Below are 245,133 nucleotides of genomic sequence, written 5' to 3'. Positions count from 1 at the left end.
GGTTAACGCGGCGCGGAATTCCGCCAAAGTTCAGATTTTTGAACTCGCGCGTTTCCCGCGGCAACGCTCAATTCGCGCGGAACGCCCCGCGCCTTCCGCGACATCCGCGCCGCGGCTACCGCGTGTACCGCGCCGCAGGATGCCTACTCGCGTGTTTGCATTGACTTAACATGTAAATCATCCGCGCTTGCCGCCTCTTCCGCGGTTGGTGTGAATCCACAGTTAGACTGTGTGAATGTGGGTGAGAATTATTTATGGTCATTGTACTTGTTTGGCCACAGCGGGGCGCTATAACCTAATACTACAAAAAGGAAACATCTTCCTTTTTATTACTAGAGTAATATGTTGTAACCAGCATCACATGAAAACAGTGACATGACGATTTACCAAAGATAGACTTGGACTTTCTATATGTGAATGTGACCCTGCTTGTGAATCAATTTGAACTCAATTAAAACTTTAGCCTGGATTTGTCACATATTTTCTTGCATTTCTTTTCAAATCAAAGAAAGAGGTTTTATAACTGTTAAACATATTTCCTTAAAAAGTAGGCTAAATATTTATGAATAAGTTTATTTGTAGTTAAACCGGAATGCCAGAGTACTGTAGTATACAATAACTTTAGTGCAGTTCTCAAACTGTAAAAAATACATTAATTTACCATATATTATGTGTAATTAAACCTCAGAAAAATAAGGCTACTAACTAACAGCACTACATTGTATAATTTAATATTTTTTATTCATATAAGTTAAGTTTAGGAATTTTTTATGTCATACATTTTCTTTGGGGAGAGATGCACCGTACACACGGGGGGCCACACGTCGAAAAAGTTTGAGAACCACTGCTTTAGTGTTCATAATATAAATCTCCTAGAAACCTAATCTCCTGTTAAAATATCTTGTAGAATTAACAGTATTACTGGCAGCTGTTTGCCAGTAACTTACTGTACATTAAACATTAACAAGTCTTTATATTTACAGAATTAAACTTAACAGCCTCATGCAAAACATTCTGGAAACCAAAATCTGAAGGGGAAAAAAGTTGATGAGGATTTCCAGTTCCCAGAATGCTTTGCATGAGGCTGTTATTTTATAGTTTTATTCATAAAGACAAAGACTTGTTAATGTTTAATGTTAATTTAACTGTTTCCATAAATAACATAAATATAAATCTACAGTAAGTTACTGGCAAACAGCTGCATAACTACAGCAAATTTTAGATTAAAGTATTACAGTAAAAATTAAAAATATACTACAGTATTTAATAGTTGCTATACTAAAGTCACTTCACTAGTTAATACAATATGTTTATGCAAATATGGTAATTAGCCTACTATAGCTACACTGTAAAAAAATGCAGCATGAAGTTAAAACAACTTGGTTTTGCAAGTCAATTCAGCCTACTATTTTAACTTTTGTTTTAAAAAAGTTGACATAACATATAAATTCAAGTTGAAATTGCAAATTTTTAAGTTAAAGTAACATAAAAATATGTGTTGATTTGACAAAAATGCTGCACTTTTTTTTTACAGTGTACAACATTTTTTACAGTATACTATAGTAAATACTAAAGCAGCTTATACTAGTTATTATTGGACAGTAAAGTAGCCTATATATATATATATATATATATATATATATATATATATATATATATATATATATATATATATATATATATATATATATATATATATATATATAAATAAATAAAATGTAACAAAATAAATATGTATTTTTTATTATTTATAAAAAGTTTCTCACTGGCATATAAAACAGCACGTTGCTTTTTCCTCTCATTTCCACAGGGCTGTTCAGCTTTTAGTGACGGAAAACTCTGTCTGTAAAAGTTGGCTGCAGTATATGGCGCTGTGTTTAAATGCGCTAAGTTCTTATTAAAAGAAGGTCTCGTTGTAGTATGTGGGAAACTATACAGAGGGAGTGAGAGTTCCTTGGCCGTGTTCCCAGCCCATCTGCAGCCCGGGCTTGCGGATTACTGTTTGTTAATGTTTCAATCAGCTGTGTGCCGAGGAATGTGGAGCGATTTAACCTGAACTTCCCCAGGTGTGCGGCGGCGCCGCTCAGTCTGCGCCCTCCCCTGCCCTTGGCACAAAGCGATCACACAAACACAATCACACACACTGGCCGTGCCTCACAACGCGAGGCCTGCAGCTGCGCGCATCGCACCGCAGGGAAATGAGAAAAACATTGCACCAGGGAGACGGAATAAATCTTATAACGAACTGCCTTCTTCTCGGAAAAGACTTAACCCTTCATCTGCCCACTATTTTAATACGGGGATGCATAAAAATAATGTTTTAGAAATGTCACTAGATAAAAATAACTTTATTAAATGAATTCAATTAGGTTCTTATTAACCAACTGAAGCTTATTTCATTAACTATACCTGTTGATTGTTTCGTTTTAATTGTTTGTTAAATCATTATTTAACAGGCCCACTCTCAGGCCATTCATTTACCCAGTTTATATTGCTTGTTAGTGTCATTTCAGTGATTTTAATACATTAATATGAAGCATCTATAGACAAAGTTAAGTCTATTTTTATCAAAGCCCAAGGGAACCATTTAGCTAGTTTACAGTAAACTCTTAGGGGCAGTTTTCTTGACAAATTTGGATTGATCCAAGCCTAAACTGTAGTTATATTTGAACGGCTTTACAAACCGATCTTACAAAAACCACACACATTACTGGTGTGCATCTTGAGACAAAACAACGCCACTAAGATTTTAAGACATAGTGAAATGTTGCTGAATTAAGGCAGCCCAAACATGCATTTTAGTCTTGGATAAGCCCTGTCCGGGAAACCAACCCATAATGTTTTACTTAAGGCATCTAACCTTGTAAGATCAATTGAAGTCTCAAGACTGACTAAGTAGACTTTTGATTTACATATAAACTGCACCAAACTTTCACTCTCATCCTCTCTCACACACACACACACAAGATATTGACAGAGCAAGTCGCAAATAATCTCATTTTCTTGTTTTAATTAAAAACACCATACACATTGTAAAAAACAATAAGCATTCACATCATGTGTCATTGTAATATACAATACATTCTTTCGCTCAGTAATCTGAGAAAACGACCTTTACAGCAAAATATAACATTTTTCTAAAGGTTATGAAAACATTAAACATTGTAAAAAAATAACTTTGAACAAAAAGAAAATGCATGAACTATAAGTGAATAATCGCCATGGATTCCACAGCTAACACAGTCTATTTATATTTCAGAGAGCAGGTCACTCTGCATGTCCAAGTATTTTGTGACCCTCTACTGAAAAGCTTTTTCCTCTACAACAGAAGAAATGGAATTCTCCCAAAAGTTCAAGGCGTCACGACGGTGCTGGTCCATCACGTCAGCACACCTTGTTCGTTCTTCGGGATGCTTCCATAGCAGATGATAGAAAACCTGGAGCATCAGATTAACGGCACATGATCCGGTCATCCGAACATCCGTTCTGCAAGAAAAAAGACGAGACATCGTGAGTCGAGTTATTTAAACATGTCATCTGAACAGACAAAGTTAAATTGGAGGTGTAAGATGAACTCAAACAAGTATTTGATATTTACCTCAACTGAGATGCTCGCCAACTCAGCGTTCAGAGTCGTGAGAGGAGTGCGGGGAGCGGAGTTCTGGTTTCTCTTGCCAGGCTCGTCCAACTCCACCTGCAAGTCCCAGATGTAATCAATAACGTGCTGGAGGATCTCCACCTTGCTGGCTTTTTTGTTGGTCGGTATTGTGGGCACCAGCTCTTTCAGTTTGCTGTAGCAGCTGTTCATGTCCTGAAGAAACATGGTCATTTGCTCGTCCAGAAGCGGAATCTTGCATTTGTTGATGGTCAGGCTCTGGTCGGAAAGACACCGGACGACATCTTCGCCGCCGACTTTGCTCTTCAGGGCGCAGGTAGGTCCCACAACTTTCATGTTGGCCGTTGTTGTTGTTGTAAAAGTGACAATTAAGTCGAAGTTGAAGTAACAAGCTCGTACTCCTTTAAGATATCGCGTCGTCGAGTTTGCGATGACAGTTCACCACATGCTCCAGTGCGAAGTTGTTCGGTATTTATGCGATATGAGGGCTTGTGGGCGTTCACCAAACGCTCGTGTTTGTAGGCTTGGACCAATGGGATTTCACCATAGTCGTTCGCTCAACCAATCACAGCGGAGCTCTGGTTATCGCAGTTACAATATGCTTGGGGGATGGTGTTACAAATGGAAACAAATGTGTGTTTTTTGCGGATGATCTGTGAAAATCCAGCTGTCCGTGGCCTCAAGACTCCACAGGTGAAGAAGCAGACATATCAACAAGTGGGGTGGGGGTGATCAACAGGCAATTATTTCTTAAAAATGAAACAAGCTTTCTTTATATAAGGGCTGTTTCTGGGAAAAAGGGCAATTTTGGGGTATTACATCGTTGCTTAATATCAAATATTTGTATTAGGTTTGTATTAAAATACGCTATGATAAAATCGTGGTGCAAGGCATGTCACGAGATAATTTTAATAGCATTCTTGCACTTATTATTATTTAACTGTTTTTGCTCCTGTTTATGAGTCATAAAATTTTACTTAGCGCTATTTGTGTGTAATATTACATTACGCACTCCAAAAAAATAATGGTGTGTTGCCAGGGGCGTAGCAACCGGGGGGGACGGGGGGGTCACGACCCCCCCACTTTTACTGTGCGTTCACAAGGCCCCCAAGCATCAAAGTGGCCAGAAGTCATACATTTTTAATGAGAGACGGAGGCGAGCTCCGGCGAGCAACAGCGCAGTGCGTCATGTACAGTGTTCTCTGATTTGTTACTTAGATTTGAGTGAACTAACATTCAGCCAATCACAGAGCGTGTCTGCATGAGCTTCAAATCTCTTGTTGCTCTTGTGAAGTTTCGTTGGTTCATTTACTTTTGCTATTACGCCGTCTGGGATAAAATGCACCCCAGAAAAAAGCAAAGGACGATTAGCCTACATAATTTTTTCAAACACACGTTAGATAATGTTGCAGTATGTCGTGATGACACAAATCACGAGATAAAGTTTTCATGCTATGATTTAACCTACTGTAGTTAAAATACACTATGGACCTCCTCACGCTGCGCAGGATTCAGCGTGGGTTGCACAGATTAAAATAAGCAGAGTTTAGAGCTAAAATATGGTTTGTTTATCTCAGTTTAATTTTAATTCGAGTTGTGTTGCACCACTTACATTTAAACACAGCTTACAAACCTTATAATATAGATTAAAACTTATTTATGCTAAACCCATCATCTGCGCTGATGAATCTGCCGGTGTAATTAAACAGCAACAAATGTTGACGTTGTCCTTCATAAAGAAAATAAACAGTTTATGCAGGCAAATGTAATATATTTTTTTGTAGCCTATATTATAAATCACTATACATCGGTAATCTAAAGATCTTATTCAAATAAAAACATTTGACAATCATTAAAACAATCAATTGTATTGATTAACGAAGCAATGTGGCAGGAAATATTGCGAAGCTCCGTTATTGTGATATAATGAATGAACAAGATGTGCCGACGCGACGCATTTGTCATGAAGCACCGCCGTGTGTCCGTTTATTCACTGCTCTCAGTTTCTGACTGGAGCGCGCATGACAGAGGAGAAGCGCATACGAGCATCGGGAGCTGTCACTGGTAGTGTTAAGTAATATTTTTAAGCCGTCAAACTCACTCTGTTGAGACGTTATAATAAACGCATCTTTGAATAGTGCCACCACGCTCGCGGTGTCTGTTTCTGATGATTTAGCCACATATTTAATTGTAGAAAATCTATTTGAACTCATCAAACATTAAAGTTAATCAGAGATTTAAAACAAAGTTTAAAGTAATGGAGCAACAGGATTAAAGATAATCTAGTTTAATTGTAAAAAGTTTGGAAGTTTTGATGTTTTGAACAGGGGGTGCTGTGAAATAATTTTTTTTAACAAAAAACCTATGAGCCTATAGGCCTATTTAAAATACATTTTAAAAATAAATACATTGAGTTTTAATACTTTATTGTCATATACACTTCAGTGCACACAGCCAGGGTCTGAAACATACAGACATCATCAGTTATCAGATAAATATATGCGCTATTAATCAGAAGCAGAAATACTTTGAATAATCCCAGGGAAAATTACTTTCATTATAACTTTAGATATTCATACATAGAACATATTTTAATACAACATATAATATCAGGCCCGGAGTGGGTAATCGGGAGAACCGGGAGGATTCCCGGTGGGCCGCTTCACTTTTGGGCCGGTCGAGGTTTTTTTATTTTTTACATTTGTCACGTTAGTGAGTCTATCTTCTATTAAATGACACTTCACACGTTTCGCATTGACACTGCAGCGCGCAGCCTCTGCATGGGTTGTACCATGTGAGGGAGTTTTCCCCTCCCCTCCCATAGAGTTGGTTCGGTCCATAGCACGTCTTTTCCAAAACTTTTCTCCGGTAGGCTGGGCCGGCCCTACCGTATACGCGTCTGAGAGGAGGAGGGCGTAAAAAACAGGTTGAAGAAAAAAGCCATTTGAGGAGGATGCTGTTGCTGCCAAATGTGCCAAACTTACAGATTTATTTTCAAGAGGACAAACAAAAGTGACAACAGGTAACTTAAAGAGAAATAAGCCTAGTAATGGTTAGCATTAGCAACGTAATTATTCGGCTAATACCGTTTTCAAACTATTTACAAGCCAACATTTTTTTAGTTAAAATATTAGCCTTTTGTGTATACATGGCAATTCATAGACTTTGCAAATATTATGCAAGCAGCATCTGAGCAGTCCCCCGCTGAAAACGAGGAGGCAATGAGTAAACAATATGAATTAAAGTTATTTAACCCTCAGGTTGTGTTCAGAACCCTAGAACACCTTTTGTGTTCCCAGTCAAAAATGACCAGCCTAAAAAAAGCTTATAAATCACTTTTTATGCTATATATTTACCCAATATTGGATTCAATATTTTTGTCAAATTGTTTTCTTTTTTAATTAGGACTGGGTTTTATATTTCTATTTGCACCTGATTAATCATACGCCTCATAGCATTAGCAATGCTAATAATTTATCAACCTTTTCTTGTGGAATAGACTCTAAAAGGGCTGGGCTATTTTTGATCCATAATGGGTAAATATTGGACAGAACACGCTGCTGGGTTAAAATTGACCCAATGCTGGGTTGTTTTAACCCAACTGTTGGGTTATTATAATCCATGGTTGCATAACAACAACCCAACATTGGGTTATTTTAACCCAGCATTTGTTCTGTCCAATATTTACCCATTATGGGTAAAAAATAACACAGCCTTTTTTAGAGTGTAGAGGAATATTTTTGTGAACTTCTCATCTTAAGTTAAATATTATTTAACTTTTACCTTATTTGTTGAACCATGATATTAATAAAAACTATAGTAAGAGCTGAACTGTTGCTTTATTTATCCAATTTGAAAAAAGTGCTAATTTGGAATAACACTATAGAAAAAGTGGGCCGGTCTTGGGCCTGAAACTCCCGGGCTGAAAAGTGGCCCCACTCCGGCCCTGTATAATATTATAACAACATAATAATAATTAAACTTCACAATTTTTAATATCCATGCGGACGAAAATATTTTACTTTCGTTTTTAAATCACACGTCGATTAACAGTGGTAAAATATTCTCACAGTAACATACCTAGTATATTTTTATATAGATTTTTTTTTACTAAATAGTACTATTACTGTCTTTTTTTAACTTACAATTCATAAATGGAACAAAAATAATAATGGGTTTAGTTCTGATATTGTATACTTTTATAAAAAAATACATGGTGTATAATTACATTTTTAGAATATATTAGGCTTTATATAAGGTTTGTACTCTAAAAATTCTTTATTTGTTACAAACAAGAGATAAAGAATTTACAAACGTTCTCATCTCACCATATCCACAGGTACATAGTCATTATATACAATAAATTCGTGGGGTAGCATTTAAATAAAAAAAATAGATGCATTCGTTTAAAGTAAAGCATTTATTTACTTAGATGAAGCAGCTATTTACTCCTTCTAACGTCTCATAATCGGTCATCATTTATGTCCAAGAGACTCAATAATAATCTTTTACATTTTAATCCTTTAATTTTTCATATTAAAAAGCGTTTTTGTGCTGCTTTGCATTCATGTATGTGATAAGCAAACCCGCGTTGTCATCCCGTTAATACTGTATGCGCATAATATCAACGCGCTCTTTACTATAGCAAAAGACACTCGCGTCGCGCATTGCGCCGGTTGTATAATAGAGTCCAAAGTCTCTCATGAGCTAGGGGACGAATGCCCAGGCAGTTCAGAATTTCTGTGTGGGCATGCATTAGCCAAAGGTGTGTGAGTCTATTCTGGGTCATGGTGCTGCTTACCCATGTCTTCAAAAGACGCAAGGCGGAGAAAGTGCGCTCGGATGAGGCCACGGAGATGGGTAGGCACAGACAGTAATGAAATTAAAATCCAAAATACACGTAATAACCTACGTGTGTCAAAAATAATCTCCTAAAATATTCATAAGTAATATATAAATTGTGCAAAATATTTTTACTTAAAAAAAATCTCCCTCTCGCCAACAGTGGGTGCTGCAGCACCCACAGCACCCCCACTTCCCACGGCCATGTATGATTAAATAACTTACTTCCATCTTGAAAATATTAAAAACTTGTAAATACATTGATTTAGGTTTTATTGCTATATTTTCATAAAATGTATGTTGTATAAAATTAGTGTAGATGTAATCTGTATATTCATCAAAATACAAATGTAGTGTAACTGAAATATTGTAACTATCATAAAATATCTTTATTTCATAAAAATAAAGTAGGCTATAGATGGTCTCACATTGGTTTCAAAGTCCTGCAGTATTTTTAAATTGTGAGTATGATTTCACAAATATAGGTTCATGTAAGCTATCATGGCATGTTCCCAAAATTGCCACTAGGGTGCTGTAAAATGCCAATTGGTATTCTATTTAGAATGTATTATTATGAACAGCAGCTTAGGTCACATTACCATACTGTCCCCCCCACTTTTAAAATGGCTGCTACGCCCCTGTGTGTTGCATAAACTGTATTAATTGTATTGTGCCTCTTGTATCCTGTCCTACAATCAGCACTCGCCACAATGGCAATCGTTCAGATTTTCTTTCATATGTTTATTTTTGAGCAACGATTGCTTCATTGTTCTTTAAATGTGTTTCCTTGCATAAACTCCCAAATTCCTTCACATGTGCGCGTCGCCTTGAGCGCGCACTCGCAGAACTTTGCATTGCTCTGCTCTGATTCTTCCCCCAGATTGTCCAAACAAACCGAAGCAGACTGCCGGGCGCCAGCGCCGTGACGTCACCCATTCATTCGAGCCTTGACGCCTGTCAGCCTGGCGCCGCGCGGGCGGTCTCCATAGCAACAACAAACAACAGGCTCGCATCCCTGCGCTCTCCCCCATTCACCTGCGCGCGGCGGAATCCTGAGAACAAACTGGTCAGCGCTCATTTATCACTTAAAACCTCTGATGCGATTACCGCTCCGCGCACCTGCAAACTGCCATTGTCGTTTCAAAAGACTCTTGTAAAGACACAGAAAGAGCGAGACAAAGTGAAAAATAGCCCATTGAGTCACGTTTTTTTTAGTAGATTCCAGGGACTGTGTTATTTTATTTACATTTTTAAAGTGTTGCCATTTAATAGTGCAATTGGACTACATTTACATTTCATTTATGCATTATAAATATACAGTTTTACATTTAATAATAATTTATAAATATTTTAAAAGTCATTTACACTTTATTAGCCAAGTCACAATAGTAAAAAAAAATGTGCATGCTGGAAACTTTAATGTGCATTTACATATGTGCATCACATATGATGGCTCGTTCACATAGCTATACATCCTACAGGAGTACATAGGGACCACAGCGTTTCTGGCTCGGTCACAGCTGAGCGGGGTTGAGGGGAGGTGGAGGAGGAGCTGAACAATGGGAGTGCAGTATCGGGGCTGTGAGAGAGAATCTCGGCTGGAGCCGACGAGTCTGGAGCGCCCCTCCACTCGCTCATCCCGCTTTTGTTCAGCTGCGCAAGCTATCAGCACTTCCTACCGACTCCAACAATAAGCCCTCACAGCTGGGCTCTCCAAAGCCTGTTTACTGCACATCAAGGCAAAAGAGAGGCAAAAAGTGTAACATCCCCCTTACACACCCTTATGAACTTTCGGTTAAATATGAAACACTGGACTTATTTAGGAAAGCGGTTTCAAGAAAAAGTTACAAACCCTTGGGTGACCTGCGATTTTAGTAATACCTCATTGTTTGGTGACTTCACATGCTGGCCGCCGGACAGCAATTATTCATTTTTATGTTTACCGATTTGTTTAATAAGTTAAACATTTGCAATCTGCATCAAATTCAGAAATCATTCTCACTAATGCACATACAGTTTTATTTATTTTGCAATACATTATGTTTTGAATGTAAGCAAACACTTCATTATGTTTCCAATTATAAGTCATGCTTTCAGTTATCCTTGTAATTTATTTGATCCCATACTGGGTTCGCAGATGATTGGGAATACTCATCTTCTTGTTGTGGCATCTGCATGTATCTTTGACTTTCCCCTCTCATGGGAAGAGTGGCTTCGGATAATTGTCCCCGAGGGAATCACATCCTGTCTGAAGTCATGTGACCGTTGTCTAAAAAGGCTGCAGTGTTCTGTGCTGTGTCATCAGCTGACTATGAAGTCTTTAATTCACAACATTTCAGTGACACAAAGCAGTAGACACGGAAAGGAAGTGTTTAATACAAAGTGGAATGTAAGCAATAAGACTTGATACGGCACACACGAAACAGACATAATAATGACCCGGATAGCATACTTTTACTTAATAAAAATTCATTAATCAATCAAACTCAAATTATTTCTGGTAGTATGCATATAATCAAACTTTAAATGCATTTGGCAGACACTTTTATCCAAAGTAACTTACATTCAAGGTATATATTTAATACGTATATGTGTTCCCGGGATCATATATTCATGTACTAAATTACATAATAATGTCTATATATTAATGGCCCTGACATATGCCACTCCTGACTCCTACACAGTGGTCCTCTGGTAGCAGCTTGTGAATGCATGTCTCCCTATTTCTCTGCTCTCCACTCACTTTCACACTACATACTCTCCGCCTGGCTCCCACACACATTATCAAAGTGCCTTAATGGCACCTAATTAGCTCCCCATCTGCTGGTGACAGAGCACCAGTGGCATGCTGAAGCGCCATTCAGAGAGTGGGCATTGTGCACAGGGATCATTTCCACTCCATTGGAGATTGCCTGGAGAGGACTCGGACCTTTGGGAAAGGATGGGACAGGAGAACCAGGGTTATGGAGAGGGAGGAGACATGCTCTGGATTCTGGGAGAAGCAAAGGGTGGGGGACCTAACGGAGGCCGGTACACAATGGGCAATAGTGTTGCGGCTTGTTACAAATCTAATAACGTCGGAGGTCTTTCTGTCCCCTGGATGCCCCCCACCATCACCCCCCGTGCACACAAACACATTTTGTTTTCCACCTCCTTTTTTTCTCATGCTCACTGGCAACAGCTCTCCTTCTTCAAGTTAATCTTCGACTGTGTCATCTTCTGGGAACAGACGTTTGTTTTGTGCCGTTAGTGGGGTAATAAATGAGACCAGACAGCACCATATTAACATCCTCGAAAGCGACAGAAGGCAGAGTTACCAAGTGACATTAAAAGGACTGGGCAGTAGTAATGTCTCTAAACAAAGCTTATACAAAGTGGATACTTGGACACCATTTGTGCTCGGTATTAAGATCCAGCTTGGGAAATCCGATAACAAGTGGAGTATATACACACACTTTGTGATCTAATCACTTTTGGAGGTAGTCCACAACTGACCTCATGCATCCTAAAGAGTCTCACCCAGTAACACTGAAAGGCTGCCTACTCACCTGTCAACCATTGCACTAAAATAATTGAAAGTTATGCCTAATTTTAAAATAAGTGAACCATTTGATTTAAAAATGTGAGAAGTACATATACATGCACAAAGAGTTACAAAGCTTTACAGATCAGTTTTCCTATAGCACTCACTTGAAAAGTTGCGGGATCAATCCCAGGGAACAACCATACTGACAAAATGTATAGATTGAATGCACTTTAAAGGGACATTCCACTTATAGCATAGCTTAGCATTATCCATTGAATCTGATTAGACCATTAGCATTGGGCTAAAAAATAACCAAAGAATTTCTATATTTTTCCTATTTAAAACTTGACTCTTCTGTAGTTACATCGTGTCCTAAGACTGACAGAAAATTAAAAGTTGAGATTTTCTAGGCAGATATGGCTAGTAACTATACTCTCCAACTGGCGTAATAATCAAGGACTTTGCTGATGTAACATAGCTGCAGCAGGCGTAGTGATATTACGCACTGCCCGAAAATAGTCCCCATGGTAACTTTTAAATAGTTTTAGGCCATATCTGCCTAAAAAATTGCAACTTTTAATTTTTCGTTGGTCTTAGTACACGATGTAACTACAGAAGCATCAAGTTTTAAATAGGAAAAATATCGAAACTCTTTGGTTATTTTTTAGCGTGATGCTAATGGTCTAATCAGATTCAATGGATTATGCTAAGCTATGCTAAAAGTGGTAGCGCCAGATCTGGAGATCAGCTGAATGGATTCCAAAACGGTAAGAATCAAATGTTTACTCTAGGGGAGCTGAAAAATGAGCATATTTTCAAAAAAGGTGGAATGTCCCTTTAAGTCACTTTGGATAAAACTGTCTGCCAAATGTAAAAACGTAAATATCTGCAGCATGCCTGTTTTCAACAATCATTAATAAACCATGAGATGCATACTTCTTAAAACATCAAATTTATTTTCTTTTTTTGCACATTACTATGAAGTGATACTGACATAGTGGGTGATGCATGTATTCAGACACCATTAAAATCACTTGTGTTCATAGCTCTTAATACCAGGTGCAAACAGTGCTTTAGACACCTTCCTTGTTTTGCTTCACTTCTTTAGTTCCCTTAATTATTTAATGTGCCCAGAAGAGTCTAAATTGCTCCAGGTGGGCAAAAGTCCATTGTTAAAGATTGTAGACTCTTGCCCCACCTTGACAAAAGAAGAAAAGTTGAATGATGTTCCCTCGCTCTCTCCTAATTTACATCACACTGCCTTTGAGTGAACAGTGATCCAGAGGATGTGTGATGTGTGTGCGTGTTTACGGGAGACCAGCTGCTCACAGCTGGTGCATAATGGCCAAGTTTTGGAGGGAAGACCCTGACTACCGGGCAGCTGTCACCAGCAGCAGGGGAGAGGGACAGAGGCCATTTAGCTAAAGACCCTCTGGCGGTCTTCTGCTTGGTCTATTTTAAACTAAAGGTTCATTTATAGACATTGAAACAACAGGTTTCTTTTATTTTGTCTTAAAAGATAATGAAATGTCCTGGGGTTTTTGTTCTTCTAAGGTGTTGTTTGTGAAACATTAGTGAAAACTAATTGCAGATGTGGTTTGCTGCTCCTTTAGATCAATTGGTCGAGCATACACGCACGCACACACATATTTTGAAGCCAAGCAGATTTGGGGCACCATTGACTTCTATTGTAGAAAAAAAATATTCTATGGAAGTGAATTGTGCTTCAGATCTGTTCTGAACATTATTTTAAATATCTTCATTTGTGTTCAGCGGAGCAAAGAAATTTTTTGATTTTTTCAGTGAACTGTCCCTTTAACAAATGAATTTTAAATTGATCTCAAAACAAGCTTCGTTCTTCCATAGTTCATTCACTAGGAAAATGTTTGGCTTCTCCCATTGTATAAATTAGGCTTAAGAGCACAATGTGTCAGGTGCCACGCTATTTCCGATATTGTATAGAGCTGTCAAAAGCACTGCCGTCAGCAACTATTTCTAGGTGTAACGGCTTGTCGCAACTCGTTGCTTATGGTATGGTTTGGTTGTGTCAAAAAGACAGTTGTGTACTTAGTGAACACTGCCACCTGACTTCCTCTACATACCTGCATGTGCAAAAATAACTTTAAACTGATCTGAAATCAGCGTTTGATGAAAGTAAGGCCTAAATATGGGTGTAGCAGCTGTGGCTCCATCACAAAGCCCTATTCAGAGAAAAGAGGACAATACCAAGCCATGGCCACTCTCTCCTCTTCAGGTCCACGCTAAGATTAATTCCTCAAATCCGTTTTCTCAGTGGCAGTCTTAAAGAATGGGAAGCCCTCCTGTTTGTCCGAGCGTATTGTGCCAGCCGCTTGAGAATGAAACCCGCTGATGGTTCTGATAAATGGATGTCAGCGTTGACACTGAACAGACCTTTCCCACTCTTTTGTTTTTTTAGTATTGCATGTATGTAATCTGGATTATTTTGAATTGTCCCCTCTGGGTGGTATGGCCCTCTAAAAATACTTTGGTTTGGCTTGTATAGTCATTAAGACGTGAATGTTGATTGTTTTCCAACATTGCCACGTTATCGACTGTGTGGTTCACTACGTCATGCTTTCAGAAATGCCTCTGACCTCCTTACAAGCCTCAGGATCAACAGGTGCGAGAAATAGCAGGAGGCAATGAGGCAATCGAGTCCGCCGGCCAAAATTGTTTAGTTTTGACTCAATGGTTTCATTCCTTTATTAAAGTGTAAATAGGATTGAAATCACATCAGAAAGAGGTAACCAGAAACTCACATGTATCAGGTGTTGCCGAGAAGCTGTTTGTCCACAGAGCCGAGGCAGTTAGCCACACCCTAAAATACACACACACCCGATGTTTCTCACACACACACCCCGCACAGGTGTTTAGCCTGCAGCTGTAGTCAAGCTACAAGTGAAGCTCAACAGACATTTTGCCTATGTGTAAAAATACTGTGCACCGACTGCCTAAAGCAGACTAGATCATTCAGCTGCCCATCTGCCAAATGGAAGGGCTGGGCTGGCAAATATAATAGAGCTCATTTTCAACCCGTCACCTGTTTTAGGTACTATATCTTCTTATAGTCAACTCCCATGAGAGTAAAATAATCTATCGGTCAATCTCAACACTATTGAATGCAATTGAAGTTAATTTTGAGGAAACCTGTTTTTGACAGGTACTACTTACTGTTCTTGCAGCTCAGTGGAGCATTGCATTAACAGTGCAAAAGTTCACGAGTTCGATTCCCATGAAAATACCCACAATACTGATCAAATGTATGCATTGTAATGCACTGTAAGTCGCTTTGGATAAAACTGTCTGTCAAATGCATGAATGTATTAAGATTTTTATATTTAATGCAATTAATTTATTGTTAGTAGAGCATTAGTACGTTTGAATAAAAGCATCTGACAAATGCATATGTTATACATTCATTTTAAGTTTGGCACAAGTATCCAAGTACTTGCGGTGCCATTGTATTTGTTTAAAGGTTGTGATCGTAAAGCACGTCTATGTTAAGCTTGAGAGTCCATAGGAATGACCATGGGAATAAATTAGGCTATAATCCGGATGCAAAGGATGCATCCCATGTCCCCTGGGCATTCTCACGGTAAAAGAATGCGTCCCCTTTGTAAACACACACACACACACACACATACATTAAGTGATCTCTTTTCCCACAGCCAAGCAACACCATACACTTGTACATAACACACACACACATGTAGTTGCCAGGCTTGCCTTGCAAGAATCCAATTGTGTGCAACAGAAGGTGTCCCAATTCCTTGACGTTCTTCTTTATCTTTGCATTGTTTCGGGGGGTTACAGTAACAAAAGAGAGCGTGAGTGCACATTGTGTGCGTGGTATGTTCGCATCTCTCTTTAGTGTCCGTACATGTCTGTGCGTATTCATCATAGACTCAAAATTACTAGTGTGTGTGTGTGTGTGTGTGTGTGTGTGTGTGTGTGGTAAGGGTGGGGGGGTTATCCAAAGAAAGTTGAATGAGTAGACACTCAGAAACAGAATTAACGGAGCACATTCCTCAGCTCTCTCTCTCTCTTTATTCTTTATTTCCGTGCCCCCCCACCCCTTCATGAGAAAATCAAACAGGTGGTTTGGCCCTGTTGTAGGGGCCGTGTCTTGCGGAGGTGGGCTGTCCCGCAGCCTGTTGGAGGCACTGAAAAGCAGCGTCCCCTCTCAGCTCCAGCTTGAGCCCAGCATCCAGTTAAAGAGAGTCACTCTCATTACCATGTCAATTCTGGGAACGGCCCGGAGACCTCAGCTGCACCCTTACAGGCAGCCCATATGGTGCTCACTTGGCAACCAGGCCATACCCCCCCCCCCCCCAGAAACACATTCTCTCACACACATATAGTCACACACAAAAGACACGTGAAAAACTAAATTTATTGTATGGTACTTTCGTAAAAACATGCAATCAATCGTACAAACACACAGAGTATAGAGAGACGCAGTGAAAAATGCATGCACACCAACATGCATAGATACACCACCCGTGGCACCGCCTTATAAAGTGGGTATCAAAGCAGAACAGACAGTTAAGGAAAGCCTGGGGCTTCATACACATCTCCTGGGAGAGCTGGACCACACAGCGCCTGTATAGAAGGATGCTTGGCTTCATACACCATTATAACATGTTTTGGAGGACAGCTTACCATTAATGACAGCCTCCACAGGATAAAACTTTTATTTTTTTGTTTTGCCAGTTTACAAAGAAAAATTTAATAAAAACTATAGGATTTATAACCTAAAATAAAATATTAATAATAAATAAATAAATAAATAATTATTAATAATATGTCAAATTAAGGCTAAAGTCTCGTATAATCATCATTAAATCATGAAATTAGAAGCCTTAATAATTTATTTTAATCTTTGACATGACCTTAGTCAATATGAAAAATGTCAAGTTATATTTTTACAGAATGCTCTTTACATTATGTAGAATATTCAGATGTGTGCATGTATATACACTTAAATGTAAACTATAACATTAATAGTGCATTTGTTTAAATTAGGGCTGGGCATAGATTTATCTAGATTAATCTCATACAAAATAAAAGTAATTTTTTGCATAACATATGAGCTTGTGATGTGTGTAAATATTATGTATATTTAACCACACACACACACACATATATATATATTTACATTTAAGAAATGTTTTATTTAAATATTGTTTTTTATTTATATATAATTTAGAATATATAAAAATATAAATAAATATATATACACATGTTAATGTTTCTTAAATACATGAATTATTATTATATACATAATAATTACACATAGCACAAACTCATATGTTATGCAAAAATTACTTTTATTTTGTATGAGATTAATCTAGATTAATCTATGCCCAGCTCTAGTTTAAATCCTTACATCCCTCAAATATTGCATGTTTGTGCCCCAAAATGGTGTCATATATATTTGGTAGCTTTGTTGTGAATTGCTTACACCCAGAATTGAAACGCATTTAATGAGAACTGTCAAAACAAACTTGTTATTTCTCGTATTGATTGATTTAAACCAATATTTGATGTATTATTTGTATAAACGTATAGCAGAACACACCACCTGCACATCCATTAATAAATATGTCACGAAGAACAAAAGAAGTCCATGTGCAGGGTGTTTCTCTGTATTGAGCCATCAGAGAGGCCGAAGCTGTGAGGTATTTCCTTCCCTAACAGTGGAATGTGCTGGATCAGAGCCTAATAGTTACAGGAAACTCAAGGTGCTTATGTGTGCATTTGTTTTATTGTGTGTGTGCGTGTGTGTGTGTGTGTGTGTGTGTGTGTGTGTGTGTGTGTGTGAGAGAGAGAGAGAGAGAGAGAGAGAGAGAGAGAGAGAGAGAGAGAGAGAGAGAGAGAGAGAGAGAGAGAGAGAGAGAGAGAGAGACTTCTCTTTGCCAGTGTTCGCTGTAAACAATGATTCTTAGAGCATGTAAACAATGGTGATGTAATAATCAAGGACTTACTGTTGTTGTAGTGTGTTTGTTTCCCGTATTTGTAATGACCAAATGAACAGTGTTTGAAAGTACATTATGAGTTATTTTGCTGTCTCATGAGAGCTCATGTGATGAATGTTCATGTGATGTTGACAGTGGCTTTAAACAATATGCACTTTGCTCTCCATGACATGCAAATTTCTGAGAGAACAGATGAGATGACGCACTCGACGTTGAACAAATGAATGAATTTAATTCATGAGTTTAATAAACAAATAAAAAACATATTAAAAGTCATAAAACTCTTTATAAACAACTTTAGAAAATTCCCCTAAACTTAATTAAAGTATACATATTAATAATTTTTATAATAATTTTTCCTTGTTTTAATTTCTTTGTTAGTGTTAAAATAAGGCACATTTACAGTCATCACATTAGTCGGTTTTACATGCATTATAAAAAATGATATCACATCAACATTGTCATGTTACTTTAACTTAACAAATTAAGTTAAACAATTTCAACTTGTTTTTCTAAGTTATATCACAAGTCAAAACTTAAAAAAGTAGTTTGAATTTACTTAATTAAGTATAATTATGCATAATTAAGTTGTTAAAACTTCATGCTGCATTTATTTTACAGTGTAGGTCACCTGATGTGGTCAGACATGTTAAGATCACATGACCTGCAGAATACTAAGGTGGTTTTAGGTAGATGGGATACAGCTACGGCCTAAATCGCGCAAGGTTTTAGGTTTAGGGTTAGGTTTTGGGATACGATTAAAATGAAAACAGTGGTTCTGGCTAGATGGGATAAAGCTACGGCCCCCCGCCTATCAAACTCTTTTCCCCTTGATGTTCACAATAGCGAGTGCTTGTTGACTTTTAAAAAGTGTCTCAAGACATATCTTTTTATACAGGCTTTTTATAGCATATTTTATTAAGACTTAAATTTTACATGCATATGCTGATTCTTTGTTGTGTGTTTTGTCTTATGCAGTGACTTGTATATTGTTTGTAAGGTGACCTTGGGTTTTCTGAAAGGTGCCATGAAATAAAATGCATTATTATTATTATTAGGTTTGGTGGCAGGAGTAGGATAAAACAGCCCTTATACGGCAAGATTTTACGAGATTTTGGCCATTGCTGTATCCCTTCTAGCCACAACCTACTAAAGTGTGTGTGACTATATGCGCCATGCAGACGGACAGGTGTATGACATCAAAGTACCCTTAGAGCGATTTGAGAGTAGATTACTCCATATGATTTCTTGAATCACCCTCGCAGTATTATAATGTCATACGCCACCAAATAAATTAATAATGGCTGACTTCTAAAGGAGTTAATAACTAAAAACATTGCATGCCAATATAATGCAAACCGTTTTGGATAAAAGTGTCTGCTAGATGCCTAAATGTAAATGTATTCCCTCAGCAGTGTCCAAGTCCAAATAATGGCTAGCACAACATTACACTGTTCACCATCAATCTACAGTAATTGCCCATTTAAGTCAATTAAATGAAATAAACATGGGAACTTTTTTAAAAGTTGTATTTACATACTTTTCTACAATGCTCCCACGTTTCCATTTTAGTAACAGGTCTTATCACGTTTACCTTATCAGTCTTCCATCCCTGATAACATTCCCAATGTAAAAGTGTCAGTGTGACTGCATATTTATCCACCGTGTGACTCTTTGTGTTTGCACATGCTCAGTACACTCCTTTCCACAAAGCTGCAGCTGTGCAGTCACATACGCAACGTGATTTCACAACATCCTTCTCCCTTCACTGGAAATATCCTATTTTCCTCCCCCTCCCATCCTCCCTCGTTCTCTTTTTCTGTCTGTACAAGTGTCTTTAGTGAAACGCCCTGACAGCCCAGCAGGTGCGGGACTTAGTCATCCACTCTGGCCTACCCATACTAGAGCGTTTGTGTGGGTGACTCAACACCGCTCCTTAAATATGCAATGTTACGCTACACCACATGGCTAGTCACAGGTACGTGTTGCAATCGACAACCTAGCTGCTCTCCGTCAGCCCCAGCTGCCTAAGTTTTTACCGAAAGCGTCACTCGCGCGCACAGGCGCCAAGCACAGTGACTCTGGACTTTCCAGTCTTACTTATGTGTGTGTGTGTTTTGGCACAGATGTGCAGTGTGGTTCTGACTCTTTGTACAGCTGGCAGTAGTTTCTGTTTCTGAAGATGAGAGCAGGCTGTGTGTCACATAACTCACAGAGTTCACTCACTACTGTTTATCAGTCTCTCAAAGTGATAATCAGACTGCTTATTGACACCCTCACGCGCCCACGTTTGTCTGACAACTGAGGACTCGAAACAGCAAGAGTGCTGATATTTATTATAATGGCATGCCTGCAAGAATAATATTGTTTGTGGTTTAAAGTTAGACATTTATCCAAAGCAACTTATAGAAAGTAGTTAAGATCAAAGATCGAAGTTAATGTTAAGTAACTTTTAGACGCATTTTTGACTTAAGGCCGAAGTATGGTCCATTTATAATGCGTACATGAGGGTCCACATACAGTGCACGTGATGCAATTTTCATTATCAGAAGTTTGCACGTGTACTGTACGCACACCGGCGGATTTTTGAAACCCAGCATAGGTTGCACTGAGTTTGGTAGCCCAGGAGATGTGTTGCATTTTGTCGCAATGTGCATGCACACGTACATGAACTAAACTATACAAGGAAGAGTGGTGACCATGCGCATACTTTTTGAGAACACAAAAACAAACAGACTATACTGGGGACTTAACAGTGCATTAAAGTGATACATTTTGTCAGTATCTTTGTTTCTTTGGATCGAACTCAGGACCTTTTGCATTGATACAGCAATGCTCTACTAATTGAGCTACATGTAGGCCATAGACATAATATAGATAGATTGATGTTGCTTATTTTAGCCGAGGTAATCCACACGGCTCCAGTGGGTTAAAGGTCCCGTTTTTTCTGTGTTTTAGAAGCTTTGATTGTGTTTACAGTGCGCAATATAATGTGTTCATGTTTCACGTGTAAAAACGCTGTGTTTTTCACACAATTTACTTTTCTGTATAGCGCTATTTTCACTATCCTGATGTCTTCCTTGTTTTATGAAGTCCCTTCTTCAGAAATACGTATCAAGGTCTGATTGTGTAGTTTGTTTAGTGTGTTGTGATTCGATAGGAGCATAGCTTGCCGTTATCTTAGCTGGCGACTGACGTTTTCCTGTGGGCGGAGTTTAGTCAAAAAACTGTTCTAATGATGTCATTAAAGCAGGAAGTATAGGGCTGTAGTCCAAACCGGCCGTTTGCTGTAGGCTTTGAAAGGAGAATTCTGTTAATAAAATTTATCGCCTGGCAGTGAACTTTGAGCTTTATCATTTTACAGGTATTATTTATGCTATTATAGCTACATTACACACTTACTAGGGTTTCAAAAATGGGATCAGAAAGAACATGACCTTTAATAAAGGTCTTCTGCAGGTTATCGATGTGATTTTGTAGAAAAAATCCAGGTTACAAACTGTATAAACTATAATAACTAGCTTCTGGTAACGACGTCATCTTGGATTCACGCGAGAGTTTTAGCATAGTGAGCATTCGTTGCCGTGGGTACGTTGGCCGTGAATGTATGAGTCCAAGATGGCGTCATTACCTGAAGCTAATTATTATTGTTTATAAAGTTTAAAATATGATATTTTTTAACTATATGATATTTAAAATAAGATATTTTTTGCAGCGATTAAATGCAAAAGACCTTTATTTACCCATTGGAGCTGTGTGGATTACTTCTGTGAAGGATGGATAACATTTTTGTGCTTTAAAGTCAGAAGTTGTTCCCTGATCCCTGTTTTCTCCCATTAAAACGTTGGAAAAGCAAGGACATTTACAAAAAAAAACTTCAAATGTGTTCGTCTGAAAGATGATGGATATACCCTGCTGAAAAAAACAGCATACCAGCAAGACCAGCATATGTTGTGTTTTGGTGCTGGTTTGCTAGTGAACACCAGCTAAACCAGCATCAAACCAGCATCAGCACCAGCATTAGCACCAGCTTAACCAGCTAAACCAGCATTAGAACCAGCTAAACCAGCATTAGCACCAGCATCCCATGCTGGTCATACTAGCATATGTTTTATTTTGGTTCTGGTATGCTGGTGACCACCAGCTAAACCAGCACAGACCAGCATAATTCCCATGCTGGTCCATGCTGGTTTGATGCTGTTTTTTTCAGCAGAGTAAACAGTACTGTGCAAAAGTCTTAGGCCACTATCACCAGCTTTGTTGTTTTAGCAAAGTTTTAATGTCCATTCATATTTATTTTTCCACTCTTTTTAAGATACAAACAGAAAATACAGGAAATATGTACACAAAATCAAAAAATGTTCAGAACTAAATGTCTTCTTCAGGCATTAGTCAGTATTTAGTGTGACTTCTCTTGGCACTAAACACATCTTGAGCTTTTTAGAGGAGACTGAAGTCCTGAAGTCATTACATTAGAATGAGAAATTAGGATTTAATTTCACTACCAAAAACTACCTTCTATTTCTCAAGTGGAAGGAGAGTTTACTCTAAATACACTTCAGCTTATACTTAATACTGTTTTTAATACTACATACACATTTCCTGTATTTTCTGGTTGTATGCTAATAAAGAGACTGAGAAATAATTATATATGATCATTATACAATTGCAAAAACAACAAATCTAATGGTAGCATGGTGGCCTAAGACTTTTGAACAGTACTGTATATATCTCGGATTGCTTGGGGATGAGTACATCATGGGGTAATTTTGAAATTTAGCTGGAGTATTGCTTTAACTAAGTTCTGTGGACAGTTTTGTCCCCAAAGCATTGCACCCCTCCACACCAAATATATGCAATGTCTTTAACCAAACACACACACAGTAGATAATCCCTTAAACAGCACATTTTGTCATAATGAAGTATGTGTTTCACATTTCCCAATATGGTCTGAAGAGCTCTGTGTTTTCCAGCAGTCCCACATGTCTGTAATCCAACAGCTCTGTGTTGAATATGGCATCTAAACATATATATTTACTCTGGCTGGGCTCTTTAAGACGGATGGCGTTTTAGTTTGAGACAGACATCAGTGCGGTCATACTTATCGTGATTTACACACACACGCACACACACGGTCCATGTTGAACGTCTTCACATCTGTCACCAGTTAAAGCCCACACTGTTGCCATATACATGATGAATTTATCCCGAGTCTAAAGGATACGTGAAGAGCAGTTATAACAGCGAGAGTCACTGTAAAAACAATTGCCATGCGATTATCAATAAATATGGTTCGGCATCGGAGTCTATAGTTAAAGATGTTGCCGAAGAAGAAATTTCACGCAGTATCTCATCTTAAGGGAGAAACAGATGGGGGATCTTTGGAAACACACAACAATGAAGATCGAGAAAAGAAAGTGAAGGATCAGAGCTGAATGAGAAGAAATGGATGAATAAGTGAAAGAGTGTGAGAGAGGAATGAGAGATTGTCTTTCTGGAAGGTCTCCTCTCAGATGTGGGGTCTTCTTCTCATGCTAATGAGATGTTTCTTTAGCTCGGCTCCTGTTAGCATAACAATGCTGAGAAAGTGAAGGAGCTAAACTTCAGCTTTCTTTGGGAACTAAACCCTGGCCTTTCTTCTGGAGAAAAACACTCTTCGTCTTTTGTGAGAGCAATGAAAGTAGTTCGAGGCAGCTGTGTGAGGTGATCAAAGCCTCGGCTCGAAATGAGTTTGAAATGACCGAAGTTGGAGATGGAAATCAGTGACATTCCTGAAAAGTTATAATGCAATAAGGCGCAGGAATCACTGTTTTTATCATTGCTGAAGTTGTGTTTAATGTGTTGGAAGAGTACTGGGCCTAGCTTTGGTTTGGGGACAGAATCCTCAGAAGTTAGGCAAGGTGCTTCACAAAACAACACAGGACATAGTGCTACATAAGATAACTCATATACATATAAAGGCGCTTATATGCATATCATCCAAACCAAACTATGCCCCAGCGCGATTGCCCCCCACTCCCCCAAATGCACGCACTCATACTGTACTTTTATCGATCCAAGCCCGGGCACGCTTTTAATCATTAGGATGCAATTGTTTTGAATAAAGCAAGAAGTAAAGCGTTGTCTTTTTTATTCGGAGTCGTTTGGTGCACGATTACACACAGCCCTCTCACATGTCTATCATATTGCTTAGTTGATCTGTAGCGTGTGTAGTGTAGATGTTCACGTAACCCTGTTGCGCGTATTAGAAGGTTTTTACGAAGGTAGATGAAGGTGAGTGGTCGCGCAATTGTCGTCTCTCCTTTTGAAACGCGCGATTGCGCTCACATTATAGCCTTTTGCGCCCCAGCCCAAGTGAACCGCGCTCCAGCCCACCTCTGCAAGCCGGCCCCGTACGGGGTTTGGTTTGGATACTGTGAGTACACCCTTAGGGTGTATAAAGACCTTACATAATGAACTGTATTATAATTACTACCCTAGAATGAGACTTTTATCTACATACACCGTGGGTCTCCTTACATGGAAGTCACCGTCATGTTTCTACTCATTGCAATTTCAACAATTTAAATGTATGAGTTATGTCAACTTTTTAAGGCAAAATTTAAAATAGAAGGTTGAATTCACTTCCAAAACCAAGTTGTTTTAACCTCGAAAAACTTTTCATTGCGTTTCGACATTGAGGTTGGTTGCAATTCGCAATCTCACTGCTAGATGCCGCTAAAAACACATTACACCTTTAACTGTACTTAATTAAATTATAATAAAATAACTAATAAAATGTACTATGAAGTTGTATATGAACTAAGAATAAAATCTAAAATGACCACATTTAGTGGTTAGTAAAAACCTTGGGTTACCATGTGTGTAAAATCCAAAATTTGAAAAATGTATGAATAAATAAAGTAGGGTTTTTATTTTAAAATATTTATTTAAAATAATAAATATTGTATTTATATATTTTAAATATATTGGTGTATGTTAAAGCAATAGAAGTCTACGTTCCTATTTTGATAACTAGGTAAATGTGCGTGTGTGCGTGTGTGTGTGTATCTTCATGTGTACCCTTTAGAAATGCAACACAATGTGATATATTATCAGCACATGGTTATAAAGCAGGCTGAATTATGTCTGTGTTGTTGCTGTGGGTTATGTGTTATGGCTGTCCAGATGTTGAGGTAATGCCAGCCAGTCTCACAAAGTAATCTCAAAGACACATGACTGTCTGTCTTGTGCATGTCCTTGTGATATTGTATCATTTCTTATTTCTTTATTTTCTATCTCAATGATAAAAATGAGATTTTCTGAAAAAAAGATGCCCTCTCCAGCCTCTTGTTGTCATGCTGGTCTTGGCCGGTATATGCTGGTTTATGGCATAAAGATGTGTTGCGGTAAAACTGGTTGACCATGGAAATATTAGTTGGTTAAGTTAGAGAAGCCAGCATCCTAGATTCCCATGCTGACGAAAAGACTACAGCTTTGAGGATTTTTTTTAAAGGAGACTGCTTTATTTAAAGGTCACGTTCTTTCTGATCCCATTTTTGAAACCCTAGTTAGTGTGTAATGTTGCTATAATAGCATAAATAATACCTTTAAAATGATAAAGCTCAAAGTTCACTGCCAGGCGATAGATTTTCTTTAACAGAATTCGCCTTTCAAAGCCTACAGCGAACGGGCGGTTTGAACTACAGTCCTCTACTTCCTGCTTTAATGACGTCAGTAAAACATTTTTTTGACTAAACTCCGCCTACAGGAATACGTCAGTCGCCAGCTAAGCTAATGGCAAGCTAAGCTGCTATCGAATCACAACACATTAAACAAACTACACAATCATAACTCGATACGTATTTCTGAAGGAGGGACTTCATAGAACAAGGAAGACATCAGCACGTTTTTAGGACAGTGAAAACAGCGCTATACAGATAAGTAAATTGTGTGAAAAATACCGTGATTTTTACACCTGAAACATGAACACGTTATATAGCACACTGTACACACGCTTCAAAACACAGAAAAAAACAGGACTTTTAATATTTTTTACAATAGATTAGTTGTTACACTGTTGGTCTGCATGGTTCCATAAAGAACCTTTAATACAACCAAAGTGCAAAAGTTGTCACTGGGACGTTACCTTTTCAAAAGTTCCACATATGTAGCATTTTGGTACCTTTTAGGTACAAAAGTTTACTTTTTGAAAAGATAAAAAAATAAGAAAGAAATGGTTCTTTCAAGAACCATTGACCAAAATATGTTCCTTGTGGCATTGCAGCGATCAGAACCTTTATATTTAAGTTTGTATTTCATAATTGCAGCCATCTGCGAGTTATTATCCTAATGGTGAAACAAAGTATTTCAACATCTTGCCTATCTTTCCCATTAACTCACAATAGGTTAAAGTAAACTCGTAATTACTGCTTAAGGTAGTTGTTGTAAAATTTAAGATATGAGGTGGCATTAAGGGATGTAGAATATCGTAACACATTAATATGTAGTCTACTATTAAATGTAATAGGCAACTTAATAAAAGTGCCTATTTAAAGTGTTACCTAAAACTTCTCAAAAGAGGTTCAAGTGCTGGTGTAACAGCTACTAATGAGCCATTAGCATCCTGATGCATCTTTGAAGAAAAGCCTCACAAAGATCTTTGCAGTAGGTGAAATGTTTTAGTGCTTAACCTTGTTTGGTGGCACTCAGAAAGTGTGATAACAGTAATTAGCTATTGTCTCCATGCCATCACTTGTTTCCTTCCAGAGAAGGTCACGGGCCATTAGCAATAAGCAGTACACTTAGCACCTCTGGTGCTCCTCACCATCTGAATGAGGAAGTTTATATCCAAATTAGCACGAGTATAAGCAAGTTCTGCGGCCATGCTCGCGGTCACAGCCTGTTATGCACAATGATGCAGCTACTGTATTCATGTAATCTGCCGCTATACAAATTAGCACCTACTTATCTGAGGTGATACGTCTTATTTGAATGCAAAGCAGCTATTTCCTTATTCTCTGTATGCTAAGTGTGCGGATAAGGCACGGTTAGCAGCTTCGATGCTTTAAACATATGCTACAGTCTCTGTGACATAAACTTTAAAGACTTTTTTTATGAACCTAAGGGGAGTAAAGAGTCGTTCGCTAGCGTGTGTTTTAAGACGTTGTAAATATGAGCCAGGCAAAGTCTTTACTTTAATTAGTTCACAAATACATATATTTATATCACTTTTGTTTTCTCATTAAATTATATGGTGGTGAAATAAATAAATGATTGCAGCATTGTGCTCACGGATTGAAAACATTTTTATAATGTTAATAACCGAATGACAGATGATTTCGATTGCTGATGTGTTGTCACACATCTGGTCTTTGCTAGTACTTTACTAGGACCACGGTGACAGGAGGATCCATGGCGACAGGAGGCTGCCCGTCTGGTGCCAGTGTATTTTTACGAGGCGGCAAATAATAACTCACAGCTGGCAGTGTGGGAACAGCTGCCGCTAACATCACTACGCCCAGCATCTTTCTCTCTCTTTCTTTCCTCCCTCGCTTTAGGGCCCAGACTCGCTGGAGCCGAATCTCCACAGCCCACTTCCTCTCTCCAGACTTCACTTCCTGTCATTTGACGGGGCTTCCTGTCACGCCTTTACGACCAGGCCTTGAGAAACCTCTTCTCAGAGAGTAGCTTCCTGTTTCAAAGACAGCTGGAGAGATAGTTCCTGCTTTTTGCCTCACTCAGGGAATTCTCTCTCTCTGGTACACAAACACACACGTATGGATGTGATGTTGTCTCATCTTGTTCGGACCGCTGAATTTTCCATTTCCTTTAGCCGAGCAGGTGACTGCTGTTTGCTGATGTGACCAGTGGTTTGTGTCGTCATCAGCCCGATATATTAGCTTGTCAGCAAGAGAAACAAACTAAATGGAATAGTTCATCCAAAATGTACAAATGCTTACTCGTGTTGTTTCAAAATTGAATACTTTTGGTTTTTGGAACACGAAAGTATTTATGCATTTGGAACATCAAAGTGATGTACAGTGCATTCAAGTTGCACATTTTGTTATCAGTATGTGTGTTCCCTAGGGATCAAACCTATGACCTTTGCACTGCAAATGCAATGCTTTACCAATTGAGCAACACAAACTTTTCCCCATAAAAGATCCATAAAGACACAATTTGTTATTTAAAGGGAACATTTCATAAGACTTTTTTAAGATGTCAAATAAATCTTTAGTGTCCCCAGAGTACATATGTGAAGTTTAAGCGTAAAATACCATATAAATAATTTATTATAACATGTTAAAATTGCCACTTTGTAGGTGTGACAAAAATGTGCAGTTTTTGGGTGTGTCCTTTTAAATGCAAATGAGCTGATCTCTGCACTAAATGGCAGTGCTGTGATTAGATAAAAGATTATGGGGCGGCATTATCCCCTTCTGACATCACAAGGGGAGCCAAATTTCAATGACCTATTTTTTCACATGCTTGTAGAGAATGGTTTACCAAAACTAAGTTACTGGGTTGATCTTTTTCGCATTTTCTAGGTTGATACAAGCACTGGGGACCCAATTATAGCACTTAAACATGGAAAAAGTCAGATTTTCATGAATTAAAATTGTAACATTGAAATATAAAATTGTTGTACAAAAGGTCCTATATAAGCATTTGGCAAATTTTACACTATAATGTTTTTTTATAAATTAAAGAAAAATTTACAATAAACATAGTTGGATCAAAAAGGGACAAATCCAAACACTGGGTTACAAAACTGGTTGTTTTAGCTCAGAATCCTGAGTTGATTTAACCCATTGTTTGGTCAAATATAAAAATGTTTTGGGTAAATTAACAGTTGGGGTTGTTCCATTTTTGACCTATGAACTATGGGTTAAAAATAACCCATTTTTAGAGTGTACCAAAATAAAACCCAAGATTTTGGTGTTGCTAGCACCATGTGCTACTGTCTTTGAGTCAGACTTTTACACTAGCTTAAAGACCAAAGTATAGTCCATTTTTACGTGTACGGGGGTTTGCATATAGTGTGCATGCTGCAATTTTTGTCATCAGAAGAGTATGATCACCGTCAGACTTTTGAAACCCTGCGTACATTGTATGCCAAGGTCACGCATGCACATACAGGAGATTGTAGTATGTAACCCAGAAGATGCATTGCATTTTGTCGCAATGCGCGTATGTCGAACGTCTGTGTTCACGTACGAGTCCAATTAACTTTTCTTTGCAAGGCTGTGCGTTTGACCGCACGTACATGTAAAAAAACAGACCATACTATGCTTATTGTTTTGGTTCATCATAAGAAAGTCATACAGGTTTGGAACGACAGGAGAGTGATGTAATAAATAATGACAGAAATAATGACCACATTTTCCTTTATGGTAATCTGTTCCTTAAAGGAAAAGGAAAAAACACAAGAACATCTTGAGCTGTCTCAGTACTGCTGTTCTGTTCTTCTGACGTTGATTCCTGGCATTCAGGAATTCTAAATTCCCAAGTAAAGCACCATAATTCACACAAGTGGAAAAACATTTGCAAAGTGGAACAACACTCCTTCCATCTTATTCCATTTGCTTATTTTGTCACTTGTGATGCCATATACCAGCAAACTTTCACACCGGTTCACAAAAAATAAAACATGTTCAACCGTCCTGGCACATAGGCAAAATAGAAAGTGGTGGAGTGCCATGGAATGCTGTGGGGAGGCCTCTTTTGGTTTTTCTTAAGATATGTGCTGCTGAATGGTACATGACGTAAATCCGAGTGGTGTTTAGACACCCAGGAGAAAGTGTAGTGGGGTCTAGCTGTGCCAGTATTAGAGATAGAAACTGACAGTAGCAAACATACAGTTACGGATGTATTGTTATTAAGAGAGCGTGTGTTACAGTAACACATTTAGATATATTTTTACCCAATCACTTCCTTATTTAAAAGCCAGCTTCCTTTTGGACACATGTGTTGCCCTTCTGTCCATCTTCTGTGCCCATCTGGTGTGTGTGTTTGCATGTGTGAGAGTGTAACAGTAGGGTGCTTGGGTTTGTACTGGGCCAGGACAGGTTTGGAGACGCAGCATGTGTCCTCTGATGGTTTCGGAGAGGGCAATTTAAACCCAACAGGTCCATCAAATGGGTCAGTTAGCAAAACCTTTTGCCAGTACACCTATAACACATCACATACAGACAACACCACTACTCTGAGCTTAGGAAATAAACAGACACTACTAAGATTTATGTTTGAATGGTAAAAAATGTATATGAAGTTATAATCTAGTGATGACTGATATTGATTGTTGATACAGTAGTGGCCACAAGTGATGTACAACTTTGAATAATTGACATCTTTGCTCTTTATCCAAATATTTTTTATTTAAGATGCATTAAAATGTTCTTTAGCACAGCTGTGCTTGTAGTATAAACTGAAAAGAATTTAAGGAGGCAAAATTTACACACATGCAAGTAATAGCGCCAATGACTAAAAAAATGTTACCACAAAAGAGGATCTACAAATATTAAAATATTAAATAATAGTTTATGTATGTTTAATATTCCTATGAGCTTTTTATTTAATATGCTTTTTGTATATTTGAAATCCAGATTTCCTCATACAGGGGTTTTCAAACTGTCCCTAAAAAATTTTAAGGGAAAGTTAAAATTGCTGTCCTTATAATATCAGAATTTTTTTTATCTAAACACAGTTGAAATGTTTCTTTATAAAAGATGGATATACGTTTAAGGAGAAGGATCCCAAAGGTTCATTATTTGTGGGGGTCACTGTCATCATTAAGTTTAAAAGCCCCTGCCCTAATATGCTGTGATTGTTCAATCTAATCTGAGAGGACAAATATTGTAAAACCCCCTCAACCCCAAGCATCACATTTGCACAAAAAAGTTGTCACTGTGGCAGTACCTTTTCAAAAAGTACACTTTTGTACCTAAAAGGTGCATATTGCTTCCTTAGGTACATACTGGTTCTTCAAAGTATGGCTGTACCAAAATTATACATATTAGGTCATGGGTCTTCAACAGGGGGTCCGGGGCCCTTGAGGGTCCGTGGTGGTTTTACTGGGGGTCCTCCAAATATTATTTGAACTTAATTAAAATGAAGAGCATAATGTTTCCACTATAAAATCTATTCAGTTACATTAAATGTTATGTATATTATGCTGAAAAATATTATTTTCATATCTTTGTAGCATTACCATAATAACTAAGTATGTAAATCCAGTCTTAATTTGTTACATGTACTGGGGGTCCCTGTTACTCCTTTCTATCCTTTATGGGGTCCTTGGCCTGAAAAAGGTTGAGGACCTCTGTATTATGTAAATGACCTTTTTAAACGGTACCGTCCCAGTTGTGCACCTTTTTTCCTTGGAATGTGGATACGGTACATAAATTATAAACATAGTTAAATGCAAGAAGCCCTTTGTAAATATGTAATAAAAACCTGCATAATATCTGCAAGTTGCATCATGGGTAGCAAAAACTAGCCTGGGGATAGACCACAATTCTGGTCAAATTCAAGTCTGTTAGTAGTGGAGGACAACACGCAACTAAACTGCCAAGACTTTAACCTGGGTTTTATCCAGAAATAAGAAAATGCTAACTCATTGTTAATTCATAAAATACATCCACTAATGTTACAATTATTGCATTTCAGACTAATAAAACAATACCAAGTTAAGCACAGATTGTATGCATTAAATTTTTTTACAATAAAAAACCCAGAAGGCTTGCTTAGATTTACACAACAAAACTCCATTTAGATTGGATGACACAGTTTATTTATCTGAATGTGTATTATGACAAAGGATTCATAATAATTTTAACCGCATGTCACGGTTCTGTAAAGTTTAATACGATCCACATCTACAGATGCAGAAAACTTTCAAGATTATGAAATGACAGTGATAGTAACTAAGTGAACACTTTTACCACTAAACATTTCATAAAACAACACAATCAATAAATATATATTTCAATCCAGATGTAAATATTGCTGTTGCTATCTTCATTCCTTAACTTTTCTCTACTTTACTTCATTCTTTTTATCTCCTCTCTCTCTCTCTCTCCCTCTCTCTCTCTCTCTTTTTGGGAAGCATGCCTTCCCCAGCTGTGTGTACAGCCCCCACAGTGAGGGCTCAGGGCAGGCCAGGCTCACAGCTGGCCAGACATTGTGGAGCCAGTCGACAGGCGCATGGAGGGCCGCCCGCCCCGGCCTCTTCCTTTGCAAACATGCCCAGGTGTGGGGCCTGATGGTTGGGCCTCTGATGTGTGTGTGTGCGTTGGAGAGGGGGGTCAGAGCAGGAGGAGGCATAAAGGGTGGGTATTCCCACTGAAGCTGTGTCAACACTGAATGCAGGGGAGTGTTTGTGGCATGGGGGGTGGGGAGGGGGCAGTTTGCAACGATTACTGGCTCATTGTAACCACATTGTAGGGAAATTGCTCATATTTTGCCAAGCAGCCAGGCGGGCGCGCGGGCAGATGCTCGAAAAGGAAAAAAAACGAGGATGGAGTACTGTTGGGCTTTAATTTAAGACGCATGCGGTCGCTTTAAAAAGGCAACGGCGCGCTGTCAACGCATGCATACGTGCACACGCTTAAAATGCCTCTACAAAGAAATGTTTTTCAAACCACATATGGGAATTGTGTACTTCACATGTCTGGTAAATTACAGCAGATGTATGATGTTTTGCGCTCGTGGACGGATGGTCGAATCTGTTAATCTATGATCTCATCCTAAGGCAGTGTTTGTTAGACAAAAGAGTCTAAGGGCTGGACTGAAAGTGGTTGAATGAGATAACAGCCAAAATCCCAATAAACCTTTGAAAATCTTTATCTGTGACACCCACACACATACATGCACCCTAATGAGGTGCCTGAGTGATGTCTCTGGTCCTGTTTTGTGCTGGATTTCCCTAAAGTCTCACTGTCCCAATCTCAGTCACGGTGTTTCAGTCCCCCTAGTGGTGGAGATAGGAAGGACATGGGTTGAATCGTGCACATCTGTATCCAACACATATCCAGAATTAAAGACATCAGGACTACAATGATAATATGTGACCCTGTCTGTGAAATCCAGACTAAAGTCTAATAATCTAATTTTCAGATTAGGAGCATAAAGTTTGATTTCAATCATTGATTTCACTTCTTTGAAGATATCAAGGTTATTTTATGTAGAAAACCTCAAATACATTAGCTCGGTCTTCACATATTGGTTCAATATTAACCATATCAGTACACACACTGATAAAAATGTATAGCTTGAATGCACTGTTAGTCACTTTGGATAAAGATGTCTGCATAAAATGTATAAATGTAAACATGGTTTTAATAGTGACACATTATAAATGGATATTTGGTTACATCCTCGATGTAGAGGGAGAAATTGTGTATATAATTCACCCATAATTCTCACTACCTCTTAACCTCAAAATCCCTTACGAGATGTCAAAATATCCACAGCATGTGTGTTCTCGTTCGAGAACAGGAACAAGCAAGCGACGTGCGTAAAGCTTGTTCTCATAATGCTTGTGCGTATGCTGCATATTTGTTCACGTTGTGTGTACTGTATGTGCTTTTATTGTATCTCGGGGAATGAATTGTAGCTCACCTGTTCACACACGCTGACAAAGGCCAGGCAGCGGAAGCAGCTGTCTCACAACTGTATAAGTACAATACTTGAGTCGCATGTTTGCTCAGTACATATTCTCACCCTGCTTAGCTCAAACATCCCTTACAACAGCACACACTAACACACACTGCCCTCAAAAATAGCTCACGTCTTTACGAACAGTATTTAAACAGCTTTCCTCCGACCCTGTTTACTGAAACCACATTGGATGGTCTCTGTAATTCAGGTATATGTAGCCTACATCAAATTCTGTCATTTTAAATTGGGAAATTCTAAGACAACTATAGATGTACTTTTATAGCCTATAACTAGGATAAAAGGATATTGCTAAATGTCATTTTAGATGACTATGTAATGCCTTTGAATTGTATGACTATGAATGATGGAGAGACAATTATTAGATGTTTGGTAATGTGAGTAAAGAATTTGAACAAACCATTAATTCTTACTATTAAACTGTGCTTAACTGATCCCACACCATGTTAGCCACGGACATGAATGATAACTTCAATTAGGAAAAAAAAATGGTCCAAAAAGCTGCCACTAGGGCAGTACCCTTTATAAAGGGCCTAATGTATACCATTTAGGTACAGATATGTATACAATATGTTTAATTTGTGATACTAATATGAAGTCTTTAGGTGCAAAGTTGTACTTTTTGAAAGGGGTAACGCCACAGTGACAGCTACGGACATCTTTTTGTGTAGACTCTATGGGGCGATTTCCCGGACAGGGATTAGTTTAAACCAGGACTAGGGCTTAGTTTAATTATGAAGTATAGCTAGTTTTAACAAACATGCTGTACTAAAAACATAACTGGCGTGCATTTTGAGGCAAAACAAGGGCACTGGTGTATTTTAAAATATGTCAGTGCAAGTTGTTTTCAGTTTGGACAGCTCTTACATTTATTTTAATCTAGGACTAGTTTAATCCCTGTCTGGGAAACCGCCCCTAAATGTTGGGTTCCACGGCCGTAGATCACACGGGGGTCAGTTTTCAACCTGCTGTCACCATTCTGCCCATGCATTTTTGTTTGTTACTTAGATTGAAGTTACATTGATTAACCCAATCACTAGTGAGCAAGCATCTTTCATGCATGCGCGTCTGTTTGAGCTTCAAAAGCGTAAAACGGGAACAACGCAAAATTGCCTGATCAGGTCAGATATCCGTCTTCACAAATGAGTATTTTACATGCTTTTCGGCATTGCCTATTTAAACATTTAAGCACAAGAACACACGAAACAGATTTACTCACACGCTGTTTGAAAATGTTGCATGTATGCGCACTCGAAGCTCATTTTGATTAAAGGGGACATATCATGAAAATGTGACTTTTCCATATAGTGCTATAATTGTGTCTCCGGTGCTTCTATCATCCTAGAAAATGTGAAAAAGGACTAACCTGTAACTAGAGGTGGTAGTAACGAATTACATTAACTTCGTTACATTTACTTGAGTACATTTTTTGGAAAACTACACTGTAAAAAATACTTTGCTGCCTTAAATTTTTTTGTTAAATCAACTCAGATTTATAAGTCATGTCAACAGAGATGAGTTGTTACAACTAATAAAATATAGTTGAGAAAAGTCAACTTAATTTTATAAGTTATAATAACTCACCTGTAGTTATAACAACTCATCTCTATTCAAGATAAATAATAGTACGTTGAAATGACTTGTAAATCCAAGTTGATTCAAAAAAATTTTTTAAGGCAGCAAAGTATTTTTTACAGTGTAGTACTTTTAGAGTAAATTTAAGCATGGGTACTTTTACTTTTACTCAAGTAAATTTCTAGTGAAAAACTGTGCTTTTATTTCACTACATTCGGCGGCGTTACTGCGCTACTGTCAAATGGTAATAATTAATGAATATATATATTTATTTAGAAAAATATTATAGGGCTTGTTTGAAAGTCTTGCGAGACATAAGAGAGGCTGCGTGTGTTGCGAGAGGTGGCCACGCATCACCCTTTACCGCACGTAGATGAAAGGAAAAGCAGATGAAGGTTGTGCGAGATATCTGAGGTAGATCACGCATGGCTTTAAGTACGATTTATGTTTTCATAAACCGAGAGGATAAATAGGAATAGTTTCATAATGAGAGGCATGCTGTGCTGTATGCACCAATAGAACTGACATCTCAGCGTACAGGAATTCAAGCTCAAACCTGAAACAACAAAGTTGTAAGTGTTACAGTAATGTCTATTTGAACACTATTAATGGTCATTTCACACACTGTCCGAGTGTTTTTGTCATATGCAGTCTTGTGCAAGCGATGACAAATCCTGTAAACCTTACAAACGAAACACGTTCACATTTGCACATTTCCATATCATTTCCCCTCAGAACTAAACAAACTAAACAGCATAATGTAACAACACCGGACACCTCACTAACATGTAGAAAATACATTCAAATAAAAACGGGATTGTATTTTATTTAAATCCTTCCTAAAGAATGTATATATTTATAAAAATAAAATAATAAAGTATGTTTTAAAGAAACATATTATTTATTATTATAAATGTAAAGTTTATTTGAACAAACAGATAAGTTCCATATGAAATTCTAAAATGATCATTTTTAGTTTAATCAAATTATTTTGTCCTGACTGATTAACTTTTGTAACTGCAAAAAGGATTATACTGTAGTTAATTTAGGCTATACAGTATAAGAGTATGCATGTTGTATGATTTTACATTTGATTATGTTTCTACAGATCAACATGAAAAACATAAAAAGCACTGTTTATTTGTATGTTTATTAAAGTATAGTTCTATTGTTCATAATTTGTTGTATTATTTGTTTTATTATTTATTTATTATTTGTTTTCTATTACTGACCATTTACTTGTCTTTAAGAACAAATTCATCTTGAATTATTTTTTATTAATTTCACTGGTAGACAACTGTATGAAGAATAGGTTGGGTATAATATGTCACAGTTTAATTTATTTTGCTTTACTCTGTACATAACATGTCCCTGTCCCCCTCACTATTAAGATGCCTGCTACGCCCCTGCTGAGTTCTTTTAATCTACAGTTTGGTAAAATATTGACAAATCCAATCATTGGTATAAATTAACCTAAAAAAAGGCTCCTATTTGACCCAAACATGGGCTGAACAACCCAGCATTTTTTAGAGCATTAATGGCCAAATATAAAATATATAAATCTTGAAAAAACTGATATATGGGCTTCTTTAATAGTGCTATGAATATTATAGTGCAATTGTTATTGCAGTTTGTAAACTCATTTTTTTTTGCATTGGGTCAAAAACCCAAGAACCCGTCCTGTTGTGTTGTAATTTAACCTGTGCTGGGTTTGTTTTAACCCATTGTTGGGTCTAATAGAAATGGTCGGTTTTTTTGTGTTGAAAATAACCTATAGCATTTTTTAGAGTGTGCTGCTAATGCACTTGTATTTTTTTATAATTCCATATATCCTATATATTTCATACACCTCCCTTTTATTTTTTTATTGGTCCGTACTGTTTTCACTGTATAGCTGTATTGATACAATGCTAAACTGAATTTGAATTGAAAAATGCTGGGTTATTTTCAGTGTCAGCTTGTGACTTCTTTTTCGAGGGCGCATGATGCGAAGCTCGTCACAACATGTATGTAGTCCATCATGTGTGTGGTTCGTCATTTCAAAATATGTGTTTGCCGCGTCAAGTTAACATGTGTTCATCATGCGTCTTGTCAAAATAAGTGCCTGCTGCAGACATGTCTAAAGGGTTTATGATAAAAGAGACGCTCAGAGATTACTGTTAAGGGAGTGTCTTGCGTGTATTTTGTGAATGTGAGCGTGTCTTTTATCATAAACGGTTTTGACGCGTGTGCAGCAGGCACTTATTTCGACAAAATATGTGATGCACATAATTCCCATTACACAACCAATACATATTTTGAAAACACGAGCAACACACATGACACTCCAAACGCATATTTTGTATTTGCGCCCCTCGGAAGAGCACTCACAAGCCGCCACTGGTTATTTTCAATACAGCATTGTGTCAAAACAGAGTCTTTGTGTTGTAGTTTAACCTATACCTACTTGACCCTGTTGAACATAACCCAACATTGGTATCAAACTATAATAGGCAAAAATCCTATAGACTTACATTAAACAGGGACATGAACCATATGGACCAAAATATCATATTGTGCACATATGCCCATAGCGTGTATACATGCTAATGTGATCTCTTGAAATATTATGCCTATTGTTCATCTACAGTCTTGATTGGTAAAGCTGTAACTGTGTTGACATGTGCTGCTGATATTTACTGAAGACCTTAGGGGCCACACTACACATCTGGAGTCTAGACTCTGTGGCTCTACTGGACTGAGACTCCCTCGCTCCTCTCTCTCTCTCTCTCTCTCTCTCTCTCTCTCTCTCCTCTGTCCACTGTTTGCATAGCTGCTTGTGTTTAATTTCAATTAAAGTTGCCCCCCCTTCGAGTGGTTAATCGGTTTTAGCGATGAGCGACAAAGTAACTGGAGCTGAGCGTCCTCAAAGAAATATTATTACGAAGGCTTACGTAAACCAGTTCACGAGCATCTGTGTTTGTGAGAGAGAAACAGTGTTATTATCGCTGAAATTGTTGGGCTGAGAGGAACCATTTGTTTTAGGCAAACGGGAGAGAAAAGCACAAATGAAATCTCCTTAATAGCTCAGAGATTACCAGAGATAAATGAGATTAAATGGACCACATGACAGTAATGTAAACACAGATTTGCTTGTGATGTACTGAAAAATCTACACGTTCAGATTTTAGGTTACCCCAATTAACCCTATACTGTATAGAGGGGGGGGGGGGGTGAAGAAAGATTGTTGTTAACTGTAATGTAATGACTAATGCTTGTGTCAGTGTGCAGCTGCAGAGATCTGCTTTACCTGTTAATCTCTTTCCCTCCTCCCACTTACTCGGTTCATACACAGAGCACTAAAACCTGACAGTAGTTTATTTTACAGACACTCTCGGGCCTCTTCTGGTGTCCCTTTAAATTTGAGTGGAGCTGCTCAAGTCATCATACTCACAAAAGCGCCTGTAAGGGATCTGACAGTGAAACCATTACATTCACACTGCTAAATTTTCTTAGTCAGTACATCCTAAAACAAAATACTTTGAATAAAGCAGAAAACTGTAAGATTAATACATAATTAAAGTCCTTGTAACACTGGTAGAGAATTGTGTTAGTAGTACAAAGGCCATGGGTTTGATCCAACAGAATGATCAAATGTGACCCTGTTTGTGAAAACTCAGCTAAAATCTTTTTATTTTGTAATTTTTGTTTTCTATAAAATCATCCTGCATAATGTAAAAAACATTCAGTAAAATATAACCTTGATCTCTTTAATACTGACTGAGTTTAAAAATATATATATAGAAATAAAACTTTCAATAAAACATGGATTTCACAGAGTCACATGCATATCTTGGTAACACTTTACTTGAAGGGGTGTTCATAAGACTGACATGACACCTTCATAATCATGTCATGAACATAAAGGATATTTTATGCACGTTTATGACAAATGTCATTTGTCCAATTATGTCATTTTTAATGCAAAGATGATATTGTTTGAGATGTCTTTGTTATGATAACTTAACAATAATCAATACATCATAACTTGTCATGACAACTTGACATTGCCAAGACAACACTTTTTACCAATGATACAAATATAATAGTAAAGTGTTAATACTCTTGTCTAATAGTTTTATAACAGCGTCATGAATATTCATCAGTTCATAAGGTTTTTTTAAGTTTCCTCCATGTGTTTAAGAAATAAAATCAATCATTTAATAATAATAATAATAATAATTAAAATTAAAATGGATAAAATTATATTTTATTGCATTTGGAGACAGATTCACCTAAAATTAAATGAAAACAGTACAGTAACGGGTTAAGCCATGCAGCGTTTGGTCCATATCGCTAAAAAACTGTCAGAATCCTGCCGGATCCTGTTGGTATTTTAGTCTAGTTTAGCATGGCAGGGTTCTGACAGTACATATGTTCTATGTGGGAAGTGTGTGGTTGTAGTATTGGTTTATTTCGACCACGCATTTCCCGGGTCTCGTCACTTTTTCCCCGATCCCTTACTCGTGATTATTTTCAGCTGTATGTAATTTACTTTCTCCCTATTTAAGAGTCCTTGTGTTTGTTGTCTAGTGCACGTTCGTCTTGTTTTCATGCCTTGTCCCATGCTTGTTTTTTGCCCTGTCGGTTCCAGTAAGTGTTGTATTTATTTAAGTCTTGATCTGTTTAATGTGTTGAAAGTTTGTTAGTTTTGTTAAGTTTAGTGTTAGTTTAGTGTTGTCTTCCCTTGTCTTGTTTTGCCCCCTCGTGGGTTTTGTTTTTCCTGTTTTTTCCCCGTGTATTTAATAAATTCCTTTTGTTGTTACGTCCGCATCTGGGTTCGTGTTTTGTGTTACCCCGTATCCTGACAGAACGAACGTGCCAGAAAAGAACCCAGCGGACATGTACACCGGTACTCGCCTGGCGAGACGGGGAAAGGGTTGCCGCCCCGCATACGAGTCGGGTTACGAGTCTTATGACCCGCTCGTATGCGGACCCGTAGCCAACGTCAGGTGGAACCCGACCCGAACCGCCGAACCCCATCGACTCCCGCCCATCCGGGAGGGTAGGACCGTCGGGATGTGGGGGTTCGGCGACCCTGAACTCTCTCCTCTGGCTCCAGAGAGCCGCTCCCCGCCTCCGTCCCTTCGAGGGAAGCGTGAGAGGAGGATCTCCTGGGAGTCTTCGTCTGGGGGGTCCTCCTCCGACTTAAGAGCACCACCACATCCTCTATCTGCTCCGCGACCTCGAAGGAAGAACAGGAGGAAGGGGGATCTTACCCAGCCGCCAGAGCGTCTAGAGCGCCCAGAGCCGTCGACGCAGCCGCCAGAGCGTCCAGAGCGCCCAGAGCCGTCGACGCAGCCGCCAGAGCGTCCAGAGCGCCCAGAGCCGTCGACGCAGCCGCCAGAGCGTCCAGAGCGCCCCGAGCCGTCGACGCAGCCGCTAGAGCGTCCAGAACGCCCAGAGGCTTCGACGCAGACGCCAGCGCAGCCCCAGCCATGTGCGCCGCCAGCGCAGCCCCAGCCATGTGCGCCGCCAGCGCAACCCCAGCCTTGTGCGCAGCCTTGTGCGCAGCCAGCGCAACCCCAGCCGTGTGCGCAGCCAGCGCAACCCCAGCCGTGGGCGCAGCCAGCGCAACCCCAGCCGTGGGCGCAGCCAGCGCAACCCCAGCCGTGGGCGCAGTCAGCGCCACCCCAGCCAGACTTTGCCATTTTTGGCCATGGTCATCCCGGGACTCTCCCGAAGTCCACCCAGACTCTTTCCCCACCCTCCCACCCTGGACCACCCCCTATGAACTTTTGTGTTCCCCCACCCCCCCCCCCCCCCCCCTTGTTTATTATTTTTATTGTCCCATCCCAATCCAGTCATTGTTATGTCTTGTTTGCCCCTAATGTTATTTGTTATGTTTTCATGGTTCGTGTCATGTATGCAGTCCGTCTTGTCCCGTGTTTAGTGTTCCCCCTTCGAAGGCGTCTAGTAGCCGCCTTTTGGAGGGGGGCGTACTGTCAGAATCCTGCCGGATCCTGTTGGTATTTTAGTCTAGTTTAGCATGGCAGGGTTCTGACAGTACATATGTTCTATGTGGGAAGTGTGTGGTTGTAGTATTGGTTTATTTCGACCACGCATTTCCCGGGTCTCGTCACTTTTTCCCCGATCCCTTACTCGTGATTATTTTCAGCTGTATGTAATTTACTTTCTCCCTATTTAAGAGTCCTTGTGTTTGTTGTCCAGTGCACGTTCGTCTTGTTTTCATGCCTTGTCCCATGCTTGTTTTTTGCCTTGTCGGTTCCAGTAAGTTTGTGTATATTTCAGTCTTGATCTGTTTTATGTTGGTAAAGTTTAATGTTAGTATTGTTAGTTTAGTGTCAGTTTCGTGTTGTCTTCCCTTGTCTTGTTTTGCCCCCTCGTGGGTTTTGTTTTTCTTGTTTTTTCCCCGTGTATTTAATAAATTCCTTTTGTTGTTACGTCCGCATCTGGGTTCGTGTTTTGTGTTACCCCGTATCCTGACAAAAACAGTTAATTACATTAAATTAAATGAATTAAAATGTTTTGTTCGTTTTTTCGAACGAATTTTAGAAACCTCTGTGTGAGGAAGAACAAGTTCTGTTAGTTGTCAGTTTTTTATGTATTGTGCACATACATAAAGTTCAGTATATCTTTTGACATGTCTCTTGCATTTTGTGAAGGTATTTAAAATTATTTGACATAGTATTAACACTTATTGACATTTAAATGACAGTTTATGTAATGTTAACCCATAAAGCTAGGTAGTTTCTTAAGTTTGATCATTATTCTGCTATGTCATGTTTATGACAGATTTGATGTATTGGTTTATGTCAAGTTGTCATAACAAAGATATTTCAAACAATGTCATCTTTGTGTTAAAAATGACATAATCGAACAAATGACATTTAATGACAGTTGTCATAAATGTGCATAAAATCCCATGTCGTGTCACGATTATAAAGGTGTCATGTCAGTCTTATGAACACCCCTTCAAGTAAAGTGTTACCCATAATTTGAATGGCCTGTAAGTTGCTTTGGATAAAAGCATCTCCCAAATGTGAAATTGTTTGTGTAGTGCAAAATACAAAACGTAGGCCAATGTTAATAAGTTTGAGATATCAAAAATATTTTGGCTTTTGTTATTTTACATTATTTCAACATTTTAAGCTTATAAAAGAGCTAATGATACACTGATAAACCTTAAAAAAAAGTTTAGGGGATTCTTTGTGTTTTTGCATTTTGAGGTTAGAAAACAAACTTATAATTGTGTTACAAAAACAAATGTGTACTTAATAGATTTTACCTTGCGGTTTATTTTTCCAAATGGCCCTCGCACAGAGAGTCAATTCTGCACGATGGAAAATCTCCTTGAAATGATCTTTGTGTGTTTGTGAGAGGTATAAATGAACCCCTGATTTACAGCCAATCCTTATGTAGAGCCCCTCCTTTTTCCATGTTCACCCCTTCTCTTCTTTCTGCGTCCGTAATAATGGACACGGTGTTTTTACGAGAGTACCAGACCTAACCCCATTCACACTGCGCCACTGAGTCGGCACTAAATGGTCCCGTTCAGCTCACCGCTATTAAACAGCTCATAAAAACTGGCCACACAATCGCTTAAGCCACACAGATGCAACTTCACGGCTCCTGATCTCAGCGTGATGCAGACGGGACAGCTGGCTTTGCCAAATCCATGATGCTTAAAGTTCAACAATGACCTGAATTAATGCCATGATGTGGGACAGCAATTAGACCTGAAATGGCTATGGTGAATGCAATTTTACCAATCACGGCATGATCCTGTATCAATATTAGTCCTGGAATAATCTTTCTATCAACCACATTGTAGGATTAGGTTTCGGGTCAGTGTTAAGTTTAAGACCGACTACGGTATCAACCTATTGTTTATTTCTGATTTATGTTTAAGGTTTAGGTAAGGACTGTTTTTTGATTCCACGAACCAGCAAACGTCATTGATCCAGGAAGACCGGATCAACCAGGACCATAAAACTATACAGTGCATGATTTTTTCCCCTAGAAAAATATGCATACCCGCTGAGAGATTTAAGTGGTTTATTTGAACCAAATCAGTTATAGAAACAAGATTTTAACACCTAAAGTTAATGATTATTACGGGTCGCCCAATTCAGGTTTTTTCCCACCGAGATTGCTTTGTCTGTCTGCTTTTTTCTGTCTAACTGAGAGTGAAGGATATCAGATTCCTCTGAAAGCTCCTGGACAGGTGAGCAGTGCTTTGAGTGACCTCGATCTCTCACATTACGGTGTTAAACTGGGACTCTCTGCTGTTCTCGATTACACACGCATACACACACACACACAGGTGCGATCCTTACACATCATTCTGTTTCAGTTGTCAGTGAGTTTCATCCATCACCACAGTCAACGGTATTACATTACAATGCGTTATATCTCTCTGACATGATCATACAAGAGACTGTTTTGTGCAAAAACATGACATAACTTTTGTGGTTTTATGAAAAAACAAAGCAAGTTATTAACAATGACGTAACGTATCGCGATAAAAACGAGGGCTTTGTGTTGGAAATATTTTGATGAATAATATTTGATATTTTTTGTGATTTATCCCACAGATACGATTGTTGGATTTTAATATTAGTTTTACTGTGAGCCAAGACAAACTGCACAAGATGTATTGATATGATAATATTATTTTTGTATCATATTCTCTGTAAAAGACACACCATATAACACATCCCGCTAGGATCTCGGTGGGTAGCTGAGACAGCAAAAAAATGTATCACCATCATGACCCTGGACCTCAAACCAGTCATAAGGGTCAATGTTTTGAAATTGAGATTATACATAAGCTTTGCATTGATGTATGATAACAAAATCGAGATATTAAGAAAATCGCTTTTAAAGGTGCAGTGTGTAATATTTAGAAAGATCTCTTGACAGAAATGCAAAACAATATACAAAACTATATTATCAGGGGTGTATAAAGACCTTTCATTATGAACCGTTATGTTTTTATTGCCTTAGAATGAGATGTTTTTATCTACATACACCGAGGGTCCCCTTACATGGAAGTCACCATTTTGTGCCACCATGTTTCTACAGAAGCCCTTAACGGATAAACTTTTTTACTAAGTTGTCTTCGACAATTACATGTTTTTCCGGTGATGGCTAACGTAGCTTCTCTATGCGTTTCAAAAGCGAGGAGTGGGCAGTGGACTAAGTCGTTGGTTGCAATGCGCAACCTCACCACTACAACAATTTACACACTGCACCTTTAAATTTGTCCAAATCAAGTCCTTAAAGGGATAGTTCACCTTAAAATGAAAATTCTGTCATCATTTACTCTTCCTCATGTTGTTCTAAACCTGTATGAATTTCCTTTTTCTGATTAACACAAAAGAAGATATTTTTATAAATTATGGTAAACACACAGCAGATAGTGACCATTGACTTCCAGTAGGAAAATATGATATTTTGGAAGTATTGTAAAAAGTGATAAAGAAAATATTTTGATAAATGATGGTAAGCACACAGTTGATGGTACCACATTATGTTCCATTATATTTTTTATTCCTACTATAGAAGTCAATGGTCACTTTCTGCTGTGTGTTTACTATCATTTCTCAAAATATCTTCTTTTGTGTTCATCAGAAAAAAGAAATTCATACAGGTTTAGAACAAGATGAGGATGATTTTTGGCATAAAAATAGATATTTTAGATCCATTTTTATTGTTGGCTATTGCTACAAATATACCATTGTGTTACCTATGACTGTTTTTGTGGTCCAGGGACACATATCATATGTTATCTTCGTATTAATAATAAATTTAAGCAACCAAGACTTAAAAATCAGTAAAAATCTATCAATTTCTAGGTTTTATGAAAATCCTTATTGGTATCAGAAAAATGGCACAAGCACATTTTTCAAACAAAACACATTTTCCAAAAATGTTTCGAATTTTTTGTTTTAAGTTAGTTGTTAGTCTGCACAGTATCTGTGGTTACTTTGCAAAGGGCACCTGTGCAAACCTAACTTCATACATCCACTTAAAATAACCTTCGGACCAGCTGGTCAAATGTACAGTAGTTGAAATAAAGGTAAACAAAAGTAAAGATTGTTCTGATGAAAGGCTTATCATCATTTGATCACAGATGGTCACTTGGTTTGATGTTTTGTTAAATATGGCAACAAAACTCATACATTTTTAAATGTGACCAAGTCGTCCAAAAGTTATTTAAAGGCCACACACAAAAAAAAATTGTATCCGAAGAAACATTTACTGAATTCTAATGTATAAAAAAAGTCCAAAGAAGTGTACCAAACACACACTGGACCACAAAGTCATAAGTAGCATGGGTACATTTGAAGCAATAGCCAACAATACATTGTATGGGTCAAAATTAATTTTTTTATGGCAAAAATATATTAAAGATAATCAATATTCCATGAAGATATTTTGTAAATCTCCTACGGTAAATATATATAAAAATGAATGTATCATTATTAATATGAGGTAAGGAATTTAAAGGCGATTTTCTCAATATTTAGATTCCAGATTTTCAAATAGTTATATCTCAATTTCAAAAAAATTGACCCTTATGGTTTTGTGGTGCAGGGTCAAATTTGTAATACTAATGAAAAAACAAGCAAAGCAAAGAAAAATAAATAAATAACAAAAACAATGAAACATCATTGCTACTCTGAATCTAATAGTTTTTATGGCCCTTATATGTCAGAGGGCACCTGAGCTTTTTTCAACTCTCACTGATGCATGTGAGATGTTCTAATATTGACAAATCCTTTATAAAGGCGAAATTATTTGTTGTTCAAAACACAAAAAACTGACAATACGCTTAGCATCAAAGCACACCTGAAACAAACAGAGGAAGGTCCTGCATGAATCTGATGCTGCTATGCAAAAGCATCTATGGGTTTTGTATTGTGAGAGTTTAAGATATCAGGGTTTAGATGTTTCTTCCTCCACCTGCACCAGTGACTCATAGGTTAATACTTCCCTCATCCATCTGCATCAGGGTTATGTAACACAGAGGGGACAGTGTGTGTGTGTGTGTGTGTGTGTTTGTGTGTGTGATCCAGGTGCAACGATTCACTTCTGTCAGGTACACTATTATCATAAAGATAAAGAGGAAGTGCATTGGCCAGATGGATTCTAGTACCTTAGTACGGCATTTCAACTTTATAACGTTGTATATTAAATGACTTTGTGGTTAAGTTCTTTAGCAACAGCACTTGAAGTTAAATAAAGGTGTGTAATGAGCATTGTTTAAAAGCAACAAATAAATAAACACAAGTTTTTGTTATGTTTAAAATTCTGAAATGAATAACAATGTGATAAGCCACAACAAACCTTTCTATTGATGTTGAACAAGGCAGGTATAATGAAATGGTCACTTTACGCCATCTAGTGGCCATAATGTCGATATTACAACCATCATTACAGCATAGGAATAAAAACATAATAAAAGTCTGAGTTAAGAGAATATTTTATTAAATATATGTCATCAGAGCAACTAACATTATTAAAAAATAGAACAGGCAATTTATCATACACATTCTGTGGCACCATTGTAAAGAATGTGTCATTTATAACACATAAATGTATCATTTCCAGACACTACACAAAGGCAATGCATGCTTGGATATCTGTGTAACTAGACATTCGTTTCCATTCAAATAAAATATTTTAGTCATCTATGAAACACAATGTAATGGGATTCTGGACTGCTGGATTATTTTAGGTTAACATTCTTTTAGGAAAGATGAAATTTCCAGCATGTGATATGCTAAAACAAATTTTAACAGCATTTTGCTCATTTTTATAGTTATTATGCACCCACTTTTTGACCCCATATTATTTGTGATGGATTACATGATGGATTACTTAAATTTGTCACATCACAGGATCATTGAAAATCAATTCCGCAGGCAAAGATGTGATACAGTGTACAGGACCTATTTAAAATATAAATTAATCATTGAATGCATGGTGATAAAAGTGTTTATATATATCAGATTTCCCAAATGTAAAATAATTTATTTGTTTATCTATATTGAGTTATGTGAATGGACTCCAGCGACATTTGACTTATGTCAGAAAAGTGCAGCCTCTTAAAAAAAATACAGTAACGTGTTTCTCTAGTTAACTTAGTTTTAATAAACTTATATTATATGGCTGATTAAGAGTTTGAACTTGCAAGTATTTGTTTAAGTGCACTGGCCATCCATACAGGACTGCATGGTAAACAAAGACATTCAATAGATCCTAATATATAAAAATACACTCCTGTGTCACTGACCTGATCTGAAAAAATACATTTCATTTAAATGCTTGCAGCTTTGTCATGATGCTACACAGTACATTACTATAAAAATATTAAACCAACATTGTGAACTTTGTACAATATCCCATAAAGTACCATCTATGTTAAAGCTGACTTTAAGCAATTTACCTTTTTACCTCTCTGACTCTGTCCCATTTCCTTTTTTTAATCTTTCTGATGACTGTCTGCAAGATGTTGAAATAGTTATAAGATTGTGAAATCTATCATGTGAAACAATTCAGTCATCCACCCCTGCATTTGTACATTCAATGTGTGTCCAATACTAATAAATCACATTTATAGAGAGAATCTCTTGTCTTCCATAAGGCATTAAAACATAAGATTATATAATTTTTGGGTCACATTAATATATTAAATCCCCAAAGGTTATGATAAAACATTACAGAGTTCATCTTAGCTGTATTGATGTCATGCAGGGGGATGATGAGATGATGTCAGGTCATTGTTAAAACAAGGGTGTGGAGAGACATAACGTGAACATACGCAACATGCAGGATCTAAAAATATAAGATCTGTCTCACTCAGAAGCGGAAACGGTCATTAAATTCATCTGTGCCGCCAAAGTAGAGTCCTTCACACAAGATGTCCTTAAAAAACAAACAAAAAAGAAGTTAAAGTGGCTTTAACATCAACAGTCTGTCATACGTACTTAACTTCACAATTACATTTTTTATAGCAGTACAAATATATCCAATAACACCAGTCAGTACTCATTTGACATCAAAGCCATAAAGACACAAAACGACCATAAGGAATGTATGATAAGCTTGACTGAATCTTAGCAAAACACTAAAAAAAAAAGGAAGCAGAGTCTTAAACAACAACATCAAACTTACATCATACATATACCGAACTGAAAATTCAGTGTGCTTTAAGTGTGGATTACATAGTCACATAAACTGTGTAAATGTGTTTGCTGATGTGTGTATATGAGATGTCAAACAACATGACATTAAATATACTCACAGATGATTGGCTCCTGCATGAGACTGTGAGGATAAGATGGAGTGCAGGAGAAACAAGATGATCATAAAGAGAAAGTGACACAAATATGGAAGAGAAATGAAACACAAAACAATCTCCCATATTCATAATGCAGAATTATTTTATGGAAAACAACATAAAATAGAGAGCAAAGAAAATTATTTACTGCAGTACAACAATAAATAGACAACAAACACTGATATTGAACCACAACATCACACGATTAGTACATCAAATGACAAGTCAACTTTATTTCATTTGGTTTGGAGTTGTGTTAATTTGGGAAGGAAATAGATTTTTTTAATTTATAGACATTGTTAAAGGTAAAACAATACTGTCATTCTTAGCAAAAAAATATCATTCACTACATTGTCCTGTTTTTCGGTACAAATCTGAAACATTCTTAAAACAAGAAACATTTACTAAAGTCATATTTTTGTAATTTATTGTTTACTACATAAAAATCCCCCTAGATCAGTGTTTCCCAATCAGAGGGCCGGTTTTACAAGGGGGCCTGATGACTTAAAACTGTCCAATTCACGTTTTTACATTTGCTTTGGTGTATAAGGGTGTGTTAGTACATGTTAACGATATGCAAAAGTTACAAACCCCAAAGTAACCGTCCAAAGTAAATCTCTTTTCTTGGACTACAACAAACACACGGATTGTAGGCAACAGTTTACTTTCAGGGATTGGTGACATAAACAAGGCTAATATTATCATAAATCCTCCCGCTTCAGACTAACAGCCTGTAAGTTAACTCCTGTTAGCTTTGCATTGTGACCGAATCTTTCAAACATGGTAAGGAGCGTCACATTTCCGGATGACGTCAGAGGTATTCAGGCCAATCACAACGTAAAGATTAGCTGGCCAATCAGGGACCCAAAGCTTTTTAAATCCATGCGTTTCAGGAAGAGAGTGAAATCTGGGGCCCTATTTTTAGTTAATATTTATTCTGAAACGCAAGTGTGAAGCGCAACGCGCAAGTGAGTTTGTGGGCGGATCTTGGGCGCTGTTGCTATTTTCCCGGCGGGAGAAATAACTCTTGCGCCGGGCGCAAATCAATAAGGGGTTGGTCTGAAGTAGGTTCATTATTCATAGGTGTGGTTTGGGCGTTACGTCAAATAAACCAATCAGAACGCTATCCAACATTCCCTTTAAACGCAAGGGCGCAAGTTCCATGGCAGGTTGCTATTATTATGACGGATTTAACAGGCGTACGCCAGGAGCGGTTCACAGCCGAGGAGACCCACGTTTTTGTAAGAGCAGTCAAAGACAGAGAAGTTGTTTTGTATGGGGATGGGAGAAACCCGCCCAAATCAGCGTAGGTTAAAAAGGCGTTGAGAGGAAATAGCCACAGTCTCATCAGCTGGCATCCCCATCGTTGCGCCAATCGCTAAAATTATGTCAGGAGACGGGGGAATCCCAAGCTTGCCAGCATAAATCAGGCACGCCGTGTAACGGGAGGTGGATCTGCCTCAGGACCTGACGCCAGCAGAGGACATCGCTGTGTCCACCCTCACCGCTGAAAGGGTTTGGGGGCTTTGAAATCGGATCCAAGAAACGCAAGCAAGGTCCAACCCCAAAGTACTCTTACAAATCAAGTTCATATACATTAAGTTTTTTTATGAAAACATTTTAATTATTATTTACATAAAATAAACGTAATACAGCCAGACAACAAACTTATGAAAATATTTTAATTGTTATTTGCATGAGAATTTTTTAACACAGCCACACAATAAATAAAAACTATCACCACAATGCTCACCACTATGATTCCCCTTATCTCGTGTATTAATATTTTTTAGTGTAACAATTTATGATTTGCAAAAATAACTGTTGCATCTGTGTAGATTAGATGCAAAGTGTATGCGCATTGTGCACGCTATACATTATGGTCAAACATGCGCCCTTAAAATAGCATAATGAACAACGCGCAACGCGCCACTGACTTTAAACTTTTTTTTTCTGGTCAGTGGCGCAATTGTTTTTTGAAACTGCAAAATAGCATCAGGGATGGTTTGCGCCGGAACACGCCTCCTTTTTTGCGCTGAACCGCCCAGGGAGCGCAAGTTCATTCCTTAGTTTGCCGACGTGCGTTTGTGGAGGGAAAAACCCGCTGTGCGCCGGTGCAAAATACGAATGATACATGCGTCACTGACAAAGTCAATTGCGCTGGGTGCAAGACAGGGCCCCTGGAGCTAAAAAAATGTACAGTATGTGCAAAATAATGTGTTTTTAAACCATAACCCACGTGAACAAATTATATTATACCAAATACACAAAATATCATTGTTTTTTAGCAATGAAATAGGTGCACTTTAAATATTGTTGTGGGCAACTAGGGGGCCTTGAAGTGAGAAAGGTTGGGAACCACTGTCCTAGATAATGACATTTAATATCTTTAATATTGACTGAGTAAGGTCATGTCAGAGACTAATATCAAACTTTTATGCTCCAAATCTTATATTTAGACAACAAGACTTTAGGCAGGATTTCACAGACAGGTTGACATATGATCTTCAACATACAAAACCTGTGCAATTTAGTATATTTATCACGTTTTAAGAATGTTTCCATATTTTACTGAAGAACACGACAATTAAAAAATTAACCATTTCATAACCAAATATAAGGAGAACCGCACCAAAAAGACCTGCTGGCAACAACTGTATGACCTGTGTGGCGTGCATAGGTGTAATCTACAAGGCATCAAAAATAAAGCTTAAGCTCAACATGCGAAAAGAGGAACAGGATGAAACTGACTGCCTTAATAAACCCAACAAAATCATGCAGTTTTAGGGACAAATCAGAACACCAGGGTGAGGTGGGTTAGTGTCAGGAAATCACCGCTTAATCCACTCCATTTAGTTTGTCTTTAAACACACTGCTTTAGATTCTGACACTAACTTGGCTTTGCTGAAGCAGCAGCGCCCCTTCTGGCATGTCAGGGAAGTGCAGGGTGGTAGGGGAAGGGGCGAGGGGCAGCCAGGGCTGATTGCCGGCACTGTAGAGGCGAGGCCTTTTAACCTGGTCATGAGTGGAGAGGGGCGTGTAACTATTCCGCCTCAGCAGCAGAGGGGTGGATTCTTGCCTGACTCTCTCCTGGTTTGAGATGGGAGAAACTAGGAATGTTAAAAAGAGAAAAGGCCTAGAGAGAAACCTCATCTTAAATACTTTTGTTCACATTTGCCTACATTGCAAGTGTTCTCAAAACCAATCAGCAATTATCTATAAAAGCATAAAAATATCTGCATGTTTATGTTACAAAACAACGCAAGCACGAAAACACTGAGGAAATAGGAAGTTTTACTCAATGCAGGATTCTTGCAACACCACAGCACTACAAGTCTTCGACACGGTGACAACACAAACCCGCACACTTACAGCACAACCACAGCTACCAAACATTAACACACATATTGTGTAACACACATAACATCAACGCACAACTGTAAAACTGAGCATATCACTATTGTACATTAGGACTTATGTGAAACCTCATTGTGATGAGAAAAATCAGACCAAGTTTTGTTTAATCAAACTTTATAATCAGGGGGTCGATTCAAATACACAGCAAAACAGACGACAGCTTAACTAAAGGATTCAAAGACACAGCAAAATGCAGCAGGCAGCACAGACGCCAAACATGCAGTGATGCCGTGATGAGACCAAAATCAAACAGCTGAACAGCAAAAACCCTTATGAAAATTAACCATGGTTTTATTATAGTAAAAGTCTGTGTGGTTTTTGCTGTATTGATTACCGTTTTTAATCATGCTACTGTAATAAAACAATGGTTTATTTGTGGTAACCATGCTTTGACTACAGTAACCATGTTTTTGTCTTATTTGTGGTAAACCATTGTAAATTTTTGTAAGAGAAACAAAGCATGCTTGCTTTGAAACACTACTGAAAAAATCGTCCAATTAATGAAGGAAAAATGTGACCACCAATTACATGACATAAATATTTAACATCATCCATTAAAAATTCATACTGTTCGAAAAAATTGTACAGAGACTTTTATCGACTCACCAGTGGTCGGTCTTGATGCGTGTTGACTGCCTCCACATTCATATTAAACATCTCCACTTTGCAACCTAAAGCAGACAACCAAAATTATTTGTAAGCAGAATTTACATTTATGCCTTTGCAGATGCATTTAATCAAAGCAACTTACAAGGTACACATTTTTATTAGCATAAAAAATATGCTAAAAAGTATATATTCTATATTTTAAAAAATAACAAAATGAAAACGTGTCATGCCCAAAATGCTAAAAAAAATAAAGTCACGAGTCTCAACTAGTTTTGATCCAAATTTCAAATTAAAAATCACAAAATAATTGTTTTTTTAGTGGTGTTACCAACAAAGGCCACTAGGTGTCATTGGTTTGCTAAATATATATTCACAAATTAATAAATGACTGTTTTAAAAAACTACATTATTAGAGTTTTCCAATGATATATATGTCAAGATTTTTTTTGTTTTAGAATAGGCTATTATTGGTTGAAAAGTTACATAAACAATTTTGTGGGCCTGTGACAGTTAACTCTTTCCCCGCCAGCATTTTTTAAAAAAAAGTTGCCAGCCAGCACCAGCATTTTTCATGATTTTCACAAAAGTTTAATGCCTTCCAGAAAATGTTCTTCTTTAAAGCGTAACTAAACACCTGGTCAGAGCCTGATTCCACCCACTGGCAATATTTGAAAAATGCAAGAAAAGTGGGCAGATCCCAACGGAGATAGAAGGGACGAACTAAGCTCGTACCAAGTGTGTGGTGAGATCGTAACAAAGGCGTGGTGAGCTTGAACCTGCTTAAGTCACGAGTCGTTTTTTGGACCCAACATACAATGGGAAAATTCAACTGCAGTAGCCACCGTTCAACCTGAAGAGGGCAGCACTCAGACGTTTTTACACCATATATTGCAGTATTGAAACACTTTATATCCAAATGTCAAAAAAATTACTAAAATCAATGAACAGCACTAATGAAGCATCATTCTTACAGATCATTAACTAAAAAAAGTTGGTTTAGGGTTTAGTTACTCTTTAAATATATAAACAAACAATATATCAGATGAAAGAACAGACCATCTGCTTTCAAACAAAAAAAACGTTTCATCCTACCTTCATTAGTTCTCTTGTAATCACCTCTCAAACATGGGTAGGTTTCTTCAAAAACACCCAATTTTGAGCAAAAAGCTGAGATAATTCAATTTTTGCGAAGGACTTTTGATAGAGATCAGATGCAGAGCGATCTTTAAAACATACACGGAGTTCTTTCTCTTTCACGAGAGGCGATACTTCCGGGTTGTATAAGTTGCGGAAGTACACCACCTGGTGGATAATAGCGGTATTGCGGATAGACAAAAAATCTCGTCATTGGCGGGGAAGCGTTTTCTCTTAATTGACAAGATATCTCGTCAATGGCGGTGAAAGAGTTAAGGGGTTAAGAAATATATTCTTCAATTCTAAGCAAATTTAAGATTTTAAAAGATGAACTCTTTTGTATAAAGACTTTCGTTAATTTTCACAGATCATGCTTTTTCATAAAAAAATCAGGTTTTGCACAAACGTGTTTCAGTTTCAGTGCACGTTATTAAACCAAAAAGTGGAACTGTTAGTATCTTAGTTCAACTTTTCACTAAATGTTATGCTGGTAATACACTGTAAATTGAAATGAATCATTTTCACCTTTTTAGACTTATGAAGTCCAATTATTTGTGTATGTTTGCTGCAAAACTAGCCTTATTAAAAAACAACTAACATACCGTAGGCAACAGGAGTGAGCTTCATGACACTATGAAGGGGACATTTTATGTAAGGAAGATCATCTATAAGGCAGACAGAAAAGATTACACAATCTTAACCACCAGCTACAGTTCAACAACGAATGTGTGTGCATTTTGGTGTGCATGTCACCTCCACTCTTGTCCAAAAAATAGGCCAGCAGACAGCGCATTACAGCCTGATGGCAGATGACAAGTACATCGCCCTGTCTCTCAAGCTCCATAATGACAGGCTCCAGCCTCTGAACCAGGTCCTGATACGACTGCAGGGAGAGAAAGGGAACATAAAGTGATGAGAAGAAGCCTAGCTAACAACATACAGGGATATAAATACAACAGTACAAGTACAGGAACGGTACCGGTACCTCTCCTCCTGGATATCTGTAGTGATACTTGTCCTGGTCCCTAAGTGCGTACTCTTCAGGGTATGAGTTCTTGATCATTTCATAGGTCATCTCCTCACACACACCCTAAGTTTCAGAACAGTCTGAATATGTAATACAGTCTATACAAACATATGTAATGAATAAAACAGCAAGATCTGGCCGTACTAACAGCATCTATCTCATTTAGGATTTTCCACTGTTCATAGGGAACTCTCAGCTCTTCGGCTGTCTGGATGGTTCTTCTCAACTGGCTGGTCCAAACCTTTAAATCAGACAGCTTGTGCTCCTCAATGAATTCACGCAAGGCACTTGCATACTAAAATAAATATAAAAAGGAAGCATAAATCTGTCTGTATTAAATATATACAAGCATGCACTAAATGTAAGATTGAATGAATCCACACCTGTCTCCCTCTGGGAGAGAGTTCAGAGTCCCCCCCAATACGGCCCTGGACGTTGTGCTCGCTCTCTCCATGTCGGCACAGGTAGATGGAGTGCGAGTGTACGTGGATGTTCATGAGGTAGTAGACAATCTTACTTTGAATGTAGTCCTGAATCCGGTTTACCAAGTACCGGCGGCCCACATTCATCACCTTAATGAAAGAGAGATCTCTGGGAAAAGAGTGACACTTATGGTCACTTATTGGTTTAATAAAATTAATCTATGCCAAGTGATGACTGTGATATCATATCATACGTGTATATATTAAAGACATTGTAACTAGAGCACAAGCTTACTTGTCATATTCATCAGGATCTAGAGGTTGGTAAGTGACCTTATAACATTCGATGCGTTTCAGGAAATCATCCATGACTCTCTCTCTGTGTGCCTCTGGATAATCTGGACTCGAAACTTTCACTTCCTGAAGGTATATTGAAAGTATAGAGTAGAAAAATATACAGCAAAAGCGCTACGCTGTTTCTCTGGTGCTTTTTTCTATTACCTGAAAAGACTTCATTATTCCATCACTTTAATACAATGCAAACCAGACATCACAACATACCATGATGTTAGCAGCAATAACCTCTGGGTCATCACAAACTGATTCCACAAAAAACACCTGCCAACATAAACAAATTTTTTTTTACAAATGATGACTACACATGTTTTCCAGGTACTGTACCACAAATGTACCGCAAACAATACCTTGTATGCATTCTCCTCCACAAAGTTCAATATGAGATCTCTCCTCTCCCGAGTTGTGTTTGTGGCATCGAAAACCTCAAAAGGATAAACAGATTGCCAAATTTATGATTTATTTATCATTTTCAATTTAATTTCACATCATTTTACTATACAACTAAATTGAGCGAACAGTAAAAAAGGTGAAAACTTACAGCTATTTGCCCGCCTTCCTCATTCAGGTAGATTTTTACATCTTGCAGGGCCACTAAGGCACAGTGTCTGTTGAGACAGATATAACATTTGTAAATCAATTATTTCTATTATATAATTTAAAAAAAAATGGAAATTGAAACAAAAGCTTCCTGCTCTCAGGAAGTACTGTGCAGGACCACTCTAATATAATCTTAGGAAATGGCTTGATATCACATTACTCTAACCTAAGCTTTTTCTATGGTTAATGGGCATTTTTTTTCTCCCAGAGTAAAACAACTCATATAGTCATAGCGGACATTACATCTAATGCTTCAAAACGTGTTTGTAATGGACCTCACATGTGTCGTTTTAAACAAACAAAGGTAAACACATCCACGTAAAGAATTTCAGCCAACTCCAGAATCCAGAATTAGGTCATCATTATCTTTTCTTATGATGTCTGGGCTGTTTTACCATATTAAGAAAATGAAGGGTAACCACAGCTCTCAAGCAAGGTTTTCTAGATCAGGTTCTGAATAAAGTTTATTAGAGTTTTTTTATACATACAGCAAACATATACAATACTGTGCAAAAGTCTAAGAGCACCATGCCAGAATTAGATTGGTTGTTTTTGTAATGTTATAGTGATCATATATAATTATTTCTCAGTCTCTTTAATAGAATACATCCAGAAAATACAGGAAATGTGTATATAGTATTAAAAACTGTATAAAAATGTAAACTGATGTGTCAAGCTTTTATGGTAAACTCCCCTTGAGCAACAGCAGGGAACTGCAGGATCTCTTAAACCTAAATCAAATTAAATCCTAATTTCTCATTTTATTTCTTCTTTTTACTTCATTCTGCTAAAAAATGCTCAAGATGTTTTTGGTGCCAAGAGAGTTCACACTAAACATAGATGATGCCTAAAGAAGACATTTAGACATTTAATTTGTTATTTTTTGTACATATTTTCTGTTTGTATCTTAATAAAATATATTTTAAAATAAATACGGATGGAAATTAAAACTTCTTAAACAACAAGTCTGATGGTGGTGGCCGAAGACTTTTGCACAGTACTGTACATAATTCATAAGATGAAATATTTGAATGGTCCCTTTAACTTTTCTTCCATAAACTAAATACATTTGTTTCTCTTTTAGAAGAGGCAAAGGTAAATAAATAAGGGTGAGAAATGATGACAGGTTTTTATTTTTGAGTGAACTACCATTCAAATCACATGGCTTAATCTAACTAAATACAAAACATTCCTACTTTCGTATCTTCATGGCCTCTTCGTTGTCATGTCTAAAAAAGTCATAAGACTTGTATGCTTTGACGGCTTCCCTCCGGTACACACCGAGGTTAAACACTGCACAATAAACAAAAACAAAATATTGTGGTGACACACATAATCAAATTCTCAATGAAAACTATTTCAGAACAACTGCTCAACTGTGCAAGTGAATGAAACAGTTCAATTCACAAAGGTACTTCTTACTTCAGTTATTGTGATAAAAATACTTGTTGATATTTTTTGGGTCAAGGATCGCATGCACGTTTGAATAATGCAAGCTCAAATGTTGTCTTTTTATAGACCATGATGTCACACTGATCAGCTGAGGGCTACATAAAGCTTTATAAACTTAGAGACAGTGATCTAAATCCTGCCCACTTACCCTTGGTGGGAACTCCTATCCAGTTGAGGTAGCGTGTGAGTTTTTTAGACATGTACGTTTTGCCTCTCGCAGGCAGGCCAATCATGACGATCATGGTAGGGGAGTTGGTCATATAAGAGGCCCATGCTGATGACAGACGGACAACAACAGACAGAGAGAAAGGTTTCAACACCAAAATATAAGCAAGAGATACAATGAGATGAAGGGAGATATAGTAATAACTACAAGTTTATACCAGCTTCTCTTGAACACATTTAATGTTTTTTTTTTTCTAAGAACCGTCAGAGTTTAGTCATTCCAAAACCACAACACATACCCTAAGCAAATGCCCTCAAAGTCCTTTAACCTCCTAAGACCGAGCTTTGATTTGTCTTTTTTCAGATTTCTTCTAGCTATTTGGGGTTTAAGAAGAACCCATAAATATAACCAAATGTTTTTCTTTAAACATGAAGCAGTGTAACGGTCCACATTTGTGTACAATAGATTCCAGTTGCACAGAATTCATTATTATGGTGCAAAAAATGTGAAAAAAAAAAGTTCAGGTCTTTGAAGGTTAAGTAAAGTCATCCCACTTTGTGGCCATATTTGCAACGCCTCCAGGCTGCTATTTCAGTCATACGAGAATATATACCACCTACTAGAATCTGGGAATGCTAACATTTAAAATTACTCACATTTAAAAAAGGTCACACTTAGCAACATATTTCCCACCAACAATTAAACCTTACATTAACTGTACCTTAATGTTGCTTCTAAATTGCACTGGTTTGTATGCAGTACTTTTATTGGAAGGCTTTTTTTCTCTAGAGCGACGTTATTCTATACTCCAGCATCTTGTGCAACATCACCCTGACTTGCAATCTGAAACTACCATAACATCTAAATAAAGGGAAGTTAAATATAGTATGACAATAAACTTATGTTTACCACCCCAGAGAGCCTTATTATTGGGAGAAACAGGTAACTTCAAGGATCTGGTTCAGAAATTACACCTCAAAGTATGCCCAAACAGCTATGTTTCCTTAGCTTGTTTGTCGTCCATATTATGGGTCTTGTAATCTTGTTATTCCTCACATGTCCACGAGAACTTAGGGGTGGAAAATAGGCTTATGTGTACTAACAGCATTTCTTCTCTTTTCCTTTTGGTTCTGATTTCCTCAATTCAGCAGAACCGGCTGGACCAGAATCCTGCTGCGACAACGCAGACATACTGGATATTCACTCACTTGATCCTCCTATTATTGTTCAAACATAGTGCACCTACAGAAATAGAGACAGAAAGGGAAACTGCGAAATAAAAAAAACATCTATATTGCTTTATTACACGATAATGACGACAGATCCCAATAAACGATGCGCTCATTGACTGCACGGTTTATTCATCGTCATTATCAAACCGAGCCACAGCACAACAAATATGATACTACGTCATTAAAAAGAAGACGCTCCTTTAAATATTATGTATAGTTTATTGTGGCGAAGGAATTCTTGGAATTTACGTAGAATGAAGAGTAGGAATATGGTACGTCAACGTCATGTATTCTGTAATACCATGTCATAATAGTAATGTACGTCTTTTTGTTGAATTGATGTTGCTAAATAATAAAAATATATGTCATGATATGATCTAGTACCGTGGGTTCCCGGGCGAGTCTTTGAGTTGACCGCCAAGCACATTCTACTAGCGTCAATTTTAATATTTATTTTACTAATTTTTTTTATATTAGCTTGGCTTCGTTTATGTATGTTAACATTTTAAGCATGATAAAACCAAGGAAAATAAAATAAAATCAACAAGTAAAACACAAATGTTTTGAGTAGACTATATCAAAAAGTAGCCCTTCATATTGTTTTATCCATATGTGGTAGCCCTTGCTCACAATAAGTTGGAGACCTCTGATCTACTTAGATCATACGTCATTATACGTCATAATAAAGAATAGAAAACTGCAAGGTACGTGAATGTCATTATAAAAATGTTCCCATTTTTTGTTATTACAATGCACCGTGTATGATAACTAGATCATCGTGTTCCATAAAGAATAGAATATCAGGTATGGCATCGACACAATAGAAAAGACGAATATGACATAATAATTGTATACATCAAGTTATAAAAGTGCAGATGATCCTCAGAATATTCTAAGGTCATACTAGAGAAGACTATCCTTAAAATATGGCACATTAAAGACATCAAATGCGTCACATATAGCCTAAAGCAAAAGTATGTACAGGGCTTGTCAACAATCTCACCGCTTGCTATATTGCATACATTCACTTGGAGGACATTTTATAAACATAGAATGACACTGGACAAGTGAATGATTTAAAATACATTTAAATATTACGACTTTTAACAGCTATTATGAAACAACTGAACAGAAAGCGTGACATCTTACAGTTGTCCGTCAGCTTCAGAGATCGGTAAGCTTGTGTTATAACACCGGCATCTTCATTGTCTTTGCGCAGTGCTGTGGCTCACCGGGCTTTGCACTTCTTGACCTTCCACGACAACCAGCAACCAACGCGCGAGGGAAGGTGTGTCACTGCGTCACACTATACTTACCGTAATACCTGTAATACAAGTGAACTTTTCTTGAACACCGTCTCCAAACATTACAGTAGGGTACAACACAAATAAACCACAACATAGGTCGTTTCTCAAACGGAAGGTTGCATCCTCCAGAGGTCGCATTAGGCTGCATACGTCACAAAATAAACCAGGCTTGATGACGCATGCACCATGCATATGCGACATCCGAAGGCTGCAGCCTTCAAGTGTGAGAAACGGCCGTAATGGCAGTACAAAATTATATGAATGTGGTATTCATGATTGTGCTGAATATCACACTAGGGTCCAAAACACTTATTAATAAACTATTTACATTTTAATTACAAAATATTAATAAAAACTTGAAGGTGAAAAATGTATGATCTTAAGGAGATTTCTGAGTTAAAGAAAAGTTTATTTGAATACAATGCCATTAGAAATTATGTGCCCACATGGAGCTTCAATGTGCAATATTTTCAGTACCTTAAAAAACTTTAATTTCCTATTCAGCAGTCAATGAATATGTTTCATACATAGCATATCTACAAACTACTATTAAATGGAATTATTCACCAGGCACATAGTGGTTCTGTTTTAAAGGTATTACTTCCACATCAGATAATATATTATTAGAAAATACATTTCTAGAAACAAAGCACAGTGATTGAAATACATAACATCACACTTATAAGTAGTTACAGCACTTGGCAAGTGCATAGAGAAAGTCGCATTCAAAACAATGCATTACATTTTCAAGTCTAGTTGTGCTTTACAGTTATTCAGATATGAGGGAATAACCTAAGAGTTCAAGTTGAATTGAACACAGGTTTTTCGGGCTGGCCATTGGCACAGAAAGTGGAGGCAAAGCCATGCGCAGGTTTGGTCAGTAGATTTGCACAGTTTTTAAAGATACTGGCCATGAGAGGTTGTTCATAAGCACAGTTAAGAGTCTCTCGGGTCCCAGTGTTAAGACAGTGTAGTGGCATCACTTTAGGTTTTGATCTTCCAGAGCTGTTAAAAAACATTTGACAAACACTGTTAACCTTGTAAATTATAAACGGGTTGCGGATGTTGCATCGCTTAAAAGTATTCATAACAAAAGTCAACTAATAAAAAACACTGATGACGTAAAATCAGTAATTCTAGACTATTCTAATGGGGCAGAAAAACCGAAACAGGACACAGGTGCAGTACTACACCATACTGTTCATTGTGTCTCACCCGGATGTTGAACCCCAGTAAATCGCTGACCACAGCTGAAATGGCTGAAAGAATGACCACTCTTGTTATATTGTAGATGAGCGGGTTTACCGTCAGGCCTAGCAGACGAAATGGAGCATCTAATTCCTACAAGAAGCAAATGAGGATGTTTATGAAAAACAGATTTTATTTAAAATAAAATAAAAATTTACTTCGAAATAATTTCTTACTTTCAACAACTTTGTGGCCAGCCTCAACACATTGTTCACTATGTTCAGCTCATCCTTTTTGTTGGGTTTTTTCTCCATCTTAAGATATAAGTTTATCTGATGTAGAAAACATAGGGTTAAGCGTCATATGCAAAGCTCAGCTACAAAGCAATACAGACATTTGTGCTTGTGTAAATGGATCACTTGTTTCTGAACAATACTTCCTCTTTGTTACCAGCGGATGAGATGCTATCTCACCTGTTCAGTTAGGAGCACAGAAGCGTTGCTGTACTTTCGGTTGGTCTCTGCCCCTAGGGTAGCCAGTCTTAGCAGGAAAACCATGAGGGAAGCACACCAGACCATTAGCTCCCAGTTGGTTTCGGAGTCAAGAAAAGTGTGATGACTGTGTAGAAGCTGCAATACAGCACCTGTTATCTTCAGTTTGCTTCACAGTACATACATTTAAATAGACACATTCCCTAGCTAATAAAGATTTACTAAGCACAGTAATTTAATAATCAACACTAAAATTTGAAATTTAATTGTCTCTAATATCGATGTTTTGGTAATATACATGGTGCTGTCAAATAAATTAGTAACCAACTTCATTTAATCAAACTACTACTACAATCTACTAACCCCTGATTAAAGCAAACTACTAAATGCAAATTACTACCACAAAACTGCTAACCCTTATAATTTCAAATGAAAGCAAAGTACTACTAAAACAACTACTACAATTTACTAACCCCTCTGATTAATGTGAACAACTACCACAAACTACTAACGTCTCCAATGAAATGCAACTACTGCTACAAAGAACTTACCACTTCTGATTAAACAAGACTATTGATAGAAACTGCTAACCAAACTAAATTAACAACCTCTCAAACAAGTACTACAAACTACTAAACCCTCTGGTCTAATAAAATCAAACTAGTATTACAAACTAACCCTCTGATAAAATTAAACTAATATCAAAAACCACTAACCCCTCTGATCAAACCAAACTATTGCTACAAACTGCTAACCTTTTTGATTAAATCAAACTACTAGTACTACTACTACTAGTACTACTACTACTACTACTACTACTACTACTACTACTACTACTACTACTACTACTAGTACTACTACTAGTACTACTACTACTACTACTACTACTACTACTACTACTACTACTACTAGTACTACTACTAGTACTACTAGTACTACTACTAGTACTACTACTAGTACTACTACTAGTACTACTACTAGTACTACTTTATAGGAGACAATAGTATTGCTTTATTACACAATAATGACGACAATTTAAGAGATCCCAAAACACAATGAGCATTGACTGCATGCTTATTCTAACAGCATCGTCATAATTGCTGCTGCTGCTTTATAACCTATCTGATTAAATCAAACTGCCACTACAAACAACTAACTCCCAAGGCTCTTCAACCTTTTTGGAAGCAAGGGCTACCACAATGGATAAAAAATCTGGACAGCTAATTCTTTGTTATAGTCTACTCAAAACTTTTTTGTTTTACTTGTGGATTTTATTTTATTTTACTTTACTTGTTGGTGATCACTGAATTAAATCAACCTACAGCTACAAACTACTTATGCATCTGATTAAACCAGACTATTGAAACAAACTGCTAAACAAACTATGAGCAAACTAAATGTGTAACCGCTCTGCCTGAATCAATTACTACTATAGACTACTAACCCCTTTAATCAAAAACTACTACTAACCATTAACCTCTCTGATTAAAGTATCTACTACTACTACAGACTGCTAACCCTTTCTGATTTAATCAAACTACTGCTACAACATCTGATTAAAACTAACTATTACCAAACTAAATGCATAACCTCTGACTGAAACTGCTACTACAAATGACTAACCCCTCTAATAAAATAAAACTACTAACCACTCTAATAAAACCAAACTACTACTACAAATCACTAACCCCTCTGATTAAACCAAACCATTACTACAAACTATTAACCTATCTGATTAAATCAAACTACCATTACAAATAACTAACCCCTTTGATTAACTCAAACTACTGCTTAAACTACAAACCCATCCTAACTATTACCAAACTAAATGCATAACCTGACTGAATCAAACCAAACTGCTACTACAAATGACTAAGCCCTCTAATAAAATCAAACTTCTAACCACTCTAATAAAATCTAACTAGTACTACAAACCACTAACCCCTCTAATAAAATCATACTACTACTACTACAAACTACTAACCACTCCAATAAAATCAAACTACTACCACAAACCACTAACCCCTCATATTAAACCAAACTATTACTACAAACTACTAACCTATCTGATTAAATTAAACTACCATTACAAACAACTAACCCCATTTGATTAAAACAAACTACTGCTACAAACCCATCTGATTAAACCTAACTATTACCAAACTAAATGCATAACCTCTCTGACTGAATCAAACCAAACTGCTACTAAAAATGACTAGCCCTCTAATAAAATCAAACTACTAAACACTCTACAAATGACTAAGCCCTCTAATAAAATCAAACTTCTAACCACTCTAATAAAATCTAACTAGTACTACAAACCACTAACCCCTCTAATAAAATCATACTACTACTACTACAAACTACTAACCACTCCAATAAAATCAAACTACTACCACAAACCACTAACCCCTCATATTAAACCAAACTATTACTACAAACTACTAACCTATCTGATTAAATTAAACTACCATTACAAACAACTAACCCCATTTGATTAAAACAAACTACTGCTACAAACCCATCTGATTAAACCTAACTATTACCAAACTAAATGCATAACCTCTCTGACTGAATCAAACCAAACTGCTACTAAAAATGACTAGCCCTCTAATAAAATCAAACTACTAAACACTCTACAAATGACTAAGCCCTCTAATAAAATCAAACTTCTAACCACTCTAATAAAATCTAACTAGTACTACAAACCACTAACCTCTCTAATAAAATCATACTACTACTACTACAAACTACTAACCACTCCAATAAAATCAAACTACTACCACAAACCACTAACCCCTCATATTAAACCAAACTATTACTACAAACTACTAACCTATCTGATTAAATTAAACTACCATTACAAACAACTAACCCCATTTGATTAAAACAAACTACTGCTACAAACCCATCTGATTAAACCTAACTATTACCAAACTAAATGCATAACCTCTCTGACTGAATCAAACCAAACGGCTACTAAAAATGACTAGCCCTCTAATAAAATCAAACTACTAAACACTCTAATAAAATTAAACTACTACTAAAAATGACTATCCCCTTTAATAAAAGTAAACTACTATTACAAACTACTAAGACTCTTATAAAATCAAACTATTACTACAAACCTAATAAAATCAAACTACTACTACAAACTACTAACCACTCCAATAAGATCAAACTACTACAAACCACTAACCCCTCTGATTAAACTAAACTATTACTACAAACTACTAACCTATCTGATTAAATCAACTACTACTACAAACTTGTAAGACATTTCTGAATAAATCTGCTGACAAAAGAGGGCCTTGTATGTATGCAAGATTTGAATTTTTTAGAAATAAAAAAAAAATCGTCCAAAGAAAGTATCAGTCTGTATTACTGAAAAATTGCTGACCTGGGCACAGATGATGAAGGCAATGGACAACGCCAGCAGAAAAATTGATGATACAATGACATCAACTGACCGCTGAGGCCCTCGTCTCTGTTACACAAAACAAAGAAATTATTTCAATGTTATCTATACTACAAATTATGCACACTAGATTTCATTCAACAGCACTACACAATCCTAATAGACAGAAAAAAAATCACCATTCATTCGTGCTGACATAAGCAGCGTGGGTAAACAAGCGAGTCAATCATTTTCTTTTCACCGCACCAATGTTTACTCTAAAAGAGCAGTGTTACAGGCGAAACCACATCTATACTGTTGTGGGCAATAGCCATTGGCCTTGTTAGGAAGTCGCATACATACCTTCAGGAATGATCGCAGTGAAAGCCACATCTTAATGTTTTGTACTTTCTTCAGTCGAAAGTGAGGAATCTCAGATTTTTTGGCTTTACGTGCCGACGTGAGATGGCTGAAGAGTTTCGCAAACAGAAGGCGCTGTGGAAGACATCACACTTTTGAGTAAATGGCACAGAGCTCTCTAGCGTAAAACAAAAAACAAACATACTGGTCTGCAATCACCTAATGCAATTGTTATAGTTAAATATAAAGAGACTTAAAAACATCTAAAACAATTGTTACCTGTTTATATGTCCTCTCAGCCACACACAACATAAAAAAGAAGAGTCCAGCGAGGACCGCTCTCTCCACTGTGGTGATGATGAAGAACGCATATGATACGACACTACGTGACCCAATGGCCAATGCCAAAAGCTGCTCAAGAGTAACAGAACTGCGACTGACAACATCAAGTTTCTGTGCCAGCCTAAAGCAGTAGGGCAGCAGAACCAGGCAAGCCGTGACCAGGGTGCCGAAGAGAAGATATCCCATTCCCTGTTCGACTACCTTCACCTGGAAACACAAATATTGTCACTTTATTGTATACTTAAAACCTACAAATTATTCTTTTGCATGCAGGTTCTCTTGTTGTAAATGATTTTTATTTAATATTTCCTACTTTGTCCTTTACTGTAATGCAAATTAAATTTTACCTAGATACGTATGATAATAATAAAAAAAATTAATAAGACGATAACAACTGAGCTTTCAGTTTAAAGTGTCATTTAGATATGCATCACAGGCAAAAACCAATGCAAACATTTAATTTTTAACAAGATTTACATAGAGTATAACAAGTTTACATTTGGGTTTACATATCATTTGCATTTATAGAGATTGACAACAGTTCTGTTCTCTTTCAAAGGCATTTAAACCACTAAGTTAACAATGCAGAGGGGTAAAAAAGGACTTTACTCTGCTGAGAATGATACCACTGATCTCCAGCACGGACATGTCTGCTTTCTTGCATTCTCCCTGCTCCCAAAAAATGGCACTGACTCGGTCTTTAGAGGGATGACATGCTTGCAGCCAAGAAAACTGGTGCTGGAGGGATAGAGAAATCATGTAATTCAAATTATGCCTGTAATGGTTTGCCACCTTTCATTAGCTAAGCCTTTTTCACTAGCTATAGCTGTTAGCAAAAAACTATGCTTGAAATGTTGTTTTTAAAGGACAGCAACCCATGAAAAACTGCTGTGTGAAAAGCCTGGCAGGGGTATCTAATGGCGCTTTTCAATTGCATAGTACCCCAAGGTTTGGTTTGGGTCAGATCAACTCACCTCACTTTGGCTTGGTTAGCTTTTCCATCGAGTTTAGTAACACTTCGGAGTGGAAGGGATTATGGGCGTGTCGTTATATTTGCCCTGCCTACTGCTGTGACATCATACAAGTGAGAGCGTCGTTGTACATCCCCATACATTCATTTAACGTTATTTCTCAGTCTGCCACAAATTTAAAATTGGCCACCACAAATAGATGTTTGCATATTGCGTTTATCTCTAACTCTGTCTTACATGACAGTTTCTTTACAAACACCTGTAGCGTCAGTCGACGGCGCTCCGCTGAGCTTCATTTAAGTTGCATTTAAGCATTATGCGGACGTGCGCATCGCGAATGTGCCGCCACAAACTGCAAGTCTGGAAAAAAATTGGTATGGTGTCCCTGATGCTCAACCTGCGGATGTTTTTCATCCCTAAAAGGGAGTTTGGGAACTTATAGCAGAGCACAGATGACAACAGGTTTACTCGAGCATGAAGGTAAAGCTAATCTTTTACATTATAGCGATGACGCTGGTAGTGACAATTCTCTCAGACCAATCAGCGATCTATAGTGTTTTCACATCACGTTTTGGTACCCCAACCGAGCTGGTACTAAAAAAGTATCGAGTACTACGTACTGCTCCCAGTGGAAAGCTTACAAAAGTAAGCTGACCCAAACCAAACCGTGGGGTACTATGCAATGGAAAAGCACCACATCACTCCTAGAAAGCTAATTTCCTGCAGAGTTCAGTTTCAACCCAAAACAAACACGCTTAAACCAGCTAATCAAGTTGTTCAGGGTTACTTGAATATTACAGGCAGGCGTGTTGAAGCATGGTTGGAACTCAAAAATATACAGGAAGGTAACTTTCTAGGAACAGGGTTGGACATCTCTACCTTCCACTGTAATAAAAAGCCCAAGATGTTCATGGCGAACAGAATAATTAATGCAATTTATTGGCATACAGAGAAACTACAACCAACCTGAGGTAAGGCTTCATCCTCATCATCACTAGTTAGAGTTATGCTGGGCATAGGAAAGGAATGGCTATGACTGTGAGGCTCCTCCCCACTGTCACTGCTTCCTGTGGAGGCGGAGTCAGGATCCTGCAGAAGCTCTTCCCATAACATGTCATCAGTATCTGAGGCCGGATGTGAACCCTCTGATGGCCGCAGATGCTCGACTTCACGTGCCAATCCTGGGGTGCCATTAAAGTTTCCCTGAATGGGATTACACGATGACCATGTTATTGAAAGCTAATAACCGTTGTTTTCAATACGTTGTATTGATATTGCAATCGGCTCACCTGAGGTTGGGCCTGCGGTGGCAGGTGGTTCGTGGGGACATTGTGGAGTCTACTCCTTAACGCTGGTGCGTATTTGGGAGGTGCCGATGAGAAAAGCCTGTCTCGGTGAAGATCTGCTTCATCTGCCCCCTCTTCCTCACTGGAGAGATCATCAGAAGCCCCATATCGAGGACTCCTTGGTGAGATCTGCCAAGATCATAGAATCTCTGTCAGTGCAAACATGACTATTCATGATGTTCATGTAACGCATTTTTACAGTGTTTTACCAGTCTCTTCTCTGTTCTGTAGAGCCGATGGTTGTCTTCAAGTAGCCAAGGCTTGAGATCTACCACCCCCCTTCCTTTGCTTCCCTCATCCTCTGATCTCTTCGATTTTCTGCTTTTCCTCTGTCTACAAAAACATCACAGATACACTTACAAAAGTCAAATTCACAATAATGCACGATTATTGTCTATTTAAAGCAGATGTATACATTTATAATACAATAAGCAGTATGGTTTAAGACCCCATTGCTGGAGGCACTCTTTTCCAATTCAAAGACTTGAATCCACTTTTCACCTCATTAGTAGCGAGTGACTCAAAAATATTGATAATAATGTGGTTACATGTGGGAGACTTTTAAAAGGTGCACAGTTGGTGATGCTGGCTTAGGAGACTGTCCTAACTATATTGTAAATAAGCATAGGTGGAGTTTTTTTTTGGGGGGGGCAGAGGGGGCACTGCCCCCCAGACCAGAGCCAATTATGATTTGGTCTGAGCTATTAATGAAATAAAAATATGAAAATTAATATTTAATTTGTCTAATCTTAAAGAGACACTCCCTAATTTAAAACTTGACTCTTCTGTAGTTACATCGGGTACTAAGACCGACGGAAAATTAAAAGATGCGATTTTCTAGGCAGATATGCTAGGAACTATATTCTCAAACTGGCGTAATAATCAAGGACTTTGCTGCTGTAACATGGCTGCAGCCGGCATAGTGATATTACGCACTGCCTGAAAATAGTCCTATTGAAAGTAACCAAGGGGCCTATTTTTGGGCAGTTCGTAATATCACTACGCCTGCTGCAGCCATGTTACATCAGCAAAGTCACTGATTTTTACGCCAGTTTGAGAGTATAGTTCCTAGCATATCTGCCATAAAAAATTGCATGTTAACTAATTGAATGTTGCAATTTTTTTAAGCATATCTGCTTAAAAAATTTCAACTTTTAATTTTCCATCAGTCTTAGTACACGATGTAACTATAGAAAAGGCAAGTTTTAAATAGGAAACATATTGAAACTCTTTGGTTATTTTAAGCGCGATGCTAATGGTCTAATCAGATTTAATGAATTGTGCTAAGCTATGCTTAAAGTGGTGCCACCAGACCCAGAGATCAGCTGAAGGGATTCCAAAACGGTAAGAGTCAAATGTTTAACTCTATGGGAGCTGGAAAATGGGAATATTTTCAAAAAAAGTGGAATGTCCCTTTAATATTTGAATGGGTAGACTGAGTAACTTAAGACTAACATAGTTTTAATTAATTTAAACCATATTTAAAAATCATAAGGCGCAATCTCTCACTAATATCAAAGTATTGCAGTAACCTTGTTTGCAGGGGAAACGCCTCCACCTATGAAATACAGTCAATTCTGAAGTGCATTGTAAAGTACAATGAGTACTGTATAGTCATCGAAAGGCACAACATATCCCAGTTTTAGGGTGTTTTATTGCTTTAACAAAAACTAAATAATAAAAATTGTAATGCGTAATTTTTCTAATGAAACGTACAATTTTTTTTTTTTCCCTCTATGATGCTGTCATGCTATGTGACAAAAAATAGGGAACCACTGCAGTTCTGCATATTGATATGGTGAGCGGATACTTTGTGACATAGCTATTAAACACTTTACTGACCAATCAGCATTCAGTATTAAAAACTACGTTTTAAAACGGGTAATATAGTAGGTCATAAATTATAATACAGTTTATACAATAGGTCAATATTGCTTAAAGCAGTCAGTACAGCCCGTTTGACACAAGTTTGGACTATTATTATACTAAACATGCCTACTAGAACAAAGAATGCATTGATAATTTTTTTGAAGGGAGAAAACACTTAGTTTATTATGCTTCTGTCCCACACAACTGCAACACAGAAAAAAATAGTTCAACCTTTTCCGGCGAACAGGACTGGCTGTACGGCTGGAGATGGGACTGTTATCTGGACTTCTGGAGGTTTCTGTGGACACTATTTGGCAGTGCACTGTACCCAACAATAGCATGAGGCATAATGGTCCCACCACCTCACTGGCACAGGCTGCTGGTACCTCAAAATACAATACAGCTCCTGCCACTGGAATAAATATCAGAATTTTACCTTTAGATCATTTGTCATGTAAAAGTCGTGTCAAAATGACAATGCGTTCTTTTAAATGTGGTATTTATCTTTCAACAAAATCTTAAATATTTAAGAATGCTTGGTAAAAAACCTGTGACTACGTGACCTGCAGTGTGCAATTTAATGGCAGTAGGCAGACATACCTTGAAGAAAGTACAGAACCAAGATGCAGGTGGAGATACATTTAGATGTAACTTGGATCCACCACTGAAAGAAAAAAGGAAAGAAGAGGACCCTGACCAGGCCTTTACGGGTCAGAGCGGTCCAAGGACTCTCCGGTTTGGCCTTGCTAAACGTGGAACCTGCAAAAATGTGAAGACATAATATGCATTGTTTACATCTGTTAATCAGAGAATGGTCTATAGCAATGGTTCTCAACTGGTGGAATATGATGCATAAATTTGTAAAAAAAATAATGACACTAAATAAATAAAAATAATAAAATGTTAACACGCTATGCAAAATAAAGCCCATTGATGTGTCAGATTTTCTGGTTCAGTCCATGATGTCATTTTAATAGGTTTGCATACTGCCAGACATTTGCAGTTCTTTGTGATGCTAAGAAAATGCTAATTGTTTTTGTTCACTTTTCTGTGAACAGTTTTGCTACTGTTTGTAGATATCTTTGTAAACAAAAAACAGCACATTAAAACTCACAATACAGGTTTTGCCCTCAATGGTATCTCACCTCTTACTAGGTCAACATCAATAAGGTCTGGTTTGATATGGCCGGTCTTTTTAGGTTTGTTTCCAAAACCCTGCTCATACAAAAATAACTTCAAAAACCTGATTGCAAAAATGTTTTCACAAAATCCCAAAACTATGTTGTTAACACTAGTGCCACATTACCTTGAGTTCAGTTTGTTCCAGTGATTTTTCCCAAATCTGCTGATCATAAGCGCCAATCTTTTGACACAAAGCACATCATTAGAAAAATGTAATCTTTCTGTATTCCCACTTTGAGTTTTTACTAGCTCACCTTTTTCTGGTACCATGCTATTCCTGCCATGTTTGATATGCATTAGGTCACGTCATCTCATACAGTAGATTACAGTACAGTCTCAATCACAGGATATTTCAATCTTCAGTGAAGTGAAACAAAGAGTTTTGTTGTTTGAACACACGCACGCACAGGAAGTGAAACTTGTACAGTATAAATGAAAGAGACTGTCCTAAATCCTAGTAAGCTTTCTACCTTGACAACATTTTTGGGCGTTATACGTAGATATTGTGTGATGATCAACACTGATGTCCAGATAGGCAACAAAATGGGATTCGAAACAAACCATTAAGTTACGGTTCTCATGACATTTCACAATGCAATAAGTGCGTACAGTAAAATGACCATGACAGTGACATGTCGGTAAACATTTTGAGAACAAACGTAACGGTTAAAGTTATCCAAACTTACACACAAATTTATTTTCAGTATTAAACTTACATGTACAGTAAAGATAACTGTGGCTCCTCAACTGCGCGTGTCGTGTCTTGTCAACATTTTTAGATGTTTATGCAGCAGTTGCAACAAACCTCCTCCTACAGCAAAACTTTCGTAAACATCTGATCTAAATGTAAACAATTGTTTTCTAAAGATCTGAACGAACTACAATGGCTGACAATCGCACAGATATTACTTTTTTAAACATGATCGCCGACGGAAAGATCCTGTTTAGGTAAAGAGAAGTAAGTGATGAAGCTCTCACTCCCACCCGCGCCTGCTGGCAGAAACGACACACATGTGCATCCAGCGACGATTATCGCAGTCAAAATGTAAATGGCGGAAGCACTTTTCTCTACAAAATAAAAGAAATAATAATAATAAAAATAATAATAAAATGAAATAAAATAATGAAAAATTAAAATGAATAAAATGGTCTGCCAGTGGCTAAACTGATCTTTTTTTTTTGATTTGCTAAAGACGAGGGGAGATGACTGTGTAACTATTTTTACACAATAACGTTAGCTCAATGTAATAGTTGATACGCTTTATTTATTTGCTTGTTATTTATTTTCATGGTTATCAATACAGTAAAATAATTGATTGATTCTACGTGGAAGTCTACCGGAAGTTGCGTTTAGTCCACAAAGCAATTAAATAAACATATCTTAAGCTTTTAGTTACAAAATGACATTTGTGGGGACATTTGAAATGTCTGTAAACGTTTACACTTATACTTAGTGATGGGAGAAACGAAGCTTTTCGAAGCTTCGAATCAATTGAACCAATTGCTTTTTTCGAAGCGGTCGAAACACCATACACGCTGGCGACATCTGCTGGTCAAAATAGTGTAAACGCAACAAAATCTTTCCAAACATTTTACACTTTCTACAAAATAATAGCAAAATTGTTCTAAAAATAAGTTTTTTAAGAAAAATAAAGTATTTGATTTAATTAAGACATAATTAAAAGTGTATTCTGTGTTTTTAGTTTTATTTATGTTAAACACATCATTAAAACGAACTCTTTTTTTAATTCTGCACATTTTTTCATTAAATCTGTCTATATACAAAAAGTAGACAAATTGATAGTGTAATTAGTCAGAAGGATGAAAAGTTTTATGAACTTTTATAATAAAACTGACCCGAGTACACCTATACGGGTCATTTGTGATCAGCTCCCCCTAGTGGTGAATCCTTGGATTTTCGAAACGTTTCGAAACAGTTATGACGTAATGAAGCCTCGTTTGCTAAAATCACGTGACTTTGGCCAGTTTGAAACAAGCTCCGAACCAATGATTCGAAACAAAAGATTCGTAATTGTTTCGAAGCCTCATGAAGCAGTGCTTCGAAATCGCCCATCACTACTTTGCACACAAATCTTGAATTGCTGCTCTAATCCTAAGTCTTTTGTTGTATGTTAACTAATGTCTTTCTTCTGTTTTTGTATGTGTCTGAAGAAGACAGCCCTGTGTTTAGCATAAAACAGTTTGAAATGTGAAAGCTGTACTATTTTTAAATGTATGAGTTATATAAATTGTCTTTAGTAAAACATAATTTTGCTTAAGTGTGCATATGATAGCAACACTGCACGTGTGTTATATCAGCGAGCTTTATATATGTTGGAAAAAAGATAAGAATCACTTCTGGACAAAAAGCATTTCTGCTTTCTTGATAGGGGTTTAGCCCATTGATACTCAGCAGATTTCTGCACTTGACTAGGGCAAAGAAAAGCTTAAGGCATCTGTTAGATCATATCCCTAAAGAAATAGGAAAAATGGCCTTACTCCTTGACTCATTTCTTTAAAATCCCACTGAACTCCATTCAGATTTATTACTGTAGAAATGTCTATTAAAAACGTATAAATAGATAAATAAATGCATTTGCTAGTAACCCAAAACGCCTGTAAATACATGGTTTAGAAAAAATAACAGGTGCAACATGACAAAGCGGTCGGTGCTTCCTCAGAAATCTAAACAATAATTTACATATTTAAAAATAAGGCTGAAAACTTCAACAACCATTCAATAAAAAATAAAAAAATAAACTTAGTAGAGAAAAAGTGTGGACACTTGGACACCATTGTAGAGTTTTGTCATTCTACAAATCATTATTATTCTATGGTTTGGCAAGGCAATTTCACACCTTCACCACCAGATGTCAGCATTTTAATGGCATTTATTTATTTAGGCTTGTATTTATTAACCCAAAAGGGTTTTTATCATAGCATAAAAAACTATGGCGCTTAGAATTTGTCATTATGCCCTTTGTCTTTCAAATTCTGACCCAGACACAGAAAACCATAACATTTTCATTACTGACTACTGAACTACTGAAACTTTCATATAGTGGCCATATTATTTCATTTTTACCACATAGTTTTTATGAAGTAAAAGTTTTAGTTTCATATGTGATGAAGGACATGCAAAATAATTACGTAATCAGCTCAAGTATTGACAATGACAATGATTATTATCTGAACCATATTTCCAGTCAACTGTACAAGGGATGAAAAGACAAGACAAAATTTAATGATTAACCTAAATGATGACCAACAAACGTGTCTTTCACCTCTTAGAGGAGTCATTGCATATCATTATGATTGGACTTCAATCAAGAATGTAGTGAAAATAAAGTTAGTGTTGTAGCTGGTGTAAAATGTTTAGGCATCGATATACAGTAAATTCATATATTATAAATATGTGACATTGGACCACAAAATCATTCATTTTGCATAGCGTGTCATTAAGCTTTCTATTTATGTATGAGCTGGGATACTTATACTATTAAAAAATCTAAAATCCGAGGGTACAAAAAATTAAAATATTGAGAAAATCGCCTTTAATGTTGTCCAGATGAAGTCCATAGCAACATATATTACTAATGATAAATGTATATGTGTTTGGTATATTTACAGTAGGAAATTTATAAGATATATTCATGGAATACGATCTTTACTTAATATCCTAATGATTTTTTGCTTTAAAAAACTATTATTTGGTCCCATACAATGTACTGTTGGCTATTGCTACAAAATTATGGTTTTGTGGTCCAGGATCACATATTTTATTTATTTATAAGTACTGTAAACCCCTGAAACTGTGTGGACTATGCACAAATTTGTTCACACATCAACAATGGCTAATTTCTTTCTATGTGGTTTGTGCTGTATAAACCATGTTTTACTCTTCAAACTCTTTCACCTCCATCAATTATTGATTGCCATGATTCAGAAGAGCTTGATGACAGTGGAGCTTACAGATAGGAAGAATTGTTTAGATGTTTTTCACCTCTAGATGCACTAATGATTTCTTACCTTCAATATACTCAGAAATCAACTTCTGCTTTTTCTTAAAGTAATTATCCAGTCCTATGTGGGCACATATGCACGTCTAAGTGTGTGTATGCTACTTATAGATTTCATTTAGGTTAGGTTTCAATCTGATTTCCCTCAGTAGGTTGTTATTGATTGGGATTATATGAAATGTCTTGGTCAATTCTTCAGTCAACTAACACTTGTGCCATAGGAACCTCATCTGTCCTTTCATAGCATTCCTAATGAGACACAGCTCACCTCTGCTGATAGATGACACAACACTGTGTGGCTTGATGAACATCGGTGCTTTTAGACATTAACATAAAAATGTTTTTTATTATTCATGGCATGGTGAAATAGGAACAGTGGTTTTAAACTTAAGCTTTCTACATACTTTTTGTACATTAATTAAACATTACTGTCATTTGTGGGTCGACCACGGGTCTGGTCACCTCATTAGTAAGCTATGCACACCTAAACTTCCTTTCCTCTTATTCCAAGCAAAAGAAACAGTGCAGCCAGAAGATAATGTGACTAGAGAAACAAGGTCCATGTTTAAGTTAAGCAATGATGTTATATGTTTAACAAATATGACAAGGTGACTATGACTTGCCACATACACACACACGCATGCATGCACACACAACTTGCTTCAGCTGAGAAAAGATACAGAGAGTTTTGTGCTGACACACTCTGTCCCTGAACCTCACGCTTCACTAGATGCTCATTGAATTGAATCATTTTATTTTGGGAGTTATATAAGAGCTCGAAATATGTGTGCATGTGTGTATATTTCTCCAAAATGACAAAGTCAACCAGGCATCTTACAATCATGGGCACAGTTATGAGATTAAAGTAAACATGAAACGCATAAGCCTAAAGAGTAAAGCGAGAGAGAGACAGAGAGAGGGAGAGAGAATCAGATCAAGTGAAGATGTTACTGGGGGAAAACAGACACCCATCAGCTGCTGCTAACTCTAACACTCAGCACCTTAATTCCACATTAATGTCTGTTACTATTGTGTTATTGTATGTTTTCTAGTTTTATGTAATGCTTGTCAATATTGTAAGTCAGTGGTTTTCAAACCAGGGGGGCCGCGAGATGGTGCCAGGGGGCCCCAGTTTACAGTAATGACATTTTATAACAAACATTCATTCAAATCATAAATTCTGTGTAGTTAAACCTAAACAAAATAAGGCTTACTAACCAACAGCACTAATTTGTATACTTTAATAGGTTTTGTCTAATTAAAATGTTACATTTTAGAACAAATTTGTAATAAATTTTCTTTGGGGGGCCGCAAAGGAATGCACTGTACACAAGGGGGGCCGCACAAAAAAGTTTGAGAACCACTGTTGTAAGTGACACAACGGTTCTTTAAATTAAAAATAATTTTGAGAGAGAGAGGGAGATACTTTTCTTTCTGAAAACAATAACTTTCTGGCAATATATGTCTTTAACTCTGCATGAACTTAATACATTTTTAAATTGTAACAGCAGTGTAACAATTGTACCGCCCCTCTATTTGGCTCTATATGCCCTTTTTAAAAACACCCTCACACTCTCCTAATTTTTCAACTGGATTTCAGCCGGCTAAGCACATAAACAGTAAACCTACAGACTTTCTGTCTCACAGAGCCTTTAAGTGCACTTTTACACATGCAAGAGTCATTAGCATAAATTAGAGTCTTCACATTAGGTAGCTGATCCTTTATCCTGAAATTACACTTATAATGACTCTATCCGTTTTTGTACAGGAAGACCTAATAAATGTGGGCCAGCAATTAGAGGTTATCTTCGAAAGTTACATAGAAGTTTAGTTTTTTCTCTAATGGCAATTCAGACCTTTAATGGGCTATGAAGAGAGCACCTCACTTTATATACATACATATATATATTTTTTTTCAAATTGATGTCTGCTGTAGTTCATTTTAAACTTTCTCTCATTGTAACACTGTCACTGAGGCACTACCTTTTTAAAAAGTCATAATATGTACTATTTGGGCAGAGATATGTATACATTTGGCATCAGTTGAGGTACTAATATGCACTCTTTGTTTAAAAAATGTACCTCTGAGATACTAATAAACTCTTTATATGTACTTTTTGAAAGGGTATACCGCCCCAGTGATAGCTAAAGACCATTTATTGACTATTTATTTCTGACTGTGTACAACTGAACATCTAATCAATATGTTCTCTAATCCATTGTTTGTAAGTTAAGAAGTCTTCAAAATGCTGACATCAGTGTAAAACAAAAGATTATTTGTATTTTAAATATTTGTATTTTCATGTTTTCTAAAAGCTATTGATTTTGTCTTCTTTGACACAGTGCAGTGGCTATTTGTTGACTTTTTATTGCTTTAAATGTCAGGAAAGATATAATCATTTCAAATAATACAAAGCAGACCTAAAATAATGTGGGACTCAATAAAGAACATCCTGTATGGCATTCTCCAATTAGAGGGACTTTTTCCATTGACTTGTTTCATGATAGACGGTCATTCATCAAAGTGACCTATATAACCATGTGTCTATATCACCTGTAAAACTCTTTCATACCTTAAAGATGGAAATTTTCAAATAGCTTTGATGGCATATTTTGTATATCTTGCAGGCCTGTATCTCTACGTTAATTTACTTCCCACTGACACTTTCACCTGAGGAAAGGATCAAAAACCCTAGCGTAAGTTGATAATGTTTATATTGAAACTGATCATAGCAAAAAGAAGCTCATCCTTTCACATCATCTTCAAAGCATTCCGACCATCTCAGAGGAAGCAGACATCCGAACCGCATAAATAGATACCAAGGCCACGCAGCATGATCTTTTGAGCTTTTCCAGGTGCTTTTTGGTCACAGATAAAAACTCAGATACACAAACATGGACACACCACATGCATAAGATAGATAGCGTTAGGGGCTTTTATGAAACTTTGGTTCACTGAACTTGGACACATGAAGCCCTGCAAAATGGATTGTAACTTATTCGTTGATATTGACAAAATGTACAAAAACAAATATTAAAATAAGTAAATAAATACTTTAATAATTAAAATGATTATTATTATTATTATTAATATCAGGCTATTATTATTATTAGATAAACAATGCCACTTGGTGAAGTAACATGCTGCATTTATATTAAGCAGAAAATAAGAAGCTAAAAATATTTTTTATTTGCTGTCCATGAACACAGTCTGAGTGACTTTAGATTGACTTTAATTTCTATTCATGTTTTGAATAAAAGTTTATTTAGAATACCATGCAAATCACAGTAAAGCAGGCATTTAGATTTAATAAAAAGTAAAAAACATTCAAGCAAACACATATTTCAAACAAATCTAAACATCAAATTAAACTTTTTCCAAAATGCATTTAATCAACAACCTAACAAGATAATACAATTCAAGAGCTAAATGTGCTTTAAAAAAGATCCTATCCTGGGTTTTTTGGTACTGGTAGAGTATTGCAAAAAAAAAAAAAAAAAGGTAATCGAACCCAGGGAACACACATACTGATAAAAAAAAGTATAGCTTGTCATACACTGTAAGTCGCTTTGGATTAAAGCGTCTGCCAAATGCATAAATATAAATAAATATATACTTTTTAGCAAATGGGTAGAACTAGAATGCATTCATGCTAAGAAAATAAACAGTATAGGGAATGAAAGAAACAGTAAAAGCGACAAGAGAATTACAGTCAGTAATCTGGTCAGCTGGTTGCATTTAAAAATTCAGATTTTAAAGAGTGAAGCGGATATCACTCAACAATAAATTAGTTTATTTGAAGGCTCTAAATACAGATTGCAGTAATGGTACCCCATATTTCTGCTCAAAAGCTTTTTGTGAAGGAAAAGTATAATTTAATTCCCCATATAAAGTTTCAACACAGAAGATAATCTGCGTTTTTATTTTAGTTTTTACATTTTGAGTTCATCCTCTGTAGCAGGGGTTCTTTAAGTGCGGTCCGGGGATCTTTAAGTGGTCCTTAATGCTTAGCCAGGGGGTCTGTAAAATAATTTGTAATAAATTTGTGTATATAATTGTGTTGTATTATAAATAAATGGATATTTACATCTAAAAACCATGTCAGCCTTGCTACTGTTGATTTTATGAAAGCTTTTAAGATCATTTAAAAAATATAATTCAAATGTAATTGAACAAAACAACCCTTATAACCCCCATAAATTGAATCACTATGAAGCAAGTGTAAAAAATATGCTTTAAGGTAGGAATATGCTCAGAAACGTATACAATTTTAAGGGGGTCCTTGGGAATAGTTTGAGAACCCCTGAGTAATTCACAATACAGTGGTGTATAACCACAAATGAAGAAATAAACTAGAGCAGGGATCTCCAACCTTTTTGTGAGCAAGGGCTACCACAATGGATAAAACAATCTGGAGGGCTACTTTTTGATATAGTAATTTTGATATTGATTTTATTTTATTACTTGTTGATATGTTTTAGTATTGTTTAAAATGTTAACATTCATAAAAGAAGCCAAACTAATATAAAAATATGTAATAAATAAATATATCAATTGAGACTTTTAATAAAATGTGCTTTTGCGGGCACCTCACAGAATCTGCGTGGGCACCATGTTGGAGACCCCTGAACTAGACTTTTTGTCTAATTTGTACCTACATCATATGTTCATAACTGATGCTGAGGTAGGCTAGATGTATTGATTAAGTATATTAAAGGTGTAGCGGAGGATTTTCTCGAATTTTAGAAAAGAACCGCCTTCCTCACCAAAACAAAATGCAATTGCGCAACACTCCTGATTGACAACTAGGAGTACCAATAGTCTTGATGATCCACCCGGAAAAAGAAAATCCTCCGCAATACCTTTAAGTATACAAATAATAAAAAAGTAGATTATTAAACATCATGAGTATGCTTTTTAAACCTCCAATGTATCAACATGTCTTTAGAATCTATAAAATGCAATGAGATTGTGTGGTGAACTTGTAAAATTACATATATGGTGTACAGTTTCTTACTTAAAGCATAAGTGAGTTAAACATTTCCACAGGACTTCCTAGAACAGCTGGTTTTGATGACATAATATGTGATTCGTCAGAATGTTTATCATGTATTCATTGACTCAGAAGATAAGATGAAGGTGGGGGTTGGGAGAGATGAATACAGACAGTTTGCCCTCTGCATTGGGGTCTGCTGGAGGGAGGGAACAGGGAGCAGATGGTATCAAATAAAAAATGAGAAACAGGGGTCATAGTCAGTGTGCATCAGCTATGGACTTCAATGACGTCCTCTGCCAAGAGGTTGGTTGTGGAAAGGCCAGCGGTCAAAAGGCCACGCCCACTAATGCAGTTTGGATTTGACTGGCAAAATCTAAGAGAAGAGAGAATGTTTTTAAAAAGAGACTTTTAAATCAGTGCTGCCACATTATATAAGATCTCCAAAACATGAACTAACTACATTTTAAATACCTAACCAATGATCTGTTGTGCGTTATATAATGTGTTACTTAATATTTGTAATAAAATGACTATAATGAGTTACAAAGGATATGTAGCTGATATAGCTCGAATAAAGTTTAAAAGTACTACATAAAAAAATTGTCATCAGGTATACAGACACAGTTAATGTTTATGGTGCCATCCATTTGAAGAAGTGTGGCTCCATACAGCATTTAAAACAATAGTAAACATGTCATTTGGCATGCAAGTGATTTGAGGTTTGGGTCTCAGCCCAGCAACATTAACATCAAGAGGGACATCAGACTTCAGCTGGATTGTTGGGGCCAAACAGCATTTAGTTATCCCTCCAAATTTGCTCATGATTATTTCACGAGTAAAACCGGGTTAGACGTGTTACATCATCATTCAAAGATCCCAGATGCAGCAGGCTGGCATGGCGTGAACACAGTGTGCATCTGATAGCTCAGCTGATGATTGGAAGAGAAGTTGCCCGGTTTAGGCTTAAAAGCACTCTGTTTCCTGTCCCATCCAGGCCAATGGTTGGCGTCTCCAGGGAGAGGGAGTACTTTGAATGTTATTTTTAGGAGCAGAGCACTCATTTGCTTTTCCCAAGGTGAAGAGCGAAGCCCATCTGATCCTGATGACGGCCCTTCACGTGTCAGGCTATAACACAAACACATGAGCCAATGAATATGATGGGGCGAAAGTGATGATGAAGATAACGATGAAGGAAAGTATTTGAAAAGTGAGTCTTAATACTTTAGAATCGAATAGTGACAGCATGGCTGATCATGTTAATAAAATTGACAGCAATGATGATTTTGGCAGATGCCTTATCCAAGTGTTCCCTAGGAGTCAAACCCACAACCTTTGTATTGCCAACACAATGCTCTAACAATTGAGCTACAGGAACACTCTGATGATGATATTGATTATAATGATAATCAGAAATGATATGGTATAATTTTGGCTTGCAAATTATTTTGGTACAAACCAATGAAGCTGAGAAGTATAGGCTGGATTTTTGCATAATAATGCTGTATAAAGGCAAATTCAAAACAGATAACAAACAGGACAGGCAGAACCTGACTAGCAAGGATGCATCTAGGATAAACAGTTCACTACTGATTTCTACATGCATCAACACAGCAGACAAACAGATACAACTGGTTGTGTAAGAGTGTGAAGTGCACGTTCAGTTCCAGTCCCATTTGTAGACATAAGCAAAAAAAATTTGGAAACCTTTCCAAGAAGTATTTTGATGATTTATGGCAAGGGCCCAGTACAGAAATTCTGGACATGTTTTCAATTAATCTTATTACAAATAACCAGCATTGTATGCCTTAAGCCTTACATAAATACACAGGTGGAGTCATTTAGACATTTATTTATTTCATTCCATCGTTTGGAAGATTTATAACGTGAGAGACATTTAATCAAGAGTTTTAAGCGGTTCCAGAAATCGGCTTATGGTGGTAAATGTTTTGCCGTGATTTGGGACGGTCTTTAGGACCTAGTGACGGCCACAGTCGGGATTTCCCTCCGACACAGAAAGGAAGTAATGCGCATGCGCGCACTTTACAAACGCGAGCAAAGACGCGAGTCTCCCTAGTCGCGAGCGCGCACAACACGATGATATGTATGTATGAAAACAGACGTCAACGCTGTACCTGTTTAAAGGAGCCGTGATCCATGAGGAAACATTTACCATTGCAGTCCATTTGCCGGGGAAAGCTTTGGAAATTGTGTTTAGAAGTCGTTTAGAAAACGAAACTATCTTAAAACAGTTTAAAACTTGAAATAAGTTCAGATAGAAAGATTTATAAAATTAAGACACGCGCAGATGAAGTCGACCAACTGGATTAAAGGGCAAAGATGAGGAAAACAATACGGGAGAATTAGCTAAACAGTCGGGATATGAATTTAATTTAGGGAACTATGCCTGACAATGGCTTAATTTGGTTTTTTTTCCCTTTATTTGAGCCAGCGATTGAGCTGCATTCATGATCGAGGGGACGGAAAAGAAACTTTACCGCGTCTCAGTGGGATATTTTATTTTATGAAACAATTTCATTTCCTGATCTGTCATCGGAGCGACCGGTTTCTGGACGGATTTTATTGACTCATCATGTCCAAAGTGGTACAAAAGAAAAATCACTGGACCACCAAAGTTACCGAGTGCACTGTACCAAAGGACGCGCGCGGCGAGCTTAACGTGCAGTTGCTCGGCGGAGCTGAGAACGGGGAATTCGCGTATATCGGACGTTTTAACGAGAATGGCGTGCAGTACAGAAACGGCAAACTGTCAGAGGGGGATTTACTGCTGGAAGTGGAGACGTTGTCCGTCTCTGGATTACCTTTATATGATGTGCTGACCGTGATCAAAAACTGCAAAGGACCTGTAAGATTAAAAACTGTGAGGCAAGGTAAGGAAAGTCTCATTCATTATGTATCACGTTGTGCTTTGTGAAACAAGCTTCAGGATAAGTTGACTCAAAAGAGTTACACTAACTAAATAAAATACGCTAACTAGGAATCATACACATGTAAACTTTTCATAATTCAGCCTATTGGTCGTTTATTTCACGTAAAGCATTTATGAGAAGTTGATGAGTGACCATTATTCCCAGGTAAAGGCACTACAGACAGCCCATTGTGCTAAAACACTGCTGACTCCTAAAGGCTTGTGTCATCACATGGTTTAAGTTATGCAGTTCTCCCAGCTCTTTATGTTTCTGCCCATTTCACCAAATGACTTCAGACAATATCAGGAAACCAGCCAATCAACCCCGACTGCATTCCCAGAGCACCATTGGGCCAAGCTCCAGCTCTCACTTATACATTCTGGTGTAGAGTTTCACTTTTTATAATCTATCATGCTGCCTGGGTTTTTCTTTTGTAATCAGCCTTAATTAAAAAAATGTTTTTGGCAACAAATGCCATCTGTGTTTCTGTCAGTTCTCGAGAGCAAGTCTTCATTTTTGTCAGTTCATTGAAAGACTTGCTTGTTGTCTAAATAAGCTGATGAGTTTAAGCTCCCTGTGGTTCTAGACTTCTGGATGAATTATTGATACGAATTGCATTTAGCTGAGCTTCAAGTGCACCATTTTCTTATGGGATGGGACTTGGCACAAGCTTGTATGTGCATGCACCTGTAGGTGTAGAAGAGTGAAAAATTTATTCACGGTGGTCTTGTTTATTCACGTGGGCTATTATTATGTATGGTGTCTTATCATTGCAGAAATGAGTACGCAGCCTGTCCGTAACCTTCGGCGCAGTTAATGCAGCGCACAACAAATTCACTCATTAATCTTCATTGATTTTTACATTAAGGCTTTCAGTCCTGTGGTGACCTCACTGGCAGTCTTTGCCCTGGCAGCTTTCTCTGGAGGTAATATGAAATAGGAATACCTCTCAACACTATTGTATTGATTAATGAAATAAGCCATTTTTTTCCTCAGTAGAGAAAACATTATCTGTTATCATTGTCAGCAAAGTTGTGGCACTTAGAGCTGAAGGGTTTATGTGGCATGGCAGTTTTGGAAGTTTAAAAATAAGGAAAATGTGAAATTTTTTTTAGTATAAATTCATTCAAGTTTTTGTTGGCCTGCATATCAGAAATTCATTCCTCGCTAATATATTTATGCCAAAAACAATATTATATATAGTGGGATTCAAGAGTGTGAGACCAACCATAAGTGAAAAATCTTCTATCTTCTCTTACTTTCTGTTTGAGAGCAAATTTCTAATATGAAATAATAAGGATGAAACACTTATTTCCAATAGTAAATACATTTCTGACATTTTTTTTGTATTTATTATGTCCCCTTTTGCGTAGATGACAACATGCACTGCCATAGACTATGCAAGTTGTGGAAAACTTTGGGCTTTAAAGAAAGCAGAGAGATTTCCATATCATTATTTGGATAGTGACCTACTGGCGCTTTTCCATTGCATAGTACCCCACCACGGTTTAGTTTAGTTTGGGTCGGGTCAGCTTACTTTTGGGAGCTTTTCCATTGGGTGCAGTACGTAGTACCTGATACTTTTTTTCGTACCACCTCGGTTGGGGTTCCAAGCGACTCGAGCTGATACCAAACGTGACGCGAAAACACTGTAGGTCACTGATTGGTCTGAGAGAAGCGTCATCGCTATAATGTAAATATTAGCTTTAGCTTACTGCTAGCTTGCGCTGTCTCAAGCAAACATGTTGTTATCTGTGTTCTGCTATAAGTTTCCAAACACCCTTTTAGCGATGAAAAACATCCGCAAGTTGAGAATCCGGGAGACCATAAAATTTTTTTCCAGACTTGCAGTTTGTGGCGGCATATTCGCGATGTGCACGTCCGCATTATATATGCTTAAATGCAACTTGAATGAGGCTCAGCGGAGCACCGTCGACTGACGCCACGGGTCGGGTGTTTTGAACAGAAACTGTCATGTGAGACAGAGGTAGTTATAAACGCGATGTGCAAACATCTATTTGTGGTGGCCAATTTTAATTTTGTGGCAGACTGAGAAATAAATGAATGTATGGGAATGTACAACAACGCTCTCACGTGTATGATGTCACAGCAGTAGGCAGCGTAAATATAACGACACGCCTATAATCCCTCCCACTCCGAAGTGATACTAAACTCGATGGAAAAGCTAACCACGCCAAAGTGAGGTGAGCTGACCCGACCCAAACTAAACTAAACCGTGGGGTACTATGCAATGGAAAAGCGCCATACTACTATTGGAGAACCTTTAGGAATAACTTCCTGTGTTAAACTTTACAAAATCAAAAAACTTTATTTTCAAGTTTAGGTAGGAAAAATTATCCCAAATTTCCCAGTGTGGGACTGTTGGACCCCACAGGCTGCCTTTTGACTTCACGATACATTTCAAAGTAGGACGACTTATCTTGTATCAGATTTCTCCCTTGTCTCTGGTCATTGTTAACAAAAGCTGTTCCTAGATCAGACTAGCACTCTATGTGGCTGTTTGAAGAAAATGACACACTGCTCTACATACCTCTGTCTGGAAGATTCTGTGTGGTCGGACATCTCATCTTCATCCCTCATGCAGGATTTGGTATCAGGCAGGATTAGGCTGCTCTGTCTGGGAGAAAATACATACATGCATGTGTTTAGCATGTTTGCTATCTGTTTGCATTGGGATCGTGCTAATCTATCCTGAGCCAAAGAAGAACAAAAATGCATTTAGGCAAATGGTCAATGGTCACTATAAAAATATTCAGCTTCTGAATCATGCCAGGCTTTTGATCTTTTAATGCCCTCTCTTACTGGAGGTTTAATGTTTGCATATTCAAATATTCAGTAGTTATTTATCTTTTTATTTTGACTTCCTGATAGATCATTGTAATATAGCTGATAGGAGTGATGCAGGCCTAAGTGGGTAGACTTCGTGTGGAAGTGTTTATTTCCTTTTCCTGAGTTCAGTTCAAACATCTGTGTTCTTCAGGAGAAAGAGAGGAACACAGTTTCCTATGGAGGCCGATGAGCCAGAGAAACTTTAAACAATGAGGAAAACTACTCACACTTGCATTCTCCATTGAAGAAATAAAGAAGCTTGCGTACACTTTTTTTGAGGTGAAACTTATCAAGGGGTTAAAAACATGATGCTTGCATTAAGTTACAGTAGCTGTTTACAGGACTTTAAGGTGAAAAAGGGTTAAACGTGCAGCAGTGTTTATCTCCTTTTTGTTGAGTCTGACTGTCTGACATTCAAAATGTTATTTAGTAGAAGAGTTTTATATTTCCAGAAGAAATTGTAACACCACCTGCTAGGTTTTGTGTTTGTGTGAATGCCAGGATATTTTTCTGTTCTGTTGAGTGCTTGCTTAGCGTATTGTTACAGTAAGTGTGTGATGGATTATTGCTCTGTTATATTCTGATCTCTAGATATGGCTTCTATGTATGAGTTTTTGCCTGTGGTGTCTTTAACCAGATGAAAATTGAAAGCATAACTTTCCCAAAAAAGCTTCAGTTTGAGGATTTGGCACAAACACTGATGGACGAGTGTCATAGAAGTCATTTGAATCAGCAGGGGTCCAGTCCTGTACCCATTTGAATACAGCCCTTTTTATTAATGTTTTAATGTCTTACTTGTGGATCAATTTGGATTTTACAACTTTTTTGAGCTTTTTTTAAAGGCCACACATATCTTTGTGATTTGGCTGTTTATTAAAGTTTTTCTTCTGCTTCTATTCTCTATCCTGGGTTACCAAAAAGCTGAGCAAACATTCAGCTGAATGTCAGATAGTCAGAGCTGGTGTGGGGGCTCAGTCTGTCAACAGTTTACCTGTCTCAATAAAGCCTGAGCAAGGCTTGTGTGGCTCCTAGATAAACCTCTTTGTATTTTGTCTTTCGTTTGATATCCGTTTTCCTTTAATCTTTTGCTCTTTGTGTGTTTCTTTTTTCTATTCTGCAAATTTTTCTTTTAATTTATTCTGAGCTTAAACAGCTCTTATATTAAAGCAATCCTTTCCATAATGTTTTAGACACATATCGGTCATTGATGCTGTTATAATCTTACAACTTTAAAATAATAGGTTTGGTTTCGTGCTTTTGACACTTTTAGGGGTGGTTTCCCGGACAGGACTTATCCTATTCCCTGACTAAAATGCATGTTTGAGTTGCTTTAATTTAAAAACACCCTGTCCTGTTTAATATTAACATATTTCATTGACATTGTTTTGCCTTAAGATGCACACCCTGTAGTGTTTTTTGTAAGGTATGTTTGTAAAAGCTTCTTAAATGACCTAATATTAATAAGGCCTAGTCCTGGATTAACCTATTAGCTTAAGCCAGGACTAGGCCTTAGTTTAATTAGGAAATATAACTAGTTTTAACAAACATGCCTTACTAAAAACATTACTTGTGTGCATTTTGAGGCAAAACAAAGGGCACTGATGTATTTCAAGATATGGCAGTGCAAGTTGTTTTCAGTTTGGACAGCTCTTACATTTATTTTAGTCTAGGACTAGTCTAATCCCTGTCCTGGAAACCGCCCCATAAACATACAATATATCAAATGAAAGAAAATACCCTCTGCTTTCATAGAAAAAACTGTTACATCCTACCTTTATTTGTTCTCTTTTATCACCTTTCAAATATGGGTAGGTTTCCTCTAGGGTTGCCGCGGTGACAGAATTTTCCCACCGGTTAATCGGCGCGTCACAAAGCCGGTGATCCCGGTTTCACCGTGTGGGAGGGGCTTATAAATGCGCATTCAGATGTGCACATTTTACTTTCACTTTTGAATTACGCAACTGTTTAAATGCAGCGCTTGCGTAAGCTGCGTTAAATCGCGTATGCATTTGCATGCAATGTGAGTGCAACAGCTGGTTTAATTAAGTGCTTGAGTCAATGTGGGCAGGTAATTCTCACAGAACCTGCCAGTCCCAAGCAGAGCAACCGGCTACTTCTCCATAAAGCGCGGCTTGAATGATGGGTTTATTATTTTTCTTGATGAAAAACACAACAACAAAAATGATCTCGCTTATATTAAACATCATATATGTATATTATAACAAAAACGAGTAAGCACGCGGCTTCTGTCATCATCTGGTCAGTCAGCTTGTCTCGCAAACTCTGACAGAAATAAATGAAATCTGACACCTGCTGCTCTGTGACGTGATGCGCGTTCAGCTTCGCTAAATTCAGACAACAGACACATTCAGTTGTAAGTGTTTGCTCTCTCTAACGAAACTAAATGATTTAATTACACGAAAATATCAAAACGACGGTGAAAGACGGTGTCGCGGTGGGCAAGTGATCTAACCGGTGAGAGGCTGAAGCACCGGTTATCACCGTTTCACCGACTATCGCGGCAAGCCTAGTTTCCTCAAAATTATAAAATTTTGAGCAAAAAGCTGAGTTAATAATTGCGTTTTTGTGAAGGATTTTTAATAGAGATTAGAATAATAGCGCTGATCGAAACACACATGAAGTTTGTAGTGTTTGCCCAATGGGAATATTTCCGTGTTTTATAAGTTTTACTTGTGGATAATAGCGGAAAAACTCGTCATTGGCCGGGAACCGTTTTTTCTTAATTGACGAGTTAACTCATCAATGGCGGGGAAAGAGTTAACATATATCAGTGCCATTGTTTTGTCTCAAGAGGCACACCAGTAGTTTTTGTAAACTACTTAAATATCTTAATATAACTAAGGCGTAGGCTTGGATTAATCAAAACTGTCTGTGAAACCGCCTCTTCTTGTTTTTTTATTAATCATGTGTTTTCCTAATCTTTTGATGACATGTGCTGGTTATGTTTCTAGGCGTTTGTCTCTTTTGGTTAGCTATGACCAACCATTCACACAAGAAAGAACCGGAAGTGATTAATGTGATTTCTGAATCAGATGCTTTGAAAGGCAAACAAGCCTGTGGTGAGATATGGCTGTAAGAACACTACACATTCTTGAATATCTGAATAAATCTGTCACTTTGTGAATCAGTTTTGAAGATCATTGCACAAATTTAGTCGAAGCCTGTTGGCCGGATTTATGACCCTGCCTGTGTAATCCAGGCTTAAGTCTGGGTAATTAGAGCATCAAAATTTGATTTCAGTCATTGAATTCAATTTTTGACAATGACCTGACTCAGTCAATAATATTAAAGATACTGTATCAAAATTATGTCACAGGATATTCTTTACATTATGTAGGATGATTTTATGCAGAAAACACTAAATCAGAAAAATCACTGGGTTGCTATTTTTAGCTGAATGTGGGCTTACTTTGTCTCATGATGAATAAAACGCAAATTTTTTTCACGCTTTTAAATACTTTGACATTGATGAAGACAGGAAAAAAGTAAATAATCTCATTTGAAAAGCATTATTTCCAAGGGACAGTTCACTCAAAAATGATAAATCCCATCATTTATCAAGCCTGTTTGGAAAAAGTGGGTGCATAATGACAAAATGTGCTTTTATTTTTAACTTTTCCTTTTAGTGACATCTGCAGAAAGAAAGCATAGATAAGAGGAACACTCTCTCTTTCAGGGAGGACTGTTGCAGAAACATATTCACACACATTAGATGTTCTGATCACTCGTGCATAGCATCACTTCTTCTGTTGTTGCCCTTTTTTCTCTGATCTTTACACGAGCTGTGAACTTAACTTCGGGATAATCCTCGCCATTGTGTGAATCATCAACGGCCTCGTATATCTAGGTGAATTACGCTTTATCATCCTAAGGTCTCAGGAGAGGTTGCTGTGCGTCTGTTGTTTTTCCAGTACTGTTCTGTACAGCCGTAAACCCAGGAGCCTGAATACACGCATCGCATTAAGGAAGAGGCTATTTCTTTTTCTGCCTCTGCTCATACAGGCTCATTACTGAAAGAAAAGTGGCAAGAAAATGAGTTTGGGTGTCTCACAGGGAGTTTGAAGGGGGTCAGGGTAGTTCACGAGGATTTAGTTGTGCTTTTATTTTCAACAAGAGCAGACAGACTACACACTGCCACCCCGGTCATGCAGCCTTTTCTTGTTTCTAATGCTGAAGATGAATGAGATTTGGCTTTTTAGAAAGAGCTTTGCATGAGGGAATCACATAAAGTTTTGGTTAACTTGCCCGTGTGTTTATGAAGTTACTTTTTATTTCAAAGTAAATATAAAAAATGATTAATTATGCTAAAAATTATTCATGCAACTAAAATCAATTTCTTGCTTTGTGTAAACAGCCAAAGAATGATTAAAATATCTACCCACAGCCCTACAGAACAGCACCACAAATCTTAATGCAAATAAATGCAGTCTGCTTTCCAGAATCTTCCTTCGGCTTTGTACAATCAGCACACTATTCCCAAAATAAGGAACTGCTGCATCTGGATATTGTATGTTGCCAGGTCTTGCTTGAATAGGAATTTGGGACAAATGTTTTTAACACAGGACACTTTATCCCCCACCCAACCACACACACACACACACACGAAGGAAGGATGATTTCTCTTTTCGGAAGAGAAAAGATCAAGCAATTGAATTAAATAGCCATGTGTTAGTATTTACCGAAGGAAGTCAGAATCTCTACCGCAACAAACTCTCCAATATCTGTTATTAATAAATATCCTGCATATTTCAGCCCGTAAATCAAAGAAATCCTATTCTTTGATTGGCTCTTGCAGTTTCGTTTTCTGTTTGTGGAACGTTGTGTTATTAATTTGTTAATAAAAGTCTCTATTCTTGCATTTAAAACCAAATAAAACTGCTTAAGCCTTGATGTGCAAAATAGCTGCTATAATTGGAAACACTTGTGGTGTTGAATGTAATGACTGGAGCGTATCCATGTCTAAATGATCCTGATGCCTTTTGTTAGTGTGTTTGAGGTGGGGACGACATGCGGAGGGGGTTGTTTGACAGTACACAGCTGTGGAGGTGAGGCTACCATATGTTTACAGTAGGATTTATCCTGACAGCACAGGCCACTGTATTCAACATCTGCTGTCATATTCCCCGTCTTTGTTCTCGGTTATACGAGGGGTGTGTACGGTCTTGCACTAATTCATTAGGCTGGAGTGTGTGTGTGCTGGGGTTTCATTTCTTGTTTGTCTGTGCGTGTTTTTGTTGTATGTGTTGTGCGGGTGATAGTTATACCTCTCATCAACACCTTTTAATTGCTTTCTCTGTTCATCTTTGTTAATAAGTTTTATTTGCTGTATCTCCGGTCATCTCTTTTGCGACTGAATTCGTGGCATTGGGATTTCAGTGGGTTTATGTAAACGTGTCAATGCAGAGGTGGCCCTGTTGACAAGATACACACACACACACACACACACACGCACGCGCACGCGCACACACACACACACACACACTGTCCTATGAGATTTGTCATAATCTGCCTCCAGTCAGAATGGTTGTTTCTGTTACTTCATTTTCATAGTCGCTCAAACTGCTCTCATCTGTCATATCAAATCTGTATTATTTATTTTTATTTTAATGTTCAATGTCTCCTTATTCTTACTCTGTCATTTTCAGCATAACTTATCTTTTATGTACAACACAACATCCCGTAATTGGTTCAACTATATACTAAATTAATTATAGTGTCATTGTATTATTTTCCCGTTGTTTGTATGTGTAAATAAATATAATAATCAAACCTATAACAAGCATATAAGCATAAGTTTATAAAATAACCTGCTGTTTAATTATTCAAACAGATTTCGAAATAAAGGGGACAACGTTGCGGATCGCACCTTTCTGTGTGCAACATGCTAACAATATTTAAGATTCAAAGTCAGACATGACGGAATCTCCGGACTTCGTACCCTTTTCCCGTGGAAACTAGGGGTGTGACGGATCACAAAACTCATGGTTCGGATCACATTACGGTTTTTAAGGCACGGATCGTATCATTTTTTGGATCCGCAAATAAAGGGGTGGGGAAAAATCTAAAGACAAATAAAGAAATTACAAACATTTATAAAAAAGAACAAAGTTGCAAATTAATTAAGGTCTGAAATTATCATTGTTTACAGAAAATTTATTAGGTACAGTCTTTATTGTATAAATTAAATATAATTATTATTTTTTAGAGCTACAAAAGTGACTTTCTCTTTGTCTTGGGTTGTTTGATTAACATTATTAACACAGACTTAAGTATGTTAATTAAGTGTACTGTCTCTTTAAGACCAAATAAACACAGACTGGTTTCTGACTCTAATCTATACAAACTTAAGACATAAACAAATGTTTTTATTAGAAAAAGAATATTATGGAGATAATTTTGTTTGTATGTGCCCTGTCAAGAACAGAAAGATTTTATGCACTTAAACGTGCACACTACACACAGACGGAGGGCGAATTACAAACGGCGCAGCATAAACAGTCGCCCCACATAAAAGGCTATGTTGTTTTTCAGTGCTCTATTCGCTATTTGAAGGGCATTTAGGGATGATCACGGCTGACTGGAGTTGGACCGGACACATTCAACCGCTTGTGCGTGTCTTGTGTGTACAATAAGCTGCTCACTTTAGCGCCTTTTGCGATTAAATTGTTTAAAATCACTTGAATGTTAGCATTTGCAAGCTTTTAAAACACGTGCAACTGATAAACTTTCCCAATTTTTATTTGCATATTAATCCGTGAATCCATGCAAGCCGATCCGTGGGTCGTGATCCATACGTGCATGTCAAGACCATATTTGGTTTAAAAATTAGATTTAGTTGTTTTATTTACAGCGTTATATGTTATAGCAAAACAAAAAAATTCATGATGAATTCAGCATGTACCAAGATAATTTCATTTATAAAACGCAATATAAATAAAACTTTCAAATTTAAATTAAACATAACAAAAGCATTCGAAAAGCAGCCTGTGCTGACTGTCACATCATGTAGTCAACAAAGACAAGTGAGATCTCCTTAACTCTGCCATAAATTTTATTTAATCTCAAATATAAAATGGTTCATGCTCTCTATAACTAAAAACTGTGCTTGTCAGTGATGGGCACTCATTTCTGTGTTTTCTGTAAAAATCTGTGGGCCTGGAGGAAACAAACTAGTAAATGGCAAATCATTAGTAAGTTGTTAGTTTGACAATTTTAGTGAGAGAATTTCAAATCGTTATGAGTCATTAAGAGTCATTTGTTCGTGAATTGAACTGTGTTGTATGTTAGTTTTTGCAAATGCAGTCATTGAAGACGACACAACAGAACAATGTTTGTTTTTTAATATAGACCACAAGTTCGCAGCTCAACATACAGCCTAATTTATGTTGCCATGGCATCGTACACTTGGCAGTAGCGCAGAATCGTGTTTAAATTGCACTGTAGGAAACATTGTGGTGCTTTTTAACGTTTGATGCTATTCCTAACCCACGTCAGTTCAAATTAGTACGTATGGCACTGATTTTCTAGCATTGCCTATAATTCAACCAACAACTTTGAAAGGAAGCCATTTCTGCAGTCTGGTAGCCATGTTTTTCAATCTGCACCTCTGTCTGTATGGTTGAGCGGGAATAATTTATTCTAGAGTTGCCTTGCGGTGCAGTTGGTGTCTGTTTTTCATTTAAAAACGTTTTTTTTTTTTGTTCTCTAGTGGTGGACCTCTTCTTTATTACCGAGGACGAGGTAGATAAAAGACAAGGTTGTCCTCAACACCTCATACAGGAAAAGAGGACGAGGCGTGACAAACCAATTCTCCTCATCTGTCATCCTCCATTTTTTGGGAACTGTTTTGACTGAAGTTTTTTTTAAGGTTGTGATGTTTAGGAATCACCAGGATTCTGGGATTAGGGTGGAGACGTTTGGAGGTTTTTTGTTTTGATTCCCCATAATTTTAGACAGGCTTTGCAATGATTTGCATTTTAACCGGTATCTCAGCACATTTAACTTTAATTAGTAAGTTAATTTTCTCCTCATCACTTGTTATGTCTTTTAGGCTGCTAATCATCCATCTGTGCCGTCATTGGGCAGCTAACACACACAGACTCTTTCCTACATTATCTAATTGAAAAGTCTTGTTGCCAGGTATTTCAATTAGATCCATCTGCGGCGTGCATTTTCCTCATTTGGAAAGTGCAGACTGCAGCTTTCTGCTTCATGCCTTCTATTGTCTGTCACCATCTCTTTTCCTCTTTTTTCCTCCTGTTCCTTTAACTTAGTCACACCTTTCCCTCTCCTGTATGAGTGTGGCTATATATAAACCCTTATTGCATTATTTGTTCAATAGATTTTGTAAGTACTGTCTTGGATTTGAGGCCTAATGCCGTTGAGTGGTTACTGCATGTTATATGTACACATTAGACCTGGTTGCTCATGTGGGAAATGCCGGTTTAAAGAGCAACTTTGGTCCGATTCACGATGATACATTTCCTTTGGTGTGTAAGTGTGTATTAGTACATTAACAATATGCAGAAGGCACATACCCCAAAGTAAACAATGACGCAAGTTATCATTTCCAACATTAATCTTTTTTTTGGACTACAACAAACACATGGATTGTGGGCAACAGTTTACTTCCTAGTCCTGTTGACGTAGACAAGACCGACATTGCGTGTGTCTCAATCAGCTCCCTTGTTCAGTAGTCAGGGCACTGATCAGGGAGTCGGCCATTTTAAGGGCTGTCTCAATCGCAAAATCCGTTCAGTGCACTGGAACGTTCGTTTCCTAAAAATTCCCACAATGCAACGCAAAAACCAGTGAGCGTCGATGGTCCCTATGTTCCCTAACCGGAAATCACGTGACCTTTTCTGAAGCTCGCCAACCGAACATCACGTGATCCAACTCAATAAACTTTATGAAATGTTACAGAACTTTTATAAAGACAAACGTTTGTTTTAGTTGTAAATATAAACACACATTGCCACACAGTAAGGGACCACAATCTACTCAATATTTAAAATAATAATATTTATTTAAAATTGTAAATATATTTATTACATTTAAAATGTAATTATATGCCTCCAATTTTATGCACAGACATGTAAGAGAATAATGACAGCATTTTTCACAATGTACTGTTTTTAAAATGAAGTCAGAGAGATGTTGGTTTTGCCGGTTGTTGATGAGTAACAGCTGTGAGTGATTACAACGCGCTTAAGCAGCCACGTGACAGAAAAATAAGTGAACATTGTCCCAATGTGAAGTGAGCTAGGGTCCTTACCAGTGCCCGAACCTGTGTACACGATATACTGATTCACGACCTCGGGAGCTAGGGAACGAATTGAGACACACGGATTATCATAATTCCTCCTGCTTCTACTCACAGCCTGTAAGTTAACTCCTGTTAGCATTGCATTGTGAACGAATCTTTCAAACATGGTAAGGAGCGTAACATTTCCGGCTAAGCGCTTTTTTAAATCTTTGAGTTTTGTACAAAATCAATGCGTTTGAGGAAAGCAGTATATCTGGAGCTACAAAAATTTACAATATGTGGAAAATAATGTGTTTTTTAACCATAAATCACGCAAACACATTGTATTTTACCAAATACACAAAATAAAAGCGTTTTTAGCAATGAAATAGGTGCAATTTAAGTCTGGCCTGTATTGTGTCCTGATAGCATTTCCCCTTATCCTGCATAATTTGCTGTACTTTTACTGCCTTCATTGGCAAAGGCCAGTAAATGAAATGAAAATGATGGTAAAATCATTATTTTCATATTTAGAATAATGCAGCTATATTAAGTCATTAAGATCAAGATGGTTGGTCTTGTAAGTTATGCTTTGCTGGAATACACGAAGTAAAGTTGAAGAGCTGAGGTGGGAAAAATATTTGGCATAAGCTGCGTTCAATTTTATACTCTTTGCTGCTGACTCAGGTGGTGATATTGCAGTGCTTGTGAAACAAAGATGCTGGGAAAGTTGCTCGAAAGATCTGTTCAGATACAACATGAAAAGCCCTTTCTGCTGTTTAGCCCTGACCAGTGTCACTTCCTGTATGTCATTTCCTGATTCCTTTCCTTTCCTCAACTTCCTTTGTTGTTGTGTTTGTCAAGTCTTTTCCTCTCCACTTTTTGTTGTGTTTTTATTAAACTTTATGATGCTTAGGAACTTAATTTAGTTCGTTCACTTCTTTTAGTTGTGAGAACGGTCAGAAAGAGGTTTGGCTTCTTGAACCAAATAAATAAGAAATGTCTTATGAAATATGCACAGTGCCAGAGACTTTACATAACACATGTGTGTTTAACACACCGTGGAGCGGCTGTAAAATGTTCTCCTGACTTGTTTACACTGCTCCGTGCCCTCTGTTTGCGCTACACGCTTTGGAACGCCAGGAATCTCGCCTGACTGGTTTTTCATGACATTATCTCTGTTTCTGTCCTTTCATTTGTCTCTCTTTGCGTAATAGTCAGTTTGCATATCTTATCTTATTCTGAAAGCTATCCTCCACAAAATGCCTTTGACATAGAGTAGATGTACCCTACTGAGTTGTGGTACTTCCCAGTATGTACACACTGGCACCGGCTTGTTTTTACTTACAAGATTTGAATGTTTCAACTCAATCCCCACCCAGCTCAACTGGATGGAGATTAACTGGAGTCCAATTTGATGTAGCAATAGTGCTGACCGGTACCGCTATGGCACCAGCGCATTTTATCCTGAATACCAGAGATTACAACATTGACCGTGGACTGGTTAAGTAGCACACCTGGTCTCTGGGTGGGACCCGTCAGACAGGTTTAGGTGAAACTGACACATATTTTCATTCCACCTGTTAACAGGTGGAGGAAGGCTCAGGATCATTGTGTAAGGGCCACTACTATTTTGACACTTTCTACAAGTAAACAAGTAAGCAGATGCAGGCCCAGCAGCATAATAAAAGTACAGTGTACCATGAAGTTTAAACAACTTGGTTTTGAAAGTTAATTCAACCTTCTATTTTAAGTTTTTACTTGTGATTGACTTATAAAACAAGTTAAATTTGTTTAACTAAATTTGTTAAGTTAAACATATGTTGATTTGGCATAATTTTTTACAGTGAATAATAAAATTATATACAAATAAAAGTAAAATACTAATAATATTTATTTATAATAGTAATAATAATAATAATAATAATAATAATAATAATAATAATAATAATAATAATTACTAATTTAATAATAAATACTGTATATCGCATGTGTATATATATATATATATATATATATATATATATATATATATATATATATATATTATACAGCATATAAAATGGCTTTTATTCAAGTGAGGGAGAGCCAGGTATTATGCATATTTTCCTGCTGAAAATAAATGATGTTTTGTTGGTTTACAAAATTAATCAGTCCTTCTACTGTATATGTCAGAGGAAGATCTGAATTTCCAGGATGTTCCTGGATTGAGGAGGAGAATGACACCACTGTAGCAGAACAATATTTTTCTCTATTTCCATAAACCTTTCTTAGTAGAGGCTCATATATTGATGTGAAGACTGGGCATTTGAGGCTTTATGGCCCACCAGAGGATCTTAATGGACTCTACACTGATGAATGTCTTTCCTGTGGTCGGCCTTGGTCAGAGCTTCTCCATGTTGTGAACGTCTTTCATGCAATAAGACAGTTCAAGGGGGTCGGACACCGGACGAGAAGCGATGCGTCGTGCCATGAATCTAAAAACAGAATACATTTCATTTTCTATGAATGTACGCACATGTACATTCTGTCTGCGGCTGTCCGCTGTGACTCAGGACACTGCTCAAATCACATAGTTTAACATAAATATCATAATATTTGTCCCAAATCGTTAGCAATTAACATTGGCTGCTAACGTATATTTTGCATTTTGAAGTAGGTGCTATCTGACTAAACTTGCGCTATTTAATGTGCACTTCCGGTGTAACATACCTCTGAGTTGTCCTAGACGCGACTAGGGATGTAACGATTAATCGTGTGTCTCATTAAAAATGCCAGTCTGAAACCGAATCTGAATCGCAAGGCTGCGATTATGTGTTTCATGCACAGCTTGTGCATATTCTACAGCATTTGGTCAGCAGGAAGTCCTTATCAATCTAAAATCATTATGAGTCGAAGTCGTTTATAACATGCATTTAAAAAAGCAAAACTCATTAAACAAAATCATTCAAAATATTCTTTATTATCATGAAAATACCTTAAACAATTGGAAGAACAGCGATAAAAATATTCCTGTAGACATTTCCTGGAATAGTGTTTGTAATGCTACTACTTCTGTGGCACAAAGGGAGTTTCTGCATGAGAGCGCCCCCTGGCTTTGGGATGTGCCGGGATTTCACCGCAATTCATTCAAATTCATTCATTGAGAAAACGCGCATTTGCACAATATCGTTACAGCCCTAGACACGTCGCAGCACTTCTCGTCCAGTGTGCGACCCCAGTATCGCAAACATGATTTACTACCCAAATTTACTGTACATTTTAGCAATGACATGACTGCACAACATTTTCATTGTAATTCATTTAAAGCTATGAATTTAATATGAAGATACAACAGTTCTTTTTGATGTTAATTCAAAAATGAGAGAAGCCATGTTGTTGTCGTTTATAATAGCCAAAAATAAAATGAGTATGAAATGAGAAAGGGGTGTGTTGTTTAACATAAGCGTTGATCACCCTTGAGTCCATCATTTTTCTCAATCACAATGTTTTGGGAGTTCACCCTAAATGATGATTTGAGATTACAACATGGACAAAATATTTTTTTTACCTCTCTTGATGGCGTGTATGTCCGGAAAGAGCACTGATTGCTAGATGTGCAATGTGACAGCATTTGAGGCGACTGGTGTTTTGCGAACTGCTAGAAGTCAAAACGATGATGTCATGCCTTTTTAACACAAGTAGCCCTATTGTAAAACAGGGACGGGAAGGAATATATTATTTTGAACTTCCTTTCTAATCTACCCACAAAAAAAATTGGGGTGCTGCTAAACTTGCCTGTTTTGTTTGTGGTTTCATATCCTATAAGATTTTAAAGGTTCAAGTTGTTTTTATGGACAAGCAGGACATCTCTGAAGTTATTGTGTTACCATGATATAGGGAAATTTATGCAAATATAACACCACCACATCCAAGTACTACTGCTGCTAAAGTATGAGGTCACTTTTTGCATGGATGTTTTGTGTTTGGGACTTGATTGTTAAAGGAGTATTTCATGCTTTTCCCCACTTAAACCTTGTGTAGATTTAGAGGATTTAAATAAAGAGCATGTATTAGATGATCCACTTGCATTGAACGATTTTGTGTTGTCGTACAGGTGACCTTATTATTATGTACTGTTAATTTTAAGACCTTTATATGTCTTACAAAGTTTTCAGTCTACAGTCGGCAAGTGTAATGCAGGCAGCAGCTCACCGTTTGAACTAGAGGTCAGTCAGCCGCCCGCTGTGTGTTTCCCCTCTCTCATACAGCAGGATGTGTGCTGCAGGCCTTTCCACCCTGACACTAGACGTTCCTCTCTCCCTGCCGCCGGTTCTGTCGGCTCTTTAAAGCAAATATGTGTAAGCATCATCTGTACTGTAAACAGCGCAGGGCCATGTCCCCTCAATCAATTCTCTCTGCATACCAGTGTTTAGTTAGGGCGCACTCACACTGTCCAAACCAAACCGCGCTCGGGCGCGTTTGACCCCCAAAGCCTGGTTTGTTTGACTAGTGTGATCGCTCTGTTCCGCGCCCGGGCGCGGATTGGTTATTCGCGCCACGGCCGGGTTGCAGAGGTGGGCCGGAGCGCGGTTCACTTGGGCTCAGGCGCGGAAGGCTGTGGTGTGAGCGCAATCGCGCCTGAGCGCGATTCAAAAGGTGAAGACGTCAGCTGCGCGACCACTCACCTTCATCTGCCTCCGTAAAAACCTTTTGATGCGCACAGCGGGGTTACGTGAATGTCCGAGCTGTACACGTGACAGATCAACTAAGCAATATGATGACATGTGAGAGGGCTGTCTGTAATCGCGCACCAAACGACTCCGAATGAAAAACACAGACATATCATTACGGTGGGTTCCAGTGTTAAGAGAGAGCTTTACTTCCTGCTTTTTTCAAAACAATCGCATCTTAATGACGAAAGCGCGCCCGGACTCGGATCGATAAGAAATACAGTGTGAGTGCGTGCATCTGGGGGAGTAGGGAGGGGTGACAATCGCGCTGGGGCTTGGTTTGGTTTGGATAATGTGAGTGCGCCCTCAGATGGCTTCTACCTTTCCCATTGTGGTTTCCTCCTGGATTTTTCCGTTTAATAGTCATTGTTTTTTTGACCTCAGTTCATTCAAAGCGATTCTTAGCATTGCTGGAGTGACGTTTTTGTTAATCATGAATATGTAAGAGGAACGTAGTCTCTCTCTTTCTCATCCCAGTTTCTGCCTGTAATGAGTCATATGCTGCTGCCTGAAGATACAGCTGTCCCCATCATCACAGTGTCTTTCTTTGTTTTTTCTTTCTTCTTTCCTTTCATTTCCTTCTTTCCTTCCTTCCTTCCTTCCTTATGGTCTTATTTGATTTCTATAATTAGATTAGAAGTTTTTTACGTTATGTAGGGGTGTCAGGATTCTCCAAATCCTCAATTCGATTACATTTTCGATTCTAAGGCCTCGGTTCGATTCTCGATTTGTACTTTTTTTTTGAAAGCACAAAAAATGCTATGCCATTTTTAGACTAGACTTGATGAAATATAATATCTGACTTTGGACCTGGAGATGCCCTGTCATTCTAGTCGTGCTGCCAGTGGAAACATATGGTACACGCCACATACCTAATAAAACGAAACTTCCTGTCAGATGAACATTCCTGCAGTACTTTGCACCTTAAAAATGCGCTTTTATTACCGTCAGATGAGATTGTGAGACTATACCTCAATAAGTCATGTTTAAATGCTGTTTTCATAACTTTAAGCAACTGAAATAAGTTGTTGTCAAACTTAAACGGATCTCAGTTCAGAGAAACGACCCGTCTTGGCACAGATGCCGTTCTGCTGTGCACGCGTGCCTGCTCTGTTCTGCTTGAGTTCAGCTGAAGGCGGGAGGCGCTTGCTGTTTTTTTTGTTTTCCATGTAAAGAGTAGCTTGTGTTGTGTCTCCTGCATCTGCCATGCTATCTTTTGACTATCTGTAGCTAGTTAAGTTAGAGGAGGTTGTTTTTTTCCCTCTTGGCAAGCCGACCGGATGTGACATTGGGACAGCATCGATGATTTCATTTTTTAATTCAAAGTTCGAGGTTGTGACTTAATTTCAATCGATTTCGATTTAAAATCGAAATCGTGACACCTGTAACGTTATGTAAAATGATTTTTATGTAGAAATCGTGACACCTTTAACGTTATGTAAAATGATTTTTATGTAGAAAACAGTAACTTAAATCACAGATATATCTTGGGTTTTTGCAGAAATGTGTTCATTTTTATGTTTGCTTGTTTATTTACATTAGGGTTGTGCCGATAGACTATACTATCGTGTGTTGACGATGGTCAGACATATGGGCGATAGCGGGCTTTTATGACAATACACTCTCAGAAATAAAGGTACAAAACTGTACCTTTTCTGTCACTGGGGCTGTACCCTTTCAAAAAGTACAGCTTTGCACCTAAGGATTTCATTTTAGTACCTCAGAGGTACATGCTGGGACCAAAGAGAGCTTATTAGTACCTCAAAAATACATATTAGTATTTCAAAGGTACATATTGGTACTAAATGTTTACACATCTGTACTTAATGGTCAATACAATTACATTCTTAAAGGGTGCCGCCCCACTGACAGCTAGGGTACATATTTTGACTTTTTTTCTAACAATGTAGGTCCTAAAGGTACGATAATCTACCCAAACTTGTATTCTGTTTTTTATTCATGTAAAGGTACCAAACGGAAACTTAGGGTACAGCCCCAGTGACAGAAAGGGGTACAGTTTTGTACCTTTATTTCTGACAGTGTAGTTGCCGATAGTTATATTATCATCATCATAGTTTTACATTAACATGCGCACTGCTTGCTTTTCCACGCATGAGAGGCTTTGTGGGTTTCACTTTGCGGGTGAGAGCTTGTAATGTGCGCACAACGTGTGTATATCACAGGCTGACGATAGGCGATTTCACAATAGGGCATATCGCCCAACATTTTCATACTTCTTTCATGTTTTATTTAACTCTTTTAGTTGAACACTTTGGGGCGGTTTCCCGGATAGGGCTTATCCTAGTCCCAGACTAAAATGCATGATTGAGTTGCCTTAATTTCAAAACACCTTGCACTGACATATTTTAACACATATCAGTGCCATTGTTTTGTCTCAAAATGTACATCAGTATTGTTTTTTGTAAAAACGACTTAAATGTTCTAAAATAACTAAGGCCTAGTCACGGATTAATCTAAACCATGTCCTGGAAACTGCCCCTTTTAGTTAAATTATTACATTATGGATGGTTTTCCTGGACAGGGCTTATCCTAGTCCCAGACTAAAATGCATGTATGACCTTGCACTGACATATTTTAACATATATCAGCACCATTTCTGTCTCAAGGTTAACACCAGTATAGTATTTTGTAAGGTTTGTTTGTAAAAACTACTTCAATGTCCCAAAATAGCTAAGGCCTAGTCCTGGATTCATTGAAACCCTGTCCGGGAAACTGCCCTTATATATCTGGTCGTCATAACCTGAATCGAGTGTTATAGTGTACAGTAAAACTAATGGGACCTCTGACTCTGCTCTTTGTTTGTACAGTTGCCTATGTGTCATAGAGCTTATTGGAAATGGATACTTTATGGGTGAGGAGGGGATGGCACTGGGATTGCTTTTGGTGGCGTGTAATTTAATTGATGTGTGTGAACGTCTGTGTGTGTTTGAGTTAAATGGGAGTGGGAGACATCATTAAGCTGTCAGGCCCTTAAGCAAAAAGCTGTAGATATTGCTGCTATAATTCACTGGGCTTGTGGATTGGTCTGCACTGTAGGTTCCAAGCGGGAAGCCCCTTACAGCTACGTGATGTCTTTAGTTTAAGTGTTTTTATATGGATGTATGTGTAAGTTGGTTTGTTATGAGGTTCCTGCTTTCTCTTTGGTATGTACTTCATTGTGTATGTCATGCCATATGAGTAAATGCATGTTGTGTTGTGCAGGTGTTATACAGTAGATGCTAATGTGTATGGGTGTCATTTGTTTATGTTGTGTTGAAGTGCATTTTTGCCCGTTTCAGTGTAGGGCAGGCTGCATAATGATTAATAGCGATTAGTCGACTCATTTGCAGAATAAAAGTTTTTGTTTAAATTTTATATGTTTGTGTACTGTGTATTAGGGATCGACCAATATGGATTTTTTCAGTGCCGATGCCGATTTTTGTTTCATCAGCCTTAGCCGATGACCGATACAGGCTGCCAGTTTTCTTGAGCCGATATTTGGAGCCGATACTGCTTTTGCTCACTCATTTTACATCATAAAAATGACACGATGATGCCAAATGTTACAAGTCTCAATTTAAAAAAAGTTACATTTATTGAACTTAAAAAACTATATTTAACAAATAGTAAAAACAGGTGAGGGTGCTATGGAACCATCTTTTGATGTTGTCATGGAAAGGTTGGTTTGTTTTTAGTCACATGACCTGCAATCGCTTGCAGCTTCCAGCACTCTGTCTGTTAATAATGCCGGAAAAAAATCTGCGAACACGGCAGCCACATATTTTTCTGATACACATAAAATACGCAAATATCGGCCGGCCGATATATCGGTCTATCACTACTGTGTATAATAATTATGTACATATAAATACGCAAACATGCATTTATAATTTAAAGAAAAAAATATTTAAATATTAAATATTTATATATAATATATTTTTTTATTTAATTTAAAAATATATTTAAATGTATATACACATTTAATTTTTTTTAAAAATATTTATATATTGTGAATTTATATATACAGATTTATTAAACACAGTGCAAACACACATAAATGATGTAAACACAAACTTTTATTCTGCAAATGATTAATCACGATTAATCGTTATGTAGCCCTATTTCAGTGTCACCGTATGGTCTTGCTAGAGTGTTGTGTTTGTGTATTGTGTTATTAATGGTGTTTAGGTGGATCATCATAATCTTGTTGTGTATAATTTTGTGTGATTGTATGTGTGATTCTAAGTGTTTCCTAAATGAACAAATGTAAAAATGTGTGGCTTGTGCAGGTGTGTTTGGGTTTGTTTGCTTTGTTGTGTTCTCATGCTGATGTGTGGTCATTTTGAGTGTGCTTGGATTGTCTGTGTGCGTTTGGGTGGTTTGCTTGTTTGTGTGCGTGAGTGTCTGCTCATATTGTTGTGTTTGAGTCATTTGTGTGTGTGTTTGGGTGTGTGAGTGTCTGCTCGTGCCGAGTGCATGCTGTGTGATTGATGCACTGCATCTCTCTGTAGTGTCTTATGCAGCTATTCGTCTGTATTAGGGTTGGGCGATGTCCCCATAAATTGGCAGTTGACGATGGTTACGTAAACCATCGCGATGGACGATGATATCGTTAGGCGGGGGGGTATTTTAATTTTTCGTTATTATTCGTTATTATATAATTTTTATTCGTTATTTTACTTTATTACTTCCACTTAAGAAGAGTTGTGCACTTTTTATTTTAATATATATTTTACATAAATACTATTCTGTACTTAAAATCTATAATTTTGTTATTTTACTATCCCAACTAATGTCTCTTTCCTATAGGTTGCACATAAGGGGAAAAGGTAGCTTTAATCCACTGAAGAAGAGTTGTGCACTTTTAAGCACCTTTTAATCTCTTTACATAAATATTTTTTTCTATTTAAAAGCTATAATTTCATTATTTTACTAACCCAACGACTCCTCCGCGCTTTCCAAATTTTGCACGTAAATATCTGCGCATTATGTGCCACCAGTACTCCGTCAGAGAGCGGGTCTTCAGCACCGCGGGGAGCAGCCAGCACTTCAATCCGCAGCTTATTAAAACTAGACAAAGTGAACAGGGCCAGACACATCTAAATTTAAACATGGTCTGTGTATGTAAATCCCGCGTTTCGGTCGGAGTGTTGTTCCCGTTTTCTTGTTCTTGACGTTCCCTGAATTCTGGGTTTATATCTTAATCTGCCGCTTCAGTGCAGTATAGCCTCAATGTAACAATGAGCACGATCTCCCGAGACACTACAAAAGGCTACTAATAAATGATTAATATGGGCTGTTTTCTTGTACAAAATTAAATATTTTAAGATAAATGTACAACATGTAAAAAGACAAGATTCTAGCAATGTCAAGATTAGGGATGGGCATTTTCCAGTAATTTACTAATTTTTTTAATATTTAATTTTTCGAATATTTAAGCTGTTAAAGAACGAATATTCGTTTATTTAAATTATGTTAATTAAGACATGCGTGTTTTGTATTTTTCATTTTGTCATAATTTCACAGAAGGCTTATAATTAGGAAATATCCACAGCAAGCTAAACTTATATTTAATTATTGCCATTAAACTGCCATGTGCAGTTATCCGGTTAATTTTCGAAAGAGCACCGCAAATAATAAATGTTCTCCGTTTCATTTCGTTCTCCGTGTCTGTCTCTTTATTAACAAAATAAAGTAGACTTTATAACAGAAAGCTTACAAATCTCTCATGATGTGTTGATTCGGGCGGCGGAGAACAAACATTTAATAACACGTGAGCCCTCACTGAGCCAGTGGCCAAATACGGCGCGGCGGGGACAAACCCGGAGATAAAAGGAAAAACTTAAATTCGTCTGCAATCTGCATTGCCAAACAATCTGAAATACATACAAATTAATGTTCATGTATATTTTACATTTAAGTCTGTAAAAGACAGTATAGATGAAGTGAAAAACCATTAAATAAGTTGTTACCCTTTGGTGGCACATTAAAAACAAACAAACATTCGAATAGCATTTTTTAAATTCGAATTATTATTGCCATTCGAATATCCGTGCCCATCCCTAGTCAAGATCAAATGCCCGACATTTCACAGACTAACACACGTCACGTCTCACGTCTTCTATTTAATTTATAGACCAATTCACGCAAAGATATTAGGTTAACTATAGTCTATATAGAAGAGAGTAAGTGTATGTCGACTCGCAGCGGAGTGGGGAGGGGGCGTGGCATCACGATGGTGTCTCTCCATCGTGATGTCAGTCAACCATCACGATGGACGATGATATCGTCTATCGGCACAACCCTAGTCTGTATGGTATAATCTCCCTCTCCTGCTGTTTGTCTCTCTCACAGAGTCAGCACACATAACAGATACAGTAATGCTCAGAAGTTTAGAGATATTTCAATGAAATGTTTCTCATGATCTTGAGAATCAGCTTGAGTGTATGATGTCATCAAAACAAAATACTAAGTTTCAATGAGAAAAAGTAAAAAATCTCTTCTTTACTACTATTGTTTCTCTGTTTTTGTCTGTTTGGCCAGTCCAGGAACACATGCGAACTGTAAAACAGGACAATGGGAACTTTTGAGGATCTCGTTTCAAAATAAAAGCTGTAAACAACTCATTTATGTGCACAGGCTGGGATTTTGCCAGATGGACATATTTACTGCAGTCAGGACAGTGAACTTGAGCTGGCCACCACCCACTGGGGTGTTCCTATCCCATACACCTGTGCTTCCAACAGCAGCATGTGCTTCATACCTGGCTGGGATAAGATAATTTTGCGTTTGGTCATAGCTGAATGTGATGAATGATAGTTAGTGGGGCCGGCTGATTAAAAAAATATTAAAGAGATGGTTAATTGGCCTTTTTAAAACATCAGTCTTTTTTGTTTTTATTGTTTTATCTTTTCATTTTCTCAGTTATGAGTTTGTAGATTTAAATGTGACGCAGATTCTTCAGTTTGTGTGTGGCACTGCTCACAAACTTGTAACTGCATCGTTTAACACTTGTTATTAGTCTGCGCTAAACTGTTTAATATGTAGGGTTAATCCTGGTGCACACCACAGCATTATCAGCCTGAATTTACCTAAAATTTTTTCCTCCCAAGAATCTAAGAGAAAATTGTGTGTAGGACCTCAATCGATGTCAGTAATGTGTGATGTTTACAGATTAAATCTTCCACCTCCCAAAGTGCTCTCTAGCAAATATGTATGATTTTTAGGATTTTAAATCGGTATGATTATATCAGCACTTTTACAATAGCCAGTAAGAGACAGAGGTGAATGACTGACCTTTTAAAATAGCATTTTTAAAGCAAGCTACGTTCGTGTCCGGTAGTGTAAGTGTGGAAACAACACAACTGCCTGAATAACATGTCCTTGAAGACATTTCACGTCCGTCAAAAACAAGTGTCTCAGACTGGAGAAGTGTAGAAAACTGCTAGCATACTAGCTAGCATGTGCGAACATTAAAAATACTCATGTGTCACAATTTTTATTCGTATACATCTGCTTCGCCATGAGATGACTTGTAGTGGTCCCGGTAGTGTCACAGTAATCTTAATAATATTTTTGTGTGCGATGCGCCATGATATTCAAATCTTATAGTGTGAGCATGTTTAAGATTAAGAAGAAAATCTGTCAAGATTCTCCTTACGTTTGTACCACAGCCAGATTTTATAATCGGCTAAGTCTCACTCCAGATTTTGCTGTCATTGTATTTTTATTGTAGGGGTGCACCGATAAATGCCGATATACCCTAATAATACATGGCCAATAACTACTCTGAATCGCACAGCTGATATTATTCACAGCTATTTCATGTACTACGGCTTTTGATCAGTCCTTATCGATCCGAAATCACTGTTAAGTTTGAGTCGTTTATAACATCCATTTAAAAAAACAACACTTGTGAAACATTACCATTATATTCATATTCTTAATTATCATGAAAATACCTGAAAAGGTTTGAAAAACCGCAATATAAATATATCCTTAAGCCATTTCCTGGAGATGCGTGTGTATGGTTCTCATAGACTGTAAAAAAAGATGGACGACGCCTGTTCGCTCTCTTCCATAGGTGAAAAGTGAAGCCGCCAGTGTCCCGATATGGCGCTGACATCTTGGGTCTTGAGTCTGCGCAATAGCGATTTTGGGACCAGTCATGCGCAGTAGTGAGCAGGAAGGGAAGCCGCGAAGTCAAAACCCCGCCCTCGCTCTCGTAGAATGCGCATATCACACGATATCACAGCTGTCAATCATGACGTGACATCACCGTTTTAATAATATTAAATAACTAACTAAACACAAACCTGTTTTAAAAACAAACATTTGAATTTACATCAGCGTGATAAAAACTACAGTAAATGAAAGAAACCAGCTTCGGAAAAAAGATAATTGAAGTGTAATTGATTTTTTTAGTTAGTCTCAAGTCCCATTGAATAACATGGGGAGGCAGGGTTTATGACCTATACTGGGACCAGTCACTGGGGGGCGATCGAGACTTCACTTTTGGCTTCACTTTTCAGGGTTTGTGCGGCACGCTTGATGGTTCTTCGTCTGCAGCGCATATTGAGTTTATGCAAAAGAGAGCGCCCTCTGGCTTTTGGATGTAGTGGCATTTCATAGCAAGCATTTTCATAGCAAGCATCATCGGCCGATGATGACGAATATCGGTGCACCCCTATTTTATTGGTGTTGGGGTGTACAATATGATGTTGACCAAGTTAAATAAAATTTATGTAATTGCTTATTTATTCAAGAGCCATTGAAATGATATCATAATCCTATAGATAATTTCTATTCTATGTCAAAATTGTATCATCATTGTACACCTCAGCCAACATTTAAAATATGGGTTTATAAATAAATAAAAACCGTGAACTTTTCAGCGCCAGTGGTGGAGCTAATGTAATGTATGTACTTCTGCTTAATAATGTTGCTCAACAACAACAACAACATCAATAGAATTCTTTGTATGTTTATACTTTTCCTTTCCTTTGCTTATCTGTGGATTGTTTCATTCCTGCCTGATAAGAAAGAAATGAGACGGTGAGCTTGAAAAGTCAGACATCTTTTAAACAAGTCTCAGACCAAGTTGCACACTAGAGTAATTCTATGCTATGAGGTCAAAATTGTGCCAAGATTGTGAAAATGATGCACAACAATCGTAGCCGAGTGATAAATCATATTCCCTTGATTTGTCTTTTTTTTTAAATATGAATAGCACAAACTTATGATGATGATGCCATATTTATACAGTACATAACCAAACATTTGTTGACCTACCTCTTCTTATTTATTGGTTTGGCCATTTCAGCTCCACCCATAGTGACAGGTGTAGCTAGTATGCGGTCTCCTCTGACAGACCTTTTATGTTGAATGGCTTTCACTATGACACTGTCATGAGATGCCACCTGTGAAACTGGGAGGAATTACAGCACCGTCTGTGAGTAAGCCCAACATCAGTGCCTGACCTCAGTGCCTTAAAGCGGAAGTCCACCCTAAAACAACATTATGCTCCAACACTATATTTCATGCCATATATGTAGTTGATTGTGCTGCCATCAAATGTACTAACTCCATATAAAAAATTAAAGCTTTTAACTGCTACAGTAACGGTGATTTGACGCGTCATCAAATCACCGGAAGAAAAATGCACGACTACATTAATTCTGAATGTTCTAAATGGGGGCGGGTCTTGAGGCGAGATGATTGACAGTAGATGATAACGTTTTTGATTGACAGCTGCACAGGAGCTAACGTTAGCTTGCTTTGCTCGTGTTTATAATAACAACAACATGATAATAACTTTCTACGTAGTATGTTTACCGTAGTTACACAAAACAAGCAACAACTAAGCCAAATGATGTTTTAGATATTTTTAGAATTTTACATTACCTGAGTCCGCGGAAAAACTGGGCTGAAAACAGTACTCAAAATCTTCCTGACGAAAGTGCTGGCTGCATATTCAAAGTAGTGTAGTGGTGGGTCAGCTGAGGGTCGCGTTGATGTCAACAATAAAAACTCCCGGTGGCCTGAATTTGTTGTCCTTACATACACATACTGCACAGGTTCTAGTCATCTTTTATCGAGGGCCTTGGTGATTTCCCCCTCAGAGACGGTTAAAGCGGAGTTACTCTTTGGATGGGTTCGTCTGCCGGCTAACTTCAAGTTGACTTGAGTTGATTTGAGAGCTAGTTGAGCGGTAAAAGAAGTTATTAGGCTTGTTCAACTTCATGTGGCGTTGCAAGAATCGACAGCGGGATGACGTCAAAGTACCGCGAGAGCGATTCGCGAAATCATACGGAGGAGTTTGCTTTTAAATCCCTTTCGCGGAACCTTGACGTCATCCAGCTGTCGGTTCCTGCGGCGCCGCATGAAGTCAAACAAACCTGACGACTGCATCGAACAGTGGTTAGTGGGTGGAGCTAATGACTCAGTTTCGCGCAGTGCATTCTGGTTAATTGTGTCCATTAAAGACCGTTACGAAAATTCCGCTTCAACACACTATCAATCTAATAATCGAAATCGTGCAAATTTATTTATTTTTCCTCATGTATAATGCAAAGTGGACATAAATTACCCGTGATAAACAGGCTAAAATGTCTAGATTGGACTTCCCCTTTAAGCAGATTTTTGCATTAATGTCTTTGCAAAAGCTGTGCAGTGACAGATTTCCTCATTCTGAAAGCCCAAACACAATTTTGCCGTAATTGATTTTTGACTGAAATCATGAAACTGTGACACTGACTACACTTTCAGTGTGCTGCTAGGGCCAAGTATTTTACATATTTAATGTCACCTCACTCTTTGTTCAGTCCAGATTAGTTTTTTGCCGATTCAGCTTAAATTACTAAAAAGTGTGATGGATTACTTGTAAAAGCTCTGTATCACTCCTCCACCCTCTGAGCTTCTTTTACTACCCGACAGTTTTACTGACCAGGCAAGGCAATGCCGAATCCTTTACAGTTTGCATGATATTTTTATTTATTCCCCAGAGCGAGAGGTCTTTGTTATTGAGAGTCTAATGTCAGGCTTTTAGTGGCCTAAAAGCTTTGCCTTTGTTTGGGAATGACTTTAGCTGCCATTTATGGGAAGTAACAGCTTTGCTAGTATTTCAGGTCAATGGTAATGTATATCCTATGTTTATCTGGCTTAGAAGTTTTCTGTAAGAGTTTAGGGGGAAGCCCTTTTCAAGCCAAATTGCCTAAAAAGAGCTTGATACCAGTAACACAACTGTATCCAGGATAAGGGCAGCTATCAAGGGGGTTACAGGGTTATGCATGCAGCTAACACATTGTATACCTCTTCTTTAAATTAATAAGTTGTGTAAATGGAGTTGGGAAATATTTAGAGCAAATTGCCTTTTATTAATTTACATCACAAAGCTTCTCATTTATTTTGACTTTCATATGATACAGTAAAATGTACCTCATAGTTCATAATGCCAACTTTGTGTCCAACTGGGTTGTGCATAAAAAATTGAATAGAATTTAAAATAACAGGCAGAAAGTAATGACAGAAGAAGTGTAATGAAAAATGTATAAACTATAAAAATAGTTTGCAGGCTTTGATGTGAGAGAACGAGAGCCAAAGAAAGAAAAGAGAGAGAATGCCACACATGTCGATGAACCTGCTATAGGGAAATGTGTGTACTGTGTGTGTGGTCTGATGTCATGATTCACAAATTCAGTGTGTCAGTTTTTGGCTCATCTGACTCTGCTTCTGGTTTCTGTCTGCGCTTCAGTTTCTCCAGTTACCATACAAGAGCCTTCAATTTAAAGTGCCGATTATCATTACATCACTTCGGTTGTGTTCTAATTATAACTCTGCTGTATGCCGTTTTTATGTGTTCTTTGAAATATTCCTGCAAAAATGTGGTTGAGCAGATTGACTTGGTATGTTTGTTCAATTTTTTTTGTGGTTTACGGCCCTGCTAAAACTGTGTGCTTTAACAACCCTTATGAAATGATTGAAACCACTCGGACCACAGAAATTTAGTGGAACTTGTTTTGCTAATATTACTTTTATTTTTGAAGCGGTGATGACATACGCTGCACTGGGCTTAGTTTTTGTCTGTCTGTTTGTGTGTTACATGAAGTCTGTAATAAATCATAACTTTTTACTCAGAGGTTTGCTATCCATTTTTCAGAAAGAAACATAGAAAGCAAACTTCTAACATAAATTTGCAATAATGTGTGTGACTGATGATGCGGACGTTGTCCTTATGAGGTTTATGTTCTTACCGTTTAATAAAAAAAAATCACCAATAACATGACTTTCCACCAGCGGCGGCTCGTGACTGCTCATCCGAGGGGTGCAAATTCAAAATAAGTGTTCGGAGTGTCATGTGTTGCAAAATATGTGTTTGTTGCGTCATGTGAACCATGTGCATCACGTGTTTTGTCAAAATAAGTGTCTGCTGCACGCGTCAAAACCATTTATGATAAAAGAGACGCTCACGTTCACAAAATACACGCAAGACACTTCCTTAACAGTAAACTTTGATAACGCATGAGCTTATGTGAGTATCTGGCAAACACGAGCGTCTCTTTTATCATAAACCCAGGCACTTATTTTGACAAAACACATGATGCACAAAGGATCACTTGATGACTAGAACACATATTTTGAAATTACGAACCACACACATGACGGGCTACATACTTCCCATCGAGTGCCTAGCGCTATAGGTACACTTGACTCTGTTTCTCCTGGGTGAGCTCCATGGCTTAACGTGTCTAGACGCCTTGTGCTTACTGCTAGTCCACTGCTCTCAGACTTTCAATGTCTGGCGATCCAATAAAAAGCTATTCTTACTGTTAGCATGGCCAGTTTTGATAAAAGATGCAGATAAATCTCATCTGGATTCTGTAGTTTGTAGTTGGCTTGAGGATAGTGGGCCAAGCTGACAAGCTTAATTATTCTGTTTTGTTTCAATGCTTTGGCTCTGTGCAGGTTTGGGGGTTTAAGTCAAAATTCATAAACTCATGCACTGTAGCTGGTGGTCAACACAAAACATGTTTTTGGAGGGTCTGATGTGAAGGGCATCCTGAAGGCATTAGCAATTGTATGTATATTCCTTGTATAAACTCTGCGGTCTGAGTATTTTTTCATCTGGTCCAATGTGTGGCTTCTTTAAATAGGAGCGCTTATCACGTAATACCTTCCCTTCTATCCAAATAATGTTATTTATTAGGACGCTGACAAGAAAAGGGCTGATCGTAAATCAGTACCAGGTTGCATGACCCCAGGATGAGGCTGTGTGACTGTTTTCCGTTAAAGCATTGTGCCGCTATTGGATATGACTATAAAATAACCCTCAACTTGATTACATTTATCTGATTATATGAGGTACAAGTTAAAAAATCAATAGTGCACAGCAGCCCTCTTTTGTACTGAATGATATAGGCTGCTATTGATATATTTGGGGGAAATTTTAATATTTTAGGAGTTAATATTGTGATTGAGTTCTTGTTGTAGGGCTTTGAATTCTAATGGTATTTGTAATAAAATGCATATTTAAAAAGTTTTGTAAGATAGCCAAAATTTACATTATGCTTAACATTTAAATTTATTCATTTAGCAGATGCTTTTATCCAAAGCGACTTACAAATGAGAGAGCATTTTAACATTTTGCCAAAGGAGCCGACATTGAAGAAAGACACATAACATACTATTTACTATGTATTTGCAGTATGTGTTGTGATGTTAGCATTATATGTTGCATTGTGGGAAACTTGCTAATGTATAGTTTATAACCTTAATAGTGAAGTGTGGCCTGGTACAGCTGGGCAGAAAAAAAAATTATATATCTCTGAATGGTTTATTTATGGGGTGTTTATTCATATAAATTAGTTTTATAAATGGTGCAGATGAGAGTTATACTGGGTTCATGTTAAGGTCTTTTCTGATTGGTTATTTGGGTAAGTTTGAGAGATGATGAGGTGGGGCAGGGTGCTCATTTCTCTAAATCCTCCTGAGGGTCTCCATGAAAGCAGCGGCCCACCCCACTGCCCCACCCCCAGAACTCTGACGTCATTTTGATATACTTCATAAGGTCCAGAAATAATGTTAATGATCTTAAATGTGTCGGGACACTTAATTGATCGCTGTAGCAACGCTCGGGTGACTTGCGGCTGGCATCATCACAAACAAAAGACATCTATGAATTTTGATGTAACGGCACATTGTGAGCACAACAAATCAATTTGCGCTCAGACCCCCTTTGTTGTCTCCGATGGACAGACACTTAATTTGTGGGTTATTTGCATTTCGAAATGGCTCGGGAGCCCCCAAAAAGCAATTAGCAACAAATTTGGTTCCTAAATGTCACGTCAGTTGACAGACCAGCCACAAACAAACAACGGCAGGCATCCTGGATGTTACATTGCCAATTAACAAGACACTTTTAGCATGGGGTGCATGTCTGAAGGGTGGACTGTGGACATCTGTCCCTTAGTACGTCATTATGGTTGAAATACATTATGGCAAATGTGTGATGCAGTATTAGTATAGTGCACCTAAATTGTAGAAGGTTAAATGTGCTCATGTGTGCATTTTTACTAGAATAAAATGAGTCATTTGTGATTAAACACTGAATTAATAAACAGCATTCCTTAATGCTATTTTAAGCATTTGCACCCTGTCATGTTTTAAAAAGCACTGATTTGTATGTCCTGTCCCATGATTGTCTTTGTTTGTGTCCTGTGATGAGGCTCAGATTTAGATTTCAATTGTTTATCCAGAAGCTTGAGACACTTCCAGGAAATGACACAGCAGCTTAGTACATTTTAAACAGGATGCATCATTTTATAGTTTGGTATAAGGCGGTAAACACTCAACAGTCAATAATATTGTTATGTTTCTATATTATTACTATCTAATAACACTAATTAAGTTGCATAATAAAGTTTATTTGTGATATTTGTAAGTCACATGGCTAAAAGTCTCTGCGAAATTATTAGATGTAAATTCATCCATAGCCACCATCTGACTAAATTTTAAAACATTACATTGTGTTACATTTATGCATTTGTCTGAAGATTTTATCCAAACGTATAATACAGCAGCTGTTTATTATGCTGCGTTCCATTGGAACAAATGTAACAAAGTTGCCTGCAAAAGGTATTTGCTGCAGTTGTTTTCCAAACACGGTCCATCTGCCATTATATCCGGCAGACAAGTCAGCTGGAAATCACAAAGCAGTCGATTGAAGAGCAGGCTGAAGAGTTTCAAAGAATGTCCATCACGAGGTCTTCTCACACTCTTGCTTAAACGCTTGAAGACACTCGATCTTTTGTGCCAGTATTAGGCTTGCAAATGATAACAAAGTTCTAGGCGGATTTAAGTATGAACTGAGAGCAGCTGAGATTCATGCTTGACCTCTTTCTCCATTTGCTTATCCCCTTATTTCATGTCAAGTGAAAGAGAAGATCTGCAGTCGGACACATGATGTGTTCACTGGAACAAATATGGACATCAGAGCAGTGTGGGTGCTTGCTGAAGGCAATGGCACAAATAAACACTTTAATTTTCTTATGTAAACACTCATAAGCAGATACTAATTTTAGTTTTGTGCCATAGAAAACCCCTTGTTTAGGGTGCATCCCTTCGCCCCCCCCCCAAAAAAAATTCATGACAAGGAATCTCAAACTTTTAATTTACATTAGAACTTAATAAAAACACATACACTTATACATTGTAATGTATAGTATAGTTACCTTATTGTAAGTATAGTTACCTTATTGTCTGAGGCTTATTTACACAGAATTTATGATTAATTCATGTATTTTATAAATATCATTAAACATTAAGGAGTGGTTTCCCGGACAGGGATTATCTTAAACCATGATTATTCCTTAGTTTAATTAGGAAATATAACTAGTTTGAACAAACATGTCTTACTAGAAATATTATTTGTGTGCTTTTTGAAGCTAAACAAAGGACACTAATGTATTTTAAGACATGTCAGTGCAAGTTGTTTTCAGTTTGGAGAGCTCTTACATTTATTGTAGCCTAGGACTAGTCTAATCCTTGACCGTGAAACGACAAGGCGCACAAACACAATTTTTTAAATGTGAGGCTACTTGAAGAGTTTAGAGAGAGACATATCACATGACATTGTGGCATCGTGGTGGCGTCATGGACCTACGACACGGTCGATCTGGGTTTGATTCCCCTTTAAGGCAATATTTTTTTAATATACATTTTAACCAAGCGACCACCGTTACAACTGGCTAGTAAACGTGAGCTATACGATCTTTTGGCATTTGAAAAAAATAAAACCCATGAAATTATATTATATGACACACTTTGTGACCTAAAGAGTTGTCTTCTTTTCCTTTGCGACAGTGCTGTGGCGCTTGTGGCCTCTAGGGGCGCTAGACGTGAAAAATACATATCTAGCACCCCCTAGTAGCCAAAAAGTTCAATGGTGTGCCTTTAAATAAAGTTTATTTTTCTTACTTCATTGGCATGTTTTTTCCAAGCATAAATCTCACTAAAATTATTTTATATTTAATAATGTATTAGGCATTACAATATTTTACTGGCATACCAATGCTATCTAATGGAAATTCATACGTATTTTACAAAGTGGCTAATTTGTATAAATTAATACGACCACATTTCTGACATTTTTGTACAATTTGCCTTTGCTGCTGTGATGTTGGGGTTAGTGGTGGGGTTTCACCATTGTTTTTTGTACGTTTTTGCACGACTTACTTATTACAAATTTATGAACTCGTAAAATATGTACGAATTCTCATAAGATCAGCCTGGGTGGACAGATTAAAAAAACATTCATTATTGTTCCAAATAATTTTTTTACTTGCTGCCTGACCCTGTAAACTCCCTGGTTGGATCTTTCGCCCAACGAGAGAGTTTGTGTAGCTTCAACGGCTTAGTAATAACCGCAAAGGGAGTGTGAGGAAAAATAACTGCCCAGTCTTTTCGACTCTTGACCAACACTGTGCTGTTATGCTCTTACTGCTGTGATTGTTTGAGAATCATCTCCAGTGACGTCTCTTCATCCAATCATTAATAATTACCCTGTGATGTAAAAGAATCAGGATGAGCAAAGCTCCACATGCTTGCTGTGTGACCAGCGGTTGGCCTTCAGTGTCTTGCGTGAGCTGCACCAGGCATTAACTTTAGAATGTGACGTGTTTTATCTCCAGCAAAAATTCCCATGGATTACTCCTCACTTCAAGGGCTGGAGCACACTCATTGCACGTAGACTGCATACAGTAGTATCTGCACAAATATACTGAGATATCCCTTCTTATGAGCTCCTTACCTCTTGAACTACAGGCTACACATTTAGTGCAACCCAATATCCAATTATACCACAGAGTTAACACACTAATGATTCCCAAGCAGATAAATCAACTACAGCACACATGCTTATGATCCGAGCCTCCTCCATAAAGGTTTATAAATGCTCTGTAATAGAAATCTTTCTAATGTTTTTGATTATAAACTGAATTATGAGTTAAGTGAGAGGAAGACTCATTTCTCAAGCCATTTTTATTTGGCTTGGATGTAGGAGAGGGTCAGACTTTGAGTAACGATGCCAAGTCTGAAAATCTTCCTGTTGACTCAAGCTACACAGCTAATGTTGACTGCCATGTTCCTCATTCCAGTTCAGTCATGGTTAATGTTTTATAAGCAAAGAATAAACACACCAAATATTGACGGCCAGTACAATGGCCCTCTTGTAGTGCACTTCATGTGAATGTGCAGTATTTTTTTTTTTTTTTAAGTTTAGCTTGATGTTAATCTGCTTGTGATCAGAGAAGATTCTGAGGTGGAGGAAGAGAGCTCTGTTTATTTAACTGGAGCTTTGTCGTTCTCTTCCACATAAGCCTGGGTGGAAAATTCCAGTTTTAGACAAAGGCAGAGTCTCTCAGTTCTGGTAATGCTTGTGTTTGACACTTCATCAGTGAGTTTTATTCTCCAGAACATGCAGTCAAAAAGGTCAGTGTTAAAAATCCCTGGGAGTCACTATAAATCCACTTTATTTTTCCGGATCTGGAACTGAAAGTCAACAATTCTTTAGAAAATCAATCAGATCCATATACAGTATGTACTTTTACATGACCAAAAAAAATGTCCTGTTGTTTGTCATACATCTTAGAAGAGAGAGAGAGAGAGAGAGAGAGAGAGAGAGAGGGAGAGAGCCTGGCACTTTATTTATAGGTTTGAATGGGCCAGGCTGCACCTTACCTACTACACTATATCAAAATTTGTGGGTGTATACTAATTAAGTGTTAAGACACAGAAGGGTGTTTGTTCAAATTCATATTTGATATATAGTTGACACAAAAGCATATTTAAGAATAGATAAAAATGTATTCTTGTACCAGACCCTTTTTAAACGAATATAGAGTTACAGTGTTAATTAAATGAATCCCTTAATCTCTAAATGTAGCATTGACTATCTGGGTGATTATTAATTGTGTTGTTTTTTGGCAGGGTGGTGTGTTTACAGCCCAGAAATTGGATTAGTTTGAGTGTAGTAGTACTTGAATTGTCTGATGCTCCCTGTGATCACTGCATTTTAAAGGTCCCGTTTTTTTTGTGTTTTCGAAGCTTTGATTGTGTTTACAGTGCGCAAAATATAGTGTTCATGTTTCCTGCGTGAAAAAAATATGCATTTTTTAAACAATTTACTTATCTCTATACTAGGGTTGTGCCGAGAGATAGTATTGTGTATTGACAATCGTCAGACATATCAGCAATAGAAGGCTTTTAAGATGATAGTTTGCTGATGGTTATTATTATTATTATCATCATCATAGTTTCACATTAACATGCACATTGCGTGCTTTTCCTCGCATTAGAGGGTTTGTGGGCTTCACTTTGCGCGAGAGAGCTTTTAACATGCACGGATTCCTTCTCGCACGCACTATAGACTCCTTTTAGAACCTGAACTTGTAATGCGCATGATTCAGACTCTTACTTAAACATGAGGCTCTGACATTTTTTTGCACTAGAGAGGTTGTTAGGTGCGTTGTTCCCGCTCCCTGGCACGCAGGATATTTCAGAGCGCAATGACGCGCTCTGATTAGTGGCATCAGTTTTATTAAGGTTGCGGTCATGACAGTGTTGCCCTTGACTCTTTTTATCCACCAATCAAGTTACTTGTCATAAATGAGTAGTGATGTAACGGTATCAAGAAAAAAATTCACAGTACGGTAATATTTCGATGTGATGCCCGCGGTACAGTAATTATTGACGCATTTACAGGAGGGCAAAAACAAATGAAGACTTGGAAAAACTGCCATAAGTGTTTATTAAACAAGACTGAATATTACAATGTACAAAGTGTAGTGTAGTGTAGTGTTTACAATTTTCATAAAAAGGACAAAAATATTTAGACCATGTAATAAAATAAAAAAGTTTCAGTTTAGTTTGTCAACTTTAAACAACGCCCAATCAGTCAGCTTTTAAGAATTGAGTCACTCCCTCAATTGACCTAGTTTTTTTATTGTTATTATTAATGCTAATGCTTGCTACTCCTATGAAAGCAACAGTTGTGATTGTAGAATCAAGAAAAGATGATGGGTTTTAAGATGGTTCAATTCCTGAAGACAAAAACAACCCAGTAAAATGAAAATAGCAGCTTACTTATTGTAGCTGGACCTAGAGCTGAGGTCAGCTCACTCAATACAGGGATGCGTTTCCCAAACGGAAGTCTGCAGCCTTCATAGGTCGCATTTGTAGGCTGCATACGTCATGAAGACCGTCTTATTTCAGAATATTAAAATTTTTCAAGTTGACTTTTATTCTTATTTAATCGTATATTGTTGTAACACACTTATGACTTGCGAATGCTCAGTTAACTTAAATACACCAGGCGTCATGCAGCCTGCATACGCGACCTAAGGAGGCTGCCTTTTAAAGGCGCTCTAAGCTAATTGAAGCGTTGTAGACCATAAAACATTTTTTGTTACATACCGGAAACATCTCCTCACTATCTGCTTGCTGCCTGTTTGCTGATCAAACTGTAAAAAAACGCGATCTCTGTAGACAGCCCAGGCTTCACAAACGGCAATATCAACAAGTGGCCAAACCTAGCATCACAAAACAAAACAAAGTATTCCAGCCAATAAACCACAAAAAGGATTTGGGGGTTGGGGTTGGGCGCGTTCATGAAAGCACGGAAGGGAGGGGGAGGGGGAGGAGTTAGCTACGCTCCATCTGTTTGAAAACAGTTTCAAACGTCAACAATAACTAACGTCTCGCAGATTCGCTTAGAGAACCTTTAATTGAGAAACTGCATACACACTCTCCTTATTCATGGATTTACTCACTCGTTTTTTGTATGTCCATCACATTTTGTCCTTTCTCGTTTCTTGTCACAGCGAACGCGAACTTTTTCCACATATCAGATTAAAAATTTGCGTTTCTTTTTCTTCCGCCATTGTCGCTCCACTTGAAGAGAGGCATCAGAGTGGCACGCATGGGATTATGGGAATTGTAGTTCCCGCGTCCCTCCACTCGCTTCACTTGGCCGGAAAAAAACTACACCTAACGTTTTACCGAATCACGTGATTACGTAGTAATGGGAAAATTTAATTCCGTAATACCACAAAATTTATAATACCGTTACATCACTATAAATGAGTAAAAAGCTAACAAATAAATAAATTAGTAAACTATTGCCCCCCCCCCGATACTATCGTGTATAGGTAATCTCACAGGCTGATGATAGGATGATCTCAAAATGGGGCATATCGCCCAACACTACTCTATACTTCAGTTATCGCTGTCCTAAAAACTGATTTTTGTCTTCCTTGTTCAATGAAGTCCCTCCTTCAGAAATACGTAACAGGTTCTGATTGTGTAGCTACTACAGTGTGTTGTGAGTCGACGACAGCATCTTACTGTACGTTCACGCATAGTGGATGCTATAGAAAAGTGTAGTGGACGCTCGAATACATTCTCTGGAATCCTCTTCCAGTTGGTTGCCGCTAAACGCTTCCACCTTTTTATTGGTTTCCACCAAACCACATCATAGCTCATTACTATAAAGTTGAGCTAAAGTTCACCTTTGGCTCTCATTAAAAATAAATTAATTCCGGCTACTTTGTCCTCAGCAAAGGCCAAACGAAGGGGATTTGACTCGGATGGCATGGCGACAAAAAACTCTGCTAACGCAACTCTTTGTTGTCTTCGTGGAAGCACAACAAGGTGCCGCCCTTTTATTGCAGTATTCCTGTAGGCGGAGGTTAAAAATTTTAAATATTGTCATCATATGACTGGGAAGTAGAGGGCTGTAGTTCAAACCAGCCATTCTCTGTAGTCCTTGAAAAGTGAATTCTGTTCTCTTTGAGCTTTATAATTTTGCAGGTATTATTTATGCTCTAACAGCAACATTACACACTAACTAGTGTTTAAAAAATGGGATCACGAAAAACGACACCTTTAAAAAAATCCTGTAGTGTAAGCATGCCATTAAGGGTGGTCTCTCTTGAGTTGGGACGCAAAGCAACCATCTAGAAACCACCCAGAACACCCTAACAAACATTTACTGCTAAGCCTGAACGGTCCCAGATCATATAAACTTATACTGTGCAGGTTTTCATTATAGACACATTGTATGATTTAACCTTTGTGGCTGAAAATGTCAATGTGTTTTTAATGACACGATTGTACAAGATTTCATACAGCATACCAATAAACATTAAACTGTGACTTGGTGCATGTGGAGTCTCTCTGTATTCATTGTTTGTTTTATAAGAATTTCTAAGATTGGAAATGTTGGACATAAATCAAGAAGCTTATGAAGTGGAAATATTCTCAGGTTTTTTTCCCTACAGCACCTTGAGACACACACAAAGTGTTGTATAAAAAAGCATGTCTCCGCAGTTTGTTTTATCATCCTTCTGACACCCTGATAGAACAGGCCGGACTGGTGATTTTGTTTCCATTTACACCTTTGCTGTTATGAGTTCAAACAGACCCAGAGAGACCGGCACACCCTCACATTCCTCAAGTTGACTGTTTGCAGACGTTTCATAAGGGACAGCCATGGAAATGTTTGCTTTTAATGGAACTTTTGGCTGTGTAATGTTTTATTTAACTGTTTGAACTTTCTCTTGCTCTCGCTCTTATTTTCTGTCTGTTATTCCCCGCTCTCTCTCTGGGGCAAGTATATTTAAACTGTGATATCTGTGCCTGAAAATAATTAGCTACAGCAGGTCATAAAAACTAGCCTGTAAAAACTGTGACAATGTAACAGAGGAAAAGTACACACGCACACGCGCACACACACACACACACACACACACACACACACACACACACACACACACACACACACACACACACACACAGACACACACACACACACACACACACACACACACACACACAGTTAAAGTTTGTTATCTGCAAGGTATTTTGAAGGTTTGTTCGGTGGTCTTATGTTTAGTTTACCCTCAGGGTGCCAGAAGTTTGATCTAATTTACTAATTGCTATAATGTGCTGCACTTCTGAATGCCCTCCCCCACTCTCTCTCTCTCTCTATTTATCAAGCCCTTTTCACACAGAAATTCCGTAAAATACACGGGATATGCATCCTGGATTTTTCTGGAATAGTTAGATTTTTTTTCATTCACACTGCCAAGTTTACCCGGCATGTGACGGTCCCGGAAAGACACGTGACCTATTGAAAGTCCCGCCCTCTCTGAAGTTTGCATATTATATATTATTTCTCTCTCCAGAAACAACTCGCGTGCATTTTTGTTTATGATAAGACTACAAAGGAGCGCGTGAACGCACAATTCTATGCTGGTGAATGATCTTAGCTTCAGAGTGGATATTTGACAAGCTCCCTGATCTCTGCTTTGATACAGTTTTCAGACATTTCTCATCGTGATTGTTTATATGCATTTAAAACCCGCATTTTGAGGAGCTGAACGATATATCTTGTTGGGATGACGTGTGGGTATTTTTGTTTATTATAGCTCAAATGAGCATGTGACGCGATATTCTTTTATGCTGCTGAATGATCTCCGATATCTGCTTCAGTTCAGTTTGCTGACATTTCTCGTCGTGAATGTTGTAAATCCCTCATTTTAAAGAGTTGAACCAACTTCATGATGCCATGACACGCGCGTTCTCACTACGGCACGTGCGTCATTGTTTATGCATCTCATATATCATTTCCTGATAACTGCTTCAATCTAGTTTGCAACATTTCTCGTGGTGAATGTTTATATGCATATTATCTCTCATTTTAAGGAGCTGAACCATAACTTTTGTTGTGATAATGCGTTCTCACTACGACACTCCCATTACGGCATTCTTTCGGCTTCTTGATCAAACACAGGGTTTTCCGTATATCTGACTAGGCATGGGCCGGTATAAGATTCTGGCGGTATGATAACCTTTAGCAAAAATACCACGGTTTCACGGTGTTACGGTTTTGCCATTGCAACACTAAAATGTGATATTTTTTAAATGCCAGGTAAAAATAAAGCCTTTAAATTATAATATGCTTTCAAAAAATATATAATATTTTTGTAATGTATATTAAATGTAAACATCAAATCAATCACATGACTTAATGATTTAATAAATTTTGTATAAACACAGCTCATACCTTGGAGATGGTATCACAGAATATTTCAGTGGTTTTGAAACCTTGACTGTTTAAAACCTCGGTATACCTTGAAGCCGATAATCGGCCCATGCCTATATCTGACTAGGTCATCTTTCCGGCAACGATCCCAGAAGATTAACGGGACGAGTTTGTGTTTACACAGACGCTTGTCTGGCAATTTTACGGGTATTTTCAGGGACCAAAGGTCTGTGTGAATGGGGTTTTATTAATGTCAAGCCAGCAATCTCTTATCATGATTACACGTTTTAAACAGTGAATATACAAGCAAAGACACAAGCATCTAAGAGCAATCTTCTAAGAATAAAACAATAGCCATAAAAGACGTGATTTACTGTTTTTGCTGAGAGTTGCATTTAGCCATCCACAGTAATGCTTTAAGTGGCTCATTTCTTTTCTAGGTCAATGGCAATAATAATAAAAATCTGAATAAACATTTTTTTTGCTGCCAAGTAATGTAGTTCATTAGCCTCCTAAGTGTTGGTTGTTTATGATTGTCAAGCAGCATAGCAACTAATAACAAACTTTGGTTTGGTCACTGGTGTGAACTAGTTTATCAGCATTTTACTATTTGTTTTTGAAGAGCTCATCCAAGAGTCTCAACTTTTAGAGTGAAACTGAAAATTGTTTTGTGTTGGAAACCACAGCTAATTTTGTAATAGAAGGTGGGTTAGGGGGAAATGAGGCTGGTGGCCCACTGCCATGCATTGTGCTGAAACATCTGTAGTGTGTCTCGCTACAGGATGAGTTGAAGAGTGGGTAAAATAACATCAGCCCTTGCTTGTTTATTTGCAGATGTTGATTTCTGCACACTTGACTTTTGGTGTTGTCAAGCGTACTGTCTGCTTCCTGATGGCTTGTTTTTGTCCTCATGCTCTGCCCGTTTATTTGTTCTTCTGTACAGTTTTAGCCGCAGTCTCTGAGGATGTTGTCATACATACACTTGCCTGTCCCTGTGGCTCTTTTAGTCACACAATCTATTGCTGCCTACCATAGACATCTCCTTTTTTGTGCTTTTGTGCTTGTTTCATTTGTAGCCCATATATGTTGCCATTATCCGAACCCTCTGAAGTATCAATTTTTCAGGTAATGTTTTTCAGCTTATAAAAGAAAATAATATTTGGTTTATTTATGCACTTATGGTAATATAAAACAGTGAAATGAGCCCGGTTTGAACTTGATTTATTGATTATTACATTTCTGCATTTGGCATACACTTTTATCCGCAGCAACTTACAGTGCATTACAAGGTATACAGTTTTTATCAATATGTGTGTTCCCTCGATTCGGTCCCATGACATTTTGTGCCGCTAATGCAATGCTATACACTGAGCTATACATTAGCATGATTATTAATACGATTATTAATGTTATCAAATAAGCATAGCATGTATTGTTGCTGCTGTTTTATAAATGCTACAATTGGATTTTGAGAATTCATCCTTTGGCAACTTCACATTAATGCATTTTAGATAGCCCTCATTTGTACTTCACATTATATGAAGTTACATCATAATGGTTGGAAACTGTGTGCAGCAAGTCTATCAACTGATTCATCTAATGATGCATTAATGGTCAGGTTGGCCAACAACAACCCTCAAAGTGGCATAGAGTCAATTTCACTGCACCAGAACCATTTCCAATTCCAAGATGTTAGTCAGCACTGAGCTGAATTTTCTGCTGCGTCTTTAAAAGCATCGACTGCAGGTAGTACAGTACAGTTTATGCCGGATCATTGGGTTCATTCTTCCCACATACATCTAAATCATGTGAATTGTAGATTCATTGAGTACCATGTCTTTTTATTTTCCCATTCTATGCACTTTCCAGGAACTGCGCCTTCATTAAAAAGTTGGAAAATGTCTTTATGAATGGCTATTGGGCTGTTATAAACCCGTAACAGTTGCTTTTATTTTAAAAAAGAAAGTATTGTTATTTTTTTCTTCTTCTTGCAACTCCTGCAACCAGTATCTGGTCAGGTTTATTATCCGGACGGTCATCCTGGTCGGTCTTTACTGTCCTACTGCATCCCTAATCTGAGCAAGGAAAGAGCTCTCATCTGATAGAGAGATGGACAGGCTTCACAAAGTCCTTACCATCAAAACCTTAGGGCCTTTTTATTTTCTTTGCATGTCTTACATCATAATTAGAGCTGAAGGTTAAAGAAACAAGACAGCAGATGATCTGCCCGAGAGATAACAGGCTATTTCCTCTCTTTGCTCGTCTGATAGGCGGTGTCAGATCCTCCCATGTAAGGCATGTGTTTTGTGAGAAGGGAGGGTGATTATATAAACATAGGAACGCTGCCCTGGGTCTCAACTGTCCTGCTTGAGCAAATGGGTATGACACTACAACAGCCCCCTTGTAAATTTAGTATTATTTTTGTGTTGTGTTTGTTTGTGCGCTCCCGTGCCCTTCTGACACGCAACACACACATTTACTGTAGTTAGACAGACAGTATGCATGAAATGATGTAACGCACTCTGATTGTGTCTAAAAGCTTTAGCTGACGCAAACTGGTCAATAGTGGGCGGAGCATGTGGACCATTCGTGGGAAAAATGTTAAAAGGGCAACACGGTGATAATTGTTTTTTCTAAAACAAGATGCTTGCAGTCGGATGCGTACTCTGTAACACAGGTTGCATTAGACTTTTCATTCAGGATCATAAAAAAATCTGATAAGCAAATATTATCATTCATTTCATATTTTAATGATAATGATTATTAGCTTTTGTATTCGTTTACATTTTCATTTTTAATCATGAACTTACAAGTTAAGATGTGTTTTCATTTGTGAAGAGAAGAGATTAAATAAGGTGCGTCACATGTTCAACATCACATGAATGCTTAGTGATAGCGGAGGCGGTAAAACAGGTGACCTTTGTGCCTGAACAAGTTAATATGAACTAACCAAATTACAAAATACTATTGCAAATAAAATATCAACAAACATGTAAAAATCTGAATTGTACTAAACTTAAATGACTTCCGGTATATCTGAAACCATCCTAATTGTATTGACTGAGTGTTTGTCTATGTGAAATAATGCATCAAGGCAAATTAATGCAGACTTTGTTTCTTTTCCCGAAGAACAAGATGAGGAAAACTAGGACTCCGTCTATTCAGCGTGCCGCCATTGTTTTTGTTGAGTGGATTTATTGCATTCTGCAGAAAAGGAGGAAGAAAAGATGATAGAATAACACGGCAGATATTGTATTTTGCGTAAAATTAAGAATTTACTTTTAAATACTGACCTGAAACAATACTGATTTTGGTGGCAACTCATACAAAAAATTGCTAATTATCACGTTTTGAAACCAAACTCTTCATATGGTTCTTGCAGGAACCTTAAACTGAACGGTTCTTTCTTTAGGGAACCAAAAATGGTTCTATGGCTTTGCTTATACCTTTTGTAACAGCTTTATTTTTTAAGGGTGTATACTGTGTAGTATGGAGGGGACATTCTCATTCTAGAGAACATTTTTATTGGACCAAAATTTATATCCACCCTTGTGTACAAGATGATTCATCATTGTTTTATCAGCTGTTTTCCAAGAGAAGAAACAATGTACATTTTAAATTAGCCTCAAAGCTAAACTTACAGCCCTAAAACAATGTTTTAAGATCTATTTATATAATGCAGTTCTGATAAAAATAACTTCAGTTTGATTTCTCATTAAAAACACATTTCACTGTGCTGTTTCTCCTTTGCCTGGATTTATTTATTCTTAATATTTGGAGATTTATTTTTGAAATGACAGTATGCTGCTGAATATCGATTGATATGTTATTCTCCATCACACAAATGTTGACTGTGAGATAGTTTTAGTATTAAAAGACAAACATTCTGTCACACATCCAGTCCAAAAGTATTGCACGTGGAGTCACATGAGGAGCAGTCTGTACAGGAATGCTGTCAGCCGCTGAACCTTCTTGCCTGTGTTCGTGACAGATTAATTTCCTCAGTCTCTACAACGATGTCTCTTCACTTTTCACATGTGATAAATGAGTGTGTTGATGTAAAAAGCACACCCTCACCATTTATTCATTCGACACGGTAATAAAGGACAAAATTAACCGTTTTGATGAAATGTGAAGGTTTTAAGTTTTTTTTGGAAGGGTCTTGTGTCAGGCTGTATGTATCCATAAAGAATCTTGGTAATATCTACAGAACTTTTCTAATGAAAGTTTCTACAGACTATAAAATATTTAATGGAATTGTTATGAAGATCCTTTTTAAGCACCTTATTTAAGGGTATCATCAGTGTAAAAGTTATTATGCTCATGTTTATTGCACCATGTATTTGACTGATTTATTGAAAGCCTAGCTGGTATTACGCCTCTCATTCAAGTTACATTAGACATTGAGCTTGTGCTCCGCTTTGTCTTTGGTTGGATCTGTCTGTCTCTCACTCTATTACACACAGACACACATGGTTTCGATTGAAGTTGACATTTGAGGTCATCATTGAGCAAGAATTGTAAATGGAGTTGATAAGCCATGAAATTATCCTCAGTGGAGACCCCACTTCTAGAGGATCAAAGAAAACCTACTGTCAAAACTTTCTCTTTTCACTTTAAATCTCTCTCTCTCTCTCTCTCTCTCTCTCTCTCTCCCCCAAACCAACACACCAAGCACATTATTCATTTGAGTGCTGTATATCATGGTGCACCTAAAGTTCAGTTTCTAGTTTTCAGACATTGTTTTATCTCTTAAGAAATATAGTTTTTTACTAGAGGTAGAGGTATGGGATGGATATACCCATTTTATATGAGTTTACATATACTAGTTATTTTTGTCCTTTTTTATCCTGTTTATTTTCTTGGTTAAAAACGGTTTGGTTTTTACTTCCTGCTTTAATGACGTCATTAGAACAGTTTTTGATTAAACTCCGCCCACAGGAATACGTCAGTCGCCAGCTAAGCTAACGGCAAGCTAAGCTGCTGTCAAATAACAACACATTAAACAAACTACACAATCAGAACTCGTTACGTATTTCTGAAGGAAGGACTTCATAGAACAAGGAAGACATCGGCCCGTTTTTAGGACAGTGAAAACAGCGCTATACACATAAGTAAATTGTGTGAAAAATACCGCGTTTTTACACGTGAAACATGAACATATGTTATATTGCGCACTGTAAACACAATCAAAGCTTCAAAAACACAGAAAGAATGGGACCTTTCAACCATATAATGTATGTATTAATACTTTAAAATTAAAATATAAATTTTAATACACTTAAAAAAAATTATTCATTCAATTAACTCAACCAAAGGTAAGTGGTTGCAATCAATTTTTTTAAGCAACATTTAAAGAAAAAAGATTAGTAAAGTAAAATCAAATAAAAACCGTTTGTTTAAATGTAGCTTAAATAAATTGATTGCAACCACTTACCTTAAAAAAATTGAGTAAATTGAATGAATAATTTTTTTCAGTGTGTATATATATATGTGTGTGTGTGTGGGTGTGTGTGTGTGTGTGTGTATATATATAAAAATATATACAAACCAGTATTTCTGAATAGAGATTAAGTGCATTTGAAGTGAAAGTATTTGATGAGCATTCGGTTAATGTCATTTAGTGTTGGGCGATATGCCCCATTTTGAGATCGTCCTATCGTCAGCCTGTGAGATCGGCGATACACGATAGTATCGGGGGGCGGGGCAGTAGTTTACTCATTTATTTATTTGTTCATTTATGACAAGACTTGATTGGTGGAAAAAAGAACAAGAGCAACACCGTCATGAATGCATCTTTCTTAAAACTAATGCCATTAATCTGAGTGCGTCATTAAAGCCCAGACGCTCTTTGCGTGCCAGAGAGCGAGAACAGGACACTCGCTGGTTTTAACCCTCTGCGCGCTAACAACCTCTCTAGTGCAAGGAAATGTCAGAGATAGGGCTGCTCAATTATGGGAAAAATCATAATCCTGATTTTTAACACGATTACTTAATGACTGTAAAAACATGCACCTGCGCAGACACACGCAGCGCACATAAAAATAATTAAATGCATTTGTTTAGTGCTGTTGCAGAAGGTTACACGTGTCAAGCAGTGGTGCTCTCAGAGGTGCCTTTTTAAACACACTGGTCCAGCGGAACACGATCATATTTTAAACACGAGGGATGTATTGCTAAAACTCCCTGAAAAGCATATCATAAACAGGATTACTATCTGACTTCAAGTTCAGACAGAGCGCAGCTCTCTGCACGTACGCGAGAGTGGCGCCAATATGCAGCGGGTTATATTTTAAACAAAAGGAATAGTTTGCCTCAGCTCGCATGAAACGCATTAAACCGCACAAATACATAAGGATTACTACTTCAGTTTATGTTTAGACTTCGGACAGATGCGAGAGCGCGTGCATGTGAGACAGAGGGAAGCGTAGCTGCTCATCCACGCGCTGGATTTAGGTGCTAGAACGAGTCCGAGACGCGCGCATTAAGTGCATCTGCGTGCAAGAAGGAACTCTCTCTCTACAAGCTCTCCGCGTAAAGTGAAGCACAAACCCTCATGCGAGGAAAAGCATGCAAAACTATGATGATGATGATGATAATAACAACCATTCGCCAACTATCGTCATGACTATCGCCATGAAAGCCTGCCATTGGCGATATGTCGGACGATCGTCGATACACGATACTATCGTCTATCGGCACAACACTAATGTCATTATTTCATTTTTGTCATGGTGGCATTTAGAGGCTTTTACATCTGAGCTCCTCATATGTAAATATATGTCTTGGAAAAAAATAGGTGTTTCTTTAAACCCTAAAGTGTGAAACACAAGTTCTGTGATCTCGGGCCTGCCAGCATGCTGACAGTGTGAAATGAGGGAGACCTGGAAAGTTTCTGCTTGTCCCACCCCAGTATCATTCTCTCAAATCTGTATCACAGCTGTGTCAATGTTGTAAAAAAATCACATTCTTCTCAATTAAAGCTTTGTCTGTTTGTCCAACCCATTTATTCTGAGGTGACCTCAAATCGCTCTCAACTGAATTATAGTTTATGTGTGTTTACCACTGAGCTGAAGAGGTCTGACTTCCTCCCTACCCGCAAACAAAGAGGGTCATGATCCTGATAAATTGCTACAAAAAGTCTGTTTTGGGAAAAATTATTTTATTTGAACTGTCACTCTGGATTCAGGTTGAGATTAAAGCTGCACCTGTGTTTAAAGGGATAGTTCACCCAAAAATTAAAGCTGTGTTATCTCGCTTTTATGTTGGCTCAAACATCATGGAGTACAAAATATCAAGTATTTACGTTGCCACTTCCATAGTATGAATACAAAGACCAGTATCAACATCTTTATTAAATTTCTCCGCTTGTGATCTCTAAAAAAAGTCATATATGGTTTGAATGTCATGAGGGTAATTAAATGACTGATTTTCCCTTTTGGAGTTTGCACTAGAAGTCGTGTATAATGGCGCTTGGCACAGTTTTGCCATCGTGCTATGGTTGTAGGTGGTCCAGGGTGGGAGCTGATGGGTGGATTGGTGCTATTCAGAGCTATTTTACTGATTCAGCACATTATACTGCTGGGCACATCTGGAAAAGCAAAGGGGAGGGAATGTGGGGAAGAGGTGTACCTTCTTAGACTTCCTTTGGGCATCTGGAAAAGTGAGTCACTTGAAAGTACTTTTTTAATTTGAGCCTCATTTACACTGAACATTACTCCCTTTTGGATAATCCACCGTGACATATGAACATACATGTCAGCATATGGACGTGTGTATCAGTGGGCGGTAAAGTAGTGACGGTTGAAATGTCAGTGTCTCGATGTGGCATAAAGCACTTCAGCTAAAGAGCTTATAGCTTAGGATATCGTCTTTTTCAGTCTGTAAAGCGAGTTGAGAGGATAGGAACAGGAAGAGCCATTAAAGCGAGAGATGGTTTCAGCTCTTCTCCAGAGGAAACAAGAGATGAGGCACTAAGATGTTGCTTTCGTGTTACCATGGCACTTCCTTGGGCATCGGTCGGAGAGCTGTTTGTTAGGTTGTTATGGTTGTATAGATAAGTGTTCAATGTCTGTATATCTATCTACAAAAACATTAAGGCTGCATGATATTGGAAAAACTTCTTATCACATTTTCTATCTATACAATACAATAATGCACTGTCCTATAAAATCAGAACACTACAATACTGAAAATGTGTGCCCGGAGTAAAGTCTGTTTTTTTCTGTATATGCAAACATACACGCAAATTCACAGCCTTGCAAAGCATAGTTTATTTGTCTTGTACGTGTACGCTAGGGCTGGGCAAAAAAATCGATTTTTCGATTAATCGTTTTTTAAAACGTGGTCGATTCAGAATCGATTCTCAAAGAGCAGAATCGATTTTTTTTTCACATATTTTTTTTTTGCAAACATTGAACGTAAGATTAACGTTAATCAAATTACTAGTCTTCTTCACTAGATTTCACACTCTTTTTTGCGATGTTGATGCTACCTTCACATAAAAAGTAAGAGGTATGGAAGCATTTTAGATTTTGCAAGCAAGACGACAAGGTTAGTGTTGTGGCTTTTAATTTCTTTTTATTAATTACCCACTTGTAAACTTATGTTCACTGTTATTTTTTATTAATATAGTATTTGTATTAAATCTATATTCATTGAGTTGAATCAAGAATCGAGTATAAAAACCAACCCGAGAATCGGAATCGAAAATTTAATCGAGAATCGGAATCGAATCGATTTGATAGCTTGTGAATCGAAATTGAATCGATCTGGAACATCTGAATCGATACCCAGCCCTAGTGTACGCAGACGTTCGACGCATGCACATTGCGACAAAATGCAATGCATCTCCTGAGCAAAATCCTTTTTTTACATGTAGGTCAATATGCACGAACAGGACAACGTATTGCATTTTGTTGCAATGCGCATGCGTCATTGCGCATGTACGCGGATCCTGGCGTATGCATAAAAATGGGACTATACTCTAGATTGACATTACAACGAATGAGTGATCTATGCCTGCCTGTGTGTGCACAAAAATATTTTATACTAGGGTGTTTTAGATGTTTAAAACTTAACGTTAGCTCTTTTTTTTAAATGTGTAATTTTATGCAATAGCAAAAGTGATGCTTGCCTTTGCAAACACCACAAAAAAGTAAAAATTTATAACCGCCTAAAAATTCATCTGGTTCCCATATGGGGCCTTAAGTGTGTGCATGTATACATTAATGCTCTTTAACTGCACTTACGACCATCTTTTTCCAATTTTTCACTTGAAACGCAAGCTTTATTTTATTTGTTTAGTATTTTCCCATTATTCTGAAGTTGGAGCGGGCTCGTGCTCGGGATAAGAAGAGTTCATGTTCCTTAGTTGAAGTTTGACAGCCCAAGGACTGTTGTGTAGCCGCAGTGCTGGTGATATGGAGGGCACGGTGGAGGAGAGACTGAATATGTTTGTTTTAGTATGTGGGAGGGTTATTTGAACAGGGCGGGGTTGAGTCTAGATGGACTGAAGTACTGCCAGGTAAAGTTGTTGTGTAATTGCATCATTATCTCTGTTTTCTTGTTCGTGAGGTCATTCATTTCATTAGGCGGCAATAATGTAGCTAGTGAACGGCCCCACTACAAGTTTCCTTGAGAAAGCTAGTTAGCAGCAATAAACAATTAATCACGACTTTGTTTGTATACAACATGTGTCTTAGCTTTCAGCCTCAATGTTATCTAACATTAAATCATGTAGCAGTTAAAGGGGGGCTTTTCAAAGTCATCGCAGCAAGCACTATTTTTTTATTAAATTTTATAGGAATGTTTTGGGGGGGGGCAGATGACCACCACCATATTTGTAACTCAAGCTTAAAGACACAAAACACTGCAGTCCATTGCCGATGAATAACTGAATGCACATTTACAATATATCACATAAAAATATTGTAATATTACTGTACTGTAAGTAACCCAGATGTAAATGCTGTATTACTAGGTCCCACATCCTAGAATGTATGTAGCGAATGAGACATTAATAGTAAAAGCATCTGTTTGAGGTAGACAGAATATAAGCATTATTAAGATTTAGGCTCTCTTTTGACTATACTTGGGCTCACTATGCTACACATTATTTAACAATGACATTTTTTAACATTCCATGCATTAAAACATGGGCATGAATGGGACACTTCCTACTTCTGTGCCTTAATGGAGAAGAGGAAGCAGTGTTTTCTAAAGAAGAAAGGATGGAAATTGGAAATGAGGATACTCTTGTAATGAGAGGAGATGGATTGAAATGGAGATGATATTAAATATATGGAACCTATCGTTTCTGTTCCTGGTCCCATAAAGAGGTTGATGACATATAGCATAAAAGCGTTTAGTAACAGCACAGTAGATATAAATGATAAAGGAGCCTGCACTGCAAAAAGCTGCCAGTACCAACTTCATTCCAGACATTTTTTTTTCATGTTATAAGAGAAAACTGCAGTGTCTACAGCATATGAGACCTCCGAACCCCTGCGTTTTTGCAACTTGCCTTTTCAGTATATATTTATTCTATCCTATCTTGAAATTATATTGGAACTGAAAGTGTTTTTGCATTTCAGTATAAGGCAGGTGATTGGCATGCATTCAGCCTTTTTTTTGCATGGTGCATGTTGGTTGGCTGCACAGATTGCAAAGCCCCTTGGGATCCATAATGGACATATGGGTGCATCTTTTAAGCATAAAAGTTTAGAAAAATATGAAATTTGAAGGGCAAGTCATTCAAATAGCATGCGTTACACATTCCCATGGCTGTTGTATTTTAACTGAATATAATGCTTTTTTCTTTCACACTAATATACACTCATATCACAGCAAAACTACCAAAAACACCAGATCCAAATTTGTATCATTTTCACTTTAATGTGTAATATGAATAAATAGTGCTCATAAACATCTGTTTAACCTCCTAAGACCTAGGGCCTTATGTTTAAAGCGTGCGTACGCACAAAATGGGTCTGGAAACGTGCGTACGCCAGTTCTCACGCAAAGGTTGTGATTTATAAAAAACAAACTTGATGGGAGAATGGGCTTGCAGGGTGGGATATTAAGATGATTCATGTATGCACACTTGCAGGTGATCTGTGATTTATAAAGGGAACATTGCTTTGTTTTAGAAGTTTTCATTGTTTTTGGTGTATGCCATTTTTGGCTTTTGTGCGTACGTAGACTTTTAGTAAGGATCTTACGCACATTTTTATACATGACGCCACTGGCGTGGTACGTGGTCATCACATTTTTTGTTGTTTGCACCATTATACTTAATTCTGTGTAACTGGAACCTGTTGTACACAAACGTGGACACTTAAACTGCTAATGTTCAAAGAAATATATTTGGTTATTTTAATTATTGGTTCTTCCTAATCCTAACCCCAAAATAGCTAAAAGAAATCTGAAAAAAAAAGACAAACCAAAGCTCGGGTCTTAGGAGGTTAAATAATATCCTCTATTAAAACGAGTGAAGGCTTGGACCCGGAAACAATATTCCTTACGTCATGACTTAACAAGCGGATGGCAACCTTGAAACTATATTTGTATATACTATATATTTAAATATATATTTTATTAGGGATTCACAGAAACAAAACTTCTTGAAGCTGAATAAAATGAAAAACTCAACCAAAGACCGAATACCAAACAACCGAACAGTTTTGTTTTCCTAATTATTTTGCCAATTTTCTCACAATTGCACAAGTTACATTTTCAGAATGTCCTTTTTACTATATTTATTTCACAATATTTAACAATGAAATTTTTTAACATTCCAGCATTCCATCTTTTTACACCTGGTCACTTCTCTGATCAGATTTGTTAAAAATTTTCATTTCACATTCGTTGAGCCTTGGCTAAACGGATTTTGTTCCGAATGTCTATTTCCGTGCAAAATGTAAATAGCTTATTCATTACTATGCCTTAAGAAACTTGCAACAATGCTTATATATCACTGTATGCTGAGCAGCGGACGCGCACCTGCGTTGCACGGTCAAGCACGAGCAAAGGGAGAGACAGTGGCATTTTGGACAGAGAAAAAGCGCTCAACAAAGTGGTCTAACAAAAAGCTTATTGTTAATAAACTTTTTATTTCTCGTTTAATGTAAGCGGGTTTGTCATTGTAGGACTTTACTGGTTTTAGGAAGTTTTTAATACATACTGCTGACGCTCTTCGTCATTCCTCTTCTCATCTAAAGGTAAAGTCTCTTGTTCTCGCCCAGGATCGCCGCCGTGTCTTTCTCACACCCTGCATGGTGTTCAGGATGTCTTGATTTTAAATAATAAATGAAACTTGCAGTGCAGTATGTTTTTGCGTCTTTCTCGGACATGTTTGCTGCAGTTGCGCGTCTTGTCACTCTGCACTGGTTAACTTACTATTTGATTGTGTCACCAAAGACTTCATTGTGCGGTAAATTTTTTTCGGTTATAGTTATTTTCGGCCGAATAATTTCGTTTGCCGAACATTCGGTGCATCCCTAATTTGTATACAATTTCCTACTTTTATGTGCGATACCTTATGCATGTAAGAAAAGTGTGTTATAAGAGCTGCCCATATTCAAACACCGCTTACAGATTAATCATTACAGATGCATGTGCCACAGTTCGAGAGAGGCTTTATGACCGAGAGATTTTATTGCTGATCTAGGATTTGAAGCTTTCTTTTTTAGCTCATGCGATTTAGGTTAAATTGACTTTTCTGATCTGTTCTGGGATCTGGAAGTCATAGAGGAGTTCTTGCCAAATTCGTTTGAGAAAGAAATATTAGGACTCTGTACTCTTGTGTCTGTATCTGTGTTAATGTGTCTGTGTACTGTAGTATATTATGTATGTTTGTGTACAGGAGAGTGTGCCATAGTATGCAGTATGCACTGCTTTGGAGAGGTGGATCAGAGCTGCATTTAGGACACCGTTAGATTAGTGTGTCAGAGATGAAAAGACTTGTTTGGGAAGGTGCCTAAGCCCTTGTTTATGATGCATGCATGTATGTACTGTATATGTGTGCAAGCACTGAGTCTAGATAAGTGTAAGCAAGTTAAGTGACTGTACTGCTGCTAAATTTAGACTCAAGCAGATGTGGTTCACATCACCTTGCCCCATCTCGGTGTGTAACACTTTGAGGTCCTGTGACTCCACACATTACTGTTTTTGAAACTAGGTCATGGCTGTCTGCTCAAGGGTCAGGAATGAGGGAGGAGAAATGACGGAAGGTGATAAGCAAAGGATTGTGTGAGTGAAATCATAGCATTAACAGTGCATTAACATACAGTGCATTAACAAAGCAGTGAAAAAGTCAGTCTTCACTAAAAGTTGCACATTTCATCTCCAGTTTAATTTAATAAGGTTTTTTAGTATATTCAAATAATGACTTGTGATGAAGCTTATGATTTATTTTTACTATTTGAAAGGCGTGTGTTATCCCATCATGCTAGTGGATATCTGCCATATTCAGTCACGCCCCCTGGTGGTGCAGTAGGAAAGATCTTAGCAGGTTCAGTGTTCTTGGCTCATCTGCCTGATGCTGTTTGCTTACACAGAGCTTCTCCTCCGAAGGCTCTAGGCGGGCAGAACACGCTTTAGTCAAGTTACTGTGCTGCATCAGCACAGCATCATTGTGGATGAGTGAGAGGAAGAAAGGTTTGTGTTGTTTTTTAAGTGGCTGGCATGCTGCTTTGGCCCTTATGTGTGTGTGTGTGTGTGTGTGTGTGTGTGTGTGTGTGTGTGTGTGTGTGTGTGTGTGTGTGTGTGTGTGTGTGTGTGTGTGTGTGTGTTTTGATTTGGTGTAGGGGTGCCATATTGACATGCGAGTGCGTCCTGCTGCCATGTACGCTGTGGGGTGCTGTTGTCTCAGTATGGGTTGAGAGTGGGTTATATCACAGAGGCTCTAATCAAACCCAGTGGTGGGGCGACACAGAAACAGCAGCAGGGTGAGAGAGAGAGACGTGGAGTAGGACTGATGGTAAAAGAAAGCAAGGATCTGATCTTTAATCAAAATGATTAACAGAGAATTAAAGGGGACAGAGAATGAAAAACCATTTTTACCTTGTCTTTGTTGAATAATGGTAGTCTACCCGCATTCACGAACATACAAAAAGTGCTAGACATGCTAAACATCTCAGTCTCATAGAAATTCCTCTTTTAGAAATGTCAGCCAGAAAACGGCCCAATCTGAAAAACTGATGCTTATGACATCACAGGCATCTCACTGCCCCTCCACTTTAAAATAATTGGCTACATTTTTTGAGTGGCAGCACAGTCAGCCAATCAGTAATGAAATTGCAAGTTAAGCCAGTAGGGGGAGCCAAACAGGTGCAAAACCACTTGTTTAAAATCCCCCACCCTAATAGAGCTATCTGAGAGAGGTTTTTAGGAAGCTTCTAAGGCATTACAGACCCAAACAAAAATTGTTTTGTCTACATGTCACATCACAGAACAAGGATAAATACCCTGTTCGATCATTCTATGTCACCTTTAAGTCTACTAACCATCATTAGTCAACACCAAATACATGCTTTGAAAATGACATCCAGAAATATCATTTTAAGCTTTGTCAGTTGTGGTTTGAACAATGCATCTAATGCTGTAGTTAAGATGCTATTATCTCTATAGATTACATAACAGTTAGGGCAAATATACTGCCAATGAATCATATTGCTGTGCATATTAAGCATATTAAGCAGTACCCGCGTCACAACCGGCGGTATCTCAGAGATAATTTTTTTTACAAAATCTGTTGTATTTTATAGTAATTTTAATTATATATTATATGTTTTATGTAAATATTCTATCAGTTTAAAATGAACTGTATTGCTTTTATTACTTTAAAACAAGCTGTTTTATCTACATACACCACCCTTTGCATGAAAGTTGCGTTTTGTCAATATGTTCACTACGTCCGAAACCCCCACTTCCATACTATATACTATAGTATGCGAAAAGCACTACTTTGCCTACTGTATAGTATGGAAGTAGGCGGTTTCAGATGCATCGGTTGTCTTGTGCTGCGTTTACACCAACCAGCGTCAAAATCGCGTCTACTGCGCCTAGTTTGCTGCTTAAACATTTGAATGTTTGAATGCATTCGCGCGTCTAGAGCGAAGGAGACGCGTGGAAGAAGCAACTATTTGACGCGCGTCAGAGGCGAAATCTGCTTCTTGTGGGAGGGGCAAGTGCTATGCGGTTGTCTGTTTGCAAGATGGCTGATGTAGATTGTGCATTTATCGAGAGAATTTGTATTTGTTTGTATTTGGTCTATGGGGGAAAATAAACGGTGCGGGTCGATAAACGTCACGTGACTCAAAAGTGAAATGTGTATTACAACTTACCAGGTTGCCCAATGTCCTCGCTGACACTCTTCCAAGCGGGGTCCTTTTTATTCCTGTCTCTATAGAAAAAAGAACTTGTGTCGTATAGCTCCGGGTGACTGTTCACGGACTATATCAAGGCTGTTTTTCAATATGCGTTCTTCAACGATCTTGCGTCCTTGTGTCCTCGCTCTACGTCATCATTAACAGTCGAAGTTCAATTCCAATTCTCAAGAACACAAGTACAGAGGACGCGTGAAAATACCCAGATGAGTTCTTGATATCGAGGATGCATCGAGTGCAGACTTGCGCGCTGAAATCTGGGGAGGTCACGTGACTAGCAGGAAGATCGCACAAATCTTAATTCTCACAACTGCGTTCTGTGTTCTCGCGACCTTCTGAGTTCGTTCTTCCAAGGTCGCCTGGCAAGACCAGTCTCCACGAAAACACAATTCCGTTCTTTGGGTTCTTGGAATTGAGAAACAGCCCAAGCCTTCATGTTGAATGAGTGGCTCTGGGCCGGGCTCCAGAAAGCAGGCTCCTGATTGGTTAACGTGGCGCGAAAATCCGGCAAAGTTCAAAGTACAGCGCCAGACGCTCAATTAGCGCAAATGAGGCACTGCGAGACCTCCAGACGCGCGTCAACGCGTCTTCACATTGACTTGACACTGAAATCATCCATGCTTCACACCTCTACCACGGCTGGTGTAAACGTCATCGTCTAATGCTGCATGTTTTTCCTGTGGCTGCGCCGGCTATCATAGCTTAACTATGTGTTTCAAAAGGGAGGGGTGAGCTGTGGACTGAGCCTTTGGTTGCAATTCACAGTTTCACCACTAGATGTCGCTAAAAATCTACACACTGGATGGGGTCCAAACCCTACTTCCATGGTTTGGTTACAAACATTTCTGAAAATATCTTCCTTTGTGTTCATCAGAATAAAAAAAATGTTGTGGGTTTGTAACAACATGAGAGTGAGTAAACGATGACAGAATTTTTATTTTTGGGTGAACTATCCCTTTAATATACTTAAATGTGAAAGTACACTCTCAGAAATAAAGGTACAAAACTCTACCTTTTCTGTCACTGGGGCTGTACCCTTTCAAAAAGTACAGCTTTGCACCTAAGGATTCATTTTAGTACCTCAGAAGTACATGCTGGGACCAAAGAGAGCTGATTAGCACCTCAAAAATACATATTAGTTTCTCAAAGGTACATATTGGTATTAAATCTTCTGATAAAAGACCTTGGGTAAAAAGGGAGATTAGTGTATTTGCCGGTCAGTTGCATCAAGGGTCTAAAAGTGCTATGTAGCTATTTGAGAAATGCACATCCTATGTAGCTGCGCTGAAACTCATTTAAATTAATCTGTTCACTTTAGCTTTAATGATGTCTGTCAGCCCCCAAAAAATCGTATTGGTCCAAAATCTCAATTGTATGTTAAACATAAAATAAATCCTGATTAGATGTTATTATTTCATTCACTTTGCATGAAAATAGTAGTTTAGTAAAATTGGTGACTTTACGTCAAAACTTCGTTATTTTGTATCGGTAGATCCCAAAGCAGCACAAATACGCACTAACAAAAGGATTATTAATCCACCCTAGTTTATACTACTTATATCTTGTTTTACTAATTTTCTTTTAAAATGTCCAGAGTCATTGCGACGTAAAGCACATGTACAATTTGACCAAATTAGAAAATATTCATATGCATACAAACAATGATGCTAAAGCTGCTTTTACCTCTGTTCCTATCAGGCTTGGAAAGCAAGCTAGCAGTGCTAATAGGCTGCGTTAATGAACTGGGCTACTCCACACCAGCGGTTCAGCTCTCCTATGTTAATCCTATCAGAAGGGCCTGATTTGTTTGGTGTTGTGAATGTTTAATTTGGATGTTTGACTGGGTAGGGAAAAATGTCATTGTCAGAGTCTTCTAAATCCTTTTATATGTAACTTTTTTATTTAAAAATTGCTCATTTATGCAAAGTGGAGAAATATAATTGAATGCATTAATATTAATTGTAGTAGTATTCAGTAAACAAGACCACAATTTAATAGACCAGAAAGTAAATGGTGCCTTGACATTGTTGCTGGGAGAGTGGGGAAATATGAGATGGGGATATATATTTATATACAACTCTTTATGGCCATGATCTCCGGTCCTTCAACAGTGCTTTCTGGACAATTAAATGCTCATATGAACAAAATAAAGTATTAGAGCCATATTACCTTATAACCTTGTTTTTTGTACGGTTACCTCGACCAGATTATACCATCTAGGTTGACTTTTTTCATATCATACATGCTAAGGGAACTTACTAAAGATAGGCCTACAGATTTTCCTTAACACATGCGTCCTCTTTACCTTAAAGCACGTTGATGACCCAGACAGTCGGACACGACCATAAAAACCATTGAAGCTAAAAAGCTTATCTGATACAGGCATTCAAAAGGGACGAGTATAAATGACAGCTCTATCTGATCAACGCTGCTGCATATGTGAGATGAATCATTGGAGGCATATTTTTTGCCCCGAGTGCTGGGAATCGATAAAAGCAATCTGGAATGTGGTAAACTATTTCACTTGCTACTATGAAAAGAGATGCGGTAAAGTGTCTTTTTGGCCTCATATGGTCATTTAAAATCCTCAAACCGAACAGCGATAGGCTGCGATTGTCATAAATTCCAGGGCAAAGCAATATGATACTTGTCTTAATAAATGAGAGGTTAAGATGTGTGCCTGCACAGTGACACTGCGGATATATAAAATGAAGGGTAAGTATGTGTTTCACAAGGAATACATTTAAATTGCCAGTCTTTTTATTATGAAATAAAAGTGCCAGTTTATATAGTTCACATATAAAGAGGTGAGACGCTAAATGCCACTTCTGTCAAAAATGAGATGATGATATTAACTAAATACTTTTGGCATGTATACATTTATTAAATATTTGACAGAATCCATGCTAAATGATAAAAATGCTAATTTAAAACCTATCAGACGCACTTCATATGCTCTTCTTTAAGCAACCCTATTAAATTACGAACTACACCAATCAGTGTCTAATGTTTATGTTAGCTATGTAAATAATTAAATTTCATTCATGGTGCATTATCAAATGCAACAGCCATAAATAACTAGTAATGCTTACCAAAGATTCATTGTTCCTGTGTCTTTCGTATGAGCTTGTTACTGTTAAGTACCAGGAGGGGGCAGCACACTTAAACGTCAAGACTGGATGGGTGCTGCTCTGGCCAGCGTTGCCATGGCGACAGGACCCAGTGTGATGCAGGCCAGGCGTAATGGAGTGAAACACAGAGGGCAGTGTGGAGCTGGGAAAGAAACGAGAGCAGAATAACAAACAGATAGGCACTTGTTTACAGTCCTCGTACCTGCTTTTATTCCACGCATGAATCTACCGAGCAGAAACGAGCTGTCTTGGTAATAGTGTCCCACTGTATTTACCAACACATCATTACAGTGGAGTTTTTGTTCTGGGAGACTACATATTTAACAATTTACTCCAATTGTTAACATGACAGTAGCATTTGAAATGATCATAAAATTCCTTCAATTTAAATGAGGGTGGATTAGGGTGATGTCTTGGCCGATCATGTGGGGTTTGTGTAATAAGATCTGCTCTCATTAGATGACACTGACAGCTGTAGCGCTGTGTCCAGAGGGCAGCTGAGAGCATCCTTTTAAATGATGCTTAATTATGACCGGGCCAAATGTGAGCACTTCTGATTTGAGCAATTCTGTTTGATTTACGACGTTTGTGTCTAGTGCGAAAGAGAGACAGGGTCACGTAAAGTAGATTTTGATAGGTTGACAGGAAATTGTATATCCAACCACTCATCTTTTTAAAGTAACATTGTTCAACAATAAAAAGTGAATAGAGGAGGAAGCTTTTTTGTCCTTTGAGCTCGCATTGTGTTGCACAGTGATGAATATTTACATGTTTAAAAATTTACATGTTGCTTAGTTGCAGAGGTGTGCATTAGCAGCGCAAAAGGTCATGGGTTCGATTCAGGGAACACACAAGTGGCGGCTTGTGACTGCTCTTCCGAAGGGCGGAAATTCAAAATACGTGTTCGGAGGGTCGTGTGTTGCTTGGGTTTTCAAAATATGTGTTTGTTGAGTCATGTGAACCATGTGCATCACGTGTTTTGTCAAAATAAGTGCCTGCTCCACACACGTCAAAACCGTTTATGATAAAAGAGACGCTCACGTTCACAAAATACACGGAAGACACTCACTTAACAGTAAGTCTGATTACGCATGAGATTATGCGAGTATCTGGCAAGCGCGAGCATCTCTTCTTTCATAAACCCTTTAGATGCGTCTGCAGCAGGCATTTTGACAAGACACGTGATGCACATAGGATCACTCAACACGCAGAACACATATGTTGAAATTACGAACCACACACATAACGGGCTACATACATGTTGTGACGAACATGCATTGTGCGCCCTCGAAAAAAGAAGTCATCGGCCGCCACTAGAACACACAAACTGAAAAAAATAATGCATTTACTGTAAGTGTCTGCCACATACATATATATTGTAATTAATTACTAATATGATAATTTATACATGTCTGCACGCCACATTATGGTATTAATTGCTTATTAATGCTATAAAGAAATTCCAATTTGGCATTCCAAAGTGTCCCTTTAACTCACTTAGAGAATTATTTTAGCAACTTAAAGGTCATGGGTTCAATCCCAGGGGTTACATTTATAGTGATAAAATATGTAACTTGAATGCTCATGTAAGACATTTTAGATAAATTTCCCCTTTTAACTTGGAAACATAAATTTACACTGGACTGAGAGAATATGCTTTGCCTTCTTATTTCAGAGGTCCAATGCACGCCACTGGTTGACTGTGTGAGCGTGCGAGTACATTTTCACACTCTATTTACTCAACTGTCAATCACGGTTTTATTTTTTCCTAAGAGCTTCTTTGAACAAAGTTATATTGCACGCTTTCACGCACAGGCAGAGGAAAATGTTCAGAATGTAGTTTGACTCCATAAAAATGTGCAAATCTGACACTTCTTTCATTTTTCCGTCTCCAAAGCCAGGCAAGTAAAACAAGCCGCTTTTCAGTTACTGGATTTCATTTTTTCCAAGAGCTTATGGCAGGCGTCGACTGGCAGTGATGTGTCTGAGTGGTACCAGGTCTGTGTTCAAAAACGCAGAATGGTTTTTCTGATCCAGTAATCTCTTCTAAACACAGTGCTTAAGTTTCTCCTGATGAGATCCAGCAGGTAATTGGAAATGCATCCTGGCAGTTTAGGTTTCCAAAATTCGTCTTGCACATATGCGTTAATGCAGATACACGCAAATGTTAATCCAGTCTGTTTTGGCCATCCTTGCCGTTGGAAACCCATCAGTATATCTGCCAATTGCGGTTTGTTCTCTTATTATCTATTTTAGGAGGGATTCAGGGCTCGGGCACCAAATGGTGTCCCCCATACTCCCTTTACACAGGAATAAACGCATACATTTATCACTTCTCATTCTGCCTGTTTTCGGAAGAGTAGAAATACTAGATGAACAGAACTGAAATATCCAATGCTGTGTTATGGCAATTCTTACGTATTTTACCAGGTGGCTAATTCATATTAAAGGCGAGGTGCATGATTTTTGAAAAACACTTTGGAAAAGCGAGTCAGGCCAAGTACCAAAACACACTTGTAGCCAATCAGCAGTAACGGGCGTGTCTATTAACGGTCATCGTTGCCTGGGTTGTGTATGTGTGGGGCGGGTCTATCAGAAGAAGGTCCAGATTCTATTGAGGTAGGGGCGTGTTTGTTTAGGTGATTTAAAATGTCAACATTGGCTTTCAGAGATCATGCACCCCCCCTTAAATTTGTACAACCATATTTGTACTCTTTTTTTTTTTTTTTTACAATTTGCATGTTTTTTATTTTATGATTATCATATGTTTTTGCATGATTCACGTTGTACTAATTCATATGTATTAGCCAACTTGTGGCTAAAATATGGCATGACGGTAACAGTGATGCGCGTGTTGATCCGAAATGAGAGGGTCCCTGCAGTCACCCGCGGTTACCCGCGGTTACGAGCCATCCAAAAATATTTTTAATGATATTCAGGTCACGGTCGGTCGGGTCGTTTGAAATAAAAATGCAAGTTTACTATTTTAAACAATTACTACTTTTAAAAAATGCGTGCCAGGGACCGGGTCAGGTAAACTATTTATTTTTTAGTTTTTTGCAGTCCGAGTTGCGGGTGAGTTAGTTGAAAATGTCAGTCGGGTGCGGGTTGTTTATACATTGACCCGCGCATCACTGACGGGTAATAAGATAATACTCAGAAGTCAGTACCTCTAGCAGCTCATCGTCACACAGCATTATGGCCACGCTTTGTAAAAACAAACTACGCCATATAGTTTTTTTATCTCACGTATTTTGACCATATAGTGGACTCAAATGTCATTCTCAAATGGCATGTAGTTTAGCAAGGCTTTGTGTTCGACCGTGCACCTACGTTTGTATAAATGCAAAAAAAGGCTCTAGAATATACCGGGATAGTTATCGTATACCGCCACGTTTCCCAAAATTACCAAGATATGTATTTAGGTCAATATCGCCCAGCCCTAGAATAAAATATAATAGTCGGTATTGGTCTAAGATATGCTTCTCTCCCACTTTCAGAGTATTTTGTAATCGTGTTTGAAAAAGATAAACACTTGCTTCCTTGAAAAGGTGCTTTTTAGACCCATTCTTTAGTGCACTAAACCCATTTCCATAATGCACGTAATAAGATTATATCATGTGTAATCTATGCATTGCGTGAAAAAGTGTGTGGGTCTGTGTAAAAAGATACCCGAAACATTCACTGGCATACACTCTGCTGACTAAAATTATTCCCTTTTGAGCCCTTCTGTATTCACCAGACTGAATAATAATACAGTAAGTCAAGAATGCAATATTCTAGATAATAGACATGGAGAACCAAATACATTGGTGGCCAGTGCTCAAGAAAATTCACAGTGGCAATTCAAGTCATTTTACCTTGCTGTTGACACACCAGCTCAGAGCATATCTTGCAGTTTCTCATGCTACGTCCTTCGCATTATTTGCAATGAAGGTAATGTGGTGGTAGTGCTATTGTACAACCTAATTATTTTATAGATAAGTCAGTCTTTAATTTTATCACCCATCTTCACGCACGTATCTATATCATTGCATCTCTGCAGGCCAGGAGCTCAAATCTCGTCTGGTTCTTTGTTGATGTTGAGTCTCTGTGGATTAGGAGTAAAGTGAGTTTGTGATGATTGATGGGGGATGGACGTGTAGTCTGAGCTCGAGTCTGGCTGGGGTAGGTTTAAGTAATGACTTGCAACCTGTTGCGGGGATTAATTCACAGTGGTGTGCCGCAGTTCGAACGCAAACGCCATGCCGCACGTACCAACTCCACAGGAAGATGTTTCCCACTTGCATATATTCCCGTTTTAGTACTGAAAAGTCTAATGGGTTTTTCATTGACAATTATTTTTAGACTTGGATTTGGCTAGATTAAGAAACGATCCTCCAGAGGATCAATTAAAAGAGAGGCTTGTTTCTGACCTTCTAGCTTAAATCTGGTAAGAGTCGGTTCTTGTTCTGTAGCTTCAGTAATTGTGCCACCTGCTTTACATGGGGGTGGCAGCACAAACTATGTTAAAGACTTTATTAGATGTAAGATAAATCTTTGGTGTCCCCAGAATACTCATGTGAAGTTTTAGCTCAAAATACCATATAGATAATTTATTATAACATGTTAAAATAGACATTTTGTAGGTGTGAGCAAAAATGTGCCGTTTTGGGTGTGTCCTTTAAAATGCAGATGAGCTGATAAAATTCAAACACTGATCACAATGATGGTGGTTTGTTTCTCAATTGTGCTGAGAATTATTCTGTCTCTCTCTCTCTCTCTCTCTCTCTCTCTCTCTCTCTCTCTCTCTCTCTTTGACTAAATGGCTGTGGCATAGTTGGGTAGTGCAGATTTAAGGGCGGTATAATTGTAATAAGATCTCCTTATGACATCATAAGGAGAGCCAAATTTCAATGACCAAATTTTTCACGTGCTTGCAGAGAATGGTTACCAAAAACTAAGTTACTGGGTTGATCTTTTTCACATTTTCTAGGTTGATAGAAGCACTGGGAACCCAATTATGGCACTTAAACATGGAAAAGGCAGATTTTCATGCCATGGCCCATTTAAATGCATGTTGCATTCTGTGCAACTATACTGACTGTTTGTGTGAATTGGCCTATAATGAAACAAACTGGCTTTTGAGTGGTGGAACACAATATTACATGTCTTAAACATTTGCAAACATGCTTTAAAGAGTACTATATATAGTTTTTGATCTAATAAGTACTCCCCTTTGATTGGTTAATTTAGACGATAATGAATTTTTGTTCTATTTGTCTTTATATATCTTAGCCAGAGTTCACTGCAGAAGTACTAATGTAATATCAGACTCTGCCAGTCCACACTTATCTTAGTCAGTGTGCTGTGCAAAGGTAATCCCCTAATCCCATAAAACGCCAAAGGAGGAACCACATTAGATATCACATTAGATAATGGTTTAGCAGAGGTTCTCAACTAGCTCTGGCCCTCGAAATGTACTTTTCTGCAAAGTTTAACTCCAACTCCGATCAAACACACCAGAGCAAGGTAATCGAGGTCTTCAGGAAAACCAGAAAATTCCAGGCGCTCCGCTGAGCCTCAATATAAGTTGCAAAAATACCGTGCATGCGGATGTTCATGTCGCAAATGTGCCGGCACAAACCGCAAGCTCGGAAAAAACTGGTATTGTGCTATTGATTCTCAACCTGTGGATGTTTTTCACCGCTCAAAGGGAACTTACACTAAAGCACAGTTCACAACAGGTTTGGTTGAGACAGCTCATGCACAAAGGTAAATCTAATCTTGCATTATAGCGATGACGCTGGTAGTGACGATTCTCTGAGACCAATCAGTGATCTAAAGTGTTTTCACGTCACATTTTAGTATCACCTCAGCTTGTTTTGGAACCCCAACAGAGGTGGTACTAAAAAAGTATTGGGTACTACGTACTGCACCCACTGGAAAAAAGCAAAGTGAGCTGTCCCAACCCATGGGGTACTATGCAATGGAAAAGCGCCAAAAGGGCTCCAAAGTGGACCACGTCTACGAATCATTTCGTCACTAAAGCATCTCGTCGACGTAGGACTACACAAATGCAGACCGCTAGTAGGTAGCAGCTATGTATGTAACCCATAGTAGCTGTGCAACAGCTGGAGAAGAAGCAGCTTGGGCAGTAAACCCACCAAAGAAGAAGCAGCAGCTTGTTGTGAGTGTTATTTGAGAAGACCAGCTGTGATGGAAGTGGACTGCGACTATTGAGTTAAATATCACTCCTCAACTTGACCCATCTTTGTTTTTAACGTCATAAGCAGAAATTCGTATGAGAAAATGTGAATTTTTTTGACCTGACAGGAGGGGTTCTAGAGGACCAATAACAGCACTTGCGGTCCGTGTAGAATGGACGCATTGTCACAACTTAGCTGAGGTGCGCATCAGGTTACACAGAGCTACACATAGCCTATGGCGTAGGTCCTACGCGGAACAATAAATTGCGCTTGAAGGCCAAAACATTATACGTTTGGGGGCGGAGTCTTAGACAAGGCAGATGGCGACCAAGTATGCTGACACCTTTGGTTGCATTTCCTTTTATGATATAAAAAATTAAGTTCTTTGTTAAGTATGCAAGGCTAAAGCAAGCGAAATAGATACAGAGCGACTCGTCATTAAAAGCAAATTCTTCAGAATGCCACAATGCTATTAATCTGGTTAAGTGAAGTCCCTGGGCGAGTTGCTTATATATGTGAGAAGCGGAGGGTTTGTGGGAAGGCCAATGTCTGTGACTTATCTGGCATTGGCGTGGGCACCCAGCGGAACCACATTAACACATAAACAGCTTTTGGCTATTGGCATCTCTTTGAAATGGTGCTGGGTAAGCGATCTGTGTCTTCTGAACAGATGGTGGAGCTGAGGGTGGGAAATGTTTCACATGGCCCACTCTATTGCTGCTTACTCTGCGTTGAGGTGGCAGCCAGGTATCCCCACGAGTGTGAATCTAGGTGTGCCACTACGTGCTAAAAGCTGGTCCTAATGGCTCATGGATTACGTTTCACGCCTATGCTCATCAATTAATATGTTTGTAGTTATTTGTTTATCCGTTGGCTTGTTACGAGACAGAAAGAGGACGCACCTTTGGGCTGTGCTAATCTTAGATGGTCTGCATAGTTATGGTCTTTCCTATCAAATTTCTCCATTAAAAACAATAACACTTGAGTTTGCATTATTAGACACTAATATTTTTCATTCAGGCACTGTTTGTCAGAGTTAAGCTGTTTGGTCCACTTCCTTTCCGTGCACTGCAGGTCTCATATGTGTCATATCACTGAATTCGACTCTTATTCGTTATTGCATGTGCAGTATCTCACAAGGGTTAAGACCGCCAGCAACATGCACTACAGCGATAACTTAATTTTTTTTTTATAATTCTGCATCGTTTTAAAGGTGTTTTTGTTTCTTTTGCAGGAAATAAACTCAATAAAGACCTGAAGCACTACCTGAGCCAGAGGTTTCAGAAATCATCCGCCGACCATGAGCTTCAGCAAACCATACGAGACAACCTCTACCGCCATGCTGTGCCTTGTGAGTATCAGATTTATTTCTTAAAACTCAACAGCACTCCAGTCTCCAGTTTATTCTTTACTGTACTTTGCTGTATTTTTCTCTGCACTTTTTTTAAATTTGATATGCGAAAGCTGTGTTTGCAGAAAAGTTGTGGCTACACTGATTGTACAGTTTGTACAGACTGTAGTATTCATTTACATTTAGTCATTGGGCAGATGCCTTTTTTGCATTCTGGATCATTTGTAGAGGTTTGGTTGTGCAGGATGGGAGTCCAGCCAGTAGCGCATTGCAATAGTCCAGTCTGGACAAGACAAGAACCTGGAGTAGGACTTACGTAGGATGTTCAGATAGAAAAGATGTAATTTTCCTAATGCTGTGAGGGATAAATGGTGTTGTATCAATAACTAAATGTTTTAGTCTCTAGAAGTTTAGATGGATATTTTATCTTGTTAGAAAAATCTGTAAAATGTTTGTGTTTGTTGTATTCATACATTTCATTCTTTACACAATTCATTATAGGCATGTTCCCAACATGAGGACTCTTATAAGTCTTAAAGTTGCAATGAAATGAAAAGCTAATTAGTTTTGGAATATTGTGGTATTTTTTTTTTTACAAATGACATATATGTGCTTCATTATTTTTTTTTAAATTCATGTGCCCTCATAATCTTTAATAAAAAAAAACAAATCTCCTCCCCTCTTCAAACGATCTCTCTTTACTTCCGGTCATATGCTATGCCCGGTGGGCATGATCCAGGTGAAGATAGCGATTAGCAATTAGCAACACAACTCAACTTCAAGCGATCCAATCAAATCTCAATAAACAAATTCAAATCTAGCCCTGCCTTATTTCATTTCAGAAGCCGTTTCACTTGAATAAACGTCACCACGAGGAAAATAAGGCATTCGCCACTTCCGTTTCATGGTAACTTTAAGGCATGCATGGTCCACTTTTTAAAGGAAAACAACACCGTTTTTCAATATTTTACTATGTTCTTACCTCAACTTAGATGAATTAATACATAACTATCTTTTTTCAATGCATGCACTTAATCTTTACATCATGAATGTGTTAGCATTTAGCCTGGCCCCATTCATTCCTTAGGATCCAAATAGGGATGAATTTAGAGGCCACAAAACACTTGATTGATTATGTTACTGCGCCGAGGTTGAAGTGCTGCAAACTAAGTGCTCTTCCGCTATACAATATAGTTCTCAATTTTTATCCGCTTAAATAATTGCCACGTATTATTTTGTGCCACCATACTTACTCGTGTAACTAACATTCTTTAAATAGGGAAAACATGGAAGTGTTTGTTGGCTTCTAAATACATCCCTGTTTGGATCCTAAGGAATGAATGGGGTTAGGCTAAATGCTAACACATCCACAACGTGATGTAAAAGATTAAGTGTACACATTGAAAAAAGATAGTTATTAATTTGTCTTAGTTGAGGGAAGAACATAGTAAACTATTGAAAAACGTGGTGTTTCTCTTTTAAGCGTACGCAAGGGTTCAATTTTTGTCATCAGAAAAGAAATCTGATTTTTTTAAACCCCGTTTACATACAAAAAAATCCTCGTAACAATTTGCACGAACTTTTTTTAAGTAAAATTTACCTACTAAAATCAATTTACTTAATAATGCATGATAAAACATATGTTAAATAATTTATTAAATGTTACTTAATTATTTTATTTAGAAGTTAGATTTATTTTAATCGTTTAGGTAAGTCTATTAAGTTTTTTTTGAAAATTGAAGCATTGCTGTCATAAAAATATTAAATAAATCGTATTTACTGTTTGTTATTTTCTTTAACATATTTCTATGGACCTAGTTATTTTTAGTGTTATAAATGGCATTATAACACAAAATTCATGACTGACAACAAGTCACTCATTGAATAAACTTGATTCTGAACAGAAATGCACACAAACTGCATTTCTTACATGCATAATCAGCACTGTGGAGAGAATTACAATATAATGTTCTGAACAGGGTTCATGTAAAGAAACACTGAACACCTGAACGGTGACTTCACAAAATTATTATTTACAACAAAACAACATCAATAATATAAGAGCTTAAACCTTTATGACATTTTGCTAACAATTATTTAAGTAGTTAAAGTTCTTAGTTCTTATTCTGTGATAAAGCTTTAAAAATAAAAATATTCAAGCGCAAAGAATTGTGGGTATTCCTTACAACATGTGCAAATAAATTTAAGTAAATTTTACTTAGATTTTTTAATTTAATGGATTTAATATTTTTAAGTTAAATGAACTAAGATTTTTTTACTTGAATCTGCTAAAGTTTATGTGCAGTAACTATAAAACAGTTAAATAATACAAGAAAATATCTAATACGACTTACTATTCCCACACAGTTCATTTTTTACATGAATTAATTGTGTATGTATCATCATTTTACTTAGGAAAATCTAGTTCTCAATAAATGTTAATATTATTATGTAGAAATTATTAGAGTTAATCTAATAAATATTACTACACCAAAAAGTTCGTTTTTTCAGTGTAGTATGCATAGGTTGAACATGCGTGTACGTAGTATGTAGCCTAGGAAATGCATTGCATTTTGTCGCAGTGTGCATGTGTTGAACGTCTGTGTACAGGTACAAGTCAAATAAACTATGCTTTTCAAGGCTGTGCATTTAACTGTGCACGTACATTCACGTGCATGCCACCAAACAGACTATACTCCAGGCTTTAGACATCTAAATTTTGTAGGAGTACAGTTTACACAGTCCTCTCATGATTTTCTGTTTGAGGATGAAATCATAATATGTGACCTTGCCTGTAAAAATCCAGCTAGAATAGGTTTTGTGATTTACTGTATCATCCTACATAACGTAAATGGCATTCTGTGGATATATAACCTTGATATCTTTAATATTGACTGAGTAAGGTCATGTCAAAGATTGAAATTAAAGTGAAATCAGTGCATAAAATCTAACTTTGATACTGTTAATCTCATTATTAAATTATGAAACTTCAGCCTGAATTTCACAGACAGGTTAACAAATTTGTAGCATCAGTTTTTCAAAGCAATCTAGTTGAAATGTAATCACTGCTCAGCTTCCATTTTGATTTTTGAGTTGTGTGCTTTCCTCCTAATAGAGCTCTGCTCTGTTGAGCGTCTCAGATTAAACACACTGATCCATTAGCTGATGTGACAGAAAGTGAGTGGCAGTGAGTTTGTGTGAGAGAGAGAGAGTGAGAGTGATTGATAGACAGGAGACAGCTGGATGGACAGATGGGATGGCAGGTCTGATTGGAACAGTGGACTCCATCCTCGCCTCAACTCCCATCACTTTTTTTTAATGAACAATAAAACACAGCCGTGCCTTTACAAAGTCTACTTTCATTCAAAGGGCAATAATTATTGTATTAAACAAGCACGGCATTAGACTTGTTTAAATCAGATATTTTGTTTGGGCTTTTCCAATCGTAGACATGTTTCTTGTTCCTCAGTTATGAGTGGTATAATAGGGATAAAGTTGTAAGTTTTAGAGAGCATCTGATTGGATCAAAATCTGTGTAGTGCAGGATGAGTCATTAATATTATAGTTTGTTTTCACATGAGAAGGTTTGTTTGTAATGTGTAAAAGAGACTTGTATTATTTTATATGAGTACATTAGCACACAGATGGCTAATTACATGTGAAAAAGCAAAAGAGGCCATCAATGTAAAACTGGAACAGCTCTAAAAAGAGGGACATGTCCAGATGCTCTCGAGTCAGTGTCAGACTTCAAATAAAACAGTTCTTGCTGATCTGGGGTCAGTTTTGTCTCAAAACCCATGTAAGGTATGAGTGCCTCAAACAGATTTTGGGCAGCTATTTTATATTAGACCATATGAATAGGCATGGGCCGGTTACCGGTTTCAAGGTATACCAAGGTTTTAAACAGTCAAGGTTTCAAACCTACATATGAATATGGTTAATTTCAGCCACCAATAAGATTTTACCATGCTGTATTCAATTTTGCAAATAGCAAATAAAGTGCTGGAAAGAGATTTTGTGTGGGCCATGAGCCATCAACATTGTGCCCTTGTGCAAAAGACTCAAAGAATTCCCTGTAAACTATATACATATACAGTCTTGTTCAAAATAATAGCAGTACAATGTGACTAACCAGAATAATCAAGGTTTTTAGTATATTTTTTATTGCTACGTGGCAAACAAGTTACCAGTAGGTTCAGTAGATTCTCAGAAAACAAACAAGACCCAGCATTCATGATATGCACGCTCTTAAGGCTGTGCAATTGGGCAAGTAGTTGAATTAGTTGAAAGGGGTGTGTTCAAAAAAATAGCAGTGTGGCATTCAATCACTGAGGTCAATCACAATTTTGTGAAGAAACAGGTGTGAATCAGGTGGCCCCTATTTAAGGATGAAGCCAACACTTGTTGAACATGCATTTCAAAAGCTGAGGAAAATGGGTCGTTTAAGACATTGTTCAGAAGAACAGCGTACTTTGATTAAAAAGTTGATTGGAGAGGGGAAAACCTATAAAGAGGTGCAAAAAATGATAGGCTGTTCAGCTAAAATGATCTCCAATGCCTTAAAATGGGGAGCAAAACCAGAGAGACGTGGAAGAAAATGGAAGACAACCATCAAAATGGATAGAAGAATAACCAGAATGGCAAAGGCTCAGCCAATGATCACCTCCAGGATGATCAAAGACAGTCTGGAGTTACCTGTAAGAACTGTGACAGTTAGAAGACGTCTGTGTGAAGCTAATCTATTTTCAAGAATCCCCCGCAAAGTCCCTCTGTTAAAAAAAAGGCATGTGCAGAAGAGGTTACAATTTGCCAAAGAACACATCAACTGGCCTAAAGAGAAATGGAGGAACATTTTGTGGACTGATGAGAGTAAAATTGTTCTTTTTGGGTCCAAGGGCCACAGGCAGTTTGTGAGACGACCCCCAAACTCTGAATTCAAGCCACAGTACACAGTGAAGACAGTGAAGCATGGAGGTGCAAGCATCATGATATGGGCATGTTTCTCCTACTATGGTGTTGGGCCTATTTATCGCATACCAGGGATCATGGATCAGTTTGCATATGTTAAAATACTTGAAGAGGTCATGTTGCCCTATGCTGAAGAGGACATGCCCTTGAAATGGTTGTTTCAACAAGACAATGACCCAAAACCAGTGCCGGTCTTTCCTATACGCAAATTACGCAATTTGCATAGGGCCCCGGACCACTAGGGGGCCACCTTGATCTCAGAATTATTTAAAACCATTATACCAAAGAAAAATTATTATTATGTTTAATGAAAACAAGACGCTATAATTTAAATAATTTGCAAACTTCCAAATTTATGAGGGTTTTTAAAAATACTTAAAGGGATAGTTCGGCCAAAAACGATATTAAACCCATGATTTACTCACCCCCAAGCTGTCCGAGTTGCATATGTCCATCGTTTTTCAGACAAACACATTTTCGGATATTTTAGAAAATATTTTATATCTTTCAGTTGATTAAATGTAATGTTATGGGGTCCAGCAATAGTCCACGACCTTCAAGTCCAAAAAAAGTGCGTCCATCCTTCACAAATTAAATCCAAACGGCTCCAGGATGATAAACAAAGGTCTTCTGTGGGTAATCCGTGCGGTGTTGTTGTAGAAATATCCATATTTAAAATGTTATTAACGTTATAAACTACCTTCCGGTAGCGCCGCCATCTTAGAGTGATGCGCATTCAGGATGAGAGCTTACGCAGCGTACAGAGTTTCTCTGCTGCTGCTCTGTGCCCCCGCCCTCCGAATTTGTCATACGTCACTAAGAAAAGTGCGTACACTACGCTAATACTCTCTCCTGAGTCTAAGATGGCGGCGCTACCGGAAGGTAGTTTATAACGTTAATAACATTTTAAATATGGATATTTCTACAACAACACCGCACGGATTACCCACAGAAGACCTTTGTTTATCATCCTGGAGCCATTTGGATTTAATTTGTGAAGGATGGACGCACTTTTTTTGGATTTGAAGGTCGTGGACTGTTGCTGGACCCCGTAACATTACATTAAATCAACTGAAAGATATAAAATATTTTCTAAAATATCCGAAAATGTGTTTGTCTGAAAAACGATGGACATATGCAACTCGGACAGCTTGGGGGTGAGTAAATCATGGGTTTAATATCGTTTTTGGCCGAACTATCCCTTTAATGATTTCTTAAATCACTGATATGTACTCGGACAACATGCAGGCAGTTTCTCAATCCGAAGGCTGCAGCCTTCAGAGGTCACATTTGTAGGCTGCATATGCGTCATAAAAACGTATTTCAGAATATTAACAATTATAATGTTGACTATTATTCTTAGTTAATGGTTAATTGTTATATTATGCTTATGACTTGCAAATGAAATGCTTATTTAACTTAAATAAATCAGGCTTGATGACATATGCAGCGCACATATGCGACATCCGGAGGTTGCAGCCTTCAAATTTAGATACGGCCGCGTGCATGACGTAGAAGAGTGATTTGGTAACGATGCGCATATTATATGCCCACCATTGATTTAAAACAAAGCTATGAGTCTGGGGCAGAATAAAGGGGAAAAAACGTGAAGCAAGGGAACAAGATGAAGGATTTGCACGTGCAAAATACATACAAAGTCAATGCAAAGACGCATCCACACGCGTCCTAAAATGGGGCGATGCAAATGACACGAAAACACGCGCTTTTCCCTTTGAACTTCAAGAACGCGCTCTCGCGCAGGATAATTTGACATGAGAGAGAGAGAGAGAGAGAGAGAGAGAGAGAGAGAGAGAGAGAGAGAGGTAAGAATGGTGCCCACGTCGAGAAAACTTAATAGAAGACTTAAAATTTGTAAAGGATTAAAGTATATGTCACTCGTTTAATTACAGTATGTTAACTGGATAACACTGGATATAACTCATTGTATAGTTTAATAAAATAATGTATTTTGATTACACAAAAAAACCTAACTATATGATTGTTTTAGCTGCTGACCAGCATAGGAAATCTCTATGGCTAATTTCTAAGACATGTTGCTGATACAGTACTGTGTGTTGTACCTTTTCTTGTTAATGGAGTCTTTTGGGGCATCTTATGCCTAGAATTATTCAAGGAGGTTGATTCTTTTAACTTTCTTTAAAGTTTGATCAATTGTGCATAATGACATGTGCAACAAATGGATATAGGGTGTCAAACTCATAGATTTGCAATATTTAAAATCAGACACTCTTTTTAAAATATTTGGGGTCAACCTCTGGGACAGCTTTAAAGGGACACTTCACCCATTTGCATTAAGCTTTTTATAGTTAGAACCCCAGTCATGTTTTTGAATGGTCATGCATCGTTGCCGCTGAGACAGGAGAAATACAGATTTCAGTGTTGCACTTCCTTCTTTCAATGATGTAAAAATCATCATTTTGCATCATTGAAAGAAGGAAGTGCAATGTCTTTGTTGAGGGAGTGAGACTACAAACACCCCTTTTTTCTGTCAAACAGGCACCAAATTCTAAATGTATGTTACAGTTACAGCTTTGCTTAGGGCCCCCCAGCATCTAGGACCGGCACTGCCCAAAACACACTAGTAAACGGGCAAAGTCTTGGTTCCAAACCAACAAAATTAATGTTATGGAGTGGCCAGCCCAATCTCCAGACCTTAATCCAATTGAGAACTTGTGGGGTGATATCAAAAATGCTGTTTCTGAAGCAAAACCAAGAAATGTGAATGAATTGTGGAATGTTGTTAAAGAATCATGGAGTGGAATAACAGCTGAGAGGTGCCACAAGTTGGTTGACTCCATGCCACACAGATGTCAAGCAGTTTTAAAAAACTGTGGTCATACAACTAAATATTAGTTTAGTGATTCACAGGATTGCTAAATCCCAGAAAATAAAATGTTTGTACAAAATAGTTTTGAGTTTGTACAGTCAAAGGTAGACACTGCTATTTTTTTGAACACACCCCTTTCAACTAATTCAACTACTTGCCCAATTGCACAGCCTTAAGAGCGTGCATATCATGAATGCTGGGTCTTGTTTGTTTTCTGAGAATCTACTGAAACTACTGGTAACTTGTTTGCCACGTAGCAATAAAAAATATACTAAAAACCTTGATTATTCTGGTTAGTCACATTGTACTGCTATTATTTTGAACAAGACTGTACATATACATATACATATACATACATACATACATAAATTTTTTATTTTTTAAATATATTTATATATTTAAAGGTATAATAAACCATAACTGTGACTTGTTAGCTACAACCATTAAAGTTCTTCTATATATGGCAACTAACATTTTTACACGTTTACGAGACATTCGTTTCAGCCGGTTGCGACCAAATTTTCATAAAAACCCATGTAAGAATGTAAGAAATTTAATGGAGCGGTTGATATCTGACTGTCAATTACCTGGTAATTTTACATGACGTGGTGTTGGTGAACATGACAGGGATGAGTCAAGACCGATCAGTGTTTTGTAAGCGAGTCTGGGTTTTTGATGCGTGTGAGGGTCAGCCTGTGCTAATGCATGAGAAGTTTGGATGGGTGCAGCTGTCTCTTTTGTTCACTGATGGCCTGACCAGCCAGTTGCCTCTCCAGGTGGCCGGTGGCTGGGTGTGTGTGTGTATGCGTGTTGTGTAGTTTGTGTTGGGGGTGTAATGACCGGCTGGCAAAGAGTGACAAAGACATGTGACCCCGAGACAGGACCGCTTGTCACTAATACAATTATCAACACAGTGGCGGAATTGTGGGATATGCATCTAATATTTGCTTATTTTAAAATAGTTTTTGTTACAAAATGTTTTTATTTTACCATCTTGCAGCGTATAATAAATGCTTTAGTTTTATGTCTCTTTTTTTATCACTCCGTGGTCTCTTTTGACTCGCATACAGTAATAAAATCAATATATGATGGTGATTTATTTGTTAAGTAGTTGTGCAATAAGCAAGATAATTTACAGTCAGGCAGTGTAAGTAAATAAGCCTCTTCAGGCAGTTTTCTGGTCGCATATGGGTCCTAAACACCCTTATTTAATAATGATTTACTGACCATACTCTATTTCTTAGTTGTAAATGATCTTTGTAGAATTTATTAACCGTTACAATTAACTTAGCAATTATTTATTTATATTTATTATATTTGCACACATATACGTTAAACATATATATTATATGGTGCCTGTAATAAAGCAAGAACACAGCTTATGAGAAATACTGTGCATCCAAAGCACACCTCCATTCCAGATTCTTGATCTTTTGTTAAAACATATCGATGTTCCCTGTTTTTCCTCATTCTCTCTCAACACCACCATAAAACTTGTGAATGCTAAGTGTTTTAATGTACATTCTCTACAGATCGTCATGCTGTGATGTAATAACAGAAAAACAAAGACCGTGCCCTTTGTTCGTTCTCATCCCTTCCTCATTTCGCGCTCAGATTTTCACATCACCACCACTGTCAACACGACAGATGCCAATGGTACGGCGCTCCCACCCTCAATGTTTTCGCGTTTTCCTCTCGGTCCCTCTGTTCTCGTCCTCATCTATCAGTCTATTTAAGCTTCCCTGTGGTTAGCCAGCCTTTGCTTGCCCTCTCTCGCTTCCCTCCTCTTTCCTGCATCCCTCCCACCCCCCCACGCACCCCCACTTTGGCTTGCTCGGTCTCTCCATTTGTTTTTCTGCTCAGTAGCAGACAGCAGGGTTGCAGCTGAAGACAGGTTGCTGCTGCGTTTTCTCGCCTGAAAGAAAGGATTAGCATTACGATTTTGGGAGGTTTCTCTGCAGCAAGGCAAGTCTTGTTTTTCTGCATGCTCTTTATCCTGCGCTTTTTCTGTGATGGTTCATCCTGTGATGGTGGAAAGGGATTAGAAGGTTTAGCGGGTAATGTATGGGACTCGGTGCATGTAGCGAATGGCTCATATATAGGCTAAAGGGTTGGATTGGGGGTGGGGTTGTTGTGGGGGTGGGGTCGGGTTGTAGTGGGTTTGACTCGGGGGAAAGAATATGGGGGGAAAGCTAAGATGAAACCCTTCAGTCACATCTCCTTCATGGGGACAGATGGCTCCTGGTTGTTGAACTTTCTCATCAATATGATTTATTTTCAAGCCATTGTCTGGAGAACCTTTGGGACAAAGATCTCATTTTTTTTCGGAGAGCGTGTGTGAGAATGTATGTGTGTGTGTGTGTGCGTGCGTGTGTTGGAATGATGTGGCAGAGGTCGTACGGTGCACTGAACGGCCATCACCCTTGATGCAATAAAAGATGATCAACTCACCACCTGAACAAAAGCAGCCAGCGTCAAAGCAGCGCAGAGAAATTCAATTTGTCACTGCCGCTCGCACCGTCGAGCACGCTGTGTATCTTTCATATGCCGTCTCAGACAGGTTACTGCCCAGTCATATGGTGTCTTCTTATGTTAGGCATCACAAACATTGTTGCTAGGTAGATCTTACCGTCTGACAGAGTGCATTTATGCTACGTGGCCTGCAGCTGCTACGGAAAATAAGATTTTCGACCCCAATAAAGCGAGCAGAAAATGCAGCTGGAAATTTACGTCACGCATTTAAGCTAATTGTATTAACACAGCGCTCCCCTCATTCAGAATCAAACCGTGCAGTCTGAGGGAGCTAGCTGATTAGCATTTAGCATGTGTGCTAGTCTGGATGGTTCAACCGCAGGTTTGGAGAGAGCGTAGATCTAAGAAGCGCCCCGGTCGCTAGTCAGCTGCGATTAGCAGACAGAAAAGAGATAATACCTGCAGGGCGCCGAGGGCTCTCAGCAGGGAAGGCGAACGTTCGCGCGACTTTTTAGCATTTTTTGTTCAGATATCATCCATTTTGAGCATTGACAGTATGTTTTTTCATGGTTTTTCCTTCAGAATGCTTTGGATTTCCATCCAAAATTTTGGGGTGGGAACAGTGGAGTATCTGTTTGGGTTTGTGTTGAGGTTCAAGGCTCCATTTTGAATGTCAGCTCAAACTGGATATCACTGAGCAAGCATATGTGGGTGGCATACAAAGAAATTAAACTAAACTAAATCTGGGCATGTTCTGAATTTAAAACCCGCTCCACGTTTTCTTTGGCTAACACTGTGATCCGCGTAGACGAGTCTTGCGTGTTGGCGCCAACACATTTGGCTGTCTCCGGCCTGAACGCCCCATTCAATCCCAGCGCTTGACATTCTTAATTCGAAAGCGTTTTGTGAATTCATTTGCAAGTCAAAAGCTCCCTCAGAAAGTGTTGATCGCCGCGAGAGTGGACAAACTACAGATCAGCACCAGGCCTGTCCAGGGGGCATTACTTTGGATGGGTGGAATTAAAAAGAGTTTTGGAGAACAAAAGATAGAGAATGTCTCTTCAACTACCACTCCATTCATCCTAAGCAAGACACTAGGACTGGGGGATATGCAGAATGCGCATTCATACTGATCTCAGACCAATTTTATCACATACCAAAGTTTATTGCTTGAGGCAAGATGTAACCACATAATCAGTATTTGGGGTGGGAACCAGATGTAACAGTTCATAAAATCACCAATTGAAAATCTCATTTTGGTTGGCCACTAATATCAGTGTTAGGAGATGTGTCGCCCTTACTGTCTATGGTGGTTAGGGCACAGACTTTAGGAATCCTAAAGTATCTACTAGTTCTAACTAGCAGTTATTCCTTATCCACATGGAATGGTGTCTACACAATATTTCCTTTACATATACATGTTTCCTATACATTTCTTCATTTGTCACCATGAATGTGTTCCTGTATAGCTCAGTGGTAGAACATTGCATTAGGTCATGGGTTCGAACCCAGGGAAAACAGATGCTGAATAAATATATCCCTTGTAACGCACTTTAAGGCTTAGTTTACACTGCAGGTCTTAATGCTCAATTCAGATTTTTTGCTTAAATAGGATTTTTTTGCACTGTTGTTAACAATGTCATTTAAGTGCAACTGCCATCAGTCTCATGTGTGAACCGTATCTGGCCCTGAAGTGACCCGCATGTTCAGAAGAAGATGTATCGTCATCTTTCCACCTCCTCTAGTGCAGAATTGTGATGTCTGTTGCGTTTTAAACACGTGAAAGTTGGATGAAATGCCACATGGCCATTAAAGGGACACTCCACTTTTTTAAAAAAATATGTCAATTTTCCAGCTCCCCTAGAGTTAAACATTTGATTTTTACCGTTTATGAATCCATTCAGCTGATCTCCGGTCTGGCGCTAGCACTTTTGGCATAGCTTAGCACAATCCATAGAATCTGATTAGTCCATTAGCGTGATGCTCAGAGTTTCGATATTTTTTCTATTTAAAACTTGACTCTTCTGTAGCTACATCGTGTACTAAGACCGACAGAAAATTAAAAGTTTGCGATTTTCTGGGCCGATATGACTATGAACTGAACTCTCATGCCGTAACATGGCTGCAGGAGGCGCAATGATATTATGCAGCTGCCGATAATAGTCCCCTTAGTATCTTTCAATAGCAGGGGACTATTTTCGGGCCCTACGTAATATCATTGTGCCTCCTTCAGCCATGTTACGGCAGCAAAGTCCTTGATTATTACTCCAGAATGAGAGTTTAGTTCCTAGCCGTATCTGCCTAGAAATTCGCAACTTTTAATTTTCTAGCTGTCTTCGTACACAATGTAAGAGTCAAGTTTTAAATAGAAAAAATATCGAAACTCTGGTTATTTTTAGACGTGACACTAATGGACTAATCTGATTCTATGGATTGTGCTAAGCTATGCTAAAAGTGGTACAGCCAGACCCGAAGATCAGCTGAATGGATTCCAAAATGGAAGAATCAAATGTTTAACTCTAGTGGAGCTGGAAAATGAGCATATCTTTTTTTTAAATTGAGTCAATGCAATACATCAGATATGTATCCAAAACAATCGGATTTGTGCTTTTCAGACTGTCATAAGAAATCTGATATGGGTCACATTTGGGAAAAAGGTTTGATTTGGGCCACTATGCCTGCAGTATGAACCTATCCTGAGTCACTTTGGATAAAAGCGTCTGCCAAATGCATAAACATAATGTAACATACATGAAAAATCTGTAACATTAATCCAAATTCTACCACAAATTAGGCTACTTTCAACTGTTAAGGTTTGGTGTTATAAAGAAGAACATCTCACCCAGGTGAGCTTCAAATCCAAATCACAGCTCCATGGGACTGAGAAGATGATTCACGCTGAGCTCCACCCAGAAATAGAAGCTCATACACGGGCTACACAGATGCTGTACGCTCCCGTCATTACCTCTGGCCTATTTCTTCAGGTCTTCATCTGGAGATGTGTTTTTGTCGTTCTGCTGCTGCAATCATTCAACTTCGAGGGTTAAGAAAGCAAGAGTTTGAGAGGAGGAGGTTTGCTTGAGAAATATGGGACTTGTTTGATGGATGAGGGAGGTAATTTCGTTGAGTGCCTGTTAGTGGTCAAAGAGCTTTTCAAAAGCAAATTATTTTCATTCAATTTAATTTCAGGTTCACACACACGTTTTAAGCTTAAAGATGGACAATTAGGCTAATGTTGGTCCAGACTGATGACACTGGTGTGTGTTAAATGATATAGTCGGCATACTTGGTTAAAGTCAATGTATATTAGCTTTAAGTTAAAGGGGCTATGTCACAAGACTTTTTTAAGATTTAAAATAAATCTTTGGTGTCCCCAAAGCACATATGTGAAGTTTTAGCTCAAAATACCATATAGATAATTTATTATAGCATGTTAAAATTGCCCATTTGTAGGTGTGGGCAAAAATGTGCCATTTTGGGTGTGTCCTTTAACATGCAAATGAGCTGATGAAATGCAAACACTGATCACAATGATGTTGGTTTGTTGTAATTAAAACTCAATTGTGCTGTGAATTATTTTCTCTCTCTTTCTCTCTGCACTAAATGGCAGTGCTGTGGTTGGATAGTTCAGATTTACGGGGCAGTATTATTAATAAGATCTCCTTATGACATCATAAGGAGAGCCAAATTTTAACGACCTATTGTTTATGGGCTTGTAGACTATGGTTTACCAAAACTAAGTTACTGGGTTGATCTTTTTCACATTTTTAGGTCCATAGAAGCACTGGGGACCCAATCATAGCACTTAAATATGGAAAAAGTCAGATTTTCATGCCATGGCCCCTTTAATAGTAAAACATAAACAGAATATTCATTGGGAATTTTGTAGGGTAGGACTTGACCCAATCCTTTGGCATTTTTTTGGATCATAGGTTAGCCTCATGGGAATTCATTTTATGAGTATTTTATGAGGTGGCCAATTTGTATGATTTAGTACAAAGGGAATCACACAGAAATGTACGATTATTAGATAAAAAGCATTAATAAAGCCTCACCACCAACCCTGCCCCTAAACCTGACATAAGCACAAACTATCTTAGTCTTTTAGCCTTTTTTATCTAAAAAATATACTTATTTTTTTAGGTAATTTGCTCATCAAGAAAATCCATCTCGATTAAAAAATATATATATTTGTACTTAAAATAAGACAAGTAAGAAAGTAATTTTTTCATTTGTATTTACTATGATGATATTATAATATGATCTGGGATATTGTTGGTCACTTATTCAGAAACTCATTGGAAGTAAGCAATGTATTTTAGTCCACCAAGCATTTTTTTTTTTTAGAGTAATGTGGGCTGATGGATTATGCACAATAAGTCTGGAGATATTTATTTTTAGAAAGTAAACATGGTCAATTTTATAGACTCGAGTTTAAATCTAAAAAGTAGCCATTCGTTGCTTTTTTGTCATCTTGCAGTTTTATGTCGCTGACATAATTACTTTATAAATGGAAATGCAGTAACTTGACTCTCCAAAATGTGGTCTCACACCCATACACACACACAACCCCCTCCCCTATCCCGCCTTTGCCCCAGTGGCCTGTTTGAATGAAACAATAGTAAGCGTGCACATGGCTTGCCTGACCAGCTCGATTTTTATCTGCTAAATCTCATTCGCTTTCTAATCCCCATCCAAGACCACCATTTGATTGCCTCAGTCACATAGTATCTGTATATGTTCTTGTGTGAGCGAGTGAGATAGTGTGTAACATCTTGTTTGGCATGTGTGTAGCTGTCTGCTAGTGTGTGTTGGAGAGGGGGGTGGGGGGATGTGATGGAGGGAGGAGGGTGTAGTGAGGGAGAGAGAGAGAGAGAGAGAGAGAGAGGTGGGCGGGCGGAGGTGGATGAGTGCGAGCCTGAAGACGTGTAGCTCAGATGGTGTTTAGTGTGCGAGCCCCTCACATTGGCTGAGCTTCAACGCTGGGCTGAACGACTGCTTTGTAGAGAAAGAGAGATCGAGATTAAGAGGGAAAAGGAGAGAGAGAGGGAGGAGAGAGGTGTTCGACAGACTGGGCAGCGTTTGCTAAGATACAAACGTCTGATGCACACATGATACGGAATTTATGTGGATTTCCGTCGTTTTTGTCTTTCTCCGGACTGGATTGCTTGCAGAGGAGGTGGCTGCTTCGAGGTTCTCGGCCGAGGTAAATTTAAGGGTTTTTTCTTGAATACACCTGGACTCATCGGCTTCCGGGGTCTGGCGGTGGGGGTGGGGAATGAGTGACAGAAAGATGGAAAGACATAGCTGGGAAAGAAAGCAGCAATGCAGGGAATGCATCAGAAAATTTGCGTTAAGGGATGTGATTTGTTGAGGACGGCAAAATGGTGCAGGATGGAAGGGATGTCACATTGTGCATTTGCCGTTCGAGTGTGTACGTGCCTGTCTGGTTGAGCGAGCGATGCTCTGTTGTGGAGGTTGAATTAAGCTGGTCACTTGACGTGTTGGAGGCCATTATATTTGGAACTGAACAGTGTGGCAGTCGTTCCGGTGGATGTCGGTTGTGTCTTTTTTCCAACCTCCCCTCCCCATCCACCCGATCTGGCTTTTCACAGCAGCTTCATGTCTCTCTCCCAGCTGCAATCTCCGTCTATGTCTCTGAATGGCTATGTTTGAATCTTTCGTATGCTATTTATCTGCCTTTGTCAAGCCTGTGCTCAAAATGATGCTTGCATTTGAAGGGATTTTTGTATTTTAAAAGGGATGCTGGGAAAACGAGTTTTCAATCTCTGCCTTGTAAATGACATGCCAGTGTTTTGACTTGAGCTCATTTGCATGGTCCAAAATTAACTTTAGCAACACCTGCCAATGGTGGGTGACATGGGAAAATATAATTATTTCAAATGGTAATATAAGAAAAAATATTTCTTAATTTTCAAATTAGGTTATTATATTGTGTTATACAGTACATGCAATTTTATGCATTTGTTTGCATGTATTCGTGCACATTGCATTTGATTATTGCTGTAACAAGCCATGTTATGTTGCATTTCCTATTACCTGCCATCTTACTGTTTTATTTACTTAAAAATGCCTGTTTTTACATTTGGCACTTGCCATGCATTGAGTATGTAGATCTTAGACCAGCTGGTTAAAGATGATGTGAAGATATATCTGGCACGCTCGCGTGCTGTTATGTGTGATTGTAAGATTGCAAGTTCATCAAAGGATTGATCACCATTTCAGGCACAGCATTATTTGGCAAGGACGATAACATTAGCCTTTGTGTTCTGTTTATTTGTATACATGTGTGTGTTTCAGGATCCGTTTTGAAGTAGATTTGGAACTGGGGGTCTTTTGGGGGGACATGCTTACAGAATCCAACTTAATTTTGTTAATGGGTATGTAGGATAGAAAATGCTAGAACTGAGGATCTGTGTTGTGGATTAACCCTTTGCTGGGACAGATGGTTCTCTCTCCCGCTGAGCCAGAAGGGTTGGCTGTCAACATCAACATGGGCGCACATCCTCGAGCCCCAATTACAAGTCTTTCCTTTCCCAGTATCTAATTCCAGTTCCCAGATCTCAAAGAGATGGAGATTGTGAGACGCCAAGTCTTGGTCTTCATCTCTCTCGCTGTCAATGTATCAAACCTTCTGCTTTTTCTGGTTAATCATTTCAAATTTATATCCGAAAGCCCTGCTATCATTTAAAAATACTGTATTTTTGTAAAGCACATATATATGATACATAATATTTACTGGGACAAGAAATGATACTAGATGAAGGTGCACCAGTTTTTGCAGAAAAAAAATCTGTTTACACAACAAATAATGTATAGATTTCACTACACTCAAAATAAATGAAGCTTCACGGTTTTATTTAGATAAAGATAGTTATGTGATTATGTAATAAATGTTGACACGCATCTTGTGTGTCTCATTGCTTTTGTTGCAGGTTTATTAAAGCAATAAGCCACTTGAGACCATGCAGTCAAGGTTGCTTTACTCTTTCAATTTCAAGGTGTACCTAAGGACACCCCTAATCCTGGTAAAATCACAGTGACCCACAACCTCGTTTGCATTTTACTGCACTTTATAAAGACAATAACCCAAGCTCTGTTAATGCTTAACTGTTCTGGACGTGCAGAGATGTTAACTAACCAATGATCAGTTGTGGTCTAACATATTATTAGCATTACCAGTGAAAACAATTGCACTATTCAGCATGTTTTGATAAATCTGTACTAATATGTCAACACTCTGTGGGTAGCAGTCGAATAGGGGAGGGGAGGGTAGATGCCCTCAAACACCTCTGCTGTGACAGGGCTGTCAATATCCTCTATCCCTTTGAACCCTGCTGATGTTGCCTCCAGTCTGGATGTGCCAGTTATTGGTGCTTTGCCTTATGATAACAAACCACAGGTGTTTCAATGTGTTTTCACCTTTGGGTGCAGTACTTTTCAGGATAAGCAACAGTTTGAGAACTTTAGTAACAAGAGGTCAAGTAGCTTTATTGACGATGTAACCATAGCAGTGCAATACATACACTGTTAGAAAAAAATAGATCAAAATGTCTGTCACTGTTTCCTTTTACTATGTAGCATTATAGGTACAGTTATGTATGCATTTGGTACCAATATGTACCACTGTGGTACTGTAACGAACTCTACAACATACGTAAAAGATGTACTTTTTGAAAGCGTACCACACCAGTGACAGCTAGGGTACATATTTTGACCATTTTTTCTGACAGTGTAGTGAAATGCGACAACCATTTTCAATGACATGCATACAGACAGGATACTTTGCAAGGCTGTACGTTCAATTGTACGGGTACTCAGGCATACATGTAAAAAACGCAGTTTACTTGAGCCTTAACTCTCACAGTTATTTCTTTCTCCGTTTTATAGATAAATTGTGACCAATGTTTTTGCATCCTTGGTTTTAAATGTTCTTGGATTTATTTAATAGTATAATATGTTACCATACTTTAATTAACCACCATTGTCATCCCATTACCTCTGTTGTTGCAGATAATAATTTGCTTATCAAGTATGCATGATCGTAAACATTGTCTTTTTTAGAGTATTTTTTTAATGAATCAGAAACATGGGTTTTATCCAGGTTACAACTTTCTTGTTTGGAAAGATAGGGTCATGGCTCTGGTCATCAGTCTGGTGTTAGACTGGTTAGCTGCAATAGAGTATGCATTGGTCACCTGTGATTTTGGAGATAGTTGTTCTAGACTGTTCAACATGTAAGGACAGCCTGGTCACAATGCTTTTAAACTTTGCTCGTTCTCTAAGGCTTTAAAAGAAAATAACACAAAGCCCCATGGCTGGTCAATGAGATGAGTCTACCATCTTGATTTTTTGCATTTTGTGATGTTTGTATGGAATTATAAAATGTGGTATCAGGTATGGTCTTTGATGTGTATTGAAAGCAACTGCTTGCAAAAAAGGGGACCACCCTTTCAACATGTTCCAACTTTCTCTTTTACATTTACATTTAGTCATTTACCAGGCGCTTTTGTTCAAAGCGACTTACAAATGAGTTAAGCAATTAGAACAACACAAGAACAGCAATATATAAGTGCACTAGTTTCATCAAGTCAAACACAGTATACATAGCCAAGGTAGTGATATTACGCACTGCCTAAAAATAGTCCCCTGCCATTGAATGTAACCAAGGGGACTATTTTTGGGCAGTGTGTAATATCACTACGCCTGCTGCAGCCATGTTACAGCAGCAAAGTCCTTGATTATTACTCCAGAATGAGTGTACAGTCCTAGCCATATCTACCTAGAAAATTGCAACCTAAAATTTTCTGTCGGTCTTAGTACACGATGTAACTACAGAAGAGTCAAGTTTTGAATCGAAAAAAAATGTTGAAAATCTTTGGTTATTTTTTAGCGCGATGCTAATGGTCTAACCAGATTCAATGGATTATGCTAAGCTAAGCAAAAAGTGCTAGCGCCAGACCCGGAGATCAGCTGAATGAAATAATTTACTACTGACTATTCAAACCATGATTCTAACGTGAGATTTAAGTAGTGCAGACTGACGCTTAACATTTGTCGTTTCTATATCACACATGCAGACATGGTTTTTATGTTTTAGCATTCTTACCATACCAATCTGTTACGTTCTGCTGAAGCAGTGCTGGTAAAGTTGATCGATCAGCTTCAGTCATCTGCATTTATTGGATTAGATTCGCCTCGTATTGATAAGGTTGTAAAGACGATATTAACTTCTGTCACTATTGCATTGCGAGCTGATCTTCCAAATACGGTAAGGACCGCCACGTTTCCGTCTGACGTCAGAGGTATTCAGGCCAATTAAACGTAGTGGTTAGCTGGCCAATCGGAGGACACAGCGCTATTCAGAATGATGAGCTTTGTACAAAATCCATGCGTTTCAGGGAGGCAGGGCTTAGAGGATCAACAATAATGTACGGTATGTGGAAAATAATGTTTTCCACACGAACACATTGTATTATACCAAATACACAAAATAACATTGTTCTTAGCAACGTAATAGATCTCTTTAAATATGGCTACAGAATCTGCAGATCTTGTCGCATCCGGCAGATGTGGAACAGATCCAGAGAAGGTACACAATATTGATTCTTTCCCTTTTTGGGATGGGACCATAAGCCGTCGCCCTTTTAATTGGAAATGCAACAAAAGATGAATCTTCTAATAATGTCTGAAACTTTTTAGTCTTTCAGGTTATCGTATACTGATGTAAAGGCTACATGACTTTAAAATATTAAGAATTAAAAAGTTATACATCTTATCTGAGCAGCTTTCTTCATTTTTCAGTTTATGTCATTGCCTTTTTAGTTAAAAAATTATAGAGAGTCAATGGCAGGGATTGAAAAATCAAGTGCTGAAAATAGGCAGAAGTGAAATAGAGAGAGAGAAAGAAAGAAAGAGAGGGAGAGAGTGGCCTGTATTACTCACTAGGTCAGGCTCATGAAAAATTTAATCAAGCCATGCAGATAACCGCTTCGGCTCAGAACAAACACATCACAATCTATGAGACTATTTTCAATAAGTATTTAACAGAGAAGAGGGTATCTAAAAACGCATTGAATGACTTCTTAAAAAGAATACCAAGCGTAGCATCTCATGCTACATCATGTTTTTTCAAATGAAATATATTCTATTTTTATTTTAAGCCAAAAGTATAAAAATGAAATCACGCACACTAACAGTACTTGCTTAAATATTTATTAACAGCAGGAATGTTATCAGTCCACATTATCAGGCATATACTTTAAACAAGAGCTTTTAAATTCAATACAAAACAATCTCACAATTTAACACGTCATCCAATGTGTGAACTCAAATATGCAAAAAAGACACTTTGCAAAATTACATGAAACAACCCTTCATCATTTTTCCCCAAAGGTGATAAAGTTTAAGAGTCACAATTTAAAACAACAAGCATCTTAGCAAATGAGTTTCAATGTCACGCCCCTCTTAGTAGAAAAGGCACTTTTTCAATCCCCCAAAAAATGTACATTGCGTTTAGAAAAAAATTAGCAGGAACAGGAAAGTGTTATCTCTTTTATTCTAACAGATTTTTTGTTTCAATTGATTTTCACACATAACACAGGCCACATGGACAAACAAAACAGGTGTTGTGTTGAAGAATGACAGAGTTCCTTTTTTATTTTTGACCCATATTTCAAGCCAAAAACCCCAGGCTCTTTAATAACATTGGCAACGTGCAAACATCTGAACGCTGGTATAGTAATAGTCTTGACTATTATTAGAAAGATGATTATAATGAGTCGTTTCCAAATGCGTTAACAACAGCCTACGCTACACCGCTAACTGAATCACAGCGGTGAGACTTGCAGTCACTTAAAGCATTGCGTCTGATTGATTGCCTCTCTTGTTTCTGCAGTATTGCTCTCCAGGAATGCAATACCCCCCCTTAAACCCCTCTATCCACCTTATAACTGGACAACTGTGTTGCCATGTCTGATTTCACAATACCATGTAACATTTATGTTGTTGTGGCGGTGACGGGTGAAACCGACCCAGATTTGGAATCGAAAGGAACTCATTTTGTGGAAATATTAGCAATTCGTAGTTGCGATATTTACATTCATTACAGTACATTAATTAAACATTAATTGCAAATTGTTTATTTGCATGGGTGTGAACTCAGTTTTTTGGATATTAGAACAAGTGCAAGGCACATAAGAATGTCCTTTTCGTATCTAGACAATGCACAAAGGCTTTTTAGTAATGCTAGTTTTCCTGTGCGTGGCACACCTTTAAGTGACCTTTAAGGATTTGAATATGCATACATGCTAATTTTGTACTTATCTATAAGAGCCATCAGGATTGCTGAATCATACAGGACAAGTGTACTATTTTTGTCCACCGTACCACTGTGATTTTTCGTCGTTGGGAGATTAGTATGCGCATACACATACAAAGCATTAAGCTGGCTCAGAGGCCGGCGGTTTTAAAGCTTTGCGACAGAATCTAAAGCCAACATCCTGCTATGTTATCCAAAGCTGCCAACCTTTTGATTGGTTGTGGTTTTTGTGTTTTGTTATTCCACTAGATTGATCATCAATGAGTTTGCGTTGTTTCCCAGTCTTTGTTCTTCTGTTATTCACCGTTTTTGTTATGTGACCTCTGTTTTTACCCATCTGTGAAGATGATGGCCAGTTTAAGATACAGCACTTGTTCTTCATGTTTCATTGGTCAGCATGTGTAGCGGGTTATCTGAGTGACAAAGACTCTTCCTCAACGTGTGGATGAGTGATTCTTGAAGGATTGACTTCTGAATATCAGTTTAGGAGGAAAAAGGATTTGGACTGTGAGTGTTTTATTGTTAATAGTCTTATTGCATCTACTACAAACATTTTACAGCATTATGCTTGTTGTTTGGGGTTTAAATTATTAAGTTGAGTGTTTATTTTTGCTGCCTTTTGGTTTAAACCTCACTGTTTTAAACGGCAGACTGCAAGTTGTTTACATGTCTGACGAATGTAATGAAATGCTGTGTTGCGAATTTTGATCTCATGGAAAGCATGCTTATTTTACACAGTGGTGATTTTGTATGAATTTGTACACTATAAGTTGTATTAAAATGTATGGTTAGGCAAAAAAGCATAAATGAGACCCTAATCCATAACCCCACCCCTAAATATTGCTGGGTACAGTATACATGCATGCCGGCAGCCGGCCATTAGGCAGGTTTTGAGCGTGATTTATTTTTGGGGGGTGTTCCACACTGTTGGCTAAAGTAAGTAACTTTCATGAGGCAGATTTAGCATATTGAAAGAGCGGCTGAGCTCATCTGGGAGTTGGATAATTTTGATTGGGTGTTCGGCCAATTAGCGCACGAGAGCAAAAACCGAACTGTTAAGGAAGCAAACAGTCAAGTCAATGGGGAACGCACAGAAGTCTCATATTTAAAAAAGATATGGCTCATAAGTCATTACGGATACATCACAAATCTGTCTGTGGTAGTGAGATTTGTATGAAACGTAAAGTTGTATTCCTAACGCTGCAACAATCAGCTGGGTCAGTGACGCGACGTTAATTATTTTGTGTCCGTATGGTTCAATTAAATGTTAAAGGGTTAAAATTTCAAAATAAATTTGCAGATTATTCTCTTTTTTTGAGGACCAAGTCTAAAATGTCTGGTTTTATTTCATTTTGAAAGAATATTTGGGGGATAATTGCAAAAATGTCAATGTGGTGTAACCGGTCTGTGTCATGTGGTGTTACCGGTATGTGTCATTTGGTGTAACTAGTATTTTTTTTATGAAAATATAAACATATTCATAAAAAATAATATATAAATATATAAAAAATAATAATAAAATATAATCATCTAGTTTAGTGTAATATGATTTTTTTTTACATCATTTTTCAAAGATTATTCAGAAAACAGCTGTTTTCAGCATATGTCAGGACAAATATTACAAAAACACAAACATATTTACATTTAGAAATAACTAATAAAATAATATTTTTAAATAAATTTTTGTTGTTGTTGATGATTACGCTTGAATGCCATCAAGGTGGATAAAATATGACATTTTTCTCATTCTTTGGCGCAATTGGTGGTTACACCATCTGACATTTTTAGGTCCATTCAGTCTTAACTTTCATAAAAATGGTGCAAATGTAATTTTTTATTGCATAAAATTAACATAATCTATGTTCATTGAAATAAACCTGATGCATGGTTTTAAAACAAGTTTTTTTTTAAAGATTTTTGAATTTCTCATCTTGCCAAACCATCACTGTCACTGACCCAGCTAAGGCACAGTGGCTTACTTTAGTTTAGAATCCAGTACTAGTAGAGACTCCATGATCACTAATGTACCTTAGGACTAAGTTAGGTGACTGACAAAATGCTTCTGTATATACAAAATGTTTGCAATAGCTGTGAGAATTTGTAATTGGATATTGACAGTGGGTAAATACTGACATTTTTTTTATTACTCAAGATTTTAAGAACATTGGCACCAAGGTCTTCTGTGCTGTGAATCAGACCTCTACTTTCTCATTATGTTACCCTTTTCTATGTTTGCATGTTAGGTAAGGCTTTCAAACGTTTGGGAGGTCAACCAAAAAGTCAAAATATGACAAACTTTGTATGTAGGTCATATAACAAATCTGAACTGAGGGCGTCAGAATCACAACACTCCCTGAGCTTTGGAACCTCAGCTGCAAAAATAAACCGATTTATCACATGTGACTATTTTTAGAGCCCATCACTGGCTGTGAACATGGCATTATTTTAAAATGTTGAATATATCTGTCTTTGGCTCTTTTAAGTTTCTTACTGCCTTGCTTAACAGTACTATATTTCCCCACAGCTTGCATTTATGTCATACACAAAGAGATCAAAGGCTCAATTTTGTGAAAAATAAAGTGTAGACTTTGTTCGCAAAGTAAATTGTGATTTTGCTCTTTTATGGTACGTTTGTGACCCTTGACCACAAAACCAGTCATAAGTACCACGGGTATATCTGTAGAATTAGCCAACAATACATTGTACGAGGCACAATTTAAATTTTTTTGTTGCTGCCAACAAATCGTTAGGATTTTGAGTAAAGATCATGTTACATGAAGATATTTTGTAAATTTACTACTGTAAAAAATATATTTATTATTAATAATACATATTGCTAGGACATCATTTGGATCATTTCACAATATTTTTTGGACCCTCAGATTCCAGAGTTTCAAATAGTTGTATCTCAGCCAGATATCTCGCTCCTGTCATAACATCTATTCAGTTTTAAGATGATGTATAAGTCTCAATTTTAAAAAATTATCCTTATGACTGGTTTTGTGGTCCAGGGTCACATTTTTCAATGAATAATTGAATAAATTATTAATCATTGTGTCACTTTTTGGGACATAGAAATCTTGTGAAACAGGTTTCAGACATTCGAGGAGAATTTTTTGCTGTCAAATCACTGAACTCATTTGAATTCAGCTCACAGATGCTGTTGCTTTAAAGGGATAGTGTACTTTATTATGATAGTGTATTTTATGATGGTACACTTAAGCTTGAAGTTATTTTGTGCTCAGAAAGATAGCTGCTCTTTAAGATGCGTTTGGCATTCAGCAAGATATACAGATCCAGAATCAGTCATAAAATGAGTCAACAACTCAGCCAGGTTTTAGCTACACTGAGTCTAAAGGGCATTACTGCCTGACAGAGCTGCCATGTCCGGGACAAGAAGAGATTGACTTTCTCTTCACTGAGAATCACAAAGAATGAGATTTAGGTAATTTTGTATTTGAAAGAGTTCTCCAGAAAATTAAAGTAAAAATACTCCTCATGCCATCTAGTTAAACACAAATGAATAATTTTATATTAAAATGGCATCATGTTATCTTCTTATATGGGAGCCAAAATGGCGAAACTCCAAAAAGCACACAAATCCATCATCATTATAGTCATTCATTGTTGTAATGACTCCAGTGGGTAATAAATTATTCTGAAGTGAAACAATACATTTGTGAGGAAAAACTAGTAATATTTTGAGCTTATTTAGTGATTGATATGTATATATATATGAAGAGTTTGGTTCCAAAACGCAATAAATCCATTTTGACAAATTTCGGTAAAAACGTGTTTTCTATACCAAGAAAGTGACAAGATGAAAACCACTATTTTCTGTTACAAACTTTCACATAGCATCTTTAGGTTATAAAAACATAAAAAATTCAAATCCATAACTTGATTTTCAAAGATTTATTATAAAAACGGATTATTTTTTCCACAAAATGCAATAAATCCATGACAAGTTTTTATTCAAAATGCTATAAATCTATTGAATCAATCGCTTATATAAATGTGCATTCATCTTTGCCATGTTATATTAATTTAGTTGACTAGTTGTACACACTAATTAAAAATATAAACATTAATGTCATTAATCAAAACACTTACTTTGTCATATTAAGAACACTGTCATTGCTGCGGTTATACTTGACGTCGTTACTTAACGTTTTTCACAGCGATCAGCTGTAAAATGTTTTGCTCCTGCTCGATTTTCGTTGACTTTGAGTAAAATGATGGAAAGTTTTTCATAAGATCCCCTGGGGTCAATGTGTTATGACAGAAACTTGATGCTGTCGGCCCGGGCAAACAAGCACCCGTCTCCCGAGAGCCTTTTGCGTAAATTATTAGATGTTTATGGCTTACGTTTCTTTCCCTTCACATAAACCACCACAGGCTTATCCATGCTATTAAAGTATTATTTTGTTTTTGTTTGTTTGGTGATCACGAAGTACAAAGTAGATGAGGAAAACTAGGACTCCGTGTACTCAGCGCGCCGCCATTGTTTGTTTACATTGCGTGGAATGGTGCGCTGTAATCTGTGGAGTGGATTTATGGCATTCTGTAGAAAAGGGGGAGTGGCGTTTATTGCATTTTGGGAAAAAAGGGAGAAAAGATGACAGAATAACACGGCGGATATTGGATTTTGCGTAAAATTAAGAATTTACTTTTTAATACTGACCTGATATAATACTGATTCTGGCAGTAACTCATTTTTTTCAAAAATGGCGTTTATTGCGTTTTGGCACCAAACTCTTCATATATATCCATAACAACAGTGATCACAGTGGTAAGTTCAAATATGGCGTGTTGATTTTCATCTATTTGTCATATTTGTTTTACTCAGATTTGTTTGTTTACATTTTAATTTCGCTCAATAAGCTCAAAATGTTGTAGTAGGCTACTTTTGTTTGAACTTTACCAAAGTTGGTTCAATGACCATTTTCCAAACTGTTGCTGATATTCAACATGATTGTTAGTGTACCTTTAAGATTTTTATGCTAGATCTTTAAAGGGACACTGCACTTTTTTTTCCGAACAACAAGAAGACACAGAGAGCTTACTGAGACTGAACTTGACAAAATAGAGCATGACAGCTACGAAGCCAACACACAAAAAAATACAGAATGGGCATTAAAACTTCCCAAAGACTGGCTAAAAGAGAAAAAAATGGAGACAGACAAGTATGAAGCAGAGGATCTTAGTAAGGTATAACGATCATTTTATGCATCTGTGCAAAGTTTCGCGGAAGGATAAAAATGTTCATTTAAAACAAATATGCCAATAAAATGTTTCAAATTCATATTCATGTCCAGTTATTTCCCGATAACTACCGGCTGCCTCTACATTATCCCTTACTTAGACCATTAGCATCACGGCTAAAATAATCAAAGAGTTTTGATATTTTCCCTATTTAAAACTTGACTCTTCTGTAGCAACATCGTGGACTAAGACAGACGGAAAATTAAAAGTTGTGATTTTCTACGCAGATATGTTCTAGGAACTATACTCTCATTATGGCTTAATAATCAAGGACTACGTAATATCATGGCTGCAGGAGGCGCAATGATATCACGTAGTGCCCAAAAATAGTCCCCTGCTATTGAAAAATACTAAGGGGACTATTTTCGGCTGCTGCGTAATATCATTGCACATCCTGCAGCCATGTTATGGCAGCAAAGTCCTTGATTATTACGCCAGAATGGGAGTATAGTTTTTAACCATATCTGCCTAGAAAATCACACTTTCAATTTTCTGTCATTCTTAGTACACGATATAACTACAGAAGAGTCAAGCTTTAAATAGTAAAAATATTGAAACTTTGGTTATTTTGAGCACGATGCTAATGGTCTAATCAGATTCAATGGATTATGCTAAGCTGCTAAAAGTGGTACCGCCAGACACCGAGATCAGCTGAATGGATTCCAAAGCGGTAAAAATCAAATGTTTAAATCTAGGGGAGCTGGAAAATGAGCATATTTTCAAAAAGTGTTGTGTCCCTTTAAGATTAGTAACCACTTTGCCTTTAAATACTAACTTCTTTATTCACACTTTTGTTCTTGGATTGCTAAACACAAGCTGCTAATGTGTAAATATGGGAGGTCCTATGTGAACCATAGGAATGAACAGACTCTCTTGTCTCTCCTTCATCTGTGTTGGACTTGCGCTCTTGGATTTTTTTGGACATGTTATTCTTATAAGTCTCCCCTAATGGATTTTAAAATCTTCTCTCTTGAAAAGGAGAAATCTTGAAAACATTGTGATCTGATTTGAGGTGATGCTTGAAGAACGTGCATGTTTCTTTGTGTTTTCTAGGCTGTGTTGTGGAAGCTACTGATGCTGATTCGTTGTGAAGCATTTCTGTTTTTTTCCAGAGCGATGATGATCTCCATCCGCACATGCAAGAATGATTTACTGCTGAGAAATGCAGCATCCAGCCTGTGTCATAACAGCTAAAGCCTTTAATGCATGCGGAGTGTGTGTGTTTGTGTCAGTCAGGAGGTTATGGTTTAACAGAGGGTTGTAAACCCCCATTAGATAATTGTTTTTTCTTTTGGGGCCTGGATCATGGTATTTGGTGACAGTAACCCCTTCTGTTCGTAGCCGCTGACCCACGACTGATGATTGTTCGTAGGCTGGGAATGAACAGCTGCAGATTGTGATGCTGTCATCACTTCTCACCTTTGCTGTGTTTAGGTGGTTTTAGATGGTGGAGTAATATATTAACAAAATCATAACAGATTAACTTTTTTGTTTCAAAACCGATGTAGACAGGTTTGTTTTTTTAGCTGCTTGCCTGAAGCCCAATTTATACTTCTGCATTGAGTATACGGCCTAACCTACGTATATGCATACCATACGCTGTAGCCTGACGCGTCTCTTCCCAAAAACCCCAAAACACGTCAATGCTACTTGGACCATCCCTCAGATAAAAAAAATGCTACATATTTACAATCGCATTTACTTATATGCATGTCCACCTATGGCAAAAAAACTAAGATGGACACAGTTAACACTTTCCCTGCCAGCGTTTTTAAAAAGTTAGTAGCCAGAACCAGCATATATATATATATATATATCAACTGAAAAACATCTTTTCACCTCTTAAATATGGGTAGGTTTCTTTAAAAATATCAAATTTTGAGCAAAAAGATGAGATTATTGCATTTTTGTAAAGGACTTTTGTTAGAGATCAAATTCAGAGCGATAATCAAAACAGAGTTTTTACTGCTTTTGGATTTGAAGATAATTTAGTGTTTTATAAGTTGGGTAAGATCGCCACCTAGTGGATGGCAGAAATATGGATTGCCGTAAAAAATTGTCATTGGCAGGGGAACAATTTCTCTTAATTGACGAGATAACTCAGAAATGTCGGGGAAAGAGTTAAGTAAGGGATATTGTAGAGGCAGCCGGTAGTTATCGGGAAATAAGCCCCGACAGTGTGATCAGGACCCGACGCGAAGCGGAGGGTCTTGTATCACACTTAAGGGGCTTATTTTGCAATAACTACAGGCTGCCTCTACATTATCCCGCTTATTACACGGCTACTTGCCACATAAGAAAAAAACTGGACATGAATATGAATTTGAAACATTTTATTGGCATATTTGTTTTAAATTAACAGTTTTATCCTTCCGCGAAACTTTGCACAGATGCATAAAATGATCGTAATACCTTAATAAGATCCTCTGCTTCATACTTGTCTGTCTCCATTTTTTTCTCTTTTAGCCAGTCTTTGAGAAGTTTTAATGCCCATTCTGTTTTTTTTTTTTTTTGGTGTTGGCTTCGTAGCTGTCATGCTCTATTTTGTCAAGTTCAGTCTCAGTAAGCTCTCTGTGTCTTGTCGTCGTTCGTTCTTCTATCCACTGTTTAAATGTTTTGTTTTTCCGTACATGTTAAAATTAATGCCAAAATTTTCCATTCTTAATTGTGGTTGTCCAGTGTTTGTCACAAGATGGCGCCAAACAGTAATCTTTGTTGGCGCGGAGGGATTTTAAACATACAAGTAGTACCGGCGATGCGTTATTACTTTGGAGCGGTTATTATTTGAAAAGAACGAACCTGCAAATGTCTCAACTGACCAATCAGAATCAAGCATTCCAGAGAGCCGTGTAATAAGGAGTGATATTTTACAACTTAAGCTGTGATCAGTGACTTGCAACAGACTGAAGGGGTTTATTTTGCGATAACAACCTGCTTGCCTGCACATTATCATGCATATTACATGGCTATTTACCTCATAAGTAAGGTAAGGAACATTAAATATTGATTTTAAATTTATTTATTTTATTTGCTAATTTTTACGAATGCAGACCTTCCGCAAGGAAAACCCGTTTACTTTCAGTTTTAAGATAAGACGTTCAAATGTCATGAACACACTATTTGGTTTAGTGCTTAGTATATATAATGTCATATATGTTATTAAGAGACATACTTATAGTTTTTGTAATTTTTGTGTAATATTTTCACACAATTTACTTTACTTATCTGTATAGGGCTGTTTGTACTGTCCTAAAAACGGGCTGATGTCTTTCTTGTTCTTTGACGTCCCTCCTTCAGAAATACGTATCAAGTTTTGATTGTGTAGTTTGTTTGGTGTGTTGTGATTCGATAGCAGCTTAGCTTGCCGTTAGCTTAGCTGGCGACTTATTCCTGTGGGTGGAGTTTAGTCAAAAAAACTGTTGTACTGACATCATTAAAACAGGAAGTAGAGGGCTGTAGTCCAAACCGGCCGTTCGCTGTAGGCTTTGAAAGGGGAATTTTGTTAAAGAAAATATATTGCCTGGCAGTAAACTTTGAGCTTTATCATTTTACAGGTATTATTTGTGCTATTATAGTAACATTACACACTAACTAGGGTTTCAAAAATGGGTCAAAAAAGAACATGACCTTTAAAATATACAATGAACAATAAGCAAGATATTGGCACTGTGCTTTTGTTTTTATACACCCTACACTTTTTAAACGAGGCAGAATTTAGTGTAACTGTTGTCTCTGATTTCAAGAAGTACTATTTTCTGGCTCTAGTTGCAGATAAAATCATTCTGTATCAGTGGGGTTAAAAATGCTTTGTTTTCATTGAAAGCTAGTTTGAATGGGCTTCTCTATAGGGAGAGGGGCTTTGTATTATGTCTTGGTCTCACTATGAGTTCACATTGCACTTTTTTCTCATAAAACAAACTTTATCAGACATTAAGTTTGCCAAGGAATGAAAAATCACCTTTGACACTGACATAAGAGATGTGACATGAAGAAATACACCACATTTAAATGTTATGAAGTCTTTTTTCAAGCGATCACTGCCATTGGAACAAAGGATTTTTTGTATACATTTTTCCTGGCTTTAGGATTTCTCAGTCTACAATCAAATGGACTCTCAATGCTCTCATGTAAAAAAATATGTAGGGGATTACTACATTCCTTATGTTAATTACCCTTTTTCCAAAAAAAGTGGAAAATAAATGCTGGATTTAAAGCTATTTTTTGTATCCAGTCTTTGTTGTTGGTATTTTGTGAGGCATGACGTGCGATGTGAAAATGGTTTGAGCCCCTCTTAGTTATGAGGCTCTGGGTAATTCAATCCTTAAAGGTTGTCCATAGCAACAGAAGATAATATGTCATCGTGTGCAAATCAATGCTATTTATATATTTGTGGATTTATTTCTCTATGTGCAGTAGTGACATTCATTGCATTTGCATGTGATGTGTAGATTGTATCTGTGTCAGTGCTTTGTTTGCTAAAACTCATTTATTGAACATTTGAACAGAACTAGTCTGTTAAAGCATAGCCCTTGAAGGTTATGCCATATCCCATAGGTACAAATTCACACTTTATCAATATACTCGTCACTAAAGGGTGCATTCTGTTTATGGTATTACTAAATTTGCTTTCATGCAGGGAAACTATAAGCTATTCTTAGGATGACTTTCTCGAAAACTGTCTCTGTGCCACTTTCATAACATTTCTCAGGTCTCAAGCTGCATGTCATGTACTGACTCATCTTTTAAGTTGAGGGCAGGACAACCTTTTTAGCTAAAACGTAGGGAACATCACTTAGTTATAAAGGTTGTTGCTTCTGTATTTAGAGTCCAGTTATTTAAAGGGACACTCCACTTTTTGTGAAAATAGACTAATTTTCCAGCTCCCCTAGAGTTAAACATTAGATTTTTACCATTTTGGAATCCATTCAGCTGATCTCCGGGTCTGGCGCTAGCACTTTTAGCATAGCTTAGTACAATCCATTGAATCTGATTAGACCATTAGCATCGCACTAAAAAAAGTTTTCTTTTTTCTGTTTTTCTATTTAAAACAGATTCTTCTGTAGTTACATCGTGTACTAAGACCGACAGAAAATGTAAAAAAAAGTTGCGATTTTCTAGGCCGAAATGTCTAGGAACTATACTCTCATTCTGATGTAATAATCAAGGACGTTGCTGCTGTAACATGGCGGCAGCAGGCGTAGTGATATTACGCAGCAGCCGAAAATAGTCCCCTGCCATTGAAAGTTACTAAGGGGACTATTTTCGGCTGCTGCGTAATAATATTAATTAATGGATTCCAAAAAGGTAAAAATCTAATGTTTAACTCTAGGGAAGCTGGAAAATGAGCATATTTTCATAAAAAGTAAAGTGTCCCTTTAAGGTAAGGGTTGATTTTTGGACATGATAAGTCCAGAATCTAGATGTATTATATATGTAATTGACACTCTGTGACCTTTTGAGAATGTACAATTACAAACATTCAGAATATTTTTACAAAGGAGCTTTTAAAGGGGACCTTTCCCATGACTTTTTTAAGATAAATAAAAAAAATGTTAAGTTAGCATGTAAAAATTGCCACTTTATAGGTATGAGGTAAGTCGTTTTTAGATGTGTCCTTATGCAAATGAGCTGATGAAATGCAAACACTAATGGCAATAATAGTGGTTTGTTTAAATTGAAACTCAATTGTGCTTTCATTCATATTCTCTCTCTCTCTCTCTCTCTCTCTCTCTCTCTCTCTCTCTCTCTCTCTCTCTCTCTCTCTCTCTCTCTCTCTCTCTCTCTCTCTCTCTCTCTCTCTCTCTCTCTCTCTCTCTCTCTCTCTCTCTCTCTCTCTGCACTGTCATTGCCATGGTTAGATTAGTGCAGATTAAGGGGCGGTATTATTATAATAAGATCCCCTTCTGACATCACAAGGGGAGCCAAATTTCAATTACCTATTTTTTTCTATAAATTTTTAAACCAATACATTTTCTAGGTTGATAGAAGCACTGGGGACCCAATAATAGCACTTAAAGCAACACCAAAGAGTTTTTTTTACCTTAAAATTAGGGCTGCACGATTTGGGTAATTTTTCCCATTGCGGTTATTGATGCTAATATTGCGATGTGGTGTTGCGATTATAATAAATGGTATCATGGGTCAACTTGATGGGTTTTAAGAAAAATCCACACACAGTTTAGGGATAATGCTAAAATGTGTATTTGTAAAACTAGAAATGTTTTTGTATTGCCACGTGATGTAGCAACTGGTCAGTGTCAGTAATCCTAAATACAAAATACCGCCATACAATACCTCTGCATCCATCTTCGCTCTGGTATTTCCGTGCTGCGCGCACACAAGTGACAACGCACGCCACACACGTGCATGCCACACGTGCACTGCCTTTTTTGTTAGTTTTTCTTTCTTTTATTAAGCCAAGAAAATCATCAAACTGTTATCATAAAGTTTGTGTTAACAAGTCCACAAATTTATTTATTTAATATAATTGCAACATTTTGCTGTCATATAATCGCACAGGCTGACATCGCAATTGCGATGCGATTAATTGTGCAGCACTACTTAAAATAACGTTTCCAAAAAAGTTTCAGTCGTTCATCCACTCTAAACAGGGTGAACGGCACTTTCACATTTGCTTTGCAGCCCTCTATCGTCGGGTCGCTGTTTTGTAGATCGAATGAAAACTACAAAAACTTGCTTTACGGCAGACCAACAATCCAATCAGAGCAAGCTTTGCTGCAGTAGGCTAAATTATTTACGACAGTGGTAATGGACAATTCCGCTTCCAACCTGTAGGGGGAGCAAAGAGCAAAAACTCTTTAGTATTGCTTTAAACATGGAAAAAGTCAGATTTTCATGATATGTCCCCTTTGAAAAAAATAAATTTAAAACTGATAATACCTGTTACATACACTGTTTTTTCAGAGATGGCCCTGTTAGGCAAATAGAATATTACATGACAAGATTATTATGAAAAGTGAGTTTATCACATCTTTGATTTATCACCTGTGTCATTAAGATGGTTGCCAAGTCGCTGGCTTTCTATTTATATCAGCTATTCATCAGCTCCGTCAAGTGATGCAGAGATACAGCACACAGCAGGATGAGAGTGTGAGAACTGTCGGGTCACTGTCTTAACCATCAGCATTGCAATCAACTGAAAACCCAAAGCGCACAGTCCAAATAACTGTGACTTCATCAAAAGGCATAAAAAAGTCTAGTTTCCCTCAGTCATGCTATATTATTGTTGATATGGCCAGTATGAATTATAAAATTGAGATGTCTTCTGAGATGGCTAGCAACACTAAATTGATTTTCTGTGTGCCATCATTTATATTTATGACATATCTCCCATTTGTTTCTGGTTAGATGCAGACTATATTTCATTGGCTCTGTGTTTGTGCTCCGCAACACCTTATCTTGAATGAAGTCTAATTTATGACAGCGGAGATATTGATTCCGAGCACTGGCAAAAATACACTTCATGTCAGAGCAAGCATCATGTATGTGGGAAGAAATTGCGGCCGATCATGGTGTCATGCTGTTTTGGACTGGATTGTTCCAGATGAGTGATGGAACAGGAAGGAGGTGATGTTAGAGAACATCTGTTGGATAAAGATCTGAATTTGTTTTGTATTTGGGATGGGGGTGGAAGTGGAGGGGCTCACTTTGCTCTCCTATAACCAGTTATCATCAGAACGGTGTTAAGACATTTTCACGTGCAAAGCTCTCTCACACTGATTTCACACCTGACTCTTGCTTTCCAGAAGCCTGGAGACTGTAGCATGTGCTTGTAATTGGCCCTGATGTAGGTGGTAATCATAGACATGGTGTTTATGTGGATTTAAGTATAAATTAGCAGTTTAACATTAACAGTGTCTTATGTTGTTTCTCTGTTTGTCACAGGTACGACCCGCCATCCTCGTGACGGTGAGGTGCCAGGAGTAGATTATAATTTTTTGTCTGTTGATGATTTTTTGAAGCTTGAACAGAGTGGGACCCTGCTGGAGATCGGATCTTATGAAGGTAAAAAATAAACTATGAAGTCATAAACACATGCTTTTGTTTTTCCTCAGTATTATAGTTTTATTATGAACATACTTTAAAGTGTCTGTAAAATATAGACAGAAATAGAAATTGCTATTTACGGGTGTAGTTTAAAATCTATTGTGGGATGGAAATTATTTTGAGTTTTTGTTTTTCGTGAAATCAGACATCACACTGTAAAGCCGAAGGTATACTTGGGCCGTCATGCGGATCTGCGCATAGCCATCTACGCATAGCCGCTGTTGAGTATACTTTAAAAGCTACGTGGATGCGTGAGCACGCAAAATGCACGTGGACAAAAGTATACCTGGCCCTTAAAGCTTTTCTTATATAAGCTGAATCCTAATTTGACAACTTATACTATGCCCTAGCGGATCCACTATTGCAAACAAAGTTTAGAACAAACAACAAGAAAAAAAGGACAAGAATCTAACATTATAGTAAGGAAAATGCTCCACAGCTTTCTATTTTTGGAAGAAGTTAATATAAAAAGAAGAAAAGACGATGGTGTGTGCAAATGCTGTCTCTTGCCTTTGCGTAATTGTTTGAAGTGGAGTGTCCTGTCTTAATATTTTTACGCGCATGCGCTGTCAGACGCGGACTGTCCGCGCCATAGATATGTATAATAAAGGCTAGATGTCGTACGGCGGAGTCTCTAACGTCATCACCTGGCGGGCATCTTACCTCAGACCGCTCACTCCTAGAATTGTGTTTTAATGATGCATGTACTTTTAAATGACCGTAACTTGCAAAATTTTCTATCGATTTTCAAATGATTTGATTTCTTACAAACGTTATTAACTTGGCTATAATTCTGGATGAAAATTATTCACAAGTATGCAGTGTCATAGGTACATCTCTGACGTTTATAACAAACTAAACCGTTTGAAAATCAGTAGAAAATTGAGCAAGTTATAGACATTTAAAAGTACTTGCAGCATTAAACACGATGCTACGAGTTTGTGAGCTGACTGAGGTAAGATGGCCGCCAAGTGTGGACTTCGACCTCTATTGGCCAGCAGCGCAGGCGAGACATCTAGCCTTACATACATACATGGTCTGCGCAGTCTTAAATTTTGGGAAGCGCGCAGACAACCGCGGACCCTCCTGATGACAAAAATTATGTCATGCGGATGGCCCTAGTATACCTTCGGCTTAAGGCAAAACAGACGTGACCTGGAAGACGCTGTGATCTTTAAGAAATTCAATCATCGGAATACAACTCATCTTTGCATTCTTCATTTATTTCTTCATTTATTACTTGTCATGTAGTGTTTACTCTGTAGTTTTATTTATTGATTCAGTGACGCATCATTTATTTCATTTGTTAATTTTTTGTTTCGCAACTAAACTTTGCCTTCTCGGATCTACACTTTGAATTTTCACCTAAAACCGTAGACCATCCGGGAAATTCATGGATACTCATTTTAACATACTGTATTGTGGTTTGGGATATACTAATTTTAGTTTCAAATACTTTTTAGGGTGGATAGTATGCAGATTGGGACGGTGGGATACAGGGTTACATTTATCTACTAAACTTCCTTATAAATTATTAAGGTGATCATATTATAATCTTCATTTACACATTTAATACATTAGCAGTTCATATTAGCAGAAGTTTAACCTCCAGAGTTTTCAAAGTCAAATCTTACACTCGTCTTAGTGCTTCTCATTTCTGCCGAGTTTATCTTGGGCACACTGTAAAGGTTTGGAAGTGACACCCACATTTTAATGTGGTAGTAAATCCCCTAAATTATCGCTGCATGTGTGTACTCAGTACAAAGTTCGAATCTGAAATTTAGTTCGACTGTTGACATAGCACTAACCATAGCAAGAATTTGGGGTCTCCTAGCTGTGAACAAAACATGGATGCCACCAATTTAACAAAAAAGAAACAATGCGTCTCATTCACTAATAACTGCGTACGTTTTTCGTATTTATACGCACACTTGAACTTTTCATGAAAACTTTCCGCCTAATTCACAACACATGCGTAAGTACATGAGTTTGTCCGGGCTTTCCGCAAAAAATGTTAGAGCAGTTTGTCAAAGAAGCAAAAGAGCTCAAAAAGAAATCCATGATCATATTTATTATCGGTTTTGTTTTGCTTTTGATATTTATTTGGGAGGTTTTGTTGTCACTGAAGGAAGCCAGTGCTGTCCACCGACCGAAGTAACATGAAATAAGCATTAGGTACATTAACAAATATGACATTTAATAAATATGATGGAGACGCGCATCTGTATCTAAAATAAAACAAACAGGACATCAAGTGATTGGCGTTTGGACTTCTCATTACATTAACACAACGTTTAGGCTACATTAGGCATTAAGCAGACGCTTTCATATAAGATTTAAAAAGTGAGGAAGGAAAGAGTGAAGATTTGTCATTACGTGCATCTTCTTTATATGTAAGTAGGCTATAATAATGTATAATATAGTGTATATAATAAAAATAAAGTATATCATGTATAATAATATATAAAATACAGAAAATATTATAATATCAAATATAATCATGTACATTTTATATATCAACATTATTATACACATTATAATTATAGCCTAGTATTTGATTATAGCATATGACTACTGCGTTCGAATGGTTTTAGGTTTCCTTGAATTTTTGCGTACATTTAGAAGACATCTTGATACGAAAGTTTCTGTTGAATCAAGATTTGTTCGTAAAAACATCTGTACGCACATCTCACGCACAAATTTGTGCGTACACATGCTTAGTGAATGAGACCCATTGTTATGCATTTTATGTTAACCACCATTGACAGAAGCACAATGTTCAATTTATGCTTATTACACTGCTGTTTTGAATAATAGTTGTCACTAAGCCATAAAGTATGTGTTACCCCATACCACAATGCTTATGTGAACGTCTGCGAGACGGTCAAGTTTTGTGGAAAAAAAAAGTTTGTGAATTTAGTTCCAACTCTCTCCATGCATCCCAATTTCTACTGTCTGTCCTAAATAGTTTCGAAATTAGAATTAGTACATCCCAAATGTCATATGTTGAAGTTGAATGAAATATTAACCTCATTGTACCCAGATGATCTACTGTTTTTAGTAAAAATGTAAAGTGCACATCCTGTCTCATTGCCAGATGGTGGAGTTTTGTGATGCAACACTAAATTAACAAAATAAAATAAGTAATGCTGCACTGAATGTAAAGGAAATTATGTTAACATAAAATAAGTATAATGATAATATAATATAATATATAATGGTTACTTTCATTACACGTTAGTATGTCCCAGTACTTGCATTCACGTTTGCTATGCAAAACAGTACATACTTATTCATACTTGGTTACATACTTAGTCCCAAATATAAACACGACATATTTTAGTGCATAGTATAAGTGGGCGAATTGGGACACGGAGTAAGTATGGAACCCTATCAAGGATTTCTGCACTGTGTATGTGGCTTATATGTGTAATGAATTTATTGTTAAAGTTAGATACCCTTATTAAATGTAAATAAAAATCATTTCTGAGAAATTGTAAAAATAGTTAATTCTTTTTTCTGCTCATTGCTGCGTTTCACCAAAATATAATAATTGATATTAATGTAGAGCACCAGGTCTGTAACACTAAACATATTACTCAGATTTAATGATGTCAATTGCTTTCCTTTCAGGCAGACATCTCTGTTCAATTTGAATGCTCCCTGCACCATAATAAATACACGCATACATGCTGATACTATTATCTAAGGTTTCATCCACAGTTACCTTCTTAATAAAACATGATACTGAAAAACAAAAATCTCATCAACTTGACTGTCTTCCTTTAACCCCCATGATCTAAATGGTGGTAATATCATCCTGTTGCCTAGGTAACTATTATGGAACACCCAAGCCGCCCAGCCAGCCCCCTAGCGGGAAAGTGAATACTGGCGATGCTCTGCAAAACAGCTTTCCTGGTTCTCTGCCGTCGACCCCACGCCGCAGCAAGTCCTACAATGAGATGCAAAATGCTGGAATAGTGCACACAGAGACTGAGGATGATGATGAGGTTCCTGAAATGAACAGTAGCTTCACAGGTCAGCAGTGATTGGGTGACTCTCTTGCTCGTATTTTGTTTGTGTTTCGTGTCTGACACATGGGAGAAAAGATTAGTGGTACTTCTTTGTTACTTTCTCTGTCCTTCGCCATTACGAAACGAGCAGGGGGACAATAGCGCCATCTGGCTGTTGCAGAAGGTTTTGTTTGTGTTCCAAAGCACCAAGATGGACTCTCACTGTCTTTATTTATTGATCGGTCAGGTTTTCACACTACATATCAGACTGCATTGCATGTTGTTGTTGTTGTAAGACCCATTTTGCATAAACATCAGGTGATTCAATCACAAGCAGCATGCATATTATGTAGGCATAAATGCAGTCTTATTATTCATGTTATATAATATGTAAGTGTAGATAAAATCCGAAAAAAATGTGTGATCAAGACAGACATTAAGTAGTTGAAAATGGGTCATTGCAGTTGTATTGTAATGCAAATCTATTGCAGACAACAGCAAAATGTCACCTAGTCAAGCACTGTGGTAAAGCAAGGGTTTAAATTTAAAATTTAAAGTTAAAGGGACAGAATAAACAGATTTCAGCTCATAACATTACATTTGGATCATTATCCTTGAAATGTAGAACCATAGGTGGTCAAACACTTTTAGACAAAATGGTCCCAAGCTTTCACTGGGGCAGTACCCTTTAAAAAGGTCCTAATATGTTACATTTAGGTACAGATATGTATAAATTTGTTATCAATATGCACCTTTGAGGTACTTATATGACCTCTTTAGATGCTAAGGTGTACTTTTGAAAGGGCAACAGTGACCGCTAGGGACCATTTCTTATGACAATGAGGTGAATGTAAGGACACGCTCACATTATCCCAACCAAACTGCGCCCGAGCAAGTTTGCCTGGTTTGTTTGAATAGTGTGATCGCCCTGTACCGTGCCTGTGCACGGTTTGGTTAATCGCGCACTGGACGGCTCGCAAAGTGGACACTTGGGATGAGGAACGCGCAGGGTGATCGCAAATCGAGCCAGAGCACAGCTCAAAATGAGAGATGTCCATTGTGTGACCACTCATATTCAAGGGGACAATCGTGCTTGGGCACGGTTTGGTTGGGTTAGGTATGATATATGGTCTTGGCTGACCACTTTTGAGATGAATTGTAATACAGGATGAAAAAAAATGAATATGCAATAGATAGCTTGTCCATCCAAAATATCAGGTAGACAAATCTGAAAATCTGGTGGGCCGGATGCGTGCCTCATCTGTTTTCAAAAGCTTACTGTCGGATTGCACGATCCTGCCAAACTCAGTAATGACACTCAGCTATTTAGGATTCTGTATAAGCTGAATGGTCTTACTTTTCTTTCAAGGACACATTTCTGTATGCACTTAAACAACGCTAGGAGAATTGTAATATTTTTATATCGCACGTCGTGTTCGATATCCACGTTAGTTGTAGGGCCACTAAATTATAATAGTCAATAAGCTGTCCTATTCACACAAGGTTATGCCTTTTCATTTGCCAAAGTGGTTTAATTTAAAACAACCAATTGAAGCGGGTGGGCCGTGCGGTGTAGTCGAGAGTCAATTTGTTTAGATTCCTCACCCCTCAAAGTAGGTTAAGTGTTTTACTGTTTACACTCCTATTGATTGGAGGGGATGTTGGTGATTTTATGTTCTGCTGTAGGTGGGGAAAGTGTCAGACAGCCAGGTGTCGGTATTTGTATGTAGTAGTAGTGTGTGAATGGTGTCTGATCACAGGAAGTACCCCCCCCCACACACACACACATCCACACACAACTTCCTATAGTCTACAGAGAGATAAGGTACAGTAGCAACCCAGTGCCACATGTCTGGTCATTTGTGTTAAATCAGACTCAGCTCTGTTTCAAAGTGTACCGATTTTATATGTACGCAGGAGACTCGAGTGAACTGGACGATCACCCCTCCGTGCGGCCCTTCATCCGCAATCACCTTCAACCACCCTACGGGCTCAACAACACCTTGGCGTCAACCACGGAGAGCTCTCAGAATACACACACACACCCCAGCCACCCCACGGACGAGGACCCTCTGGGACCCTTGCCCGATAACTGGGAGATGGCCTACACAGAGAACGGAGAGGTCTACTTTATAGAGTAAGAAACATCTACTTTACCTTCATTTTAATGTTATTAGAAATATAAATATGGTGAATTCAGGTCGATTGGGGTATATATTCAGTTTTTGATAGTAAAAAGTGTCTCAAAATGTAAATTTCAAGTTGAAAGATGTTTAAAGATGCTTCATTATCTTTACACTATTCGAATATTAATTTGATCATGTCCAAGAGTTTTTTCCATACAATTTCTTGAAATGTTAGGCCGACTTACTTAATTTTATAGTTAGTGTAAATATGTGTATGCATGCACAGACATTGCATTGGCTATTATATCTCAGGTTTATCTGTCTTCAGGTTTTTGTCTTAGATATTTGCTTCAGACAGGTTTTTAGATAACAAGAAAGCACTGTGCTATATTTAGTATACATTTTCCTGCCTGCTAAGCTATAAAAGAAGAACACAGGATGTTTTTGCAGGCATCTTTTGTCGAACAATGCTTGACTATTTGTGCTATGCATCTATTTTTAGCCACAACACGAAGACAACATCCTGGATAGACCCCCGATGCCTGGATAAACCCCAGAAACCCCTGGAGGAGTGTGAAGATGATGGTATGGATGGCACATAGTTGTATTTCTTACGGTTGCTTGTGTAAATGTCTGTGTTTCTGATTTATACGCATTCATATCAGTGTATGTGCTTATTTGTGTGTTATGTGCTTATTTGCCATTATATCAAATAATGATAAATGACATTTGTTTTGCAAATACATATAGAAGGCATTTTAGAGCTGTAGATGTACATAAACTTAAGTTTTCAGGCCTAGGCACTGTAGTAGCAGTCCATCCATTACATCCACCGCAATAGCCTGTAGATGGCGGTCTTGAGCTATCATATCTGTACGGCTCACATCATGCCAGAATGATGAAAGCAGTTGCTGTAGTACTATAAGGATATAGAGGATTATATTGAATCTTCTCATACAAACAATTATTCCCTTGGGCATCAGCTCTATTTCCGCCCTCTTCCCAATGTGTGATGCTGATTCCCAATGTGACACCTAGCATAAAAAAACAACCCAGAAATAATTTTAAAACCAGTTTTTTTATGAATGTTGAATATAATGCTACAATGCATAACGTTTTGCATAAATATATGGATAAAATTACATTTTATTTGTGGATGTAAAGTCATTAAAAGTCATGATCTTCTGACAGTTAATGTCTTTTAAAGGTCAAATACCTATTTTTTGTCCTTTTTTATGCCCTATTTTATACCCTGTGGCCATTAATAAATGCCACTCCAAATTTTATAAAGATGCTGCTTTATTTTGTGTCATAGTGTAGGCTATGGCCTGCTTTAAGCTGTAATTTTGCCTTTTATCAACTAATCCCCTCTGCTCCTCTGCCACCCTTTTCCTCTGTCTCTCGTCCCACTTTGCGCACACCTGCTCCCCTTTACCTTCCTATCAAGAAGAAGGGGTACACACAGAAGAACTGGACAATGAGCTAGGTAGGCCACACATTGTTATTTTTTTTTTATACACAACCTGCCCTGGTTAGAGACAACCATCCTGTGCTGCTTTAGGATCAGCTGTTCTCCCCCAAATTCTGAAAATGGAGCACAAATTGTTTCCAAACAGTGCAAAAGGTTTATTTCTACCCACAATGCACCAGCGCTGCAATATTTCACTAATGCTGTTACCCAGTGCAGTTCTTTAGGGCTTGTCGTGAAATGACCACATAACACATTTCATTAATTTTGTGTTGCCATTTGCACTGCATGATATAAAATATTTATCGTTTCTATTTCAACCACCGAAGTGTTCGCAGATTAACTCGCGGCTGGTAGTGGTTCAGTTTTTAATATGCATGCAAATAGCCTGAGAAACTCAAACTGTTATGTTGAGCTAACGGTGACAGCCAAATCATCGAATAATTTGTTGCCTTAATCAGTGTTGTCACTGTTAAAGCACGTCACATCGCTCTCATTCCAGCACGCCGACCTCTCTCTCTGCCGTTCAATGTGCCTGTGTAATTGAAGGACTGATTCATCATCAGTAACAGGTTAGGTGATGTAAGCAGTGGCCTTGAGGAGCTGGGTAGTTGTGATTGGTGAAGCACAGTCAATAGTTATTGATTTAAGAAATCGGAGCCATTAAATAGATGCAGTTTACGGGGCAAAAGGTATTGGAGGATTTAGTTGCTTGGTAGAGACCTGATTGTGTAGGGAGTAGTGAGGGGACACGAACAGAGTAATGGGCAATTTGTCAGTTCCCTGTCGAGAGTGCATGAAATGATGTGGGGGAGGGATACTGTCAAGCTTATTACAAAAATATTAGCACATTTTAATTAAATGTGCACTTTTTTAAAGAATGGCACAATGCAAAACTTCCCACCATCGGTTTAATGTGTGTTATTTGTTTTGAGGTGGTTAATATGTGGTTGCTATGGTGTCTTGTTGCTAGCCTAGTAGTTTCCAAGCCAATATCAAAAGCTTGGTGATATCTATATCTAGTCCCTAGATATAGCTTAAGACCTTGGATATATGTCTATGGCATTGTTTCAATATCATCCACCAGGCGAAAATTGTTTGTCTGCATGCTCGGAAAAGTAATAGCACACCTACATATTGCGAACATAGTACATGTCTGGTAAATATTTTTTTTAAAGGATATATTTATAAATATTACGCATAACAAATGTTTATTTAGTTTCACCATGGCTGCTTTCAAAAGCTTAGGCAGCTTACTTGTTGCCTCGCTTCCTAATGAGGCAATGGCCCTTTTCCAAATGGCACCCTAAAGACTTCAGTCTTCCTACAAGTCTGCACTTTTGTGACATAGCGCTGCTTTGACTGTCAGGAAGAAGTCTGCTGCGAAGCCCGCACAGATGCGGCCTCAGGAAAGTGTGCATTTGGGCGGATATCGACAGAAAAGGAGTCGCCCTTGAGCACCCTTTCAAACCTAAAATGACAAATGGCACTCCCTACGATCTTGATACGCGCACACGGCAGCCATTGTGAGTCCACAAGACCACAAGTCACATGAAGTGTGCCATTTGGGAAGCAGCCAATGAATTCGGAGTCATGAAGGAAGCTCCAGGAAAAGCATTCGAACAGAGTTTTGTGATAACTAATCCAATATTTGAAAACTACAATACTAATTTCTTGCTAGAAATTCAAATGGTGTAAAAAGTGAAAATATTACTTTATTTACACAAAACTTTTGTTCCAGCCTCTTTCTTGGCCGACTTTTATTTTGTCGAATTCTACAACGCTCGACCAATCACATTACCCGTGTATGCCTACACGTAGAATTGTGGGACAAGCAGTGGCGGCTCTTGACTGCTCTTCCGAGGGGCGTAAATTCAAAATATGTGCTCGATGTGTTATGTGTGTTGCTCGTGTTTTCAAAATGTGTGTTTGTTGCGTCATGTGAACCATGTGAATCACGTGTTTTGTCAAAATAAGTGCCTGGTGCACACGCGTCAAATCCGGTTGTAATAAAAGAGAGGCTCACGTTCATAAAATACACGCAAGACACTCCCTTAACAGTAAACTGTGATTACGCATGCGATTATGCGAGTATTTGGCAAACGCAAGCGTCTCTTTTATCATAAACCCTTTAGACGCGTCTGCAGCAGGCACTTATTTTGACAAGACACGTGATGCACATTGGTTCACTCGACGTGCCGAACACATATTTTGAAATTACGAACCACACACATGACGGGCTACACACATATTGTGACGAACTTCGCATCGAGCACCATCGAAAAAAGAAGTCACCGGCCGCCACTGGGACAAGATGTTGAAGGTATCTAAGGAAACAGGAAGTAAACCAAACATTGTATTCGGATGTGACTTGATGCCTGCATGGCTTGGAATGGTGCCTCTAAAGCTTTCGGACGCAGCCCAAGTTTTTGTTTGACACTTGTTTGTGTATCAACTTCGTATTGGTTGGTTTATCAATATATATATAATAATATATGCACTGGTTATAAAACCCATATTGGTTGGCCAGGCCACTGTGGCTTACATTTGCATGGAATAAATAAGGTTTCACCAATTTATGCATGAGAAACTATAATTTGGTTTATTTAGTATAATGCAGAAACATGGCCTTTCACTTTTGCTTCGGCTTTAGCTCTTTGAAATAGGGAAGGCGAACCTCATAATATTTCACATTTGCGTAAATCCTACGGCTTAGATTTAACCCAACAAAAACACTTGTTGATTGAAAATGATAGCTTTGAGATGGAGCTTGCTTACCAGTAGATCTTTATTTGTAAGTAATTAGTGTTGTCTGACATTTATATGTTCATTATATCTGTACAACAGTCAGCCTTATTTGCTTTCGCTGCTTAGGAGTGATAATGAGATCATGTTTTGCAGAAAAAATTAGAAATGCGCACGGCTCTCATTGGCCAATTAGAAACTGGCACAATATAGAAGTTGCTCTCTATGGGAGCGGTAATGATGAGTTTCCTGTGCGCTCCAGGCACTATGCTAATATAGATGTTCTGTGTCCCAGGTGCCAAGACATTTCTGCCAAAACAGGCATATCCATGGTAAAGAAAACAATATTTTCATATGTATGAAGGCATATATCAATGTCGACTGCAGTCTCGGCTTTTCATTATTATTCTGTTATAGGGAGACGTTTTGTGTATTTTTTCACCCTAACAGTTTTGCGATCAAACCCATGTATCCTCTGTTGTTTGGGTGTAGTTGTCACCAGTGCACTTTTTGAATATTTTTAGATTGTTACTTTCATTGTTTGCCAGGTCAAAAAAAGTGAATTGTCAGGGAACAGATACGGTTTTTGCATTCATCACAGAGAGAATTTGTCGGAGGATTGTGTCTTAACTTTTTATATATCGAACAATCTATACCTCAACGTCTGTGTTAAGATGCACATTGCATTATTTAGTTATATATAATAGATGATGTTCTGAGTATGGCCATTATATATTTAAGATGTCTGGCTTGCTAGTTTGAAATGTCTGAAGTTTTAATTGGTAGGAAAGTCTAATGATAAAGGACTTGTTAAATTAGTAACAATGATGTTAAGATCTCTTGTGTTTTTGCTCCTCTTCCAGAGCTGCCCACAGGCTGGGAGAAGATTGATGATCCGGTCTATGGAGTGTATTACGTTGAGTAAGTGACTCATCATTATTACCCATAATACTCTTTCATTTTCACATCATCTTCAGTCCCCTGACTTCAATATCTGACATCATTCAAAAACATCAAACAGGCGGTTTGCCTCTGTCTTTTGATTGGGCCCGATTCATTTCGGCGGTACACACCCTTTGTTGCCGTTACCATTTTGAAAACTTGTTCTCTTTTTCCCTCCCCTTCAGAGGGACCCTTGGGTTTACTGCGCGCATTAATATGAATGCATTCATGTGTTTTGAAGTTGTTTCAAAGCAATACCTCTGAGGCAAGAAACGTTGCAGTTTTTGTCTTTGGAGATGTTTAAGTATATTTCGAGTGGTTTTTGGCTCGTAATAGCTCTTGCTGTTTCTACAGACCGATTTGTGGCCAGGATGACAGCTGGGTGATAAACATATAAGACTGAATTTATTGGTAGATGCGGTGATGGTGTTTTATGTCGGCGTAGATCGGTATTTATAAAGCATGCCCAGCTATCTAAGCCCTGGATAGATTTAGCTTTTAAGCAATAAGATTAAAAGGAATAGCAAGCTTTTGACTTTTTTTTAACTTGGATTTTAAATAAACGCAGAGGCTTTCAGCCGTACGCTTTATAGCTCATTTTATGAGCGTTTCTGTGAATTAATTCACTTTATTTCTCCTCTTCTCACCTGCTTTTTTTCTCCCTCTGGTTTTGTTATTGACTGTGTCCTCTGGGTCACTCATCATCATTCTCTGTCTCTCTCTCTCTCTCTCTCTCTCTCTCTCTCTCTCTCTCTCTCTCTCTCTCTCTCTCTCTCTGTCTCTCTCTCTCTCTGTCTTCTAGCCATATTAACAGGAAGACCCAGTATGAGAACCCGATTCTAGAGGCTAAGAGGAAGAAACAGTTGGAACAGTCTCAGCCCGCTGAAGGTGAGCGGTATATCCGAGGTTCGTTTCAGGCCCAGCATGCCACTTTTCTTTTATTACATACATATGTGTGATTGTATGTGTCTGTCATTTTCTGCCGTTGTTGTGAAAAGAGAAATGTCATTTTACTTTGATTTAACTTTTCATGACATAAATTTTTGATTAAGTTACATTTAATTGACCTATGGCTAAGCCACGCCCCCTCCACTCACTCGGACAAACAATCAACATTAGGTGACAGGTGCAATGGCAGCTGTCACAGTAGGAGAGATTTCACAGGAGGCAATTGATCTCGAAGTCACTAAAAGGGCCTTAACTATGCATTGAAGGGTTATATTAATAATTTTACTGTTGAGAAGGTCGATGAAAAGCTTCAGCTCCAGGCAAATATGTACAGGTCACAGTGTAAACAGTGTAATCTCGTTGCCATCATGATCAAATTAAATATGTAAAGGTCTAAGTTGCATACAGGACAAGCCTTTTTACCATCTTTACCAAGAGTACTTCTCTGTTAGTTTGGTGCTACAGTATTTACATGAATCGTTCAGCACAACATTGCTATTAAAAATAACATTTGTTATCTCTGTTATTTACAGATATTTTAATGAAGCTAAGTGACATGATGTACAACGCAGCTAGAAGCTAACGTTACCATTTTCTAATGTTAGGTTAACGTTACGCTAGATATGTTAAACATAAAGTTCAAATCAAGACATCCTTGTTTAATTTATCCACGTTTAGTTGGTGTTGTGGTCTACCGCATAACTTAATCCAGACCAGACACTTATCTCGGTTGAAATGTGGCTTGGGAAATGGTAAAAAATACACAACATCGACCAGCTTCTCGGGATACCTAGTGTCGGAGTTGCATGTACCCTATGCACACCGTTTGACCATTTTAAACTTAAAATGACAATTAAAAAACATGAAAATGGACTAACTGCAATGCATTTCAATGGACGTGGACAAAGAATGTCCGAGTGTAATGGGTTAGCTATGCGCACTGTGATTGGCTCATTGCGTTTGGGGACGTGGCTAAGCCATAGGTCAATTCCGACATTATCAGAGAACAGAAATACATCATTAAGAAAATATCTTTAAAACGAAAAAAATATTTTGATAAACAAATTTGATGTAGTTAAATGAAAGTATTTTGTATTTGTATTTTGGGCCAATTTGTCATTTCAGGTCTTGGATAAAAGGTCTTGAATTAAAGTTATAATCAGAATGTTTTATTACACTGGCTCCATTTGAGTCCAGAAGAAACCAGTATTAAAGTCAAAATGAAATGCAATGTTCATTTCATCTATCACGAATTTGAATTTTCCTGCCGATCCAAACAAGCATTTGCGGTCAGTATTCATTTGTTAAGTCTGACGTCATGCACCACTTCCGGGTCCAACCGATCTGAAATGCCATAGGGAAATTTTAAAAAATCACACTAATATACACTAACCATATCCATAACAAACTCATGATTTTTTTTACACATTTTTAATATATTGCTGTTGGTGATTCTGTGAGCCTGGAGACAAACTAGGCTTAAATGTGTAATATGAATAAATTGTGCTCATAAACATCATTAAAATGAGTGGAGAACCCGGAAACAGTTTTCCTTACGTCATGACTTAACAAGCGGATAGAAACAATACACACTATGATACACAATTAGACTTCGTAGCATAAATGTTTTAAAGACAAGCAAGTTTTCACATTTCCATGAAAGTCAAACACAAATCGTATTTTTAAGCCCTGATATTTTTGCACAGAAAGACTTGGAAACTGTATACATGGATAATAAATGCGGTCAATGTGGAGTTCATGTTGACTTTAAAAGCCTTCCCTTTATAAATGGTCTCAAAAGCAAGTTGACCGCTTTGGGACACTCATGGATTTGTTTTCAGCCAGCTCAGCTGAATATCACTTTTTTGATTACCTAATAACTTCTTCTCCCTTAAGTTTAGTATCTTATTGTCTCACTGATTGTAATACAATACTGATAATATGCAATTTGAGATCTGTGTTTTGCACTTAGAGGTAGTTAGGGCACCATAGGGGGCACTTATATTTTAATTACTGTCGGCCATTTTGGCTCAAAGGCTGCCAATTGCACTACTTCAGTATTAAGCATCTGACTTGAAAGACACAAAAAGGAAGTACACCCTTCATTCTTTCAGAATGGATAGAGGAGCATTCGTCAGGAGCACCGCTAGCAAGCTATGCTGCTAACCACCAAGAGACTTACAGAGATCCTGGCATCGCACCTCCACTACCAACCCAGCTGGGGGCTAAACGTATGTGCTGCCTCCTCTTTTTTGGTTTTTTGTAAACATACACACTCATGCGTGACGTTTTACTCTGTGGACATTCACACTTCACTCACTTTTTTCCAAATCTTCCTTCCCTCTGCCCACTTTGTGTGCTGTTGTTGTGTTGTTTGTAGGTCCGGTATTTTGATTTTAGATGATGCTTTTATTTTTTTACACTCTCTATTGAAGGTAAAGAATAACTTCTCGTCCCACACACCTTCTCACGTGGGTGCTCTTTGGATTTCTAAGAGGCTTTTAAAAGTGTCATCCTTTAAAGTATAAAGTGTTACGTACAAGTCAAGGACATGTACAGCTAATAAAAAAAGATTTTGTCGTTTCAAAAGATTACATCAATAATTCACACATGATTTGATGTGTGAAGTTCTAGCCAAGGCTCACAAGATAAGAAATTATTTATTTAGAAGCATATACAGCAGGATTTAAATAAGATAAAAATTCAGGATTTAATATTTTCCACAAAGAAACCATTTTTACCAGTGGTCTCCAGAGTTTCAGACACCACTGTATATGCATTTTATAGATGTATGCATTATTATACTTTTATAGACTCTCTCGCTCCCTCTCTGTTGTCCCCCATATCTATATCTTTATCATGATCAATCATGTATACATTCAGTATTCAGTATGTCTCTCTCCTCAGGGTATCTTTGCAGCTTCCTCTGATCCTTCTGTCCTGACAGATCATGATGAATAGATCACATGACATTGCTTTAGCCAATCACTTCCTTCTCCTCCACCCATACATTATTTATTTTCATACCCTATTTGTTAAGGGTCCTAACTGCATTTTTGCTCTGATCTAGGATTGACCGCCAGCTACCAGATTCATATGCTTACATTTATGTTGACAATTTTGCTGTACAACATAAGAATATACACAATAACATTCTTAAAATTGCAATACTGACACAAAAAAAAAATTCGTCAAACTTTAATGTTGGCTTAACAAAGCCTTGAAGAAACTCACATTTAAAGGAGGTCTTAATCTACGAAAAATAACCCTAACCAAACTTTCTACAATAAATGTGTGCTGGCCTTGTCAAGCCAACAAAATAACAGTGCGAATGGTTCATCATATAGTCTTTACTCAAAATGTACTGAAGGTTTGCTGCATTGTAATACACAGAGGTGTCAATAAACATCTCAGTGTACATCAGGGCCAACAGATGTACCTTCAGATATTCCCATTGCTCTCAAATTCACGATGCTGATGTTATTGCAGGAGGGAAGCCATTTTTCACAAGGAACCCAGCAGAACTGAACGGGACGTTCATTAACACTAAGCTGAAGAAGAGCAGGCGTGGGTTCGGCTTCACTGTCGTAGGAGGAGACGAACCAGATGAGTTCCTGCAGATTAAAAGTCTGGTGCTCGATGGCCCTGCTGCCCTGGATGGAAAAATGGAAACTGGTAAGAACCATACTGTGGTTTTTTGAACACGTGTTAGGTCTATAGTCTGTGTTTATTCTTGCACTTTAAAAAATGGTGGGTTGTTTCAACCCATGGCTGGGTCAAATCTAAACAGCATTTTTGAAGTGTGGGTAACGTCGAAACATAACATTCTTATTTTCTTTACAGGTGATGTTATTGTGAGTGTGAACGACACCTGCGTACTGGGCTACACGCATGCCCAGGTTGTTAAGATCTTCCAGTCCATCCCTATTGGTTCAATGGTCGACCTCGAACTCTGCCGTGGCTACCCATTGCCCTTTGACCCTGATGACCCTAATACCAGCCTGGTGACCTCTGTGGCCATTCTGGACAAGGAGCCAATTATCGTCAACGGAAAAGAAAGCTACGACTCTCCGTCCAGTCACGGGAGCGAATCGGCAGGTGGCGGCGGTTCTCTGAACGGGTCCAATGATCAACCACGTCCCCACAGCCCTTCAGCAGAGGTGGCATCCAACGGTTCTCACGGTTATCCCAGCGATGTTGTGACTTTGGCGTCTTCAATCGCGACCCAGCCTGAGCTAATTACCGTTCACATGGAGAAGGGCGACAAAGGATTTGGCTTCACAATAGCAGATAGCCCCTCTGGGGGAGGCCAGCGCGTGAAGCAGATAGTGGATTACCCACGATGCAGAGGTCTTAGGGAAGGGGACATCATCATGGAGGTCAACAAGAGGAACGTGCAGAACCTGACGCACAATCAGGTGGTCGACATGCTCAGCAAGTGCCCTAAAGGCAGCGAGGTGACCATGCTGGTACAAAGAGGTGAGCGCACATGGAAATATTTGATTTTCGAGTGTGATAAAATGTATTTGTGTGAGAGAACGGTCAAAAGGAAAAAGTTTTGACTACTTTGGGTAATTTCGTAATCTCGGAGGCTATGTTTACACAACAACATTTTAGTAAAAAAGGAAACATGTTTACACGACAAAGCTTTCAAGAAGATCTGCATTTACGTGGATCCATTAAAGGAATAGTTTGGCCAGAAATGATATTAAACACATGATTTACTCACCCCCACATAGAAATATCCATATTTAAAACTTTATAAACGAAAATAACTAGCTTCTGGTAACGCCGCCATTTTAGTCATGTCTGCATTCAAGATGAGAGCGTATGCAGTTTATGGAGGGTTGTGTGGTGTTGCTCTGTACCCCCACTTCGAATTTGTTTTAAGAAAAGTGCGTACACTGCGCTGATACTCTCTCCTGAATACAGAGGAGTCTAAGATGGTGGCTTTACCGGAAGCTAGTTATTTTCGTTTATAAAGTTTTAAATATGCATATGTCTACAACAAAACGGCGCAGATTACCCTCAGAAGACCTTTGTTTATTAAATTTGGGACATATGCATCTCAGACTGCTTGGGGGTATATCATGGGTTTAATATCATTTTTGGCCCAACTATCCCTTTAAGATGTCTAAAAGCACAGTGTTATGTATGCAAGACCAGTAGGTGGCAGTGTTACTTTTTAAACAAACACTAGACATTATACTTCTTATACAGAGTGATAAATGCAAACTAGAGGTCTTCTTGGGTCCCAAGAAATGTACCCGACCTGTAATGAACCAAATCACTTTTTACCCGAACCCAACGTGCACATTTTTTTTTTTTTTAAAGAAAGACCCGACCAGAGACAAACCCGAGAAAATTAGACCCAAGTTCGACCCAGTGGCAGTTTTTTTAACCGACTGTACCCGAATGTAAATGGCACTGACGTGTGTGCAGTCTGTAGCCCCGCACCCACCAGACAGACCGAAAGAAACCCTGGTGTCTTCGCAACCAATTTGGTTTAATTTGTTATCTGACGACAACAGCAAGGATACCGCAAAAAAAAAAAAAAAAAAGGATACCGCTAAAATGTGAATTCAAAATTGATTGACAGGTCTGGCTCAACGAAAATAAACCTACCAGAGGCCACACAATGTCGAAAGTGCTCTTGGAAAACAGATGAGGGGTTGGAAAAGGACTTGATGCACACACACAAAATAGTTCGGGTCTTTTTATGTCCATTTGGCAAAAATTTATTTTAAATTGCCTGATGCCGCTAATATTATACCCGACCCGTGTCCAAGGCACACGTGAAACTTTTAGACCCGAACGCTCTTGGGTCGGACCTCGGGTTTTCGGATCTAAGTGGACCTGTGAAGACCTCTAATACAAACAATCAACATTTTAGAAACATTGAGCAGTTTTGTTTAGACGAAAGATGAGAGGTGGGACCCTGGATAGAAAATGCCAACATTTTGTAAGCTTAGTTTGTAGACGCATGATTAAACTCATTATCTAAACCCTCATGTAAACAGCCAAGCCCCATAAAAACAAACCCGTTTATGTTTAAAAATGTTGTCATGTAAATGTCTTGCAAAAAACCTGTGATTGGTCAATCAGATGGCCTTTTTCCACCCACACGGGGTGCACCAGACTGTGGGCCAGCTATAAGTCTTGCTTCATGAAATTAGAGGGAAAAAATGAAAATCTTACAGTTAAAGAAAGATCCTGTTCCTAAATGAGGGAGCTTATGCATCAGGATTGAAAGAGAAAGTGGCATTGTAAGGTGCACACAGACACGGCGTCAGGTCATTCCTGTTCATGAATATGAAGTATGTGCCTTCTGCTTTTCCCTCGAGGGCTGCCAATATCCGTTGTCTGTTAGCCCCACCTGACACGTCCATACTGCTCCCTGAATTGTGAAGAAAGAAGTTGAGATGGAAATCTCAAGGTTAGCTGCAGCCATTCAGTGCCATTGAGAGAGACGAAAATGAGAGTAAAAGAAACAGACCATCAAAAACATAATAGAGTGACCGTGTTTGTGCAAGTGAAATGGTGAATACCAGCACTCGAGTGTCAAAGCAATTCAAAACCCTACTGATAAAAGTCATTGTTTCATAGAGTTTTGTGCACACATATCCCAACGCCTTTTATAGTCGGCTTCAAATTCCTGTTTTGCCTGTTTTCACGGGCATTCAGTTAATCGTTGGCATTCGGATTATTAATTTGATGAATTGAAAGCACTCCTATCTGTCTTGTGTAAGTGCTTTTAACACAGCCCGGAAATTGCTGCATGCCAATTGCAAGGCCAGAGCCTGTTGTATTAAAACCTCCCCATTTGTCATTTGCGACATTTACCATCATGTAAACAAAAGTATATGCAGCGCTTATATCTTTTGTGGCTCATCAATAGTGCCGGCGCCTGACTTCTTCAGCAAAAGCCCGTTGTCCTACAGGGCTTGATCGCTTACTGAACCCACGTCATAACGCTTTTTACTGGATCTGTTTGTAGTGTAATTTATGCACAGACCACAGGAAGCAGAATAAGAAAGCGTTTGGCCTGCCTGCTATATGGCAGTTCATTTTTGAAGCACCACTGAGAACCCAATAGGGAACAATGGCGATAAAATTTGCCCGCTTTTCTTTGGAAAGTCAATGAATACTGTAGGCCTATATTTTACACTCTTAAACTCTCTCCTTTTTGTTGCGATTTATAGCCACCGTTTCCTGATTTATTAAAAAGACACATTAAATCCAATTTTCCTTGATCTTTTGACATAAGACTTTGATGTACTATGCATGCCCAGTATGTAGCACCGGTAGATCTAAATATCTTCCTAAAATATCCCTACGTTAAGAATGAGGGCCAGACGTTCAGTCTGACTAGTAGGTTAAGCAGCACATTTTAGCACAGAATGTTTCATAAATATGTCACAATGTAATAGAGGCTTTTGTCGGACTGCGCTAAAGGTTGATTTACACTTCAGTGTAGGCTACACGTCAGTTTACACTTATACGTTTGCATTGCTGTGCATCTTGATGTGCAGTTACATATGCAGACCACTAGTAGGCAGTGTCCACGGGCATGTTACGGGTGTATACGCAGTATGAAGGCAAAAGCAAATGAAGAAGCCACTTGTTGTGTACATTGGTGGGCAGTGATGCAGGTAAATAGACAATGGCTGTTTCTCAATTCCAAGAACGCAAAGAAAGGACTTGCGTTCTCGTGGAGATCGGTCTTGCCAGGCGACCTTGGAAGAGCGAACTCCGAAGGTCGCGAGAACACAGAACGCACCTGTGAAAATTGAGATGTGTGTGATCTTCCTGCTGGTCACCTGACCTCCCCAGATTTCAGTCCGGAAGTCTGCACTCGATGCATCCTTGATATCAAGAACCCATCCGGGTATTTTCATGCGTCCTCTGTACTTGTGTTCTTGAGAATTGGAACTAAACTTTGACTGTTAATGATGACGTAGAGCGAGGACGCAAGATCGCTGAAGAACGCATATTGAGAAACAGCCAATGACTTTTGTTGCAACTCGAGTTGTTAAATATCGCTCCTAAACTTGTTTTTTTACGATTACAAGCATATATGCGTATGAGGAAATGCGAGACAATTTTTTTTACCTGAGGGAGGGGTTCTAGCAGAGCCATCACAGTGCTTGTGGTCTGTGTAAAGTTGTCGAGTTGTTACATTGTTTGGAGAGGTGAGCGTCAAGCAGGGCTGTCACGGTTATGAAATTTGCCTGACGGTTAATTGCCTAATAAATTGTGGCGATTGTGACGATTAATTGCCTGTTTTAGAGCCATGACGGTTATGATGATTAATTGTCTGTTTTATTGTTTTGACATTTAATTTTCACACACTTTTTTTGTTCATGAAATAATTTTTAACACATTGTTGTGATTATTTAAATGAAATATTTTAAAGTAAATATTAATACACAAAACACACATTTAAAAGTAATTATTTAATGAATATTTTTTCAAAAGCTGCAAAATTTTTCATGAGAAATAAACACAGTAAAGTGTCTGCAAAATAATTAAAAATAAAAATGCAATCAAAATAAACTGACTATACCAGAACAGGCCTTAAATAGTAGCCAATCCTACTAAGGTCATATTAGTAATGGACCACATGTCTGTAGTGCCTGCAAAAATGTATTCCTTTCAGATCCTTAAGAAAAGCATCCTTCACTTCCCTAAATTTGGAATTGCTGTTTTGGAAATTTGGCTTTGTATTGTATCGCGTTACACTGTCAGTTAAGAAGCGCCATCTGATACGGTCTCATTTATACAGGCGCTGGAGCTCCCCCTTGTGTTTTTTAAAGACATGTGCAATCATTGTGGTGATCTGAAATCATTGCGATGAACGCAAACAATCACGATGAGATGATTATTTGGTCATTGTGACAGCCCTAGCGTCAAGGCTGAAGTATAATCCATTTTTACGTGTACCCAAGGGTTTTGTACTGTGCGCTTGATGCATTTTTGTCATCAGAAAAGGGTGCACATACTGTTTGCGTTCCACTGGATTTTTGAAACCCCACGTACATTGTACGTGTTAGTCACAAATGCTGTTGTTTTTATTGTATGTGAAAGGGGGTTGACATGAAGTCATTAAGGGAAGGGCAAAAACATGAATGTTTTTTTCTAAGGGTCAAAGAACCGATAGAAAAATCTAAGTTGCTATTTTTGTGTGAAGAAACCTTTACTCACATTGTAAGTAGTCCTCCAGGACAAAAGACCCCTTTAATTGTCATCGTAGTGACCTTAGTTCAGTGGGAAATGACGATGCACGCCAGAAACATTTCCAACGTCTAGAAAACATGTCAGGGGAGTTTTCAGTGTTCACAGTGCTTGCACCAAACCTTTAATTGCTGGCCTTGATGTCAGACATCAAATCCCACTACGCCAAACAGCACACACTCACACACACCATTCCTTTACATTGATGCTGCTGTATCACTGGCCAACCAATTAAGTAAAAGGTAGTGAAAGGATCTAATTGATAGAAACAGGATTTAAATGTCTCTTCTTTACACAAACACAGATACAAACACATACATGCAAGCATTGTGTAGTTCACAAAAAAATGAAATGACAGGATATTTAGGCTATTACATAATGAAACACATTTTTGATTATAGGACATACATGGCTCTCATTTCTATTGACCGAGTCTCTACTGTAATCAGAGGTTTTAAATGATAGGTCCATTTTATTGGACCTCCATTCCTGCAAGGTTTTGGCTGCTGTCAATATTTTTGTTAATGCTTTTAGGCTGTTTAGGTCTAAAAGTCACGTTCACAAATGCACAATATTAAGGGGATTCATGCATCTGTTACGCCTGGGGTATCGAGCTTAATACAAGGGTGTTCATGAGCTGAATGTGTGATTGCTCCAACTTAGTGTCTCTCTCTCTCTCTCTCTCTCTCTCACACACACACACACGAGTTTATGCGTTTGTATTTATGTCAGCGTGGGGTCACCAGGATTAAAAAGACTTATTAAAAACAAATTCCTGGAGTGATTGGAGTTCTAGAATTATCCCACATTAACTGTGAATTGGAGAGATGCTCCAGCTACAGATGTAACGAAATGAAAAAATAGAAACTACTATCTGATCCTCTCGCTTTATGACTCATCACTCAGTGATGACAGTGTACATGTCGATCTACCCAGCAGATATAAAACCAGCAATTGCTGGCCTGCAAGCATCCAATGTAAAGCAAAGCTGCGAAACTGCGAAATAGTATTGACAATGAGAAATAATAACTCTTCAGAATTCCATTTGAAATATTTAATGCTTGAGGTCTGTACTTGTTTATGTTGCTGTGATTGACACAAAACATTGACAGCTCTATAACCAACAGGTGATTTTGTTCCTACACAGGAACACATAGATGCTTTGTACACACAGCTTGATTTTCTTTTCGGGCCAGATGAATAAAGAAAGGGGGAGATATTACAAATATTAGCAGAATTGATTAAAGGAGACTAACTTTGCATTAATCCTTTGCCATATTATCCAACAAGATAAATGAACGGCATTACAGTCAAACACTGGATATATAAAAAATAAATCTTGATTCTCAGCAAAGAACCCACCAATCACATGATATCACACCTTGTTTCCATGACGATGCTCTGCTGCACTTTGCGGTGGGGTTTCCTGTTAAAATGATAAATCGGGGCGGTCTATCTTGCACACAACATGCAGCACGCTCGCACATCCTAGAACAAATGCCAGCAGGCATTGAGGGACAGACAGACAGATATTTTCATCTCTGGTTAAGTCTGCATCTTATTCATTTATTATGTTTTACCTTCTTGTTAATTTTTGATTGGCATGTTTGTGTAGCTCTATTGAGTCCACAAAAGCAAAGGTAAATAGTAAAAGACATCTTGATGTGTCCGTGTTTCACCACAGGGCTATTTTAACGTCACCCCATGCCGTCACATCCAATTGCAGCCCATGTCAGTTATAGAGACGGTTTGAACGTACATGCAATCACAAACATGCACACAAGATTGTGTTTCTGTTACTGCCCTCAAATATTTTATTGCCCTTGTGTTTGTTTTTTTATCTACAGAGGTCTCCAGAATTTTGCACTGTTGGTCGGTAGTAGGCGGACGTGCCGCTGGTTGCTCTTACTTTATTGTTGAGCAAGCCTGAGCTTTTGCAAATTTAATCACAGTTATGATTTTTTTATTGCTGTAAAACCACCATTAGAAGGCAAATGCCCTATTTTACTTAATTTTGCGATAATTACTGCCTTACATGGATACTTATTGAATTATAAAGTGTATTTGCACAGATTGGTTGAATTATAATTTTTTTATTCGTTGGATTGTCTGATATTCTGAAATATGCAGATACAGCCTTACAGAGATAAACAAACAACATCCATAATGCAAGCAAGATATATCGAAAGCACCAGAATATCACACAAAGAAATCAAATCATATCAGGCAGAAAAATATATATATATGCATTAAAGTTCAGCTGTATTATTTTAACATCATTTTTGTGATTTTGCTTAAGCTTCTGAATAAATAATGAATCTGTCAAGATCATAGGATGTCGTGATCATAAGCAGTGCTTCTTAAAGGAAGCATGAGCGGAAATTGATGCCATCTCCTCCTTGAAGTTACCTCAAAGTGCACAGCTATGGGATTTGAAACAGTTCCCGGAGTTTAAGCAGCTCAATCGCAATAAGAGTCATCCAGTTTTAATGCATTGGTCACTTTGTTTGCTTTTCATTCTGCTGGTAGCACTGCTTTATGGGATTCAGATAAAGCCATTATGTGTCCAGTAAAGTGAAATGGATTGATTGATTACAGGGTATTAGGCGGCATCTCTCTTTTATAAGCAATGACCTCCAGACACTCTCTGGGTTATAACATCAGACCCGCACAGATCCACTCTTAATCTCACCAAAAACCGCTTTCTTGCTGCTGTGCGTCTGTCTGTCTTTTTTATTCCGAGCGGGGTATCATTTTAGTAATGACAGATGAGGAAGCATTATCAATCAAGATTTAGTGGAATCAATGTGACTTTTACTTTAAAACATTTGGTTTATTTTTGTTTTCAGAGGCATAAATAAATCAATGTTGCTTTTAAAAGGCTGTTTCCTACAGTAAACCTTATCTCAGCTCATGTCTGTAATATAAGTACAAACTTGAGGCAGATAAATATAATCTACTGGTTACAAGGTGGTCTGTCCTCTTGCATGGGCTGCCCACCTGACAGAAACAGTGTACTCCCCTTCTAACAACTTTCAAAGCACAAAAAAATAAAAACATGACCAGACGATGTTGCAGAAAGTTTTAACATGTAATAGCTTGAAGTGGAGTCAGTCAGATATAGGATGAGGGAGATTGCAAGCATTTGCCAGTAATAAGTAAGGAAGTGTGTCAGGTTGGGGGCGGGGCTTAGGAATGAAGGGCAGGTCGATTAGAAACGGAATAAGAGGATGGAAGACTTCTGGAAAGTTTTGTTGAAATACAGAGTAGAAGCCTATCGAAGTGTATTGCAGTAGAAAATGTTGCATGCGGGACAGTGCGCATGTGTGTTACCGTAGGCGTGCTTGCACGCAGATGACGCTCTCAAGGGAAATGCTTCACAATAAATAGCCTGTTTTTTTCCAGGCCAGACTAAAATCAGAGGCCAATCACATTCACATGCATAGATACAGCATCAAATAATGATTTTTAGACAAACAGCACAGCCAGAAACACTAGAAGATAGATGATACTAATAATTAATGTTACAAAATGTTACATAAAATGCTGTTTAATTCATTCACTTTGAAAAATGTATTTTCAGTTTATGGACCATGGTAAAATTTACTTAAAAACTGAAGAAAATCTGTCAACATTTTTTATATTTATTTATAAACTGTTGACTGCTTTTCTAGAGTAGATATATATATATTAATATTAAAGGTGAAATAGAATGATTGAATGGGGATTCATCCTTGTTCTGTGATGTGACATGTAGACAAAAAATTTTTTTGTTTGGGTCTGTAATGCCTTAGAAGCTTCCTAAAAACCTCTCTCAGATAGCTCTAGTAGGGTGGGGGATTTTAAACAAGTGGTTTTGCACCTATTTGGCTCCCCCTACTGGGTTAACTTGCAATCTCATTACTGATTGGCTGACTTTGCTGCCACTCAAAAAATGTAGCCAATTATTTTAAAGTGGAGGGGCAGTGAGATGCCTGTGATGTCATAACCATCAGTTTTTCAGATTGGGCCGTTTTCTGGCTGACATTTCTAAAAGAGGAATTTCTATGAGACTGAGATGTTTAGCATGTTTAGCACTTTTTGTATGTTCGTGAATGCGGGTAGACTACCATTATTCAACAAAGACGATAAAAAATATTTTTTCATTCTCTGTCCCCTCTAATCGGATAGTTAACCCAAAAATCTCTATACATTTCATTGTTTTGATGAACACAAAGGAAGATATTTTGGGAAATGTTTGTGGACCCCATTTACTTCCATACTTTTTTTTCCTACTATAGAAGTGAATGGGGTCCAAGAACGGTTTGGTTACAAACAGTTCTCAAAATATCTTCCTTTTTGTTCATCAAAACAATGAAATTTATACAGGTTTGTATCAACATGAGCCTGAGTAAATGATGACCGAATTTTCATTTTTGGGTGAACTATCCCTTTAAATAAAACAGACGAACATTTGCTTGTGTTTAAGGGGGAAAAAAATCTAGAAAATCAGTCAACATTCACATTTTCCTTTTTTTTTTTCATTTAAATATTTTTGGTAAACTGAAAAAAAAAGGGTATTAACAAATTTTTTTTATTAAAGGCAAAAATCTGTTTTTGTGGCAATGTTAATTGTTTTTAATAAAGTTGAATATCAAACTAATTAAAAAAATTATCAGTTATTTCATAAATTAATAATAAAAGAAAAATACTTGGCATAATAAGTCTGGATTTTGTGCCAAACCTGACACGCACATCCTGCTGTGGAAACGCATACAAAAGTGAATTTTAAACAACTTTTTAAGTAACTAAACCCATCTCTAACATGAACATATACATAGATCCTTTCATGAAAAAATAATAAAAGACACAAAGTTTTACCATTTTTTTTTCATTTATTTTCAATTTTCATGTAATAGATCAGCTGCACAACACCCTTGTCCCTATATAAGTATAAATACATAATTTATGCCTGGTCTGTCAGATTGAGCTATTTTGATGGAGGCATGGGAAACGACCGCTGACAGATCTACGCTTGTGGCAGTGGGAGGAAAACAGTGTTTGGAGGAGGAATACGGTAGCGAAGCGAGCGCAAGAGCGCTTGCGATAGGGAGAGAGAAAGATAGAGGAGCGAGCACATGAAGACGAGAGAGTGAGGGTGATGCACATCGAAGCAAGGAGGGGGAGGGCGATCGACGAGAGAGAGAGAGAGAGAGGGTGAAAAGAAGCTCAAAAGACAGGAGAATCGAGGACTGGCTCTAGATGCAGGATTCTTCGGCAGCACCATCGCGAGGGGCAGGGGCGCTGGAAAATGGTTTCAGTAAGAGGGGAACTGACCGTTGCCTATAATTTAATGTTCAGTATCTTGGACTCCTTCTCCATGGGTAATAGCTTTGCACCTGTCTGGGCACAAGCCCCACTATTTATCTCCTCCTGTGTCTCATTTGTTTATCCGTCTGTCTGTCTGTCGTTCTGTTTCTTCCCGTCTCGCGTACAGCGTCCGGTAGGTTTAGGTCTTTGGGGAGCGCTTAGCATTTGATGGAGGTCCGATGCTGGCGCTTGGCGCTGCCCTCTTTATCGTTTATTCTGTGACGGAATGAAGAAGCGAGGGAGGGATGGAAAGGGGGGCTGCCGCTGCACCACGCGTCCTGATTGCTGTCATCCAGTTGTCCTGGGATTGCATTTAGATTTGTGCCTGTGGGGAAGGTGAAATCTTTGTGTGCCCGCAATTAACGCTTGTCTCTTTCTCTCTCTATAGGGGTGGCACCTGCGAAGAAAAGCCCCAAACTGGTGAGTACAGATGCTTTTTTCTTTCTTGTCTTTTTTAATGCTGATTAGTTTGGCTGATTGTTCACATCATCTGTCTAGTTAAAGGTTTTAGATGGGTTTTACAATGTTTTCGCTGTGGCAGAGAAAACCTGATGCACTTCAATGCAAATGCTTTTGAGCTGTAATGCCCTGCTGGCGGAGGGTGAAACCATGCGGTGTGTGTGTGTGTGTGTGTGTGAGGGGGAGGTCTCCCCCGGGAGCAGGGTTGATTTTATTTATTAGTCACATGGGCGTCCTGTAATGGGTCTGTAATGACTTACCAAAACACAGAAAGCAGCAGGTTTGCATCGCTGGAGCTTCAGGGCAAGAATAGCTATCAGGTGTTTTTGTCTTTAATCTTGATTTGCTTTTGTTTTGGATTAGATTGAAGGTTCGTGCTCTTTGCACATGTGTGGACTGTAGAAAGAATAATCAGTGTTTTAAATCTGTTAAAATGGCAGCCCTGGGTTTTGCCACTTTTGTTGAAATGGAGTCCGTATTTGACTCTTTAATGCCTATTGGTAATCCTATCTCTCGATTCTAGAATAGCTTTTGTGTTGAATCCTGCTGGATTGTGGTTGAATTCTTTTTGGACGTCTGATTTAATTCATTGAACACAACCAGATTCATAGGTTATGCTTCTAATTAGAAGAATGGGCCTAAAATCTAAGTGGAATTTTATAATTAAATTATGATTTATTTACGGTTGCTTTAATAAATACATGCATTGCAATTTTTAGTTACAAATGAAATCATCAGCATAACAATAAGGTTAAAAGTTTAGCTGACAATGAAAATGAATTTCAGAATGTCTAGTATTGTGTATGTGAACTGAAGTTGATCATCCGTGTTATCCCAGCATGATACAGTTTTCCTTCAATGGATGCTAAATCTGACCTTTTCTGCGAAGAATTTTATATGGTTTATGTCACAAATGAGCTTTTTTAATTAGTAACCCTAGCGAGAGAGTAGATTTGGTTTGAAAATTGGTGGATTGGAGTGTCAACTGTACGTTTTCATTAATCATAGTATAAATAGCCAATTTAGGGGGGGTTTGCCCCCTAAACTTTTGTTCAGGAATATTCAATCTTGAGCAATATCTTGCATTTTAAGATGAATCACATGGCATTTACCCCATTAAAAAAAAGTCATTATTTACTGCTTATGTCGCTTTTTCCGTACAGTTAATGTGGTTACTGAGGCTGTAAGTCAATAATATTTTGCCATACTGATGTTCCACAACATTAACAACATGAGTAAATAATGAGTTTTCTTCACAGTGAACCGTTTATGTTAGTTTAAGGTTGAACTTTCGGAGGGTGGTCTTGAATAATTTAAATGCTTAAATAGCACAAAAGTATTTTTATAATCCGTGACTTGAAAAGATGCTAGCAGACATTTCAAGATTTCTTTCCTACTTTCTTTCTTTTTTTAACACATTTCTTTTTGGCACAACAGTGTGAAAGACCTTCGGTAAGCAGCCTATTATGTTATTTTCTCTCATTACTTTATTTCTGCTCTCTCTTTTTTCATAGCAGCAGTTGGAACGTAAGGACAGTCAAGGCAGTTCCCAGCACAGTGTCTCCAGCCAACGCAGCATCCACACCGACTCTCCCCTCCACGCCTCTCAGGCCATGCTTAACGAGTCCGTCGCCCCACCTCCTCCTTCCCAGCCTCTGCCGAGCCTGCCACAGGACGCCCCGATAGACGGGACCCTACAGAAGAAACCAGATCCCTTTAAAATCTGGGCTCAGTCTAGGAGCATGTATGAAAGTAGGCGTAAGTAATATGGGATTCTGGTGGAGGGTGCTTTGGGATTGAATCAATGACCTCTGTTCTTCATGGTTGGTATTGGGTGTGGTTTTGTGGGGGGAGAGGGTCTATTTCTTATGGGATGATTATGATGTGCTGGTTCGACACCTTTAAAAGTAAAGGTGCAACACATTTTTTTAATAGAAAGGTTCTTCAGATGTTAAAGGTTTAGCCAAAAATGGTTCCTCGATGACAACATGTAGCACCATTATTTTTAAAAGTGTAAGAGGACAAAGATATAACAAATTTGGATTAACTATGGATTTATATAATTTGATTGGTCTATGTAAAATATAGTCAGGTGTTATTTTTAACATCTTTTATATCAACATCAATGACTTGCAGACACACATTTCTAATACTGAATCTGCACATCAGAAATATTTATTTTTAGCATATAAATCAGACCTCAAATATACACAGTGTCCTTTATTCTGCATATGTATTCCATTAAGAGGTTTATATATTTCAAGCGTGGCAAAACTAGGAAGAAGAAAGTCACGTCAAATCCCCTTAAAGCATGGCTGTGTTTTTTGGGTAAAATATTCAAAGATCTGTCCAGGACAAGCGTAAAGCATTATCCATCAGTTAGAATCCGCCGTGGTCTGTTGTGATCATCGAGCCGTGTTTTGTCGAACAAGACATCCTTACTTCCAAAGCTATTCATTAGCCTTTTCCCTCTCTTCTGCTCAGCACGAGAAACCAACGCTAACTTCGAGGGCACTTCCGACCAATTACGCTCCACCCTGCCATCAGCACGTTCACACGCTCCAGCGCGCTCTTAAATGCATCTTTTGACAAATGTGCGTATAATTGGTCGAGGAGGAAGACTTTGGATCCGATTCCGCTCTCATGTGTGTCAGTGCAGAGAGCTAATTAATGGGAAATTTTTTCGGCTGTTTTGTTAGAGTGAAATGGAGCCCCATATTTTTGTTGGAGAAAATGTTCCTAACTTGAAGTGTCCACGTTGTCTGTATTCATAACTCTGAGAATTGTGGGATAGTTACCTTCGCCCAGGTGGCACAGGATGTGCATGCCAAACCGGCTCCATTATGGGCTTGTTTACCTGGTGTCATTTCCACAAAGCGCAAGGTTTCCGAGATCAGCCGATGTTTGCTTTGGGCAGATGGTTGCATTTACAGTCCTTGAGCGAATTGAAAGGTAAACTAATGACGTTTGATGGATCGCTGCGTTGGTGGTGCGTCTCGAGGACATTTAGTCCACGCGCACTCATTTGAGGTCAGCCCCGAGCATTGGCCAAGTAGCTTTGAGAGGCTTTAACGCAAATGAATGTAAGTTAAAGGTACTGTCGGTCCATAATGCACAATTTGCAGACTTGGCCACAATCATTCTTGCTCCCTAATGGAGATCGAACAATGTGGGAAAATTGCCCGTACTTGATCTCCCTTTGCAGGAGCCATTTTGTATGGTGCTGGAGCCATGCTACTTCCTGTCTCTGTTACAGTAAATTGCTGGAGACTGTTTTCTGGCTGGTTAGACTGGAGACTAAGATTCTCGTGTCCGCAAGCTGTTCCAGCTGGAAAATAATTTGATGTTTTTAAAGGAAAAGTAGACCTGAAAATGTTTATTTTCCTCACTTAATTTCTTCTTCATTGTGTAAAAAAGACTAAAACTTAATTCAGTGTTCACTTATAATTAAAGTAATCAAAGTTTTTCTAAACTTTAGATGACTTAGACACAATTCGTATGAACTGGTTTTGTGTTCTCAGTCATTTATTAAACCTGACTGCTATCAGTCATTATTCACTTTAAAGGGACACTCCACTTTTTTTGAAAATATGCTCATTTTCCAGCTCCCCGGTCAACCGATCTCCGGGTCTGGTGGTACCACTTTTAGCATAGTTTAACATAATCCATTGAATCTGATTAGACCATTAGCATAGAGTAAAAAAATAGCTTAAGAGTTTCAATATTTTTCCTATTTAAAACTTGACTCTTCTGTAGTTACATTGTGTACTAAGACCGACGGAAAATTAAAAGTTGAGATTTTCTATGCCGATATGGCTAGGAACTGTACTCTCATTCTGGCGTAATAATCAAGGACTTTGCTGCTGTAACATGGCTGCAGCAGGCGCAATGATATTATGCAGCAGCCGAAAATAGTCCCCTTAGTATCTTTTAATAGCAGGGGACTAAATGATGTAACTACAGAAGAGTCAAGTTTTAAATAGGAAAAATGTCGAAACTCTTTGGTTATTTTTTAGCATGATGCTAATTGTCTAATCAGATTTAATGGATTATGCTAAGCTATGCTAAAAGTGCTAGCGCCAGACCCGGAGATCAGCTGAATGGATTCCAAAACTGTAAAAATCAAATGTTTAACTCTAGGGGAGCTGGAAAATGAGCATATTTTCAAAAAAAGTGGAGTGTCCCTTTAATTGGGGAAAAAACAGCATCACTGCTAAACCTACTGTGTTCCAAAAAAACATGAGACTAAGTAAATTATTGCATTTTTAGATGAACCGTTCCTTTAAAAGTAATCTCCAACAAAAGCCTACATCAAATTTCCAGTTTCCAGCTCTTTCTTACTTAACAGGCATAAAGGCCCTCGACAGAACATCATGCACTGGAGAGCTACAGGGTCAATAATGTAAAACCTGACAGATTGCTGATGTCTGCAGGGCTTGAAATCTGAAAGAGAGGGGGGAGCCTCTGCTGTTTCTCATCCCGGCTGATTTGACAAGGAAGTGGTGTGGTGAAGATAGCACTCAAATGGTGGTTATAGACTCAAGGGCACAGCTGCTTCAAAGACGTCTAGATTTCATCGTCCACATTGCTTGATCTGTAATCTAGACTTAAGCATATGTGTCAATGCTCGACACTTTCCCAGATATGGAATATGTTCATCAAATTGTGCAGAACAAATTCGTTTGACCATGGTTGTCATTATATTACAACTTTATAATATTATATAAAGCAATATAAATCCTCAAGGTTTGAACTAGTTTGAAATAATATCTATGTGTGTGCGAAAAGTGGGTGCAGCTACAGTAAAGTGAAATTGTTAGCAGTTCTGCCTCCTTGAACTAACATCCATTGTGAGAGACTGCAGGAACGTTAGAAACGTGCGTCATTCTGCAGGTGAATTGACCATGGCCTTGGGCTATTTCTCCTTCTTTTCAGTACCTGATTACCAGGAACAGGATATTTTCCTGTGGAGAAAAGATACCGGTTTTGGATTTAGGATCCTTGGAGGCAATGAACCCGGCGAGCCAGTGAGTACAAAGCAAATCAGTTTTTACAGTATTTTATTAGTATTCGTTAATTAGTTAGATTTTTTTTTCATTTATTTGGTGCTGTTTGATGTCTTGTCCACTTTTACAAGGTGTTTGGACATAAATGTGTGTTGGCAGTGTGTGAACACAACAACCCTACAATGACAAAAATCCATCCACTTCTTTTTTTAAACCCTGTTAAACCAAAGCAATCTCATTAGACATGCTTTTTTAATTCTATTGTTATTGTGATGTCACAAAAACAAAGCCCTGCCCATGGCCACTGACTAACTGGTTTATTTTACACAAAAGCTTTTCTAAATGTGTTTGTTAGCACGCTGTAGTGCTAATGTGGCTTAAGATGCTATTGTCTCAAACTGTAATCACAGGAATCAGCACTTTTTTGCTCCCACCCAAAAAGGGGCGTTTTGGAAATGCAATAACACAGACAAATTCTAGGCACATCTGAGACTTACATTACATCATAAAAATGGCCATAATATGTGCCCTTTAAAGCTATTTGTAAAAAAGCATTTTTCTAATTATTGTATTATTCATGCAGCTTTTTGACCACATATTAATTGAGAAACAAGTAGTGAAAGCAAAATATACACACGTTCTTTTAACTACTATCCTAAAATTATGACATTATTAATAAAAGCTCATGGATATTTTATGCACTCACAGCTTTAATGCAAAAGATTATTTACCACTATTAATTTGATATTGTGCCAGACAAATGTTAATCTTTTTATGAAGCTTGTGCCCAAATACACTGATACTGTTTGACAATAGCAAAAGCCTCAAAACCACATAAACCAAAAATAAAGCATTTTGAAGCGAGAGTTTTTTTGGCGTCATTTTTCACAGCTTGATCATGATACCCCTTTCTATGTAAAATGAGCACACTGAGTTTCTGGCCAAACCTGTGTCCAGTAAAAGCCTCGACGGTGGGTTTGTGCACGCGTGGGTTGACATAGGCTTTGATCTGTGCTATAAAGCCTCAATCAATCAGAAAATATGTCTTAGACCACCAGTTTATCCTTTTAATGAGGCTAAGTTACATCTTTGAACTGATCAGACAGAGTTGCTTTTTTGCCCTTTGCTCGGCTGGTAGAGAAGATAGAAGAGATTTCACCGATTGCAGAAAACCTCACAACCATTAGATTCAATATAAACACACGAATTTGAGTCTTTCTGTGAAGCTGGACCACATGCTGTCTGCTTAGGGTTTTGAACCTCTTTTTGTTTTTGTTGACTGAGATATTTTTGAAAACAACTAAATCATTTTCTTCATATGGAATTTTGCACAGATATATATCGGCCACATTGTGAAATACGGAGCTGCCGATGAAGATGGGCGTCTGCGATCGGGTGACGAGCTAATCTGTGTGGATGGGACGGCTGTGGTGGGAAAATCCCATCAACTGGTCGTTCAACTCATGCAGCAAGCTGCTAAACAGGGTCATGTTAACCTGACCGTGAGACGCAAGACTGGATATGGATGTACGTATTTCAAGTAGAAAAAAGCTTTTCTGTCAGTTTTGAAATGAATAGTTTATTAAGATATTTAATCCATTTTTAGATTAGAACGACACTTGTTGAACTTTTGTCTTTTTGAATTGCAGAGGAGCTAGTTGTACTGTAATGAATATTTCTCAAGGAAGGGTTGTTTTTTAAAGAAAGTTTCTTGATATGCATAAAATATCACATACAGAATTATACAGTTCAATGAACGCATGTTGGCCTTTTGTGAAAACTTGTCCCAATAGAGTCACACTTTGAGTGTACAGTTATCACAATGCATCCTGACATTTAATAGCCTATTGTAGTTTTTTTACTGGGTTTAAAACTATAAAACAATTAAGAAACAAACAAAAAAGAACAAACCTTTTAAATTTAAAGGGACACTTTACTTCTTTGAAAATATTTTATTTTCGAGCTTCCCTAGAGTTAAACATTAGATTTTTACCATTTTGGAATCCATTCAGCTGATCTGGCGGTACCACTTTTAGCATAGCTTAGCATAATCCATTGAATCGGATTAGACCATTAGCATCGCACTAAAAAAGTAACCAAAGAGTTTTAATATTTTTCCTATTTAAAACTTGACTCTTCTGTAGTTACATCGTGTACTAAGACCGACGGAAAATTAAAGTTGCGATTTTGTAGGTCGATATGGCTAGGAACTATACTCTCATTCTGGCGTAATAATCAAGGACTGTGCATGTGATAGTTTTAAGGTAAGTGGTTGCAATCAATTTATTTAAGCTACATTTAAACAAACAAAAATTAGAAATACAAAACAAAAATCTTTTGTTTAAATGTAGCTTAAATAAATTGATTGCAACCACTAACCTTAAAAAAAATTGAATGAATCATTTTTTTTTTGTGTAGTCTCTAATATAATGACTGATGCATTTCTACATGATATTGGATTTTGTGGTAAGATTATTTTTAAATAAGTTTTTACCTGAAGTCCAAACCTAACCATTTTAAAATTTTTAAAAGCTTGTTTTCCAATCACTGTGGTGTTAGTACCTTGCCCCACCCACAGTAAAATCTCAAGATCTCCAGATTGAACCTCAAACATGTTGTGTATTGTGTACCAATATCGTGTCCCTGGAAACATACATCAGACACCGTGTTTGAAGATTATGAAGATAAGCCAAGCCTACCTCAATTTAAAAGGCTGATGTGACCCCACTTCAGCAATTCGGAAGCATGTTCGGAGCAAAGGTCATAAACATGATTGCTTTGTCCGTCAACCTTGATGACAAGGAAATCCTTAAGTGCTCCTTGACATTTAGATCATAAATCTCCCTCCTGACCCTCGTTTGACCTTCTTCCTTCTCAGTGGCTAAGGTGGATGGTGAGATGCCTCCTTCCCCAGCCTCATCTCACCACAGCAGTACACAGGCCCCATCTCTAACCGAAGAGAAGCGCACGCCGCAGGGCAGCCAGAACTCCCTCAACACGGTGAGCTCAGGATCGGGCTCCACCAGCGGCATAGGCAGTGGAGGCGGAGGAGGTAGCAACAACACGGTGGTTCCCAACGCCATCCAGCCCTATGATGTGGAGATCCAACGTGGAGAAAATGAAGGATTCGGATTCGTCATTGTTTCGTCAGTGTCGAGGCCTGAAGCAGGCACCACTTTTGGTAAGATCAGTTAGATTAAACATTCGGATGTATAATGAAATGATAAATAGAGTTTGTCCGCAAAGGATTAACAAAGTGAAGTTTGTCCCATCAATTAGAAACATGCTTATTTGACAAATCAAAACATTGCAATTTGCATGTCCTTATATGTGACCCTGGACCACAAAACCAGTCTTAAGCTTCAATTGATGTATGGTTTGTTAGGACAAGATTTGGCCGAGATAACTATTTGAAGATCTGCAATTTGAAAATCACCTAAATGTTGAGAAATTTTAAGCCTTTAGCAACATCTATTACTAATGTTAAATACATTTTTGATACATTTACAGTAGAAAATGTACAAAATATATTCAGAACATGATCTATAATTTTGACCCGTACAATGTATTTTTGGCTTTTGCTACAAATATACCCATGCGACTTATGATAGGGTTTGTGGTCCAGGGTCACATATTGTCATTTTTAAGTCCCCTATATTATAAAAAAAGTAAAGAACTGAGAGATTTGGGTTATTCTGGGAGCGTTTTTAAAATTTTGGTGGGTGTGGGTTCTTCTGCATATCCTCCTTATGCTTATCCTGCAGTTTCTTGTGATAAAAATCAAATCACAATGTCTGGCTAAAGCAAAGGTTGATATCTATACCACTATTTAATATGATTCCTCTTTGGATAGTTTCTACTGTTCTTCCTAAAACCAAACAAAATCTCTGACAAGTTACTTAGTCTTTAAAGTTGGTTCATCCAAATCTCCCCATGCCTTATTTTAATTAGACAAACATAAATCGCTCTTGACATGGCTGATGTCTTCATCATCGTATTTTTAACAGTTGTAATTGATAGAGAAATCAAGTATGAGAAGAAGGAAACTAAGAATGACACGGCATGTTTGCATGCTCTGTTCATCAGACAGATCTTACTCTTTTAAGTCACAATAACGCCGTTGGCAGCCGTCACGCAAGCGTGCGCTGGATCCAGCAGACGCCGTCATTACTGCATGTGGGAGTTTTGTTCGGAGTGTAGTGATGATGACTGAGGAGAGAAATGACAGATCCTTGTTTGGGAGGAATAAAAGGAGGGGAGCCGTGCTTGGCTCTGGTTTACTACAGTGATTAAATACTTTAACTTCTGTGCAAAAGTCAAAGTGATGATAGAGAACAAGAACATAAGAGAATAAACAGTCAACAGTACAGTTTCAGTCATTATGTTTAAACAGCACATAAACCTGCTGTGACAATAACAGGCGTGGCAAGTTAATATTTTATAGTCGTATTAACATTAACACCCCTAGTGAGAATAAAACTTTATTTAAAAATAAAAAGGTACCGTATTTTCCGGACTATAAGTGACACTTTTTTCATAGTTTGGTGGGTATAAAACTTATAGTCAGGGGCGAGTTATACGTCAGAATTATTTTATATGAACAAAGAGAAACCATTACCATCTACAGCCGCGAGGGTCCGCTCTATGTTGCTCCTGTATTTATATAATTCAATGGATTCAGTGATGCAGAATGACTTTGGGACCTTTTTGAACTTGATTTGGCTTGTCGTGTTAATTTAGCCTATTTAGCCTCTCAGGTATGTTCTGTATACTCTTGTTTATCGTGTAAATAACTGGTAATGTTACTTTAACATGTATGGACATCTATTCAGCCTGCTGTTCTGTGCTATTGTTTAGTTGAATAACTTGCCTTTCCAGATTAAATGTCTGTTCTTCGGCTTGGATTTTGTGAAATCATTTTCTAAATAAACGCGACGTAGTCCAGTGTGACTTATATATGTTTTTTCCTCTTCAAAACGCATTTTTTACTGATGCAACTTATACTCCGAGCGACTTTTAGTCCGGAAAATACGGTATTATTATATTATTATATTTTTATCATATTAGCAATGCTGAATACCGAACATTAAATGTCCCCTACAGATCAGTTAGACAGCCTTATAGCCTATGAACAGAAAAAAAATAAAAACAATGTCAAGGACCATCTCATGCTTTTTTAACTAAACAAAACTACACTGTCAGGAAAAAGGTATAAAACTGTACTTTTTTTGTCGCTGGGGTGGTACCCTAAGGTTCTGTTTTTTACCTTTACATGTATACTAAACATAACACAATGTTGTACCTTTTTGGGTACATTACTGTACCCTTAAGGATCTATTGTGCAGCTTTAAAGGTACAGTTAAATGTTATGTACTCCTACAATTTAACTGGTACAAAATTGTTCCTTAAGGTGCACAATAGGTTCTTAGGGTATAATATTGTACCCCAAAAAGGTACAACATTTTGATATGTTGTATATCCACAAATGTACAAAAATTTACCTTTGAGGTAGGGGTGGGCGATAAATCGCCTGCGATTCTCATGCGTATCTCATCATTAAAGCCGGTTTTCGTGATTAGTAGTAAATCGCCATCACCTGCTTTCAAATGGAGAGGCATTTACTACACACACCCGCATTTGACCGAGAAGCTAGGCAAAATCTTATTCATAATTATTGACAAATCGCTTCTGATTATGTATTCCATTTTGTTGAGCTTCTCTGTGAAATACGGCTCTGTGTAGTAAATGCTGGTCCATCTGAAACCAGGTGATGGCGATTTACTACTAATCATGAAACTGGCTTTACTGATGAGATGCACATGAGAATCACAGGCGATTTATCACCCACTACTACTTTGAGTTTACCACCAAAGTGACAGAAAATTTACAGTTTTGTACCTTTATTTCTAAGTGTCTAGTATTTCTGACACCAGGTTTGCTTAAAAGCCTTTTTGGGGTGGAGTTTTGGAGAAGAGGGTGTAGTTAAAGTTTACAAAATGGTGGATGTTGGGCTGAAATGGCTTACGTAAAGCAATTCTGAACAATCACAACATTATCTTAGAGTTTTTCATAATTCATCACACAGGATGAGTTACAGCACAATGCCATTCACAGAGAAAATTTTGACTTAAAAGTGTAATGAATTATTAAAAACCAGTAGAGATTATACTCGGAATACAATACTGTTACAGAATTGAGGCACATGGGGTGATCTGACACTCAGATACCTTTCAGATTCAGCAGACTCCCTGTGTCAGTTCTTGCTGTTGCGCCACATAAAGTACCTTTGCTCTCTATTCAGTAACATGCTTTTGTCTGTCACAAGTGTTTTGCTTGCAGGGCACAATCTGTGGGCAGCCTATGAAATTATTGGCACTTCGGCTGGGTGGCTTGGTGTATTAACTCCTATGAATTCTCTTCTTCCTTTCTCTCTCTCTCTCTCTCTCTCTTTTTCCCCTCTCCATCCCCACCAAAAACCACAACAAATCAAATGAAAATGAAAATCATCTTAATTACAATGCTCAATCAAAAAGCTGGAAACGCATGTGTGGCAATGCCTCATAAAATAGGTCGAATCATCGAAGGAAGTCCAGCTGACCGCTGCGGGAAACTGAAAGTTGGAGACCGGATCCTGGCTGTAAACGGATGCTCCATCACCAATAAGTCCCACTCGGATATCGTCAACCTGATCAAGGAGGCCGGGAACACAGTGACTCTGCGGATCATTCCGGGAGATGGTCAGTGAGATTGGTCTCTCTCTCTCTCTCTAAACTCAACCAGCATAGCTTTATAATGTGATATGAGAACATGTTGGTGCACGTGGGTGTGCGCAATATGCGTAATGGCATGGTTTCTCAGCATACTGCTCTCACGAGTAATAATGTAGACAGTACGTTCAGCATTATTAGCATAGAAATAATAAACAGGAACCTGCGGGGGCATCGGCACAGCGTGCAATGCTCAACGCGCTCACAGGCTTCTTTATATATATATATATATATATACAACAGCATTTATAACCTTAGAGGTAGAATGCATTCATTATGTAATATGTAATAATAATAATAGCAGATGGCACACCGGCCAAATGAAACATAGTAAAAACAGTCTAGAATGGTGCATTTTTTCCTACAAAATTTTATTTTGATCCCTCAGTTTGTTTTTATTAAAATATTAAATCAACTCTACCTGTAATCATATGTGACCCAGTCTATGAAAACTCAGTTAAAGTCATTTTTTGTGATTTAATGTAAGGCCGAAGTATGATCCATTTGTTACGCATACGTGAGGGTCTGTACGTGAGAGTACTGTACGTGCACCACCGGATTTTGGAAACCCTGCATACATTGTATGCATAGGTCGCACATGCACCGTGGGCCCATTTTTTCTTGGGCACTCGATGCGAAGTTCATCACAACATGTATGTAGCCCGTCATGTGTGTGGTTCCTTATTTCAAAATATGTGTCCTGCGCTTCGAGAGATCCTGTGTGCATCACGTGTCTTGTCAAAATAAGTGCCTGCTGCAGACGCATCTAAAGGGTTTATGATAAAAGAGACGCTTGTGTTTGTTTACTGTTAAGGGAGTGTCTTGCGTGTATTTTGTGAACACGAGCGTCTCTTTTATCATAAAAGATTTTGACGCGTGTGCAGCAGGCACTTATTTTGACAACACACGTGGTTCACATGACGCAACAAACACATATTTTGAAAACGCAACCAACACACGACACGCCGAATTTGCGCCCATCGGATGAGCAGTCACAAGCGGCCAATGAAAGTATAGTGTATTTGACTTGTACGTGTACACAGACGTTAGATGCATGCGCATTGCGACAAAATGCAACCATCTCCTGGGCTACATACTCTCTTGTAGGCGCATGCGCGTACAACAATATACGCAGGGTTTCAAAAATCAGGTGGTCGCATACAGTACGTGCGCACTTTTCTGGTGACGAAAATTGCGTCACGCGCACTGTACACGCACCGTCGCATACGCATTAAAATTTACTATACTTCGGCCTTAGCTGTTACCCCTGTTATCCGATTTAATTCAGCAAGCTTGCATCTCTGGTAAAATGTGATTTCTTGCTGTGGCTCTGTAGATTTAACAGCATCGGATCACTGACGTGTATATGCTTGCATGCATCTGTCAGCGTGTCAGTGTTTCTGCACTAAGTCTTACTGTTTGGAGAGAAGGCAGCATGCTGTAATGAGAGAGCTGTTGCTAGTGAGGGTTCAGCTCAGCTGTAATGTATGATACCATATACACCAGGTGTACACCGGTGGGTTCTTAATGCTTCTTCAGAGATGAGCAGAGCTTTGGCACACCGTAGAAATATCCAAAATTGACAGAATGTGGGTGTTGCACGTCTGTTTGTGTTTCGATTGTGGGTATGCGTTTAGTGACTGGGAACACTGCACAGCTGCTGTTACTGAAATGGTTCCTCTTTTTGTGTTTAATTTATGTATGCATAATGTATAATTGATGCATTCTGGACATCTTACCGAAAAAAAAGAGGAGAAAACAAGATCGGAGAGAGAGAGACAGCATAAGGTCTGTTCTCAGAGCGATAGGGAAAGGCTATTTTAAGATAGCTGTGCGTTCATCAAAGTCTCCTCTTCCCCCCACAGTGTCTGTCCAGTAGGATGGAATTAAAGCTGCTTTGATCACAACCAATAGCAGGCCGCATTTTGACTTGCAATGTAATCAAAGTGAATGATCCGAGATCAATTAAAGAGATATAATAAAGAATTTGTCCTCATTTACTCACCATCATGTCATTGCAAACCCGAATGACTTTATTTCCTCTGTGGAACACAAAAGCGGATTTTCAGAAGAACGTTCAGTCGGTGTTGTGATGGTTACAAGTCTCTTGAGATCCTGTGCTGTTTTTTGGTGTTATCTGATGTGATACTGCTTGATGGGATACGTTTAAATATGCACAATCAGTAATGAGATTTGGGAGCTACGGTGGATCTTCAATAAATAATAACGTTTTTGTCTGTTCCTCACATAAATAGAAGGATCTCTTGACAGAAATGCAATATAATATGCATAACTATATTATCATAAAGACCTTACATAATGAACTGTATTGTTTTTATTACCTTTAAAATGAGCCGTTTTTATCTACATTCACCGCAAGTTGCCGTCATGTTTCTACAGTAACCCTAAATGGACAAACTGATCTGCAGAGCGCATTTCGTCCTTACGTTGTCTTAGACAATGACATTTTTGTCCTGTGTCAGCTAACCTAGCTTTTCATTGCGTTTCGAAATCAAGGTTGATTGCAATTTGCAATCTCACTGCTAGTTGCCGCTAAAAATCCTTTATAAAAAAATCAAAACTTTTAAAGAGTAGCAGTCCACACCACAACTAACGCAAAAGGTATGAAATACAACATTAGTCTCTTTCACACTTACAGTCTTTACTGGTAATTTACTGGTATATATTTATTTATATATAAATATATTTTTAAGAATTTGTTTTAAGAATCTGTTGTACTGATGTGATGACCAGTTATAGTTTTAGTGCTAGTTAGCCTATTTAGAGGTGCAGATAAATTCAAGACTTTATGTAGACATATTTTATTACGAGTATTATGAGGTGGTCCGCGAAAATTCTTGATTACAAATAGTGGTCCACACACAAAAAGTTTGAAAACCCCTGCACTAGATAGCGCTCTTACCCAATTTATAAAAACTGAAGGATCCGCTAATTCAGCAACATTGTAAACTCTGTGTATGTTTTGATCTTGGTTCTGAATCTCATCTCTAACAAAAATTCCTTTGGTATTTTTTAAAGAAACCTACCCACATTTGAGAGGTTATAAAATGAGAACAAATGAAGATCGGATAAAACTTTTTTTGTTTGTTTATTTGTTTAAAATCAGATTGTCTGTTCTTTAATTTAAAATATATTGTATGTTTATATATTTATAGACGGTTTCAGCAGTAACAACATAAACAAGCGTCTTTTGTGATCAACACGTAACTTCCGGTAAACTCCGATAAGAATAAATAACAACAAAGTTCTTTGTAGTTGTTAGGGATGCTCACATTGACCGTTTAACCGTTAACCGAAGGTAAGAATTTATGACCGGTTAACATTATCAGTTAAAATAAAAAAATATTTGTTAATACATGGTGCGTGTAGTCATGAGCCGACAGACATTTAGCCACTTTTCTATCTGTAATTTGTGAATGTCCTGTAAATGACACAAATTATTGCTGCCCTGACGGTCTGATAAAGTAATCATTTGTATGAGAAATCATTTGTATGCGTGTTTGGAAGCTGAACGGAGACGCGCGCGTGTCCGCGCAAGATGACGCGTTCCGTCTCGCGCACATCCGGACAGACTTTCGGTGATGGCCTCTGACCCTGAACATAAACATCTCTCTTTTTGCACAAACGGAGAAAGACGACGCAAAAGCAAAACTTTCTGAAAAGCATCTTGCTTTAGAAATGACCACTGTGGTAGAAGAAACGGAGACAATCTGCCCTTTTTGGATATTAATCCTCTAGACCGATCGCGTGCTTTTTAATAAGGTAATGTTGCGTGAATATCTGATAATGTAATGAATCCTGATTCTGTTGTTGATCTGTCACTGCTGTTTGCACGTTCAAATTAAATCTTTTGTTTTTACTAGTTCACAGACAACCGTCAACTGTATTTTTACTCAATGACAATTTCATATTAAAATCTTATAAGTTAACGGTTAATGTTCGGTTTAGAAGCTACGGTTGTCGGTCGGGAAAATTAACTGATATGAGCATCCCTAGTAGTTGTTTATTTATATAACAAGCAAAATAAACAACACGTAGACTACCTAGGAAACCAAAACATTTGTTGTTTTCGACGAGATATTTGTTCAATAGTTCAGTTTAGTAACTAGTCAGACCATTAAAAAAACTGAAACCGGAAGTAAAGTACGGACCAGATGCATAATCGCGTCAACGCATGTGCATCCGATGAAACTGTCTATAGAAGAAAATTTTCCTTTAAAGCATTTTGTAAAACCAAAAAATGCTGGATGGGAAACTTTTTTTTAAATAAAGGCTGGCGGGGAATGAGTAAAGGTCTCACGTACTCACACTTTTTGGAGATTGACAGCCCTTGGTCACTGTATGCTTTTATATTGCACAGAAGAAAGGAAGTCATATGGGTTTGATCTACGCAGAGTGAGAAATAATAGGATTTACAGTTCTGGGTGAAGTATTTTTGAACTCAAGCTTAATTGATAGTGAGAGGGTAGCTAGTGATTTGTGATTACGGATACATGGGGGAAATTGGGTGTAAGGCATAAGACGATTTTAGGTCACTGGGCTATATTATAGTGATATATAAGACAAAAGCCACAGGCACTGTTTCCGACAGCATGACAAATGTACAGTTGTTCCTACTGCCCTGCTGGGGTGTGCCTGTACAGTGCACTAATGTTTAGTTGAATAGAAAACGGCCCTCTGATACCTGCTCCACTGGGCCCACTTTACGGGAACACGCTGCTGATGCATCATGGGTAATGGTGCGTCATGAAAGTAAAGCTCTTTTTATCTTCCTTAATATTTCTGTTGTTCTTACACAGAGTCCTCCAATGCATCACTGCTGACCAACGCTGAGAAGATTGCGACCATAACTACCACACACACCCCTCAGCAGCAATCTGCACCTGAGCCAAGGTACAAACCAACACTATTAAATAAAGTCTTTATTGACTTTGTCGTAAATGCACATTAAATAACAAATTTATGTTTTTTTCCAGAAACAACACTAAACCAAAACAGGAGTCTTATGAGTTCAAAGCTCCACAAGCTCTGGCTCCTCCGGGCCCACAAACGCAACCTTCAAATCAGGTATGTCATTGCACAGCGCTTATTACATATCCCGTCTGTATTGATATCCTTGCCCAAAGTTTCCCCTGAGAAAGGCCGTGCAAGTTTGTCAAAACCAAAAGAAGACTAAAAACCAAATTTGTACAGCACATCTCACTAGATGTTCCCTTTACCATCTCAGATTTTGACACTGAGGTGGTGTTATATGCTTTGAGCATGCTGCTGCCTTGTGATGGCCCTTTCCAGCCCTTTCCCGCTCGCCCAGAAATACCTCCAGAGTCAAATCAATTATTCATGCTGTTCTCCAGATGGTGCTTGTATCGAATATATGTGACTTTCCTGCAGGTGGCTTCCCGCTTCGGCTCTGATGAAATGGTAGTATGGCTAAAAATATTTATAGATGCATCACTGACTTTGGTGTGTGTGTGTTTTAGGATGCTGAGTTCTACTCTGTGGATCTGGAGAGAGACAATAAAGGCTTTGGTTTCAGCCTCAGAGGAGGTCGAGAGTACAACATGGACCTGTATGTCCTGAGACTAGCAGAGGACGGAGCAGCCGTCAGAAATGGAAAGATGAGGGTATGTGCAACTTTCAAAGTTGAATTATTGAGGAATAATTATATTTATTGAATTGAATTTGGATCTGAATTTGAAGAGTAAACAGAATCGATGATTAAATTAAAAAAGTCTGTAGAAGAGTGCTGACCCAGTATAAGCTTTGCCAGGTTGCCATTATTATTCATGTAGTCAGATCTGAGATTTTGTTCAGAATCCAAAAGGATCACTTCATTGCTTTCCTCTGAAACGCTTTGTGTATAGCAAAGTTAAAGGGACACTCCACTTTTTTTGAAAATATGCTCATTTTTCAGCTCCCTTAGAGTTAAACATTTGATTCTTACTGTTTTGTAATCCATTCAGCTGATCTGGTCTGAAGGTACCACTTTTAGCATAGTAATAAACAAGGACTTTGCTGCCGTAACATGGCTGCAGGAGGCGCAATGATACGTATGATAACGTAGTGCCAGAAAATAGTCCCCTGCCATTGAAAGTAACCAAGGGGATTATTTTCAGCTGCTGCGTAATATCATTGCACCTGCTGCAGCCATGTTACGGCAGCAAAGTCCTTGATTATTACGCCAGAAAAAGAGTATATTCCTAGCCATATCTGCATAGAAAATCGCAACTTTTAATTTTCTGTCGGCCTTCGTACACGATGTAACTACAGAAGAATCAAGTTTTAAATAGGAAAAATATTGGTTATTTTTTAGCGAAATGTTAATGGTCTAATCAGATTCAATGGATTATGCTAAGCTATGCTAAAAGTGCTAGCGCCAGACCTGGAGATCAGCTGAATGGATTCCAAAACGGTAAAAATCTAATGTTTAACTCTAGGGGAGCTGGAAAATGTGCATATTTTCAAAAAAATGTAGTGTCCCTTTAAATGTCATTGATGTTATAGTGTTCAATATAAAACTTCTTATTGAGTGCGTTTACATGCACAGTCTTACACCGATTATGCTTAATAAACTGATAATTTGTGGAGTCATGTAAACCCATAAAACGCTTTTCTTTTATTGGGGAAAGCCCATAAACGGCGTAAGCAAAAAACAATCGACACAGGTGGTTTTTTGGTCATTAATCTGAATTCACGTTGCATGTAAACACCTTAACCAGCTTTCTCGCAGTGTTGTTCATGTGCGCATGTCTCCGGGTGTGAAAGAAACACGTCACATACGGAAGTAAGCGCAAAGTAAAGCAAAAAAGTCTCTGCTCAACTAAAGCAGTTGGCAGAGAAACCGGGAAAAAAAAATTACACCATGTAAACTAGAGCCCGACCGATATGCATTTTTTTGGGCCGATGCCGATACAGATATTAGGGAGTAAAAAAAGGCCGATAACGATATATCGGCCGATATTCTTTATGTGTATATTATAGTACAATACACATATACTACAGTATATTATACTACAGCAGGCTACTGTACATATAATACACTATATACATTAACAGAATATACTATATATAAATACTTTTTTTTGCAATGATCACTCACAAATGTGGTGATCAAACACTTAAAATGACGTGACAAAGATATGTAATATAGGCAGGTGTGTTTTACAAGTTAACAATAAACTTTATTATCCAAAATGATTCTGATATAAGTGCACAAAACAGTAAACTTGACTAATTATAAATAACTTTAAAACACAAACAAAACAAAATACATATAACTTAAATGATTGTCAGTTTTGACGAGAATAATGTTATATTGGGCTTATTTTGAAAATGGAAACGTATAAAGTCATTGTTTATTAGCTTTACAATAAGTTATGTACTTTACAAATTAATTAGAAATTTACCGTTAAGACGACAATGCTTGACTTGCTGACAACATAATGATGTAGGCTAATGTCTAATGTACTGCACAACGTTTTTATAACTGTGGATTCACACCAGCCGCGGAAGAGGCGGCAAGCGCGGATGATTTACATGTTAAGTCAATGCAAACACGCGATTAGGCATCCTGCGGCGCGGTACACGCGGTAGCCGCGGCGCGGATGTCGCGGAACGCGCGGAAGGCGCGGGGCGTTCCGGGCGTTCCGCGCGAATTGAGCGTTGCCGCGGGAAACGCGCGAGTTCAAAAATCTGAACTTTGGCGGAATTCCGCGCCGCGTTAACCAATCAGGAGCTTGCTGTAGTAGTGACGTGATTACAGGAAGCGAGCGGAGTGGTGTAGTCTCCGCGGAGTCGCAGAAGCCCCTCCCATGACGCGGATTTCCGCGTGAATTTCTCGAATGACTAGAATTTCACGCGCGGCGTTCACGCGCGGATTAAGCGAGTAAACTCAAAATGTTCAAGCGGCAAACTGGACGCGGTTCACGCGTTTTTGCCGCCTCTTCCGCGGCTGGTGTGAACCTACAGTAAACACGAACCCACAGTGTTCTGCCGGGACTTTAAACTTTTATAAAACTTAGCGTCTTCTCTCCGCCTCTTTAATTTAACGAGGGTGTAAAGTTGCGCGAACTTATTTAATCAATTGCTTTGAAATGAGCATGTTCAGTAACAGCACAAGCAGCTGGACTCCCACAGACTGCGCGGCAGTTAAAGCGCGTCCTTTCTCCGCCTCGCGTCATTTCTTCCGCTTGCGTTTTAAACAACTCGCAAGTGGACAAAAGAGACGGATTAAAAACACCAAATGTAAACCGGTATGTGTCTTTCTCGCCCACTTATAATCCAATCGACCACAGCGCGTCTTAATACCAGGTGTAAAATGTTGTGAAGAAACCGCGTGGCTGCCTCCACCTGAACTGAGGGACTTACTGAAGTGAAGGGGGGTTGGCTGGTGTCACCATAGATATGTATATAAAGGCTAGATGGCTCGTCCGCGCTGATGGCCAATTGAGTTGAACGTCCGCATTTTGGCGGCCATCTTAGGACAGGGCGCTCGCTCACTCGTAGCATCGAGTTTTAATGATGCAGGTACTTTTAAATGACCATAACTTGCTTAATTTTTTACCGATTTTCAAACGGATTGGTTTGTTATAAACGTCAAAGATGTACCTATGACACTGAATACGTATACTAAAAATAAATAAAAAATTCATGAAACATGTTAAAGCATCCATAATTATAGCCACGTTAATAACGTTTGTAAAAAACCAAACCGTTTGTAAATCCGTCAAGAATTCAGCAAGTTACGAGCATTTTAGTTGGCGTATGTCACTCACCTTCCGTCCACAGCAGCAGGGAGCAGCACTATGGCAGCACTGACCTAAGATGGCCGCCAAGTGACGACACAGCTGACTCCGCCTTGAGCCATCTAGCCTTTATATACATATCTATGGGTGTCACTACAGTGAGTGACCTGGGTCACCATTAGCAACCAGTAGGGCGCACTCTGCTGGACAAACAAGTTCTTACATCTTTCAAAAGCATTTAATGTCTTCTGTAAGGAACGTTCATATCGGCTTCATATCTGCAGCTTATAGGCCGATACAGATATATCTGCGACAGGCTCATATCGGCCGATAAAATCGGCAAACCGATAAATCGGTCGGGCTCTAATGTAAACGCAGTTTTCTGCATAGCCGGTTTATTGATTTGCATGTAAACTGGTTTCTATAATAAGCAGATTTTTGATAGTTATCCGCTGTGCATTTAAACAAACTCATTATAATAGAGAAAATGAAACTGGAGACATCAGCTGTCCGTTAGCATCATTGCAACGGAATGAATTTCAGGGCTGTTGTGTTGAGCTCAGCGAGTTAGGACACCAACTCCGTGAAGCGTAGCAAGCTGTCAGCCAAAGACCCATTTTTTGTGGAAATCGTATATTCCCCTGGCGACAACGGCTGACGGATAACCGGAGGCAGGGAAGAAAAATAGAACAAAGGAAATTTTCCCTTCATCTTTCCCGTGCATGACAATGTTTGCTGAATGTCACTGTTGTAGATGGCCGAATTTAGTTTTGATAACGCTTTATATTTATTCACTCTGTTCTGGTTCTGTCACACACTCTCAGGTCGGAGATGAGATCTTGGAGATCAATGGCGAGAGCACCAAGGGCATGAAGCACGCCCGTGCCATTGAACTGATCAAAAACGGTGGGCGAAAAGTCCACCTGGTCCTAAGGAGGGGCGACGGCTCCGTGCCAGAATATGGTGGGTCAATCTACGAGAACATCCCATTCTCCCCTGTCTTCAGTCCGTGAGATGTCCCTCAACGGCCACCTCTTCTTTTCTGCGCACTGGCCCTCTCCTCTGATCTCCTACCGGGTGACGGGCCTACCACTCGCGCCTCTCTGCCTCTGTACACCGGGCTAGCCTAGGGGACTTTGGGATATGTGGCTTTTGGGTGTTGGTGGTTGTGGCACAAGCTTTTCATAATACTTCACGAGCGAGGAAGCAGACCGATTAACTTGTCTAAAACTGGATATATACGTTTATTGTTTTTCAGAGGAAAAATTTGATAAACTCCTTCATCCATTCAGGAGGTCACTGAGTTGTAACATATTTATGATATTTATTAAAGGTGAATGTAAGCTACTGAGAAGGGTGACTCGATGACTGCAAACGCATTCTGGTATCATTAGCCATTTCAGCTCACGATACTGTACTGTCCGACATATTCACAGGTCTTTTTGCACGTTGTACATGTCAACTGCTTCTTTTTGCGATCTCTGATGGTTCACCGATTCATATAGGAAGATATGCGTTCTTTCATTTACAGACAGAAAAGCAACTCACTTATTGAGCATAATGTCAGTGCCGCATGATGTCAGTGAATATCTTAATGTTGTTTCTTTTCATTTTCCATAATATTTATGGAAAATCCATGTACTAATTTCCCACAGTTCATTTTTATTCTTTGCCATTTAAAAAAAAAGATGTTCATTCATGTATTCTGTCGAGTTCAGAATGTGATATATTGTCCTTTCCCCGCACCAACATGATATCTCTGTGAGGTTGTATATTTTTATACCATTTTGTACTTGTTTTTCTCATTTTTCTCTTTCATGTCGCATCACGTTTATTTTCTTTATGTAAACTGCTTCAGATGATTTGTGTGTGTGTGTGTGTGTGTTGTTCTTGTTAAGGCATCTCTCTTTAAGGGTTAATTTGCTGCTGAGCGTGTATGTGTGTGTGTGTGTGTGGTTCTGGATCTCTGTTACCGTTGATTTTTCACTTAAGGGTGGGGGTGTTTTATGGACAATCTCTATCTTTGACTAATTGATAAAATAAACACTGTTTCCATTGCAAAAGATCATAACTCTCTCATGATTGTTGTTTCAGGGATCTAAATATTCTGCTTCTCTTTCTCTTTTTTTATCTTATCTCTTTCTGTTGTTATGGGCTCTTCCTTCCACCCCTAGCGATGGTTGCTCCGCAAGTCGCTGCTTGTATGAGATCTGAAAAGACAGGAGAACCTGCTTTCTACCAAAATCAGACCACGGTTTGTAGATCCGGTGTTTCGTCTCATCACATCTCTGGCGGTTCTGTGTGCTTCCACTCAACTGTTCTGTCCCCCGCAAGTTCATTTACACAGAATGCATTGCCAGTGCTGTGACCATACCTGACATTGTGATCTGAATGAGTGGGTTCATTTTTTACATCCGACAACAACATCCCCACAGATGCGAACGTTTTCATCAGTGAATGCAGTTGTTTAATTACTTGGTGGTGTTAATGTTGATTTTCTCGTCATTTTTTTTTTTGTGAACGTTTGCCACCCGGCAAACACGGTCATGGGTAACTTCTTAAAAGGGACACGCCACTTTTTTTGAAAATATGCTAATTTTCCAGCTCCCCTAGAGTTAAACATTTGATTTTTACCGTTTTGGAATCCATTCAGCTGATTTCCGGGTCTGGCGGTACCACTTTTAGCATAGCTTAGCATAATCCATTGAATCTGATTAGACCATTAGCATCGCGCTTAAACATAACCAAAGAGTTTCAATATTTTTCCTATTTAAAACTTGACTCTTCTGTAGTTACATTGTGTAGTAAGACCGACAGAAAATTAAAAGTTGCGATTTTCTAGGCAGATATGGCTAGGAGCTATACTCTCATTCTGGCGTAATAATCAAGGACTTTGCTGCTGTAACATGGCTGCAGCAGGCGCAATGATATTACGCAGCACCTGAAAATAGTCCCCTGCTATTAAAAGTAACCTAGGGGACTATTTTTGGAAAACCAGCTGACCCACTAGTTACCAGCTTATGCTGAATTTTAGTATGGTTTGGATTCCTCCTAGGATTTATCTGAAGCATGTTAGGTTTTCTCTTAAAAAAATCTGATATATTTAGCTCAAAGTTGTAGTTTTTAACATCTTCAGAGAGTCATGGAAACTGCAAGTTTGAACAATATACGCACATCAGGTTTGTTACATCCATATTACCTCCATATCAGGCTAATTATCCACGGTTATCTTTCACAAACCAGTGCATCAGTTTTAACAGCGTTTTAAATGCATGTGTTGTCATGGTATCAGATTAGTATCATTATCATCTACATCAGCACTAATGCTGTATCTAATTGCTGCTTGAATAATTGGCACATAATTTTCTTCAGTCATTATCACATTCAGTGCCATTACAGAGACACTGGTAATAATAGCTTAACCAGCAATCGCTTAAAGTGCGAAAAGCATATCTATGTTATGTATTAACATGGCATTTGATCAGACAATGTTACTCAAAATTACTCGTATCTTACAGACGGCATCAACGACGGCAACGGCCTCGGCCTCGGCGCCAGTGCACAAACTGTTTCGCAAATGAACGCAGCTCCTCCCGAAAGACGGCCCCACCCACCATCGGAGTCCAGCTATCCACCAGACTTTCACAAACCATCACGATACGACGACCAGAGGTCGCGGGAGCCGGGCCACCGGGAGCAGCACGGCCACCGGTCGAACCACCGCCACAACAACAACAACAATAGACACCGATCGCCAGACAAGAAGAGCGGGAATAGGGGTTACGGAAGGGATGGTGGAACTTCGAAGCCTCACAAGAAGAAGAGGTCTAGCACGGATCATCATAAAAACCGCAATCAACATCAACACCAGAGGCATCGCTCCCCGGAGAGGCGCAGAACTCGGAGCGCCGAAAACACCTTGGACAGCCGACATGGCCGTAGATATGGGCGTTCACCCGACAGGCACCATCATCGTCGCTCTTCTCCTCCCCGCAGGCACAGTTCACCTCATCGTTCCCCCCACAGATCCGGTCATCGGCACAGCTCGCCTCACCGGCATAGATCACCCTACCGTTCCCGGCACCAATCTCCCTCAAGGCGGCCTGCAGCTTATTCGGATGAACCCTACAATGGTGAATCGGACCCAGGGCTGGATGTGGTCTTAAAGGAACCTCCTCCTCCAACTCCTCCGTCTCGCCTCGAGAGTATTCCGGCTTTTAGGGAGCTCCCGGCCATGGACAGGCTAAGTCTGGAAGACACCCTACCGAGGGATCCTCCGGGCTACTTCGAAGACCTTTCCCCTATGGAGCGAACCTACCACCAATCTACCCTTCTCCGTGGGCCGTCCCGTGACGACACCTTACCCCGCCTTAGGACACCCGACTCCGATTCAGCCTTCCGGAACTACAGTTCATTACTGAGGGGACGTTCTCCGTTAAGAGGTGAGGGCAGGCAGGTTGGATACCCTAGAGCCGAGTCTCCGATTGCCAGCGCGTACCGAACGAGGAGTCTCGGTCGAGAACTGACTCCCGTTAGAGGATTCCCAGATGAGGAAGAGGAGGAGGCCAGATCCCAGCCGAGTGACTACTACAGCACGCTCCGATCCAATTACAGTAGAGCCAACAACAACGCATATGAGCCAAGGAGGAAACCCTATAAAGACAGCCCCAAAGACCTCAGCATCTAATGGAGACGGACACCATGCGCAGACCCCACACGAGCCTTCATCCAAGGACTGCGCGGACCCTGGATATTAAATTATTTGTTTGACGTCTGGTGTTTTCTCATGGTTGAACATCTTTAACTCTCAACAGCAGAAGAATGATTGCTTTTTCTCTCCATTAAAAGTCATTTTCAGTTGTTTATGACCCTTTTTATAAATATGCTAGCAGTTCTACAGAGTTTGACAACTATGTATAAAGAAAACGATTATGTGCCTAACAGTACCATTCTTGGTGTTTCTTTGTTTTTCTTGGTTTTGTTTAACAATGGACAGCCTTTTGGATTACTGTTCAATTATAAAAACCTTCAGTTACAGAGAGCCCCTCTCATGCACCGAGCAGCTCAGTCAATGTGGTGCTCAGACATCTACTGTGCATGTCTTACACTTTCAATGTCCTCTCTCTCTCTCTCTCTCTCTCTCTCTCTCTCTCTCTCTCTCTCTCTCTCTCTCTCTCTCTCTCTCTTTTCTTTCTCTTCCCCAGTGCCACTGTTTTTTAGACATTTGACCAGAGTATAGCACAAGCCTGCATTTGTTTGTATATTTTTGACAGTTTGCAGTATGTGTACATTCAGAGGTGATCATTTTAAAAGAATGAAGGGATAATGAAATTAAACTATGATGATAATGTTCAGAAAATAAAACAATATATATACACATTTTAATGGTCTTTCTTAATTCTCAGCCTCCATGTGAGGTTTCAGAATTAACACTTGGCAAGCATAAGAAATGAGTGAAAATACTTTGGTGAGAAAATGAAACCGGGCTACTGGCCAGCTGGCTAGTGACTTTAGCTCATAACTGACAAGTTATATTTCTGAAATATATTTTAACACTAAATGAGCACTAATTTGCTACTAAAGAAAATGCCCGTCATTACTTTTGTGTCTTAAAACAACTTCCATCCTACCTTTTTATTCAGTGTTTTCTTTATAAATAATCCTATGTGATGTAAAGAACATTCTGTGCAAATATAACCAGAGGCGGACACTACTTGAGTATTTTAAGTAAATTTTCAAGCATCTGTGCTTTAATCAGAGTGTTTGTCTTGCAAAAAAATGTACTTTACTAAAAAAATTTCACTACATTCTAAAGCATAGAATCATCCTGTGTATTCCTTTTATATTGCATATTCAAATTGATTTAATACCTAATTACATAAACATTGTGTACTTTTACTTTTCTTGAGTAAAAGTACAAAAGTACTTTTTACTTAAAGGGGCCATGGCATGACAATCTGACTTTTTCCATGTTTAAGTGCTATGATTTGGTCCCCAGTGCTTCTATCAACTTAGAAAATGTGAAAAAGATCAACCCAGTAACTTAGTTTTGGTAAACTATTCTCTACAAGCACACGAAAAAATAGGTCTTTGAATTTTGCTCTCCTTATGATGTCATAAGAAGCTCTTATTATAATAATACCACCCCTTAATCTGCACTATCCAACCACAGCACTGCCATTTAGTACAGAGAAAAGCACAATTGAGTTTTACTTGCAACAAACCACCATCATTGTAATCAGTGTTTGAATTTCTTCAGCTCATTTGCATTTTAAAGGACACACCCAAAACGCCACATTTTTGCACACACCTACAAAGTGGCAATTTTAACATGCTATAATAAATTATTTATATAGTATTTTGAGCTAAAACTTCACATATGTGCTTTGGGGACACCAAAGATTTATTTGACATCTTAAAAAAGTGCCATGGCCCCTTTAAGTAAAGTAAAAAAAAAAAACTATGTTAAATGTACTTAAATATTAAATATAAACCAAAAACGTAAAATTATAAAATATAGCGGAGTAAAAATTATGACAATATGCTTTGGAATGTATGTTTTCCACAGAAAAAAAACGCTGATAAAATACGAATACTTAAAAATGTACTTTTATGTAGAAAGTAAAAATACTTAAGTAGTGTCCACCTCTGAATATAACCTTGATATCTTTAATATTTACTGAGTAAGGTCATGATTGAAATCAATAATTGATATCAAACTTTGATGTTCCTAATCTCATTTAGATTGAGACTTTAGCCTAAATTTTATAGACAGGATCTCAACTGAAGTAATCTTATTTGACAAACTGACACTTTTTTTCACAAATATGCAACTTTTGCAAGAAACACAATAATGCCATTCTCTCAGGGCATCAAAATAATGGCCATTGAGAGACATTTACACTGCTAGATTTTCTCATGTGGGTGTGGTGAAATTCAATTTAAACCTTGACTGAGACGTAGAACATGGAGGAAGCTGACTAGTTAACAAGTGGAGTGGAAGATATCTTGGTCTGTAAAATATTCAGTGTGTGTGTGGGAGGCAGAGACGGTGTTTAATGCGGTAGATTCTTCACTGACACTTTGCCAACACGTCTGAAAAAAATCAAGAAGAGAACAAAGACTTTATCTTCTTGGCAGTTCAAAAGGTGAAGGAAAAGAGATTCAATAAACTACCCACAGAGTCAACTTCTTTCTCAAAATCCAGTGAGAACTGATCCTTTTGGGTTATCGGATGAATAAGACGGAGCTTTTCTATAAGTGAATGATGTGAATACTTAAAGAGAAGTGCATTAGGTCTGTTGTGTACCACTGAAAGGTTATTGACTACTTTGGGATAAGGATTGATTGCAACCTTTAATTTTTATATAAAAGGGCAGAATGTCAAGCATTATTGACCTTTAAAGTATATCCTTTATGTTTCTTGATTGTATTTGGAAAAAATAATGAAACTAATTCAATGTAAATAGAATATAAAATGATTATTAGGATTAGTTTATGAGCTGCTGGTTTTATCAGGTCAATGTATCAAACAGGTGGATATTTAAAAGGGGACATAACATGAAAATCTGACTTTTTCCTTGTTTAAGTGCTATATTTGGGTCCCCAGTGCTTTTATCAACCTACAAAAATGTGAAAAAGATCAACCCAGTAACTTAGTTTTAGTAAACCATTCTCTACAAGCATGAGCTCATGGAAATGTGTCTCCCCTTGTGATGTCAGAAGGGGATAATACCACCCCTTAATCTGCAGTTTCTAACCACACCATTGCCATTTAGTGCATGTTTAAGGACACACCCAACACGGCACATTTTTGCACACACCTGCAAAGTGACAATTTTAACATGTTATAATAAATTATCTTTATGGTATTTTTAAGCTAAAACTTCACATATGTACTCTGGGGACACCAAAGATTTATTTGATATCTTTAAAAAAAGTCTTGTGACATGTGCCCTTTAATACTAAAATATGATTTAGAGCTATCTAATGTAGCATAACAATGGCTTAATTCAACTTAAAATTGCAAGGTGTTAGTTAAGATATCTGGTGTGAATGGATGCTATTATGACCTCATTTTAGTCCCACTGCTGTTTCCAGGAATAGGAGGCCTACATCTTGGAGAATGAAATGGATGTAGGATACAGACACATACAACTGTTACCTTCTAATTTCGTATGCTGACTTCCAAAAATCCTGATTATAACAAGAAAATTCTCTCTACACTCTTAAAAAGGTTCTTTACGATGCCATAAAAGAACCATTTCTGTCTAAATGGTTCTTTAAAGTGATAAAAGGATTATAAAAATGTATAAAGGAAATGGTTCTTTAAAGAACCAAAAAAGGTTCTTCCATGGCATTGCTTTGAAGAACCTTCAAGCACGTTTATTTTTAAGAGTGTATCTGTCCATCTATCTATCCATCATCTCATTTTCATCAGTTATTGAAGGTTTGTGAATTTGTATTCTGTTGTACACCGAGGGGAGGGGAGTATAGGAGGTTTCTCGGTTGCTATAGTTACCTCAAGGTCATTTTTACAGAGTTGCATAGGCGTCTGTTGTTGGAAGGCACAGCACAAAAACGGTTTAGAAATTATTTGACAACACAGTGAAGGTCGCAGTACGTTGTTTAATATTTTATTATATTTGCATACTACCACAAGACAAGTCAAGTTTGCCGTTTAAAGTCATTGTAATGCATATAGCAATACTGCACTTAATGTGTTTAAATAAATACTAAAAACTAAATTGTCCCTTACATTTAGTAAAAAAGAAATCTTTTGTTCATTCATTTATTTATTATGCTTCAATAATTTAGCATGCCTCTTTACACACAATACATTTGCATTGCATTTTAAATCAATTCAGGACACGTTGTTCATTCGCACTTGATTTGGGTTGACATAGAGAAAGCTTTTCAATCCTAACAGTGCGATACTAATGCTGCATGACTGAATTATACATTTTCTCTTGTTTGGTGATGATTTGTCACCACATTAGTTTGAAGTACTTTTCTTTTTATGCAATAATATAACTAATAATTGCATATACACTGTCAAAAAAATAAGGGTGGTACCTTCAAAGATTCATTTTTGTACCCCAACCTAAGGTCCTATTGTGTATCTTAAGGAACAATTTTGTACCAGGTAAATTTTAAATTAACTGCACCTTTAAAGATACACAATAGATCCTTAATGTACATAAATTTTAGGGTACCACCCCAGTCTAACAGTGTGTATATAATTGCACAAATATTTAGTTACCTACCCAGTCACATCTGTTTTGATGTGACCACAAACACTCCATCTACCCTTTCTGAATGTTTCTTTCAAAAGTATTTGTAAGTTGCATGCAGCAGAATAGTACGTTTTGTATAAGTGGCCTTCAGGCAGTGGATGCCGAGCTGGAGGACACGGCTGATTTATCGGTCTTGGAGGAAGAGGTGGAAGTGTCTTCATCTTCCTGGAAAGGATCTTTACCAAGCACAGTTAATAGTATAGAGTGACGAAACTGTTTGTTCATACAGACGTAAATGAGTGGGTTGTAGAGCGCGGAGCTTTTGGCGAAGAATGCTGGGATGGTCATAAAGACGGGGCCAAATGCACTGCCTTGATGGGTGAAGATGTACCAAGCGACGCTGGCATAGGGTAGCCAACATGTTAGAAATGAGATAACCATGATGACGACCATACGGGTAACCTCACGCTCCGCTCTCTGGGTAGTCTCAGATTCCTGCTGCTGGGCGGCTGCCACCTTGACTGTGCAGAGCAAGCGGCCATAGCAGAACGTAATAATGATAAGAGGAATTGAGAAGTGAACGATGAACATGTAGATGACAAAAGACTCGTTTTCAGTTTCAGGATTTAACGTATAATAATCCACCCCACACGAACACTGCAAACCCTCAGGGATATAACGAGACCATCCGACGAGAGGGGGTATGGCACAAGAACAGGCCATTATCCAAGTTAAGGCGACGCCGAAGGTGGCATGGACCTGCCCGAAGCGGAATTTCGTGAAGGGCTTGCAGACCACCACCCACCTCTCAAAAGCCAAGACCACGAGCGACCACAGTGCAATCTCACCGCCGAGCGTTGCAAAGAGTCCCTCCAGGTTGCATCCCCCACGACCCAGGACAAAATATCCATGCATGGACGTGTAGAGCGTTGTGGTGAATCCTCCAAACACCATAAAGAGGTCGGCAACAGCCAGGTTGAGAAGGATGTAATTCAGAGGTGTCCGGAGTTTTGTGTTTTTGACGGTCACGTACAACGTGAGGAAATTCACAGGGATGCAGGTAATGATGAGAAAGGCCATATAAGCAGCAATGCAGTAGAAAGCCCACGGTGATGCTAAATAGAACTGCGGGTACTCGTACGGGCTGCGTACCACGCCGGTCACATTGGACATGGGAACATAAAAGTCTGGGCCTTCTGTTCCGTTCATGACAGTCAAATTGTTTTCTTGAGCCTGTTGGATTGTTTGGATTGAGGTTGCTAAAGTCTGGAAAGTCAAGCACACGGCACTTGGATTCCTTTATAGGACAGATTAGAGATAAGTGAATTTAACCGGTCAGCAAAATATGATTCAGACAATGCTTACAGTAATCTCTGCTTGCACTTAGTACGCTCACATAGTTGTGTGTGTTTGTGTGCGTGGGTGCGCATGCGTTCGTTTGTATCTGTGTATTATACAGATAGACAGATAGATAGATAGATAGATAGATAGATAGATAGATAGATAGATAGATAGATAGATAGATAGATAGATAGATAGATAGATAGATAGAGAGATAGAGAGATAGAGAGACAGACAGATACGAACGATAGATAGATAGATAGATAGATAGATAGATAGATAGATAGATAGATAGATAGATAGATAGATAGATAGATAGATAGATAGAGAGACAGATAGATAGATAGATAGACAGATAGATAGATAGATAGATAGATAGATAGATAGATAGATAGATAGATAGATAGGCAGGCAGACAGACAGACAGACAGACAGACAGACAGACAGACAGACAGACAGACAGACAGACAGACAGATACAGGAGATAGACAGATAGACAGACAGATAGGTAGGTAGGTAGGTAAACAGACAGGCAGGCAGGCAGGCAGGCAGATAGATAGATAGATAGATAGATAGATAGATAGATAGATAGATAGGCAGATAGATAGATAGATAGATAGATAGAGAGATAGAGAGATAGAGAGATAGAGAGACAGACAGATACGAACGATAGATAGATAGATAGATAGATAGATAGATAGATAGATAGATAGATAGATAGATAGATAGATAGATAGATAGATAGATAGATAGATAGATAGATAGATAGAGAGACAGAGAGACAGATAGATAGAGAGACAGATAGATAGAGAGACAGATAGATAGAGAGACAGATAGATAGATAGATAGATAGATAGATAGATAGATAGATAGATAGATAGATAGATAGATAGATAGATAGATAGATATTTTGATTGGTGTGGTATGTGTGTTGTTATTATTATTATGTTGTTGGGTTTTTTTTTACAAAATATTAATATCATCACCATTCTTTTATATAATATTATATTTCTTGTTGTTAGTATTATTACTATTAATAATAATCATCATTATTATTTATTATTATTAAGTTATTATTATGGGCTTTAAAAATATTCTTGTAATCATAAGAATCCTTAGAATGATTATTGCTATTACTACCACTTTGCTACTATTATTACACAATATGTTATTATAATTATTATTACATAAATATTTATTATTATCCGTTTCATGTATTATTATTATTATTATTATTTTGCTTATTATCATTGCTTTATAACAATACTATCATCACACAGACATACAGATATAGATAAAGTTATATACCATCATCAAAATTGCTGTTTTGTTTTGTTGTTTAGTGTTCTGCTTAACTGTATGTTGCATGTTTTGCACTTATAATAAAAAAGACAGACAGAAAGACAGACATAGACAGACAGACAGACAGATATAGATAAAGTTATATGTTCTTATATTTCAGTGAACGTTCGTTCCCAGAAGGAATTTACCTCAGGAAAACAATTGAAGGATCAACACAGGTGCACCCAGTAGTCTACTTACTTTTCACTACAAGTCTAGACCAATTTCCTTGTTTCAATTCAAATCCTTGTTATGGGCTTCTTAAATGTGCTTATGTATTTCTTCCGAAGAGTTGGGGAGAAAAGAGATGAGACGATAATGAGGCTAAACGTTAACAGGCAGTTAATGCCAGTCTTGATCAATAGCGTCCCATGCGCCATCTTGTGGCGAATCAAATATCAGCATTTAAAACTACGTCATCAGAATATGTTTACCAATACGTATTATGACACCCTGCAAACGCCTGTGAATGAAAAAGCATGTGCTTCATGTTAAACTACAATAATCTACCTCGATCAATTCCTCATATTAGGCTATATGATCATCCAACAGAGATAATATCTGTCACC

General features: G+C 38.0%; 5 protein-coding genes across 13 annotated transcripts; 1 reads left to right on the top strand and 4 right to left on the bottom strand.

The window, feature by feature from the left end:
- Nucleotides 1-2,990: 2,990 nt before the first annotated feature.
- On the bottom strand, nt 2,991-4,081 carry id1 (inhibitor of DNA binding 1, HLH protein). Its single transcript, XM_065241483.1, has 2 exons — nt 3,599-4,081; nt 2,991-3,486 (listed from the first exon to the last, which is right to left on the bottom strand). The coding sequence occupies exons 1-2, from the start codon at nt 3,950-3,952 to the stop codon at nt 3,451-3,453; spliced, it is 390 nt and encodes a 129-aa protein (XP_065097555.1). The 5' UTR covers nt 3,953-4,081; the 3' UTR covers nt 2,991-3,450.
- A 42,610-nt stretch (nt 4,082-46,691) lies between these two features.
- pfkfb2b (6-phosphofructo-2-kinase/fructose-2,6-biphosphatase 2b) lies at nt 46,692-60,292 on the bottom strand. 4 transcript variants are annotated; one of them, XM_065241479.2, is made up of 17 exons: nt 60,132-60,290; nt 58,854-58,992; nt 57,733-57,858; nt 57,329-57,425; nt 56,074-56,140; nt 55,883-55,957; nt 55,740-55,796; nt 55,474-55,598; nt 55,140-55,347; nt 54,905-55,051; nt 54,715-54,819; nt 54,483-54,612; nt 54,332-54,394; nt 52,593-52,657; nt 51,465-51,659; nt 48,534-48,556; nt 46,692-48,154 (listed from the first exon to the last, which is right to left on the bottom strand). In XM_065241479.2, the coding sequence occupies exons 2-17, from the start codon at nt 58,939-58,941 to the stop codon at nt 48,085-48,087; spliced, it is 1,641 nt and encodes a 546-aa protein (XP_065097551.1). In that variant the 5' UTR covers nt 58,942-58,992; nt 60,132-60,290; the 3' UTR covers nt 46,692-48,084. The 4 variants fall into 4 exon arrangements, with proteins under 4 accessions (XP_065097551.1, XP_065097552.1, XP_065097553.1 ...); XM_065241480.2 differs by lacking the exon at nt 48,534-48,556 and having other exon boundaries at nt 51,465-51,660; nt 52,591-52,657; nt 60,132-60,292; XM_065241481.2 differs by lacking the exon at nt 51,465-51,659.
- A 391-nt stretch (nt 60,293-60,683) lies between these two features.
- On the bottom strand, nt 60,684-72,458 carry phtf1 (putative homeodomain transcription factor 1). The gene is made up of 17 exons (XM_065241478.2): nt 72,152-72,458; nt 71,690-71,792; nt 71,560-71,616; nt 71,399-71,468; nt 70,854-71,012; nt 70,485-70,665; nt 68,594-68,717; nt 68,328-68,513; nt 68,005-68,241; nt 66,677-66,805; nt 66,005-66,274; nt 65,729-65,860; nt 65,369-65,455; nt 61,951-62,106; nt 61,714-61,809; nt 61,505-61,630; nt 60,684-61,294 (listed from the first exon to the last, which is right to left on the bottom strand). The coding sequence occupies exons 2-17, from the start codon at nt 71,717-71,719 to the stop codon at nt 61,274-61,276; spliced, it is 2,061 nt and encodes a 686-aa protein (XP_065097550.1). The 5' UTR covers nt 71,720-71,792; nt 72,152-72,458; the 3' UTR covers nt 60,684-61,273.
- A 10,046-nt stretch (nt 72,459-82,504) lies between these two features.
- On the top strand, nt 82,505-238,025 carry magi1b (membrane associated guanylate kinase, WW and PDZ domain containing 1b). Of its 6 annotated transcripts, XM_065241476.2 has the most exons (24): nt 82,505-83,339; nt 149,747-149,863; nt 184,663-184,782; nt 188,656-188,862; nt 190,755-190,974; nt 191,466-191,548; nt 192,414-192,449; nt 196,040-196,097; nt 196,921-197,024; nt 199,181-199,297; nt 200,556-200,741; nt 200,910-201,545; nt 212,038-212,069; nt 213,623-213,866; nt 217,044-217,135; nt 218,449-218,641; nt 219,993-220,295; nt 223,648-223,851; nt 228,702-228,795; nt 228,879-228,969; nt 229,383-229,526; nt 233,471-233,609; nt 234,821-234,900; nt 236,165-236,366. In XM_065241476.2, the coding sequence occupies exons 1-24, from the start codon at nt 83,042-83,044 to the stop codon at nt 236,225-236,227; spliced, it is 3,861 nt and encodes a 1,286-aa protein (XP_065097548.1). In that variant the 5' UTR covers nt 82,505-83,041; the 3' UTR covers nt 236,228-236,366. The 6 variants fall into 6 exon arrangements, with proteins under 6 accessions (XP_065097548.1, XP_065097545.1, XP_065097543.1 ...); XM_065241473.2 differs by lacking the exon at nt 234,821-234,900 and having other exon boundaries at nt 196,921-197,006; nt 236,165-238,025; XM_065241471.2 differs by lacking the exon at nt 234,821-234,900 and having other exon boundaries at nt 213,626-213,866; nt 236,165-238,025.
- A 3,773-nt stretch (nt 238,026-241,798) lies between these two features.
- rhol (rhodopsin, like) lies at nt 241,799-243,346 on the bottom strand. Its single transcript, XM_065241477.1, has one exon. It carries the CDS (start codon nt 243,089-243,091, stop codon nt 242,030-242,032), a length of 1,062 nt encoding a protein of 353 aa, XP_065097549.1. The 5' UTR covers nt 243,092-243,346; the 3' UTR covers nt 241,799-242,029.
- Between the last annotated feature and the right edge of the window lie 1,787 nt (nt 243,347-245,133).

This window comes from Paramisgurnus dabryanus, chromosome 14 (genome assembly GCF_030506205.2).
Source record: "Paramisgurnus dabryanus chromosome 14, PD_genome_1.1, whole genome shotgun sequence".
NCBI classification, from domain to species: Eukaryota; Metazoa; Chordata; class Actinopteri; order Cypriniformes; family Cobitidae; genus Paramisgurnus; species Paramisgurnus dabryanus.
The sequence above is the reverse complement of the archived record's forward strand: the minus strand, read 5'-3'. Positions and strand labels throughout refer to the sequence as shown.

Excerpts from the sequence above, each read along its gene's own strand:
- id1 (XM_065241483.1), bottom strand. The coding sequence starts at position 3,952 with ATGAAAGTTGTGGGACCTACCTGCGCCCTGAAGAGCAAAGTCGGCGGC. Across the intron at positions 3,487-3,598 it reads TGGCGAGCATCTCAGTTGAG|AACGGATGTTCGGATGACCG; the intron begins GTAAATATCAAA and ends TTTTTCTTGCAG.
- pfkfb2b (XM_065241479.2), bottom strand. The coding sequence starts at position 58,941 with ATGTCTGCGTTGTCGCAGCAGGATTCTGGTCCAGCCGGTTCTGCTGAA. Across the intron at positions 55,797-55,882 it reads TGGAGGAGAATGCATACAAG|GTGTTTTTTGTGGAATCAGT; the intron begins GTATTGTTTGCG and ends TTATGTTGGCAG. Across the intron at positions 54,820-54,904 it reads TCCTAAATGAGATAGATGCT|GGTGTGTGTGAGGAGATGAC; the intron begins GTTAGTACGGCC and ends TCTGAAACTTAG.
- phtf1 (XM_065241478.2), bottom strand. The coding sequence starts at position 71,719 with ATGGCAGGAATAGCATGGTACCAGAAAAAG. Across the intron at positions 66,806-68,004 it reads AGGATGAAGCCTTACCTCAG|CACCAGTTTTCTTGGCTGCA; the intron begins GTTGGTTGTAGT and ends CTATCCCTCCAG. Across the intron at positions 61,631-61,713 it reads TGGCCACAAAGTTGTTGAAA|GAATTAGATGCTCCATTTCG; the intron begins GTAAGAAATTAT and ends TGCTTCTTGTAG.
- magi1b (XM_065241470.2), top strand. The coding sequence starts at position 83,042 with ATGTCCAAAGTGGTACAAAAGAAAAATCACTGGACCACCAAAGTTACC. Across the intron at positions 220,296-223,647 it reads TGAAGCAGGCACCACTTTTG|CTGGAAACGCATGTGTGGCA; the intron begins GTAAGATCAGTT and ends TCAATCAAAAAG. Across the intron at positions 233,610-236,164 it reads CGGCTCCGTGCCAGAATATG|ACGGCATCAACGACGGCAAC; the intron begins GTGGGTCAATCT and ends CGTATCTTACAG.
- rhol (XM_065241477.1), bottom strand. The coding sequence starts at position 243,091 with ATGAACGGAACAGAAGGCCCAGACTTTTATGTTCCCATGTCCAATGTG.